Here is a 241,184-nt window from a genome sequence, read left to right on the forward strand (position 1 = left end):
TTTAGAGAGGTCAACTAGTCAATGAAAAGCTAGCGTATAGTTGTGTTTTTTGACGGCAGTTTGGTGACAGTGATGAGGAAACCATCTGACATTCAGACATTCTGTCTGTTGACTCATTGTTTTTTTTTCCTTTTAGCAATTTTGACTTGGTGTTTTTTCTTTCCTCTTTCCCCAGTGCCCTCACACCACACCCTCCCTGCCACTCCACCCAGTAATGTTTTCCTAAATCTTCTTTCTTGCTTTCTGTTTCTTCTGAAAGTTGTGGACATGGAAAACAGACGCTTCCTTCTTTCTTTGCAGCAGGGTTCCATATATTTGAAAGATACCATCATGACCCTTACTTTATCTTCTTTTGGCTGAGCTCCAGTTCATTCTGTTTTTTCTTTTTTCCTCCCAGATGTCATGTTTTTCTAATTCTGTGATGTTCCTGTTGCTTTTGCTTGGATTCTCTCCAGTTGATCTTTTCTGAAATTTGCTGAAGACTTGGATACAGCCGCATGCTGGAAGCTTTATCAGCCATGAGTAGAACAGAACTGTGGCTTCACAATCCTCACATACGTTTCTCTATATGTTCCTGTGTGGTATTTGCCTCTTTCTGACAAAGAATTTTCCAGTTTCTAAAACTTACTTTGAATCCAGACTTCCAGCAAGCTGGCAGCTTTAGGTTAGCAGCTTTCTCAAGTTTCTCCTTTGTTATCTAGATCATTAGTATTAGAATAGTGTGGGACCAGGGCAGATCTCTGCAGAGGCTATTCAATGTGTCAGGCTATTTTGCGAGTCCTTCTATTTTTTTGACTGTGAGCAAATGGTAAGTCAGTGCAGTTATCCAGTTACTTTCAAATCTGCCATAAGGTGAGTGTTTGCGTTGATAACTGTATGACAGAGTTTTCTTAACTCTTCGTAAGAATGTGGTTTGACTCTTTCGACATGGTTTTGCTAATGTCAAGATTCAGTGTCTACTGCTTCTATGTTTGTAAAACATATTATTCTACCATAGTAAGAAGCTGAGTTGATTTGACCTGGCTTATCTAGGAACAATCAATTTTTGTTGGGTTCGATCTCTTATTTTCTTCTTGGTGCTAGCAGATGGGTTTAACGGCAATCCATGTGCAAATAAGCAACAACTATCATTCTTCAGGTACTTCTTTCCACTCCTTTTCCCTCCCACTTCTTTAGAATATCACTGTTTGCCATTCTTCAGCCTCTGTTACCTTGTCAGTCCTCTATGAACTCTCAAAAATAACTGCTGACGCTTTGAAGCTTGTAAGAAAAACCCAAACTGTTCAACATGTTCATGACCAAATTCATGAAAACCAGCTAATTTGAGAGAAAGTTGATTCATCTAAATAGTGTCCGATCTGTGCTTTCCTTTTTTTTTTTTTCCCCCCGTCTCTGTCCTATCTTTACTAGTATTAGGTTTTGGGGTTTTTGTTTTGACCTTGTTACCTGTAGCTTTTTTGAGAAAATGATGAGTGGACTGACCTTTTCCTTAATGATTAATTTATTGCTGTGGAATTGCAGAATGAGGTTTTGATATTCTTGATGTCTCTTGCTTCACTTTCACTTATTTTGGTATTGCAATAATTGTCTTCAGGCTATTGCTCTTTTAGTGGCGCATGGATGAATGGACTTTGCTTGACTTCTTTAGCTAGCAAGGGAGAGGAGCTAACTGTCACGTATGGGCAACAGCAAAACTTAAACATCTTGGGTCTGAGGATTAATTGGAAGCCAATTAAAAACTGGAGGTGTGAGAGAATAAACAGTCAGTGGCAGAAAGCTCCCTTCAAATACCAGGCAAGTTCGTTCATCCAGAATCAACCCATTGAAATGGTTAATGGGCAAATGCCAAAAGGTTGAATCTTTACCTCAGCTGGTTTTGTCAGATTGGAGTTTGAGAACATTTAGTTGGTACCCCTGATCAGCTTAGCCATAATTCAGAAGCCATGTAGGGTTTTATATATGGTGCTTCAGCTGCTGTCTGAGACTAGAATAGTTTAAAATAGAAACTATTGAAATACACCGATGAACCCAAAATGGCTGGATAACCATATGATAAACTAGAGGCTTGGTCCTATGTTACCGCCAGATCTAGAAGCGTGTTGGATAAGGGGATGTTTACAGAGTGGAAACAGTGAACTATGCTAATACTGTTCAAAAATAAGAACCCTTCTGAAAAGGAACGTACAGTTTCAAGAACAGATGGTCTAGTGGTAATAGAGACTAACAAATTTTGTTGGCTGGCAGCCTTCTTTCAGGTTAGGATCTTGTCTTGAAAGCTCTTTCATAGACTTGACTTTCCTTCTGCAAAGTACTTGATAAAAGGGCAGAGTAAATTAATCTCGGGAAGTTGTTCTAACAAAAACAGCTTACGATGAAAGCGCAAGGTAAGTGGCAGTAAGCTCGTGGAGGCAGGTAGTCTTTGTTGGAGCAGCCTGTGGCTATTTCAGATTTTGTTCTGCTCTCTGTGCTCCAGAATTAGCATGCTGCAGGACGGTTGTCACCCCTTTGATGGAAGGTGGGAAGACTGACTTGGAAACATGCGCAAGTCTTGCTTTGATCGTCTCTCATTTTTTCTGCAGAAGCAGCATATTGTATGTTAGACAGAGCTTACATAATCCTCCTTGTGTGTGTGTAAACATATTTAACACAGGCCTTTTGTTTCTTGACTAGTTTAAATTTATCCATAGTGTACATGCAGTGTGGAAGGGAATGGAAGAGGGATGAGTTACAGGATGCATTTTGGATTTCTCCTCCCCTCCAGTACCCCAGAACTTGTATTGGCTCATAACAAGCATAACAGAGGTGAAATAATCCCATTCTTTTCTTCTATCCATGCCTTAGCATGCTGAGAGCAAACTGACTGTCTCCGTTCTTTAACTTATCAGTGGCATCGCAACCCTCGCTCTTTCCTTGCTGGGTTGATTCTCCTTTAGCACAGTAGCTAGTAGAGAGGCTTTCAATGCAGATTAGTGTATAAGCCTGTGCCATTTTTGGCTGGCTGTTAGTGTTTAAAGACTTTAAAGTCCCCCACTAAAGACAACACAGAAGAACAAAAGCTGGCCTGGATATGTGGCGTGTGTGTTCTTGTTTAATATCGGAATTCCTGGTATGGCCAGGGATGCATGCCAGCTTTGGCAGTACAGGGCACAGTTCAGATACTTAAGTGCTATACTAAAAATAACGGGACTATTTTAGACTGGGACCCAATTAGGGAGAGAAAAACTTGTTGCTCTGCAATCAGTAATCTGAAGTAGCAGGCAGGCTGCAATGTGCAAGTAAGCTCGGCTGTTTTGCTTGCGGAGTTGCCAGTTTGATGCTGCTTCCTCACTGTGTTCTTTCGATGCTTTTCCAGAGGTTAAAAAAATAAAAAAAATCATCCTCTTAAGGCTGACTTGGTGTGCTTTAGTTCAGATTTTGATATTGCAGTCTTTAATAGCATTACAGCTCCTAATCCTCCAGCAGCGGCTTGGGAAATTCCTAGAAGGCAGGGAGCGGGAGGCGAGAGTTGCGGCGCGGTGCCCTCCCCGTCGCCGTGAGCGAGCTTCGCCCTGCCCTGCAGAAGGGCAGCGAGCGTGAACCTGGGCAGCCGAGGGGCTGGTTTGAAGATGGTTGCTTTTCCCCTGGTTTGCCTAGTGGGGACAGAGGAGAAGGGAGTACGGTTCCTGAAATCTGCTGCTGCTTGCTTTCCTATGTCAGGAAGCACAGTGAAAAGCGCCTGAAACAAAGCATTACTTTACACTTAAGTCGTTTCTCTCTGATGGTTTTATTTTTGGTGATGCTGCTTGCTCCCACCTTCTATTAGATCTCTCAGATTTCAGTGAAGCGAGTTAGAGGAATCTGAATTTCTCTGCGTGTGGGGCAGTGTGAAAGGAGCAAGCACGCTCCAGCATCCGAATCCTCTGGTCTTGGAGGGCTTTCAAGTGATCGGTTGCGTTTGGTCCCAATTCTCTGCTGCTCAGCAGGACAGGGTTGTGTATGTAGCCTTATGCAAATGCTGCGTTGGATAGACTTGTGCTGATGCTCAAGATGAAAGCTAAATGCACCTAAAGCTTCTATTTTTGTAGACGTCTTTCTAGCATGCTATTTTAAGAACATGAAAAAGCCAGAATCTTTTTGGTGTTGTGACTCTCATACTATTTTGAAAGTAGCTTTTCGTTTTACTCAAAAGAAAAAGCTGCTAAAAGAGGAGTTCAAGGCCTTGTTCAGCTGTGGTCTCTTAACAGCTTTCAGTACGGTGTTGAACTTAGGTTGTGATTTCAGGAGGACTTTATCAGATTTGTGCAGGAAGCTTCATGTTCTTTAAAATCTTAGATTCCGATTTGCTCTTGCCCTGGCCTAAAATGCAAAGAAAGAGACTTCCTAGATACCCATAATGAAAATGGCACCTTTCATGTTCAGTGCTGAAACATGTCATATCCTGAATATAGTACATTCCCATGGAAATCGTGGTAGAGGCACCCTGGCAAAGCAGCTCATGTTTTGTGTTGTAGAGAGCCAGCATTTAGCCATTTGTATGTCAACTTGCAAGCTACATGGATTCTACCTTCTGCATACTGCAGCAGCCTGTGGGACTTGCTGTTAAAAGTAAATGTTGCTAGGCATCCTCCATGTAACTCTAGTTTTTAGGTCTGTGACAAAATGTTAAAGGTGCAAATCTGTTAAATTGATGCAGTATTTTCTGGAGGAGCCGATGTGGTGGTGCTGAGGTTGTCTTTCTGGACCTCTCTGTGATGTGGCTGTTCCTCCAGCTCTCCTTCACCATCCCAGCTAGGTTAATGTGTAGTGCCTGCAACTCGCAGCCAGGAATATTAATTAAAAAAAAAAATATGATGTTAATTTGAATTGCGAACTTAGTTCATGTGAAAGGGCTGCGTTAATGAGCCTAGCTGGGGGGCAAGTAGCCCTCTGTCCTGCTGTCTCTGGTGGGGGACGTGACCTGGACCAGAGGGACCCATGGATGGCAGCAGGGAATAACGATGTCTTGAATGCAGAGCTCATGGCTCAGAACCCCAGCTTCTGCCGGTGCCTGTGCCTGGGGCCTGCTGGGTGACCTCAATCTTTTCCGGCTGTCTCCGTTTCTCTGGTTGAAAATGGAGTTGGTACAGGGCTCCGTCACGGAAAAGGGGCAACAATCCGTGTAAGAGTGAGCATAGTATGGCTGTTCATCTTGATAAGCATAGCTGTAGTGGATCAGACCACAGGTTAACCAAGAACAGTTTTGTGTGTCCCTGGGCCATTGGTAGCAGTTGCCTAGGTAGAAAGCCTGCAAGGAGTTTTCCTCTGCTTTTAGGCCCTTCTGATTCATGCTGAGCTGTGCTGCAGCTCTCTGGAGAGTGTACCTCCGTTATTATGGTCACTATCCCTTGACGACCCTTAACACATTGATAGGTCCAATCACCCCATGGGAATTATTTTAATGTTTCCTCTCCACTTAAGATCTCTTGCCTACCCCTTTCTTTTGAGAGGGAATGGTCATTCTCTGTGCACTTCATGCGTGTCCTCCAGAAGTGACTAGATGTCTGTCCTCTTCTCCCTCATCTGTCTCTCTTCCCCACACTGAATGATCCAGGTATGTTAGTTTCTGCTTTAGGAATTCCTTTTATCTGTACTCTTTTTAACTCTATTTTACCTTCTTAGTGTCATAACAGCCCACAGTTTTCAAGAAGTGGGTGTGCCCTGGGTTTAATGACTTGTCATGATTCTGCTTTGCTTGGGGGAGTTCCTTAATTCTAATACTGTATTTCCTTGTGAGGTATTGTCTGCCTTTTTTTCCCTAAAATGATACTTTCAAGTAAGACTTCAGACTCCTGATGCTTACTTCAGCTGTACACACAGGCAGAATTGTTTTTCTTCTTGCACATTGGCTTGAGTTTGTGGAAATTAAATCAGCGTTGCCCTTTTGGTTGCCCATCTGCTTGTGATCATGAGATTGTGCTTTACATGAAGCTCCAGCTCCGATAACTGAACACGTCATACTGGCAGCAAACTTTGTGTCACCTCCCTGTTTGTCAGGTTTCAGAGAGCTTATGGATACATTGGAAAGAATGGCCACTACAGTCATTCTTGAGACTCCTTGTATGGAAAAAACACTCTGTGTTTTCCTACCTTTAATTTTTACCCTTCAGCTGGGTGTTAAGGGGGGCACCACTCCTGCAAACTACAGCAGCTCAAGTCCTTTTAAGAGGCCCTAGTTAGGGATAATGCCCAAATGTGTCTTTGTCCATACAGTATCATAAACCTCGGTAGGTTTGAGTTACAACTTCTGTGAAAACTCTACTGACTCTTCCTCATGCCATCTTACTTATTATCCATGTCTATGTTATCTAGTTTTAAACTAGTTCTTTCAGCAAAGGAGTCACTTCCTGATTTTTCAGTTCCCTGAATTTACCTTGCACTTGCTTCTGAAAACTGCTCTGACTTAGCCATCTTTCATGCTATGTCCAAATCAGTTCAGGTGTGACAGGGTATATATGGCAATTAACAGCTTGGCAGTTTGATGTTTTCCTTCAGAAATCTTGGCTGAATTCTCTCCATTCTAGCAACTTATTGCAGTCTTTTTATGCTGCTCTTTAAATGTCATCTATCACAGGTGTGTGTGTTTGTGTGTGTGTATATATATGTATATAAAAATAATAATATGGTGCCTGGTGACCTTGTGGAGTTTGACATTGATTTTTATTTTTTAAATAAACAAACACAACATCTCTTAAGGAACTAAAACAAAAATGGTCCTTATGCTTTCTTCCTGTCAAGAAACCTTGAAGGTCTTTGCAGCTAAGGTGAGTTTTGGGGTAAGAGGGAGGAAAGACTTGATTTATTGTATTTGGCATTAGAACTGATAGGAGATGCCATTCCAGTCTGGTCTTTGCGTTCAGCCTTATGTCCAAGTTCACTTTGGGCATTTGTTCAAAGGTAACCGTAACCATGAAACTGATCTTCACTATCCAGACTTCTGGGGCTTTTGCCTTAGGTTATAGGGAGTGCCTGTTGCAGCATCAGTACATCCTGTGTTTCATTTCTGAACTTCAGTGTCCCTCCTCTGCGTTGCCTGTTCTCAAGTTACAGGGACACTAAGTTAACATCTTCCAGTACACTTGGCAGAACAAAGTCAGAGGAATGTACTTTTTGGTTAGAAAACTTAGTCTCCAAGTTCTGCAGCAAAAAGATGAACAGAAAATTTCCATGCCTGAGCAAGAAGTCTCAGGCAAGCCTCCCACTAGCACAGGAAAAGACCTGGGAAGCTCTCATATCTTTTGCGATGTTCCTAGCACATCATGAAATGCTGCTTTCTTGTCCAGTCTGAGAACTTGTTTATGAAACCTAATATTGCCCTGTGAAACTGAACGCTTTGCTTCTTAATACTACAGCCTGAGCAATGCTCAATGAGGTGGACAGGGTGCTTTGTGTATCAGCTGTTTCAGGCATCGTGAAGTCTAAAAACGGTGCTTCCTTAGCTGGCACTTGGAAGCTTCACCCACTCCTGGGGAGGGGAAAGAAATCTGTGTTGCGGCGCAATCCTGTAGCAAATGTATCCTCCAAAAAAATCAATACAACAGCTGAGTCATTCGTTCGTTCTTTTTCTTCCATGCTGCTGGCTAATCCCAATACCCTTGTATTTCACACAGGAGGGAGAAGGCAGGAAATACTGTCTTTTTATTACTTGTACCCTGCAGGACAACTGTCTTCACAAAATACAGGTGGCGTCTCTGTCTCCACTTCACGGGAAAGATTAACAATAATTAAGGTCAACAATTAAGGTTGTGAAAACCTTCAAATAAGTGCAACATCTGCTCTTATACTAGAGTAAATAAAATAACGCTGGATCTCTGATTGCCAACATATACTTGCTCATATCTGTTTTGTAATTGCGGGCTTGTGAAATTCATGCTGTTAACCAGTCCCTTGCTGACCAATGTGAATGACCAGCAGTCAGTGCAAGTAGTGGTTTGGCCAAGAGCTACATGCTGAAACTGAGGTTGCAGAATGAGAAGTGGGGATCCTGTATAAAATTTGGGGCGCTGTGAACCTCGCCATGGCAGTGGTGGTCAGACGGCTCCCAAGGCGGACATGGGATGTAGTCAGCCGTTCACCTCGGGTATGGCAGTTGACCCCCTGGACTTCTCAGTGCGCTTCAATGTCAAATAAATCCAGTTTTCCTAAACTGCCATTGACTAACTGGTTTTACTCTTGCTTTGAGACCGAATAGGGTTGTTGGGGGGTCATTTACTGTGTCTTAACTGACTGTTGTTTTTTCCATAATCTCCTTAAATTTGATGGTAAGAGCACACCTGAGTGTGTTCTGAGATGGACATTCCTAGAAGTAGGCATTGAGGCAGCACTGGAAATAACTGACTTACAATGCACATGGGCCTTTTGCTGATATATCAGGAAAAATTTACAAATTGCAGAGAACGTCCTGAACTTCACTTCAGGAGCATTCATTCAGATAAAGCCATTTTGGTATTAAGGAATATTCTCCTATGAATGGAATAGAATATTTTGAGTTGGAAGGGACCTACAGTGATCATCTAGTCCAACTGCCTGATCACTCAGGGCTGCCCAAAGGTTAAAGCATATTATTAAGGGCATTGTCCAAATGCCTCTTAAATGCTGACAGGCTTGGGATATCAACCATCTCTCTAGGAAGCCTGTTCCAGTGTTTGACCACCTCTCAGTAAAGGAAATGTTTCCCAATACCTAGTCTGAACTGCCCCTGTTGCAGCTTTGGACCATTCCCACACATCCTGTCACTGGATACCAGGGAGAAGGTTTCCAGTAAGTAGGAATCACATATTTACATAATTTTGTCTGACTCTACAGGGTGATTTCTTAACTTTGCTGATCATTTGCTCTGGAGACGTGTTGTACCAGAAAATGAAAACTTCAGTGCTGCTCAAGTGCTGGGAGCTGGAGCCTAGTCCTTCTTGGCACACGTGGCCTCTACAGAGGGGATGGTTTGTGTTCTGACTTGGTGCAAAAGTGGAGTGATTCTGCTCTTTCTAAGGCTTTTTTTTTTTTGCGTTTAAAAACGTATCTCATGAGGCATTAAACCTTAAAAGGCTTAACCTGCTAGACGGAGACCTGTTTCGAAAGACTGTTAGGGATCTATCATCAAAGTCTGGTAGAAAACTGCCATGTCTTTCGATCCTTCAGAGTGTGGGAGAAATTCAGGTGTGTTGTTCCTTAGTTTGCTCAATATTTCTACTTCCCCATCTGTTGGTAGTTGTTTTCTGCTACCCTGTATTTCTTTACTCTAGCTGCAAGATCTTTTCTGGCCAGTGCTGCTACTTGCAGTTGTAGGAAAAATTATATCCATATTATTCCTGCTGCTTGCTTTGCTGTTCTGAGTAGTCCCACTGAGACTGACCAGAGTGCCGTATTGGGCAATGTGCTGTTGCACTTCAGCAGGAACAGAGTATGAGGGGGTGCCTGTAGTTTAGGAGACAACGCATGGAAGGTTGGCAACTGGGAGCTTCTCTGGGAACCACTGCTATCTTCCCCCACCATGGAGAAGAGCACTTCTTCCCTGTGAAGTAGCCTTCTCAAACCTGGCTCTTCAGAGGCATCCAGCTTCAATAAACTTCTGCTTCTGTCTTGTGTTTTGGAGGGAAGCTTTTTGGTTTTGTATGATGAAAAGGTTCTGATTTAGTTAAATGAGACTGTCCTCATGAAAATTCTGTTGCTTGTTTTAGGCTATTGACTTACATAAGTTACCGGACTAGAAGAGATGAGTAGGCAAAAATGTTGCAGAAAACAAATAGTGTAATTTACCGAAGACCGGCAATGCCATGAAGAGAAGACAGCATCAGACATCGGTGGAAAGTTCTGTGATACTGCTGCCCGTTTGAAGGAGGGGGGGAATATTACAAGCTCTGAGATCTATAAGCATCAGAGCCTTAGGTGAAGGAAATATCTGCCCTCTTTCAATGACAGAAAGTAGCATGAAAGCCTGTGGTAAATACTTGTCTAAAGCAGGCAGTTGCGTGAAGCTATCTCTTCATGCAGAACTGAGTTTTAATAAAGTAGTACTGCTAATCAGCAGGGCTGAAATGAAAATCCAGACTTTTCTGATGTATCTGTCAAATTGATTGTATTAATGATGAGTGAGTGCTTTTATAGATCAAAATAAAAGGAACCAAAAAAGTATTTTTGAATTATTATTTCATCAATTAAGAGTAGCAATTGGAAATTTCAAATTTCTGATACTCGGAGAGGCTTTTGCAAGAGAGCTTATCTGCTGCTTTTTTGATAAATCTTTTGTTTTATTACACTGCAGTGTATTTTGGGAGGGGGGAGAACTTTTTCGAAGAGCAAAGGAAATTCAGGAAAGAACTGAGCTGGATTTTTTTTTATTATTTTTTTGTGAGGTAGAGCATTCACAACATTGAATTCTGCCATCTTGGCTGAAGGGATTATCTTTTGCATTCCGTACTGCTGCTAAAGAAGCTCTTCATCTACTTACTGAGTTCACACATGTGTATGTAAGTTCACGTGTGTAATATGTATATGTACACACAGAGTGAAATTAAACCCTAAAAGTTGCTGGGAGAAGCTGCTGCTTTGTCAGGATCGGCTTCTGCAATACAGGGACTAAGAGTCTGGGGATACCGTGGGACTGGTCCTGCATGATTGTCAGCCTTGTCCAGAGTTGCTGAGAATTTGAAGTTACAGTATTGTATGTGCACTGGGGGGGATTCCTCTAGTTGGTTTTGAGTGTCCAGATCGTGGATGTCTACAGTTGAGCCAGTTTTCTCAATTCCCTTTTAATCAATGGACAGAACCAGGTGCTCCATTGATCTGCTTCACTGAATCGTGTAGGTTGGAAGGGGCCTCCTGAGATCATCTAGTCCAAACTCCAGCTTTCTCTGACCTCTTCTGGATAGCTGCCTTGGAATGAGGTGAACTGCATGTAAGGAGTGCCTCTTGCTCCTCACTGACCAATGTGACAGTGCAGGGACATACATTTCCCCCGTACACATGCCACCACGTAGAGTATGTAACTTTCTTCCTACCCTGTGATAGAATTGCGGTCAGCTTCGGGCATAGCCTGGATGCCGATTTATTTCAGTGGGTAATGTACTGCAGGCCTCTAAAACGATGTTGTGTATGGGGACACTTACGTGCTGTCTTCTCCCTCCTTTCTACTGCTGCCAGTACCAGCTGGACAACCTTGGGGGTGGGAGGATGCAGCTGGGACCTGTGTGTGGGTTCCAGGCTTGGAGTGAAGGTGTTTTGTGGGTTAAAATACATTGGTATGTAGGAAAGGCACTTTGGCTACATCTGGAGCCTACACTCTTTGAGAACCAATGTTCCCCTTCAGCTGCTCTGTAGTCTGAAGGTTAACTAGGGATGTTTCTCATCTGACGTGTATCTAGTTAACCTTCAGTGCTGGTAATGTTCACTGTTTCATGCCTCTGTTAAACAGTTTTATAAGGCCTGAAACAACAGATTTCCTTCATGGCACCCTGAAAGAACAGGGAAGTAACTCTTAATGTAGGTGGCTTGGCAAAATATTCTAGTCGAGTCAAGTATTTGGCCTGCTACCCAGCCTTCGATATGTAATCTTTAGGTGCTGCTAAAATACCATTCTAATTAAGTTGACACAGTCTGTGAAGCCTGGGTGGTATTACTTCAGTTTTCTTTCCTGGGCTTTCCAACACGGCGTTTTAAAAGGGTTGATGGAAGCTGTGGCACTTGCAACCTCACCAGAGATTTCATTAAGCTGGGATCTCTGTCACCTTGTGACCTTCAGGATCAAAGGAAGGAATATTCTCTTTCTTCCCCTCTGCAGGTGCAAGTTAATAGCAATAAATAAATGTACACTAATGCACATGGAACATGTGATCAGTTGGCCAGACTTCAGCTTTTCGTTGAACGTTAACACATTAACCCTCTACAAAATATTAACCTATTCTGTAAGTTTATTTTCTGTTTTGTTTACACTTAGTTGGAAAAGCTATGCCCTGTTTGTCCCAGGGTGGTATATTTGCGAGTAGGTCAACATACTTGCTTTTGAGACGTCAGCTTCTCAAGGGCTGAAAAGCATAAGGGGGTAAGAAAGGCTTTTGCATTTCCTATCTCCGTTTTATTTATTTTTTTTTTAAGGAATTTCCAGCTTGTATTCAGGAATAGAGCACCAGAAACATTTTAGTTGTGTCCTGAAAGTCAGTCAGGTGCTGCTGCAGTACTTGTTGCCTGCTGCTAACTGTAAGCCACCCATGGATTTGGAGCTTGTGTGTTGCGTGATAGCAGCAAATGCATCTGCGACTACAAAATGGTCTCTTTGCTCTAAGAAGAGATTGTTGTGATTTGTTAGTAAGGCACTGTTAAAATACACGTGAGGTATCTATGACATCAGTATCCTGAAACTGCAGGTAGGTTTTTTGCAGTTGAGTATACTCTGGCACTGCTGGTGCCTCATTGCATAGGAATGAATGAGTGCAGTCTCCAAACTGTGTACTCAAGCTGGATTGGAACAATTTCTATGTTCTAGTCAATCAAGGGTGCGTGCATTGCTTTAGTTTTCTTCAGATTATCCTTTGCACTTCTTGCACTTCTTTACTATATCCCTCCTGAATAAGATGAGATTTTCTGTTCGTCTTGAGAGCAACACAGTATTTGCTGGAATTGCCTCCTTGCGCTCTTTGCAACTAGAAGCAGAGTTGGCCTTCGTCTGCTTCCTTGGGGTTGATGTGGTCCAGGGCTCGCTTACATGGTTGAGTTACTCATGGCTTTAATGAGTTGTTACTGCTTACCAGCTATACTATGGTAACTCCTACCCTGCTGTGCATGAGAGGTAAAACGGGTTAGTTTGTTTATTTTTACTACTTACTTACTCCTTTGCTGCGTTTCAGCTGATTTGTGGTGTCTTTATCTTAATTGTTTGAGCAGTTGAATTCTTTAGAATAAACTGTATTTGGGAATATGTCACTGAAAAATTCTTTGGAGGGTGAATTAACATACTGTTGACATTGGGGAATGCGTCTCTGCTCACAGCATGTAATTTTTTCAGAGGCTAAGCAGAAAGCCTTTCTTTTGAGTGTTCTAACCTTGCGGACAAGAGGTATATTGAGAACAACCTGTGCACTTAAGTGTACCTCTTAAGGTATCTCATCTTGGTAAGTAGCATGCTGTTTGAATTGAAATGTCTTAACTTGCCCTCCAGCTTCAACCGTTTATATGGTATTAGACAATGTAAATAAACTAGTGCTTATTCACTAACATAAACTACAGATAACTGTAAAAGCCTCTGTCAATTGATTTGCTTTAAAAACATGAACCTTGCTGTCTAAATAAAAGCTTTTGATAATCCTAGTTAATAACTCCTCAGAAAAAATCTTGTACTAAGAGAACAGCAAGTGACATATGTACGCTTACTGTGTTAACTATCGGTATTAAGCCCTGTAAATCATCAAAGTGAAAAACCTGTTTAATGTCCTTGCTCCACAATGATGTGTTTTTAAATCCAGGGAAAGTATTTTGACCCACCTGAAAACTTTGGAAGTCAGGAGAGACGTAGGGGGGAATGTGGGTGATATTGATAGATATTTGCCTACAGATTTCTGTGCATGAGCAAGGGTTTTAGTTTTGAGGTCAGTCTTATGGTCACCGCTCAGTAGCCAGTACTGTGTTACAAAAACTAGCAGGTTTGGTGAGAAGCTTTACTAAGCCCCCTGCATAAATCTTACTGAGAAGGAAACTTCCTCCTAAAAATCATCCAAGCAAAGAAAAATAGGCTGTGAATAACTGTAATGATTGATGAATGGATCATTTGGATGAAACAGACTTAAAATGCTTGAAAAAGTGATCAGTGGGTCATGTGATAGAAGATTACCTTTTGTTCTTTGTTTTCTTTTATATATCTTTGTCTTTTGCATCAGTCAGAAGGGGAGGAAAGGCTTCTGCATGCTCTGGAAGATTCTCCTCCAAAATGAAGGAGTGTTGCAGAGGAAGGAGGGAACAGAAGCCAGGAACAGGGTATAGGTTCAGCAGGTTGCTACTCTACGATTTGAGAGTCCCTCTGTCACACCTGCCTATATAAGTTTCAACTGTTTGCTTTCCTAACTTTCGTTGTTAGGAGGCTATTAAGGGTACAGCTGTGGGGAGCATCCTACTGTCTTGTCACCTTAGTAAAGGGAAGTTGAGCGAGTCGGGTAAATCTTCCCAATGTAATGCTTAGGGGTAGGCACGTAGATTAAGCTGCGGTTTCAACCAGAATATGTAATGATCTGACTTTCCTCAACAGAAATGCATTGTACAGAGGCTGATGAACTTGCTCTATTTGTGCAGGAGTTAGGTAGAAAAATGACTTGTGTGTAGTTTAGTTGCTGGGTTGGGGGTCTAGAGCCACTGGCTTTCAAATCCCACCCCTGTGCATGGGAAGGACCATTCACACCAGCGGCAGGTTGAAAGCATAGAGGCTTATAGTGTGTTGGATGCAAAAAGCAATGCTTTGGTAAGTATGCAATAATAGCAGACTTGAGTCGGTATCACAAGGGGAAAGTAAATGCCTTCTAGAAAATGCAACTTTATATTTTGTTTGGAGACTTACCCAAATGTTTATCTTCTGTGAGATGCCTGGAAAGCAGTAATTCTCATGAACATGCAGTAGGAAAGGTTTGCCAGCTTCTAATGGCAGTAAACAAAGAAAATGAAAGTTCACAGGTTTCCTCGGCCAGTGGTGATCCTGTTTCCCTTCCCCCCTTGTTCATGCTCTCCTGCCATTCACATTGTGCCAGCTGAGCTGCTTGTCAGATCTAAGTTTATTGCACTTGCTTCCTTAGCAGAAAACTAACCCAGCAAAACAAACGAGTTAATTAACACAACAGAAAATTGCTTTTCTTTTTTTTGCAAGCTGAACTCATTAAGGACTACGCATGGCACAAAAGGGGGAGAAGGAGGGAGTGCCATGAAGTTGCTGGGAGAAAGTGAAGGAAGAAAGCAGAGCAAGGGCTGATTAAGAGAGTGGGATGTCTGTCCTGTTCTTGGCAGTAACAAGCTATTAAATCATCTTAACTGTTGTATAACTTCACTCTAAGTCTTCAGGTTGGATAATAAAAGCCTAAAATAATGGAAGGAAATAATTATTTAGACTGCTTCCCAAAATTAGAAAATTTTAGGCTATGAAAAATGTGACTAGATGGTGGGGGGGGAGAAGAAAATGACAGCACAAAGGATAGAAGCAGTATTTTTCGGTCCTCTGGAAGCGAAGAATGTAGTGAGGAAGTGTATATACAAAATTAGAGACCATTAGTCATGGCATTTTCAGCTGAGGTTGTCCTTAGGCTGCCTCACTATGCGTTTCTTGTCCCAGTCGGGCATCTATGGACCTGCCCTACTTCTGCATATGGCTTGCTGATGGGATTGTGTACTGCATGCTCCATAGTTCTTTATTTCAGTTTCTGTCTAATTAACATTTTGTTTAGAGTTGGGTACAGTCTGTTTAGTTGTCAAAGTTCCTGCTTCAAAGCTTTGGATTTAGCTATTAGAGGCAGAAGAGGATTTCTGAGTGATCAAGGGAGATAGCGAAATTGCAGAGTTTCATAAATATTTTCAAACTTCATTATAGGTTTGTTTTTTAAACTGGAATACTTCCTTCGGGGACAAGGGGAAAAATCCTTACTTAAATGGGCAAGGTGCAAAGTAACTCTTTTTCTCCGAGGACGACTACTCCTTGCTGTCAGTGAAGCTGCCCTGTGAGGAGGTGAACATGAATTCACAGGCTGTGAGTCTTGTGGAGCCTTTTCAGAATTTCAGGCAGGTTTTCAGGAAACCAAAAAATGCTGAACTGCATGTATTTTATTTAATTTTATTTGGCAAGACTTGAAGTGGGATGGCATCAGCTCTTCTGTGCTGCTTCTGAAGTATGTATCTGTTTTGGCTTTCAAAAGCCTGAATTGCTGTTGCCAAGATTCTTCACTTTCTGGCAAAATTACAATGGCAAATGGCTTCCTTTACAAGGTGTAATATTTAGACTAACAGCTTTGCAATTAAGAATGGCAAAGAGAATTATATTCCCTTTTTTTATAAGACCAGATTTTTCAGTGTGGAATCGTGGGAGTGTTTGGACGTAGCTGAAGTGCTTTTGATTGATGATTTATATTTTGAACAGTGCTTTTCTTTTTAGTGCGCAACACTCACTTGAAATTTTAACTAGAACAATGCTTTGTTTTCAAAGGTATGTTCAAAGTATTACTCTAGTTAGGCAGTTGCTCTATATCATAGACTTGCAAATGCCTTTTGGGTACGTATGTGTAACAAAATGTGTGTGCAAATGCCAACTTGTGCAAGGGAAGGGGAAAGAAATTGGGAAATCTGCAAGTATTCTTAAGTATTATCTGATACTAATCTCGGGCCATAAGGATGTCAACGATAATGTGTCTGAATCCTTTGTGGTTGGAGTGTTTGGGGAGATGTTTTGGAGCATCAGGCAAAATAACTTGTTTGAAGGGAAGTATGGGGTTTTCAGTGTGAGAAAACTGGAGACTTTGGGTGTGGGGAAGGACGTTCAGAGCTGAGGAGAGAAGCAAGCATGTGTTCGGAGTAAGCAAAATGGAGAAGCAGAAAATAAAAGGGTGAATCCAGTCCTCTGTTCCTTGCACAGGAAGCTGCCAGTAGTAGTCAGAGTCTTCTGGTTGTATTTGTTTGCCAGCCAGCACTAATGAACCTTTGAGTCCTGCTGACCAAATGATCACCTTGGGGGTGGAGGGCATCCTCAATCTTGTAAACTAACACAATCTCTACCTGAAACCACCACCAAATGAGGAAAATTGCTTTAGAAATCCTTAAATGTACTGATTGCTAAAGCTATGATGGAATCTGGTGGTAAATGCCTGTGTAGCCAAGGGTACTTTAGGATCTAGTCTCCTTGGTCCAGCCAGCTACGGGATCTGGCAGCACTTTCCAGCCCATGTGGTCAGGCTTTCTTCTTGTGAGAAATTGTGTAGATCTTGACCTTGGATGGAAAAGCGCATCTGGATCCCATGTTTTAAATGCAGCTGGGGACACTGTTAGATGCAGGTCTTTCAAATACAGAAGATTCACTGGCGTGCCTCATGTTGCTCATACCCAAATCTTATTTCCATTGTAACTATGGCAATAGGAGTAGACTAGTAAGAAAGTGCAGGTGTGTGTGTCCTCATGCCCTGCGTTGGTGTAGAGGATTGCTAGATGCATCCATTTAACTACCTTATCTTGAAGCCATCTGAAGAGATCTCACAGACTGATCTTTGTGTGGACCAACAAGGGAGAATATTGTATGAACTCAGTTGCTTTAAGACTTTGTTCTAATTTCTTGTAAAAATCTAGGTTTGGTTTGCTAAGCCTCATGCTATAGTGTAGGGAGAAATGAAGTGGTGACACTGAATGTATGAGAGAGTAAAAGATATGTAAAAGAGAGGGAAAGATTTTTAACCTGTATGTTAAAACTAGGACCTTGGAGAAAGGTCTTCAGGTAGGTCGAAATTTAAGGCTATATTGTAGCTTTTTTCCCCTCCCTCTTCCATAGTAGTTCACTTACAGAAAGCAGAACATTACAGAAGAAAAATAATTAAATACCCAGGACTTGAAAGGGAATAGCTTTCAACAAATTTTTTAAGTTACCTTTCATAAAAGAGCATAATTCCAGTTTTCAAGAGCTCTGGAGCTTGTCTTGCAACTCTGCCAGGTTAAAATATTTTTTTTCTCTTCCTCCTGTTCTAACTAATCTGCAAGTGATTGCGTTTTAAAAATTATTTTTCTCTTGAATTAAGGGCTTTGACAGATGGCACATGTAGAACCTGGAAAACTTCCTGAATTGGCAGAGTGACCATACCCATGCCATCTTCCTACCGCAGTATCTGTAGGTGTGTAGGCTGTCTGTGCTTCCGGAGTGCTGGGTGAGATACCGTTTCCTCTGCTGGGAATATGCAGAGAACAAGTGATAAATCAAAAAGGATACCTGGTGACAGGCTTAATTTGCCGTCAATAGATAACTTAATCTACTGGTTAGGTGGGTAATTTGATCGTGACTAGAAACAACTCATTCAGACCAGCGGTAATCTCCAGGATGCATACCCGCAATGTTTTCCATGCAGGATAAGTATCAATCTTTGTTTAGATGGTGTGACTTGGTTTAACACTTTTGAGGGACCAAGACATCAAAGCTATGCTGCACAATAGACTATTCTTTAGGCCAGAGACTATCATACCAGAACTGAATCTTAAGACCTTTGAAACTTGGTCTGTCATGACTGTCCTTCTTTCAGGGAGTCTGCGCAAGGAAGACCTCTTAAACTAACAGAAGTGCATAAAGTCACCAGGTTTTGAATGTGCACAGGCTGTCTGGCTCAATGCTGCACAACAGTTGTTCTTGCCACTGAATGCCCTGAGTTTTGTAACAGTGATTGACTACATAGCTTGTTTTCTATTTACAATCCTTTGGAGTTTCCCTCCCCCATCTAAGGCGTTTTAGGAAAAGGGCAGTAACTTGGCACTTAAATACCTCTTTGCTATTTGTGCTGTTTAACTTGCATGGAAAAAACATGTAAGTCTGTATGCAGTTACGGTCTCTGAAGAGAATTGACATGCTAAAAATCGTGTTTAAAGACAATAGGAAAGAAAAAATTGATTTATTCTTCTTTTTAAATCCTAATTTTTATCTGCTGAACAAATGAGTTAGTATAGAGTTCTGTCCCTGTAAAATTTATTACTCGGCGATGTGATACAACAGGGCCTTAGAACTTAAAGGTGAGCAAAGGCTTTTTGTATTCCTAGGGTAGGACTACTTTGATAAACTGCTTTTAGACAGACAAAAGAGATGCGATCTTAAATCAGTGTTAATGTGTGACTGACTAGGAATGATATCATCTAGAGAGTATTGCTTTCCTCTGTTTCTGCGGTGTTAACAAATGAATACTCAAGAATGTAGCAGTGAAGCAAATAGGTCTTGATAAATTATGCAGTCTTGACTCCAACTATTGTTTGAGGTAATTGATGATCTTCCATTGGCGTAATGGGGCTGTGGCATAAACTGCAGCACGCCCTAGAGTAGACAAATTGGTCTGGTGTTGTTTAGGAACATATTTAATCTATCTTGCTATAAGGGAATCGGTGCCTTTTGCTGAAACATTGAGAGAAAGACCAGTATTTTGATATTCAGTCCTAAATGACCTATAGTTAAATTTACAGCAGTCAGGCCTTTTCCTGTTCTCTAAATACTGCAGTGATAATAAACATAAAACTGTTGCAATGCAAGGCTGAATTCTTCTCCCTTATCCCTTTACCTAAACTTTCTTTAATTTGTGGGTTTACAGTTCTCTTTGTTCTTGATGCATTGTAACAACTTCAAAACATCTACTCCAGTTGCTTGCCTAATTTCATTTTAGATATACTTACAGAAAACTGTAGTCCTCAAAGCAAAAAGCTGCTTTTTTTTTTTTTTTTGCATACATCAGCCAAGATAAAAGGGATTTCCATAAATCTGTGCTTAATTCTCCCAGAACAAACAGGGTGAATAAGGCAAATCTTGCCCTGAAAATTAAATCTTCCTATCTGTGGGAGTTAGATGGCTGTAGACCACTCTTTATATGTTTAAAGACTAGCAACAGTACAAGCTGGCTATCCTGCCTATAGAGTTAGATGTTTGAGGTGGTCTTTTTTCCCTGTTTCCATACCCCCACACCCCCCCCCCATGTGATTCCTGTAAGATTTTGATTTTAAACTTAAGTAAACGCTATGGAAAAAAGTATCTAGAATAAACAACTTGATTTATGCATACTGTGTTAAACAGATTTTCAAACTTGCTGTTGCCAAAAACAGTTTCCTCCCAAGGTAATTGGCTATATGAATGGACCCCAGATAGTTACTAGCTCAGGAAAACTGCAGGCGGCCAGTAAACCCTTCCTGGAAAGAAGCTCCCAGGAGTTTGCCTGCCTTTCTGATAGAGGAGGAGGCTACTGTACCTCAGCCGAACTTAACCTGGAACTGGATAAAATAAGGCTTCCTTGATGAGTGCATGGTTTACGTGGACCATAGGCTATAACTCCTTTGGGAGCAGTTTTTCCAAGATGTCTTTTACCCTTGTCCATGACTTAACTGTCCCATAAATCTTGCTGGGAGCTTTGGTTTGGTGACAGTTCATGCCTACTACAGAGCAGTGGGTAGCCTGATTAAAACATGGACTTTTGTTTTGAATACATAACTGGTAATTAACAGTGAACAAAGCAGGAACTTGCTTATGGTAGGAGTAAAAGTTCTGGCTCTGCTTTGCAGTCTGCTCTCTCTCCCCTGCTCACCATGTTTTCATCTGCTCGGAGGTGGCATCACTTGTCTTATACTGCAGGGATGTCTCCAGCTGAATGCCACTGGTTGGGAGAAGTGCTGGGACCAGCAAATATGCTTTGGTTTTGTATCCTTTGTTATGAAGCAGCAGTTAAAAATCACTTTCTTGACATTGGCTTAATATACTGCCTTCTCTTTTGCCATTTTTAGTTCTTTAGCCATATGCACGTCTAAATAATGTTTGCGGTAGATATCTTTTCAAGCTCAATCTGATCACGGAAGTGATGCTTAAAAGGAACACTACTTACCTTGCAAAGTTGCTGCTAATAATCAGCAACTCAGAAGAGGAAATGCAAGACTTGAAAGCAGATTTGCCTGGGACACCCTATTTGATAATGTTGCATGAGAGAAAAGACAGGTTAGAAAGGGTAAAGGGAAGTAGTAGGTGTGTAACTAGGTCCTGAAGGCTAATGTTGCATAATGATCTCGATCTTACGGGTCTTTTCCAACCTAAATGATTCTACGGTAAGTGGCTGTCATCTCAACTAACTCCCAGATTTCAGTGTTTTCTTTCCACAGTTGAAAACATAGCCTCAGCTGGTGACTGAGAGCCAGTCTTCAAATGGTTAGAGTCTAGGTGTGGGGAGAGGCTTTCTTTTTTGCCTGGACTGTGGAAATAAAGGAGGAGCCATCCAGCCTGAGAATAGCTGTGTTGGGATTTTAAATGAAATACCAGGTTGAATGTGTTTTCTAGGCTACAGACAGCAAATGTGCAGATTTGCTACTCCAAGTTGATGCAAATCCTCGTCACCTCATCTTCCTCTTCTCGGTCTTCCCCCTCCAACTGTTTTCAATAATAAGTTGATGAAATGTCTTCAGTATGGTTTCTGACAGTTTGTTTGTACTCTGCAGGTCCTGTGAAGCAGTAGATGTAATTTGAAGAAAATTTGAAGGAACAAATGGCTTTAGCTGGCTGCCCAGACTCCTTTTTACATCTTCCTTATCGGATAGTAAGTTATGAAACTGCATGTTCTTGTCAGCTTGTAGCATCACATTGCTGTGTGCCAGTGATTGATTGATTGTGCATTCAAACTTTTCATCAAACTGCTAATAGCTGTCTGGCAATTCTCTGGGTTTTGCTAATGTTTGGGAACAGAGCCTCTGTTACCATCCTGAATTCAAGACCTGCTGCTGAAAAAATTGGGTTACTAATACACACTGATTCAGATTTGATACCTGTCTTCAAAATAGCCAGTTCATATTTGGGAGAAGGCACTTGTTTCCAAACTAAATGGCAAGCTATGATACCAGGGAAATGTCTTGCACCAAAAAGTATCAATGTTTGCTGAAAGCTGTATTTGTAGGAACGAAGGCAGAGATTTTTACACTTAGTTAGATCCTATGTTTGTCGAGTCATTATGCTGTATCTAAGCAGCCAATATGGCATATTACAAAGAATATCTTAACAAAACCACCTCAGCTCAATTCAAAGGTGCTAGGCAAAAATGCACTTAAAGTTCTCATGTGTGTTGTTTGTTTTTTTTTCCCCACGCAGTTGTGGTTGGCATAATGCATGCTTGTATTTTTTTTATGGAACTGCAGATTTGTTATTTTGGGCATGACCTGGTTTTTGCCCTTTTTCTCTCTTGTTTTTGTAGTGTGCTTACCACCCTAAGGATTCAGTTATGATTTTAGGCCTTGCAGATACACAAATGATTAAACAGAATATCATATGACATTGAAAGCTTTTTCTCTTTCTCCCAAGAGAAACATTACTAGTGGTGATTACTACAGTCATGCTACTCATTTGAAAGAAAAGCAAAAAATGAAACAAACAACAATCTCCAACAATGCTCTATAGGATTTATACATCTGTTTTGTAATATGCCAACTTACACTTTTTTCCCCCCCAACAGGAAACTTCAAACTAGTTAAAAGACTAATGTTTAGTATATGCTGAGTTGTCAGTTGAATATACCTGAATGCTTTTCCTGGTAACAGGAAAAACATAACAGTTCCTTTATAACTGCTTTTGCAGCTATAAAAATAAAATGGACTTTGAGAAATCGGGTGTCCTGAAAATCTGTTAGTATACTTGGATCTATGATTTCAAAAAAATATTTGAATAGATGTGCCTGGACTTCATAATTTTGATGCACTGTGAAATTATGCTTCCAATTCATTTAGAGCATCGTCTGAGTCATGATGTGAAGCTGAGGGAGAGGAGAGCTATGTAAGAGAAACTTGACATTGTAAGCAGTCATTTTTGAGCTGCTGCAAATTCTTTACTGGACATCAATCTTTCTCATGAAAATAGTGTCTTTAGTGGTTCATACACAGTAAGAATGTGAATTTTCCTTGGTACTTCCCCGTGCTTTTACAAACCCTGTAGGTAATCTGCTTTAGTCTGGGGCAGTCAACAGACTAGAGTGTCAAAGCAACATGGGTGACTTAAGATGGTGGGAAAGTGACTCCCTGTTAATTAATTATTTTGGGTCATAGCTTACTGTGTGTTAACTATCCTAACTGCTTGTAACCAGTTTGAAAACTAGCTTTGGAAGCCCATTCACAACTGCTGTGCCTTCTGTCAGAAGAGAAGTTTGCATTAAAAAAACCCTGAACATCTGTTTTTCCACCCCTGCTAAATCTGACTTAGAAACTTTCATCAACTTGTCTTTCAAATTTGACTACAGTGCCAGTATTGTGTTGGTAAAGGGCTGAAAGAAGGTTAAGCTAAATATGCTCTAGATTAGAGTGTGAAGAAGTATTCTATTTTTTTCCACTACATTTTCTGACTTAATATGAATGGAAGGCTATAGAGAACATTCCTCCAGAGTCCCCAAGGTTGGGACCTTAATGCTGTAACTTCAGTGGTTAGAATAAATTGATGCATTGGAATTTGGGATTATGTTCACAGCAGACAGCAAGAGAAATGAGAACCTGGATAAGTGAATATGCACTACAGAATATGCTTTAGGATGCCGTGTTGCCAACCCCCCTCTATCCTTCCTTTTTCTGCTTTTGGGGAGACGGGTAAGGTATGGATCTCTGACTTTGTTACTGAGCTCTCTGTTTGCAATGTTTGCTGCTTTCAGAAGCTTTTGGGTCTTGTTTTAAACTTTCTCAGGAGTTAGCACATAAACCAGTCACACTGAGTGTATTGTCCTAGAAACAATTTCTAGCTTTGTGGAAAAAATCAATATTACCTTTTAGTGGCTTTCAGGAGCCCTTTCCAAATTCTCAAACTCTTCAATAAAAATTCAGCAGTGAGAATTGGCAGTGTTTGTCTTCTGTTCCTGGAAATTCAGAACATAGTCCCAGAATTTCTCAGAAAAAATGGGATGATTTACTGTGTTTCCGTTCTTTTGCAATCTGTAGTCACAACAGTATTTATGTGCAGTGACTTGAACTCTTGGGGAAGATTTAGTTCTTTAACCCTTTGATGCATAAATTGTACAAGTCTCAATGACATAAATTAACAAAAGGATTTTATTTTTTTTCTTAGTTTCTGGAGATAAAATTCTGGGCACGCAGGAACGTTCTGTTCATCTTCTATTTTCTGCCTTCCGTTTATTTTCTCACCACCAAGATGCGGGCATGACTTTATTAATAATTAATGGAGTTTGTTTTCAGAGAGCTGAATTCTTATTGGAGAAAGGACTTGTTCACATCATACTCATCATCTAACTCGGCATAAAGAAACACTACAAGCACTTGGTCACCAAATAGGGAGAAAATGGAAATTGCTTTCTCCTACATGTACAGAGCTGTGGATTTCATGATTGCCAATAGTCCTCTTGACCAGATAAGAGAGCAGAATATTGCACATCATACTTGAAGCTTTGTACACTTCAAGAGCAGGGAAGTAAATAACCTGAGAGAATTAATCAGTTAGAGGCTAGCTACTGCAATGAAAGCCTCCTTTAATGGTGTCAGATTTGTGGATGTACTACCATTACTAAAACGGTCACATTTCTTTGCCTTCAGCTGGAGGAACAGCTAGGCAACGGTTCTCCAGGTTTTAGTATGGCAGCTTTGATCCTTGTTTTCCATAAAATGATACAGTAAGTTAGAAGACAGCTTTGGAGGTCATCTGATCCAAGTCCATAGCATATTGAGGTTATACTTGTTTTCCTAGGGTCTTGGTGAGCGTGGGTTTTTGGGAGACTTGCTTTTTACATTTTTCAGGAGTTGTTTGCTTTGATTGGGTGATTAGAGAGGGTTTCTGTTTTAGCAGGAAAAAAAATGCTTATATCTCTGATTCAGAGTTATCTTGGTGGGTGCTATAATCCTCATCCCTATGAAATCCAGATGCCTTTTGTGTGACTTAGTTTATCTCTGCTACTTTGGAATTGATCAGTCTGATACAGGTATACATGCTGCTGTCCATGTTTGCATGAATAAAATGTCTTTTGTCCTAAAAAACACATCATGAAAAAATCAGTTGCAGAATTTGTGTCCAAGTAGACTGAAAACCTGTGTTGGAAGGGCTGTCAAGACCTATGTTTTGGCCCTCATTGTCTGCCTGACACTGTTTAAAAATCTTCATTCACTTAGCTATTGACAGTTGTTTATTAAGAGTATGGAGCTTGCTCTTATGATTTGTGGTGGGTTGACCTTGGCTGGATGCCAGGTGCCCACCAAGCCGCTCTGTCACTCTCCCTCCTTAACTGGACAGGGGAGAGAAAAGGCTCATGGGTCAAGATAAGGACAGGGAGATCACTCACCAATTACTGTCACGGGCAAAACAGACTTGACTCGGGGAAATTAGTTTAGTTTATTACCAATTAAAATTAAAATCAGAGTAGGGTAATGAGAAATAAAACCAAATCTTAAAAACATGTTCCCCAACCCTCCTTTCTTCCCAGGCTCAACTTCGCTCCCAAATTCTCTACCTTTTCTCCTCCGAGCAGTGCAGGAGGATGGGGAATGGGGGTTGCAGTCAGTTCATGACACGTTGTTTCTGCTGCCCCTTCCTCCTCAGGGGGAGGACTCCTCACGCTCTTCCCCTGCTCCTGTGTGGGATCCCTCCCACAGGAGACAGTTCTCCTTGAACTTCTCCAAAGTGGGTCCTTCCCACAGGCTGCGGTTCCCCACGAACTGCTCCAGCATGGTTCCTTTCCACGGGGTGCAGTCCTTCAGGAACAGACTGCTCCAGTGTGGGTCCCCCGTGGGGTCACAAGTCCTGCCAGCAAACCTGCTCCAGTGTGGGCTCCTCTCTCCACGGGTCCACAGGTCCTGCCAGGAGCCTGCTCCATCACAGGCTTCCAGTGGAGTTACAGCCTCCTTCGGGCATCCGGTATGGGGTCCTCCATGGGCTGCAGGTGGGTATCTGCTCCACCGTGGACCTCCATGGACTGCAGGGCACAGCCTGCCTCACCACGGTCTTCCCCACGGGCTGCAGTTGAATCTCTGCTCTGGTGCCTGGAGCACCTCCTCCCCCCCCCACCTGACCTTGGTGTCTGCAGAGTTGTTTCTCACACACTCTCACTCCTCTCTCTGCTGCTGTTGTTCCACTGCAGTTGTTTTCCCCCTTCTTAAATACGCTATCCCAGAGGCGCTACCCCTGCTGCCGATTGGCTGGGCTTTGGCCAGCAGCGTGTCCATCTTGGAGCCAGTTGGCATTGGCTCTGTTGGACATAAGGGAAGCTTCTAGCAGCTTCTCACAGAAGCCACCCCTGCAGTCCCCCTGCTACCAAAACCTTGCCACACAAACCCAATAGGTGACTTTCAAGATTCAAAATAAATGGTGGGTTAATTTATTCTCATTAGGCTTAAATGTACAAGGATGCTGCTTGTGTAGAATTTGACCCGGAGTTTGGTTTTTTCATGCTAACAGGGCGATATGGAAGGACCAGAGTGCACACGCAGGCTTTCAAAGTCCTTGGGCACAGCTCAGTGAAAAAACACCAGAGGCATTATTGCATCGTGTCATTCTTCTACATATTGTATGAAGAAATGAAGCTGAAATGTTGCTACTGCCAATGCAGAAAGTCATCAGATTTGTGAAATATGGTGTCAGTCAACAGATACTTTTGTTGACGATGCTCTTGTTTTAACAGTTTACATGTATGTGGTTTAGAGGGGTGACGGACTGCAGCAGACATAAAGTACAAAGCAGTGAGAACATTAGTGAATGTTTTTACGAGGCATGTTGCCTCCAATATGAAGTTATGAATTCTGTCTCCCTGAGTGCAGACTGCAAATTGATGCTGCTTGGTAGTTTTTGTTGAAGAGCAACTGGAGCTGGGTTTCTAGCCTCTGTCTGTTTTTCTTGCGAAGAAATCTGTTTTTAAAAATTGTCCAAAAGCAGTTGTTTTCACTAACTTTGAAATAAAAGTGTGGTGCTTACCTCTTAAAGAGGACATTGGAAGTGCACTTGCCCCCGCTATCGCATGTCATCAGAATACTGCATATGAAGCAAAATAATGTCCAAGAAACTTTTATCTCGCACTAAGCCTTTATACAATTGATTAGTTTCCCTTCTTACAAGAAATACCCAACAATTACTTTTTTTGCTGTATCTGTTTACCTTTCTATAATTCCAATTGAAAGTCTGTACTTAACTGTTTGCGCTTCTACTTTTGTATTCTAATTGGCACAGAAGTTGATAGGCAAAACATGAAGTCTTTTTTGAAGGTGACTGTGAGCAAGAAATTTCAAGTGGCTGAGTACACATTTTTCAATTACATAAAAATTTTCAACCCACCAAAAAAAAAGACTCAAAGCACTCTAATGCTCAATCATACCATTTACTACTTATGTTACTACTAACAGTGGTGAGGAAACAATGTAGATGTTGCAAATCAAGTGAGGAAATTACAAGTACAGAAGCTTAATTTTGCATCTTCCTGCTTCACGATCATGCTCGAATAGTAGACTGAACCTATCTTTTATATACAAGCAGTCTCCTAAGTTTGTCCGTTGATTTAGCTCTAGTTTTCATACATGTTTAAATCTACAGTTTACTACTTTTTTTTACTTAAGAGAAGGCTGGGGGGGGGATCTTATGAATGTATATAAGTACCTGAGAGGAGGAAGCAAAGAGGACAGAGCCAGGCTCTTTTCAGTGGTGCCCAGTGGCAGGACCAGAGGCAATGGGCACAAACGGGAGGGTCCCTCTGAACAGAGGGCAACACTTTCTTAACTGTGAGGTGACCGAGTGCTGGCATAGGTTGCCCAGAGAGATGGTGGAATCTCCATCCTTGGAGATACTCCAAAGCCATCTGGACATGGACCCAGGCAACCGGCTGTAGGTGGCCCTGCTTGAGCAACGGGGGTGGACCAGATGACCTCCAGAGGTCTCCTGCAACCTCAGTCATCAGTGATCCTGTGAAAATCAAAAGCAGTGGATCTCTTTAGGTTCTGACTTGTGTGCAACTTTTAAGATGCCATTTCCAGATTGTAAAGACACCCACATTGATAAAAGCAGGCCATTTTCTGATGTTCTCTTACAAAACTTCATGAGACCATTCTGAAGTAATGGTAACAATCAGTTTAGCAGACTGTAACACCAAACTACATCCTGTATATTTTTTTTCTTATGAATGGGATCTTTTCCAAATGAGTAAATATTTAACAAGCTGTTTACTGACTGGTTATTTTGGAGAACTACCAGTATGAGTTTTTTCATGTTAGTAACAGCTCTCACTTAATGGAGGAGAGAAGTTGATGTACCAGTCCTAAGACAGCTTTATACTTCAAACATCTGTTTAAATATAAAAGAATAGAAACCTGAAATATAAGAGAATGGAAGTATTTTTTTTTCAAATTGGCTTTGTTATAGACAACCGGAATTATGTTAGTTTGGGGTATGTGTTTTTAATGAACCTTCTTCCTACAGATGTTCTGTGCTCTACATAGGAGTAAATAATAACCACTGGAGAAGATCATTTTGTTTTTTAAGAGGAAGATAAGACTGCTGTGCATCTGGAGCTATCACTTTTCAAGAAAGTGCTGTGGCTCAGATAATTCTTACTATTGCTGTCCATGCCAGTTGGCTCAGACAGGCCTTTCCTATCCTTGGAAAAGACCGGGTCTTGTACTTAAGTATTTCCAAGAAATATATCTAGATACAGACCTTGCTAAAAGTTATGCCCAGTAGATTTTCTTGCCTTACACAGTCTAAAGGTAGACTGTTTGATCAAAGGAAGGACAGTATTTCATAAGCAATTATGATTTCTTCTCTTTTTTAAGTTAAAAAAGGGGGGGGGGGGGGGAACCCAAACAACCACCCCACAACCAAAATTCTATGATTCTGCATGTAGTTGTTTTAAGTGTCGTCTACTCTGAGGGGAGGATTTTTCTGTTTCTAAAAAGAAACTGCGGGTACAGTTTCCAAACTTTATTGTTAATCTGATGTCTCGCAGCAGGGATCATTTTGTTTCTACACTTGCAGACCGTCTAGTCGTAATGCTGCAGCTGAGTTCTGAACTGAAGCTGCTGATTCAAACAAGAACGGATAGCCTAAACTCACCATGGCTTTGGTGGTGGATGTGCCGCTTCCTTTGTCAAGCTAGGGATGAATATATCAAGTCCACCTAGCCCTAGCTATGACTGAAAAGGATCTTCACCTGCTGCTTTTGCATACTCTAAGAATTTTTCTTTCAGTTTCTAATATAATGCAGTCTGAAATACTCTTCTAGAAGTTCTCCCCAGGTTCCCACAAAACTCTGCCACTTTTCAGGTGTATCTTTCATTCCTAGCATCACAGGTACATTCCCTTTGTGGAGATGCGGGATGGAGAGTGCAGCATAGAACAAGGACTTTGTTCTTGAAGGACTGGCTTTGCTTTTTCAGGATGCAATTTTACCAAATTGATCAGCTTTCAGGAGTTCTTCATGTAGAAAGGGCCAGATTATTGGTATTAATGGCCTTTTATGCTAGATAGTATTGATATTTTAATCTGAGGCATTATGATACGGTGTTTTTCTTTCTGGTTTTGAAAGAACAACAAGCAATCAAAGGTAGAACACAAATGCCCAGCAAAGCTCTCAGGCTTTACTGCTATTTTAAGATAGCTTTGGCTTGTGTACTGGTAAGACCAGTGTGCATATTTGAAATTCTAACCTCTACAATGAAAAGACAAGCCCTCTGAAACAGCCAGTGGTTTTGGAGCATGCTTGTCCTTTGCAAGCTGAATGTTAAACAATGACTTAAGACTCTACTACACACTGGCTGTAGCTCTTGATGTCTTACACACTGGCTCCATTTTTTGACATAATTTTGGCAAGTGAGGGAACCTGGCAATCCTTCATGCTAGAGGCCTTAGCTCTAATAAAGAGCTTTAGTTATTAGCACAAGTAAATAGTTGTCCATTTGTGCTTCATTAATGCATATTAGTCATACAGTAAATACTGTCATGCTGGCAAGTTCCCCAGAATACTGAATACTTCTGCGCAGTTCAGGAGAGGGTTGCTGACAAAGTGGTGTTGGCACCTTTCTTGAAGAAGTTCTTGAAGCTATTAGTGTAGGAGAGTGACAGACCATTATTTCAGCTCACGTGGGGTTTTGTAGAACTGATACTTCGGTGGAGGCAAAGAAGTATTTTTGATGAATTTTATGCTGTTGCAGTAGGTCCTTCTCAAGTTTGCAGTTAACATTTCTACAGTCTTCAGCTATAGCTGAGGCAGATTGCTTTGGGGAGTACAAATGAGGTGCGTACTTTTCTAATGAAAGTAATTAGATATTCTAAAATCCTGTAAGATTGTCCAGTATTGTAAAATGTTAACTATATATTTGAAGAACCTAGCATGTGCAACAGTATGAGGAAATCAAAAGGCAGAACAATAATCCATGATCTGTATAAGTGTTTTGGTTTCTTGAGAGATAGGACCCCTAATATAAATGGTATAAAATTGTGAGCTGAAATGTCAGGTATGACTTGTTCTTTGGAACAGCCAGCATAGATTTACCAATTGCTTTTTTGTGCCTGGCAATGACTTCCAGGAGGACTTGCTCCATAGTCTTGCCAGAAACTGGGCAAGGCTGACCAGCTTCTGGTTCCTCGTATCCTCATCGTTGCCCATTTTGAAGATGAATGTAACTTTTGCCTCTGCAGTCATCAGGATCGTCCTTTGATCAGTGACTTATTTTTTGAAGGTAAGAGCGAGTAGCCTTGCAGTGGTGTTGGCCAGCTTCCTTACCACCTTCTAACGCATCCCATCTGCTCCCAGGGACTTGGTCTAGTTAGCTTGTGTGATCCATAACCTTCCTTTGCTGTGAGTAATGGTTCGGTCCTCCAGATGCTGACATTATGCTCAAAGAACTGGGAGATGTGAGGATGAACTTTACTTTGCCTCAGTTTTTCCTAGTAATCATTGATCTTTTGTGTCCTTAGCTGCTGGGTCCTGTGCACACCTGAGCACTAACTAGACTAATACTAGCCATCCTTTTGCCCTTGCTTACCTGTAGAAGCATTCCTTGCTTTTTCTTGGCATCCTTTGCTTGCTCGAGCTCTTCTGCTTGGGCAGTATCTCCATACTCTTTCTGTGTAACCTCTTCGTGCAGCCGCCTTTGCATTTCAGCATTTGGGCTGAGGCAGGAGTTGCCTGTCCATTCACCCAGGCTTTCTGCCATTGCCGTGGGACTTTCTGCATGCCAAAATGGACCATTCTTGAGCTTTGAGGAGGCTGTCCTGGGAGATCAGCTAATTGTCCTGGGCCCCTTGGTCTTTCAGAGCAGTCTTCCATGGGAACCTGGCAAGCAGATTCTTGACCAAGCCAAAAATCTGCTTTCCCAGGGTCCAGGACTGTAATTCTGCTAATAGTCTGCTCCCTTTGCTTACTCTTGTTACCTTCATCGCAGCATGGCATCAGGCTGCCATCAACCTCTACCTCCCCAACTGGTTCTTCTTGGTCCATGAGTTGGCTTTGCTAGCTTGTCGGTCAAGCAGAGTGCTTACCCGGTTGCTTCACTCATCACTTGTGATATGAAGTTAACTTCAACCCACTCCAGAAATTTTTGTAGTGTCCAGCTGGCTGCAGCTGGAACCGCACTGTTTGCTTGTGAGTGGGTCAGAAATGTAATTTAGCTGATTTTTCTCCAGTTTCTCCCTATCCTATGCACCTGGCTGCAAAAATGGATTTGTTTGGCCTAGACAAGACAGGTACTCTGAGCTTCCATCTTCTCCGAGATGATGGGTGCCTCTTTTGGAAACAAGCATTAAGGTGGAAAATGAGGGACTTGCCAGTGTGACAGAAGCAAGGGAGAACCTAGGGGTGCTAGCCAATAGCCCAGGTGTCTCCTGGCCCACCTCTTGCCTTTGTGGCTTCCCAGCCAAGCTGTTGGTACTCAGTCTCCTGTCATGGCACCCTCCTGCCTTCCCTGGTGTTTACTCTCTCTCCCAAGGTTCACATCTAAGCAGGCTGTCTCCCATGCTGCCTTTTCTGAGGACCTACTGCCAGCCATACCTCCCCAGCACCATCCTTGGGGCAACGTGGGGAAGCTCCCCCTCACTAAGTAGCTTGTGAGCTTCCACCCTCGGGTCTGACTGGTACTGCTGTCCTTTGGTCACGAGTGCCCCTGGCTCCAAGACATTTGGTGGGGATGGACATGAGGCACTAGAAGTCCTGGCCAGATACTCTCCTTTCCTCTCCACTGGGGGCCCATTGCAGAAGAGATGCCACCCCCCCATGCCTGGAGTGTGAAGAGGCAGTGCAGGTCAGGAAGGAAGGGCTGACACAAAGCTTGAAATGCACGAACTGTTTTATTGAGTAAAGAGACTGTGCCTAGCCTGGCAAGGCCAACATCTCCCTTTCCTGCCTGTGGGGTTTCTATCTCCTCCACCCCTCTGGCAGGGACCTGAGCTGCCCAGGATTTCCTTGAGTGGTTGTGTACAGGCTGATGGAGAGTAGTGCCCGGGGAAGCTTGGGAGAAGACATTTTGGCCCTTCTGGGAGGAGGTCACTGCCTCTTTCTGGAGGACATCTTGGCAATGCTGTTGTCAGGAGGCAGTGACTGTACCTGTGGCTAGTCCATTTTCATGGGCTCTTTCCTAATCAGCCTCTCTGGGTCCTGGGTCTCCTGCCACCTGGTTAAGTGAAGCCCTTCAGTCTTGCATAGTCCTTCTGTGTGCTCCTATCCTTGTTCCCCTGCATATCCTTCTTCTTCCAGAGCCCCTTTCTTGGGCTCATCCTTCCTTGACTAGCAGGGAAGCAGGAACCCCTTGGCAAGCCAGGAGCGGTTGCCACGGTCACAACTGCCATGGCCACTTGTCATGACCTGTTGGAAAGATTTCTGCAGAAGGTAACTAGCATTGTATATTACATACACGTTCTTCAGTGTCTCATGTTATTTGTACTTGTTAGATCACGTCAGTTAGTCTCTTGAATGTAGCAGATACCCATTTATTAAAGCAACTTAGAGCAGGTTTACCTGCCCACACATGCACACTCAATTTATATGAATTTTTTTTCCTTTTTAAATTCATGACAAACTCAGAATTTTTCAAACCAAATATTAACATCAACATTCGAGGTGGTCACCTTAAGCCTTTCGTAGCTGCAGGCACTTGTAGAGCCTGTTCTCTAAGGTGAATGCGAATTAAGACTTCAGAGTCCCCATTTCTCTGTTTCTGACCATACAGAAGTATAAGGCAGTGTGTTCTCAGTTTGATGGGAAGACTGCCTTCCTACATGCGTGCTGATGAAATTTCTGCATGGAATAAATTTCTTTTTCTTTTTCCTGACACAAGCAAATGGTTAACCAAGTGTGCTAAAGATGTTCTGAAAAAGGCATCTCTTGCAATCTTGTTTTTTCTGGAGTCCTGTATGTCCTCAAAATTATGACAAACTGCTGGCTGTTGAACATGAATTGGCTGGATGGTTTAGTCGCAAACCATAACTGCTATGCTGGATGAGAGCAGATTGGAAAAATAGTTTTCTGACAGCATATCTTTTAGAGCATGACTTGCCCTGAAGATTAAAATAAACCCAAACCCACAAGACCAGAAACTTCTCATCGACTGTCTCACTAACATCATCTGGAACAGGGATATTGACACAATAACATGTGAAACTAGGATGCAAGATTATACACATGCTGTCAGTATTGTAGTGGTGTGCTAATGAACTCCCAAGTCATTTGCCACAGTTCATTTTCTTGGTTTAGCTAGATGTAATGGTCTTCAGTTCAACTGTATCCAGAAGGTGACTTGTTCCTCTCACCCGCTGCTTGCTTCTGAAGCCTAGTTCAAAGCTTTTTCTCTTTTCTTCCTCATCCTATGATTCCTTTTTTTTCATCTCCGATTTGACTTTAATCTCAGCAGGAATCTTTTCCACTACCTTTATTCCATAGATCTGCATTTTTGGCTTAGAAAGAATAGCTCAAAACTAGAGGAAGCAGTACAATAAATACTGATTGTGCTGTAAAATTTACCACCCTGAACCCTGGAGTTAATCACCATCTCAGCTGAAGCATGGTAGGCTGCTCATGTGCAAGCTGCTAGCCCCTTAACTGCAAAGTAAACAAGTCACTTTTTTTTTTCCCCCCTCATCTTCAGCAGTGGTTTCAGGAAAGAGAAGGAAAGGTGTTTTAAAGCCACTTTAATACTGATTGAACAGCAGCTCATCTGATTGCATCCTGTCTTCCTCAGAGTGAACAGTAGAAATCCATCTGCAGAAACATTCTCGTGGTTAGTAGCTGTAGCATTTCAGCATTGCTAAAGCCAGCACGATCAAATGTTGTGTACGTGGCGGTCTTATAACTGTGGGATTTCTTGAACTTTTCCTCTGGCTGACCAGCTTTGCAATCTCTGCTGAAATCTCTCCACGTTCGGAGACCCTGTACCTGAGCAGGTCTTGTTTGGGGTGGTTTGCTTTTTTTGTTTCATGTGCTACCTTGGCAATTTTTGGCACATCAGACCTTCCTCCAGTAGCATACTGGTAGTTATGAAAACTCTTTGATCTGTTGAGGCCTTAACATAGCCCAGTATTTAGAGGATTTGTGCAGAATTAAAGCAGATGCTGCCGCTAACCACGTTGTAGCGTTGCAGTCTATGTTCTGATGTGCTGTGGGTAACTTTGTTGGATGTGTCCAGTAGGCGTTAGCAAAAAGTGGGGGGAAGCTGTACAAAACAAACAGTCGCTTGACACGCTTATGTTGTGAACAACTAGTTATAAAACAAAATACAACCAAAACCTTCCAAGCATGAAGAGGTGATTGACACACTTGCTTTTAGCAAGCAGGTTTTTTTCAGAGTGCCAGTTTCTGCAAAAACTAAAGATTTACACTTTGTATTGGGTTTTCCAAGGACAGCTTGCAACTTTACATGTAATCTGTTACTATTTAAATGCAAATAGCAGAGCTTTTGCAAATTTTCTTCCTTTAAAGAATATCAAGTCAATAAAGATTTTCTGATAAAGCCATCTTCTTGATGCAGGATAACTGGTAGAGCTACCTGCAATTAGCTCACTTTCCTCAAGGAGGGCAAAACATGGCAGTCACTCCATTGGGATAGGTGTATATATAAACATATATTTATTAATACTGGAACAAGTGTAGCAATTAAGCACGTTTCATATTGTACCTAGATCTTTGGAAATCGGACAGAGATAGGTAAAGTATCCAGAGCACTGAGAGAAGTTCTCAGGCTAAAAAGTACCTTTGAGCTGCTTGAGTTTTACTGTAGTCAAACCTAGTTACTTCTTTTTTGTATTCTGATAAGGACCCTGAAGATGTAGAAAATACTGCAAGTTTCTTTGTTTCTTTCATTTTGAGAAATGGGGATAAGAGACTAGCACACTGAAATATCCAGGAAGACCCCTGTTAGTCTTAGCTTAATTCTTGTTTTGTTTTCTTTCTAGCTGTTGTGAATTGACAATTTGTACTGCAGCATAGTTTGTATTAGAAATATTGTCCAACTGTTGCTAATGCTTGGGGGCAGTCACTTTATTAAGTCTAATAGAGCATCACTGTTGAGGATTTTAATTTTTTTTTATTTTTTTAGGAAAACTGTTTTGAACATCGGTGTGAAAGGTACGGTGATGTGACTTAAAACTGTGAAGGTCAAATGAGATTCGGACATGATTAAGGAAAGAAATGCAGAAATACAGGCATCTTGGTTTATTGGTAGTAGTTGGGGTTTTTCTTCTGAGGGCTTCCAAAGTAACCTATTACTGTCATGTAAGCAGTACAAAATAACTGTGGGGGTTTTTTTTAAGTATCCATACATTGTAGACTATTTCTTACACTGCATCATTTTCTTTGCATAAATCACGTTACTGATTTGTTCTCAGAGAGTGGAACCTTGCTGTTTGGTTAGGGGAGAACACAACGGTCTGTTCCAATACAAGGTCTGATGGTGGGTTGTTAATCATGAAAAGTCATGATGGTTGTGCTTTAGAGATGTGTCTGATTTCTGTGGGGTTTTTTAATAGGTTATGGAGCTGTCAACTGAGGTGTATAAATCTTTACCCTATTTCTGAGATTCTTAAATATCTTCTTTTTGGTAAGGCTTGCTGTTCTGGAGATGTATAAAGAGTTAGTTCTGTATCTAACTGAAAGCAAGTCACCTGAACTACAAATGTCCTTGTCTGATGTGGGCAATTAGTTCTGGGGCAGATTACACCATGTAACAGGTAAACAGTTCTTTATCTAAGCAGAAAGGTGTGTGGTCAATAGAATTAGGATCGTAGGTTTGATCAGATGGGACAGCCGTTTCTAGACCTAGTTAATTACTTATCTAGTGCCAAGGATCATTCTTCAGGGAAGGAGGGGAGCAGCAGTTGAGCTAATTGGCTAGAAAGTAGAGAGATAAGGTCTGTATCGCTGATAGTTGAAGCAAGTAAGGATAGCAAAGTAATCTTGTATGAAGTTGTTCAACATGGCGCTCGAAATTGATCAGATTTTCAGTTTGAAGACCTGAAGAACAATGTCATCAGCAATCTGAGAGTTACTTTGCTTGCTGGCGTCCAGTGAATTTTAATGGTCTGTGTGAACACAGCAGCTCTTGCCCCACGGGAGGTTTATAATTTTATCAGCTCTGTCGAGGGCCATAGAGAATTATCTTCACCTATCGGCCCGTTCAAACCCTCAGTTTGAATCTGAACCATCAAGAAGACAAAAGGGGACAGCACTGTTGCCTTTAAGAAAGCAGACCCACGTTCAGATGGGATAAATTCCTTTGCTCTGTGTTTCATGCTACTTTCATTCCTTTACTAGAGTTTCATCAGTCTTTAGTTTTCCGGGCTGCCTAGCTATAAGGGTGCATACAGGACTAGAGGAAATGGCCTCAAGTTGCACCAGGCGAGGTTCAGGCTGGATATTAGGAAAAATTTCTTTACTGAGAGAGTGGTGAAGCATTGGAACAGGCTGCCCAGGGAAGTGGTGGAGTCACCCTCACTGGAGGTGTTCAAGGAGCGTGTGGATGTGGCATTGTGGGACATGGTTTAATGGGCATGGTGGTGTTGGGTTGATGGTTGGACTTGATGATCTTACAGGTCCTTTCCAACCTTAGTGATTCTGTGATTCTGCAATACACTTAAATGTAATTTAGTTTATCTGGCTGTGGTTGCCGCTTCCCAAAGCGTAGAGATTTGAATATCTATTCTTAAAAAGAATGCATTTGTATGGAAATAGTAGTTCCTGCAACCTATGTAGCATCTTCCCTTCTCTCCTCCCTTTACTGGCCTGAGACATGCAAATGTGCTGCTGCAGTGCCGGATCCCAGAGTCCCTCAGGTCATTCTTTCAAGCACTGAGCTTCCAAGGTTAATGCAGGGCATCATTAGCCTGCGCTGGGACAGACTGTCCAAGGCGGTTCACAGAATGTCTCCCGTCCACTTGGTGCAAGGGTGCTGTCAAAACCTGACTCCCAAAGCCAGCGTTCTTGGAAGCAGCTGGCCAGCAGCGCTGCTATAACTAGAACTCTAGTAGATTGCTATAACCGGAGCTCTAGTAGATTTGATGCCAAGTAGAACAGACGAGCTACCTTGTATTTCACAGGTCTGAGCATGGGGAGGGCAGTGGGTTGAAAAGGATCAAATATCCTCTACCTTCTTTCTGTGTGTTACAACTTCCCCCGAAAGAACATGTGATGTGTGGTTTGTAGTTTTTTTTAGTGCAAGCTAAAAGAAAATAATTCTGAAGACACTTTTTCAGAATGGACAGGTGTGTTAGCAGGTGTGTGACATGCTGAAATTTTCTATAGCACCTGGGTACTAATATTGCCATTATATATTCCTTTTCATCTTTCTGATAAGGAAGGAATATAGTCTGACCATGCACTTCAGAAACTTGGACAAAACATAGAAAGTGACCCTGATAAGGATTCCTGAATAGGCTAAAGGTTGTACGAGCAACAACACATCATTATGGGTTGCGTTACTCCCTTAGATTGCGTGAGCACCAACTATAGTAGTTAACATGTACGGATCGCTAAGGTCATTAGAGCCTTTTAACTCAATTTAAGCAGTGTAGTCTAGTAAGTATCAGTTCTTTGATAAGAGAATGATGAAAAACCTCACTGAAAAGCCTCTTTAAGAAGAGTGTGACGTAGTACTTCAGCTTACTTTATACTTAGGGTAACAAAACTCCATTTTTCTGTTTAATTCGTATTGGTAAATACAAGTGTCTCTTACAGAAAAGAGATTTTTCAGGGACTTTATTGGTGGAGTCCGTATTCACCAAACCCAAAGAGCTTGGAACATGCAGTAAATTAGGGTTTTGATAGCTTCATCAGTGGCAGTCCCTTGCCTGTGAGACTGACTTGCTTTGGAGGTAAGGCTAACTTACAGTTAAGTACAAGCTAAAGATACATTATCAAGATTTATGGGCACCAGCAGAAGAAAAAGAATTTCCATAGAAGCATGTAATTTTCTGCTGTGAAGAATTTCCTAATATAAACTTCATTTATTCAGTGCTGTTTCGTTAGAAATGAAAAGGAACCTAGTTCATGTTTTAGAAAAGGAACCAAAAAGACACTTTATCAGAAAGTAACTGCTTCATTTTTGTAAGTGCTTTCTAGCTCTTCTTCTCTAAGAAGTGATTGCTTTCACTGAGAACCTTGTGCATGTGTTTCTTTTCTGTATTTCAAGACTTTATTTGAGCTGTAAAGTATGTAAACTGTCTCTAACAGCCACGGTGGTTTTAGTCTCATTAAAAATAGAACAAATCTTTTAGGATTTCTAAGCCTGTCAGTTGGATTCTGCCCTTGCGAGATGATTAAAAGACAGCAACCATGATGCACTGAATTTTCTTCTGCCATATTAAATGGCAGTCTGGGCCAAAAAGTGCACACTGTGGAATATACTATCTATTTTCTTTGTGTAGAGTACTGGGAGACAGCTAAAGTCTTGCAGAAGTGGTTGGTTTCTACTAAGAGAGGACTGCATCTAGTGAGAGAAATTTAATTTGACATAGTTCTTGCCAAATTCTGGGTTCAGCAGTGTTGAAACCCCTGCTAATGCCAGTTTTGCAAAGACCAGCCTAGAGAAGCTGAATCTGTAATGCTAGAGTGTATGCGTGCTGTAAAAGTGCATTGCTGAAGCTGTCAGCTAACACGGTGTGCTCACTCCTGCACTACTGGAGGAAAGCCTTTTATGAATAAACTGCTGCTACTAGCTGCTGTTGGAGGTTGCTAATCACCGTTCAGCTCTTGCCACATTAGATTTATTTATTTGTTTAGTTAGTTCCGGGGGGGGCAGAAGAGCCACTTTTTTTTGGAAAAAAGAAGCTGCCTAGTAGGTAACAGTAGTTTTTGGTGTGAAACAATACTGCCCTGATAGCAGTTGCCATGCAGGTAATGACAAATCATGTAACTGGTAATACTCCTTTTAAAATAAATCAGAAACACCTTCAGAAAAATAACTTTCTGGCTCAGCTGTAGCAGTATATTGTATAACTATATCAGTCCTTGTATTTAAGAAAGCTTTTTTCCTTGGTGTAGGAGAAGAAACATTTCACTGACTTGGGGCATGCACGCTATGGGGTTTCGGTGTTGACAACAGGGTCCAAACCCCCAATTTTTTTCTGAATTGAAGGACTTTCTGGTCAGTGGGTTATTGAAACCCAGACGGGGGTCGGGAGAGAAGTTCCTCCAAGGTCAGACTGGCAAGCCTTTCTGCCTTCCCCTGTATCATGGGATGTAATATAATTCCTGTGATTCATTTAACAAATTCCCTGCCACTGCAGAGACATAGACCACGGACGCAGGTCTGTCTTGTCTTGTCTCATTTTCCTTCTTTCTTTGCTGCAAATTCCTGGTATGTTGTGTTTCTCGTAGCTATGGTATATGTCGCATGGTGGGCTGGTAAGTCTGCTGAGGGTTGTATGAATGTGTGCATAGCAATAGGTCTCTGCGCCCTGCCAGGTTATCGCATGTTTTCAGTGATTTGCGGCACTGAGGATCGGAGGTGCTGCGGTGTGTCGGGAGGAATGTGCTGCTGCCTTTGCTACTCCCGTAATACCAAGCCGGGCTTGTTTGTTCCTGGTCTTTAGGGTTATCGTTCTCAGTCTTGACAGCCGGTACTGTAAAATCAGAAGGATTCCTGCAGTTAGTGGCTTTGCTACTTCAGGAGAGAGAGCCCGACTTTTGACAAAGCTAAGTGGCTTTATTTTAAGCCCTTGTTTGTACAAGCTCTCTTAGCAATGGGAATGGTAAAATTCTAGGTTCACGGTTACTCTGTTGACTTACTGAGCCTTTCACTTGGCTCTTACCTAGTCAAATGACTATAGTTAAGAGGCAGGAAACCTAGTTACAGGTCTTTAATTATGTAATATGTGGATTGTCTGAGAATGCACTTTAAAGTTTTTTGCCTAGTGTGCAAAGCCTGTTTTTTCTTTATTTCTATGACATGCTAAGCGCTCAAGATGTGATTGGAACTCCGGCGGAAGACAGGAAAAAATATGAACTGTGTTTGAGTAAACCTGAAACAATTTGCAACACAGTGACTTTGGACAAACCCAAGAGCCTTGTTCTTCCCTTACAACTGTACTTGGGACAAACTTCCTCAAGCTCTGGGGTGTCAGCAGGCTGAAAATACGTTGTACCAAACAGCTATCTGTAGGGGACTGCGTTTAGCTACTAAGAAGCCCAGTGACTTAAATATTTTAAGAAAGGAGCGTCATACGCATTACTAATGGATCTAGACTGTGAAGTTTGGATTAGAGCTTGAACATTGGTCTGGATCTGTCAGGTGGATTTCTTTCTGTAATAGCCTACGTGTTTGCCTTCACAGGGCTAAAAGTAAAATTGAGTGACAGAACAGAAACTCTGTGGATGGCTGCAGATACCAGTAAGCTATAGGAAAGTTTGCTTAGATGAATAGCTGGCTACTCGGCACTTAGCATAATTGAGTCTATTTTCTTCCTTGTGCATTTGATGCTTTAAGTAAACCAAAGCTGAAAAATCATGGCATAAAGAAGAAGCATAGCTTAGAAAACAACGCAGAAAGTTACTTCACATACATGCAAATAGTCTTTTGCTTGGCAAGTGAAGAGTCATATGAAGCAGTCCTCAGAAGAAATGCTGCCTAATCTGTTTATTGCCTAAGGAAACTCCATCGTCATGTTAAGAATGGCAGTACTGGGTCAGGTGAAGAAATATTCGTCTACCTCTCTATCCTTTGTCTAAGAGTAACAAGTTGCAGATACAAGGAAAGAGTGTAATTTCTCAAAGTGTCCCCTTCCTGCTTCTGGAGCCGTTGTCCCCTCTTTCACAGCCCTTGGTGGACGCCTCTTCAGTGAATTTTAGTAATTGCTTTTTTTGACAACCACTTATACTTGAACACTTCACAATAGTTTCCTCGGTCTGTGCTAGCAGAAGGTACTTCATTTTGCTTTACACAAGTTGCCTGAACATAGTAAAGCTAAGGTGGCTCAAGTAATGACCTGGCTAATTTTCTCTTTACGCTCGGCTAGTTTCAAGACATCTACCTCGGTGGGATCAAGTAGCACTGCCAGGTAGGCAGCGAGCTCCTGGCGTGGCAGGAGTGCCTCTGTGCGAACTGAGGCGTATCTGCCTTGATAGCCTCCTAAACCGCAGTGGGACCCGTCAGCACGTCTGACTTGACTTTCTGTTGCTCTGGACGGTGTACAAACATCAGAAGTATGTCATGATCTTAATTTGTCGCTGTGGGACTGCTGGCATGAGTACGCGTGACTCTTGCTCAATTGAACCTTTTGTTCAGAGGCATGGCTGTGTGGGTTTGCAGACAGCTACAGTAAATCCAAAACCAGGGACTGTCGTCTTGGTGGTCTGGACGTCCTCGGTCTGGCCATGCTCCCAGGAGCTTCCAAGAAGCTGTGCTGCCACTTGTAGCCTCCCTTCATCTCATAAGCTCCCAGTGGTTGCTGAAGTTAGAAAAAGTTGAAGCCTTCAGTAAAAGGGGATTTCCAGACCTCTAGTGAAACCTACTTTGTCTCTGCTAATGTCGGCTCCCTTTCTTCCCAGAGAAAGAAGGAGAAGGGAAGTATAGATGATACTTTATTATTTCTACTTTCGGATCTGCTTCCTCCCTTCTCTAAGCCCTGTTTACCTGTAAGATTATCCTAAATGTCTGACTGGATAACCTTTGCTGAAGGAACCAGGATGAGAGAAGCAGCAATAGAGTAGTAGTGACACGCTGGTCCGTCTAATAATGCTGTCTCGTACTGATAAGTACTCTTCTGAGCTAAACTGCAGGTGGGAACAGTAGCACTTGGAGTTGAAGAAGTGATTAAAGAGCACATGTGCACGCAGCAGAGCTGCTATAGTATATGGCTGTCTGATTCTCTGATTAAAACACCAGATTTAATGTTTTCTTTGATAACTGAAATGCTTATCATGCTAGCACAAACAGCAGCAAACATTGTATGTCATAGTTGAAGGTGTGCAACTTGAAAGGCTTGGTTATAGATTGAAAAATAAATCCAGATTGTCCTGGTTACTGATACGTAGAGATAACGCTGTCTACGAGTGGACTTTGGCTCTTAATGCAATGCAAGCATGTTGCATTTTGCATCGTGCACTGTAGGTTTGCAAAAGGACACCGAAATCTAACCTGTAATGGCGGTGTGTTTGGCTATATGAAATGCTAATGCTTTAAAGGACTCTGTAAAAAATAAATGCTGCTTCAGATCCTTCTAGCACTCTTACTAGTCACTCGATTAAATCATCCTTGGTCGCAGACGCTGACTGACTGAGAAAATAGTACATGGAAACAAGTCAGCAAGGGCTAATGCTCAGCTAGCTTCTAAAAATACTACAATAGCTGGATGGTACAGTAAGTTAAGTAACATGCTTTAATTTCATATTGAGAGCACTTATTGGAAGAGGAGGGAGAGCTGGGGATTAAAACGTGGAGCAAACACATGACTTGCCAGGAGCCCGGTTTCAGTGGCAGCGGGGGGGATGGTGATGGACCAAAGCAGGTGCCCACCTTGCTGAGGGCCTGGGCCGTGGCCCCGAGCTGGAACCCGACAACGAGCCTGCTGGCACGCAGCAGTTATATAACTACTTTTTTTTCCCGCTTTCTTCTTTTAACTTTGTTCCAGCATCTGTCTGATCTCGGCTGCAGCTGGCCAAGTGCCACTGTTTGTCTGTGCACAACGGACACAAACAGATTCTGGAGGGTCATGTGAAACTACCCTGAGCTCTTTAAATCACACCGCCCTTACCTTTTCTCCCCTGCTGCCCACATTGCTTTAACAGGTGTGGCTTTGTTTATGCACGTCGCTTTACTTTAGCACCTGGGTTGTGCTGGCCCGCAGTGCCCGGAGGAAACCTTTGGTTCCACGCTTTGCTCAAGCTGCAGGAGAAGTCTGCAGACCTTCTGGGCAGGGATTTGCACCTAACGAAGCAGGCAGGGGCATCAGCTTTGTAGGGGCAGCACCAGCAATCATTAGTCATTGAAAGCTCTGCTTCTGAAAACTTTCATATATCTTATCATGACTTTGGCTAAAGCTTTGTGAATGAGGCCTGTGGCTCTCAGCATCTTCTGGTACAGCTTTAAGGTGATTCCAGAGAGGATGAATCCTATTCCTGTAAATTATTGGCAATGGCTAGTTTAAAAAAAACTGTTTTATTGAAGAGTTACGGGCTTGCAGCCAGCTGTAAGCCTGAAATAGGTCTTAGTTAAGTGTTTGTGTGTTACTGCTGTGGGAAACCCAAAGGTAAAAAGATGCATCTTGGCCACATCTCATCCTCTGCTACTTCATAGTACTGCACGAATCTTGCCTTCTACTAGGGACTTCTATGTCTTAGGACAACAGAAAACACATTTAGGTGTGTAACAAATAGCTTATAACTGCTTTTCCTGTTCCACCTTTTGTTTCTCTTGGGATGCCCTGTTGCTCTGAAGTCTGAGTGGTCCCAGTTGTATCTGTCATAGACAGATGGATGCAATATGTATTTACTTGTAAAAACCTTCCTTAGTCATACCACTGTTGGCAGTTCTTGTCTTACAAACACCTGTGGGGTCCTGAATTGATACCTGATGGTGAAGGCACTCAAGAGCGGTGCTTGAGTACTTGAATCAACGCTCAAGTATTTGCTGTTTGAGACAGTCTCTCTGAAGAAGAGATAGTATAATTTATTTCATATCCTGTATAACTATATACAGTTCTTATCCCCAAACACTACATCTGTTATGGCTTTGAGCATTAGCTTATATTCTGTAAACTGGAAATGTTGGGCTGAGAGCTCACGGTTGCACATAGTTGAATTGCCGCTCACTGTGTGCATGTTATTGCTCTGCCATAGTTACAGCGTCATTTGCTGTGAAGGTGGTTCCTATGTTTTGACATAAATACCATGTCATGCCATTGTGTATTTATCCCACACTTCGGGCACAGCAGGAACATGCATGCAGACACGTGTATCACTGCAGCACTTATGGTTAGTGATGTATCAATGCAGTCAACTTCACGCACTTGCTTCTGTTTTTCCATACCCACCCTTAACTGGTATATGCAAAGGTATGCCAACTTTGTAAAACTGTGTACCTGCTCTAAATTTCCTTTTTGTACTTCTAAAACGCAATGCAACTTATCTTGCTTTTCTTATTTTTTGTTTATATTTCAATTTTCCTGCTTTCTCCTAGTCGTTGTCTTTGGCAAGATCTGTGAGAAACTATGGTATTTTAGACTTAGCCAAATTCAGTCTGTGTTAAAACTTCTTGAAACCTGATCTTGTGAGAGTTCTAGTATGAAAAAAAAAAAACACAAACCCACAACAGGTTGGCATCCAGAGCCATGGATGTTTATCTAAACTGAACTTCTGATTCCTCTTGAGGTTTAGTAGTTCACTACTGAATCTGTTTCAGTCCAGTTAATTAGTTACAAACCCCTAAGCCACAGAGTCGGAATTAAAGAAAACAAAGCCCCAAGCCTCCACGTAATCTGATGCAAGAAGAAACTTTTGTTAAACTAGGAAGTGCATTCACATCACTGTTTCCCAGTTTGAAATGCAAACTGATACATGGATGAGCCAACGGCATAGTCATTGATTCTGGATTGATGCTGCATGTGTTAATGTGACAGTCTAGTGTCCCCCTATAATCTTCCCCGCCCCTTCTTCTCTGACATTGGTTTCTCCTTTCAGAGGTATGGCAGGGATTTTTTTTTTTCTTGTATCAGTGGTTTGGCTCTGCGCAATGTAGCTTACAGGGACTACAGAATGCCTGGTTTTGATAAGATTTTCTGCTCTTCTGTTTTTAGGACAATGTAGATCAGACTTCGGCTCATGGTCGGCGGGATCTGGTGGAACCAGGTTTCCAAGAAGCATCTAACCGCATCTCCCTGAATCACCAAGGTAAGAAACAATGGGTGGGAATCCAGTCTCCTCAGGGGAATGCAGAGATGGGTTTGCCTCTATGTTGCTATTTCTTCTTCTCATTTTAAAAAAAAAAAAAAAGGAAAAAAAAAAGTACTGGATGATTGGAGGAGGAGAGCTAAAGAAATTGGGTTTTTGGCACAACTGTCCTTTGAGCTATGGATGAAGATGACAAGAAACTTGTGCATCTCAAGCTTTGTAGCCCAAACTGGGATTGCTAGCCTGGGTGGTAGGGATATTCTCCTGTTTTTAGGAGGGGGGAGGAGGAAACTACTGAAATTGAATTCAACATTTGTAGGGTTAAGGAGTTAAAAAATCTTTGACTGCCATAAGAAGGGTTCAAGGCTCTGACTCAACTTTTGCAGTAGGAGAAAAGAAGAGAAAAGTATGTTTACTTGCTTTGCATGACAGAAATTGGCTCATTCAGGGAAAGAAAGTCCTGAACTAGATGTTGTAATACTGGTGCAATAGCTTCTGTAATTCAACAGGACCATACATAAAAAGTTAAATAAATCTTTAAAGTCTTTTCTTTGCCTATTTCTGTCTGTTCAGCTACCTAAAAAAACCCAGTTACTATTATAGCAGGGACTTTTTAGCTCAGCTTTATTTTTTTGGCTTTGAAATAATTAATAATAGAGAGTGCCATCTTCACCAGTGAACCCCATTACCCTCAGGGTTCCTGATGGCTTAATTTGGAACCAAGTCCTTGAAGGTCATCTTCAAATGTTGTTTCTTCAGTGCAACAGCTAATAGTGCTGCAGTCGCACAAGGCTATTGAAAGAAAAAAGATCGCAAACATATTACTTAAAATATTTGCCAAATATGACATGCTTAACTTTTCCTTTAAAAATCCAGCTTCTTTTGTTTGCCAAGGGCAGCAAGACTGGAATTTCATGACTTGTAGATCCTCAAGACTATTTAAGTTTCACAAACAAGTCCCAGAATGTAATGAGGATTCTATTTTAATTTACTCCCCTCCCTGTGCCCCAAGTCTTCCAGTTTTTTAAAGCTTTACTTTCAGTTGAAAATAGAAGATAAGAGGTTACCATGTTATCCAGTCTAAAATTTTTAGTAGCACAGTCAGGGTGTTGTGGCATGCTTGCACAGAGTTTATAAATTCCGTTTTTCATTCGTCTTAGAATGGTACTGTTACATTAATTTCACCTACCTTGGGATGCGCAAATCCTGGAGAAGATCTATATAGGTGACTTCTGAGGCTATTTGTAAATATCCCCCTTTAATCAAGGGATGTTTTGGGGAACACATCCTGTGTGGTCTAAGCTCATGTGTTAAAAGTATGTGTGGCTGCTGCTTATGAAGTCTGAACATTTATTGAAGAGATAGGTAATACTGCATTTCGATGGCAAAATGCCAGCTTTGCAGCCTGACATTTTCCTGCTTCCTTTTCAGATCCTTCCTTTTCCTCTATCAATATTGTAGTACTGCAGAAGGATCCATACAGTGTCACCTGATGTGTGGCTCTGCCTCAGCCACTTTGAGACAAATGTCTGTATGCGAACTGAGAGCAAAACAGCTCTCTTTATAGAGAATTCTTTGCATAGGGGGTACTGGCAGTTTAATGCCTGTTTCTAAAGCAAGACCCAGTTAATGTTTTTCCCCCATACTTTCTGAAGTAAAGATCACTTTTGCACCCACAAATTGTTGGGATTTTTTTTCTACGACTGCTGACTGACAGCAATCAAATCTAGTATTTCTGAAATCTTCCTGATTTTGTTGCTGAAGTAGGTATTTAGCACACTATTAATTTTGCCTACCCTCATGACCACAAAACGCTCTTATGTACGTGGCGTGGATTAAGAGCTGAAACCTGAATGCCCAGTGGTGGCCTCTAATGCTGCGCTGGGCTGTAGCACCTTCATCTTTTTGCAGCGTTGGAGGGAACAATGTGTCTTGCAAGCATGATACCTGCTGCTTCAGTATTTTTTTTGGAAGTGGCTGTAAGCATGATGTTATGTCATGTCTTGTGTGTTTGTTCTGTCCAAGTGTGACCATCTATGCTCTTTCATAGCATAAGAAATACACATTCTTGTCCAATAACTTGAAAGTACAAGTATTTTTAAGAGCTGCCACATATTCCAGTAACTGATTAATGAACAGTACATAGAAAAATAAAACATGAAGAGCTTCAGAGATTGTTGTGACATGGTCTGAACTAGCTCTGATGCAGTCATATTAGTCACACAATAAATAGGAAGACTAGATTATTAACACAGGAAGACGAGATTATTCAGATAAAGTGGGGTTTTAAGTTCTGTGGCAGCTGTTTGCTTTGGTTTTTTTACCCTTACGCTAAACTGTGTTATCCATTACTTTCTATTAAAGCTTTGCTGGCATTGACTTCAATGAAAAACTTAAGAGTAAACCTGTATCCAGAAGTAACTTGCACAAGGACCACTGCTTGCATTTATTAAATTAATCTGATGGTATGTCTTAACTATGCTGATGATAAAGATATTTGCAACAGACTATGGCAAATTTTGCGTCCAGTTATGTACAACATTACTTGCTGACTTCAGCTTATACCAACTAGAAGATCTAAAGCTTTTATTCCTATGTTTTGCATGACTTTTAAGGAAAACTGATAGGCTTGCAACAAAGCTGGTTTAATATATACTTAATGCGAACAGAAATCATGGAAAGATTAGAATTGGCTAAAATATTTCATGTGATAGGTACTCCCTGCCTTTTTCCCTTTAGTATGCTGTGCCTTAAGCGCTGCAGCTGAACTCTGAGCAACCATACTTACTACGTTATTTTATGTATACACTTCCAATTCAAACCTGACCATGTTGCCCAGTGAGCGCAGCAGATTTGCCAGTTTCTGTTGAACATTAACTTACAGCCCTTTGCCTTTCACCAGGAGAGCTTTGGTACAAGCACTTGCAATTCTGAACCAGACCCTGCTTTCCACAGCCTATAAAAATGGTGATTAGCTTCTTCCCAGGCATCTGAATCCCTTCAACACAAGCTGGAAAAAGAGCATTCAAGTGGAGGCTGAGATATCCCTGCCAACTGTCCCTGCGTGAATAAGCTCTTTCTTGTGAAGGGTATTTCAAGTACATGTTTCCTGCTCAATCACTCTTTTTACACAAGCAGATGCTTTATAACTGTTCAGCTTTTTATTTTAAAATAATATCTTGTAAAGATTGGAGAGCAGAGAATACTTTCTGTAAAGTGAGGAGTCTTTAAAATAAGCAGGTTTCATATGAAACAGATGTAAAAAGTCGAGTGCAGATGGGATAGTATTTTTTCCTAGAAATAGTTCAATAATTGCTTATGTGTAGGTATGCTGATAAACTGGCTTACTTTAACAATAAGTATTTTTATATCTAAGCCATTATTTAATATTCGCTTTTCAATGATTCTGCTAGTTGGGTGAATTTCGTAAAGGTACTAAATGCAGAGAGCAGGAACTAAGATTTCTTACCTCTGTTCCCCAAAAGCTACTTCATAAATTAAATGCAGTAGGAAAGAGTGAGCTTCATGCAGCTGAACAGTACTCATACCCACTGAGGTACAGGAACAGATACGCTTCAACTACCTATTGAAAGTTCTATAGAAAGTTAACAACAGCAAGCCAGGATTTGGCATTTAATAAACAGAAGTCAAGTATTTCTTGAGCAGTCCTTCCAGAAGCTGTAATAAAGCCTTTAGGCTTGGAGAAGAACAATATGTCTAAACTATGTGGCATTTCCTGAAGAGTTAAGGAAGGAGGTTAAGAAGCAATCAAAACAATTATTTACCATCTTTAAAAACACCAAGAGAAAGAGGAAGTGAGAGCATGCTTAGGATGGGACAGATACTGTTATTTTTCTAATTTTTTTCCCTTCAGGAGTGGAGTGTGGAGATGAAGGAAACTGTAGCCTCCTCAGCCATGCCTCACTTTGCAAAACACTTAGCACTCACAAATACTTAATATTTTGCAATGACAGGTTCTCTGCAGGGTGTAGCCTTCAGCGTTTGTACCCCCTCCAGTAGCAAGGGGCAGAGTTGGGGACCATAGTGGTGATATTAGTGAAAACACTTGCATTCCCATGGAGATGCCTTTTTGAGGCCTTTCGTAGAGGTGATGGGCTCCAGGATCCGTTCTCCCTGCCCCATCCCAAAGGATGCTACTGATGATCCTCTTTACCCAAGCACCCTGGCAGTGCAGCCTCCTTTCCTCTTGGTTGAGCGCACTGCTCTGTGGTGCCCCCAAAGTGAACCTTGAATGTGTCTCAGTAGCAAGACAAGTCTGTCCTATGGATTTCCCTGCACTGCCTAGGAGCAGCCTTGCCATATGAAGTATGATAGCAAAATAGACCGTGCTACAGGAAAACGTAAGCCCAACTGAATTTGTTTACTCTTGGACTTCAGAGGGGTTTAAACTGCCAACCATACCACCACTGTTTCTCATCTTGCTCTGTATTTCTGGGTTTTTCTTTGTTGGAGGCGTGTTTTGGAGCTCATTTTTCTGTTTGTTTTTCTAGCAAGCAGCAAATAGTGCCAACTCCAGTCCTGGCCATTAAGTTTATGGGCAGTACCTTTTATTGGTACTTGACGTGTACTTTTTGAGATTGTGTAGCTACTTCTTATTCAGAATTTTGAAGCCAGGCATAAATAAGATGCATTCTGTCACCTTGGCTTTTCGTGGAAGTATTAGACATGCAATTCTGGCACTTTCTGTATGTGTGTACTTGTGGGGTGATTGTCGCTGTCTGTACAAATATGTTTTGCCATGGGTCTGTGATGAAAGGTTTATCTTCCTTTTATTAATGCATTCGCACATGGCCTTCTCTTGAGGCACTCTCGGCTCTTGTTGGACTTGATGCTTTTTGTCACAGCAGTTCACGGACAGAGCTGAACTGAATACTGCAGTACCTTTGTCTCCATAGCCAGGTGGCTTTGGCAGCAGAAAGAAAACGGTCGTATGAGTTGTTCTAGCCAACAGTTGTCCTTTGCCAACAGCCAGCTCATCCTTTGGTCTTTCTTGGTTGGTCATGGTAGGAAATCTTGCCTATAGTGAGACGATGAAGATGCTGTGGTTGTGGACCAGTTGGCATTACGTTTCCTGACTCTATGTACAGACAATTTGTTCCCACCAAAACTGGAGGGATCCAGAGCAGCTGCCAGCTTGCATTGCACTGAAGCCTGCTCTTGAGGTAGATGCTCTCCTGTACCTCGCTGGCTAGTAACTAATACGTTAACTTTTATAGAGATGGTAAATGTCAGCGGTGGTGGAAACTACCCTTCTAGCGCACTGCCTAGGTCCAAAAAATACAAGCCCTTGTAAATACAGACAGGCTTTTGAATGAGAATGGGCTTAGATGAAGTATTACGATGCCTAAGATTTAACCCAGAGAAATAGTCTTCTGTAGCACTCTTTTTCTCCACCACTGCTATTATTACTTGCTTTTAATATCTTTTCTTTTGCATCTGCCTCGAGATAGGCATGTGAGGTTGAGGCAATTTTGTTATTCGTTCTGTAGGTAAGGAGGAGTGTGTCTAGTAACGGCTGGTGCTACTTCTGATATCCTTCAGTTGTGGGATCCCACTGGGATGAGTCAGTTATTTGGTGTATCAGAACTAACCCATATTTTTGCAGAATCCAGCTGGTACTGAATTGAAAATGTAGAGTGAAAAACGGATAGTCTTGTTTGTATTGCAGAGACAATACCAAAAGTTGCCAGACATTCATGAATTCTCCTGTGTTGTATAAATGTTGTTGTCATTGTCTGAGGTTAGGAAAAAAAAAAACACATTAGGGCAAAAAATACTTACACTAACTACCCTTATGTAGAGAGCTGAGCATTGGCTTCGTGCCCAACTCGTTACGGTACCTTGGTCTTGTTTTGGAGAAGGCTTCCATTGTCGTTGGTGACGAATCTTGTTAGCACAGCTACTAGGAGGGCAACCGTAATAGCTGTATAGAAGTTTAACTTCCCTCATTATATTGGTTCCCAAACCCTTGGCCTGACAGAACTCTGGAGAAAGGGGGAAAAAAAATAATGAAAAGAGAAGATAAAGTAGGTTGGTGTTTAGAACAGATAATTTCAGAGATTTGCAGCAAGCTACAAGAAGACAAAATAGACCAAATGATTGAGTTTAGCAGCAAGACTGTATATAATAAGGCTGCTAATGAAGATTGAATGAAATCAGTGAAATGAGAAGAAACAGACCAAAAATGGTTTAAAATGCTGCATGTTTATAGACATATATTTGCATGTGACTGATGGATTTTTCTTTTACTTTTATTGTATTTTTTTAATTTTGCTTTTTATTTTATTTTCTTTTTCATATATCAACTTTTTAGTATCATCTTTGCAAATCTTCAGGTTTGGACATCTTTAAAATTAAATGTGTTCCTCTGAAGCTACCTGAGATGAATAAAAAAAGCTTGAATATCTCATAGTTGACAAGCATGGGATTTTAAGCCTGTTCGTGACCTCTTAGGATTCAGTGTGTCCTTCACGTAAATTTCTCTGACAAGGTAGGATTCAGTGCAGGGAAGAGCCTTCTGTCTTGGTTGTATAGGGTGTAACATGGTTTGCCTTGGGGCCTTTATTCATTGGAAGTTTTACAAGTGGAGATGTAGAAAAAAATTGAGATTTCTAAAGTAAGCCTAAAGCAAGAAGTATTACAATATTAAAAATTAATTTCCCTATTTACATGACTGTCAAAGTAAATTTTAAGCCTGTTTTCTTCTGTGGCCTATGGGAAAATGGTAAAGTTATTACCAGGTTTGTAATGAACTTCTTGCCGTGTTGGAGGGGAGATGGTTGTTGGGGCAGAGCTGTTGCATTGGGAGAGCAGGTGGAGCTGGGCTGGGGAGTTGGGTTCCTTGCTCCAGGTAGTCCATGACGCACCATACCTGTCCCTCGGGGGCTGAAGCTGTATGGGTGTATGACGGCTGAGAAAGTGGGGCGTTTTATCACACTGAAGATAGAGGGATTGTGTTCCTCCACATTCTCTTTCAACATTTGTGTCTCCAGTTATCATGGGGGGGGGGGGGGGGGGGGGGGTGCGGGGAGTAGATTCACAAGGTGTGAATTTAGGGTGATGAGAAGGTTGTTTCTTGTTATTGTTAAATTCTTGTCTAAGGCTTTGGGAGGGGGAGGTCTAAATTGGGCACCTGGGTAGGGTGATTCTGTTGCTTCTTTCCAGATCCTTCTCAGTACAAGAGGGCATTTACCTCCCTCACTGCTTGTGTGCTACCTACTGGAGAACAAGTTAGCTTAGTACTAGTGTAAGCCTAAAGCGATGATTCTTTAAGAAACTCACCACAAATCAAATAGGGAGAGGGAGACACTGTGAAATAAATTGTGAAATAAAATGTCCTTTTTAATTCACTTTTGTCCTTAATATTAAGGGATGTGCATTTCCTGCTACTACTGAAGCAGAGCTAAGAATAACTGTTGGAGCAGTTGTCATTTTGCATCCTTTGGCTAGGTAATGCAAGGGGTAGCGTAGGGATGCCCTCTCTTCTTGCCTGGGGGTGCGCACTCTTGGGCATCTTGTGGAAAACTTTCTGTGCTGCAGCTATTGCAGAAGAACCGGGGGAGTGAAAGGGCACGCTTTGGGGGCGGTCGGGGAGGGGCGGCGGTGCCGTGAGGTAGGTGCATAAACCTATTAGTCTGTTACAAGAGTCTGCTCTGTTAGCAGGAGGCAAACGTTCACATCATGTATTTGTTTACTGTTGGCATGCTTCCCCGAGGTGTATCAGCTCAGCGGTGTGATGTCATCGGCGGCACAAATACTTTCTGTGCTGGTGCGGCTACTCCAGTTGTGTCCGGGTGGCTGGCCCCGTGCCGAGCGCCTTGCTGCCAGCAGCCTGATGCAATGGCCTCGCCGCTGACTGCTCGGGAGGAACAGCACCTTGCATGGGCTGAGAGAGGCCTCCCGGCGGAAAGCCACCTGGGAGTCCTTCATGGAGATGACTTTGTCTGGGCTTTTCATTTCTGGGGCTTCAGTTCCTGAGTCCAACGCTTCTGTTGGAAATGGTGCGCTTGGGGAAACTCAGATACCAGAGGGGAACCAGTGTCTCGGTATCTACTCGTGATGAGCAGAGCTCGTTTCTTGCTCTCTTACGTCTTTTGTGAGTAAACAAATCCAAAATACTACAGGTAGTGCTCTCTCTCCTCTGTAAATTAATGATTCTGTGCTTCTGTAAATGTATTTACTTAGCAACTTGCATCACCTCCATCCTTTCTGTAAGCAGATCACTAAAGCAGCCAAGTGCAATAGATTCCAGTTTGGTGGTTTTTTTAATTGCTTTATATACCTAGGTATGGGGAGACTTGTGGTCCTGGGTTGTCCTCTGCCTCCTGGGTGGCTTATTTCTTCCATTTGAGTTAATGATCCATAATTGAGCTTAGTGATCTGAAATGCCCTGCTCTAATTTAATCAATACAAGTTGACTGGAAGATCTTGGGATGAGCTCATATGTTTTCTGGCATAACTTTATTGCCTTTATGCTTTCTTTTGTAATCTGACTAAATTTGTACTGTCAGGATGTTAGGAGAGCGGAAGGATGGAAATTAATACTATGAGCAAGGGCTCTTTTGATAGCTTCTGGATGACACTTTTAACCTGGCTGAGTTGAATTCTTGCCTGTGCCGCTCCACCACCTTCCTCCATGTCCTTGGGTTCTGCATATTCTTCCCTGTTAGAGGGCGTGTTTTAAGTGTATTTAGCGTTATGTAAGCAGCTTTTGAACCTTTCAGTGAAGGTGCCATAGCCAAATGTGAAAACATGGTGGTGGACACTTAGTCTCAATACTAATGAGCTTTCCAGCTAGGAAAGTTGTTTTATTACATAGTCTAGTTTTTAGTCATGCCATAACAATGGCAGTTGTTCAGTAAAAACAGTGTCTTTGCAGCATCAGAATATTAACTTCAAATTCTGACACCTTAACCAAAATGAGATCCTAAATTTCAAAGGCAGTTCGACCTGTAAAGGCGAAGGGTATATGTAGAGGTGGAAACAATCCATACTCACTGCAGCTATACTGCCTGTTATGAAACACTGCTTAAAAGAATATTTTTGAAAGTGTAAGTATCTCTAATTTTTGAGATAAAAGTACAATGTCACTATGCAAGGTCAGCTTTAATGGAGAGAGAACTGCCTTTCAGTATCTGATTACATGGAAAGCTCTAGGGCGCTAATCTGGTTTCATGACTGTTGTGTTCAAGTCTGAAATAAAGCTATCTGCTTATTCAGACATTTAAGAGTGTCACCTATAAATAGATCAGAAATTGATTTCCATTTATCTGCAATGCATGTGATGTTTGACATTACTGTGACTGATGAGGGGGGCTATTTTCTTTTTCAAATTTGTCTACTTCGGTAAAATCTGTAGCGAGAGCACAGCCTTACTGTATGTCTCTCTGCTTTCTGAAGGCGATGGGGGAAAACAGACCCTTTCCTATGAAACTTACTTCCAAGAGTGTGTGGCAGCAGTTGTGTGGCAAAGTGGAGGCAGTTGTAATGCCAGAAACTGCTCCCTGAATTCTTGAGATTGGCTGGACTTGAGCTTCGCAAGAAACCTTTTAAACAGCCTTAGTTCATTTAGCAATTTTGGGACTACAGATATATATGTCTCGCAGCACCCTGCCCCCCCCCCCCCCCCCCCCCCCCAATGAAATCCTTTTAACTCCTTCAGGTAAAGCCCTGAGTTACTCCCACCCCCAGTTTAAAGCACACTGAACTGATTTGTGTCCTGTCTCTGATTAGCCATGCACCTTTGATCTCTCTTGTGATGGCAGATAATTTCTAACAGCTGACACAATGCAGCCCTGTTCTCTGCAAACAATTCTGAGACGTGTGTTCAATTTTTAGGTTTTTGTTTTCCCCTGACCTTCACGGTTATATTTTTGGTCTCTATCAAAGTAGTGAGAGGGCGGAGAACAGGCAGTACGGCTCTTGGTTTCCTTCCATTGTTTGTCCTAACGATAAAAGTGTCCTAACCTTTGGTTTCTGTCTCTTCTTTCCAGTGCCTCAGGTGGAGCAAAATATAAGTTACTTTACCTTTTTATGAGCTCTATCCTCTAAGCAGAGCTTTAGTCATCCTAGGAATGAATACAGAAATTCACTTTGCTCCTCTTTTTTTTTTTTTTTTTAAATACTGAAATAAAAAAATAACCAAGCAGTGTCTAAATCTGTAACATTTCCAGGGGTAAGAAACAGAACAAGGGCGAGGTAAGACTCATTTGCAAGAGTGAAATGGGGCATATACAGCAGTTCTCCCGGCAAAGGCTTCTGTTGCTTTAGGATTCCTTACGATTCAACAACTTGGTGCCCTCCCTTTTCAGTTGTTAGCTGGTCTTAATTAGAGGAAGAATTATAAATGCTAAACAAAAGTTGACTTTGTGCTTAAAAATCAAATGGATTTTGAAAGTTGGCTGGTGCTATTACAGCAAATTTAGGTTAAGCAGTCTGGACAAGTAGAGAATTAGTTTTAAGGTTTTAGTATCCTTTTCTGCATATTAGAACAATTTTTGGGAGCTTACGTACTGGAAAACCGGGATTGTCAGTGAAAGATGTAACACATCTTACAGCTGAGAGGAAGATGCCCAATTCAATTTATAGCTTCAACATCATCTGTCTTAGAAATGCCTTTTCTAATCCGTTTATAAAATAGATTGGTTCTGCCAGATGACTGGGAAGTTGAGGACTGTGGATTTTAAGATTTTTCCAGCATGGGAACATATTTTCTTTAGCTGAGAGAAACAAGTTGCATTGGAATGTGCTCATGGTCTGTATCAGCAAGTGTAGCTTAACTTAGTTATGTCAAGAAGAATATATACTGTGGTATATCCAAAAAAATGGATGTCACAAAAAATACCTAGCTAATAAACTTTTATGGTATTGGGTGAATGTGAAAATAGGCTTTCTTAGTGGCAAGGTTGTGTTTACTTAAATATCAACGTGGTTTTCTATGTTTAAAAAATCGTTAAGGGTTCATGACTGAAGTCAGACTTAACATAGCAAGAATAGTGTAAAATGGTACAGGGTTTGACGACAGCAACATGCTGGTTCTTTCTGTAAGCCCTGCATCTCTGCAGAGTATACTGCCTGTACCCACAGCCAGTCCTCACTGAAAGAAGGCAGTTTGAAGGCAATGAGTGACCTCGGACCAGCTGCCTACTTTTGTTGATAGCAAGGGGGGACAGTTGTCTTTGTGGGGGACAGTTGTGTTGAGTAACAAACCTCTGAAGTCTGCGCTGCAGCGTTGCGCAGAGACTCTTACACTTGTGTGCGAAGGAGCAATTGCAAACTATAGCAGTTAATGATGGCAGCAGCAGACCTGACTCCCACATGTTGTTAGTTAGCCATCTATACCTCAGGCAGCTATAAGCTGCTTAGAATAATTGGACTCACCCAAGATTTTGATGAAATGGGACTGCAAAAATCATTGCAGGACCATCGCTGCTAAGTGCACATTTCTTCACGTGTGTGCGCGCGGAAGCAGCGATGGGCTCTCCACACCCGCGATCCCCCCAGCAGGAGTTGGGAAATACTTGCTGGGGTTGGCCACTGTGCTTGTGCGGAGCGGGGCAAAGAGTTAGAAGCACTCTTTTAACAAATTAGCTGTTACATGAGTTGAAACAAATCACTGTAGTTGTCTACCTACATTTTCCCCATCAGCAAAATGAGGATACTGCTATTGCAAAACTTCTGTTAAGTATGTGGTTGAGATCTGCTTTGTAATGTGCACGTTGTTGTTGAAGATGAAGTCCTGTTTTGTTCGTGGCATTAAGTTGGGAGCTGGTTCTGGAAAGATGAAATCAAGACTGAAATGTTTCTGCCTTAATTTTTCCTGAGTCACGTATGCCCTTCTCTGGAAACCCTCCTGACCTCAAAGGCTATTTCAAAGATCAATGACTTTGTGTTGAGGCTCTGGTATTATACGCAGTGTCATGTAAAAGCCTGTGGGGAAATACAGAGCCCGTCTCTTCTTGTCCTAGATGGTGCATATCCAGTAGTGGATGGGGCTTCGCTCATTAATAAGGAAGGAGACCACCTGTCTCATTCCCAGTGCAGTACCTTGGTTTTGTGATGACAAGTAAAGGTGTTCTGAGAAAAAACTAAGATATGAACATATGTGAGATTGTATCCTGATACATAGGGTAAACCATAGACTGTTACTTTGACATGGTGGGTAGCCTTTCTGTAGATTGACTTCTTTGTATGCAGTATATGACTCGGAAGTGTTGAAGGATAATGCAGCTTCCAAGTGCTATAAATGTGCTTTGATTGAAGGTGCATAATTCTTGACTCATTGCCGGGTGGGAGGGCAGTGAATTAAGCTGAGGGGTAGTTGAAGCTTTCTCTGTGTGTGTATGGCAGGGTGAAATCAAAGTTGGGAACACTGACCAGCCTTTGCAAGTTGACCTTGGAACATTTACTAAAAAGAAAAAAAAAATTGGCATTAAATGTGGGATACCAAGATAAGGGAAAACCACTTGAGGCATAAAGCATGGTGAAAAGCCTTGGCGTTTCTTTAAGATGTTTTTAGTGTGTAGCTGAAGTGAAACTATCGAAAGAGATGTAATTCATTTTCATTACCGTAGGAGCCGAGATGTCTACTAATACAGTATTTATGTTTGTGTTAATATCTTTCCACCATTGTGTATCTCTATAAACCTTCTGTTTAAAAAAACGACCAAACAAAGCAAAACAAAAAAGCCTCTCAACCCTCCCTCTATATGGCAATAGTGCCGGGCTGTTTGGGCCAGGATACGTGTCTCCCGCTGTGTTAGGCTGGTGTAATACAAACCAGAGAGATCTCTTTCTGAAGAGCAAGTTTAGAAATGAATCTGGCAGATTGTTGGCTCCAAGGCAAGCTGAGACTATTGGGGAGAAATTTGTTGAAGGCACAGCTCGAGTGAATGCCTCCTTTCTTACAGTGAGGGTGTTTAAGTGAGAGGACTTGGTGATCGCAGCGCTGATGACTTCGCCCTGAAAAAAGATGTCCTTTCACCGAGGCTGTTCTCAGACCATTTACATTCCCCAGGGCCTGGTGTCTCCCAGGGGTTTGGTGGTACAGCTGTGCTGGCACATGTCCTAATGTACTTGTAATAGCAAAAAAAAACACTTTCTCTGAAGGAAGTTTATTCTGGTTTGACAAGTGAAATGAAATGCAGCAGTAAAAGCATTCTTAGACATTTATACTGGGCTAGAAATACAGATATTTTAACAGGAAAAATAGTTGAAATGTGGAGTCATTTCTGCTGAACTGGTTGTGAGCAACCTTTCCTCGTATTTCAGGCAAATGTGCAGACTTATACAGAGCGAGTGCAATGAATTCAAGAGGTTAGCGTTGACTGTTGTGTGTGTCTCACCTTCAGCCTGAAATGAGACCTTTTGATATTTGTACCATACAAACACAGAGGAATGCTCAGCCCCCTGTCAACAAATGACACAGAAGGGATAGAGAAGAAATGCTTTTGTACTATTATCTACTTGGTGATTTCAAGTCTGTGAGGTGGGAGGGAGATTTTTAGCGCCATCGGTTAAATAGCTTTTAAATAGGCTTGGAAGAAACTTAAGGGTTAATCTACCCCCAAAACTTTTATGGGTATAGTAATATCAGTATAGGTTTGTGATCCCCTTACAGTGTTTTGTACTTGTAATAGGTCCTTGTATCTAGATTCGGTAGTACTGGAGAAACGGTGCTGTTCAGCATACCTCATTTTATTCACTAACCTGATACGACCAATGTGAGTACTTTTTTGCGTGTTAATGAATACCTGCGTGAAAAACATTGGTCAAAATACTTGACATGTCTCATGCAAGCATCTAGATCACTTCAAGATGCATTTTAATGAGAGCATGTGGGAAGAAAGAGTCTTCTAGTGCATCCTCAGTTCTGGAGGGGCAACAGAAGGACTAGCTAATGAGGACAAAATTGAGGGGTGTTGTTGACAGAGTGGACGCTATAGAGGTTAATAAGTTAGAGAAGAGCAGTAAGTGGCTCTCAGTGAAGTGGTACCCACTGTGGTGAAAAAGGAATCATAGAATCATTTAGGTTGGAAAAGACCTGTAAGATCATCAAGTCCAACCATCAATCCAACACCACCATGCCCACTAAACCATGTCCCACAATGCCATGTCCACATGTTCCTTGAACACGTCAAGGAAGATGGTAAGAATCTGAAATCTATTTGAATCAAGAACAAAAAGTGTTGCTCTTCACCTGATGCAAGACTCCTCTCTAAAATTAGTTGACTGGAAGTTGAAAGAAGGCCCATGTTGGACATCCACTCTGGAGGACTGTTGGGGATGGAGAAAACTTTGAAGCTGGTTCTAGTGCTTTACATGGTGCAGAAGCTCTTAGTGTAGGTCTTCCCTGTTCTCAAACCATATGTTGGGGTTTCATTCATTTTATGATTAGAGTTAAGAATGTATAGTTGCATAAACACATCAGAAAACAGAAACAACCTTCATTTTATTTTTTTACTGCTAAAACTTTTAAATATTTTTAGATAACTGTACAGTCTGATGTTACAGTGCGACTGCTGTGGCTTGTGCTTTAAGTTGTATATTTGTCAAGTAAGGAAACAAACTCTGTGCTTGTTTGTTTCTTTTTCTAGTCAGGTGGTCCTCATGTTCATGTAGGAAAAGATTGGGGGACACCAATGAAAATATGTCGTCATTCCGAAGAAAATTATTTTGAATTTTGTAAGGAGGAGTAAAATAGCAAAAGATACTATTGCAATGTTGCATTATTTATGGTGCTTGTAGCTTTGGAAAAAATCTTCTTGCAGTGTTAAGACTGCCCCAAAATGAACTGGAATGGTACAGTTCTGTAACTCGGATTTCTTACATCGTCTGTAAAGCAGATGTACTAAGCTGGGGCTTGTATTAAGCTCACATAATAAGAGGGGGGAGCAAAATCTGCAGAAAAACAACTCTGTTGTAATTTGATGTCAGTTCTGCGCTAAAATTTTTCACCACAGTGCAGCATTGTAACAATAAACCTCAGTCATCACTGTCTGAATTTACCTGGCTGTGATAAGCAGTACAGTACTTATTTCTGCCTTTATGTGAACACTGTGCTGTAAGTGGTTCATGACAGCACCTCAGTATGGCAAGCTGCGTCATGTGAGGATAGTTTAGAAATGCATAATTTCAAAGTAGCTGACATTCTTGCATTGGGGATGAAGAAGGTTGCGGCACTTTTCTTAAAGCCAAGAAGCTTCAAGGGGAAGATCAATAGGAATTTGTTAATTTATTTAACTCTCTTTGTGCCTATTAAAAAGGACAAGATTCTGTCAAGCTAGTTGTATTTTCAGCTAAAAAAAACCCCCCAGATTTAAGTGGGGCAAAACAGCTAAATATAAGAAAATCAAATATAGCATGAGAGGTAGCTAAATTTGGAGTTCTTAACAGCAGGCAGATGCTTAAGTAATTAAAGTATATAAGGTGCTACTGACCAAAGCAATTAGTATGTAATTTCATTAATGGTATTAGGATTGCAGTAACAATATTTAAGTCTTTCTGTCCAAATCAAGATTGCGGGCAATTTGTGACATGTACAACATGAGGTTAGAAGCACTGCAATGTTATGGTATGTTACAGCACCACTGTCTGAGTGGATTTGTAACTGCGCAAGAATGCATCTTAAACTGGCTGTGTATCTTGTTAACACTCCTAATTGGTATACATTGCTTGCAAGTTTACATATACATGCACTTGTAAATTTTTATAAGCTTGTACATTTGTAACTTTATATACAAAACAAGGCTTCATGGGGGCTGCTAGTTTTTTATCTTTGCAATTCTGTTATGAGCTTGCTGCTATTCAACAGCAAAAGAGAATTACTCTTTTTGTATATGTTTTTGCAGTTTGTTCTTAAGTGGTTGAAAAATCCTGGAGAGGTCAGGCACAGTAAAATATTTCAAGTCCCTCTGAAATCTAAAGAGTTACAGATGACGGGTTTCTAAACTACGAGGTCTGCAACTCAAAGACTAGTGGATGATGTCCCCAGCGACCACAGTTAGGTAGCTTCTATCCTCAAGAATAACCATAAATATTCTTCAGAAGATGACAGCGAATTTTAGAGACTAGATAGAAAAAATAGGCATCAGAGAGTGAATCTGGAATATACTAAAGTCCGAATACAGGTCACCTCCAAGGCTAAGGTAGCATTGCTGAAGAATCATTCAGTCAGGTAACTGAAGCAGTGAAAGCTTGCTGCTGGGACACCAGTGGGTATTACTACCACAGTGGCTAGCCTGGAGTCGCTGACATTGTTAAAAAGCCATCGAGAGATGTCCTTCAAAGCGTTAAGGCTTCACAGCGACACTTTTGGCCTCCCTTAAGCTCTGTCTTGTTCACGCATTGCCTCTTTCTAGGTCTAAGGCTTTCTAGGTCTGTAAATAGGTGGGCATGCTTTTGGTGGAGGAACCAGTCTTCTCTGCTTTTCTGGGCTGTGTTTCAGATGTGAAACGGAGCGAGGTGAGCAGGTTGTCTAAGCTCTTGCAAACACTGAACCTGCTCCCGCAGGTTTTTGGGGCGTCTTTCCTAAGAGGAGTGGTGGGTGGGATCTCGGGAGGGCGGGATGTCTGGGCACTGCAAGCTCCTTTGAGTGTACCAAGGACATCGTTGTCACGTGGGGTGAAGGAAATGGAGATTGCCTCGTAAGAAGTGATGGTCTGTTAACAGAGTACCCTTGGGGGAAAATGTCTTGTGCCCTGCTTCCAGCATTGTTCTGTGGGCATGCGAGGCAGCCAGCCTGGGTGGGGGCTTCAGAGTCTCTACCCACAGCCCGGTGAAAACCGACCAGATAGAGAAGAGCAGCAGGCTGGCTTCCCAAAATTATGGGGCACCCTGAGTACCCGAACCGGGAATGCACGCAGCTTGTAAAATGGAGCATGTGGGTCCTGTAAGGAAAACAGGCGTAACTGGCCAGTTGGTTTTGACTCACGTAAAGCCATGATGAATCTTGCGCATAGCACACCTGTGGCTTTTGCTTTCGGGTGAACCCGGCCTGTCTTATTTGAACTGGTAGTTTGCCTGTGGGATGTTAAATGGAAAAGAACCATGTTTTGAGTAGCTGATTTAAGAAAGGAAACTCGATTTAGTGAGTCTACAAGAAACTTAACTACATTTCTATTTTTCGTAGGCCTAGATAAATTTAGGCTTATGTCATTGGTCTTTATTGAAGATTTGAATGGTAAATGGTAAATTCAGATTACTTTTTGTATTGTTGCTGGTCTCGGGTGATTGACTGCAGTGGTTTGTCTTCCCTCCCCCCCCCCCCCCCCCCCCCCCAGGGTTTTTGTTTTTGTGTTCTTATTTGGTAGTTGGTTTGTTGGTTTTGTGGGTTTTTGGGGTGTTTTTTTTTTTTTTTGAAAAAAGCGGTTGGCTAACAGGAGCTCTTGGAGTCAGCATAGTCACAGCAGAGGGAAAGCGTCGTGGAGTTCTTATAAATGACTGGTTTCCGCATCGGTGGTGTGGGGTATGGATGCCTTCAGCAGTGGCTCTATGCTGCCATTCGGGATGTGACTGCGGCAATATGGTCTGCCATCTGGGGATCCGTGTGGCAGGACTGTGGTGTTCCCTTCTCACGCAGTGGAGTTTCGTCCTTCGTTACAGCAGTAATTCCTCACAAATTATCCACTCTTTGCTGGCAGGGCCAGGGGAGAGCTCCTTGCTCCGTGCCCAAAAGGACTACTTGATTTTGTGCTGCAATGTCTAAGCTTCCGTGAAAGGAGAGCCTGAACTAGGCAGCCGACTCAAGGACGAAGTATCTGTGTGCAGATGAAATTAAACACATGCCCCGAAACGTTGTTCCCTAGTAGGCCAAAGAAACGTAGGGAAAGCTTATATCGATATGCTGCCAAGGCAATAATGAGGACATTTGATGGCAGCCACCTTCATCTACGAAGGGAAGCTACGTTAGGCAAGCTTGCCCATTGTTATTTGTCAGGTGCCGGGTGTGAAAGTCCCAAGTCAGGGGCTCTTAGGGGGCTCTTCTGATGCAGTGTTGCAATTCCAAACAACTCTTCCTCAGTTTAGTCTCTTGTAGATAATTTACTGAAATGACAATTGGAGCTAATACTAAACTATTAAAGCAACTGGTACAAGAAGCCAAAATTACCCTGGTGTTAAAGCATTTTACTTTTTCATATGATTTTGGTTGTGTTAACTAAACTCTGACTAGAAGTACCTTAAATATGAAATATTCCTGTTGTCTGCTTTGTAGGTACATGGGTCACAGCTAGGTAACTATTATGTACTGAAAATGCAATCTTTAATTAACTCGGAGGAATCGCTGATTCATTAATTGCCATGTGCAACTTTGGGAACTTGTATTACATCCTCTTAAATATGCTTCCTAAGCCAGCAATAAACCTGTTCAAAGCAAATGTAAAAAAGCATGATTTAAAGTTAGTAGGATTAAAGGTTAGCCTGGATATCAAGTGATGATGTGCACGCCTAATTTAATAATAATAATAATGTTTCAGCATCAGCTCTGAAGGACCCGTCGCTTCCTGAAGAGAAACGCTAACGGACTTTCTAGGTTAATCCAACCACTTTTCATTTGAAAGCTTTATTTAAGTTGTTGCGGAGTGGCTTGGAAACGAAGCCCCCGATGCAAGAAGCCTGGGGTTTGCTGGCAGCCAGGCGAGGACTTCGCCGAGCAGGCGGGCGATGCTCTCACTGAGCAGCCGCCGGTGCCGGAGCAGACAGGGCGTTACAGGCTTTGGCTGGACCTGCAGAACAGCACGTTAGGAGGTTACCCACGACGTTTCCCGGAGCAGGGATAAAGCTTGGGCTTGCTTGGCAGGACGGGAGGTACTAAACCGTGCAGTGGTACTTATATCGATTTGTAAGGATTGTTCAACTGGGATTAATCGGCTGGGTATTATGATGTTTAATCAGGGAGGGAGAACACAGATTCCCTAAAGGAGAGCAATACATCCTTTGACTGTGTGTTTAACTTTGCCTTTAATAGCTTTAGACTTGTAAGACACGTGGTAGCTCTTCTCATCTGTCTGAATTTTTAACTCTTTTTGAACTCTGACTTGTCTGTTAGTGTTGTTTATTTGTGTATATTTGATTTGCTCTCTCATTATTATTTTTTCTCTGACATGGGCAATAAGAAAAAGGTATCTGAGTAAAAGTTTAGAGAAGCATTATGAGTAGAAATGTGTATATAGGAAATGGTAGAATAAGTTTTGAAAAATAGTAATTTTAATTCATGTAAGCGTAAGGAAAACATACAGTATTTTAAAGCTTTTTATTCAGTTTCCTCAATGTAAAAATATGTCAACTTAATAAATATGCAACTAAACCTGACCTTTGCTGTGTCATATTGCAGCTCTCACTGATACAGGATATCCTCTTAAAGCCATTCACCCGTAAATATGACTGTCTAATATAAGATGTAGTCTACCAAGCATTTACCATGTGGCCAACGAACAGTATTTCAATTCGTCTATGCATTGCCATCCAACATTGTGCTTCCTGAGTTCTGACTTGGAGGTATCTTAATGGCTCTGTAGGTTAGCGTGGTTTTCCCCATTATCTGGAAAGCTTAAGTGGATTTTCTGTTTGGTTTTGTGTGGGCTGCACAGACTAGGAGCCATTCTGCTGCTGAGGTGTTACCCTGAACACTCAAACATCCTTTTGAAGGATGAGTGACAGTCTTTCTGTAGTCTTTGTTTTGGGATGTATTGCCAGAGCTTTCCTTCCCGGTTTTGCTATACAGGTGATGCAACAAGACTGAGGCATCCACTTAACCTTATCTGGAAGATAAGACTTGAATAGAGAGTCCCTGGGTCGGTTGGTCTGTCTGTGTCTCATGCATTCATTCATGCTCACTCTCTTTTTTTTTTCTGGAGTAAAGAAAGGGCCACAATAAGGCTATAGGTGCACGGCTATTACTTGCACGATTATGACTTAAGCTTAAGGTTTCCGTCTGTTCATGTCTCCTTTTGGGTTAGGAAAAATCAGTCTGGCCTGCTCACCCTGTGGTCTGTTGAGTCCTTCACCAATGCAACCTCTCCATCCTTTGAGGATTAGCCTCCTCTGACCCCAGGTTTTTGGCCTTGGAAAGAATACCGCATTCTGCCCACTGCGGTGCTGCTTCTGTCCTCAACTGATGTTGTCTTCTGTTCACTGTGTAACTGAGGCTGTTTGGTTTCTTTTTTCTTTTTTTTCCCCTTTTTTTATAGTCGCACCCAAACAAATGCTTTCCTTTTAAGGTCTTTCTTAGTCTTGTTCTTAAACTAATGAACCAGAAGTAGGTGACATGAGAAGATGGTACAGGGAAACCACTGAACCTAATGTTCATAGAAGAAAGCTGTTGCTGTTACCAGTTTGTTGAAAACTAATCTTCTGACTGGATCTTGTAATCATCCCAGGAATGACAATTTCCCAGAGGTCTACTTAGCCTCAGATTCTGCTTTAAGTGAACTGTTTACTCACTATTTACTATACAGCATTGGTTCTGCAAACAGTGGCCTGCAAAGGGGGATTTGAAAGGCTGGCAGCTGGAGGTAGTTGCTGTTATCAGGAGCTGTGTCATCAGCGATGGCTGGACAAGGGTGTGTGGTGTCCTCACCCAACAGGAGCCAGTCAGTCCCACTGTCTGTGCAGTCGCACGGAATCAGCTGGTGTCTTGTTTGACTTTGGGTTCAAACTTTGACCTGATGCTTCTTTTAGGAATGTATGCTTTTTTCCCTACCTTTTTTTTTTTTTTTTTAAAGCTGCAAATTTCCTACTAGAAAATGGGTATTGGGAAGATTGAATCCCAACTCTGTGTTCTCTAAATGGGATGTGGGGATCTGGAAAGGGGACTGGCCATAACTTAGATATCTTACCTTATCACTTATAATTGTACTAAAGCTGGTATGTATATGCATAATCAGCATTCTAGACATTTTAGATGTTTTCCTTAAGATTCAAACCCCTCTCTCATAGCAATGCCATTAGTGCTTCAACACCTGTGCCTTACGAGTCGAGCGAGGGCTCAGTGGTGGTGATATCTACGGCCAGCAATCATCTGTCAAGGCAACCGATGTCCATCCACTCCATAAAAGGGCCAACGTGACTCTTTACACGTCTTGTGTTAGAAATCTGAATATGCATTTTGGGAGGTATTTCTGAATGTTGTCTGTGAATAACTGCGGCCTCATCAAAGGGAAAACCAGTTAAAAATCTTCATCAGAGATGTGTTTTACTGTAGTTTGTCTCTCGAACTAAACAAACCAAACCCTCCTTATCTATCCCCACCCCACCAAATACCTAGCTTTCATCGTCTTTATGAAGTCCAGTTGTTAGGTGTGTGAACCGGGCAAGAGCTGAATTTCTCATTTTTTAGCCCTCCATTTTTTTTTTCCATCAGAATTCCCGAAACTTGTTTTATGTGGTAAAGGCTAGTCCGAGGGTACAACTACATTCCTTCCTGCTGTAGGGTACCTGTAGGCAGTTGCTCCTGTTACTCGTTAATGCTTTGATTTTTTTTTTTTTGACCAATACCTTTCATATGTAGCTTATTCCTATAGCTGTTACCTAGCAACATTAATTTTGTTCAATTTAGTTTGTGTCTTCTATTTCAAGAAATGTATAAGGTGCATTTTAAGAACATTACAGGTTCATGGTTGGACTCTGGTAGTAAAGAGGTGTTTATAAAGTGAATTCTCTCCAGCACCTGTAATTAATATACAGACATTTGGTGTTAGCCTTCCCAGCCTTGTTGGCAGAAATGGGAATCAATGCATGCGGAATTTAAAAATTACGTAGAGAATACTGGAGCAGTTACAAGTTCCCTGTTGACTTCTCTGTGTGACATTTCAGTGTGTTCCAAAGAGCATAGATGCCTGTCCCAATTTCATGCTCTTTTACTGACCAGCATCTCTGCTTCTTGCCCTTCTTTCCACGGCATGGTCCATTTAGCATTTTGGAAGCTGCTCGTGCACCGGTGTGACATTTTGTAGGCCAGCAACCATAGTTACAGTACAAAGAGGAGGATTACACTTAAGCTGATGAATGTTAGAAGGTAATGTAAAGGACTCTTCAGCAGAGTCTCATAAGGGGACTCATGGGGTGCATGAAGTTCTGGAGTTTTGGGGTTCAGGCTCGTCATTTTGAATTTGGACTATGACCACTCTGGACTTGGTGATGTCTCTAGGACACTAAGTTGGGTTTGTGTCTTCTGCCTTCACTTTAAAGTAACAAAAAACCTCCAACCTTCTAATATTCAACAAAGGCAATCTTCTGATACTTTTATAATTGGGTCCAGCAGCAGACCTGGAGAACAGTGTGAACACGTAGGGTTTGCAAATGTTTTTCACCTTTTCTTTTTGTGTCTTGTACAAAATTACTGTCTGTATGTAGTTTTTAATAATGTAGGAGGAGAGAGATTGCATAGAATTGGAGCTTGTATTGGGAGCTGGAGGGTGTCATTCAGCTGCAGCGTTGCTGTAGAGGTCACCGTGGGGTTTTTAAAGGACATTGTAAGAAATCTGCTTGGTATCATCCACCTTCTGTTGCGTGCATCTCTTGGAGTTATAGTAGCTGCCAAGTCCTAAATGCATGCAACCGTAGGGGAGCTGTAGGAGAACTCTTTCAGTGTACAAGAAAAGCAAGTTCAAATAGGCAACTGGTGCCTGTGGCATTAGTGGAAGTTGAAACAGGTTATGGAAGGAGGTGAGACATTTTTGTAAACGTAGCATATGTAGTTACAAGTTCAGAGGGAGAAGGGAACGGGAATATGAGTGTTATGTAGAGTGGACTTTTTTGTGCGTTGTTACAACTGTGTGTTGTCAGTAATGGTATATTTTCGAAAAGTTTTAGTGGTTGGCATTTCTGAAAAATCCTATCAAAACAGCATTTGGATGTGGCACTAGAGGGACGTGCTGTAGTGCATGTAGTGTAAAAAGGATCCTCTTAAAAAGGGGTTATCTTGTAAAAGGAGTTTGTATGCACATCTCACTCTGGCAATCCTTACCTGAGTGGCTATTTCTGATCATAAAACATGAGATTTCCATGGTATCAAAAACCTCACAAAACATACTTGTATCACCAATGCGAATCAGAATAACTTATATGCGGTTTTAGGAGATCAGAAACGGGATGTTGAGGTGGGTACCATAATATTTTAAATGTGGGGTTTTTTCCCTTTTAAATTTTGGTTAAGTCCTTCTGTTCATTTAAATGCAAGTGTATTTTTCCTGTATTACCTATAGTCTACATAGTGTTTCACAGGATCATCAGTGCGGGATGCTAGGGTATGTGCAATTCCACGTTCCTTTTCTTTCACTGTTTCCATCTGTCTCCCTGAGGGCTAATTAATGTGTGCAGGAGGGCCTGCTAACTACTTCAATATCATCCTCTACTGAGCTAAACCTGAGTGAAATCTTACATGAGTTATATCTTAGCTTCTTTGCTTCGTCTTGAACATGCTGCGCTGAAACTCATTTTGGGGAACTGATCGCTGGAGTTAGGCTGTCAAATAGGAATAGGTGATCAGTCAACAGCTGCCTTACTGTAATATCAAACACTTGTTTATATACATGCTGTTAGGCTTCATATAGTATCAGACTTACTTCCATGGTGACAGAAAAGTGGTACAGCACTTTTATAAATCTTCTGCTGAGTTCCTAGTAGCGCTCGCATCAGCCTTCTCTGTGAACTGGTATGAGGGATAATGCTGGAGAATTAAATTCTGAAACAGTCAAGCAAGAAGGAAATTATTTATTTATGTATGTATGTGTACAGTTTTTAAAAGCCTCTTAAGTGAGTTGTGATTTAAGTTCTGTCATGTTTTTCACAATATTCCCTATGAACTGCAGGCCATACGTAAAAGGGAAGGTGTTTGCTGGGCTGTCATTTAGAGACATGAAATGCAACCTGGTAGTCCAAAGCCCAGGATCCTTCCATGTTCAGCTTTATTTCAGTAAACAGAATTTCTGCAGCGCAGTGATTCCCTTGATAGCCGTGGAAATACTTGCTTTCTTCGGGAGGCTGGCGCAGATGAAGCTGCGCAGGGCTCATTTCAGCTTCAGAATAAGCGGCATCCTGCTTAGTCCTGTTGGCTGAGCTTGGCACATCAAGGCCAACAACAACCAAAATAAGTAAATAAATTAGGATCTAGGGGATAGAGAAGGGCTAGAAGCAGAAGGATAACTGGGACATGGTTAAGCACAGATTCACGTTTGCTCAGGCCTAATTTAGGGGTTATCATCTCTCTTGTGGTATGCTTTTGAACGTTTTTGAACGTTTAAATGGTATTCAAAGTGCTTTCGTTCTTATGGAACATGATAGCTTAGCTCACTAGCTCAGTAATGTTTTATAACAAAGTTTTCTTCTTTCCTTGAATTGAACTCTCAATTTTTTTCTTGTAATTGAAATCATGATTTACTTTACCAAAAATATTACTTGCAACATACAGTGATGCTGGTTTGTGAACAAAGCCAAAGTTTAACGAATTGTGGGCAAAGAAGCAAAATGAAGTTTAAACAGCTGTCAGTGTGTGCACTTTGGTTCTAGTTTGGGAAAGAATATTGCTTGCAGACATACCAAGTATTTCCTTATACCATAAGAAATCTACAAAACTGCCAGTACCCCATCCACCACCAGAAGTATGTCCGAGCTAGGTTTTGCCAGTGTTTTCCTTTAAATATGGCTTTCAAAAGCAGAAGGCTGCTTGCATGTTTGTGCATGGAAATGAAGCTAGCCTCTATGCAGTTCAACTGAGAGAGGGAAAAAACAGACCTCAAATGTCCACGTTCATACTCCTTGATCCTTATGGTAGAATTGAATGCACGTTAAGGAAAATAGCCTTTAGTATCCTCAGAAGCATATGTCTGCAAGATAGCTGGAGAGCTGGAGGCTTCTCAGCTACCTGCAACTCTGCCTGCTATAACCTACAAAGGTGATTCTTCCAGGTCAGTCACAAAATTCGTGTGTGCATGCCTAGAGGACCAGCATGATGCCATAGTGGTTCAAAGCCCAATGATTTGCAAATCTTGCTGTTAACTAGCAAGCTTCCTCAAAATCAGTTTGTCGGCTTTTTTTTTCCTCCATGTAGGATGGTCTTGATAGAGACTGGATCTCGCTGATTGGTGGAGGAAGATACTTTGAAGGATTTCACTGTATATGAAATTTCATTTTGAATAGAATGAAATAACCTGCAAATGGTTAAAGTGGCTTAGAGATCCCATGGATGATTTATTTGTTTTTTATTTAGTTAAGCTCTGTAGAGAGCCATCACATGTGACATACTGGATTACTTGGCAGGCTGAGACATCTGCTGGCACTTCCTAGGTAGGCTACAGCAGTGAGGTTTCCTATTGCAACAGGCTGAAATCTCTCCAAAACATAATGGTATTTAGTAGTAAATGCTATTGTATAGAGATGAAACTGTATGAAATTCAAGATTGCAGGCTTTGTCTTCAAAAAGCTTAAGGATCTGCGCTCCTGCAAAAGTTTTATAGCAAGACTGAGGGCTATTATTAGCAGTGCTGCACCCGCAGAGAAAAGGAGCTGACAGAGGAGTGAAACCAGATTCTGGACTTCAGTGCAACATATTATTAGGAAAACTCTATATGCACCTTGTCAGTGCCTGTCCTGTTGGAAATTGAATTTAGGTGTGTAATTGATATGCTTAAAAGCCTGCTAATGGTAATTCAATGCTTTAAACTGTGTACTTGGTTTGCTTAGCATTTTGCATGAAGTGCCTCATTTTATGCATATTAGACTTAGTATTACACCTTTGTGCCTATTTGATTATTCAGGAATAGCTTGAGCTGACTCTTAATCATTCCACCCTCATCTGAAAACTTAATGATCTTGCACGCTAATAGCTTTGTCTAAGTTGTTAGTAAATTAGCACCCTTGGGGACCAAGCCATACGGACTTCCACAGAATGTACGCCTTGACTTTCTTCCCTTTCTGCTTCTCACCCTGCTAAACAATTGCTGTTAGTTGCTGTAATTTACTCCCTGACTCTGTGGCCAGGGTCTGTCTTTTATGTCTCCTTCATCCAACCCCTAAGCTTTTACTTGACAGCCATCTGACACCCTACAGCTCAGTCTTCTGGTACTTTAGATGAATGATAAAATTCAAAAGCCTTGTAATTCAGCCTCTGCCTCTTTATACTCCTACTCCTGTGGTTCCCTTGTGATTGCTCAAGAAGTGTTTTCAATATGTCCTCTCCAAACAGGATAAGAATCTGGAAGATGGAATGAAATTCAAATTGCAAGTCTGTCTCAAGATCCCTAAAAATAGCAGGAAAATTATTGTAGACTTTGTCCAAGCAAAGCAAAATCTAGATTACCAAAAATGCATGAACTATCTGACAGATAGACAAGATGGTGTAGCCTAGTGAAGGTGAGTCTTAGTAGTAGGGTAGTAGCAGGGTGGCAGCTGTTAAGTACAGAGACCGAGGGAAATAACCATAAAGAAATGAAAGGAAGAAACATGTTTGTGGGTTGATAGGGTTTTTTTTGTTTGTTTTTAACATATGTTCCAACCTAGAAATTCTGTGTGTACGTTTTCAGTGAAGGCTAAGTGGCTTTTACTTTAGTAAAGGGCCTGCCAACTTTCTGTGAGGAAGGTAGTATTTCAAGTCATTAAATAGAGCTCAGACATAGGTACATGATCAGCACCTATTTAATTCTGAGCAGATCTTTGGTTCATCCAACACCGAGAACTGGGGTCGTCAGCATCCAAAACAATTGCTGGGTAAATGCCATGTTCAGATCCCGTTATGGTTATTGAGGCATGTTGTTGTTGGACAGAAATTGAGTGGTGCTATTTCAGGTTATATCTCAAGAAAGGTGATATTGGTACAAAATCATTTATGGTATCTTGTTTATCACAAAATTCAACAAAGTCAAGCGTAGGGTGCTGCACCTGGGGCGGAATAACCCCATGCATCAGTACAGGTGAGGGGCTGACCTGCTGGAGAGCAGCTCTGTGGAAAGGGACCTGGGGGTCCTGGTGGACAACAGGATGACCATGAGCCACCAATGTGCCCTTGGGGCCAAGAAGGCCAGTGGCATCCTGGGGTGCATCAAGAAGAGTGTGGCTAGCAGGTCGAGGGAGGTTATCCTCCCCCTCTACTCTGCCCTGCTGAGGCCGCATCTGGAGTACTGTGTCCAGTTCCGGGCTCCCCGGTTCAAGAAGGACAGGGAACTACTGGAGAAGGTACAGCAAAGGGCTACAAAGATGATTAGGGGACTGGAACATCTTTCTTGTGAGGAAAGGCTGAGGGACTTGGGTCTTTTTAGGCTGGAGAAGAGAAGACTGAGGGGGTATCGTATCAATGCTTGTAAATGCTTAAGGGATGGGTGCCAGGAGGATGGGGCCAGCCTTCTTTCTGTGGTGCCCAGTGACAGGACAAGAGGAAACGGGCACAAACATGGTCATAGGAAGTTCCATCTAAACATGAGGAGGAACTTCTTTCCTTTGAGGGTGGCAGAGCACTGGAACAAGCTGCCCAGAGAGGTTGTGGAGTCTCCTTCTCTGGAGTTATTCAAGACTCTCCTGGACGCATTCCTGTGCAACCTGCTCTAGGTGAACCTGCTGTGGCAGGGGGTTTGGACTAGATGATCTCCAGAGGACCATCCCAACCCCTATCATTCTGTGATCTCAAAGAAAGTACTGTAATTGGTTGCAAACTGAATAGCTGCTCCTGGTGGTTCATTTATCTAGAAGACATGGCAAAAGAACGGGTATCAGAAAATATTTGGGGTGAAAAGCATATTTTAGTTGCATAGTGCTGTATAAATGTTCTCTAGCTCCATTGCTTGGCTCTGTTTTCCATCTGTGTCATGAAGAGTTTTGCGAGATACAAGGTTTGCAGGCAGCAATGGTATATTTTTACCAGGCCAATTGATACAGCTGGAAAGTAAGGGCACATTTTCGGATGCACAAAGTTGCGTTTGGTCTGAAGTAGCTGTTCAGGCAGTGGCTGTGCAGTAACCAGAAGCAGATACCGATGTGTGTGTTCGTCAGCCTGGTGAACTCCTGATAGGGAGTGACGTAACTTGTGGCTAAGGGGTAATTACAATACTCTGAAATAGGAGTTCAGAGAGTGGTTAGTGCAGAGGGCTTGCAGAGTTTTGTTGTCTTGCAGAGTAATTATGATCGTTAAGGAGGCACGAATGAGCACAAGTTACTTATTTACTGTGAGGTAAGCTGGCGTATATAGAAAGGTTCATGCACTTTTTAGGGACTGATGTTCCTCCAACCACCCACACCACATCCCTGGTTGATTTACTTTGAGCTCTTTAAGGCAGGGGTCTCTCTATCACATTGCAAAAGCAAGGATACAGATATTTTTTGTAAAGTCCTTGGAGTGACAGTTGAAAGCTTGCGTTGCCCTTCAAAATACCGTATCACAAAAATACGCAGAAATACAGATGGGATTTTTAACAAACTCTAATGATCGCTTTCCGACGTGTACAGCAGAGGATTGTGTCTTCCACCTATTGATTTCTGCAACACTGTCTCGGTTTTTTTCTTCTAAATTATTGGATCTTGTAAAGTGTTTATTACACTGTTCTTGCCAATCTGAACTTGATACATTGACAAGCTGAACTGAGGTATTTGTAAGATACACTTTTGAAATGTATGTCAGTTTATCAGTAAGTGAAGTAGTGTTTCACATTAGCATTGGCCTTATTAAAAATCCCACCAAATTTTATTTTTATATATATATAGTAAATACTGTAGTAGAAATATTTAATTCTCTGTCAGTAGCTTTTCACCAAGGAAGACAAAATAAATGTCCATCGCTGGCTGTTACTAGCTGTGTTTTTCTGCTCTGGAATAAATAAATGTTTTCTGCAATAAAAATTTGCACTGTAAAAATATAACTATAAAATTATGTGATAACTTTACTGAAACTTAGTCTTCGGTCTTTCCAGACTTCTTTTATCTGGGACTTCCAGATGCGTTATGCTGCCTTTATTTTGTCTTTCAGATGACGATGTGGACCTGGAAGCTTTGGTAAATGACATGAATTCCTCGTTTGAAAGTTTATACTCTACATGCAGTATGCAGTCGGAAACCACTCCGCTCCTTCAAAACGGTCAGCTCAACCGCAGTCAGTTGCCATCCTCAGGATCTGGCGTGCTGCAGCCCATGTCTCCAAGGCAGAAGGTGCAGCGGTCTCAGCCAGTGCGCATTATGGCAGTCAGGTAGGAACAAGGGATTTGCCTGCTTTTTGTTAAAGTTGTCTTGAACTAGCTTCAAAAGAATTACATTTTAAAATAGGAGATCAACTTCGGTAGGAGCCTAGTAGTGTTAGACTGGACTTTTGCATAGGAAAAAAGATGTACTAGGTAGGTGAAGGACGTAAATTTTCCATGTATTTTGTAAAATGCAACAATGTCACATTTTTGCCCTTTTTTATCAATGTTTCCTGTACCTGTAGTAACAGACGTGTAGAAGCGTCTTATTGGTACCAGTTTGCAGAAATGATGTCCCTATTTGGATGTATTTCCAGACTGTTAAAAACTGTTCTCTCAGGTGTGGTGCCTACTGACAGCTTCTCAGTTTTATAAAACGGGAAGAGATCATGTAGGTAGATGAGGGTGCATCCAGCTAGTTTTGATATATCAAAAAATATTTCCTTTTGTGGACATCTCCTGAACAGTCCAAGACAAACAAACAAAAAGGAGCACATCATAGTTACTTAACTGTTCTTCCTATAGCACTTGCAGCTCTTTCAGTTGAGTGCATTCTGTGAGTCATTACAAAAAAAGAGTGTTTAAGTTGTCTCCCTGTTGTCAGGATGGGGGCTTGAATTCAAGCTTCAAGTGGAATACTCTTGATGGTTGATGGGAGCGTGTATAGGTGATGCTGAGGTTCTTAAAATCTTTTTAGGCAGCAGGAGGAAAGGAGCTCCTGTCAGCATGAGTAGGTAAATTGCCTGAAACAGAGAGATTTGGAATTTTCCTTTCCTATTGTTAACAATGTCTTCTCCAAAAGAAATGAGAAGTGATAATAATAAAAGAAAAATCCCAGATGTGGAAAGGGTTGCTCCTAATTCTTTACACTGATATATTTCCTATAGGAATGGTATTCTTAAGACAGGCAGATTTTCTATATGAGTGAGTAGTATGCAGTCTGCAATACAACCAAGTCAGCTACTGATGCAATCATTTTTACAAGTATTTCATATTTAACCTTGAATAGGGCTGTACTAGAAAATGCACTCTCTAGAGTACTATAACTGTCGATGTTTTGTAAATATCTCAATCAAAACACTTCATTTAAACTATTTTTGGCATTTCAAAACTTAGCAACTCTTTTTGAGAACACTCTGCCTTTCTGAACTCTGTACTTCCATACACACAAGAACATTGTGTTTTTATCATTAAAGAAAATAATGGTGAAACTTCTATTCAGGGTTATCTAGACCCCTTTCCCATAGATGGGGATAGCTGCATCTTTTTTGCAGCCAGAACAGAATGGCTGACTGTGGTAATACGCTTTAAGAGCACAGTTTTATGTGTGTATCAGTCATGAAGTAAATGATGCACTGCGGTAGTATAGGCAGAGCAGAGCGCAACATAGTGAACTCTCGTTTTAAGAAAACCACACCTTTCTAATTGTGTCAAGTCTGTAGTTCCACTTCTCATAATGGAGGTCAGTCAAAAACATACAATACAGAGCACTATTACACAGCTGCCAATACTGGGCTGAAGAAATCTTACACCATCCTTTACCCTACGCTGTAGTGAAGTACACACATGGGTAGCACAAGAAAAAAAAATCAAGCAGGTCAAGTAGTCGTTTGCATGGCTCATAGTTATGGTTGGAACCTGCTATTTATAGCAAAACCCCAAATCTGTAAGGCTCATTCGTGGAACACCAAGGCAGCTAAATTGCAGGATAGAGTTACCTGCGGAGCAGATTTTCCAGTAGTTATTTTATCAGCCCCTGAGTTCTGGTACAGGCAGAGACAGCGAGCATGCCTAGAGTGGGACACGCTGCCAGAGGCAAACCCGGCAGCTGTCTTCCAGGCAGCTCTGTTAAGAAGGCATGGGAAAAAACGAGAGCAAGTTTGAGTTTTTAATGATTTGCATTTCAAATCCAGGAGTTAGTCGATTGTCTCTGGAAACTTCCAGGATTGCCACTAGATGGTGCCTTCTGCAAAGGCGTTGCAGACCAGCCTGCTGCCGAGTCACATAGTACATCTTCAGTGGTGGTGCCCTAGCAGTAGGGAAACCTAACGCAATCTGTGTGGTCATGAATAGGTCTTACATCTTTTCAAGCTTTTCTGTGGCAACTGGTAGGCTTTAGTTTTCCTTTTGTTGGTGTGGGCAGTACAGGTGTATTATAAACTGGAACTTGAAACTCTGTTGGTCCTACGTAGGCTCATAAGGCGTATCTCAGGAGGTGCAAACTTGTCTGAACAGCAACCGTACAACTAGCGTAAGGTGGGAGGGCGTAATTGCAGTTTATTGCTCTAGCTGAGTCTTTGCATTTCCATTTCTCCGGGAAATAACGAGTTGCTTGGAGATGGGATCTGGTATTATAATGAGGCGACAATATTGGTTTCAGTCTCAGCTTGGAGACTTTACAGGGGTACACCTTCATTTGCAGATCCACGTGGAATTTGGCTCCAAGTGACTGCAGTTGTATTCTCCTCTTTCATGTTGGTTTGGAAGAGCTTAACTGACTTTCTAGCACACAGACCTTAAGCTTGTAAGCTAGTGCTTACAACAGCAAGTACAGACGGGTATTTCTGTTTATTTTATGTGCCCAGTTACCTCAGTTACTCACCCAAGTAATCAAGTTACAAGCAACAAAACAAGCATAGGTGCCTAACTGGTCATTTTTCACATGCGGTTACCTACTTTGTGCTTGCAGTTACGGTAACTATATAGCAATTGCTTAGAAAAAGAGTGGTTTTGATTCCGTTTCTTTAGTATCATTACTGTAAATGGTGAGGCAGGAGATCTAGGTCTAGTGATGCCAGTTTGCTCCTTTTAATGCTTAGTGCTTTTGTGTTTATAGGCGTCTGCAAGAAGAAGAACAGCAATTCAGAACATCGTCTTTGCCAGCCATCCCAAATCCCTTCCCAGAACTTTGTAGCCCCGCAAGCTCTCCAGTGCTGGCCCCCGGATCTTTACCTCAGAGTCAACCTGCTAGTAAGCATGTGAGTATGGAACGAAGCTTTGGGTCATCCGTTTGCATTCAAACCAGCAGTGGACTATTTCATTTTGAAGGCAGAAAGAAAGTTTCAAGATAAGTAGAAACACTTGTAGGCTTTGTCTGTGAGTAGGGCAGCACTGGCCCAGAGAGTGTCTTCAAACAGGCTTCAGACCTTTTTAAAACGGTTTGTAAGAATGAAGTGTAAAAATGAAGCAAGTCTTTTTCAGATACGTGCATGTTGCAAATGAAGCAGTAATGCCTAAGATCTTTCGGATTTTGTTATCCAAGGTAATGACTTACTAATTCAGAAGTCAAGTTAATTAGCTTAGAGTTGGAGGAGGATCTGTGCTTGTTACACTGCATATTCTAGGTGCCACAAAGACACCAAACAGCTGCCTGTTTTCTTTAAGGACATGGTGCCGCTTTATTGTGCTGTTTTTCATGAAGCTGCACAGAAAAACAAATTAACATTCTAGGAGCATGTAACTAGGCACAGCTCCTTGTAATGGGACTTCACGGGGAGAACTGTCCCATGGAAAGCTGGTTGAGTAGCTCTCTGGGTTCTTGGCAGTGAAGATAGCACAGACCAAGCTCTTGCATTGTCCAGAGCGATAACCGCAGTGACACTGCAAACAGTTTTTCTTCTCTGTCCCACTCCGCTCTCTGAGCAACGATCATCTTGTTCTGTATCAGTCCTTGAGCATGTTTAAAGACTAAAGCTGGGTTCAAAAACCTTTACTTTGTAAACTGTGATGACTTGCATGGGGATGAAAAGATGGGTTGCTCTTACTGACTATTGGCTTAGAACAGTTGTGTGCTTGAGTACCCAAAACCGTGATGATGCTCTGTATCACTGCTCTATTAGTTTGTAAGTAACTCCTGCGTCGGCTCTGACTGATGAAAGTGTTTGGGTGGACAGTTCAGCTACAAGCAGTAGACCCTAATGTACACCCTCGCATCTTCTGTATTGCTTTACATTGCCATAAAGAGTTGGCTGCTTTCTTGAAAGACACAGTGCTTCTTCATTGGTTTTACTGTATTTCTTCTACGTACAAGACAGACAGATAACCAAATAATGCCCTAGGAAAAGATTGAGTCATCCGGTTGGGAATTTAGGAGGACCTCATCAGGGGCACGGGCTAAGCAGAGAGGCTCTTTTGCCACGGCAGTGCTAATCTGATTCTGGGGAGACAAAAGAAAGAACAGTTCTGCCTCCTGGCACTTGCCAACTGGACAGCAGCATAGCTGCCTTTCTGAGACAAACTGAAGTTGCCGATGAACCTGCATTTACCTTTCCAAATACTCCCCAGTTTCAGGGATTCTTTGCCTTTTAGCTTTGTTTTACTAAAATTAACCAAGCCACCCTAAAGACCGCTCTGTAAAGCCTTAAGAACCCTAAATGATCTGTGCATCAGTTTTTGATGGAATTTAGAAGCTAGTGGTTTAACAGCACGTAAACATAAAAGTAAACAATCTTTTAAGGTATGTAAGAAGATGGCTGCAAAGCCAGAATAAAAGTAGATTTTTTTTCTCCTATATTTTACTTTATAATTTTTTAAAATAATTAATCTACCTAATTTTAAAATGGCAAATTTTGACAAGCCTTTTGAAAGCCTAAGATGAAATAAATAGTTATATTGCGTAGATATGCTTGCTGCTGAAGTTTTTCATCAAAGACAATCCGTTATAGTGGTAAAACCTTTTAGGGTACAAGATGAGGAGGTAAAGCATGTTGGACAATAGTGGCTTCCTCTGTAGATGCAGGTATACTGTTCATTTCAGTTTATTGACTGATTGGAGGCAGGTGAGAAAGACTGGATGACGGTGAGGGAAGGATAGGAAAGTGTTCTTTTCCTCTCGAATGAATTATTTTCCTCTCTTTAATGAAGAAATAGAGGAACAGAACTGAAAAAAACCCTCTAGTTTTAAAGTGTTGATGGACAAAAGTAAGAAAAAAGAGTAGGTTCAATTTCTTCATGAAGGAAGAAAACTTTATTTTTAATACCTCAATTTTAAACGTGGAGTGTCATTGCATAACAAAATAATCTGTATGGTCATCCTCTTTGTAGGATGTCAGTTGTGTTTAATCCAGTTCTAGTTCCCTTCAATGGAGTCTGCTAAACATCATGAGTAAAAAATGAGTAACTTAAGAGATGTTATACATCTTTCCAACTTCATCCCATTAAAAAAATGTAAGGTTTGGGAATTTGAGTAAATTGTTTTAGGACATTCTCTTGCTTAGATAAATGTCCATAGATGATACAATATAAACTATTGGTTAACAAAATAAGTGATGAGCTTAGTTAGAGAACTGCAACAGCACGTTTTAATGGCTGGCAGTTAGTGAAAATGAGCTGTGTTATAAGAAAAATGTAAATACAATGTTAAATACAAACCAGGGTTAAACATAATGATGCTTAATTTCAGGTTCTCTGCTTGCAGATTATAAACAAGGATTAAAACTGGAGATTGGAAAGATCCATTCTGATTACATGGGATATATGAGGTGTTAGTGAAAAGTAATACTCCTTGTGCCTCTCAAGCATTTGTGGGTAAATAGGCAAATATCAGTTCCAGCCGGCAGTGCTGCAGCTCTGATCACACAGGGCATCACAGCACACGGATGACGTGGAGGAAATGTTGCCTTTGGTCAGCTTGTATCTAGGGGACTTGAGAGGGACCCAGGTTAATGTAGTCTTGGGGGATTTCAGAAAGGAGTGGATATTTTGTTTGCTGACTGTGTGAAATGGGGGGGGGGGGGGGGGGGGGTCACTGAGAAGCAGGGGTGTCTGATACGACTTCATAAGAAATGAAGTGTCATTAGTATTGTTCCTCATGGAACAACTCAGTCTTATTTTTTAATAATTTTAAAATACAACTCTGCAATGATAAAACCTAGTAGTGGTTATGCAAGAGGAATTTAAAGATCCAGTTATGTTAAACGCAGAAGAGTCTCATGTCACATTGCCAAGCCTTGGGCATAAAAAAATGCTAGCTCTGTTCAAGTTTTACTAAATTAAAACTTTTTCCCCGTATATCATTCCCTATAGGAAGAGGATGCATGTGTGAATGAAAGAGTGACTAAAGGAGCTTTCAGGTCATAAAGCTTGAATTATATCTGCAGCTGAAAAAATGGATGCTGTCTTTTCTCATATGCAAAATTTCATTCACGTAGCTGGAGCTTGAGACATACATCTCTTGTTAAGATGCTTCTGATCCTTTTCCTTATTTTTTTCATGCAGTTGCCACCACTTTTTTTAACAAGCGGTTTGCAACATTGCTTATGCAGTGCTCTGCATTTGTCTCATGCTCTTTCTTGGCTCAGCAAAGAAAAGTAAAAGCAGTAAAGCAATGAAAAATAACTGTAATAAACCTTTCCTTTTTGTGGTAGATTTTTTTTTCTCGTGATGGTGAAGCATTTTCTCTATCTTACTCAAAAAAGTGCACATATGAGGAATAATTTTTTTAAAAATATATTTTCTGAGATCTGTTGGGTAATGGTACTGATTTCACCACAGCAGGAAGCAGTATGCCACCTCTAGCTCTGCTGCCAATCAGGCACTGAATACTGCTTTTAAAGCTGATGGCTGCAGGAGCGTGCCACAGCTGCTCCCCAGAAGAGAGAGAACAGTGAGAAATAACGGGTCTTCTGTACTAGCACAAAACTAAAAACATGTGTAGGCAAATGGGATAGTCATTTGATGGGAGCATCAATATCTCAATCTGGGAGGTAGAACTGGAATGTTAGGCTTATTGAAATCATTGTAGGTTTGGGGGTATTATTTGACTCTGGATAATCTTCTCTGATTTAGGAAAAAAAGCCTAAATTAAAAGATTTTTGTGGGTAGTTTGTTTTTTTTTTTAAAGCACATAGGCAGGTTGAGTAACTGACTCATAATTTAGTAGTAAAAGACTTAGAAAAGAAATAACTGTGAACCTTTAGGTTATGTTTCAGAGGCTATCCTGCACTGAGCAACCTCCACAGTGGCGGGGTCTGGGCTAATACGGTTGTGTAACCAAACACATCTGGCAGTAGAGGTTAAGAAATTACTTGTAATTAAACAGATATATGCTCCTTGGGAGTTCAGTGCTATGATCCTTTATTACAGTTCTGCAGGTGGAAACAGCCCACTTCGAGCTAAGTTTTAGGGTGAGAAATGTTAGATGTGACCTGTTGATAGTGAACGGCATGTGGTTCTGTAAAAACTGGTACCACTGAAGTTTTAGTAACGTAGTCAACCAGCTGGTGACTACGAAAAGTACCAGCTAGCTGTGTTACTGAGTCAGTAGCTACTTCAGCTACTGGTGTGGTGAGCAAGACACCACAGATGTGTTGTGTTTGGAGAAAAAATGACCCTTCAAGCGGTAGCTGCCAAAAAGCTCTGAAGTTCTTGAGTCGAGAGTAGCGTTGTTCATGAGCTTGGGCAGGAGGAGGCTGACAGGAGAGGAGCTACCTGGTCAGTGCATGTCCAAGCGTTTCCTTCTTCATCATGTGCCTCTCTGTCCTCTTAAGTACCACCCATCTGCCTCTCACCACAGAGCCCGACCATAAGCCAGGAGAAACTTCAGTAGATCTCTGTGATCATGTAAGTGCTCCCACTTTCCATGCTGGGAAGGGTAGGTAAAGGCAGGAGCAGGAAGGACATTTTCTGGGTGACGCCTTGGGGCATTGCAAGACCATTTGATATTTTTTCCCCTCTCCCTTTTCCCCACATCTTTGTTCGTAGAATGCATGCACACCTACAAACACAAGATCACCCCGTGTGTGAGGGGGGCAGTGATTGCGGGCTGGGAGAAGGGACAGCTGAAAGTTTTTTAAAACATCATTTATTTAACAGGATAAATATGTTTGTCTAAGAAAAATGGAAACCAGAAAATTACACCAAACCAAGACCAAACATTTGTCCAAAAAGATTGCTAAAAACATCAGACAGCTAGGTTACCACTAATTGAAGTCCATCTTTGTGTTGCTGGTATAAACTAAGAACTGGTTGGTAACTGAGGTTATAATTTCTGGTTGTGTACAAATATTTTGGAAAAAGCATGCAATAATTACATGTAGGTCACTGCAATGCCAAAGGATATTAGGCTAAAGTATCTTGTGTGAGTCAATGAAGCTTTCAACTGTAAAAATAGGGCAAATTTCTCACATCCCCCCTCTATACAGCCCAGGCAAACTTCCAAATAGCGGTTTGATGTACTAAAATTATTTACTCTTTTCTAGCAAATTAAGTTCACAAATGGGTATGAATTAATGCCATTCTTTTTTCCAGATTTAGTTACCCTTCAAGGGAACTCCTGTAAACAGACTTCTTAGTTTTAATTGTTTTAATTACATGTTATGGTGCACACTTTTTTATTTTTCTTCCTGTAAAACTTTTATATTGGCTCTTTTGAAGATAAGGATGTTGATTTCCGAAACAGAAGCTATATAAAAAAATATGAATTTTTGTATAATAAAAACTTTATGTACTAAGTTAGATTTTGCATGTGTGACAGCATATTTTGTACTTACTCCTGCAGTTGAATAACCTTTAGCAACAAACATTTTGAAAATAAATACTGACATCAGGTTGAGTCAACAGGACTTCACTCTCTCTAAACAGGCGGAAATCCTGTAGCTGGGTTAATCTGGACAATTCCTTAGGTCCAGGTCCAGGCACTCCCTTTGGCCCAACTTTAAAATATGGGTTTTCATGGGTGTGTGCCATGATATATCATGTTGTTTCTCTCAAATCTTTCTTTGAAGCAAGGCTCTTAAGCTAAATAAATAAATCATATATAGATTGCTCTGTGGCGTGTTTAACTCAGATGCCTTTTTTTTAAGAAAGTTGCGATTGTGTTTGGGAAAAACTGGGAAAGATCAGGCCTCCGCTGCGGGGCTGTGATCTAACTGTATGAAAACAGGCCTTGCACTTCCCTGGTTGCCCCCTCTCGTTTGGAGAAACAACACTTTCCCGAACTGAGTGAGCTAAATTTGATGGACAGTGTAGGAAAGACGTTGCACTACTTGTCATCTTGTCCCCTCTGTCACGCGAACACGTTGTCCCCTTACTCCTGAAGAAATGGAGGTGGGGGGAGGTGAGCTCACGCGGTTTGGAAAGTCTCATTTGCTCGTTATTGAAGAAGAGAGAGTAACGAATAACTGAAGACTAACGAGTCTGCTGGAGTAAGCTAAAGACAGGCAGTCCTCAGCGCTGTTGGTGCTGGGCGGTCGGTGGGTCTGCAGGCTCTTCAGCCAGAGGCCCCACGTGTGGTCTGCCAGGGACCGGGATCATCGCGGTGTCAAAGCTGCTGTTTCTCCTTCCTCACGCCTGTTACAGCAAGAAGCTTGGTGGTAGAAAGAAACGAGTCTCTTTGTTCTCGCTTTTGGAAAGCGCCAGAACAGTAGTTACAGTCCCAATGTGAATTACTGGAAATATTAAGGGCATCTCACGCTCAAACCCGAAAGTATGTTATTTGTTGGGATTTTTTGTTTTTAATGACACAAACCTGGCCCCGCTCCCAGGAGCATTTTGGCTCCCTACCCGTAAGCGATGCTCCGGCAGCAGGAGCGTGCTGGGAGGAGGACTGCGTGGTCAGGACCAGCGGCAGTGTGCCGGGGGACGCGTTGCCTGGCCAAGGGTGGTCTGGCACGCTCCGTGGGACGGGGCCGGCCCGACCCAAACCTGCCCTGCCGCACGTGTGCTGGTAGCCCCACCGGGTGTTCAGCTACGCAGTAACGCTTGCAGTTGTTTTAAAAAGCTGTTTTACAGTAGTAACGCCATTGCAATTAACCTTTAGGACTGCCTTGTATATATACTGAGCAGTCTGTAGTATATGTTGCAGTAGCTGTGCTTTAGCGTATTCACACTAGATTTTTGTGTGCGCATCTTAGTTACACGTGCCCTGGCACATTTTTGTTGCGCAACATTACTCTTTCTGTATTTTATTAATGGCGCAGGGAGAATATAACTGAGCTGTTCTATGCTTTGATCAGGAATTGACAGAATTGAGAAGCTATCAGGCTGAGAGTGCGGGGGAAAATGGGAAAACGTAATGAGAGAAATTCTAATTCTCTCTGTGCCTAGTGAGGCAGGCAGGAGTGGGTTTGGGTGTAAACATCAGTGCAGTTGGGAATTAAAAAAAACCCCAGAACTCTGTTGAGTGATTGTAATTATACCATAAGTGAATGGCTGAGGTGAATCAGAGATTTCATAATTTTATACTGATAGCCTCTAAGGAGTCGCTCAACATAGTGGGAATAGCTACGCTGAGTCTCAGCTCTCCTTGCCATCTGTGCTGTCTGGACTCGAGGTGTGAGTTCAGGTCAACTTTAGACATTTTGGATAAAACCTTTTTGGACCTTTGCTACCCACAGGACAGATGCAAGAAAGCACCAACTCATAGGTTAGAGCCTCTGCTGTGTATCCTACTTGGCCTCGCAACACCATGTTGTTGCCAGCAATCGGTGGGTGAATTGACCATGAGGTCCTTTCTGAGGTGAGCCGAGGCAGCCCTTACAGAGCTGCGCTGGCACCTGCGGCTGAGCTGCGGGTGATCCCCCGGTGGATGCTGTGGACGTATGTAGCGCAGGACTGGGAAGACGCCCAATTTTTTGCTTACTTGCTGGCATCTACTTCTAGGGACGGCAGGCAACGCCAGTGTTTAGTTTGTTCATTTCCAACCCATCAGCACAGTGGTTGCTTAAGTATCAGGAGTAATGCTGTTCATTCACAGCTGGAAAAAGGCTTCTTTGGGCTTTCTGTAATTGCCTGGATAGTGAACTGTGCCCACGTTAAAGTGGAAATCTGTTTGAAACGTCTGTTTTCACTTCAGGCGACGTTTGTGTGAGGATGCACAGGGGAAGAATGAACTTGCAAGTTCGTTGGTGTGGTAATGGGATGTTTATGCATTGCTCCAGAGCTTGCAGATATGGTTTTGTTCCATTTCCCCTCTGTTTAGGATGTTAGTTAGAATTCAGTAACATTTTTGCATTAGAAGAATACCACTGAGTTAATTAAGTCATTGTGAGATGAGTTTCAATTCTCTGTACTCTTGATTTATAGTCTCCTTATTGCTATCAAATTCTTATTGTATTCTTTCTTCTAATAGTGCAGAATTACTGTACTAAAAAGTGATTTTGTATAATTAATGTAAGTAACTTCAATCTTTTGCTTCAGCCTGGCTGTAATCTGAACATCATTTACAAAACTTACTTAAAAGGGAGTTTAATCTGGACTTGTTAAAAGGCAAGCCATCACTGATTCATAAAAGCTACATGTCATGGTCCTCCATTGGCATGAGGATTGCTTGTTCTCTCCAGTGGTAGACCCTGCTGCTGTCACGTCAGGGTTACTGGAGCTGGTTTCTCCTGCGGCAATTCAGGAAGCAACAGAGTTGGCAATACCTTAATTATGGCATGAAACGTAAGTGTTTGGTTTTTCTTCTGTTGCTGAGGGGGCACTGAATAGCACTCGGAAGCAAAATAGATTGACTGTCAGCTCGGAGTTTGGATATGAGGTCCCATGTTGAGCATGGGATGTTTCTGGGGAACGTGAATAAAGCAACTTTGTCTCAGCGGACTTTTTACCAGTGAAGTTTCATTAACAGCAAAGCAAAAACTGTTCTGCAGGTTTTTATGGGGGAAAGGGGTGAAAGTGGGAGAGACCTTTAAAAGCTGCTTTTGTTTCTTACCAAACAGGTGCCACTTTAAAGCACCCAGATCTTTCCAGCCACCCCTTTTATCTGCCTAGATCTCTTGTCTGGCCAGAGTGAGGAACTGCTCTGCTTTTTGGGGATATTTAGATATGGGCTATACCCACTCTCAGTGGAGACTGCTTTACCCCGCACACATCTAGTGTCAACGGTGTGCACCGCCCATCCGGAGATCGGGGAACATCATCCCCACCCCTGCCTCGCACCTGCCGAATGGCCCACGCCGTTGCAGGAGGCATCAGGCTGGCTGAAGCGCGCCCAGCAGCTGCAGAGGGCCCGGGCATGAGGAAATGTGAGCGTGAGCTTCGAGTGCTGGGAGCAACGTCTGTGCCCTGCAGCCACGGGGAAGGTCGGCTGCCTCACCGTATGGTGACCTTGCACGTGTTCTTCCTCTCGCCTTCTAGGTTGACCTTTAAAAATCACATTTCCCCACTATCCTTGCCAGAATAGGTCTTGAGAGTAGGTAATGAGGAACAAGCCATCCCTAAGGAAAAAATATTGCTTAAAAAACCCCAAATAATCAACAAATGAGGTGCAAAACATTACAGAAAAGAATATTCCAAATTAAATAACAGCATGCCGATGGTAAAACACCAGGATTTAATTTTACAGACAATTTTCCCTCAGGCTTCTGCAAGCCACTATTGAGCTTGTCCTTGCCTGCAAACTGTTAAGAGCAGCTAATTACTCTGAAGTAACCTGCTTGTCATAGTGTTGCTGGTCACACTTATTTTCCCTATTGCTTACTAAAATTCACTGAAAGTGAGCCAACCACAGTATTTCCAGACCTTATAAATAGCTTTACAGATGTTTGCAGCAATTCCCGTTCCCCAAGGACTCGGGTATGTAGAACAAACTGTAAGACTGAGTCTGTGCTAAACAATGGGTAGCAGGTACACAGTTTTAGCTTTGAAAAATACCTGCCGTGCTTCAGATTAAGAATGTTCTCTACTGAGTTATCTCAAAGTCCAGAATAGTGTTGGTTTTAAGAGTGTGTGTGTATACATACATATATGAATATATATATGAGACGATTAAAAGATTGCTTGCGATACTGTCACACACCTTGTAATTGATTTATGGAGCAGCTTGAAAAGTAGTAGACATTAAATATATTAAAATCATTCTCCTCTTCATTAGGCAAAGAATTGGAAGCTAATGCTACAGGAATAGCAACCTCTACTCTTACAAATAAAACCTTGTACTTGATGATCTCGAAGTATTTTTCTGTGTTATATGCTGGTTTGTTCTAATGATATTTTTCATGGCTAACCTTTGAACTTTTTTCTTTAACAAACTATCTAGCTTGGCAAAGCTTTGTAAAACTTGTCCAAGTGAGGCTGAGCCTTGCCTCTTGTGTTACAACCTTGTCAAATGAGCATCCTCTGACAGGCAGACTCAAATGATGTCCTGCTGAAAAATGTCCTTGCTATGCTTGAAGCTAATGTCATTCCACTTGGAGCATTTACAAGGTCCTAAATATATTTGAGAACCTACTATTAATTTCCTCTTTTGTCTACTTCATGAGGGGCGCCAAGACTAGGGTTTACTCCTGAATGCGGATCCAGTCGATGTTTTAAAGGCTATTTGGTGAAAGTTTTGTTTACGCTTTTTGTTATCTTCAAGCACACTTACCCATTGTGACTTGCATCCTAGTCTGTTATGGGTTTTGGTGGTTTTTTTGAGGTGGGTTTGTTTTTTATTCTGACTGCACAGATGAAAAAGGTAATCCAGATACCAAATCTTTCATCGTCTGCAGAGAGAGGCTGTCATTCCAAGGGGAGCGGAGTGCTCATCAGCTGGGGGAGCAGGAGAGCACCACATTCAGCTCCAGGGTAGAGAACGTCTATTTCTAACCATTTGTACAGTGTGACACATTTCCTAATATTTTCTAGGAGATTAATGAGAAGGGAAAAATCAGGAGGCAGCCAGCTATATTTGTGTAAATGTACCTTCAGTGTAATTTCCCTTTGCTGTCAGTGAACATTTAGTTCTGCATTACACCACATGCAAGTTACAAATGAGCATTTGCTTACAGGCTAATTAAGCATAGCTTAGAGCAGTACTTAATTGCAGCACTTCAAGCAATACAGAGGAACTTGAAGCCAATCTGGCTAACAAGAAATTAACTTAGTACTCTGCCCAAGGTTGTGCTAGCTGCTGTGTCGGTAAGGTTTCATTACCGCTTGCCCTCTCTTATGTGCCTGGAATAGCACTTGGGCAATCTCCAGAAGTCACTTTTTGTCTAGGAGAAACCTTTAGGATTTAAACTACAGCAGGAAATTCTGCAAGAAGTGAGACGGGGAGGGCATGATGGAGTCTTTCAGTGGGTAGGGAAATTGCTTGTGCAGCAGATGCTGGCTTTGAGTGTCTCTAGCAGTTCATCCATCGAACAGATGTCCAAACGGGTCTAAGTTGAAAGACTCTGCTATGTTGATGTATACCCATTAAAATGAAAGAGCTGAATGAACTTTATAGAAAGCTTTCTATATGTTACTTTTATCCCTTAAATAAATAAATAATCTAGTAGTTCTGAAGATGATGAAATAAATTCTACAGCACTGTAAACATGCTCACATCAGTTTCTCCTCTGTGCCTCTTACTCAAGCCTTCTCTAACATGCAGCTGTAAAAACTGTGGTGGTTAACTGATTCTTGTCTAGTAAAATGGCTGAGGATTATGTGCGTGCAAATAGCTTGTTTTTCCCCTAAGCCAGAGCCTTACAAGTGCTAATTGCCCTACATTCAAATAGCAGCTATTAAGGAAGGGGAGACCTAATAAACCTCCAGCAAAAATAATACAATAAAATGTTTATAGTGCCAGATGTATGCACAGTGACTGCATTCCTTTATGAGTTTGCAGCAACCTCTGCTCTCTACATAATTGATTTCATCTCTGCTACAGTTACGTCTTTTCTGAACATACATCTGCAAAGTATCTGGAGATGCAACTTAAAGGCAATATCTGAGTATTAGTACTGATGGAGTGGAGAGGAATTAGTTGCTTTTTTTGGACTACTTCATTACTCTCTTTTAAAATCTGTAAATGTAGGGAAGTAGAAACTAAATTTTTTTCTCTTAAATTGTGTGACAATGTTTAAATGGAATTTCAAACCAGTAAGGGCTCACTAAATTCAAGAAATACATTAGAAACATTTGAAGAGAAAGTACGTGAATTCTGAGTTGGTGGTAGCTCACATTGCTTGGCTTAGACCTGTGAGTCAATGCATAACTCTGACCCTGATATGAAAGGACTTGTTCCATTATTTGTGTATAAAACCACTTCTGTTGGTGCAAAACTTTCACAAGGCCATTTTTGCTGCAGTGATTTAGCGGATCTTTTGAAATGTTGAAGAGTATTTCTTTTTTATGCTGAGTGATTGTCCTTTTTCACTACAACCATAATAAAGTATTTTGGGAAGGACATATTTGATTTTGCATAACATGATTGCAAGTTAGGTTTGTATGCTGCAGCTAAACTACCATTATCTGGAATTAAGTACCTGTATTGATTGCACATTGAACTATAAAATGTGTGCATTAATGCAAGAAAAACTCGGAGGTCTTTACCTACAACAGACAAGCAGTAGGAATGGCCATGCTTTTCGTATTATTTGCTATGCAGTGGCATTTTTTGTGCTGCTGGAAGGTGGCATGTAGACTAATGAACATACCCAACATAGTTGGTTTCCCAACTATAAGCAACCCTTTCTCGAATCTCAGCTTGCAAGAAGTGGAGATGAAAATCTTTAACTTTGGAGGAGGATGCTGGGATTTCTTGCTGAAGATAATCTTCACCTTTTTGTGTCTGACTTGGTATCGTTAATGTTTGTATCAGTGGTTGGCTCAAACTCAATGTACAACTGACACATAAGCTCTGATATGGAGTTGGGTTTAATCAGCCTTAGGTTATCAGAGCCCTGCTGTCAGATTCATTTGAGGTAGACATGATAGTCCCAATCTTTTACTGTCCTTCTGCTCAAAGACCTCTTCAGGTAGTTGCTTGCTTCATGTTAAAAACAACTTAATAACAGCAAGTTCTATTTTGGGAAGGTGCTGCATTTCACATTTTGCTTGATTAGTCTCACGTCTGCCCAAGGGACCTTTGCGTGTGCTCCACTCCTCCCCACCCAAAGTTATGTTACTCTGTGCAGGGACAACAATTTCTTTATAGAATTGTATCTGTTTGCTTTTTAAGTTTATTCCGTAGTAAGACTGAAACAAAACTTTCTAACAAATACCACTACTGAGCAAATCTTAGGTAATACTTTTTTTGCATATAATGATAAAAAGACCAGGGAATGTAATATTAGGCAATCACTTATAGTAGTTTTTCACGGTGTCAGGAAATATGATCACCTTTCAACAGCCTCTGGGTGGCAAGTCTTTCTGTGAACTATAGTTATATAAAAATTAAATGTCTCATTTGGGTTGCCTGTCTGGGTATCTCCGGTCAGTGGTGAGTTAGAGTACCTTTTGCATGCATCCATGCCACTTTAGGGTAGCAAAACTACAGAAGATTATAAATTGCACTGCAGCGCCTCTTTCCTTTTACATGAGCTACAGTGGGAACGTGAATCATTAGTGATGACTAGATGTGCTCAGATTGAGGTGGCTAGTAAGAGCTGAAATGACTACCACCTCTGTGTAGTTTGGGTGGAATACAAAAAACCTTAAACTAGGCAGTGATGTGTGACGGAGAATATCCTTTCCTTCCCCTGAGTTACCAAACTCTTTTATTGGGACCAAATCTGGCCTCGTTTCTAAGTGGGAAATTTTTGTTGACCATTTGCCTGAATGACCAGCCTCCTCATCAGTTACTGCCCCTGGCAGAAACAGCAGAGTTTGTTTATCTGGAGAGATGCTGGCAGCTGCAGGGCTGATTTTTTCCATCATCTGTTAAGTGCCTGTGAAAAACGATCAGTTCCTAACCACATTCTTGTTGTGCAAATTAAAGTCAGTGCTCTTCCACATGTCTCCTTAGTGTTTTAACTTCATTATGCAGTGTTCAGACATCTGAGGTAGACATTTTCGATAGATGTACATATATAAGATTTGGGGAGGGAATTCAGACTTTCATGGACAGATACTTTTAGCCATTGGTACTTGGTACACGACAGTGATGCCAATTCTTGTGGGGTTTGGGTTTTTTTTTTTTTTTTTCCTTAGGAACAAATGGGAATCTGTGAGAAGCGGGGCAGGGGGTGGTGGGAATCTGTTCTTCAAGAGCCAGTAAGCCCACAGGGGACAGCAATAGCAGGAGTTTCTAAAGTAGAGGGTTGTGGAATTGGACCACCATTTCGGAAAGTGACCTCTAATTTGCCTGCTGATTTTGTGCTAGGGAAAGCTACCCTCAGCTCTTGTTTTGAGTAGAAAACCAAATGCAACAAATGATGAACCTTTTCAGTTATTCGTTAAACACAGTTTTCATGGTATAGCTTGAGTAAGTTCACGCACTAGCTATTTTGTTACGTTTTAAAAAGTGAAATTCATAGAGTGTATAGGTTGGCAAAGCCTCAGTTGATGTGAGCCAAGCAAACTTGGGTTGTTTTCTGTACAGCTGAGTGCACTGAAAGAAGAACCTGCAGAACTCTGGCAACAAACCCCCAAAACCACTTTTTTTTTTTACAAGTTACACTTCGGGGCTGATCAGTGTCTGTTATGTTGAAGGGTGTATGAGCAACAGTTGAACTGAAAATAGTTTCAGTACAGAGTATTTTTTGTTAATACCCTGCAGCTAGCCAAGATTTTTACTTTTGCCATGTGTAATCTTGTGCAACAAGATGGGGGAGCTGTGGAAGAAGTAAATGTTGTGACACTTTTCTACATTGTACAAAAGGCAAGATAGATTTTTCTCCAGTAAGAAACCTTATGGTGGTTATGCTAAACCACCGTCTGAAGACACAACCTTCTGAAGCTGGAAAAGGCAATAAAGTTGTTCCCATGTATAGAATTGTTTCTATGTGAATGAATAAAGGGTGATAAAGAATGACATTTGCTGAAGTCAGCAGATTTGTGTTGGACACAGTGTTAGAAATGCAGTAATAATTATTAATAGCTAACAATAATTATTAAATATTGCCAATTATAATTATTAGTGCAATATGTTTTTAATGGACATTTTTCACTTGAAAATAAATTAGTTTTGATGTGTACAACTATGTATGTAACCTAAGAAATTCTATATGGTGGTTGAATGGAAGAAGTAGGTGTTGTAATTTGAAATCTATAGAATGAAATTTGAATGTATGTTACTAGTTTACATAAATGGAAAACTGCAATAAGCATATAGTCTAAAGGAAGCAGATCTTAGTATTCAGATTCATACCAAAACCAAGCCAGTGCTTAGGAGGGAAAAAAAGAAAAAACACTGTTTACATTCATATATATTTATTTATAGAGTAAAGTTTTGTCTAGAAGGGACTATTAAATTATTATGTTGCCCAGGATCCTAAACTGAGATGTTTACATGTCTTCTGTTATATGTTGATCTAAGTTGTACTTTTGCCCTTTAAGCCTAGTCTTCTTAAAGTTGTTCTTACATAGCTGGGTCTGTTTGCCAAGTGCACAACATTTTTAAAAATGTTTTATTTTGGATGGGAATGGAATTAACTCACTCATGGAAATAGAAACTTCAGAATAAGAAAGATGTCCAAAGGTTGATCTACCTTCTGTCAGTCAATCTGGAAAAAAAATGAGCTTGTGAAAAGGCAAAATAAACCTGACATCAATGCCTTTACATTCTCTTTCAGTTTCTCTGTGGTTCAGTTTAAGAAAGTTTCAATGACCTAGATTTTTTGTAGCCTAATTCTTAAAGAAGATCCATGATGTAAATACAGAGCCATGAAAATCCTTTAAAAGAATTGTCATTCCTGCCAGCATGGAGATAAAGTTACTAGTGTTTTTGCATGGTGAATTTCTTTTAACTTATTGCCAATAATTTAGGAAGAGGGGGAAGGGGAAGAAGGGACCACCCTTGAAGGTAATGACAGTTATGTGTTATCTATAATATATAAAAATACAGAGTCAACTCCCTTGTCATTGCCTTTCTGAGTCTTGGATATGGTTGATTTCTCCATGATCAGCTGCAGTAGTAAGGCCACTGTTAAAAGATTTCCCATTTAATACCATACAGAATTGGTTTCTAGGGTGTGTCTGTTGTCTTAAAGAAAAGATTTGCCCAGTATTTGGTCTTTTCCTCTAGGGATCTTTTTCATATTCATTTGCCTACGCTAAACAAAGAAACTAGGCATGTGAGCTATTTGAATATAAATGTCTTTCTAATACAGCTAATTATTTTAAGTGTTTAATGGGAGTCTCATGAAAATTGTTGCATAAACTTTTCAATTAGAGAGAAGGCTCGTTGATTGCATTTGTGCAAGATGTTTAATTGGGTGGACAACATAGAATAAATACATTTAGAAATTACATCAGATTACCTACTTTTAGGAGGATGCCTATAGGGGGGAGAAAGCTTTGCTTCCAATCAACTTCAAAGATAAGATAGCTTAATTGGAAGCTGACTGTGCCTTGACAGCTTCAGAGCAGCAGTGGCTTCCATGTAAAATAATCTGAAGCAGATGCTGAATGAAAAAGTAGCATTTTCTTTCAGGCAAGCTTTGGCATCAAATCTCTAGCATTATGTTATCTAGTTCTATATCAGGAAGCTTTTTTTTTGTTGTGACATTGGTTTCAGCACACTACCTCGTACTTAGACTTACACAGTTAAGTTCATCAGCCTTTGACAAACGGACTTTAAGTGTTTCTGAAACACTTAACTTAAAGGAACTTTGAACCCCTGTAGCATGGCTTGGGACAGTAGCGATGAAAGATCCTGGGAACAGATCCATTTAGGGTTCCTAAACTATGCTCAAACTTCACTAGATTTTTTTTTTATGCTTTTAGTTAATATCGTGGTACTTATGTAACTCTGCACTCTTTGTATAGGAGATTACAGGCTAGAGAAATGGGCTGCCAAAAACCTCATGAAGTTCAACAGGGGCAAGTGCGAAGTCCTGTACCTGGGGAGGGACAACTCCAGGCACCAGTACATGCTGGGGGCCACCCAGCTTGGCAGAAAAAGCCCTGGGGGTCCTGGTGGACACCAAGTTGAACCTGAAGCAGCAGTATACCCTTGCCACAAAGAAGGCTGATGATATCCTGGGCTGCAATAGGTAAAGCATTGCCAGCAGGCTGAGGGAGGTGAACCTTCCCCTTTATTCAGCACTGGTGAAACCATGCCTGGAGTACTGGGTCCGGTTCTGGGCTCTCCCATACAAGAGAGACATGGACATACGGGAGAGCATCCAACAAAGGGCCACAGAGATGACTAAAGGACTGGAGCATCTCTCCTGTGAGGAAAGGCTGAGAGAGCTGGGACTGTTTAGCCTACAGAAGAGAAAGCTTGGGGGCATCTTATGAATGTAAATAAGTACCTGAGAGGAGGGAGCAAAGAGGACAGAGCCAGGCTCTTTTCACTGGTGCCCAGTGGCAGGACCAGAGGCAATGGGCACAAACTGAAACACAGGAGGGTCCCCCTGAATATCAAGCAACACTCTCTTAACTGTGAGGCTGACCGAGCACTTGCACAGATTGCCCAGAGAGGTTGTGAAATCTCCATCCTTGGAGATACTCCAAAGGCATCTGGATGTCGTCTTGGGCAACGGGCTCTAGGTGACCCTGCTTGAGCAACGGGGTTGGACCAGATGACCTCCAGAGGTCCCTTCCACCCTCAAGCCTTCTGTGATCCTGTGATTGTTCTTAAACTTTTGTGATGAAAAAAAAAAAAAGGTTAAAGGCATGATGATTTTGAAATATATAATCTCTGTTACGTCTTTAATATTAAAGTTTGGAATTATGAGGATAAAGCTCACTGTTAATTCATTTATAACAACTGAGTTTCTAAGAAGAGTAATCTTTCTACTTGCCTAGTGTTTGCCAGCATTATCAACATAATCCACGTGAACATCTTGTAAGAATTCTGTTAAAATTTACTTTAGGGGGGGATTTCTGTGTTGAATGCTTGAATTTTATTTGACCATCAACAGTACTGAAATTAAGGAATGGCAATCAAGGTATACCTAAATATCTGTTCTACTTCATACATCAGCAAAAATAGAGAGGAGCCAGCTGTCTGATTTATAAATGCTGAGAACCTGGACCAGGGCACTTAGAAGATGATCTGTTCTCATGGGATCCTTAGCCTTGGAGGCACTAAAAATGAAATCACTCAAATGCTTCTTCAGCTAATCATAAGGGATAGCACAGCTTTAGAATGAAAGATTACCACTTGGCAAAAAAGATGATGGAAAACATTTAAGGGCTGTGAAAAGAGGTTTATATGATTCGGCGAAGCTTTGCATTGAAATCTGTTTGATAAGTGGCAGTGGAATACTGATGATGATGTACCCACAAAGGTGAAATCCTGGTCTAGAAGTATGATGTGAATCACTGGGTGGGGAGGGTATATTGATGTCAAAGTAAGAGGAGCTGCTTTCGAACAGGTAGCTGTATTGGGCAGCAGTACAAAGCAGCTCTCATGTCTCCGTGGTGTGACCTGCAATGGGAGATGCAGAGAGCTGACACGTTAGTCTTCAGTGGTGGGCTAAGGAGAGGAGTTGCAGGAGAGGAAGGATGGAGCGGTGTGTGATACTTCAAATTAGGCTGCTGAAAACAGTGTGGAGAATGTGAGAGAGGAGAGGCTGTTACTGTTTAGACAGCTACGTGGCCACAGGTCCTTTAAAGGAACTTGTGTGCACGTCTGCTGAACATCTTATTCATTGTCGTATTAGCAAAGTAACCTTAACTTAGAATGAAGGCTGCAGACTTCCAGCCGAATAATACCATCTATAATGAGCTAACTACTTCACTTTTGAGCCACTGCTGCTCCAGGAATTAGTGTGTGGAGACTTCGGTATACCTAGACGATATGGGAGAGCTTCTGGAGGACATTGTTGTGAGTAAGAGTGTATAGAGGACCATTTAGTTGCCTTTGTTTACTCAGTAAAAACTAGTTGAATCCTTTCAGTTTCTAATAGGCTGTGTTCAGATACTAAGCTCTCTGTTTCTATAATGTCATGTATTGCTTGTTCGGAATCTTTTTCATTAGTGACATTTTATTTAGTCCAAATTAAATATGCCAGATGTAGCTGATTTGGTGGCTAACAATAATGAGTGAGGGGAGGGAGGGAGAGCTAACATATAGCCGTCTGTTCTCAGGGAAGTTGTGGGTTTTTTTTTTTTATTTCTAGTTTCACAAGAGAAGTTGGAGTGGTAACCATGGCAGCAGGGAATTTGTCTCAGTAAGCTAAGCAAAGGGTTGGGTTGTGTGGGGTTTTTTGTGTTTGTTTTTTTGTTTGGGGTGCCCCTACTAGGAGGAAGGGGTATGCAAAATGGTCTGGAGCAAGCCCTGGAGAGGGAACTCACAGTAGATAAGTCAGAGGCGCTTGCCGTGGAGTTAAAATTTGTGCGTTGGTCCTGCCATAGCATGCATGGATGGATGGGTGCAGCAGTGAAGCAGAGCAGTGAGAGATGTGAAAGATTTCTTGGTAACTTGGATCTCTGTGCTAGGTGTTTTGGGGCAGGGTGGGTAGACACTGTATGCTAATAAATCTCTTGTATGGTTGTGTTTGGGTTTTCTCCAATATCTTTCTCACTTTTTTCCACTGAAAATGAGTAATTCTTAGCAGGTTGGAAGGGAGTGAGATTTGCATGGGGCTAGCTGCATTCAAGAGGGAATATCTAGTTTAGTCATGGTGACATAACCCCAGATTTTGCATCAGCCCTGGAAACTTTTGATATATCGTTCTTGAATTTGGGAAAAACCATTGTTTTCCTCCGATACCTAAATTTACCAAAAATTAAACAGCAGAGCAGTTTTATGGAGCGGTTTCCCATTAAAGCAGTTGCTGAAAATGAGAATTATACATGCCTTGGGGAGAGGATAACGTGAGCCCTCTTTTCCCACTGACATAACTTTTCCTGGGCTAAGATCTGCAGGGGGTTAATTCTGGCCACACAATCGATGCTTACACAGTTGCACAGAAATACTCTCCCAATGCGAGCAGCTCTGTTACAAGCATTTATTGTGTGCGTGTGACAAACTGACCCATAAAACATCCCAAATGTTGCAGGCAGCAACAATTAGCTGATACTCGCTGCTTGAAATTGCTGGCTTCCAGAGCCAGTAGCTTGGGAGATGGGAAGTTAAGCAATATTGCTGAATACTGTACAGCGAGGAGACAGCTGACGGCCGGGCATTAGGGATGCTTTGCCATGCTGCTGTAGTTAAGCCTGTCACCCGCTCGTTATAAAGCACCCCTCTTTTATTGTCAGGGAGATAAGAACTCAGCCCTATTGGGAAAACCTATGGTGGGTTGCAACTGATGATACCAGAGTGCGGGAAATTTATATTTCCAAGGTGTGCTTGAGCTTTTGGGATTTTCAGCACATGGAGGCTGTTAGGCTGTGAGTTTCACAGTGTGTTTTATACTTCAGGCTTCCATCATTCCTTGAGTGCCTGGAGGTTATAGCCAGTCTTCGTTAGGAGTCTTTCTCCATGTTTTGCCTTTTGTTCTGTTAGCTTCCATTACCTTTTTCACTGCCCTAAGTTGCTCGCATCTTCATATTTTCACACTTTGGTTGGTTGTAGCCCTGTATTGTGTCTCCATGTGATACACCATACTTGATTCTTCTCTGATCAAGCTACGCATATTAAGTTCATAGAGTTTTTCTTAAAAAGTTTCATTTTTTGTTTTCATTTCGAGCTTCCCCCTCGCTCCTGACAGCTTTGGTGTAACTGCCTGGTCTGGGATGTCAGTGTTAGTTCATCGGGATGTGGAGGGGAATAAAGGGACTCTTGTAAAGACAGATAATTGGGGTTTTTTGGGGTTTTTTTGGGTTTTTTTTTTTATCTAGTGCTCCTCTGTATGTGTCGTGAAAACTCTTTTTATCCTGCTGTTGTCAATTCTGGCAAGACTTGTCAGATCTAGGAGCTGGGGCTTCAGCTAAGAACTTGTTTTCATTAATTTTTGTAATTTGTTTTAGCCTTCAGAGCTGCAGAGAAAACCTTAGGAACTCTGCACTCGCAAGCACCAGGGAACAAACTCACAAGTCCTTAAATCCTTGGCTTTTTCACCCCTTGTGATTACTTTTTTTAGGAGGAGAGGGGAAGAAACAGGAGTGGGAACAGGGTCTATCTTCATCTTCCTCTGTATTGCATTCTAAGTTTGTAATTTCTGTCCAGCTCTGCATCTTACGCTTGCTTAGATTCCTTTGCTACCAGACTAGGTAAATTGGATTGCAGTTGTTCAAGACAAATTTCATAACTATCGGTTCTTAAAATAATGTGTTTGTTTTGTCATGTCTGGACATTCCAAATATAGTTTATTTGGCATCGTCCCTGATTGTTGGGTGGTTGTTGTTTTATTTTATTTCTGTTATTATATCAACCACAGTCAAAATCCCAAGGTCCTATTGTATCAGATAAGAGACAGTCACTGCCCCAGAGGTTTTCCCATGCATTAAAAATGCACGTATTTTCAAATACTAATCCTCAGTTTCCAAAGACATCTTCGAAAGTGGTCTCTGATCCCTTTCCTCGTAATATGTGGCTGGACTGCTGCATGCAAATGGAGGGCTGGAGCTGAGTCTAGCTATATATACGACACTTTATGGTGTTCTGTTTTCTGCTCCGCAACCTCCCTGCTCCTTTCCCCTCAGAAAAGCGTGCAAGGGAAGGGGAATTTTGTGGACTACCCATGTAGAAGTTGTACTTGGACAATAGTAAATCAAAGTGAGAAGCCAACTGTACGTTGCCGGACCCTATGCTGAAACGGCTTTCTGGCTCATAGGGTGGCCTGGGCACTCAGATGGCAAGTGCCTCAGATGGCAAGTGCCTCAGCTGCAGGTGTCACAGTGTCCTGTTGGGAAAGAAGGAGCCATCCAAGTCTTTGGGACCTGCAGCATTTTTCTAAATCCTAGGAGAAGCTGCTCCCTGGAGCCTTGTTGCACTGTCTGCCAAGCTTCAAATTAATGTGGTTCTTGTGGTCGAAAGCCTGTGCAGCAAGGAAGATGTGGTAATAATTCCTTTTCTACAGAGCAATTTATAACGGCAAAACAATTTAAAATACTTAGTAAATAGCTTGGTTACTTAAGAATTTTAATCAAGAAATTATTATGTTTTTTTCTTTGTATTACCCTTTCTAGGGTTGTTAGTGACTTAAATTGTGTATGCAGGAACTTTTCTACTAACCCTTTCTCTTGGAGCAAATTCAGACAAGAAATAATGCATTCTGTAAGCACAGCAGAGAAAGATTGCAAACTATCTAGGGATAAATTGCATAATAAAATATATGAAAGATAAAGGTTAATGCCAGCAACATCACTTAATGTCTTTCATTACATAATCAAAGGAGTGTAGCAGTGCCTGTAACTATCTTTTTTTCTGTACATAAAGGATCTTGAAACTAGAAAGGACTTTGCATGAAAAGCAATTGCTGTTGGGAGGAGCTGTGTGGAAAGAAGGGAGCTCATTTACAGACTTATAATCAAAACTAATGGGAAATGCAGGGTGGGGGAGGATGCAGGCAAAGAAGAAAATGTAAGCTGTCAGTGCTGTGACCACGGGAAGAGTCTGGAACCCCAGATTTGGGACTGGGTGAGCTGGCTGTTGCTGAGCTACCTTCCCACTGGTGTGGACTGGTACTCTGTCAAAGCCTGTCCAAACTGCTTCCCAAGCGTCCTGTCTTCCGGCACCCTGCAAATACCCAGAAACTTCAGCAAAATTCATAAAGTCTTATTGTTACTCTTAGAAGGATTGAAAATTAGTCTTTGTCCTTTCTTTTACCTAAAAATGAGAAGCAAATGAGGAATCAAGTGGGAAGATGTGAAAATGTCAAAGGGGTCAAATGATTTATCTGAACATGTGAGCATTAAACCAAAGCGGGAAAGAGTGAAACAGCTTTTGGGGGTACTGTCACAAAATCGGTGTGTGGTCTGTATGTAGGTATGTATCACTTAAAACTGCATTCTGCCATTTATTTGTACAATGTGGAGATTATAAGGTAGCAACTTACAGTTTCCAAACCTTCAGTCTCTAAGTATGTGAGCACACGTTGGAATAAATCTTTTGTTCGTGCAGGCAGTGGTTATGTCTTGAAAACGTGCTCTGTACAGTCTTTTCTTAAAAGTATGTTGCACAGTTCACACCTTTGTATGTAAACAGCTGAGATTTTTGAAGAAGCTTCGATGCAGTTGCTATACAAGCCTAAGCCTATACAGAGGGCATTAGCACTTTAAGTTTTGAGAAGATAGAAACAGATGGGTATAGATTTCATCCGATGTCTCCGTAACAAATAGCCATTTTCACACGTAGTTTTGAATGAGAAGAGGAAAAGCTTTGGCCTGTTTTTACAATATTCGGGTTTTAAACTTCAGTAGTACCCCAAATGTACTTGTTGTATATGTTCCTTTAAATCTGCCTTGCATAGACGCAACATCACACACTTTGCTTATTTTTTTAAGCTCAAATGTCAACAATTGCAGTGTGTAATTATGCCAATAGTGCAGAGACATGTTTGCTTGATTAGTCACCACAGCCTGAATTCAGCCAATATAGCTTACGGCATCCAGCTGAAGTCCAGAGTCAGGAGCCTAGATTCCCTCTGTAGCTAGCAGAGAGACACAAATGCCTTTGTCATGTGCTTTAGATCTTAAGTTACCCCATCTCTCTCCCTTAGCTTCAGAAGGAATTTAACTCTCTAAAATTACCTGGGGTGAACGTGGGCCTGGGCGTTCGTACATGACGGGTTCGGAAGCGCTAACCCTCCAAATATAGAGGCTGACTTGAACCTGCCACTAATCCTGCCCTGCCCTTCTCTGCCCACGCCACTGTGATTCCCAAAACCTGTCTCACTGGTATGACCCTCACAGAGTTCATGACTTTAGTATTGGTGTTTGATGACCACTGAACATACGATGATACTGTGATTCCCCTTCAAGTCAAGTTATCCCTTTGACTCTCGGAAATGGGTTTAAAATTCAATAGCCCAGCAAAGAGGGACAGAATAAGGGTTTTGTAACATGGCCAAATTAAGTCCTTTTTTTTTTTTTTTTAAGATTGCTGTTCTGAATATGAAAAGTCAAAGACTAAGATCATGATCTTACAACAGTTGTTCTCCTTTGTTGTTCATAGGCTTTTAAATGTGTACCTAAATATAGTATATGCCAGACGAGAGATTTAATGTTGCTATGAGAACCCTAACCTCAGCATTTCCTAGGGTTTTCTGTTTATATGTAGGAAAAAAAAGCAATGATCAAATAACTCACTATTGTTTTTCTTTTATAAGGAAGTACTATCTGATGCCTTGTGTGTAAGTGATCCTATCTGCAACATATTGCTGTTACTGCTGCTGTTTGTCTGAAGGGCTTTTTCCCTGCACAGGATGTGCAACAGAGGAGGCAAAAAGAGCCATAGAGTTGACCTATATATTTATTTCATTGCAGCACTTGAAATTCCCGTGTCTTATAAAGCTGCCTTAATGCTGCTGGGCAAGCAAGGGTGGACTGGCTGGCACTCCAGTATGTAGACGTGGTTGGCCGAGTTGCTTGCCTGTCAGGTGTGCACAGCACATGCTTAGAGGCTTTTCTTTGTCAAAGGTGTGCAACTTTAGGAAACAAAACCTTCCTTTATTGTTACCTCTTCAACTAGGCAAATAGCAGTTCAAGAGTAACCTGCATGCAGAGCTTGAGTCTTCAGCAGCTTTGAGTTGACTGATCCTAATTGAAAGCTTCCCCATTCCTCTAGACTTTGACTCTGCTCTTGTGAGCCCATGAGCTTTGAGTATAGAATGCTTTTGGATAAACGATCTCATCAAAACAGGGTTCCAGTGAAAACAGCAAGTACCTGACTGGTACGTAGGTGCCTTCTGCAATAAATCGCTCCTTCTGCTTGCACAAGGTACATGCATTTCAGTGCAATTTTCTTTCTGTTTACCTCACTGATGGTACAGTTCTCATGTCTGAACAATCTTGATGAGTGAAATCGGGGAGAGAAAGTCAAAACTTGCTGGACTGATTTTCAGTTTGTGCAGGTCTTGGTAATGACTCTTCAGTGTCTTTTAATGGCTTTCTGTGATGTCTCTGATCTTTGTCCCTTATAAAGGGAAACTCTTGAAGAACTATTGTACTGAAACCTTTTATCTATTAGATTTCTGTCAGAGGGCCTTCTGATAGCTGATACTCTCTCCTTATACTTAGTTTGGAGTCATAATCCAGGATAAAAAAGGTTGGTTTGCACTGATATAAATTACACCGTGATAAATTTCAGATTGTAGAATGCAAATTTGGTTCCGTTTGATGCTGAAGATTTTCAGCATAATGTCATTTAAAAGCATGAATTTTTATGATAATTGTATATTCATAGGTTTTCTTTTGCAGAAAAAGGGAAAAAATAGCACAAATAGAAAAGTGGAGAAGTAGTAATGTGGCCGTGACACAACTGGGGTTTTTTTTGTCCTTATTCCTAATAATGTTTGTGTTACTTGATGCATACAAAATACTGCAGTGAGGTTGAAGAACTGAGGCTGGAAGATGAAACAGCCATGAGAGTACTCAAGATACGCGACCCATTATATGAAACCACTGAAGTGATGAATATTAATGTCCTTTTAAATTTTTAATTTTTAAGTCTTTCTGTCTTTCAAAAAAAGAAAAAAAAAGCAGCTTGGGGGAAGAATTCTTCCCAGAACAATGGTGCAGTCTGTTATCTGCTCCTTTGCACTGTAAAGCACTGAATGTTCAGCCAATATAGTGCTCTGGTTGGCTTAGCATTCTTAACCTTAATTTTGAATAGAAGGTGCCTTGTGCTGGTGACGTAATTAGGGCCTTTTGTAAATCACTGTTGCAGGCAGTCTGCTGTTGCATTTCACTGCATTTCTCGGAGGGATGCAGGGCAAAAGTGTCAGACTAACTTTTTGAACCTCTCTTTAGGCTCTTTTCATTATTGGAGTATTTTATGCAGAATGAATTCTGCTTCATTTTCCTTTGTAGATAATAAGCCCCAAATCAATTTTGCAAGTGAAACAGTGTTTCTGCTGGAAGAAGTTTGTATAGGGAGCCCTTAACATCTTAAAGTAGGAGATGCTTCCTTGAAAAAAAGAAAAAAAAAAAGATAGGAAATGTGAGAGGGTTGGATTTGACCAACTGACTTTAAATTAAGTCCCCTGTGTGATACAGAAATATTGTTATCTGCCTCTTTTGTCACGGAAACTGTCAGAAAGTTTGGGCTGAAGCTTTGTCGTCGAGCTGGTTTCGTATTTGTGGTTATATGGCATGCTCTGCAGCATTGTGTGGGGCATAAAATCCCCTCACCTTTTGCGTAAGCCTCTTAGGGACTGCTACGCTCTTGCCCCCGCAGAGGCACGGCGTTTTGTCTCACTTCTGTCTTTCTCCCATCGTCTATGGCAGGGTTCAGCTCAGGCCGTTACATCCCCTCCTGATGCAGTCTTTTATATCCGTGATGTCAGTGGTGATACGCGGCCTTGCGCTGTCCTTGATAGCAAACACAGCACTATTAATAGTCAGTGAAGTTAACTAGCGTGCTTCTGCATTCACGCCGTCCACCCACTGAACCCTCGTCTCTGGGCTTTAAAGGCATCGTTAAAAACCCCTACTGCTGACCGTCCCTATGAATGAACGTACCCGCGTTTGTAACATCGCTCCGATAGTAGCTGTGGTGTGGGAATAGTGGGGTGCTGCCTGCAGGGCCTGACTTGCGGGAGGAAAGACGTGGCCTGACAGCAGAGTCGCACACCATAGAACAGCCCAACGTTGTGCACCCTGTCCCTGCTTTGAGATGCTGTTGTACTTCTGGATAGCTGGCATCAGCTCAAACTCTGGGCAAGGAGGGTGGGACACATACTCGTGACCCCTTTGCCTTCATACTGAGCGGCCACAGCATGAATGAGCATAAAAGACAGCTGCAGCCTTCTTCCAGTGGCCATACCCAATCTTTCTGTGCCTGGGAGCAGGGAAGAGTGTGGTGGTTGTTTTACGTCTCTCTCTTTTCCACCTGCAAGGACTCGAGAGGCACCCTCAGCAGAGCTGCTTTCCCTCTCCTCTGGGACTTGGCAGCCACCAGGATCAGGTGCAGGCTGTCCTATATCGCTGCCTCCTTCCCAGCAGAGAAGGCAAAGAGGGGGTTTTGTGCTTCAGGTGTTGCCAAAGTGGCGATTCCTCTGGCGTATGCCTGGTACAGGCTCCCCTGCGAAGGCTGAGGCAGAGAGCGCAGGGCTGTGCTTCTCAGTGACTGCTGAGTGAATGAATGATGTCACCAGGTTGGTTTCTGAGGCAGGAAATCCATCCGGAATAGTTTAGTTTCAATAGAGAAAGTGGAGTCATGCGCACCGGGTAAGCCGAAAGGAATTCTTTCACCACCACCTTTTCAGTCGTGTCACTCCTTTCCAATCTATTGCGAGAAAAAGTAGTTTAAAAAAAAATTAAGTGGGTATTAGTCCCTCCCCATTCCCCACTAAAAACAAGTAAACCAGCAACTTTCTGTCTTGTTAAGTATTGGCTTTTCAGTGTGCTCGCACGTCCAGAGAGGGAAGGGGCGAGCTGCGCTCCCGTGTTGCAAACCGGTGTCCTTTCCGTGGGGTGCCCGTCTCGGGCGTTCCCTCGCGTCCCCCGGTGCCGCCGGCGCGCTGCCTTCTGGCGGAGCGGGCTGGTGCCGCCGCTGGTGCCTCGGCACCCGCCTCGCTCTGTGCGCGCGTGCAGTGCGCTGCTTTACTGTGACATGGGCGCTAATTACAGAAAACGGACTTGCCCGCAGGGCAAAAACGGGGACGCGCCCCGCGCCCCGAAGAAATTTCTGTGCGTGTGAGAGGATGCCTCTGTCTTGGTTGAGTGTTGGCAGGAGGGGCAGTGCAGCTGTAACATTGTACAGCACGCGTACCTGCCCCCGAGCTACAGCCACCGGGATTCCCCCCTCCTCTCCTCCCGAGCCCGCTCCTGACAGAGCTGGCTCATCCCTGCTGTCAGATGAAGCCGTTTCCTGAACGCGCGGCTTTGAGTCACTTGGGCTGGATGAGGCTTTAACTCCTCCCTCACTGGGCTTGAATTTGTACGTAGCCGGGGGAGCGGGGGGAGGGAGGGAGGAGGCGGCTGGCGGGCGCTGCGCGTGCGGCGCTGCCGCCGCCCCCTCGCCCCCGGCCCGCAGCGCCCGCCGGGGGCCGGAGCGGAGCCGGCTCCGGGGCTCGGCTCGGCTCGGCTCGGCTCAGCCCGGCGGGGAGCGGCGGGAGGAGAAGTTCAAGTGCCGAAGTTGCAGGCAGATGACATCAGCCGCTGCCAGGCCGGGCTGCGGGCAGGCTCGGCGCCGGCGCTCGGGCAGCACGCGTGCCTGCGCCGGCGGGGTTTCGGCTCCCCCCGCCTTTGAACTTCGGGGCTGCCGGAGGGGTCTCAAACGCCCGTGGGTGGTCGTAAAAAGAAATTTCCTTTGTAATTCCTTTTTTTTTGGGGGGTGGGGGGGGCGGGAATAATTTGGAAGTCTGATAGTGTGTGGGAAATGATTACATCAGTCGGAGGGAGGGCTAGGATTGGTCTACACGGTGTGGTTTGATTCACTACCGCAAAGATTGCGTGTAACCCTTTGAGTGGAGCTCTGGCAGAGTTGTTTCCCTCCCCAGAAACAGTCCCCATAGCAGGGGCTACGTGACAGGTACGGTACCGCCGTCCGCTGACACCGCCGGCACCCCGGGCGCCCAGCCGTAGGCTACAAAGGGTCGGCGGAGGCAGAGAACAAACTCTCTCGCAAGAGGCAATCTCTATTTAAAATGCCATCTTGTTCTTCCGACTGCTGCCTTTTACGTGCGGTTGAGGTAAGATTTTCCGTATCAGATTACCCTCCAGGTTTTTGTTAGATTCGCCTTCTTTCGCTAGGATGCGGAGCGTTTTAAACGCGGAGTCGATTTAAATCTCGGACCTGCACGTTTGCCCGGAGAAATAATTTTGCGGCAAGTGTCTCTCGCTCGAGCAGAACAATGCAAAGAGGAAAGCATCTGTATAATTCAGGAGGTGGGGAGAAGGTTCCTGACTTGTTCTCTCATCTCCATTAATATTTAGGACGTGCAGCGTATGCACACTGGGTTTGGAACTACTTTCAAGCTAGGATCAAAAGAGAAGTCGGGGCAGGGAGAGAAATGTGTGGACTGTGCTAGCTAATTGATCTGCCGGCGAACTGCAAGTGGGACTTCCCCAAGCGAAACAATCAAAAGTTAGTGGGGAACAGGAGAGCCATTTTTAATCTTCGGGGTCTTGGCCTGCTCCTCTGTGAATGTTCGGAGGCCTCCGACGGGATCGCAAAGAATATTGTGCGTGTTTGACTGGATGTAATTTCTCTCGCCCACTGTTGCCGAAGTACTCTCCTGATACTGTTTCACGTTTGCTTACCTTACACAGCTTTATACAGAACCCGCTGTCTCACTTTTTCTGTGTATGGGGCCATATGAACCCTGCTGAATCTTTGTTTAGTGCAGGGAGGTGTTGGGGAGGGGGGAGGGGAAATAGGGCAAGGGGACATGAAGAGAAAGTGTTATAAAGTGAATCATCCATGTCATTTGTCCTGGCTGCCAAGGTGCTTGGAACCCTCACACCAAGAGGATGCTTTTCTACGGTAGCTGTGTGGTTTGCCTATGTTCGGAGCTGTTGATCTGTAAGTGTACCCTTTATGTTGCAGGATGTAAAAGTCTTTAGTGAAGATGGAACAAGCAAAGTGGTCGAGATTCTAGCAGACATGACAGCCAGGGACCTCTGTCAGCTGCTCGTTTACAAAAGTCATTGTGTGGATGATAACAGCTGGACTCTAGTGGAGCATCACCCTCACCTAGGATTAGGTAGGGAACGGTCAAAGGGGTGGCATGGTTACCTGGGAACATAAAATATGTGTAATTCGTATTAATGTGCTTCCAGCCGGAATGTTTTCTTTCCATTGCTTTTATTTGTACAATTAGCTGAAGTCATATACGTGCTTTTTGTGTGTTACAATTTGATGTGTTAAGCCTTTAAGCCATTTTAAGTCCTTCTCTATTTCCCATCCTCTGCTTTTTTATTATGAAAAAGAAAAATAACTGTCTAAATCTTCGCGCTAGCGCTCTGTTGCTGCCTTGCTGTCTCTGAAGCTATTGCAAATAAACAGCTGAGGCAAATTGAGCTTGATCCTTAGAGTACTGGTCCTGTGAAACAGCTCAGCTCATCACCAGCTGGGAGACCTGGGTGAACAGACTCAGCTTTGCATACCTACAGTAATGCTTATGAAAGCTAGACGTGCTGAGGTGGGGGAGGGGGTTGGCTAAACTTGACTTCAGGCAGGGAAAAAATGGTGGCACCACCGGCAAATCCATGGGCAATTTCTGGACCAGCAGTGGCATCTGCTCTCCAGGCAGCAGCTTCTCCACCTGACTGAAATTAAGGTGTCATGGTTACAGTTTCAAGAAGGCAGCAAGAGGAAGAACTGTGGGGAATTAAATAATGCCGTGAATTGGTTTAATTACAGTACCTGGAAGAATTACATGTTATTCAGTCTTGCTTTTCCTGTTATTTTGTGGCACTGATTAGTTGCAGGCTTCTGCTGTGCAGCTTGCAACTGCATATCGCCCAGATATGCTATCTGTAATTCTCCGTAGCATACAATAACGCTTTAGAAAGTGTAGCATTTGGAGTATTAGTCGATATACTTCACGGGGAATTTTTTCTAGAAAATAGAGGAAGACATATCATAAGCTGCGATCACCGGCACTGGAATTGTGAATGCTGTCTGTAGCTAATAGAGGTTTTTTATGTCTAAAAATGTGATTCAGAACCCTTCCAAATAAAAAAAGGAAACAATTTGCTGGAGATGTAATGCCCTAAACCAATACTGTTAAATGCAGATAAATTCACTCCTCTACAGAATAGCACTACAAAAAAAAAAAAAAAAATCATAGGATATCCTGATTATTTAATGGTTTTATGGGGTATGTCTTGAAATATGTGAAAAAATTAACACGAAACACTCATTTGTATATGTCTGTGATACACTTTCAGTTCTGAGGACATAGGATGAGGTGAAGAATTAAGGTATAAATTACAGAATCTTTATCTCCGTAGCTTAATATGCCACATGCGCGCTTCTAACAACCTTTACAGATTTTCAGTTTTATCAATGCACATTAGACTACCAGGCTCTCTTTTTCTATATTCTCTTTCCCATCATTGCTGATTACCAAGGTATTGTGTAAACAGAAGCCTTCTCCTTTGTAACCAACATCCTTCTCCTGCCAGATTCATTCAATGATGCCACAATTCAGTGTTTGTGACATCACAATAGCTTCCATGGTGACTAATTGTGCTGTCAAACTCTGGTGTGTGACATCTCTGAATGAATCGGGCAGGAGGCTGATTAGGAAATCAAAAGCTTCTGTTTACACACAAATAACTTGGTAATTAACAATGATGGGAAAAGAGCAAGATACTTATCGGGCTGCATTTATATACATGGGGACCTGCCTGCCTTGGACCTCCGTTTCACACTGAAGCACAAAGCGGGGCCCCGGCTGCCCCAGAGAAACTGGGGTGTGCAGGTTGGGGCTTCAGCAGCCACCAAACTTTGTTCCGCAGGGACCGCTCCGGGACTGTCCTCTGTAGGCCACGCAGTAGCTCTGCGTGAAAAGTAATGCAGCCTTTGAGGGTGCAAAGCGAACAAACAAAGAAAGAAGCATTTAAAGCGTCAAAAAAGATGTAATGATACAGATTTCACGTATTTGAAAGGATGTGGACAGAAAAGGGAATAAAGGAGCTCATTTACCGGGAGACAACAACATCCAATTTCTCATATTTGGGGACCAAAGTATACACTGACATATTCAAGTAAACCTTAAATACCAACTTTCACGCGTCCACCCAGTTCTGGTTGCAATTTGAATTTTTTGTTACACGGATGCTTATTTCTAGTTTCTCAGTAGCTTAAACGCTTCCCTGACTTTCAGAGACTGTCAGCTCAAGGTAGTCATCTGCCTGCACCTTAGGTGAAGTTACTATCGGGTGTCTGATGTTCCATATTCTTCCCTCTAGAAATAAGATTGCTTACATCTGATGTAGGATGAAACAATGGCAAATAGATACTTAGCAGTGTGGAAAGAAATATGGTTCAAGAGCAGTGAGAATTATGTGTTTCCAGACGATGTTATTTCTTACTTGAGACATGCTTGCTGACTTAATGCTCTAGGTGGTAATCTTGAAGTCCACCAAAAGAGGAGAGTTCCTTTATTAAGTTCACATATCTTGCTTTTCCTCCTGGTCTTGCCTAATACTACTTTCCAAAAGAGCTCAGTTTGCAGAACCAGTTCATGTTTTTACTATTGGGCAGACTGAGGACAAGAGCAAATTTTTTAAGTCAGCTGCATATTTATCACTATGGTGATCTTCTAGGTCCCAGTTTTTAAGGAACCTCCACCTGACTGCTTACTTTACACACATAGTCAAGTGTATTCTAAATAACATGCGTGCCTGCAAATAACTTCAAACAATTATTGGACTACACAAAGTATTTGTGTTCTCACTGGAGGCAATGGTGTGACAATTTATCATCAGACTTGCTTACATTTAACATGTGGAAATGGTTCCTGTTGCACTGTACTACTAGTATCTAAAACGCTTTGTGGTCAAGATTTAAGCAGTCTGTGAAACTTGAATTGGTCCCATTATTTTGTTTGCAACCAGAAATACACCTAACCCTGTTCATAACATGTGGTATTCTCCCTATCTGCTACTCCATGCTTAACTATCATCAATTTAGGACGGGGACTGAGATATCTGTATTGGACATCAACAGAAATAGTAATAATAATGGCGACAGGCTGTCATGATAGCATGTGTCTGGACACTGGAAGAATCCCTACGTACAAACCTAATTTTTCCAGCTCCAGAACTGACTGTCCATCTTACTTAATGTAGTTGAAGCAGGAAAGAAAAGTAGTAGGGCTCTGAAATATATGTAGGGTTAGAAGAAAGAATTGCATAGTTTCCTACATAGATTTTCTTGTTTAGATATGCATTGAATTTGATTTGCCTTAATCTGAACAAATTAAAAGTGGAACACTTAGACACAGTGCTTGCTAAAATGTGAAAACAGGGCGGACTATTTCGCACTTTGGTCCACCTGTCAGTTGTAGTGAGTCTCTAATTGGGATTTCTGGGCCATGCCTGCAAGTTGTTCATGATGGAATCCAGCTCCTTTTTCCATCTTGTATCAGTTCTACAGTTCTGTATAAGCTCAGATAGTAATACAGGGCAATTTCTGAGGGAAAAAAAAGTCTGTCCTATTCTTCTAGGAAGTGTATAGAGGAGGCTGAGTTGAGCCTATCAGATGAACAAAAAGGAGACATTTCTGGTCACTTCAGTGACCAACCACTTGAAGACAGACTGACCTATTGAACTTAATAGAATGGGATCTGTGCTTCTAGTTTTGTAGCAAGAAGCTCAAAGCAGGGCTGAGGTTGAGTTGCTAGTGTGTCAAGTGGCAGTTCGTCCCATTTGTGCTAACCAAGTGCAAATTACCAAAGACTTCTTAAGTGTACAACTTCTATGAAGTAGTAGCAAACTCACGAGGACTAACTTCCTTTTTACATGCATGTGCTATGAAATGCTGCACCTTTTCTTCAAGACAGCTTTCACCATCAGAATGAAAACATAAACTTTAAATCAGTGGGAGTATCGCCACAGAATCTGAAGGGTCTTGATTTGGTAAAGAAATACATCTAGGTCAGTTGCCTAAAGCATCTAAGAAACAGTTACTGGGTATATTTACACAAACTAATTATCAAAATACAAAACAAATCGGCAGATGTTCATCTACAGTGCATTTCCTCGGGAGAGACTGAACAGGACGTGGTTTGTCCCTGCCCTTAGGTGAGCAATCTTCAGTGCGTTAGGAAAGCAAAGACCGCAACTTTGTGTGATGACAGAAGCAGGCAGTAGCAGGACATGTGGTCTTTCAGGGTTCATACTGTGATGAAGATTCATATCAACAGAATTAAATGCTTTTTGGAGGAAGCATAATTTGGAAAACAGAAAGGCCCTCCACCCTCGTAGGCCCACCGTCCTCATCCTAGTGTGGAGATTTGACTTCACCGATTGCCTAAAACCATGACAGTAGCAATAAATCAGCGGCAATACCTGAAACTTCACCTGTGAAGCCCCTAGATAATGTGGAGGTTTAGGTGATGAATGCTCAGGTGATGCAAAATGTCCTTAATTAACTGATACCAGCAGCAGTATTGCAGCATACATTAGTTGAAGAACTACCCCTTAACAGTGGTGTCACGACTAATGCACTAAGAAGCAGCTTTTTATGCGAGAGCAGCCCCGTATGGAAAATCTTCAGTGTTAGCCCCTTGAAACACAATCTATAGCAAGGCTGGACATTGCAAATGCACGGTGAATGCTGAAGTCATCAATGAGCTGCTGTTGACTGACAGTCTAAATGCAGGTGAAAAAGACAATGGGATCATTCAGAGATAGGTTAAATTTTCAGTCAAAGAACTTACATTAATCTGCTAAGTTGAATAATTCAAGTGACATTCAAGACCTTGCTGCTTTTTGAGATACCAGTGACTGCTTGCTTTCTAGCCTGAAAACACCCCAAGAGAACTTGGGTGGCAGCCTGGCATTTCTAACTGCGGGAATGCGAGGATGCAGGAACACAAAGTTGGGAAGAGAGTCTCCAAACTTCTTTGGCTAGCAAGTCACACACATTTTGGGTAGAGCTTTTTGAAAGTTATTTTTTGTTTGACCTCGTTTTTATTTCCTATTATATAATGCATTAAAGTACTGACTATTAAGATGAAAAATACCTAAATATTTTCTCGGAAACTTTTGAAGATTTGCCAAGATAATGAGTTCATTAAGTAGTGCACACTTAGCCTAGATGCCTTCTTTTGAGTTACGGCTTTCAGTGAATGGGATTTGTTCAACTATCTGTTCATGCTTTGATGTGCCATTCTTTTGACCAGAGAAGTTGTGGTTATGGGGAGTTACCTTGTAACCAAATCTAGGGCAGAAAATTGCCCTGTCATGTGTACAAAACATTTGTCTCTGTCAGTATTCCTGTAAAGTAGATCCTGTGACCTCTTTCATAATAAACCCCATTGTCTAAGCATCTACAATAAAGGCCTGAAGTTCACCTTGAAATGAACTGGGTTTATAGAGTGTGATCAAATAGGACACTGTATTTCTGTGATAGTTCAAGACCTAACGGTGGCCTTTCCACAGCTTTTTTCCCCTTAAATCTGTCCACCTTGCCAGTTCCACAGCATATAGTCAGCACCAAAGAAGAGGTTCCTGTGTATTATTTAAGCTACTGCACACAAAAAACGTTATGTTCTTTCCTTTCTCAAAAGTCTATGCTTATGAAGCCCTGATGTAGGAAATCTTTGAAGAACACTGCCATGTCATGTTAAACTTTGTAATACTTACAGCCTAGTTCCTTTAAATGCCTCATGGCAGTATGGTTTGTAAGCTACAATATGTTTTGTTAGCTTCTAAAAAGGTAACAGAATTACACTGGGTTGTTTTACTCCTGTTTTTTTGGAAGTTGGTCTCGCTGCTTCTGCTGGTTGGCTGTGTGTTAACATCGTGTTCTTTTTCCACAGAGAGGTGCTTGGAAGATCATGAGCTCATAGTTCAAGTTGAGTCCACAATGGGAAGTGAAAGTAAATTTTTGTTCAGGAAGAATTACGCAAAATATGAATTTTTCAAAAATCCCATGGTGAGTCTCATTACTTAGTTGTTTACACCACAGAGAGAGGGATGCATTGCAGTAACATTGCTGGGTGCTGTTATGTCTTAAACATCTATTAAAAAAACCCCAAAAAACCAACAAACAGAATTCTTTCCAAAGAAAATTTAACCAATGTTTAAATTCCTTGTACTCTCCTCCTAGCCTAAAAACCGCAAGTGTTTCCAAGTTACCAAATATACTTGTTTCAAAATGGCTATTGTTATGTCCGAGAGTGACCAAGACAGGGAAATCTAGTGCAGTTTATTCATTATCTTCAAAACTACTCAATTTGAAGCAAATTGATCGTATAGTGTGCGGTATCCAAACTTTTTAAGTTCTGACAGCAATAATTAAAAAAAACCCCTCTGGGTAACCCCTAAAGCACTTACGACGTACAAGGAATTTCCAGTTTATCGTTGTTGAACTGTATCTCACCTATGGCTGTGCTTCACTAGTGTGCTCTGCCTTCTTTATTGCTCATAGTAACTCGCCCTCTCTATGTCCTCATCTATACCCATGCTTGAAAAGTATTGTATGTCATAGCAGTACTTATTCCTGGATTTGTAAGATCCTTCGAATGTTGTAATTTTAAACTGTTTGCAGTGTAACTGCTTATTTGGGGATGATTTTTCACATTTTCACTAAACAATTAAGTTGGAATGGGCTATTGACAGGAACCGATGTCAGCTGTTGTGACCCATCAAGATAGCTGAAGAAGTATAATCCAGAGGTGGTTTATATGAGAACAGATTTTGGGTCAGTCAGGCATTTGTGGTGCCAGAAGAAGAAAGATACATGAGGTCCCATGAAAACTCATTGCTGAAGTTACTGCAAATGATAAATTCATTCCTTTCCTTATAGACACTAATGCACAGTTGCTGCATCCTCACACGTGCACTTGCACATACATTTGTCAACTGCTAGTGCTTGTTTCAGAGGCTGTGCCTTGACTTACTCTGTGAAACGCTTCTGTACATGGACTGTTTGTAATTTTTCACTTCTGTTGATCTCCCTATCTGATAACCGATGAACATCTGAGTGTGGTACAGAAATTTTGCTATCATGGGAGCTAGCACATTGGTTTCATGTGGTATACTTTAATTAATAACAGAGCATGGGAGTAAAACCCAGAATGCTGGGCATTCAGTCCCAGGCTCCTGCAATCAGAGAATAAATCGTTCTTTTGGTGTAAGAATGCGAAGGCTCCCTATCCGTTGCATTAGCTGTTGCCATATGGCACTGTTTCTACTCAAGAAAGGCTGGTAAACGTTAGCTTTCGTAATTCATTGTGCAATCTACCTGGCAGAAGGGTGATTCCTCTTCAGCCCTTCTTTTTATGCCCTAAAGACAAAATTTATATTTCCTGAAGAGTGACGAATATTGTAAACTGGAAACGTTTTCATTGTGATTCATCTTGTTATAATCAGTCATTGTTTTATTTCAGGCATTTCTGCATGTCTTCATGCTTCAAAGAATGTTTAAAAACTTCAAGAATGACTTAATGTAATTGCTGTGTATAGTAAATTCAGTGTACCGAATTATATCGGCATTTTAAAACATGACAAATAAACAGGGCACTGGAGGAATAAATCTGAAGTCATCGATTTGGCAGTCAGAAAACTGTCTGACCTTTGTCATGCAAAGATTCAGTATGAATGAGATACTGTACTGGATGCCTGAAATCAAAAAGCTCTGTAGAAGCACCTGTTTGTGCGTTAAACAATATTTGCTTCTGTGTTTGCGGGATGGGGGAAAGGAGGTAGATGTCTACTTTGAGATTGTTCAAGTCTAGCACGTGAAGCAGGGCATGCGACACAGAGCCTAATTATTGCACATGTCCTCATTCAGTTTTTATTATTTCATTTCATAGAATGTATGCTGTCCTGTCCTTACAGGAAAAAACACTGGGCTCTGTTGTGCTACCCTGAAATACAAACATATAGGGGTAGATTTTGCAAAGGGCTTTTTTCTTGACAGATTGAAGGGTTTCAAGCCCTGAGCATAACCTGGCTGTTGAACAACCAAATGAAAGCATCAACAGTCACACATGAGCTCTTTCTCATAATTAAGGTCTGCAAATAGCACTTTGTTTGGAGCCTTCTGAGGGACTGAGCAGGTTTTAGGGTAAAGCAGATACAGCACTGAAGAACTGTATTTTGGATAGAAAGAGAGTGCTATCAAAGGTAAAGGAGTACGTACTGGAGATCCTGCAGCATCCCCGCCTGAGACTTCTTTTAATGCATTTGCATCCAGCTTACTCCCGTGAGGGTAGAGAAAACTTGTTACTCCTCCTGCTCTGCATCTTCCACATGGCAAGTGGAGTTACAGAGAGTTTGTTCACTGAACAGCCTTTTTGGACGGAGAGGGAAGCCTGGAAATTTGGTGGCAGAATATGCAATAAGCAGGGAGTCACTGCGTACCCAACCTGCAGGACCATTCATCCTCTCCTTTCCTAGAAAGTACAGGCTGTTAGAGATCCCTGAAAGTCCTCAGTAGAAGAGGAAGCAGTGGGAAAATGCACTTATATAATGCTGTATATCAGATATTTTAAAAATCCATATTCTGTCTGTATGGGCCTTTGGTGAGCAGAAGGAAGAACTGCACTCAAAAGCCCTAGTAATATTTTCTGTGTCAGAGGATCTCCGAATTGATTTAAGTGTGATAATTTCAAAAATTAAATGACTGGAAGAAAATTCCACTTGTTCTATGCAAAAGGGTTCAAATATAATGTGACTTCCAATTGTCTTCTCTTTTTGTGTCCAGAATTTCTTTCCAGAGCAGATGGTTGCCTGGTGCCAGCAAACAAATGGCAGTATCCCACAGTCCCAACTTTTGCAGGTACTGTAAGTTATCTGCATGCACAAAGAAAGTTTTGGAGCTGGAGGGGAGAGATTGAGAGGAAGGAAGGGAGAATTCAAAGATCTGGAAGTAGCTGGTCGGAGAAAGATCAATGTAGTGAGTTCGCATATGGTACTAATGTTGAAAATATCTGACAAAGATCTTACCCAGTGGCGCTGAGGTGTAAGTTATAAACACAAAGTATTCATAGCTATGTTCATACATACTTGTTCCATTAATATTCAACTTAATCTGTGTGTACCTGGTTTGGCCACCTAGCATTGTTCCTAAAACAGTCTCAGCAGATATGTTTCTAGAAAAACAAACATACCTTATAAAAGGCAAAACAGAAATACTCTTCTATACTCCACATCATAGTACAGGAGAAAGTGTGAAAATGCATATGTACATTAGAAGATGGGCTTGAGATGTGAGAGGTTTTGCTTTTGTTTTTTATGTCCCGTGTTTGTGCCTGGTGAGAATTAACGCTAAGGACCAACTTCCCCCTGGTTCAGCCAACTAGCTGCTCTTTTATATAGAAAAATAATTCCCTAAGAAGTAAGTGCAGGTAGTTACAGAAAATTGTATGTAATTTGTGAAGTAATCCCATTTAAAGCTCCCCAAGTTAAATTACAGGTGTGTGTACCTTATGCATATGTGATGGTGGAGTTGTGTAATCTGCGTGGCAGTGGCACGTGCACTGAGTTTATACTGAAGTTTTGATGTCACTGTACAGTTTCTTCCTTGCTCATGAAGGAACTGTGGTGGTGGCACAGTTGGTTAGCCTCCAAGGATGGTGCTGAAGGGTGGGCTACCTCTCTGACCAGTAACTCGTTCACTTAAACCTCTCAGTTTAACCACTCTGATCTAAAATCTGTAGTCTAAATCTTTTTCACTTTAGTTGTTTCCTCAAATGGGGGACATTCAACTCATGAGGCCAAATTAAAACACAGTTTATTAAAAGAGTATTAAGAATATAAGACCATGGTGACAAGAAGACAGTACCACAAATAACAGGCAAATTATAAAGCAGAGGACACAAACATATGAAGAAAGTATACATACAATTAACTGATTTTAGCTTGATTTCTGTCATTTTGCATGTTTGCAAAAATTCATAGAATCATAGAATGGTTTGGGTTGGAAGGGACCTTAAAGAACATCTAGTTCCAGCCCCCCTGCCATGGGCAAGGACACCTTCCACTAGACCAGGTTGCTCAAAGCCCTGTCCAACCTGGCCTTGAACACTCCCAGGGTTGGGGCATCCACAACTTCTCTGGGCAACCTGTTGCAGTGCCTCACCACCCTCATAGTGAAGAATTTTTTCCTTATAGCTAATCTAAATCTACCCTTTTTCAGCTTAAAGCCATTGCCCCTTGTCCTGTCACTACATGCCCTTGTAAGAAGTCCCTCTCCAGCTTTCTTGGAGGTCCCCTTCAGGTACTGGAAGGCTGCTATAAGGTCTCCCTGGAGCCTTCTCTTCTCCAGGCTGAACAACCCCAACTCTCTCAGCCTGTCTTCATAGGAGAGGTGCTCCAGCCCTCTGATCATCTTCGTGGCCCTCCTCTGGACTCACTCCAACAGGTCCGCGTCCTGCTTAAGTTTGGGACCCCAGAGCTGAATGCAGTACTCCAGGTGGGGTCTCACAAGAGCGGAGTAGAGGGGCAGAATCACCTCCCTCAGCCTGCTGGTCATGCTTCTTTTGATGCAGCCCAGGATACAATTGGCTTTCTAGGCTGCTAGCACACATATGCAGTGACTCACTGCAGCAAGTTTCCACTTACTTTAGAACCAGTGCACTCATTTTGTCCTGTAACCACTTCAAAATCCATTAAATACTGGCTCCATGTTCACTGAGAAGAATTTAAAATGTTAGCATTTCATCTGGGAAATGAAACACAAATCAAAACCAATTTCTGGAATTAAAAATGAAAGTCACGTGCAGTGAGGTTGCAATTGGAACCAGAACTGGAGTGAACAGGCATTGCCACAGACTGATAGGAACAGAGGTGTTTCCACCTTAGACCCTTTTTCCTGCAGAGTAAGTGGAGAATCGAGTTTGCTTCTTAACACAAGCAGTAGGACTCCCTAAAAGAGCAAGATGTTCTTGAAGATGGAAAAGTTTTGAACCTAGAGTAGCTCAAACAGTAGGGAAAGGAAAACCTTACAACCTTGTGAGATACAAGAGTTTGCTTCTGGGAAGGCTCAGTTGGGTACAGTCCTGGAGAAGCGTAAGTCACGGGGGTTAACAGCGCAAGAGGGTGGGGGAAAGAAGATGGGTACATTCTCTTTGGTTCATTGTTTAACCATAAAAAACAATCTTCCTTAAAGCATTTATATTAAATACCCCTTTCTTTTAAAAAAAACCACACAATCATTTTTCATAATTTCAGTGACAGTTGTAACTTGTTGAAGGTAAACTTCCTGCAGTGTAGTAGTCATTAAGCGTGTTGCATCTGAGGCCACCTCAAACATAGAGCAAGTACGCTGTTTTTTTAATTACATACGAAATAGGGAAGAATATTAAACATCATCTCACAATATCATATACTTCATTAAGAGCTAGTATTTTTAGTCTCAACAGTGGGATCTGTTTTCTCTAGTGTCAGCCTGGCTCAGATATGCAAAAAAGCTTGCATCTTAGTTTACTTTTGGTTTATCTAGCTGGACAGAGAGAATATATTCTCCTTTTGGTCCTTCCCTTTCAGAGTTGAGAAGCGGATTCATAGTACAAATAGCAGGAAAATTGGCTGTTCTGATGGGGAGGAGGACTGGAAAAAAAAAGTTTTAATGCAACTAAGAATTGTGACACAGGGCACCAATTTTGGGGTTTGTTTCCTGTGGGCATTGTCCACCAAATAACACCTAAACACAATTTTCAAGAACTGCAGAGGCATCTGGGCCAATCAGGTTTATGCATTTTTCTTCCTACTATTGAATTTATTAGCAGTTTGGTATTTAGCTTTTTGAGCAAGCCTTCTGTCATTTAAAAATCTGGCCTATTGTAATAAGGGAGCAATCCATCAGTTCGCTAACCATAATTAATACTTCCTTCCTTTGATGTATCACAAATCAAATGATTCAATATGTGGTCCCTCTAATTATGTCAAGAACTTAAATACTTCTGGATCTCGAAGTCGAGTACAATTGCTGACATTTATTTAACTGCTCTGTGTTTCATTTTGAGTTAAATATTCTGTCATACCTCTTGTCTTGGGACAGGTACATGTGCTATATAAGACTTTAATGTGGGAAATCCTGAAATAGGCTGTTCCCATTCTAAAACTTTGGGATAAAGTTGCAGATTTTGGCCAATGTTTCCAAGTTAGACTAGTTGGCAGAATTGTTGTGATAAGGTATTATTTTCTCTTAAGAATTAATAAGCTTACTTTGTGTCCCTTCAGGGCGAGTGCAAGAGGAATGGGGATACAGAGAAATGGTTAGCCTTTTGGAGATTTAAGTATTGACCCAGAAAACAGAAAAACGTCAGTGGTGGGAGGAGTTAGCCAGGTAGATGTAACAAGAGGAGCAGGAATATCCATTTTGATCGTAAATCAGTTTAAACATCTAGGTCAGTTTAAGCATGAGGTGAAACTGCGCCCCAAGTCAGCAAAGTGATTTGCCATTTTCTTGTCTGTTCTGCAAATACAGTGACAATTTTATGATCCATCTGTAGTACACAATCCTCATTTACATTTTCCTCTCCAACAGAACTTTTTAAACTCCAGTAGCTGCCCTGAAATTCAAGGTTTCTTGCATGTGAAAGAGCTGGGTAGGAAATCATGGAAGAAATTGTATGTGTGTTTGAGGAGATCAGGACTTTATTGTTCTACAAAAGGAACTTCAAAGGTAAGATTAAAAAAGAAGTTGCACAGTACTAGCATGTGAAAGCATTTTCTGCTTTTACAGTGGGTATTTTTTGCTGGTTTTTAAATATCTGCACACAGTGTTCCCTTTTTTTACCGCATAGAAAAGGATAAGCAAGCCATGATCAAATGACAATCAAGCCCTAGGCTCTCAATGCATGAAAATAGCTATATAGCATTGTTATATAATAAAACCAAACTAGCCGGACAACATGATTGTGGCTACTGAAGTCGTGCTAACAAGGTTAGCAAGAGAAATCATGCTCTCCAAGCACATGGTTCATGAATTTAGTTTAAATGATACCTTAAACAATTAGTTTACATTATCTAATTTTCAGATTTCTCAGGAGCAATGTAATAGGCTATGCCATTTTTTATGTGATGTGTTTGAATAAGTATTTTGTCACCTTCTTGTATAAAGCACCTTCTGCTAGTAGGCTGATATTTAAAAGATGACAAGCCGTGTCCACTTCAAGCTGCCTGAGAGAGGAGCACAGTGTTCGTACACTGCCCTCTGTTGGAGGCTGGTCTTGAGAGACTGCAAAGCTTGCAGTAAGATCTTCCAAAATCTTACACTTACCTATGACAAAACACGTTATTCCCCAGGAGCCAAGACATTTGCAATTGTTGGCTGACCTAGAAGACAGCAATATCTTCTCATTGATAGCAGGCAAGAAGTTGTACAACGCACCTGCAGAGTATGGATTTTGTATAAAGGTAATTTTTCTCATTAAGTTCTTCCAAAGTTCAAGATGGTGTTGGTAGCGCAGAGTCTCCCCAACCCCCAGCTAAATGGGATTTGTATGTAAAACTCTGCAAGCATTTCTGTCATGAGGACTTGATCTTTAATGTCTTTCATTTGGCAGGCATGTCCTGTGTATCTTGCCATCATTTTTTGTGACGCTTTTAACACTTTATCTGGTGCTCCTTTGGCTTGGGAAATTTCTGTACAAGATCAGCTCAGTGCTGAAGCATGGTGTGCCTGTGAGGTGGCCTTGGTTCACCTCACAGATGAAAATGATTTTCCAAGTACTGTAATTGAATAGGAAAGTTTCTCTGGACAGCAAGTACCAAAACTATATAGCAACAAATGATCAAGCTCCGATCGGGTGTAATTGTACCAGTATTGTGGGCCAGAGGGTTGCATTTATTTAAAGACGATTGTCTTTGAAAATGGAAATAAGAATGAAACAGTTGCCTCTGAGGATTTTTAAAACTGTTGTGCTGATGGATAGGTTTAGAAAGTATTTCAAAGCTCCATGTAATTTTCTGAGAAGAAAATAAGGCTAGGAGCTGGTTTTATTGACAGCAGTGAAGTAGTCTCCTTCCTAGCAGCCATTCCAGAGCTAGACAACATGGGTTTGCTCAGAGAGTAGAGACCAGCTGCGGGATAGATCCTGAACTGATGCAGTCAGACTTTCAGTAACCTTCAGTTACAGACACTTTGGTTCTTCATCTCGAACTAGGGGCTCATAAAACTTCTCACAATTCTAAAAAAAACCCGAACACCTGCATGCCTTGGTTCTGGTTCTAGCATGGCCTGAGTACCTTGTTGCTATAAACTGCCAGAACTGCAGGGTATTTCAAAGCAGGCACTGACATTTATCTTACTGGACCCAGCTGAGAAAGTGATTTCTTTCAAAGCATACTCACCTTCTCTTCTCCTGAGCTTTAATTCAGGGTCGTGTGAGCTTTTTCTGGCCAGTTCTTAGACTAATAGTCTACCTGCCTTTACTCTGCAGTAAACTTACAGTGTTGTTGGTTTTCTGCTGAATGTAGCTGACTTCCCTCTAATACTTTATAGCCCAACAGAGTGAGAAATGAAACTAAGGAGCTGAGGTTGTTGTGTGCTGAAGATGAACAAAGCAGGACATGCTGGATGACTGCCTTTCGACTCCTCAAGGTACCTAATCTCTTCTATGTGAATAGAGCTACACCTATAGTTAAGTTGCATTGGTTATTTTGTTCATGAGAAAATACCTATATGTTCTTAAACATCATCTGCCTCCAAAATGATACAGCTAAGAGCAAAACGCCAGGTAGACCTGTCCCTCCTAAGCTTTTAAGCACAGGACTGAGGTCAATTCCTTCCATATATGAATCAAGTATAATTTTAGTTCTGGAGCCAAATTTATGATATGTGAATGAATCAAAAAACCTGCTTAACAAGGTATTTGCAAGTTATCATAAAGCTAAAGAAAATGTTTTGGTAATGGTAAGTGGTTATCTTAACTAGAACAGAGCACTGTCTAGAGCCTTTGCAATTTTTTCAGTTTTCTGAAAGTTCTATAAGCAACCCTATCTCTGGGTGAAAGTTATTCATATCTGAGAGCAAACAATGAGATTTCTTGATAATACGGTAGGAGGCTTCACAGTGTTTTTGAAACAAAATCAGCATGGAAGGAACTGAGGAAGAAGTTGACTATTTTGTGCTCTTTGAAGCACAGAACATGATAAATGTTTGCTACAATTACCTGTTCCTCTCCCCGTGCAGGCTGTCTGTCATGCAAAACCCTGTAAGCGTAGGGAAAGGAAATCAGATTCCTAGGCCTGCGGGTATGAAAACACAATGCCTGTTCTCCATCTTTGTTAAGTGGTCACCGTCCAAACCAGAGCACATCTCTTTGAATGCTCTCCAAATATGATCTCATTTGTTAATTGTAAGAGATTCTGTGTGGCAGTACTGAAATACCTATTTTAAGTTGCTACAAAAGCAGGTGGCACTAGCCATAGTATGGGCCAGGATGCAAGAAGCAATCCCTGTTACAAGATGCATATTTGATTTCTGTGGAGCTGATAACCTCTGTTGGCTGTCATAATCCACTCTGCAGTTATTTGACTTGACTTGACTCGTGTTTAATACACGCTAACAATTATGTTAAGAGTTTTAGTCCCCAGGCAATTCCAAGTGCTTCTTCTCAGCTGTCCTTTACTCTCCCTATTTACACAGAATTTTGCATTGTGAGGAAAGGGCTCAAATTGAGGATCAGATAATTGTAGTGAATTGTGTCTTGAAGATACCACTTGTTCTGAAGAAATTGGTTACACTGGTTGAGGCACTAAGATTCCTGAATGGCAAGGAAAAAACTTCACAGTGTACAGAATTAGGTAGTCTTACCAAGTACATAGACATGCATCTTGCTGTGATGGTTCAGAGGTATCTTTTTCTGCAGTGTGACCTGTGGCAGCAATGGTACTGTATGGCAGTAATTTCTGTATACTGGCATATAACATTCACCCTTAGGCAGTTAACACCAGTGGGGGAAAAAAAAGGGTTTGTTTTTAAGGAACACTGAAAGATGATTAAAGGTGTGTAGTCAGGGAAAGTTAAGGCTGTGCCCCAAGGCTGTGGCCATCACCCTCCTTTTTATTTACCTACTGATTTAGCTTTCCATAGTCATATATTACCCTGTTTACAAAATTATATATACCATTTCAATTAGAACATTCAGTAAGCAATGTTGCTATACTCGGGCACTGTGCCTCTAGGGAAGGCACTGAGTAGGTGTTTTCCTACCACCCTAGCTACTAGTGTTGCTAAAATTTGTCATGTTCAACAAGCAACATGACTGGAATTCAATCACCTTATTTTTATAAGGATGAGAAAAGTACCAAAAGTGTTACTTCCTGCTGAAATTTATTAAAAGAGCTAGTGAATTAGAAAGGTTCGTATATCATTATGAAAACATAGTTCATCTTTATATTATCTTGTACAGAACTTCTTACACAGAATTTTTTTTCAAGTTCACATTACTAGAGGGTAAAAAGAGGGGGAGTTAATATGTGTGTTCTGACCTCATGTGAAAGCTTGTATTCTGCAAGGAAAACATGGTGATAGCTGAGAGTGGCAGAAATTACCTGTGTATTTCGCTCGGGCTTGTAAAAGTGCTGTCTTTTAAATAAAACTTGTTGTGCATGTTTACTGCTCGATTGCCACCTGCCAATCCCTATTACTTAATGCAAATTGCTTTGGGACAGCTTCTGATCATGAAAATAATAAACGGGTGGCACTTTGCTCCAGTGTAAGTGGTGTTACGAAATCACTGCAGTTTTTTTCCTAGTGTATATCTTTGAATAATAATGTCCTTGCATTTCTGTTGGCAGTATGGAATGCTACTGTACCAGAATTACAGAATTCCCCAGCAGAGAAAAGCCATGCTTCCACACTTTTCCACTCCAGTAGTAAGTAATGAACTTCACCTCATTAATGTATGATGTTGGAAAAGATACATTTGCTTTCGCATTTTAGAAGTGAAAAATTTTACGCTAAGGAATGTAAATTCAGCATGTGTAGCAAATCAATATAAAGTTCACGTTTCACTTGAGTACAGTTTATGTGGTTGGCTCTCCATTATCTTAGGCTTACATGATCCACATGATTGAAAAAATCTTGGATACGTCAGGCACTTTGAGACGTACAGTACAGAGACATCTGGCTGTCTCTGCAGAAGCCAGCTTAGGTCTGGCAAAACTAAGACGTAAATCTCTTAAAACATGTTGGGCCAAGAGCTGACTGTTAGCTATCTAAAAGTGAAGATCCTATACTTGGATCCCAACTGGCCCTGAAAATGACTGGAGTATAGTAATAGGGCAAGTGGGCAACTTGAGCAATACAGATTTTATTCTCAGCCTTTGAATCCTCTCCCTCCCCTACGGCCTAAAAAGAAAAGCCATCCATTTTTGTGTCTGCGAATCTTTTGGAAGGGGAAAAAAAATGAGATGTATTTTCTGTGCTGTTGAAGGATAACTTTGGACAGTCTTCTGAAACCAAAACATTTTGAAGTGAAACTCTCAGGTTGGTTTTTTCTTTCCCTGTTTTTTGAAACAAGTGAAAATTCCTTTTCAGAGAAGTGTATCTGAAAACTCACTAGTAGCAATGGATTTTTCGGGGCAAATAGGAAGAGTTATTGAAAATCCTGCTGAAGCACAGAGTGCTGCCTTGGAAGAAGGACATGCTTGGAGGGTAGCTATCTTCTCTTCTTTTCTATTTTTGTAATGAGTAAGTGTTTGTTGAGAGCCAAAACACAGAGTGTGCTATGATGTTAGTGCAGTGCTGGTCACAGTATAGCTTAGCTCCGACCTGAAGCAATCACACTGCAAGCATGCAGATCTGAAAGTCAATATCCATCTTTAGCAAAACTGTCACATTCACAACAACCTTCTACCACTGCTTCTCTGTCCCCCTAGTGTCCAGAGGAAAGTTGAGGGGGAAAGCAGACCCACCAGAACTTTACTGCCAGTTTGCAAAACCAGTCTCTGAGGAGGAATATGTCAAATTAAATGCTTCCCCACATGGAAGAGGCTGGGGCTCTGACTAATGGCTTGCTCCCAGTAAGTTTAATTGCAGAATATACAAGAGGCAGGACCTCTTGCAATGAAAACTGATGTAACTTGTTTATAGTGTCTTGTGGACAGACAGCTGCAGTACAAGTTTTCCCACATGCTCGTCTCTTAGGTAATAGGAGTCATTACTGAAGCACTAGCTGGTGCTTTATGTACGGGAGGGAAATACTACTTGATTTACTGAGTGCCTGGTGTTTTGCCTGAGCAGAAACATATCAGACTTTTCTTTTTTCTGTCTTTTTTTTCTTTATTTTTCTTTTTTTTCCTTTTTTTTTTTTTAGATACTGAGCTTTCATCATTAGCATCTGGCTTGTGCTCTAAGCCAACTGAAATGAGCTGCTGCTTGTAGATTAGCCCCCTTCAAAGTTGCGTTTCGTTTTCTCATTCTTGCATTAAACTTGCCCAGCCCCCAGTTTCCTGTAAATTAAATCTGTGTTGCATGTGCACTAATTCTCTTCTGTTGAGGCTTTAGTGTGGATTTAACGGTAATTCATTTTCTCTGTAGAAACGTAGCACAAGAATGAACATCTTGGGTAGCCAAAGTCCACTCCATCCTTCCACACTGAGTACAGGTAAATTCTGCTGTTTTGTAAGCATAGTATAAGAGGCCTCTGCGGGTAAATAAAAGGTATATTTCATATAGAGACAGAGATAGAATGCAGTTGTGTAGTGTTAATGCCTCGATGTCAAATACTATTTTTATCAGTAGCTTCTGTGTCATTAACATGCTTACTTCTACAGACATAGTAGAAGGAACTTGTTTTCTTTTGAAGGTGTGCTCCAGCTTTTCTTCAGTTTTAATCTTTTGAAATTCAGATTTTATGAAAATTGAGACTCCATAAATGTTTCCATTTGAAACAATCCAGAAGTGAATTCTTCATTTTAGACAAGGAAAGTCAGAGTGATCTGTTAATCTTTAAAGAGTAAAAATGAGAATCTTCAAAACAGCATTCATTCCATAACTGAATAATGTAAAATACGGATGCCTGTAATGTGAGTTCTGAACTTCTCTTTGAGATTGTACGTTTATTAAAATAATAGGAAATTGCATATTAATACCCTGGACTTCTCAGAGGAAACACAGCTGTTCTCTGTTTCTATTACGTGTTTCTATTCTGTTGAACACAATTTAAAAATACTATTTGAAAAACAATAAAACAATAAACATAAAAATATTTGGGGGCAACTTCACCCTTGAAATCACAAGGCAAAGTGCTTTTCATTATTCGAAAGTTAAAGGGACTTGGTTATAACTTGTTAGCTCATACATTGTATTCTAAGAATTGTTTAGTCCCAGCATTTTCAAGAAACTATGAAAAGGCATTACTGTAAGAGGTATCTCTTGTTAACCTAATCATACATCTGCAAATCAGCAAATGCATGGAGGTAACGCCTGTCTACTTGGTATATTAAGTAGATGCAACAGCTGGTGCCTTTTCTTCATATTGATTCATTTTTTATATTGATTGATGAAATATATTTTATATTCTGTAACAAAACTATACCCACTTTTAAAATGTTTAAATAATTAGTGTGTGGAAAAAACTGTTGCACATGTTACTACTTTTAACCATCCTGTCTTTCCCTCTTTTCCCTCTTGCCTCCAGTTATTCATAGGACACAGCACTGGTTTCACGGCAGAATCTCTAGAGAAGAGTCTCACAGGATTATTAAGCAACAAGGGCTTGTAGATGGGTAGGTATTCCTGTTGCTTAGTATTCATGATCTGATGGTAAGCGTTATAGACAAGAGCACAACTTCTGCTGTAAGGATTTACAGGTTTGCGAGTACCTCTGAATAACCTGTATCTTGCATAGTCCCATTATTACCTGCCTGGATTTCAAAAAGACAAAGTACATGTTTGTAGGAGCGGGTTCTAACTCTTAATTTAAAAAAAAGAAAATATTAAGAATACACTTAAACTTTTTTCTTTTTTCCAACAGAGTCAATCAAGTTTTAGAGACTGTTAGAATTTGAAGATAATTAATTCCCGTAATCTGCATTGAGGACGTGTTTTTCAGGCAAAGCTGTACCTAGCCATTTGCCCACAAATTTATGAACAGCCTTTTGTGCTCTTTTGCATGAATCAGAGCAGTTAATGATGGTATCTCACTATTTATTTCTGTTCTAGGGCAAAGAAATTAAAGTACCTGTTCCAGCGCTCTCTAAAATGTCTGTAGTTGAGATTTAAGTATCTTCTGAGCATCTCTGTTTCCCTTATTTATATGTAGTTATGGTTATTGTAGGGAAGTTGCTTAAACTGCATTCAGCAGCTGGAAGAGCATGGTTGCCTTCAGTTCACTAAGCTCACTGCTGTCAGGGTTAAAGTAGAAACTTCCATGTTGGCTTCTCAGGAGACAGTCAAGGTCAAACCTTTCTTCGGCATTTTCTGATTCGGGAGCATCACTACTCTTTGTGAAGAATGAAATACATTAGAGAAATAGAAATTGCTAGTGCATGCACATATTCATCAAGCAGTGGTTTTTTTATTGTTTGGGGTTTTTTGCTGGGCTAAGGCTATTGGGAGTCATATGAGAAAAGGTTTTAGCTTAGCAGGTCAAACAGCGAAGAGAGGCAGAGAAAGCAAAGGAAGACTGCTGACTTGTTGGGTTTCTGGTTCTCTCACACTACAGATCTTCTTTGCAATCTTGGACTTATTTTGACTTGTTGCCTTAGGAATCTAGTGGCCCATCCTTCTTGGGGTTTTCATAAATGTGTTAATGCCTTTGGGGCAGTGTGAAATTGGTGCACAGCCAGCTTACTTACTGTGGAAGGTGAAGATTGGTTAGTTTGGCTGTAGTGAGGTCAGTCCGTAGTGGCAGAAGAACCATGTTACCTATGTGCTCTGAGATCCAAGGATCATGGTTTTCAGGATAGAAGAGTCTTGCCTGTGTTTTCCTGCTCTGTGTGTTCTTGAACAGAAGGAGGTAGAAAGTTAACAGTCTTCCGATGGCTTGTATATATGCAGTGTATATATGCAATGTAGATATGCAGCTGATACTGCTACCATTTGACTGTTTCTGGAAGCTGTTGTTGAGGATGCATCTATATTTATAGTCATTGTTTGTGTGGACAGCTTGTTGCTTGCCAGAGGTTGAGTAAACACTTGCAGGATCAGCTGTGCTGAACTTTGCTTTGTGCCACCAGCTTATGATACCATGCATAATCTGAAATGGCTAGATGAAAGGTAATTTAGATATACCTGCATGAAATGCAGTGATGACAGAGCAGGTAAGATCTTTCTCCCTGAGATGAATCCTAATGTGTAAAGTCTTTGGTCCCTTTTCCACACATCTGGTCTTGCTAGGACTAAAAAGGAATGTTCAGATACCATGCATGGTTTCTAGTGGTAGCAAGGCATGCCTGTCTCTGGGTATTGGACTGACCCAGGTTATGATGGTGAGTTTTTGTGGTATTGACATTCCTTAGTCGCTTGTGCGGAGCTGGAGTAAGTTCTTTTGGGTTCATAAGACTACAAGCAGTTCTTGCAACTCAGCCTTGGAAAAGTGTGTTCCTGGCTTAGTGGTTAGCAATTAAGAGGGCTTGAGGCCTGCCCCAGTACTGTGCTTGGCCATTTCACAAATCCATTAGTGAATAGCACTGTGGGCCTTATGCCAAAGGTATATTCTTGTTTCCTGTGGCATGGAGAGGTTTTCCTTCCTTAATTCATAAATGTCAAGGGGAGGAAACATTTTTTTTTACTAGATTTTTTTCTCCTCTTCTAAGTATGTGTTTAACCATTTGAGTTAGGACTTCAATTTTGTGAGTCAACTTAAAAGTGACAGTTCCATATTGTGTGATATTGCTAGGTATACTCCTAAAGTACATTCTTTTCCAATGATGCTGAGGGAAAAATACAGTGACTGTTTTAGAGGAAAAATCAGTGTGTGTTTTCCCCACCTTGATAATGTGGATGCTACTTAACTGATAAGTCGTTTTAAGAAAGTATTGAGCTGTTTCTGTGCAATTGCAGCCATTTAACTTAAATGTAATTTTGCTAACACTGGATTTCTGTAAACTGATGCAAGATACTGGAGAGTGGGAACAGGTTCTCATGTATTACTTTCCCATCTACAGAAATCCAGATTTGCTTTGGAGTTCAATGACATTAACATTTTCTTCATGAGAGTATATATCAGTAATGGAAAGCTCAGTTAGAGAGACCTTTAAAAAAAACCTCATACATACATTCATAGGGGAGGAACTACTGTCATGTGTCTTTCACTTCTTGTTTCTTCATCTGTTAGTGTTGCATAGCCGTGGTATAAAAACTGAAGGCAAATTGACAGTTATGGAATCACCTGTTAATGCAACTAAAGAAGAGTTAGACAATAGCAAAAAATTACTTAGTAGTACTGAGTATTTACAAAGTAATGGATTGTGGTATTCAGTGTGTACTTAAAAATGTTCTCTCCTAGACTATTTCTTCTCCGGGACAGCCAAAGCAATCCAAAGGCATTTGTACTCACACTGTGCCATCATCAAAAAATAAAGCATTTTCAAATCTTGCCGGTAAGTAGATTATTTTTGATACTGATCACGAAAAAAGAAATTTTAAAACATAAAGCTTTCCCAACATCTGCAGAGGCCTCTTATTAATTACTGATGTAATTAACAGGGATGTTTCCATTAGCAAGTATATTAGCAAGTATTCTTTAGAACTGTCAAATGTCTGATTAAAATTCTTTGTTAACATTGCCTGGAAAACCAGCGTAAGTCACTTAGGTATAGAAGTAATGCACAGAACTTGTTCTCTGTGACTGACAGCAACAACAGCGGCAGTTGTCTCCCTATCACTTAGGCAAACATAGAATAACTTAGGGAAACATGTAAAAATTTTGTTCTGGAGGTTATCCCATAACGCTGAGCTTAAAATAACATTACACTGAGATGTCAAGAACCTATTTGATTTTTAGCTTGATCAAAAAGAGCATCAGAAGTTTAAGATCACGTAGACCTCTTCATTGGTCCAATTGGTCTTCTCCTGCTTTGCCTGCCAATTTTACAAACAGCTAACAAATATTTTTGGGGTGTAATGAAGACCAGTGCTGTCTCTCCAACTTTCAGTTACTCTGCCCACGAGCTTTCACTTTCATAAACAAAACATTTCAAGTTGGGTTAACGTACGTTCTTTTCTAGTGCTGCGCATGGTTTCATGAAGATCTCTGGGCACTAGGTTGTTTGGGCAGTGCCCATCACTTATCTTACGTCACATGCTTGTACTCTTTGTTTTGCCACGCTTGCATCTCTTCATGTGCAGTCTAACTTGAAAAGGACGTTTTCTTTCCCCAGTGTGAAGATGATGGACAGATATTTTTCAGCCTGGATGATGGGAACACCAAATTCAGTGATCTAATCCAGCTTGTTGAATTCTATCAACTAAACAAAGGAGTCTTGCCCTGCAAACTCAAACACCACTGCATCCGAGTGGCCTTATGACCTCAAATCTGACTCTCACTGAAGACTGGATTTGCTAGAAGAGTAATTGTAAGAGAGCGTTGACACTGGGGAATTGGCAGATTTGTAAGTTGGTAAAAATAAATAAAAATATTATGCACCTTGGGACTCTGAAAGGGATGGATTCGACAGGTGCCAACAGACCAAGATTGCTGGTTTGTCTAACACCTAAGAGTGATTGCTGCTGAGTGTCCCAGCATCCCAAAAATGGGGGGAGGGTATGTAAAACCATGAGTAAATTTGAAACAAAACTGGAAACTATCTTGGCTGGGCCACTTAACAGGAACAATTGTGAAGAGAAATCTTTGAAAAGAACTCTTGCCCTGGAATAATCTTGACAATTAAGACTAGTGTGTTTACTTTTTGTATTGATCACTTTTTTTGCACTCCTACTTTGTTTCGGATATTGTATGCAGCCTATATTAGGAGCTGATGTGGCTTTTAAAATTCATGCAGGAGTTGGGTATTAATCTGCACCCTAAAATGTATGGAATGCTTCAGCCTAAAAGGATCTAGAAGAAAATCAAGAAGTGTGTGTGTGTGTGCGCGCACGTGTGTCTCAAAACTTCTCTGGAGACCTGAGGTTCGATGATCTGCAGATGTCTTTGAAGAAGAAATGAGGATACAATTCTAAAAGAACATACCACCATATACATACTCTTAAAACTGTTGACTTGTAGCATTATGGCTGTAGTATGTTGATGGCATATTAGTGGCATCCAGTCATGCAAAGACTGTATTAGATTCTATGCACAAATTTTTATTATTGGAGTGGTGGTTTGTTTTTTACAGCCTTTTGACTGTTTTCCTGAGGAAACTTACTGTTACTAAATAGAATAGGACTGAATGACTACGCTTGTATTTGAAACCACCATATTTTGTGAGAAGATTCTTCTGCGGGTAGTCTTAGTATGACAAAATAAATAAAAAATCAAAAACAAAAAGAAAAAACAAAACTGTTTTTAGCTTTATAGCTCCTGAATTTTCAGACTGTTTCAAAGAGCTCTTTCCATATAGAAAAGCTACAGTGACACAAAGCTCTCCTGGGGAATAGGGCATAAAAAGAACTGTACCCCTTCTGCTTTCTGTAGGGCCATGAAATTTTACACGCTGAGAAAGAACATATTGGGAATGGAAGCACATTTGATTGTGAACTAGCTGCTGGCAGTATCATCCATTGAGGTAACTGGTGATCTCTGTGTCATACACAGTAAAGCGTGCCAGTACCTATGGCGGACAAGCATGTATCCTGCTCTGGTGCTGGTTTGTCATCAGAACTACTTTATTGATAATGTTTATATCAATTATTTAATATTTACACAATAACTCTTTCTGATGATAAATCAGTGTTAAAAGTTGGATGAGTCCCACCTTGATCCTTCAATTGCAAATATCATTCTTCCAGCAATGCAGTTAGTGCAGGAATTAATTTCCCAGTACTTCATACAGTTAGCCGTGGTGAGAAGTATTCCACCCTGGGAACTTGCGGAGCGTAGTGCAGAACGGAGCATTCTTAAGATGGTAAATGATTTACACAGGCTAGTTCATCCTTACTAATATATGCCACTGGGTTTGAAATCCTAGCCATCTGAAAAGGGTAAAGAAGGAAAACCAATCCTACAACTTTAGGTCTTCATGTAGTGTTGAGAATAGCTTAAGACAAACCATAACCTGCCTGAGTCGTCCATATCAGCTTATAACTATGTCAATGGTATAGAAACACTGTATTTTAGTTTACAGAACACATTTAGTATTTTTTTTCCATTTAATGTCTAGATATTAAAAATGAAGAAACTTGATTTTGTTTTTAGTAGAAGCCTTTTTTGTTGGTTTTTTTTTTTTAATTGTACATAGTGAAATTGAGTGTTCCTGCTTTCTAGACAATGTATTTTAAAACCTTGAAATTAAGCTAACTTAAGTCTTCACTTTGCATGCTTCTATTTGGCCCCTATTAGGAGAAAAAAAGATACTTGTATTGACTACATTACCAGTTTAATAAGACCATTTATGCTGTAGTTTTAAGTTTTTCTGTTTACATAGCTTAGTGACAACCATGCATTTTTCCCAGTAGGCAGATAGTATTTGCAGTGTTTCATATTTATAAAAAAAACCTTGCATCTTATTTAAATTGAGAATAAAAGTTTGACTATGAATCATGATTTTTGTATGTAGACGGTTGACTTAGTATTTTGTACTTTTCCCAGTAAAAGTGAGCTGTTTTGAGAAAGTGACCACCTTCTAAGTGGCAACAATCTTACTTAAGCAGATCACTGCTTTGTCGTCTTTCTGCTGGAAAACAGTCAATACCACCTTAGTTTTCCAACAGATTCAGCTGGCTGCCAGCTCAGAATACCAAGGACTGAAGGACATTTGACTCTTATTTTTGTATTTAAATGACATGAATGTAAAGGGGATGCTCAGGGTTGTTTTGGAGCCTGTTGAATTTTTATCTTTTTGCCTGTGATTTTATTTTCTAAATAAATAACTTCATGTAGCAATCTTGAATATGTTGAGAAGGAAAATGCCAAACCATTTTGGTAATGAGGTGACTAGTTAAGTTATGTTACGATAGGTGTTAAAAGTACAAAAAACTTTTTATTTGTTAATTAATCTTGAAGAAACACGTGCCTCAGTTTAGATGTTTTGTCTTATCTTTTCTGCACTAAATACCTGACAGTTTGACCAATCAATGCACCTTTCCAGTGGCAAGACTTGCTTATCGTAAATTATATTGTCACAATGCAAGATTTAGTGACTGTAAAATGGAATAAAGTTTAAAGTTTCAGGGAATGCAAAAGGTATTAACTTAAGAGACAAAACCTTTATTCAATATGCTTTGCTTCATACTGTAAATAGCTTTTTGGCTTGTGAACCTAATTGTAATCTTTCAGGTATTTTTGTACAAATAAGGGACTGATATTCTGTTTCTTGTAATTAGAAATAAACGTTAATACAACGTATTCATTTTATATTGGAATGAATGTCTTCTTTTGGATATATCTGTACACCATGTATCTCTTGCGTGAATTCTGGGTTATCTGGGGTGGGCTATATTAACCAGCCTTTAAGAAGAGTTAAAAGGAAAATAGAATCCCCAAGATACCTTTATTCTGTCTGTTCTGTCTTATGGTTCCTGTTAGGACAGACTGTCCTTTATTATTCAGAAAAGAACTTGTTCACCCCTTTCATTTGAGGAAAATTATTGGGGATATTCTATGATATTTACAGTGGTCGTTTGGGAAGGTTGCTAGAATCAAATCAGGAAATATACCATGAGCATCTTTTGGGTCATAAACCAAAGCTGTAACTCACTGAAAATGTACACTCTGCATAAAGCACTTTATTGGCCTAATAGCTGTTCGATCAGAAAACTTTTCAATAGTACTTTCAGAAAGCAATTATTTACCCCTGTAATCCTTGTATTCAAGTGGTCCATCAGCATTTGGGTGGAAAAGCACATCTGCACAAACTATGTTTTTGCTTAAAAAAGCCATTTTTTTCGGGGGGGAGATTGGTGGTTCTTCTGGTAGATAGAATAATAGAAGGTTGGAAATGTTTCACTTTTTTGTTGGACACAATCCTTTCCTGTTTCTGTCTTGCTAATCCATAGAAACCACCAAATGCATTCCACTTCAAGCCTTAGTCACGCTCTGGCTTCCACATGCTACGTCTTCATGTGAGTTTGTATTGCACTGGGGCATGAGTTACATGTTGGCATTATGAAATTCATTCACACCTAAAGGCACATTCTGCACATAAAGGCAGAGTACTTATTTTGGGTTTTGATATTCCCAAAGATTTTTCTATCTGGAGACGTATGTTAGAATTAAAGTGCTTAGAGTTCACTATCCTGCATGCAGCAACTTACTCTTTCACTGAGCTGAACAAAGGGGACTGCTTGCTTACAAAAAGTTTGAAGATGCCTGTTTCTTGCTTAGCTAAAGGAAGCTGTGCTAACATTGAAACTGGCCCCTTCTGTAATCATTAAAAGTCAAGGACTGTAATTCTACACAGACCTGTAAAAAACAAGCAAAAAATCAACCCCAAAACCCCACCTTACTTTATGGTATATATTACATTTGGAACATACAGGAAGATGGTGTGAAAAAAAAGCAGCACGGTAAAAAGGTGTTGGTAAGCCTGCCCAATGGCAGGGCAGTATTGTCTGCATGTTTGTCCAAACTGCCCACAACTGTGGCAAGTGCAAAATCATACCTGTGAAACCTGGCCCTAGACGTTAACAGCAGGTACCTGTGCAATCGGAACATCACCAGTGCAAAATTAGTCTGGGTCAGAAATGGGTATATGGTACTTGAATTAATTGCCTGATAGAGGGTTTGTGCTGCTTTTACATTAGTTGCAGGACAACAGACATAATTGGATGTCAGATCCCACATGAAGCCTTCTAGCATGAAGCTCACCTGGCAAAACAGCTTAAATTCATTTGAACCTATGAGTAAATTTCTATCAAACTAGTGTTACAACATTGGCTGCTGCACTTTTATCCTGATACACAGAACCCTAAAGTTAGTTTTATTTTAACACTAAATTGCTGCTTCAGCCTGTACCCGCAAAACCAGATGAGCAAAACATCACCAGATGAGCCATTTCCCTTCAAGTAAGTCGAACTTTAGATGACTTTGGGTTTATGTTACTGCTAATTTAGTGATACTTTGTTTGTTAATGTCCAGCTTGTATATTGCTTTGTGTCTCAGGCATTGTTTGTCTAACATCTTGGAAACTTCAGGTACAGTATCAGCAGATGGAGAAGAGATACTTCCTTTGAAATACCCACATTGCCTTAATTCGGGTTGCTTCTGCATCCTAAATTTTATGTCTTCCTTCCTTAACTTGGAGCACAATTCAATTAGTATTTGAAAACCTAATATAACCACAACTGTGTCCAAGAGCTGTGATTTTCGTTACATATTGCAATTAGTCACATCTGAGACTTCAAAATAAATTAGTTTGTGTAACACTCACATTGCAAACTCTTAGCCCGAAGACATTCTGCTCTAATTGCTCATCATTTTGCACAGATACTAGCAGATGTTTTAGCAAGAAAGATCTGTTCATTACAAGACAGTGAGCTGTGATTAACAGGGTCTTACGACACTTGTTGATTACCCACGTTTGTATGCTTTGCTATAATCAGGTGTTTTCCATCTGTTGGCTGCAAGATTCTGGTGCCACAATTGGGGAACAGGAAGGTAAAATTATAAACACAGCTGCCAGCTCTGAGTCAAAGTACAGCCTGGGTTTATGGGCTCTGAAGCTCAGCTCAGCTGCAGTCAGAGGTATAACTCCTTAAGAAAAGGGAGCTCAGAAGAGCTAGACTGGGAGGGAAATGGAATGGAGAAAAGAAATGGAGTGGAGAAACGGAGTGGCAGTATTGTCCAACTGGTGGTTTGGGTGTGACTAGAACACAGTAAAGACAGTGCTGTGATGCCTGAGTGCTGCTCACCAGTCCTTTAGAGTCAGTTTCCCCTCCTCTTCCCTCAGACTCGTGAAGACACTTCTATGCAAAGACTTCCATTTTATTTGCCGGTTGAAACACATTCTCCAGTGGTGTGAGAACTGGCATTTTGGGTTATCAAGCAGAGAAATAGCTATGGAATTGGTGTTGTCTACAACCTGCCCATTCTCCAAAATAGTCTGTCCAACTGCCATCAAGAGAAAAGGAAGGTAAAAGTATGGTTCTGCCAACAATGATGAGAATGGCTAAAGCAAATGGCTAAGCTCAGTACTGAAAATGTAGAATTTCATTGTCCCACAAAGAATGCTAGATGCATCCTATTTTGAAATACTTAGACCTTTGAAATTTACTTAGACCTTTTCAGTATTTGATTTCCTCCATAATACTTCTCTTTGCTGCTGAATTTCTGCCGGATATTAACGTGCTCTTCGTGACTGTGACCAACTCTTAGTTTTCAGGTTAGTGTAGTACTCTCAGAATCAGGTCCAAAGACAAAAACAAATACAGAAACGAGGCAAGCTGTGAAGATTAGATCTTCTTGAAAAAGTACCCCACAACACAGCTAGTCACAGAAGAAAACAAATTGATAATTACAGAATTAGTGGGTAGAAGAATTAATCTAGTTTTTCACTAAAGACTACATGGTCTGTGAAAACAGCTGGCTAAACAAGGATGCAAATCACTGAAGGCTTACAAAGTTTGCCTCAAGTTATTTACAATCAATTGCCAGAACAAGCAATTGATCTCCTCTAGAAAACAGGGCGCTTCAGAGAAGAGAATGTGCCTGAGAAAGCATCGCATCCTCTTGCTTGTATGCACACCTTCACAAACAAAATCCTAGAAGCTGCTGTCCTTGAGAGGATAAGGGAGGAGGAACTCCTAGGACAGGAGTAGGAAGGGGGGATTAGGGATGCAGTAGAAATGGAAGAGATACAAGGAAGAGCAAACAGGATGGTCAGAGGAACAATCAAATATAGTAAGATGCTTCAGCCAACTAGAAAGCAGAGACTGAGAGCAGTATAATAGACTTACAGAAAAACATAGGCAGCTGAGCAAAATACAACACATTTAATTATGACCTCTTTCAATACAAAAGCCGCAGAGCATCACCTGAAGTGTGCCAGGGCCCAGTTCAGAAAAAACAGATACTTCTTCATAGACTGCTCGTGTAAGCTCTAGTGTTCTCCACCACAAAATGTAGCACGTGGCAGAAGTTCACGTGGGTTCACAAAGGGTTTAAACATCGTGGCAGAGAAAACTCAGCTGATGGACATTAACTACAAAAATACCATCTTTCACTCTGGAATTCCATGGGCCACATGTCACCAGGCAAGAGTGCCAGGAGCAGTCTTTAGGGGAAGAATCGTCACTCAACAGCCCATATTTGTACTCTTTCTTTCCCACGTTTCCACGACTAAGTATTAGACAAGGGCTAGAGAGATTTTTGACCTGATCCAGTACATGTGTCCACATGAGGGCCAGCTCACACAGAAACTGGAGGTAGCACTAACAGCTGAGGAAGGACCCAGAAAGCTTGCGCTACAATCAACTGCAGGCTCCCTTCGACTGAATTAAGGCTGCCCTTAGAGAAACAGCCATGTAAGCATTGAATTTGCTCTCCACCACCCCAGAAGGCAATGCCTCCGGGGCCTGCGACAGCTGTCCCCCCTCCAGCCTGCCACCAGCAGGGTTTGCCGGGGGTGCCGGAGCTGCCTGGTTCAGCTGCTACAGCTGAGCAGAGCCCATCGGGTCCCTGAAGCTGTGCAAGGGTAGTGTCTGGCTTCATTTGGCCCCGAAATAGAGTGATAAATGACAGGGACTGAGCCAAACTTATGCCTAATCCTCTCAAATGAGCACTAGACGGAGAATAGATACTGCTCACTTGCAGGTATCCTAAAAGTTGAGCATAAATGGGTATCTCCGGGCTTTTTTTTTCCAGTGGCGCACAGGGCTGTGTTGTGAAGGCTTCTACTGGGTAAAAACATGGCTTTTCCTCCCCGTGTGGGAGCTGAGGAACAGAAAGGGGCATGCAGCTGCTGAAGCCTGGCGATTTTTCTCGCCGAAAGCTGCGGTGCAGCAGGAGGGAGAGGGCTGTGCAGCGGCGGGCGGGCCAGGCCCGAGGGCGACCAGGGCAGCCTGCGAGGCTCTCCGTGGCCACCCACCGCTGGCCAGGCAGGGAGAGAAGGGGAAGAGCACATGCTGGCCCTCACGCAGGGCGCAGGCTCCCCAGAGACGCTCCGGGATGGTTACAGCCTGCTCCCGAACGGCCCGCCCGCAGCACACATCAAAGGGTGGCCGGGCGCAGGGGCCCGGCAGGCGGTCTCCCGCCCCAGCGAGCGGCTCACCCAGGCCCAGGGCCCCGGGCAGCCGCTGCCCTCGGAGGGGCTCTGAACCCTTCCAGCGGAGGGACAGCCCCCGACGAACAGGAGCTCGTGATGATGAAATCCCAGTTTGCCAATTCCCAGACTCTGTTTCTGACCGGTTTAAATCCTGGAGAGAGTCAGGACAAAAAAATCAGTCTTCCAAGAGGAAACAGAAGTAAATAAATAGGTAGATAGAGAAATAGGTATGTCCGACACGCCAGTGCAGGCCCGCTGAAATACAGCCTGCACTTCGCCGCACTCCGCAGCCGCAGGAAGCTGGGTGCTGCGTGCCGGAGAGCCGCAGGCAGGGAGGGTCCCCCGTCCGCTGTCCCGTCCCCCCAACCCTCCTCCTCCACCGCCTCCGGCGGCCAGGCCGGGCCAGGCCGGGCCGGCAGAGGGCGGCCACGGCTGGGTCGCACGGTGGGGTTGGAGTCGGTGGAGTTCGAGGAGTCGGTGGGGTCTCACGGTCCTGCGCTAAACGTGCGAGGCTTTTCCTTCTCTTTCTTTGGCTTGCTTTGGTTTATGGCGGCGACCGACAGGACAGCACCCTGGGCCTTGTCTCCTGCGAAACTGCAGTAAAAGGGCTCTAAGTGAAGGGGGGGCGCTCGCCAGCCCCCTGCGGGGCACTTGCTGCAAATGGCGGCGCCGGCTAACGGCTGGCAGCCCCCTCCGGGGCAAGGCCGACCCCGGGGTGCCCGTCCCCTCCCCCGCCAAGGCGAGCACGCCTCCGCTTTGTCAGCGTGAAGGTTTCGCCTCTGGGCAGTGCCGGGGTGGCGGGGGCAGGCGGGCCGGACGCGGGAGCCGCCGCCAGCCAGGCCCCGGGGTGCGGCGAGGGCCTCCGCTGCCCCCCGGGGTCTGGTGTGTCCTTAATTGTTCCACTTCCTTTCCAGTGTCAACTGCCAGACATCGCAGTTGTGTAGAGACTTTCATCAGCGTAATTCCCTGGCTTCAAATCGGCAGAGGCAGGATCTGCTGGGGCTGTTGGCGCTCTCTATTCCACATCTCGCTGGCACTGGGTGTATTTTCACTTCAGGCTCTGCGAGTAAGTGGGAAGTCCCATGTCCCTCCCATCCTAATGCCTGTGAACTGCCGCTGAATGAATTAACAAGTTTTCTTTTTCTCCCTTGTTGAGAAAGAATGACAGATAAAGCTAATGAGCATAGCACTACACCTGACTGACAAAGCTAAGGAACATAGTGCTGCACCTGGTTAATGATTAACGAAAAAGTGCACGACAACCACAGTAGCAATGAAGACCAGTTACTGGAAAAGCCCTAGAAATTTCTTGAGATTAAAATTCCTTCTGGTGACCTCTTCCTCACAGGACGGGAGAGTCTAAGGGAACTACAGAAAATACCTGTTTCCAAAGTTCTTGGAAAAGGAGTGAAATCTGCAAACAGGTAAGGAGAAACTCACTAATGTCTGAAAGTGAAGTTACCTCTGTACTTTCACCAAATAATCCGTTCTGACAAATCTGCATAATTTGTTAAGTATTAAGCTAGTGAGCCTTTAGAAATGCAGCATAATATGCTAAATGTAATTCTATTTTAAGCATATGCTGAAATAGTCAGGAGTTCATGAAATATTTTAAAATCACAACTTTGAAATTCACAACATTTTTAAGAGAATCTCTTCTTAACTACCTCAAAAAATTGACTTGAGGGCACTGCTGGTAAAGTGAAGCAGTCTGGAGGGATGGCAGTACCTCTGAATGATGGCATACTGGGCAATCTAGGAGCTGAATCCCAGCTGACAAAGGAATTTGATTAACCTTTTTAAAATTTGGTCAGGAAAAAAGTTCTTATTTGTTTGAAAATTCAGTTCTCCTGTTCCTGTAGTTTGGTTTCACTATAAATGTGTCACATTGGGCTTGCCCTCTTGTAGAGGTCCTGTTTATGGCACAGGAACTGGAGCGATTCCCGTACATTGACATTACAATTTTATGCGTGGCTAAATGTAGCAGAGCAAAAATTATTTCAACACTAGTAGGGTTCAGAGAGCAAGAAGATGATGAAATTGGAACTACTGTTCATAGAGATATAGTTGGAAAAGGAAAGGGGAATAAAATGACAATTTTTACCATTTACCATTTATGTCAATACTAAATAAAAGGACAAAGAAAGAATAGATACCCTAATGGAAGTGTGATGAAACCCAAGTTTCCAATATAACTGTGATGCGTGCTGAAAGGTTTCTTCAGGAGAGGGACACTTGGGGGAAGAGCATTCTCGAAGTCTGACATTCAAAGTGTGCATCCCCCACCAGTAACGCAGACTAAAACCAAAGTGAGGAAACTGGAATGTCTGTTGCAAGAATAGGGGATTTACTGAGACCGAGGGGGTGGCCTGTGGATTTTTGATTATGCAGCTATGGCCTTTCTGCACACATAATGGGGTAACACTGTGGCTTCACTGGTAAAACAGAGACTGTCATCTCTCCTATCTGTCCCATACTGTGGAGTTAGTAGAGTGAAATAGCAAGACTATTGCTATTTCAAGACTATTGCAAGACCCCCCTACCTGGGGTAGGTGGAAGTTTAATCTGTTTATTTGTTCAGAAGATAATATAAAAGCTCTGTTAATGAAGAGATTGCTGAAACCTCATGGGTTTTCAGAACGGTGGGGATTAAGTAAGGAGATGGAACAGGACAGTGTTCAAAGGTGGCTGCAAGCTGGCACATTAATCTTGTGAAAGCGCAGAAAACTTGAAATGTATTTTGCCTTCCCCCTTTGCCAGTCGGCTGGCTTCTGTTGAATTTGTGTTTCATGGGAAGTGTGCAGAGCCAAGACAAATAGGTGAGGGGATTGGTAATCGTGTTTGAGATGGTGAGTTGTTACACTGTAGTGGAAAGAAGATCGCTAAAGGTTGTTTAAAGTTGTCGGAGAGTTTCTTTGGATGGTCAATTAATACACCTCCCTGGGAAATTTCCCCATTGCTTCAGTCTTTCCCATGTTCTCCCCTTAGTATATGTTTCTTACGCTGTTCCTTCCGTTATACATCAAAAAGTGGTCACTTCATTCTTGAAGCACCAAAAATGATGTTGTTTTTTTCAATCATGGATAATCTATTGCATAATCAGCAAAAATGTATGGCCAACAGTATTTTGTAATACCATCATTTGTAAGTGAAAAAAATTAGTCCGAACTATACAACAAACTCAACTTACTTCCAGTATATCCTAATTACAATCCTGTTACTCAGCTCAGCTAAGTCTGTTGCCTCTGCATGTACACAGGCCTCCAGTGTTGCTCGTATGAGTGTCTCCCCATCTAACCAATGATCATACAGGTTACTTGTTTCATCTCTTTGCAAAGATCTCTCTTCTGTACAAAACGTTTGGAATGCAACAACTGTTTTGTTGTACATTTTTCACCTTCTTTCTTGACCCTGTGCAGACTGTATCTCCATCCATTCACAAACCAATAAATAAACAGGAGAACTTACAGTAAATAGTCATTACTTGAAAGGTAAATTGGGATTTTAGTGTTAGTTTCTTTGTCAGAGAGCTGGCAAGAGCATTGTAGACTTAAAAGGTTGCTCTTACAGTTTACTACTAAATGATACTATACCATTTTTTCCCTCTTGCTCTTGAAAGGAACGTTTGTTTTTAAAATCAGGGAGAGTTTGCTAAGCTTTGTGAAGGTGTAATATATTTTAGTTTTACCCTTCCTGGTTGTAAGTTTTCAGAGGAACTGGATGGTTTATAGGGAGTCAAATGTACTTTAATGTTGTTATTCTTGTATTATGTCAGATGTATTACTTTATTCCTCATTTTATTCTTTGCAGATCCAAAGGCAGACAATCAGAGAGATTCTGTCTCTAAGTAGATGATGACTGAGGTGAGGATTAATGGCAGCACATGGTATTTTTTCCTGTTGATTCTCCATCAGTGAAATGTCGTGCTGTAAGTCTGGGTGTAGGAACATCTTGACCTGAAGGCAAAGATGTGACTCTAGTCCTGTGTAACCTATCAAACAGTCTCTATGGAGGATGTATCTCCTAGTCTGTTACCCATCTTTAGCCTATTTTTACATGACTGTATATGAAGCAGAGAGATTAGGAAGGTTTTGAAGTGGTTTGAACAAAGATAAGGTGGAAAGGTTTCAGTCACTGAAGGGAGTATGAGGAGAGAGGAAATGCGACTCTTCTGATCTTAACACTGGAGACAATGGAAGCCACAGTAGCAGTTAACTGCATTCCAGTAGAAGCTGGAATACGTATAACCCTAAGTGAGGGTTATTATTAGCGTTTCAGAGTTTCAAGCCAGTCTTGCCAAACTTGGGTTTGTGACATTCCTTACGCTTCAGAAAATTCTTTTTCTTACATACCAAGTACCATCTACTGTCTGATTGCTAGGGTAACGTCAAGCACTGGTGTTAGCAATACTGTCATGTAATTTGGAGTTCAAGGGATACAGTAGCATCTTAAAATGCACAAAAGGATGCTACAAAAAGGAAAGGAATAATCTCTGCTTGGTGGAAAGGATGTAAAGTGACAGGCTACAATTGATAGAAAAGAGATCCTAGGAAAAAAACCTCACTGGAGTGTATTGTTTAGGAAGGCTATAAATTCGGTGTCAGAGTAATGCTACTGTTAAGTTTCTTATAACACCTCCCTATGTTTTGCCCTCATTTGCACTCAGTTGTGCTGTTGACAAACTTTCATTTAAATGAAAAAAACTCACAGTTTTTAGATTTTCTTTTCTCTGACACATGACAGTGCAGGTACAGTTATGTGAAATAACAGGAAGCGAGCATCATTACTGTGACTACCTAGTCGTGTAAAAAAGTGAGATGGGAAATTACAGAAATACTACATATGGTACTTTCTGCTTTTAAAACCAATCTGAGCTCAGAGAATAAGAAACAATCCAGTTACTAGTAGAACCATGTATATGAATTTCAAGGTGAATATACATTTCCAGATACATTGGACAGGCTGAAGGCTGCTGAAATGCCAGCATGCTGGGGAGATGTCTGGCAGACAACTTTTCATCTCAGACACTACAGTAAAGGAACTGGTCTTTCAGTGGGGCTCATATTGTCCCTTTTTGTGCTGTTTCTTTAAAGGGAGGGAGAGAGAATGAATGCAAAGGATTTAGGAGGAGGTGACATTTCTTCAATGGCATCCTGTGGGTGCATTATCTTTCAGAGACCTTTTTCTTTGTACCTCACTCTGATTAGCACATTTCTTTGTGCAGTTTTAAAATGCTTGGACAGTTTTCCCTGAAGAAATACATGTGCCTTCCAGCAGTTTTAAATTGCTCTTGATATGTTTGATATCCTTATACATCTGCAAACCCATCAGAATCTTGCTGAGTTCTTGACTGCAGTGCTTCCTGTGGTAATTATATTTTCTGCAGTTTTAACCACACATCATGTGAAAAAGTGTTTCCTTCTGTCTGTTTTTAATCTGCTGTCTTTTAATTTCACTGAGTAGTCCCTCCTGGGCTTTTGAAATTTGAAAAACAGAAATAAGTTCTTTATCTTCTCCCTTTACTCTTTCTTTCCCTTATCCTTTCCTTGGCTTCCCTCATGTTGTTCTGTTTTCAAAGCTGACCAGGCCCACTCATTTGAATCTTCCCTAGAGGAGGCGTAAGTGGCTTTGAAGATGAATCTTCTCTTAAACTCCAGGAGGGCAGAGAAGTCTTTTTGAAAGTTAAAATCTGAGAGAATATTGAATATTCCAGAACTGTTCCAACAATTGATCAAAAGTCACTTAGAATATTTTTCGTATAATTCACCAACTTGTTCTTATTGCATCCAAACTTCTTGCTATTCTTGATCATACTACTTTTAAACAGAGGTTTTCATTCAACAGTGCCACCAGGGTTGCTTAGCCTCAGTCCATTAGTTTGGCCCTTAAGATTTTTGGAGGCTTAATTCCACCCTCCCTCTGTATGCTATGTTACTTCAGAATTAATGTTACTGAGCTTCCTGAGACTCTGGACTGAGTATTCAACATGTGACATTCCTAGCTCCCCTCCCCAGTTCCTGTGGCTGCATCTTTAATAGAAAAAAAAAAAGGGGAGAATGGGATGGTGGGATGATGTCCTTTCACTGCAAGCTTTCATGTGCTTACTAACAAATACGAAAGCCCCCAGGTAATGCGGCTTTCATGTATTTTAGACAGCTGACATAGAGGATGTCTACCAGACCTCCTCGGCAGGTACTTTGATTGAGATGGGACATACAAAGAATGGACCAGGAGGAATACTCACTGTAGTGATGGCTAGTGACTGGTCTGAGATGGGAGATGATGAGTAAGCTTGTGCTGTAATAAAAGATAGACTAACATCTAAGAGAACTTGTGGGAGAGAAAGAGGAATATTGTGTGTATCTTTTGGCCCTGGCTATTGACACCTGCTCAAGATGGTCCATAAGATGATCATATTTTCTGCCCAAGCATAAAAGACCAGTTAATTTTATAGAATTTGCATAGGAAGTGGAAACGCCCAGGGAACAAAGGAATGGATCTTTGGAAAGAAAGAAACGATGACTAGAGAATATGTTTTTGAAACATCTGTCATGAAAGCTAGAAACTAGGAAGGTGTTAACAATGTCTTTATATTAAATATTAAAAGGTTAATAATTAAAAGCATCCTATTGATGATCTAAAGCTGAGAGGAAAAACTCCTCACATCAGTAACGTTCCAAAATAACGTGTAAATAAAATCTGATGTTACTGTGTAGATGCAGAGGAAAGGCTTAGTTTTAGAGAAATAGCTTGGACATCTGTGTATGACTATACTTCATGCTATTTAGTATTAAGGACCAGTGATGAACTGGGGTATACAGTCAAACTTCATAATAAATGTAGATACAGAGTTATCATTGCCCAGAAATATAAATCCTGAAATCAAATAATTTTTTTGGCATTCATTCATTCATTCACCTTAATTAACCAATTCAACTGATTAATTCAAACTAACCAATTAAGTAACAGAAAACATTTTGAAAGCTTTGTAGACAATAACAGAATAAGCATAGCTTTAAGGAATGTGCGTACTCAAACAGAAAATGTTTCACACCCCAACTAGAGTGCAAGTACAGGCATCCCTGGGCAGTCACCAGCTAGCAGCAGGACCCTGCCACAGTCCCATGTGGTTTCCCCGCTGGCCATGTGGCCTAAGCCAGCAGAAAAACCAGCCAGCTCTAACTGGATGCACACATTACATGTGCTCCCATGTTTTTCCTTTCTTTCTGTTTTTCAGCATTTTGATCATTTTTCTTCTTGCATAATCTTCTGTTTCTCCAGAATTCTTTTTCCTCTAAGGAAATGTATATTTAATGTTGGCATCTGTCCCTAGAATCCTTCTTTTTATCATGTCCTAGCATTTATTTAATTATTTAGTGATACCTTCCTTGTCATGTTTGTTGAGGATAATGACATACTACTGTACAGCCTTTACTCAGGTGGGTATGCAAACACATACTTATTTATGTTAAGCTCCTGTTACAAGATCTTTCCAGGATCTCAGAAGGCCTTTATTTGCTGGTTGCTAACATGACAGGTGTCTCACGCTGTCTCTCCTGTTTTCTGTTGCCTTGCACATGCCAGAAATTTTTCTTGGCACTGCTGACTGGGACGACGATTCATCCCTTCATGTGCCTGCCTTGCCAGCTTTTAAATGGGCCGATATTGTGCCATTATCTTTAGATACCTGGAGGCCAGGTTACATAGGTGTTGATTCCTGAGTAAGTAAGTATTGCAGGACCACAGTTCTGGGGCCTGACACACCTGCCGGGTAGGTGCCTTATTGTGCCAGGCTACTGAAAATAATGTTTATTGTGATGCAAAGTTCAAATTCAAAACATAAAACACAGAGCCTTACAAATGTGTTTTGTGCTAATGAAAGAGAAGACACAAAAAAAATAGAATACATTATTATGATTATATGCAAGGGTAAGGGTTCTCTGTAGCTGCATCAGCAGCTTATCTAGTTACAAGGCCGATCTCAAAAATATCTGCCCATGGCACACAACACTGGTGTGAATCCATGCCCTGGGTTGTTCTTATGCCTACCTCCAGCTCCTCCTTTTCAAGGTTATTGATGCATATTTCTATTGTACATCCTAATGAGTATGCTCCTGGCTTTGTGTGTTTTCCTTTCTAGCATTATCCAAGAATCTGAAATACAAACATATTTTTACTCATTTAATCTTCCTTTTTTAAAAAAAAACTTTTTTACCATTACATAATTTGTTACCATGTTGAATGCTGTTCTGTTCAGCCCAGTAATTACTTAATTGCCTACTAGTCCTTAAGTGTCTTTAAGATTGAGTGGTGAACGACTCATTTGCTACTACTGTGGCTTCCTCACGTTTCCTTCCAAGGTTAAAAAAAGAAAAAAGAAAAAATCTCAGTCTTTGTTGATACAACTTTATCTTTATTTTGGAGGTTCCTCTGGGCAAAATTTTTCTAATTTTTCAAAAGCAGATTTCTTATCTTTTTAATATATATTTCTTAAAAATACATTGCACCCTTTTTGAGCAACATTTTTTGGCGTAATACTTCTTTATGAGTAGTCATTTTAAGGACACATAAATTTGGGTGTAATTTCATAGCCAGTAGAAGGAGTTAAGTATTAAAAGTGGTGTAAGAAAGCCAGTGTTATTAATCTCACAAAATAAAAAACTTTATTGCAGATCAGTAAGTACTCTCTGTTACCACCTTCTTTCTCACCTGTTCTTATTTATCCTGCTATTGAAAATGTCTGTTAAAAAACACATTTTGGTTACCTTTTTATTTAGAAAATCATCCCTAACTCTGATGTTTCATTGTGTTTGAAACTTAAAATGATCTTGAAGTTCTGCAGCTTCTGTGGTGGACCTCTTGGCTTGTTTGTGGTGTTTTACTCGGAAAGGCATATTCACACACCTTTGATTTATCATGCTTGTTCCTAGCAGAAAACGTAGCCTCCACAGCCTCCTTCTTAAAAAGAACTTGTGATGGAGGCCACCCGCCGCACGTCACTTTTAGGTATTTATTATTAGTGTGCATATGTTTGATACATAAAACGCAAAAATTTGTGTGAAGAAGGATGGTCGCTATTCTGAAGCTTTGACCGTTACTACATCGCATTATTACAACATTATTACATTACAAAGGGTATCACAATATAGCTGACCTTGCCACCAGGCATTGATTTGTCATCTTTTTTCAGTTTCTACTGCTCAGCACTACTCCATGTTAGAAGTTAATCCAGTACTTGTTTTCAGAAGAGGATTGGTCTTTTGAAAAAATATAGTTCCTACAGATGACTGGTAGTTTCTTTAACAATAGACAAGTTGTGAAGATGCTTTGAAATTACTAAGATGATGCATCAAAATTTGTTGTACCCAAAGCAGCGTAAAACGTCCTTTTGCTCAAGAAAACTATCTGTAAAAGGAAACCAGAAAGAAAACAGAACAAATGTAGACCTAGAAGCACCATTCATTTATTTGAAAAGCAGAAGGAAGATTATCTGTTCAACCAAATGGCTCATTCAACAGGTATTTAACAGGACAAACAGAAAGAGAAATATGAAATGGCTAGTGCTAGATGATGGAGTGTAGCTAAGCTGTGAGTACAGGAAGTTGTGTCCTCTGCTGTAATTTGTATGTTATTCTCTGCTTCACAACACAGTGCCTCTACACTCCCAGTTCAATCCCAGTCCCAATATTCAGCACATTTTTGCTGGAAAAAGAATAATTAAATTCAGATGCTTGATGAGGATGTGAATACAGCTTCATTGTAAGAAAACCCACAGCTCCACCTGTCTCTATTCCAAATTCAATAGGCAGAGCCATAGTGAATGTTTTGAGTCTTAAAGCATGTTCTGGATCCCTTATTCTCCAGTCTTCTTCCGCATGCTAGTTGAGGATGCTTCTGGTCACCTTGCCATCACAGTTTTACAGCTTGTCTTCCTGGGTAGCAGCCAGCAGACCTTGTGGTGGGTTAACCCTGGCTGGATGCCAGGTGCCCACCAAAGCTGCTCTATCACTCCCCTTCCTCGGCTGGACAGGGGAGAGAAAATATAATGAAAGGCTCATGGGTCAAGATAAGGACAGGGAGATCACTCACCAATTACCGTCACGGGCAAAACAGACTCGACTTGGGGAAATTAGTTTAGTTTTATTACCAATCAAAATCAGAGTAGAGTAATGAGAAATAAAACCAAATCTTAAAAACACCTTTCCCCCCACCCTCCCTTCTTCCTGGGCTCAACTTCCCTCCCAATTTTCTCTACCTCCTCCCCCTGAGCGGTGCAGGGGGACGGGGAATGGGGGTTGCAGTCAGTTCATGACACGTTTCTGCCGCTCCTTCCTCCTCAGGGGGAGGACTCCTCAGACTCTTCCCCTGCACCAGTGTGGGGTCCCTCCAGTGGGAGACAGTTCTCCATTAAATTCTCCAACGTGGGTCCTTCCCATGGGCTACAGTTCTTCATGAGCTGCTCCAACATGGTTCCTTTCCACGGGGTGCAGTCCTTCAGGAACAGACTGCTCCAGCGTGGGTCCCCCGCAGGGTCCCAAGTCCTGCCAGCAAACCTGCTCCAGTGTGGGCTCCTCTCTCCACGGGTCCACAGGTCCTTCCAGGAGCCTGCTCCATCACAGGCTTCCAGTGGAGTTACAGCCTCCTTCGGGCATCCACCTGCTGTGGCGTGGGCTCCTCCACAGGCTGCAGATGGATATCTGCTCCACTGTGGACCTCCATGGGCTGCAGTGGGACAGCCTGCCTCACCGTGGTCTTCCCCACGGGCTGCAGGGGAATCTCTGCTCCAGCGCCTGGAGCACCTCCTGTCCCTCCTTCTTCACTGACCTTGGTGTCTGCAGAGTTGTTTCTCTCACACATTATCACTCCTCTCTTCTCCGGCTGCTGTTGTGCAGTTGTTTTTCCCCCCTTCTTAAATATGTTATCCCAGAGGCACTACCACCGTCGCTGATTGTCTTGGCTTTGGCCAGCGATGGGTCCGTCTTGGAGCCAGCTGGCATTGGCTCTATAGGACGCAGGGGAAGCTTCTAGCAGCTTCTCACAGAAGCCACCCCTGTAGCCCCCCCACTACCAAAACCTTGCTATGCAAACACAATACAAGAGCTATAAGCTGCAGAGCTGAAGAGAAGTGTATTGTCTTGAGGATCCAGAAATAGTGTTGGGTTTATCGTGACAGATTGCTATCCTAGGACTGGTAGAAACGAACTGTTTTTTGTAAGTATCCATTGAATATATAACACTATTCACTGGGGACTATAACACTATTTATTGGGGACAAGTGGCTGGAAAGCTGCCTGGTGGAAAAGGACCTGGGCGTGTTGATTGACAGCTGGCTGAATATGAGCCAGCAGTGTGCCCAGGTGGCCAATGGCGTCCTGGCCTGTATCAGAAACAGTGTGGCCAGCAAGACTAGGGAAGTGATTGGTTGTCCCCCTGTACTCGGCACTGGTGAGGCCGCACCTCAAATACTGTGTTCAGTTTTGGGCCCCTCACTACAAGAAGGACATTGAGGTGCTGGAGTGTGTCCAGAGAAGGGCGACGAAGCTGGTGAGGGGTCTGGAGCACAAGTCTTATGAGGAGCGGCTGAGGGAACTGGGGTTGTTCAGTCTGGAGAAGAGGAGGCTGAGGGGAGACCTCATCGCTCTCTACAATTACCTGAAAGGGGGTTGTAGAGAGGTGGGTGTTGGTCTCTTCTCCCAAGTGACTAGTGACAGGACAAGAGGAAATGGCCTCAAGTTGTGCCAGGGGAGGTTTAGGCTGGATATTAGGAAAAATTTCTTCGCTGAAGGTGTTGTCAGGCATTGGAAGAGGCTGCCCCCGGAGGTGGGCATCACCTGGAGGTATTTAAAAGGCATCACCTCACCATCCCTGGAGGTATTTAAAAGACGTGTAGATGAGGCACTTAGGGACATGGTTTAGTGGTGGACTTGATGATCTTAAAGGTCTTTTCAAACCTAAACAATTCCATGATTCTATGACTATTTCTCATGTTTTTTCAGTGAATAGGAAGTGTCTCCCTTTGTAAAGAGGTCGTGTACTTCATCCCTTGTTTAACATTGCATTGAGTTATTTCCTTTACCTTAGCAATGTTGCAGGCTTGGAATATGCTTGACATGCATTGTACTTGCACTAGAAGAATCTTGAGTTAAGCTTTATCTTTTTATATTAATTACTTCAGTTATTTTTCTTGAAGATGCAGTTATATAACATGTAGACTACTGATCTGGGTTGTATGAGTTTATGATTGTGTAAGAAACAGTAAATAAATCACAATTTTGATGAAAGGTTAGTGTGGTTTTACATGCTGAACACACATATTAAGAAACAAAATTAGCAACCAATGTAAAATATTAACTGTTTGTAAATCATTCACAAGTCAGCAACTGTAGATGCAGAGCAGTTTTCTTAATTTTTGCTTCAGTGGGCAATAGGCATAGGTTTAGATTGGTGTCTTGTTGAAAGAGGGAAACTGACAAAATTGTCACCTAGAATTCAGCAGAAGCTATTGGCAGGTAAAGTATTGTGCTCCATTATATGTTGCAATGTATGTAACATGAAATGTGGTAGTGATTCTCCCTCCCTCAGCATAGTTTCCCTCCATTCTGTGTTCTCTGAGCACTGAAGAAGAGTGAAAAATTACATTTCTTAACCACTCATGCTGACAAAAGTTTGCCTAGTGGTAGATGTGGAAGAGATGTCTCTTAAGACTGCACAAATCAAAATCACTTCTAAATAAAAGAGGTATTTTTTTACAGAGTTAGCAGGAAGAAAAAAACAGAAATCTCAAAACTCCCAGAAGTTTCCTAGACTGTCTTTCAAAGAACTATGCAGAATGTCAGACTGCTGTAAAGGCAGGTTGCTTCTAGACTTTCAGCATCTGACCTCAGCACACAGAGGTTCAAAATCTGTGCCTCGGACCAGAGACAAACTCTGCAAGAGTGGGGGGGGAGGTGCTGCCACTTTAAACCTTGCCTAGATTTAGGCCATTTGGATTCCAAATGGAGTTGGAGCCAAATGTGGTAAAGCAGAAAAATAAGCTGGAAGAGACTAACCCTTCCTAGCAAAATATTTAATGGAAGCTGCCCCTGAGGAGTTACCCAGAATTGCACAGCATATGGCAAAGACTTGCATTTGTACTTGAAAACAAGAACTTGAACTAAGGTCTCTGAGCACAAAGGTAACGAATGCATCAGACTATCCTTCTTGTTTAACTGCCTGTCTCCTCCAGTCACATGTAAATCCTGTCTAAATGAGAGCCTGTCTCTCCTGATGTGGAAGCTGTGATTATCTGAGGTGTGGAAGTGAACAGCATCATAAGGAGAACAGATGGCAGGCAGTTCTGAGTGGGGATACGGCTGGCTGCGCTGTGAGGAAGCTACCTGCAGCAGCTTAAGCTGTTATCTTTCCTGGCTGGCTGTTTTGCCTCCTAGGTGGAGATGATTGCCCTTCTTAAGGAGTTGGCAGGATGGATCGTGTGAACACTTGGTGGCTCTGTCACCCAGTGCTACAGGGACAGACAGATTCTTTTAGGGATCCATGGTAGAATGAGGACTGGCCACAGGGTTGTAGTTATCATTAAGCTTTATTATTACATAAAATATTTAATTATCAGCATAGCTTATTGCTAGCTACAATTTCTAGCATTTAGTGTAGCTTATTGTTGCACAAAATTTTTTATCAATTATCATACTTTCAGTTAAGCAAAATTTCTGGTAATCAGTATAGCTTTCTTACTATCCAGAGTCTTTAGTTACCTAGACTTTTAGTCACCTGGACCCTCTGCAGATCAGGTCAAATTCTTAATAATCAGTGCATGATAGAATAATCATAATCTGGACTCAGACTTTACCCAAAAAAACATGAGTCACTCACTCATTCTTTGGAGGAAGAAAATAATGGTGGATGCGTCCCAGACCACTGGGGGATCATGGGTTTTGCTGTCCAGCAGCAGCAGGACTTGCAGCTGCTTGATTTTATAGGCAATATCTCATGTGCTGTTACACTTCCCTGTTCCATAATGGGTGTCACCACATCCTGGCAGCAATGCTTGGTGGGCAAATAGTCTTGTCACAATGCTGACAGGGGATCTGGCTGTTCTGTAATGGGGGTCATCACATCTTGGTGACAACCGCAGTGTTGAAAAGAAGAAGAGAGGTGGAGGCGATACGTGACCAGCACACTTACATACTATGGTCGTTTGTCTTAGGAAGTGGTGTTGGTTATGCTAACCATACTACCAGGAGTCAGGAGCAGGGCATACCGGTCACATGGCTCCAGTGGAAAGCTTCTCATCTTAGTGTAAATGCATCTTCCTAAGCAAAAACCATACACTGCACTCAAGCAGTTGAGGCGTGTACATATATCGCTGCCACATCTGAGACAGAGACAATAACCCACAGCAGAAGGTAGTGAACATTACCTTACTCATCCCTTCAGCTGTGAATGTGTACTCCTGACCAGTGAGACCTGTGGATGTGGAAGATTCAGTTCCCACTCAGTTCTCCAGAGCCCTGGGTCTGTGATATGCATAAAGTAATGCCTCTTTCTTGGAGAAGGTCCATGTACTTGGTAACTTTTATGTTATATTAAGCATAAATTCTCCAGAAAATTGGCATCTTTTCTAGAAAGGTCCTCATGTTAGCACAGGACTGAAGGGGAGTCAAAGATACCTTTGCAACAAAGCTGTCGAGAAGGAAGGGCAAGAAACACCAGTATGATCCCTTGCCATAGCACTTGCTGTAATCTCAGGCAATTGAGCACCAACATGCTCTTTGTGAGGAGACTCCAACCTTGTTCTCATCCCATAAAGAGTGACTTGAGGCTCATATTGGTGACAAATGCTCGTCCAGGCTTATTGCAAGCAGTGCATGGTAGTGTGTGGTCCTCATGACAATGAGTTAATTGCAGCCAGTGACAAAATGTCTTCTGGACCAAGCGTTATGTGGTCTTTGATATCTTTGTAAACAATGATCAAAAAAAATCACATAAGAACAAGCACTGCATTATGTTCCCTCCATATCTCAAGCCAGCTTGTTCCTCACGCCTCACCTGGGTCTGCCTTTTCACCCACACAATGGACTATTCCATTCATAAACTAACTGCTATAATTTGCTTTTCTGACATGAGATCGTAATATCACATTTAAGCCCTGATAGCATTTCATCTCTGGGCCACAGCTTCTGTGAGGCTCACAGTGGTCAATGCTTGAGAAGATTCTTTCTGTGAGCAATATATGGCTGGATGAGTGCCCCAGCACTGCCTACACCCCTAGGTGAGCACATCTTTTCAGCTTACAGCAGAAGCTATTCCTATCTCTGTATTGGAAGAGCCTGCCTACTGTGATTGCAACCTGCTCTCACTGTCTCTGTGACTCTTCACAGCCTGTCAGTTTTTCTATTGACACTTTTTCAGTTCATCACAACCTCTCTCTTTTCTGTAGGCTTGCTTCCATTACAGTAAAGTGCTTAGGCTGCCTCCAACCAGCAAGTGGTACGTTAACTCCTCCAAAGCTGTGTGTTTGAGTCTGTGTCCATGTTCACTTTGTTAGCAGTTCCTTTTTATCCTTCTTTTGTTTACCTTCACATATTCACATAGACAGCAATACGGAACTGAACAGGGGAAAAAGTCACACATAAAATATTCATGAAAGATAAGATAGATACTTTCCCAGTTTGTCAGCTCTGTCTGAGATTCATCTCCTAGCTAATCTGTCGCAAAGTCTACTTATGTTCTGCAGGAGACTTAGTTTTTATCCTCGTACAATGCAAGTAATCCATCTATTTGTGTCTGAAGGCTTTATTTAATTCTTACTCTCTTCCAAAGGAAATGCACCCTCTGTTTTATCCAGAAAATTTAGTTGTACATTTCTGCTATAATATTCTCTTCTGTCTTGTCTCATCTTTCTGGCTCATGCAGATTTGGACCTTGTTTATGGAACATAGAAGGACTTTTCATTCTAGTACATCTGAGTGATTCTTAGAGTTTTTTTCTTTCCTTTTCCATTTTGTAGATGATAATTTTCTTTTCCATTACTGGTATTATTACATCATGGAATAATATATTGGGGGGAAAAAAAAAGAGACAGACAAAGACAGGATTCTACCACTGTTTTTCTTCTGAAGAAGCAACAGTGAGGGAAGCAGGAAAAAAGGTCTGCAGCCTCCAAATAGCATCCTCAAACTACAGTTAAGGAGTAAACCAAATACTAAGCAACAAACCAGCCGTTCTTCTTATGCTTAGGCAACAGTGACTGTTCCTTTGACACCAAATGTTGAAAACGGGCACAAGCATTGTGCTAGTACGATTCCTAATTAATTGTTTCACGTTATTTTCTCAATACCTAAGATACTGATGATATCTGAGTCAATTTAAAGCCCTTTGCATTATTGCTCAAAACAGGTTTGTTCAAATAATGTTAGGCTCAGTGATCTACAGCATGAACACATCCCTACCAAATTTGGTAACTATAGCCACAGTGGGAGGCTAGCATGAGATGAGTGTCATGCTATTCAGATGAGGGAAAGATAAAGTTGGGAGTAAAGCCATCTAATCATAACTAGACTGAAGGCTCGGGAAAACTGCCTTTTAATTCTAATCTGCATTTTATAACAATGGAAGGGGTGAAAACTATTGGAAAGTGGGTACAAACTGTTTAACTCAGAATCACAGAATCACAGAATCACTAAGGTTGGAAAAGACCTGTAAGATCATCAAGTCCAACCTACAAAAAAAACCCAAAAACAAACAAACAAACAAAAACAAAACAAACAAAAAAAACCCCACACACCACACAACAACAACAAACCACAACACACCAAAAACCAACCCACCCAACACCACACAGCACCATGCCCATCAAGCTACATCCCACAATGCCACATCCACACGCTCCTTGAATACCTCCAGGGAGGGTGACTCTACCACCTCCCTGGGCAGCCTATTCCAATGTTTCACTACTCTCTCAGTAAAGAACTTTTTCCTAATATCCAGCCTGAACCTCCCCTGGCGCAACTTAAGGCCATTTCCTCTAGTCCTGTCACTAGTCACTTGGGAGAAGAGACCAACACCCACCTCTCTGCAACCCCCTTTCAGGTAGTTGTAGAGAGCGATAAGGTCTCCCCTCAGCCTCCTCTTCTCCACACTGAACAACCTCAGCTCCCTCAGCCGCTCCTCATAAGACTTGTTCTCCAGACCCCTCACCAGCTTCGTCGCCCTTCTCTGGACACGCTCCAGCACCTCAATGTCCTTCTTGTAGGGAGGGGCCCAAAACTGAACACAGTATTCGAGGTGCGGCCTCACGAGAGCCGAGTACAGAGGCATGATCCCCTCCCTACTCCTGCTGGCCACACCATTTCTGATACAAGCCAGGATGCCGTTGGCCTTCTTGGCCACCTGGGCACACTGCTGGCTCATATTCAGCCGGCTGTCGACCAACACCCCCAGGTCCTTTTCTGCGGGGGAGCTTTCCAGCCACTCCCTCTGCTTTGATCCGTATCTGTGCACAGGGACTGGCAATGGGACTGCAAAGTGACTGATAACACATTGTCTACATCATTCTTGGGTGATGTGCTAGAGCCTCCTGTTCAAACACGTTATCTCTCCCACCTTGTTTGCAAACCGAAGAGTTCTGCAATGGTAATAAATTGGTACCATTGCTACACGGGCACAGCATCATTATGTGTCATCATCAGGGTGACTACCTCCATGTGCAAAAACACGTTGACGCCTGTCTCGTGTTAGCTGTGAATAATACGGTCTCTTGGTTGCTTACCAACAAGTCCTGGCCTTTAAACCTTTTAGGATCATCTGTTATTTCTCACACACTGGTATCTTGAATTTTGAAACAGTTTGGCAGTTAAGGGGACATCTCTATTCATTGTGTTTCAGCAGTAAGAGAAGTTTTTCTCCATGAAAGAGCCAGCACACTGAAAGGTCTGGAACAAATTTGCAGGGCCACAGCAGGTCTGACTTAGCCAGCGCCTGTTACAGAAAACTTAATGATCTTGCTTTTGTCCACCACAGAAAGATTCTGTTAAGCAAAGATTTGTGTATTGCCAACAGCTGATGAGGAGGTTTATGAAAAGTAGTACAAGCCACAAGAATTATTAGAATTATAGAGACATGGGATATGCTTTTTAGAAGGGCATTTAATGGAATTTAATTAATTTTTTCCATCTTGCCCATTGTACCTCTCACTCTTTATTTCCTTTTTCTTTCTGAGAAATAAAATAAATATGATTTTAATAGAAAATGCAATTGTTGCCTGGTCACAGCAACTTCTATGGTAAGTTACAGGTACAGCAGAAAGGTAAAAACACATCAGATGACTTTGAGGTGGTATTTCAACACTCTGATTGATTAAACCAGCATTTTAATAATCTGATCTTAATTTTAATTTCAATTTTTAATTTTCTTTGAAAGCTGTTTACCTTTTGCAAGCCATTTGGATGAAACATTGACGTTAGATTTGAGTTATGTTTATGTTTACTACAGACATCTTCAATTTCTACATCTCTTACACCCTTAGAACATATTTTGAATTTTCAGCCTTTTCAGCTGAATTCAGCTGAAAGGAAAAACAGGAAAAATCTCCAAAACACTTCTGTTCTTGTGGTGGTCGCAATTTGTCCACTGAGGTGTTGATTTGCAATGGAAAACAACTGAGAACCAGCTGCAACTGACCCTGGGATTTCTTGATGCTTTCAAGATTATAGCCTGATCATTACAGCAGACACATCCCAAGAACTGAAAATGCAAGTCAGATCACAGAGTAACGTCTAGCACAACAAGCACAATGAAACCCACAAGCCTATCTGTGGATTTTAGGTCCTGTTTTTATTTTGAATAGCCTCTTTCAGAACTATAGCTGAGTTATAATTGCCCTTATATCATTGTAACAGCAAACACAGCCATGAGAGTTTTAAAATCTGACAGCTGGAACTTTTTCCTCCTTCACAAAAAGATTGGCTTTAATACTGCAGTGCACTAGAGGCTGGTCTGGGAGCAGTGGCTGTCCCAGATCTCCTGCCACACTATCTGGCTATAAGCTGTTCAGGACTATGAAATGCTGATAGTGTTTTTTAAAACAAACTTGAACTAAATAAAAATGACAGGCGGTTACCTGGATTCATCTAGGAAAGAGAACTCCCCGTAAACCTTTTCTTTTAGAATAGGGAAACAGATCTTGAGCATTTACTATTGCTTTTAAATATACGTCTGATGAAAGAGAAAAAGTGGAAAAAGTTAAATATAGCATATCCAGGGGTGTCAATCCCGCATGTATACCTGTTCAGAGCTTGCAGTCACTTGAGTGGTATTTCAACCATACCTGTGTTTCTTTCATGAAAATAATGTTCCACGGAGGTGGTTCAAAGCACTTGCTTTTACAGCAACAGCCGCAGCAGAAATGTCCCGGAGTGTGTAACACAGACCGGGAGCATGTGATCAGACACTCACTGTTAGACTCGTTAATGGAGTTCATGGAAGGAAACACACACCACTTCACAGTTAACGTAGGCAATGGCCGTTTCTCAGTCAGATCAGTCTGCCTTTCGGGTAGCTTTTTTTGCTAAGTATATTTTGGAGGAGATGTGGGAGGAGGGGGAGATGCTGCTGCTGCATGTTGAATGCAAAGCGCTTGGCTGCGATAGGCTGAGGGGACGTGGATACTCTGCCTATATATGCTGGCAACTGCATCCTGTGCGCTTTATAGCTGTCACAGAGGAGCAAAGAAAGACAGTGAGAAAGACAGAGGAAAAGGAAAAACCTTACCAACACGCTGTAAGTAACAGTCTTTGTTCTTAAAGCTTTGTAGTTATTGAATTCAAGTAGGTATATTTGAATTAATGCAACAATTGGTTACTTAACTGTGGGAGCTTGGCTAATAAACAGCCAGCCTGTGTTATTTAGGGATAAAATAACCTTTTTAACCTAAGTTTGCACAAGGTAGTGTGCATCTCTCATTTTGTGTTTGCTTATTTTTACATATGATATACGTCAGCTATAACTGTTTACGTACATTTCTGCAAAATCCCATGTATCCAAAAGTTTATATCTTGTCTTTCCAAGTGCAACAGTTCTGAACAACCAAGCAGACCTCGAGGAATTCTCTGCCAAATATTTTGAATAATAAAATTTTAATGATAAATTCAATGCATGACTTTTTAGGGTGAGGTTTTCCTCAGAAATAACCCTTTCCCATCACTGTAATAAGACCTCAGAAGGGAAAATTACTAAGTTGCAGACCCTGTGCCAGTGACAGCAATGAATAAAACCAGCAAATTCTAACTGGAAAATGAAATTTTTAAGTGAAATGTAGGGCCTGTAACATATATACCTAATTCTTGGCTTGTGCAAAGGTAGAAGTACGGAGTAGATGTAGTTCCTTTTTACTCATGCTGAAATAAAATTCATCCTACAGCCCGTATTCAGGCAATACTCCTATTGCCAGTAGTAGAAGTTTAGCTTAACAGTAGCAACAGCTGCAAAAACCTTCAGCTTGTTGGGTTCAATAGCAGAAAGTCCTCATGGTTTCAGTGGTGTCACTGTAGCACCACAAGCCTTTAAATTACATTATATTCTGCAACAATCAGTTGGAAGAATAGAAAGTGCACTTGTCTCATTTATTGGAAAGATACACAGTTATTACTTTTTTTGAGCCAGTGCAGCTATCAGTTTAAGGTGCTATTAAGCGTCTGTGCAGCCTTCCTTTCTGTATTTAATAATAGGAGCTGCTAAAAGATTTTATTATGTTAGAAGTTTTTTATTTTACTTTGATGAACTGGTAAACAGGCACTCATTAAATTATAATACGTCAAATATATCTCTTTCCTCATTTGTTCTCTTTTTCCTCTTTTTTCCCCTTTTTCCTCTTTTTTTTTCTCTTCTTCATAACAAATTTCCTGGTTGTATTTAGATATTTTTTATATTTATATTTAGTTAATGCAAAAAACCAGATTCTAAAATTATGGACAATACTTTCTAACAGAAGTAATGAATAAGCTGGATGTTATCTACATAAAATCATACCTATAAATGTATGTAATACTTAATTGTGCATAAACTGCTCATTTGTATGGTTCAGTTTTAAATAAAGTAGAAAATGGTTTGCAGACTAACATTATACTGAATATACAATCTAAAGCCTAACAACAGTTTTTGGTAACTTCACTAAAATAAAATGTTGCCATGTTCTAATTTCAATGCACTGAGGTAGAAGGAGTAGTTCAAACAAAGCAGCAAAGGATATATCAGCTTTAGATTGTGTAGCGTACTTGTCCTGTGACAAATTCCAGCAAAATTGACAAGCAAAGAGTTTATATATGAATAAAAACCAAAAGATACATTGATAAAATTTAAAGTTTAACGTGATTGTTCTTATTTTCACCTAAAGTTAAGAGCAAAACTCAGTCTTCTCCAGTAAAGTAGGACTTGATCTGAAGAAGTATCCATTGATTCTTGCTGGCAACAAAAGTACTCAGACATAATACATGTTTGCTAAAATTGTGTTTTATCCATCAAAGTGAGGCTGTTGATGAATTTGAATACAGGCTGTGCTTACAAAACGGTAGAGGTTGATAATTAGGCAGGGTGCCTCCTGAGAAGCTGTGCTCTCCTCACTTAGGGTTCAGCTGGCAGGTGTTGAATATGCTGAAATTCATCCTGGGACGTGTGGGATCCCTGAGAGCATGGAGCCTTTATCGCTCTTTATGGGCCTTCAAGAAAATAGACCACTGTTAAATACTTTAGAGAGAGGCTCAGTTTCTCCGAAATTTCCATTTAGTTTCGGAAACTTGGTCTGCATTATTTTGCAGTTGGAGTCCCTTCAACTTAAGTGGATATTTCGAGTACACACAGATTGTAACACTCAGTCCTTCAGAAAATATAGATGCTCTCAAACAGTGTTTTCATTTTAGACCCTAAGGGCTGAGTTGTCTGAGGTATTTTGCTTCTTAGAAAATCACATTCTATATTTTTAAAACATACCAGCATAGACAGAAGGTGTCTCTCTATGTATTGTGTTGTTGCATTGTACACGTGTTGTATATGCATGTGAGAGGTAGAAGACAGAAATATTCTGTACCGGTAGAGAGGTGAAGTAATTTGCATTTTTATAGTACTAACTGGTAAGCGTTACAACTGTCAGATATTCAGTCTACTGGATGTGGTTTTCCATCATAAGTAATACTTTCACGCAGGTGAAGTGAAATCTATAGTGAACAGTTGAGGAAGAGAATAAAAATAGGGATGAGAGTGTAAATGGGTCTTGTCACTCACAGAAGAACAGATATAAAATAGGAGGTGAAAAGGAAAATTCAAATGACCACTGTGTTCCTGCAAGGAATATGCCTTCACAGTTCTGGTGAGATATGTGTATTACAGTAGGTAAGGAATTTTCAGGCAAGGACTTTTAGGAAAGAAGATGCATGGATACATAAAAATAGATAGATGTTTAGATAGATTTTAATTTCTCAGTATTGTCTTTGGGGGTAAGAAGAATGAAATACTTTGCTTAAGATTGAAGCAGATTGAGGTATTTCACTGGATCAAACTGAATTGAAAGTTCATTAGAGGTTAACTAGATACTAGTTTATATCAATTTATAACACTGCAGCAACTATGGCAGATTTGGGATGGATGGTTCATCCTCCCATTCTTTATGCTTAAGTTTCCTGGTTCAGTTACCTCTCCCATGCAAAACAGTGGGTTTCCCCTGTAATTTAATTCTTTATCTTGAATTTTGAGAATGCTATTGCAACAGTGATTTATGGCAGAAGTAGTGCAGCCAAAACAATGTTAGGATGAACCAGTGGACGCCTAGTTCTTGGGAACTACTATAGTTAGCAAATAACAAGATCTCAGTGATTATCTAAAATGTGTATTCTGTCAAACAGTTGACAAATTTCAGTTCCACGGTCATAGGCTGAAACCACAGAATGTGTACCTGAAGTTTAGCTATAAATTTTATTTGCTTATCCTGATATCCAAAAAGAACTTTGTCAAAACTGCTAATAATAAAAAGGACAATAAATTATATCAGCATACTATATAGGAACAAGATGATGCAACTATTACTTGGAATAGAAAGAAATTTCAGATACAAAAAAATCTAGGTAGTAGAAAAATGGTCACAAGCTATAAAACATAGTATATATGTTGTGGTAATATGATAAAGTAAATTTACTTTTGTCTGTGTGTTTGTGAGCTGTTTTGAGCTTACACATGGTGCTATTTAATTTATGCCATTTGATTTACATTTTGGAAAAAGACCAAGTGATCCACAGAAGCCAGGAATGATACCATATATTTGAATGATACAAAGTAAAGCTAGAGACTAGCATAGTGGTGCTCTTACCTGTTCTGACATTGTACTGACAGTTCATTGGACCTGCAGACACTGAATGAGATGTTCAGCTGAACTGATCCATGTGTAAAAGTCCATAGGAATAACTGTAACTCAGTGGTGAGCAACAGTGGTGCTAGAAACACCAAATCCTCAAGTTCTGAGTCAGTTCAGTCTCAGTCAACTCCCACTAATTTGGTGGTCATGGGTTAAATTCTTATTTTCACAGCTTTCATCTCTGAAGCCAGAGAAAAAAAATAACAGATTACCACGTGCAAGTTCTTTAGAGCATGCTATAGCAATGAACTAATGAATGAAGTGGCATAAAAGAAATAATGATGGCATAAGTTAAGAGTTAAGTTTTGAAAAAGAAGTGAAACAGTGCAATATTTAGATTTCTTCTGGCAAAAATATCTAAACGAAAGAACTGAGACTTGGGGTTTAATTAGATTGCTGCCACAGAGATACATATTGATTGCTGTAGTTCATGCTGACTCATTTAGAAAGTTTATTAAAATTTTGAACTCTGATCAAAGATGTGTTAAATGAAAATGCACATAAGATTTGGGGGGTATTGAAGAAATGGAAGTAAAGGAGTAGACACAAAACCGCTTGCTTAAATACAGTCTTTCAAAGGGGAGATGACACACAAAGCTGCCCATCAGAATCCTCTGAGAACCGTAATGACTACTGGTAATGCTTTTATGGCAACTTAGTAGCAAGATCTGAGAAAGGTCCTAATTCCCCTTTCAGAAAGGCATAGAGAGAGCCAAATAAACACTTATATGGTGGTTAAAGGGAGTAATGTAACTCTAAGAAAATAGCAACAAGAACAGCTACTCTCTGGGGGGCTAGAAGTCCCTACTGTGCAGATCCTTGGTTTCCTGAGTGGTTCATGACCTACAGCAGCACCCTGCCTTCTTAAATAGCAGCAGCAGCTGCTCAGCACAAATCCCAGATCCTCTGTGATTATTATAGCTTGTTATTATAGATCATAGTAGAAACACACAGCATGCTATTTCTTTAGACCTCTCTTTATAAGGCAGGAGGGAGTTGATTATGTGCCACACAACAGTGCCACATCCTTGTGTCAACCAGCAGCAGTAGGGATTAAATCTGTGATTTCTGAATTTTCATCGATGTGCCTCTACTGCTCTTCCGTGCTAAAGATACAGCCTATCTGTATTAACCTAATCTACATCATGACCTAGGCATCAAAGATTTACCAGTGTGATTTACTTCTATACAATGTCCACTGGAGTGGGCACTGTATGGGCATTGGCCTAATATGCAGAAATAAAAGAGCATATGGTCTTTTCAAAAAAGCCATGAGTCATCCTGTAAATCATCTGAATAACAGGTTTAAAACTAGTAATATTTTCTTTCAAAAGTTACTTTTTTTTTTTTTTTTAGGGTTTTTCTGATAATAAATCCTAAACTCTTGATACCCATGGAAGCTGCAGAGTTCCGCAAGAGAGGGAAGGAGATGGTGGACTATATTGCAGATTACCTGGAGAAGATAGATAAAAGACAGGTCTTCCCAGATGTGGAACCAGGATATCTAAGGCCTCTCATTCCGGACTGTGCACCCCAGGATCCTGAGAGCTTTGAGGATGTCTTTAAAGACATTGAGAAGATCATTATGCCAGGGGTAAGAAAAATGGATCTGTAGTGTAATGTTCAATACGGCATTTAGGTTTTCAAAGACTTTAAGGAAAGTGTGGATTGAAGGCTGTGCTGCTAGACCTTACGGACATAAGTACCCACACTGATTAGCTTTTAGAAGGTAGGAGTCTGATTTACATCTGTAGTTAAATATGATCTAACACTTTACACGATTAATGTTTTCTTTCTTGCTAGAAATAATCAAATCATTCTCCCACTTCATGCGAGGCTTACTTTTGGAAATAATCCCCTTTCCTCCCTTGAATTGGTTAAGACAAAGCTTCATAACTTTCAGTTTCATGTGATATTTTTGCTACTTGCGAAGCACAGTAAATATTTTATAAAATGGTATTTTTATTAGTCTGCTGTGCCTAAAGTGTTCCTTCAAGCTGATCTCTAAATGTTAAAATTCTCTTAGGAGACTTCTTTTTATTACAGTAGTGACTAGAAAGGATTCTCCCCAATACTTGTTCTGTTGACTTACTCTCCTAAATGTCAACTTCTTCTAGTACCTTTTAAGGCAGATGGCCACTACCTAAATATTAGTCCTTGGATAGATCAGTGTTGGAATGCAAAACAAAGTGTCTGACATTTGTCCAGTTCTGAATCTTTCTTGTTTTTCCACTCATGGTATATATTTTTTATTTTAAATATATGCTTGTCTCCTAAGGCCTATCAGCAGCTTGAAGAGGACTGGATTATTAGTAAATGTTAATGAGGAATCTCTCCTTTGGATCTCTGCAATAACCGCTTTGGGTTGCTTCTCTGGATGTAGCTAGGTGATATGATTCCTACAAATTCCTTTTCATTGACCAATGTAAATATTTGATATTCAATATGATCTTATCTTGTTTTCCTTGCAGCCAACCCTGCTGTACTTTCACAAACAAAAGCTCCACTGAAGTCAATGGAAATCTCTCCACTCTTCTCAAAGATTTGTGGATGAATTCTTCAATCCAACAAAATTAAATCAATGCAGATTAGATAAGAGAACTATGTCCAACACATGCAAATACTTTCATTGCTGCTCATAGATATGACTGCCTTTCCTTTTTCATTGGAGGAAAATACTAACCAACTCATTTTGTCTGTGAAGTAGAACAGAAAACACTTTGCTTTGAACACTTGAGAACATTCAATAAAATAATATCAAATTGAAAAATAAGAGATAAATCATTTGAGAATAGGAAGTGAAACATTCAATTCTAATTAAGTCATCAACATGTCTTGTTCCCTCTTAACTAAATTGATTTTTTCGTGATATTTACATGCCCTGCAAATAAATTTACTTTTACGAAGTGATATATTCTGAAGAAGAAATGTTCTGTCCAAGACTTTCCTCTGGTGTGAAATGCTAGTGTTTGTGACACAAAAAGGACAAGTACATAAATCCCAGTTCTTATAGTGATTCTGATTCTGCCTGTGTTGTTTATACTACATACTGAAGACCTCAAGGATCTTCTAGTCCAACCTTTCATGGCAAAAGCATAGTCTAGACAAGATGGCCCAGCACCCTGTCCAGACGAAGCTTAAAAGTGTCCTATGTTGGGGAATCCACCGCTTCCCTGGGGAGATTATTCCAATGTCTGATTGTTCTCACTGTGAAAAATTTTCCTCTTGTGTCCAGTGGGAATCTCCCCAGGAGTTACTTGTACCCATTACCCCTCGTCTTTTCCATGTGACTCCTTGTAAAAAGGGGGTCTCTATCTTCTTTGTAGCCACCCTTTAAATACTGGAACATGGTGATAACGTCTCCCCTAAGCCTTCTTTTCTCAAGGCTGAACAAACCCAGTTCTCTCAGCCTTTCTTCATATGGCAGGCTTCCCAGTCCTTTGATCATCTTTGTGGCCCTTCTCTGGACCCTGTCCAGCCTGTCCACATCTTTTTTGTGTAGCGGGGACCAAAACTGAATGCAGTATTCCAGGTGTGGCTTGAGAAGCACTGAGCAGAGTGGAATAGTGACTTCATTATCTTTGCTGGTGATGCCCTTGTTGATGCAATCCAGCATCCTGTTGGCTTTCTTTGCTGCAGCAGCACACTGTTTGCTCATATTGAGCCTGATGTCCACCAGGACCCCCAGGTCCCTTTCCACAGTGCTGTTCCCCAGCCAGGTAGATTCCAGCCTGTGCTGAACTCCTGGATTATGTTTTCCCAGGTGCAAGACCTTACATTTGTCTTTGTTGAACTTCATAAGGTTCTTGTTAGCCCACTCTTCCAGCCTATCCAGGTCTTCCTGCAGGGTGGCTCTCCCTTCCGAAGTGTCCACTTCCCCACTCAGTTTGGCATCATCAACAAATTTCATCAGGATACACTTGATCCCGTCATCCAGATCACTTACGGAGATACTAAACCGCATGTTCATCTATGAAGACCTCCTGCCACTCATGCTCGACTTCCTGCATGTGGGGTGGACCATTTTTAACTTGGAGGAGGTTATCCTTGAAAATCAATCAGCTCCACTGGAGCACTCTTCTCTCCATGTCTGCCTCCCATGGGATTCTTCCAAGCAGGTCCTGTAACAGACCAAAGTCTGCTCTCGTGAAGCCTGGGGTTATGATCCTGCTTTGTGCCTTTCTTCCTGCTCTCATGATCCTGAACTCCACCATCTCATGGTCACTGCAGTCAAGGCTGCCCCTTTCACATCCCTTACCAGTTCTTTCTTGTTTGTAAGTATCTGGTCCCACAGCGTGTCTCTCCTCATCAGTTCCTCCATCACCTGTGTTAGGAAATTATCATCAATGCACTCCAGAAACCTCCTGGACTGGTTGTACCCTGCTGTGTTGTCTGTCCAGAGATATCAGATATCTCAACAGCAGGAAACCAAGGTGGAAGGGATCTGTGTATAAAAACATCAGTGGGAGTCACCTTTCTCTTTCAAACTTGCTTTGTTCTCTTGAAATATCTCTCCTCCTTTTTTAGAGCCAAAAATGATCAAGTTTAGTTGTAACTGCAAATAGCAGTACTGACGATGCTAATTTTTCTCACATTGGATCCATTAATCTATGAACTTTCAGCTGAAGTACCTATCCTTAGTGTATCGTAAAGGAAGACTCTTGCTTAGACTAAGCAAGCCATAGAAAGACAGACAGCCTTAGAAGAAATCTGGGAAATAAAATGTCTCTGAAAAGCATTAGAGTGGTAATTACTTAATCCAAGACACTTGTGTATCACTGTTTATCAGCAGAGGCCTGAAAAAACAAGCATCAATTATGTCCCACTCTTTGCAATATTTGACTAAGTGTGTCTGTTCCAACATGGTGAAATAAATGAATTTTACAGCTGCTTCAAGCCAAGAGGGAAGGGGGGTCAGGAGGAGGAACCGCAGCTGCACTTGCCCTAGGGCTTTTGGCCTTTTCCCTTTGTGTGAGTGGTGCAACTGGAATCTGCTGTGTTTCATCAAACAAATGGCTCCCAGCAAGTAGGCAGTTTAACTTGATTAACCCAAGATGAATGTCACAAGTCTTAGAGATCACAGAGGATTAGAGCTGGGGAGATGAACAGTGGCAGCCCTGGCTCATTATGGACGTCAGTGAAAGTCTGTGCATGTGGGTCCTATCAGGGACCAATGTATATTGGGTATTTTTTTATCTGTTTATTCTTTTCCTGTGAAGAATCAAGTCCCATCCCATTTTTTTCTGATTTGTGAAGGAAGGTGTTTGCCACAAGTGCTCTAAAACTTTGTTACAGCAAAGAAAGAGATCCTGACCAGATATGAGATAGAGCTAAAAATGTTCTCAGTGGCTTGTCTTTGGATACCTGATTTGAGCTGGTTTGGACCTAGTGACCAGTAAAAGTGAAATCTTGAACATACCAGGTACAGGGCTAGTTTAGACAGTGGAAAATTGTAGTGGATAGGAGCTGTTTTCATATGAAAGAGATAAAGGCATCCGAAATACTATACATGGTATACTACAGCAGAGAAAGTGATATCTGATTCATTGTGTGTGCAAGAGTTAAGACAGTTTCCACTTAGCATGGAGCGTGTCCCTTAAAGAAGAGCTGGTTGTTGGCATGAAGAAGTTTAGAAGAGGAAATAAAAGGGATATTTGCAGCATGCAGAACAGTGCGGTACAGTGATCCCCGAGTTAGCTCCAGAACCAGAAACCTTATCACAGGCTGGGAGAGAGAGGAGTGTGAAATGTAAAATTAATCAGCGGTGGGAATGCAGAACAAAACAGTAAGGAAACACTGAGTCAGGCAAAAAAGAATGTATGTTCTTACCATCCTCCAGTTGTAATAGAAGAACTCCAGTATTAAAAGAAAGGAAAACAAAACAGCGTAAGAAAAGGCTAGGCTTCAATAACTCAGCAGCCTCTGGATTTCCAGCCTTGGAAAGTTGTTAAGCACATTCTGCTGAATTCTTGCTTATAGTCCATCTAATCCTCTAGAAACACTTTTTTCTAAAATTTGCCTTTTATCTTGAATGTGAGAGCTGGTTTTGCCAAATATATTGTATCACATTATTTCCACTGAACATTGCAGCATGGCAGTACATTTCCTGTTCTCAAATTTTATTAGATTGGAGTTGTGGAGCACTATCAAGTATCTCACAGATCCTAAAATTGCTTAGATGTTGCATAAGATAACTCTAAATATTGCTGCTGCAAGACAACTGACTACAATTTGTGCAGTTATTGTGTTGTTCTCTCATATTAGTACATATAAAGTGGAATTGTACATAAATCACAACATGTTATAGGGAGATGATAGTTTAATCTTCTACAGAAGGTATTGGATACTGGAATGGATTGTTTCGTTTCGTGGTGAAGAGCTGTTTGGCCAGATTCAGTGCCTGAATTTTAGCAAATAACTCCGGAGTGTGGGCAAGAGAGTTCTGTGGACCTCTGCTGCAGTGAAGACACTCTTGCTAAGTCAGTCACATGACAGAGATGAAAGAACAAAATGCTGGAGAGTTCCTGAAAGCAGAGGCTCAAGAACAGTGCCCTGCATAGAAACTCATGCTGCCACTGCCCATGCAATTCTTGTCTTCTAGGCAGAAAAAAGGAGAACTCTGATTTTGGAACTGTTGGGAGGTGGAGGCAAGAACTAATTTATTTCTAATTTGAGTAAAAGGTAGATAAAAAATTGAGAAAAAACAAGGTAAGCTTTTCTAAAAAATGGGATCCTCTGTCAAAAACTCTTGACTGGTCCCAACCTGTAATCTTTTCTGATTTTGTGACAATTTGTTTCTGCTTCCTGCACTAGTTAAAAATGACTATTTTTCCCTTAATACAGGTGACTCATTGGCACAGTCCGTACTTTTTTGCCTACTTCCCTGCAGCCTCTTCCTTCCCAGCTCTTCTTGCAGATATGTTGTGTGGTGGAATAGGATGTGTGGGCTTCTCTTGGGTAAGTTTACTGGGGTATGTACTGCTATGTGGTAATGGTGCTTCACCTTGCCAAGACTTTAAGCATTTCAGTAACATTCTTCAATAAAATTACTGATTAATAGCAGTGAAGTCACAGGATTATTTTTATAGGTGAATTACCTTGACTAATTAAGTCTTTTCACATAGACACCCTGAATGACTCCAGGAATAAAAGGCTATTTCCTCTTAGAAGTTTTGCCCTTAAAAAATCACCAGCATTTAGAGTTAGTGGTAGCAGTGCAGACTTACTGGTAATTCATTAAGTAGTATGACTGTTGCCTATCACCCAATGTTGTTACTTCTCTTATCATCTGGATCAATGGAAAATTGTGTTAAAAAACCCCACATTCATATGAGATGGGCTCTTGTCAAAAGCGGTTGGTACTTGATGTTGAAAAAAAAATATGTAAGATGCAAATCCTAGCTTTGACATTTGATAGTCACGGTTCTATGTGAGGCTCAGTTTGACATTTTTTTAGTAAGTATTAGAAACAACATGCACAAGATGCTCTTCAGGTCCCTAATTTAGCTGGTGAAGTTAGTCATCTAGTCTCTTCCTCTATAGTCAAAAGACAGAGAGAGAGAGAAAGAGTTATTCTTGCTCTGGTAGATACTATTTCTCTTCATGATCTAGTGAGGTTATTCCCTCTGTCCTATTTTTCAACACAGGCCGCAAGTCCAGCTTGCACAGAGCTGGAGACTGTCATGCTGGATTGGCTAGGGAAGATGATTAATTTGCCTGAAGAGTTTTTAGCTGGGAAGGATGGCCAAGGTGGAGGAGTCATTCAGGTAAGAGGGGACATGAGAAGGAATATGGGATGCATTTCTGGACTTTATGATTTTGTAAAACCTTCATACCAAAAGACTAATAAAGGAAAGATACATTTTTCTCTGCCAATGGGTTCCTTTCAGGTTTTCAGAAAGATTGGTGCTCTGTGAGAATGTCCATAGGTGGGTAGGATCATTCATGTAAGTAATGATGCTAGAAGTGGGGGCTTCTTTCTTTGATCTCAGCTGCAAATGCCTACAACATATTCCAATTAATTCTTCCCAACATCTTCCCAGGCCAGTATGACTTTAACCCAACTGCTATGATTCTCCTAGGCGGAGCTGCACCTACACCAGTGTATTTCCAGAATAACTCTTTACTCATCTGCTTGCTCTGTTAGGATCTTTTTCATTACAATTACCAGGGAGGGGGTTATGCTCAAGAAATCAAGCTTTCATCATGTGTCTCAACAGTATTTATTTTGTACCAGTAAAAGCAAGCAATTATGCCTGATGATTATCAGCAGGAAATATTGCCCTTCCAGGCTGACAATGCTGGATTGCCCGTAATTTTCATCAGAAACCAGTCAGTTTCAAGAATCGAAAGTGGGCTCTGTGTTCCTGCTTACGATGAATTCATTTGTGCTGCGGATCTTCTTGTCTTGCTCTTGAAACAATAATGATACAAATAAGAGAGTGTGAGGCAAAGACAACATGAGCGTGTGAAAGTGCCAGTCATTCTCTTGGTAAATACCAAGTAATTATTGTGGTATTGGGTAAAACTGAGCCTGTGAAAATTGGCTCTTAATTACATTTGAAAGTCTATGTCAATATGAAGCACTTTGTTGTTGAGTGCAGGATGACACTTGAAAATGGCAAAAGATGAAAGAAAATTTCAGTTCAGAGCTCTGGTGGACACGAACATCAGCTTGTGCTGATATTTCTTCCGCCTCTTGAGCCTGCTTGCCATGGCAACCTTTGTTTGCTTGCGGTAAAAGGAAAGGTATCATCATCCTTCACTTAATGCAGAATACAGCATTCAAGAGGAGAAAAAACAGCTTTTAAAAATAAGTGAGAAAGCAACTTTCTTCCTGAAGCTTGTATCCTACTGTTCATTCTAGATAAACTGCTGAAAAGTGTATCTACTTTGAATTTTAAAGAGTTTTCTTGCTCTGCAAAGAAAAAGTATTTTAAGAGTGAAGCAAAATGAGACTCAGCCTATCTTTGGCCTGGCAAGGAACACTGCTGATTTATCTTTCTTGTCAGTTAGCCAAGTAGTTCAAGAACCAAGGGTTTTTTTCCTCAAAAATATTTAGCGCAAGACTTTGATGCCAAGTGAATAGAAGAGCCTTATAAACCAGGTTCTGCAAACACTGTAAGCTTCAGTATAAAAAAGGTGATTTACGGAAACTGAGGCAAGGTGAAGAAGCCTATGTCTATCATGAGACATCCAAAAGCATTTCCAAGTTACTGGGTTTGGGTGCCTTTAGGCTATGTCCCAGCTGGATGAACAGCCAGGATGCCAGGACATTTTGTGGCACTCCTCAGAATGCTGAGGCTATTCTTGAGCCTAAGAGTCATTTGCCCACCCAGCCAGGCAGTCTCCAGAATAGTGGGGGCTTAAGTTTCCAGATCTCAAATTAATGCCTTAACCCTTGGAATTTCCTACAGCCATTTTCTTTTATATATTTGTGTGCATTTCTTTAATATGCATATTTCTTACATGTCCTGGAAAGACACTAACAGTTTTACAAGGCCTTATCATTACAAAAAAAAAAAAAAAAGAAGAAAAAAAAATTTTCTCCACATAAATTTGAAAGATTTTCATGTATCCCCTTACATACATATTTTAATAAAAGTAATAATTAATATTATTTCCCATGTATTAAATGCAAGTGCGCTAGAGCTAACTTTACTGTGAAGAACCCAGGTTTAGAAAGGTTGTTTCCAGTGACTTGCCTGATATGAGATGGAATTAGGTCTTGCACACAGGCTTTATGTTGCCCAACTTCATTATGACCCAAGTCGTCATGTTCTAGCTCACAGGACTGTTAGAAAGCACAGATTTTTTTTTTTCCACTGTTACTTAGGTAATGTTGTGCTGAGCATGGCAGAAATAGTTCTGCTAACAGAGACATGATGACAGAAGTTTCTCATCAGGAAACTTACTCTGTGTGAGATTCATCTCACATTTTGTCGGATAAAGTTGAACATACAAGAAGGTACCTTTAGAGGAACCATTTATCTCAGTCCAGAATATTTGCCTAAAATAGATGGAATTATTGCTTTCTGGATACGCTTACCGCTCTCCACTGAACACTAAGGGACCCTAAACAATTATTTTATCTCAAATATTTAACTTTTTAGACAGATGAAGTAAGATGAATCAGATCTTGAAAGTTCTGTATGTGTAAGATGAAGATAATTGTGTGCAGACGCTTTTGCATCATGAGTTTTGAGAACTGCAGACAGGCATGATTTCTCAGTGTTCAGATGTTCTGATGAGTATTCTGAGTATCTGGTTACAGACCATATGCAAGATAAGATTAAATGGGGAGATTGCCAAATTACGTTTTCTGTAATTAATGGACAGAATTTCCTTCACCCCTTGCCTCCACATGGAAGTTCTACCTTACTTGACCCAAGAAGGCTATTTGTTTTCCTATACCATTCTGTATCTGTAATATTTCCTTCAGTTGCCATAATGCTGTATGCAGCAGCAGCAGCTATAAGAAATGCACAAAACTGTCTCCAGCTTGTCTTTGTGCTTTGATGCAGACCCTGGGGTCTACATTCCTCAAATCCCACACCACTGGACAGGCAGATAAAATATATTTGTCAAGGCAATACATTTAGTAAATGTTCAGGGACTGTCCTTCCTGCTTACTCCATTCATGAGGCTGCTGAATTTCAGCTGGATTGAGAGTTCACTCACTGGTGAGATGTTGACCTGTGTAAAAGGCAGTTTTATCTCATATAAATAGCTCAGCTAACTTCAGTATTAGGAGAAAGTCTGACTTAAATGGGATCATTCTCATGTATGAAATCTGTAGGATAAGGCCCACCTCCAGGGAAGAAATAAGACTTCCCAAATATTTAAACATTGGTTGTAATTAGTAAGTATACAGAGGTCTTCAACAGAGGGAGAATAGAATTTTGGTACAGGATAAGAAAATATCACTCCAAAATTAGCTTGTTGACACTGGTGGTATTTCTGAGACATACTTATTAATATAAGCAACTGTGTTCATTGCAGTGTTACATGCTTGGCAGAGGAAGATTCACATGACAATTGCTCAACTTTGAAAGTACCTAAAAACTCTGTCTTGCATATGGACACCCAAACCCATTGAAATTTATGAACATGTGTTTACAAACTGTTACTTATAGTTCAAAAGAGCAGTTTCGAGTATGTTTCATCTGCCTGTTCTAGAGGCAAACCATGAAAAGAATTTGTGGGAACTTGCATTCTCTTATGAAATTTACAGATCAATTGATACAAAAAATTCCTCTCTTTGTTGTCATAGAGTATCCAAGACACAATTTAAACTCATGTTTTGTGAGTCAAAGGGCAATTTAGAAATAGTGTGTGACTGTTCCTTTCATCTGTGTGTTTTTGATGAAGAAAACATACATAACATACTTTGAAATACAGTTAGCTGTATTGAATCATAGCTTTTTTACTTTTTCAGTGTGCTTTCTCTTTTAGCCACAATAATTGACTTGCCCAGGGTAACTCTAAATATTAAATAAGCATTATGATTATGCATGTTGCTTGATAGAAATGAGAGTTGACAGTCAGATTGTGACGGAAGTTAAATATGCGGAAATCCAGAGTAACTGAAATCAACAGTTACTCTGCCGTTGTTACTGGTTAACAAATGATTGGTGTCTGGTTCGAGAACCTTTTCACACACATTTAAGTCTGTGAGTCCAGCTTTCTAGCATTGATTGCAAGGCTGGTGCCTAAACTGAACAAGCATAGAGATTAAAGAGAGAAGAAGGAGGAGACCAAGATCAAATAGTGATTCCTCCCTTGCTGTCACACATATTCTTAAAAAGCATGAGATCGTGCAGTTTCTGATACACAGTTTCTGTTAACCACTTCGCAGATCCATGCAGAAGAAAATGTTGCTTGTCTTCTTGTGGAATGTCTTCGTTTTGAACCTTCCTTTGATTTGTCCCACAGGGAAGTGCAAGCGAGGCCACCCTGATTTCACTGCTTGCTGCAAGAACAAAAACTATCAGACGGATGCAGTCAGAAAAGCCTGAGCTAACAGAAGCAGACATCATGGGCAGGCTGGTGGCCTATGCTTCTGACCAGGTGAGTACCTCTCAAAAACATGGAAACATAGGATCTCTACTTAACAATTGCAGCCATCTCAATAGGCAGGTGAATTAAGTATAAACTCCTTGCGTTGGTGACTGTTTGGTTTTGCTTGTTTAAATCTTATTGTACATGATAAGTGGGCTGGAATCTCAGGTGTACTACCATGATGATACAAAGAATAAATATCCGGAGGTCAGTGTTACATAAGTATTGCTTCTTTACAAAAAGAGCTTATTTGAAGTAAATAAAGGTATTTGAGTAAGGTATTAATTTCAGTTGTGTTGAGTAAGTTTAGACCATCTTTTGTTACATCTAGGCTTGTGTGTCCATGTGTGCATACATTATTTTCCTCCTACAAACACATGTACGAAGAAACACACATACATCCTCTCCCTGTATGCATGCGTGGGTGCAGATGCGTGCACACAGACAAACCTAGTGCATGAATATAAAGCAAATCGGTCGTAGTACTTGAAGAAGTCCAGAACATTACTTTTTTTAAAGAAAAAACCTCCCAAAATCTCCATATATCAATACAGCTAGGAAATCTTCTAAGAAAACAGAATACATAATCTGTGATTTCTGACTGTGAGTGGTATTTAGCAGACTGAGTTAGGCTAAATTCTCAGCAGGCCAGGACCATGAGAGGCTTTTACTGTTAATGAAAGCAAATTTTAGTCTTGTGAGTTCTGCTGCTCTTACCTTTCTGACACACTAATCCTACTGAAGGGCCAAGCAATATTGCTCTTCTCAATAGCTGTGATATTTTCTTATCTAAATGTCAATGAGATAGAAGAAACTTCCTTAGTATTTGATATTTAGTTTAAAGTAATATCTGATTATGCAGAATAAAATGGCCAGGTTTCAGGCTTACCTTGATTTACAACTAAGTGTGTGTTAAAAAGCACTGGAGAACAAGTTAAAAGGACACTTGCTCTTTGCTGGTGGGAAGAGGGACTGCACTTGTAGGTTGAAAAGAGTCAGGACAAGAAAATATGAGGAAAGATAACTTTTCAAAAGGCACAAAGGTTATTTGTCCTTTTTTTGTCTGGGACCCTAAGGTCTGTGTTGCTCAGACTGCCAGTCTTAGAGTTCAAATTCTGACCCAGTGATGCACAAAGCCTTTTACTTGTTTTTGTCCCATATAAGTGGCTGATCTGAAATGAGGACTGACAGGCCTTTCTGCCTACTGAAGGTCAGAGGATCTTATGTTTACAAAAGGATTTGCCTTAAGTTATTGCTGACCTTTCAAAGCAGATTGTTGCAGAGCTCACTGGTCCTTCTGCATTAAGAACAGACCTGTGTGATTCATAGGCAATAAACTACAAAAGAAAGTAAGCCTAAGCCATTCTGTGGGAGAGAAAACAATGCACTGACAGACCATAACACTGCAAGAACGCATTAGGAGGGAGGTACAAAGTTGGCCGGTACGGAGACCCAGATCAGAAAGCTGAACTCAGATCTCATGTATTTTGGGAGCTCATTTTAGCTTCTCAGCATTTTGGGGAAATCTTCATCCCATTGAAATCCTTTTGCTTTGTGTTAATGAGTACAGAGCAGGACTGGCAACAAAGCTTTCCCCAATAACTACTTGGGGGTTTGGAGACAACAGAAGAGGATCCTGTGTATTTTAGTGCCTGGGCTATCCTGCCTGAGGCTCCTCTTGCAGGGGACCCTGAATGTGAGACCTTGGAGCTGAGAGGATCGTTCGGCTACCCCTGACAGTAGACACCTGACTGTTTGGGACCAGGACAGAAATCAGGGTAGTTTTTTAAAATTCTCAATTTTTTTCAGGCTATTTCCTTCATCAACCTTTTTTTGCCATGTTTATTTGGCTACCTTAAGCAGCTGCCCACTCATTTCACTTATTTCTGTTTGGTTCCTTGCTCTCCTCAAGGATGGTGGGAGATTCCCGAGTACTTTCCTGAAGACTAGGAATTCCATGGAGCAGCATGTCACTAAAGATTTGTTACAATGCAAAAGCATCTTGGCAGTTTTAACCTTAAGATTGTGAATGGCTGTAGTTATCAGAGCCTTACTACAATTTTGGAGACTTGAGGAAGGAATTCTGAGGTTCTGACTAGCTAGCAACCTCAGTTTATTATTATAGTTTGCTTATTTAGAATTCTTGTATAAATCAGTTGTAAAATACCTCTTTCCATTGTACACTTGAATGAAGTATGATATTGCTATGGTACACACATTGTTTTTCACTTCAAAAGCAGTTAGTTATATTTTAAGTCTAGACTTCTAGATTTTCTCAAGCTGGTGCCTAATAAGTTTGCCAAAGTACATTAACAAGAAGCACTGCTGAGATAGATACAAGTTAACAGTAAATCTGCCTTTAAAACGCATCATTCCAGCGATATGTGAAGTTGAAAGGCAGAAACATTATATTCATCTGGTCTTGTTCAACCTATGTTTTGGCTTAATCTTTTCTGTGATTATATGCTAAATTGGAACAGAATTAGTAAGTGCTCTTGTAGGCACTAGGAAGAACCAACAAGGGTAGGATGGAGATTATGAGTGAGAATAGTCATGATATGAAAAGGTGAGGAATTTTTCTCTTTCAAATTAATGACAATTAATGAAATTTTAGAAGGTGGAAGGTAAAATAGCTTTTTTTGGTTTTATTCACGCTCTAAAGGAGAGTATTTTGTGGCTAAACATACCTTTTACTGTTAATAGAGTTATTACAGTATTGTACTTCACAATTTTATAAGAATTTTTTATTGATATCTGTTTTTATTTACTGAGATGTACTTTTATGTTCTAAAAAATATTATTTAATGGGAATTCAAATAAAATGGGTTATAAATAAAATAAAATATTTGGAATGATCCTTAATTGCCTACAAAAATGAATGAATGATTGAACCACAATTTATTCAGTAGGTAATTAAAAAAAAATGGTAATGTAAGAAAATATCTCAGTCTATATCATACCATCATGTACATTTTTTTAGGGTTCAGCAAAGCTGTACGCCATAAAAATATGCTAGTAAGCAACTGAATCATTATCAGGCAAGCTGATTATCTGCATGTCTTTTGGTTGATTTGGAGCCAAATCCTGACGCTCTTAATCAATTCTACCTAATTGTGAACATGTTAATTAAAGCTCTCACTAAGGTTAATTGAACTCTTGTCTGAATGACGCCATGGCAATAGTTTCAAGAATACTTCAGGGTTTCTATTAGTGTATTTGTGTGTGTGTGTATGTGTATATATATGTATGTATGTGTGTCCATCCATCTGCCTATCTGTGAAAGAGGGAGAGGTACGTGTCTGTTATATACCAGCAACAGTCCCAGGATCTCAAGTATTGCTTTACTTGAAAGAAATTATATTTTGTTTTCAAATTCAAATGAACTTCTTACCTAACAATAAAAGGTATCTGTCTTAAAACCTGCCCATTTCCTTGTAGGCTCATTCATCAGTGGAAAGGGCTGCATTAATTGGTGGTGTGAAGATTAAAAATGTTTCTTCAGATAATACATTTAGTGTTCGTGGTTCAGCCTTAAAGAAAGTTTTGGATGAAGACAAAGCTTCTGGTCTTATCCCATTCTTCGTGAGTACTGGATTTTAATTACTCAATGGATTTATTGCTTCTGATAAGCTATTATTGACATGAGTAGATGATCTCATCCCTAACAGAGGGATTGATAGGCAACCTAGCTAGAATACTAGGACAGGTTCCATGAGTGTTCTTCACACACCTTTCTGTGCAATATAAGCAATTCATTTGAGCAGCTGGTTGCACTTCCCAGCAAAAATAATGTTTTAAAAGGACTTAAAGTTATATTAGACAGTTGAATAAATCCAGGTGAATTTTGTAGTTGCATGTAATCCTGCAATGTTATAATCTAACCCTTGAATTCTGAACTGCCTCTTTTACAAAGATATACTTCTGTTTTTCAGGTTCTAACTTACTTACACATAAAACAAGTTTAAAGGCAATAAATTAAATTATGGTATCTCAAACGTAAATGTTTTCAAGAAAAAATAGTTTCTCCTTCTCACTACTTCAGCGAAGAAATCAACCTCCATAACATACCCCAAATATCAGCAAGATCAGACATTGTCAGACAGGTATTTGTGAGTATGTGACTTATCTCTAACAGGTGAGCTACAGGGAATCTGGCTGTGGAAGTTTTAAGGTGTCATCATTTCTTCTTATCTGTCCACTTTCCTTTCCAGAGACTCCTGCTTCCACAGCAGTCCAGCAAAAGCAAATGTTTTTATCTCAGTAGCTGAAGCCCATAATCCTCAATTTTTGATACAGAACAGTGTTAGATTGGATACGATTCTAAAGTTTGGTTCTACTATAAGTACCTGATGGAAAACAATATTTGCTTATTCATCAGATCTACTCCTCCTGTCAGTTCAGAACACCATCTTATTATTTCAAGATAAAGCAATATTTTTCCATTTGTTTTTTCATGGAGTAAGTAACCTCTGTTATGTTTCTGTACATCATCAGCAAAATTTTTTGCTCATTGCCAAGCATTATACCTCTAAAAAACTTGATATAGACCATGATCTGTATAGATCTATAAAGGGGTATAATATGCTACCAATAATATGTTCTTACCGGCCTCCACTGAAGAAAAATTGGAGGGAAAAGAAAAAACTATTTTAGAAACCGAAAACTTTGGAAATGGGATTTTTTAAGAGAGTCCAAAGTATGTGGCCATTTTTTCAGAAAAGTCATGTCTGATGACAATTTTTTCTTTTCTTTCATGTGGTAACATTTTGAAAAGGGCTAATGTGACTTAAACTTCTATTAACTGTTTTCAGAAGAATTAGCAGATTAAGTCATGGATAAGGACAAATAGGACAAAGAAGCTTAAATTTCAATAAGCTGTTTTGAAAATGTAATCTTTTTTACTCTTCTTGTTATTAAACTTCAGTGTCTGTTTTTATGTAGTATGAGGATGACTAGGGTGAAAAGTGTTTTTCATATGTGCAGAATGCTGCTAATTTCTAGCCTGCCTGGAACTAGTGAGTCCTTGGGATGACCAAGCACATCCCACCAATTGTTTTCCAATATAGTAAGACTATGACTGAGAAACAAAGCATCTATAAGGCTGCCTAAATGAACTTCTTCGTTCTGTGGGCTGCGCCTATTGAAGGAGATGTGCTATGAGGCATGTTTTATTTCTCTGTTGTATGGTACCAGCTCATAATATCTTATATAAGATTCTACTTGTTTATCTTATTGTTAATTTTAAACAAAGTGCAGCACTATATCACATCTCCATGCACTAATTACAAATTTAATGTGTTTTTTCCTCATCTTTTGTTCATTAACAAAAAAATACAACTTGCCCCTCATAAATATTCGTGCCTTATTATTTTTTCTATGTGTAGCAAGAAGAAATAAAAAATTCTAGTTTATGCATTCAGTGACACCTTTACAAAGGGTGATTTAACTGTTGTTTTTCTTCCTCTGTTTGCTTAGCTGTGCAAAATAAGCTTTCAAAGACAGTAGAGGCTCAGTCTGAGTTAATATGGCCTGTGCCAGGTCTTCCATTTATTTGTATACATAAAACATGTCAGCTTAGATTAAACTAGATCTCATTATCCCTATGGTTAGCCTCTTAACTCAAAAGGTGTGTTAATTCTCTGTCATGTGGAGCAGCAGTCCATGCACGGTATTAGTGCTCCCTTTTCTGGCTTGCAGATTTCAAAAGCCTTTCCATTTCTTTTGTTCTTGAGTAATTTGGTGCTATTTTGTTTTGTTCTGGTGACAAAGATATGCACATTGCCAAGGAAACACCTTATGCCACTTTATTCCTTGTCTCCCTGTATTCACTGATCCTTCACTAAGGGGAGTGATTCAACATCAAAGTAAAAAGTTAAACAGAAGAAATTCTGCCTGAAGAGACTTGCGACAGCAGAGAGATCATTCCTAATGAAGAGATCTTGGTTGCATCCAAGCTGATGCAGTCTCCCTCATCAGCAAATTTTGTAGGGGATTAAAAAGAAAATACAAGCAAATTACAATGCCTTATAGGCATGATTCTCCTCTTACATTTAATGAATAAATGAGGAATCATTATATTGAACTTGATAAAAGTGCTTTGCTTGTAGAGGTGAGTGGTGAATCAGGGGCGCGTTTGCTTGATGTGAAACAGGTTCTTCACTGGTAGTTATAGGTTTGCTTTTCACATACATAGGATTTGGCAGTCAGCCTTTCTTTGGGAGGGGCATTGTCTTTAAAACGAGTCTTTGAATTCCTATCCACTATCAATATCTTTTAGCACTAGTAATGTGTATATCATTTTGTTCAGTGAAGGCTATTGCCAGTTAGTGTTCCCAGACCTCTACTTCTGTTTCCTTTTTTTATTTCTAAGTTCAGACTTGTGTTAATTTGTCTCTTTCAAAATACTTTTGCAGAAATTGAAACAGAGATATTTTCATATAGTAAAGCAAGCAGACTGTGCAAACAAAGCACTTAACCATGTCAGCTGTTGAGGTACTAAAGTTGCCACGATTTACCGAGGAGCAATTTCCAAGTGTGGCTGATATGCAGCCCTTCGTCTGGCCACCAGTTACAGGGGAGCTTTAAAGCACATGCTGAAGCCATGTCCACTTCATTAATTGTAAACACTAACCAGTGGTCAAGCACATGCGTAAATGCCTTTCTCAGCTGGGCCCTATGCTCCCAGCTTGAGGCAGGCCTCTACATTGGATGATTGTTGACTGGGATGCTCAAATGTGGAGACCACTAAGTTAAGCACAGCTAAATTCAGATGTAGGGTCCACTGCATTCAAGCCTAGTCCACTTGAATGTGTGTAAGTGGCCTGTGAGCTTTATACTGTCTTTCATAAATCAACACTGATACATTGCAGCTGGCATACATATAGTACAATATACTTCAACAACCTCATCCAGTATAAAGCTGCTATAACGTGACTGCCTTGCTGCTGAACAAAGGCCCAGCATGAAATCTCTCTGATTCTAGCTGAAATGACTCTTCTGAATGATGATCTGCAGAATATTAAGCGGGCTGTTTGTATCCAGACTCACTCGGGAAACAAAAAATCAGAATTAGACTGACAGAGGAGCCATCTTTTCAGTAAAAGTTAACACTTAGATCCTGACCACAGATTCCCATTTGGAAGAAGCATTCTCGAGACATGTACAGATGTCTAGAGCAATGGATGTTTCTTAGCCCACAGTTTGTGAATGATTGCTGTTTCGTAAAATTCTGAATGGTGGTTTAGTAGACTGTTGCAGTTTTCTTCAAGCCACAGACATTCTCATGAGTGCAAGCTGGCAAACAACTGAATAGGAGAAAATAAAAATAATAAGAGAACATTGAAAATTCTGCCTCACTTTAGTTACTTGCAAATGAAAAGCTTTGTGGTGAAACTGAAAAATGTGTGTTCACATCTTTTTCAAAAGCTGGAGGAGGTCTTCCAGTCGAGAAGATTGAGAGTCATTGCTCTCAGGCATCATAAAGATTCATGCATGTTCCCTGACATAGCTCCTGATTTCAGGAAAGTAATAAATGAGATGACTGATGCAAGCATTTTAGCTGCTTTGTATTTGCAACCCGGGCTGAGTCAAATTTGAAGTGCACAACCTGAAAAGAATAAGGCCTGCAGGCTATACTGAGCCATCAGTCCCATTTCTGTGATGCAGCCTGTCCCCCGCCCTTTGCACAAATGTGATTTTTGCCGGTGTTATACAGGTTACAAATTGAGTTAGATTCATTGTGTAGTACTGAGGCAGGGTAATGAGAGTCCTGACAAGAGCAGATGCTGTCACTTTAAGTGGTTTCTGAGAATTAAAACAAGTAGCTTTGAGGCTTAGATACCTGCAGAGAGAACAACAAAATTATTTTAGAAACTGAGGTGTACTTTACAGAATAAGTCATTATTTAAACAATTAAGCATATGTTTGAATTTATATAATCTCTCACTGAAGCACCATACTCCTTATCCTGATTAGAAGAATACTTCAACTGCAGTACAACACTAATAACAACGTGTAACTTCCTGTTGTGAAATCTCCATCATTATTTTAATTGCTGAACTAGCCAAGATAATTTCACTCGAATCTTGTCAGAAAGTCCACACCATATTATCATAAAATACATGTATAAAAGCAGAGCTAAGTCTATAGTGCAGTCTTTATTTGGGTATTTTCCAATCCAATGGGTTAACCCCTATTCTTTATGTATATAGAAAAATTAGAATTTTCATTGTGGTATCCTCCATTTCCAGTGACACAATTTGTAGATCTGTAGTTCAGCCAAAGATGAAATGCAGGTTTCTCCTGATTGTGGGAACATCTTAGGTAGACAATAAAGCAATAAATGTATTTTCACTCCATACATGCATGCCCGCTTAGTAAAAAAAGGGAGGAAATGTATTCCTTTTTAAAAGAATATCCTGCAATCTTTTTAAAAGCAACCTCCCTCAAAGGATGATTAAACTTCCAGAGAAGTCATAAACGTACCTCAAGGCACTGTAATTATTCTGTTCCTCTCATGTGTCTCAGGAATATGGGAAGGCACAGGATAGATAAAGATTAGATTATTTTGAGGGAAAACTGTGTTAGCAAAATTTTATTAACTATATATTCAACATTCTTCTCATTTTCAGAACTGTATTTGTTTCAAACTCAGGTTGTTAGTAGCTTGATATGGAAAAAATACTGAATTGTCCCTTTCTTATTTTAATAATAACTTTTCCCATAGCCAATACTTTTTATTGGTGCAATGAAACATGATTATAGTTATTAAAATTGCTGTAATTGTGAAGTTGGGGGAACACCTGCGCTGTCCGTGATAAAACGTTTTCAGGGTTTTATATGACTACATTTAATCAGGGCTGCCTTATACAAAGGCAGGATATGACTTCCTCTAAGAGTGTACATAAATTTGTATGAATTGAGTACGATCTGAGTACTTTCCATTAAACAGAAAAATTCAGCTCCCTACAACAATTTAAAATATCTCTGAGGTATATGGTATAATATAGATGCAGAAAGTGTACTTAAAAGAGAGGTTTTACCTCTCTAGCAATAGATTATTGAATTAGTTCAATATTTTTGGGATGTATAATTTTAAATTTCTGGCTTTTTGAATACATATCCACCTGCCCTTTTTACTGGATGTTTATGTTAGTGTGGGATTGCCTAGAAATTTTGAAAAATCGTGTTTAGTAAGTAGTAAAACAACCATCTGTCACTTTGCATGAATTCTCTAAAAACCTGGAACTTGCAAATGAAAATCCCATCGCATTTATTCAACTCTTTGTCTCATAATCAGATTATTTTTTCCAAGATGTCAGGCCCTTCTAGTGCGCTGTTGCCACTTTATTTCACAGGATGAAAAGAAGAAAGAAGGTTGATGGGAAATGTGAAAAGCAAAAATAAATAAACATCTTAAAACTTCATGAGAAGTTATTGGGAGGACTAGTAAGGGAACCCCCGGAGAGAAAACCAACTCTTAGTCCTGAGATGTGTACAGGACCTGCTTTACGATGTCACTGTAAATGATTTGTAACAGTCTCCAATATCTAATAGCTGGTAGAAGTGAAAAAGTCAAGGGAATCTCTAGCTTGAAAGTGAGTGACAACTTGTGAATGAGAATGAGTGTTCAAGGGAACAAATTAAAGTGTAAAATATTGGTAGCTATCAAGTAGTGTGATTAAATAGAGAAGAAATACTCAGTGCAAATGTGTATCACCTTTTAAAAAAGAAGGAAAAAAGACCTTCCTGAAAAAGCTGTTATCATTTAACTTTTCAGTAACATGAACTCCTAGAATTAACGAGCTCTCAGTGAAATGCAGGAGAGACAGTGTGTGAATGTCTGAGCTAGAAGAATAGAAAAGAACATACGCTTGGCAAGTGAAATGTGGTATTAGGCTAAAACAGATTATAGGATTTTGGCAAACAATTTGCTACTGGCATAATAAGATGAAATTGTTTTTCTCAGAAGTAGAAAGCTCATTGTGCTAGAGAGAGAGACTAAAAGCTGAAAGCAGATAAGGCCACATCAGGTAACCTAAACATGAGCAAAATCCTTTGCTACAGAAGTGCTTACTCACATCACGATGACTGTAACAGAACAGGCCAAAAGTCCACCCTGTCCCACACACTCAAGTCACCAGCTGCACCTCTCAGCTGGGCACCGGCAACATGTCCCTATCCTACAGCAGCGCCACAGCTAAGGCAGTGATGACAACAACACATACTGCTCTTCAATGAGGAAATTCTCTAGTATGGCAGGAAGACCTACTGCACTGGATAAACTAAGCAAACGCTTAAGAAATAGAAGATAGTACTTGGCACGTTGGATGAGCCAGAGAAGTCCAATACAGAGAAGGAACCACTGGAAACATTTCCTGATGGTATCACTCCTGCTACAGGGCGAGAGCAGTGAACCCAAAGGCCCTGCGTACCTACTCATTGTGGAGTTGTGAAACAAAAATGCACTGTATGGAGTTTTAATGTATAATTGTATCTATGTTTTGGTATGACAGGATGTTTGTTTCTTGAAAGGTCTAGTGGATGGATAAGTATCATCTAGGTGTTCCTCTGTCTTCTTATAGGTCTTGTCATGAATTCACTAAGGGACATGCACACACACACACCAGAAAAATGTAGCTAGTTGCAGATATATAGGGAAAAACAGTGAAAGCAAAAGACAGTGCATTGACAGTATACTTGGCAGAAAAAGTAACCAGAACAACAAAAATTAAAACGGTAAATTCTGGATTTGACATATTTATAGTCAGCTCCTGGCTGTACAATAGTTTGTGTACAAGTACAAGGCAAAAACCAGACCCAGCTTTTATTAGTACTTACAAAAATGAGACAAGGTGTTTTAAAACATAAATGTAGCAATGAAAAATAAAATAATGTCAGTTTATATGCGCTTGGTAGTGGGGTTTTGGGGTTATAATTCAACCTGCATATTGCCAGTAAATTACGATAGCTCACTTTCACCTGGTTATAGCATTTATGTTGCCTCTGCTTTTGGCCCACTGGTCATGCAGCAGGATACATTAAATGAGACATTAACAGAATGAAGGAAGAATGGTTCCAGTATTTTAGGATGAATTTGGGAGAACAAGTTTCTCTGGGCAAAAATCTTGCAAACCTAATAGTGAACATATGCTACTAGTGAACAGGTCCCAGGCTGCAGATCTACTGAGTACAAATCAGTTACGAGTCTTTGTTACAGAGCTGTGGCTCTTTAATTCAGGCGGTAATATTTTATGATCCATTCTGTCAATAGGAATTCCAGCACCTTTAAGTTGCTCAAGTTCAGAGCTTGCTTATTTATAAACTGCAAATCATTTTGATGATAATTGAGTATGTGAGGTTAGTACTGGGCCACATGATAAGCATGTGGAACACATAGGAAATGTATAAAATATAGCGTTAATACAATAGTGTGACAATATTACATTACTTATAAGTCAATTTTATATTATCATTTGATTTTATGCATCTGTCTCAATGGACACTTATGGGAGCTTTGAAAAAAAAATTAGATTCTCAAAAGTTCCACTGAAGGATAAGTATTGGGTAAAATCAATTTATTTTGCCCTATAGCATCTATTCTCTCTGTTTATTGTTGCCTTTGCAGACAGTTTTTTTCATTTGATAATTTTCTTTGCTGTAACATTTAAATTTTTTTGCCTTTGTTTTCTTGGCTTTGCAGTTCTGTGCAACACTTGGAACCACACCTTGCTGCTCCTTTGACAAACTGTTAGAACTGGGTCCTATTTGTAAGTTTTTGCTGCTGCTTTCTAAAATTGCAGATACCAGTTTAAGCCATGCTGAGTCATTTCCAGGGCATTGTGCAGCGCCAGTGTCCAAATTCAATAAGGCTACTTATAAACGAGACCTTCAGTTACAGTTTTCTTTCTAATATTAGGTCAAGCAGCATGCTTGCATTCTCAAACCATTAAAGAGTACAGATGACATTGCCTGAAGGGTTTGTGGGGGTGTGGGGGGAATATTTTGGAACACTGTCAGTTAAAAATTACTGTAAGTGCTTCAGTTTGTAACGTTTTTCTTCAAGCCCTTCTACCTGCAAGCGCATCTAGAGCAATGGTGAAGATCAGGGAAAAGCTGAACTCTAGTTCTTCTCTGCACCAAGTGTTTTGTTTCTGTCTGGTTCTAACCACTGTAAAAAGCAGGGAAATGTGCACCAAAAATCCACATGTTTTCTCCTTAATCCTTCCTCTCCCTTCCCCGATTTCCTTCCTCTTGCAAGAAAACAGGACAAGTGCCTGAGTCATGGCCTGTGTTATGGCCGGTTGTGTCAAGCTTTGATCCGCAGCAAGGCTTGGTCAAAAGCACACGCTTGCTGGCTGATGAAAATGTAACAGAGGCGCACCATATCTGTTCAAGTGTACACTTCGAACAGGAAATTTATAGCTATAAGCAATTGGAAGCAGCCTTATAGAAACACGGCTAGATTTGATGTTCTGTTAATTTATTCAGGTGGGGCCTAAAACATTTGGGGTTTGTGCGGTGGTGACTTGCTCTGTGAGGTTTCCTGCCCTTCAGCACAAGCCCCAGAGATTCAGTTTCTCCCAGTCCTCCTTTCTGAAAAGGTTTCTAGTAGTCTGCTTAGCAGCTAGAGACTATTTTGCTGTTCAGGTTATTCCTATAGACCTGACCTAATAAAATAGTGACACCAATACTTTTAGGTATAGCAACTAATAATGTGTGTTTCACCAGTTGTTCTCAATGATTTCCTGCTTGTGCAGCAGAGACCAGTAGAAGGATTGTGCACTACTCAAATCATAAGTCTCATGCTAGCTTTTCTGCGTGCAGGTGACTTTTCTTCTTAATATATATGAGCAGTAGTCCTATGAAATAAAGGCAGTGTCTCAAACCAAGTATATTTAAAAATAAATAATCAGTTGAACTTTGAACATGTTTTCAAATAAACCTAAAAGCCGTGGATGTTATGAATAATATTTTATTAGCTTTTTCCAGACATTTATGCAAAAAGAAAATGTAGTTCACAAGAATGCAAATTCCAGCATGAACTTGGTGCCCAACTGCAGATCTGAATGGATATACTTCTGTATGTGGAAATATCCATCAGAATTATTTGGTGACCAGTGTAAAGATGTTATGTGGGCTTCAGTCATCAACTCATAGACTAGAATTGTTACCGTGTGCATTAATATAGGTGATCTATAGCAGAGTGTGAACACTAAATTATGAAGAATACATGAGAGGCTCATACGCTAAAATATTTCTGCAGAAACCATTCAGTGACTAATCAAAACTAGCACTTTCTTAACATTTCAATGCTTGCTCTTGCGTAAGTGTCTCAGTCCTTGAAATAAACAGTTTGCTGCACATACTTCAAAAGCATGTGCATGCACATATATCAATATGTAAAAAATACTGTTTAGAAACGTGTGTTCATGATTCATGAGTGGGGAGCGCAGCTAAAACTCTAGCTTCTCTTGCTAAAGTGGATAGTTTTATTACCGTACAAAAGATAACTACATCTCTAGATATATCTTTTTAAAGTGTATTTTATAATGGTTATTAAATCAAAATAATTTCATATCTTATGTTGCTTAACATTAATAAGATAAACATAGACATGTAAGGACTCCATTCCAGTAGAAGTGGGGAGGAAGAAGAATATGTTATGTATACATCTTTATGTATTAATGGAAACCCAGATGGTAGAAACATTTAATCTCTTAATTTAATTTTAAGTTGGGAAAATAATAACATCAAAGAAAATCTCTCAGGCACTTGGTTTCATGCAAATTAATAGGGCTTTTTAATCTGCTGTTTAATTTATTTCCCCTTCAATTAATTTTTTTTTTAGGTAATAAGGAAAATATCTGGATGCATATTGATGCAGCTTATGCTGGGAGTGCATTCATCTGCCCTGAATTCAGGCATCTTTTAAATGGAGTGGAGGTGAATGAAGTGTTTCTTCTCTAGCAGCCTGCTAAAGCCTTGCTCTTCCATAGAATCTGTGTGTTTCTTGTGCATCCAACATTAATGGCTCCTCTAGAATCTCTGAGTATGCTGCACTTCAGTTTGCACTACAAATCCCTGTATATTCTATTACATTACTTATGTTTATATAATTTTTACTGGGTTATTCTGGCAGTATGCAAGTTACCACAGTATGTAAAAGTTTGTCATTCAGAATAGCAAATAGTAGTGAATCAACAAAGTGTCTTACAAAATCTTACAAAACCTTTTTCCCGAATATCCAAAAAGGCACGTTTATAACACCCTAATTCTACATTACATGAAAAAGAAAAAAAAAGAGGAAAGAAGTTCAACAAATTAATGAGCTCATTATGTCTGATTTTTTGCTCACATCCTGAAAATCATATAGGATACAGCCAGCAAAACAAACAGGGTTTAATAACCAAGAGAGCTAAATGAAATATTCCTTTTTCCCCCCCTCACTGAGCTACTTGGCATTCAGTTGCTTAGATAAGAATACTTCAATTTCCTGCTGCTCCCCTCAGACAGACAGATAAGTCCTTGTCTTCCACGTCAGTGGAGAAAATATTACTGTTTGGTAAAGCCAGAAGTTTAAACACAGCACTGATAGATAGTGACTAATGAAGAAGAAGAGAGAAACCCCCCTGACAAATAAAGCATTTCTTTCTGTCTCTTTTTTATCAGCAAATGAAGCTTGTTGTAATTTCCTGTGGGGAATATTTTTTTAAATTATTGCTGTTGGTTCCTGAAGGAAATGAAACAGCATACTTGTCTGGGCCAGCATTTGTCATAAGAGTAAATATTTAACAACCATGAATAGGTTTCTTACCTTATGTAGTACAGGGAAATAGCTAGATAGATTTATAGACAGACAGACAGACAGACAATCTCCTCTTATGAGAGCAATTGTTAATTGTTTACAAGTGACAGGGAAGGTTATGAGAAGCAAATGAGAACAGAAAAGTGCTATATGGAATAGTCAGACCCTGGTGCTGCCAGGCCCCCATCTCTCTTTTTTAAGGCTGATGGCTTCTGCTTTTGTTAATACACAAAACATGGATGAAGCCTTTCCCACACAATGCCCATCTTACCTACCTGGCTTTCTTCTGATGCCATGCCTAAACATATATCAAGTAAAACAGGCCTGTTACATGATTCATATAAACGTGTATTGTGAATACTTACTCTGTGTTGGTTTTTCTTTTGACTTAGATGAAAAAATGACTTCTTCTAAAAGAAAATACCCTGGCAGTAAAAAAAAAAAAAGTAATTTTGTGTGTGTATGTTTAATATTCTTGGATATAGAAAGCTTAGTGAATTGTTTTTGGAAACTGGGACATGAACCATAGTGGATATTCCTGAGTATGCAGGGTTTTTTTTAAGTTTATACTGAGATATATACTTTTCCATAACATATGTATCTAAAAAGTATAATTGTTAGAAAATGTTCAAAATGTTGATAATACCAATAGCCTAGCTGCACACCTAACTTGAATTCCATCCCCAAAATAAGAGAAGATTTAACTATAATAGTTATTAAGTAAGGTAACATCAGCATGAACATTATCTATAAAGCCCCAGTTCAGGAATTAATTCATAGTTATGGTGTACTCAGACAATTTGACAAAGTTGTATCATTAGAACATGGATCCTTTTCTCTTTCATAATTCTGTTTTTTATTTATCCATTCTCAGTTTGCAGATTCATTTAACTTTAATCCTCACAAATGGCTGCTAGTGAATTTTGACTGCTCGGCTATGTGGTAAGCATTACAGTAAAAGAAAACATTGCAAGAGACTAAAATCACATGTTAAATTAGTCTACCTTTCTAGCAGTAGACATTTATTTACATTTCTCTGTTGAAATGAGGAGTTCTGGATAGCTTTAACTCTTGTAAATTATTTACAAAATTCACTCTTTCATGTAATCCAAGTTTCAAAAAAGTAAAATTTAGAAATAGGCCTGAGCTCTGCATTATGTTCCAGAGAGAGAGAAATTCTGAAAAGCCTGCAGAGTCATACTTACTCCATTTTGGGACTGTTTAAAACATAAATGAAAAAACTTCATTTAAGGATGTTAATGCAAGGAACAGCATGCTAAACAGAGCTTTTTCTTCTTTTCCATAAAATTTCTTTTTGTTTGGGCCTTGATTCTTTCAAAAGCCTTTCTAAAAATGCTTGGAATTTGGCTGATGAAAAGCAATTGTTTTCAAAAAGGACTATTTGTGCAATTTTGTTCTGATTTTCAATTTCCCAAGATGACAGCAGAGATGACATTTTGATATAAAACGATGCCAAAGTAGAAACTAGTAGTCATACTTTGAAACAAAGCAAAGTATCATAGCAGTAATAATAGCAATAATAATAACATCCCATAGTAGATGATCCTATTGTGTCCCAAACTGGAATCTCCAGAACCTAGTGTCTACCAGCATCATGACTAATGATACTTATTAGCAAAACAGCTATTCAGTAAATGCAAACTATTTATCAAAATAAACAAAAACATTCATTCCAGTTATAATAGAACAAAATTTGCAAAAATGAAAAAAGAAGGAAAAACTGAATGTTAAGAAGAAGACTCTAAAACATCATCCAGAAGAAGGTCGCCTTATTTAAAAGAAGAATAAATGTGAGACAGTGATCACTCATTTGCCTTTGGTTAACCTTGAGCTCTTTTAAAATCCTCAGAAGAGTTGACTTTTACACAAATAAGTATATTATTCAAATACTACATTACATTTTTGAATTTAAGAGTTTTCCCAAGATAGGCACTTCAAATATTCCAAGTCATAATGAAATTTTTCTTTTCCTTAGAGTAAGTGGCTTACATTTTGATCCTGATTCATCAGTATTGGCAGTGATTAACCCAAGACTCCAGTTTATAAGTACCTCATAACTAGCTGTCTCTCTCTGGAAATAGGGAGAAGATGAAACTCCTCTGCTAGTTTCTCCCTTCTTTTTCTCATCACTCCAAGACATTGTTATCAAAGTAGCCACTCAGAAATGAGCAAATACACCATCATTCTCTTTAATGTTTGTAGGACAATTAAGGGCCAGAGTCTAGTCCCTACCAGTTTCAGTTCTCATTAATTCTGCTTTTCCCTATAACCCTGTGGAACTATGTTAAAAGTATTTTACCTGGCTTTCCAGGAAAACAAGGTATATACAGTCATGCCATCTGGAAAGACTTAGGAAATTATTTTTCTCCGTTTTGTTTCTTGCCTTTTTTTAGATAAGCCATTGCATAAAATGCTTGTTTTCATAGGTAGGAAGATTCCATTACAAGGAATCTCAAGAGACTTTGCAACATTATTTCTTACTCAAAGCAAAAGCTTCACAACTGTAGCCATTCAGCCTTCATTTCAGCAAGGCATTTATGTATAGGTGTTACTCACTTAAGAAAGGATGACGTATACGTTTAAAATTAAACTCTTTGACTTGAAGCCAAATCCATCGTCCAACTACTTCTAAGGCCCATGTCCAAAATTCACCTCTCTTATCAACTGTAACACTGCCTGAAAAGGTGAAATGTAATAACAAAGGATGAAGGAACCTGGTGAGAAAAAGTAACTGTGAAGGACATATAATCCTCTTAGGATCCATGGGAAGTATTAACCATGATATTGTAATAATACAGAAAGAGTTCAGTAAACAGTGAACACCATTTTAGAATCAAATTAAGCTGAGACCTGTTGATGGACAGGCTTCTAAATCACCCAAGCTCCTCAGCACTTTCTCCAATAAACACTCTCATTTCTTTTCCCTGCAAGTTTATTAAGATAATCTAGCCATTAGATCTGTAATGTAATTATTTAACTACTCACTGCAATATATAGCACTGCTGTCATTTGGGATTTGGGATAAACCTTTTGTAAAATATTCTCAGACTTCTCAATGTACAGAAAAGAGCAGTCAGTTTCCTATAAAAAGAAATTTAATATAGCCACTTTGAGAGGGGTATATTTTCCATATTCAAATGTTGGTGTCCTTTAGAAACTCTGCCTTGAAACTACCAGTCAGTTTCGCCTGACTTGTTTAATAGGTGCTCTGGAATATTATAAAATAGGACGAAGTGTCTTCTTTCAGAGAGAGTGAAAATAATGATCTTGCAAAGTCTTGGTATTTTTGCTTTTCTATTACTCTTTTCACGGTTTAAGTGTTAGCTTTTGGTTGGGAAGGTTGTTTTGGTATTTGAAAGGAAGGTGCTTACAGGAAATGGTTATCTGTAAATGGAAGTGAAATTTTCCTGCTGGTTTATACTATGAAGTTACCTTTTTCGTTATTATATCTATCAGTTAAAATGGACAGAATAGAGTGAGGCTATTAAAAGCTGCAGATGTGCAATCCAAGTAAGTAACTTTTCACAAATTTTCATTGCTTTATTCACCAGCAGTTTTATTGTGCATTTTGTATTATGAGTACTTAATACGTGAATATGTGCCACTCAAGGTGTATCTTAGTAGGTCTGTTAGCATAACATCAGGCCTTAACAAAATTCTGGTTTATCAATGACATTTTGGAAATATATATTCAGGATCCTTCAGTCAACCAAGGGTATTTGCAAAGAAAGTTAAGAACATCACTTCTATCCGCTACCAGACCACACAAACACTTACCGCAAAGAAGTTTAAATACCTAGGGTGAAATCTAGACATGGTGTATAAAGGTGCAACTCAACTGGTTCCTATACATTGATGTCCAGGCTTTGGATTTATTTTAGTAATCCTTTTAGATAGTTTTTCATGGTTGCGAGATTAAGACCTGTGAAGTCCCCAAATGGAACAGACACCATCTTTTAAAAAAGCAGTAACATCACCAAGGAAGTGCAAGATGATGGCATTTTTATAGCTTCTAAGCGACCAGATGTTCCTGCAGAATAGTTACGTGTTCCATTGTTTAGCACGGCATATTACAGGAGAAGGAATGAAGCTCTCACAAGACAACTAATGATACTGCTTGTAACTTGGGTTAGTTGCATATGGAATAAGCTACTGAAACACAAATATGTGGAAGTAATCAAATATATCAAATAAACTACAGTAGAACAACGTAGGGTTTGTTCACAATATCTACCCTAATTAAACCTGCTTTCAGATAATAGTTTCTTCCTTCTGTCCACAGGATATTTTCAACACACAAATGGATTATTAATTGTTTTTATTGAGAGTATTCTGAATGTCTTTTACTGTTTTTCATGTGCATAAGCTTACTTATCTTCAGCCATGTACTTTCCATACCTGAAGGCAAGTACTTTGTTAACGTTGGTACTCTCCTGACCATTGAAGTGAGAGGAGGGCTTTTTGTTTGTTTGAGTAAGATGTTTTATGAGCATAGTCTAGATGTGGATGAGACTAGGAGTATGTACTGGCCTATGCATTTACATTAAAACATTAAAAGGCCTAATATAATTATGTAGCAGTCTCTCCCTTTTTGATTTCTGTTTTCTTCTGCCTCTATAAACCCCATCATTTGTAGAGGTGAGTCAATCTTACACATGGAGTGAAGCATAAACCAGCAAAATCTTGTTATTACCTACTGGCAAAATGTTGCTTATTCTTTCTAAAAGGGACACACTGGATTTTGAAACTCAGTCCAGTTACACCACCCGCTAGCTGGCAGTAGTAAGGTATGCTTGTCAGTTTTACATTATGCTGTAGTATATCTGTCAGTGATTGTATATTGGATCCAGCTAAGGGCAGGGTGGTACAAGAGGGAAGCCTGAGTCTGGACCAGGTGGCTCGTCCTTACCAGTGGCTGCTGCTGCCACCACCGCAGCATGGGCAGACCGTGGCCAGGATCCACAGAGCTTCAGCGCAGCTATGCACGGTGTCTAGGAAGCCACAGCTCTTTCCACACAGCTTTGTAGTGCAGTAATTTCAAGGCAACTTCTGTTGACTGCAAACATTAACATTGCTTTAGCTAGTCTCACATTCTGGTGTGAGTGTCTATCACCATAAAAAGATCCTCTGTGTCTGTTTCTTGTCTGTTTTTAAATATGCAGTCGTGCAGTCATGCTGCCCGTTCCTGCTGAGACTTACACTTAACTACTTGTAAGTACAGTACTGATATGGCTGTGAAAAAGCACTGAAAATGGCACAGGCTGTGCTCAGGAAATATGCCAGTTTAAACACATTCAATTTGCCTTCACTTCTTGTGGAAATTTAACCCCTTAAATTTTAATTCTTAAATGTCTCAATTTGATTTCTTTCTTTTTTATACAGGGTGAAAAAAAGATCAGATTTAACAGGTGCCTTTAAATTAGAACCTCTTTACCTGCAGCATCACCATCAGGAGTCTGGTAATTTTATAATTAAATGAAATTATTATTATTTTGTTTGCACACTGATATTTAATGGAAAGAAGGATTTAAGATGAAAACTCTTAAAACTACCTAAGTTGTTTAGGAGCCTATTTCCATTTTAAAAGTGCCCCAGGGAGTTAAGCTTATTAAAATGCACACACATGTCTAGTGAGATTTTAGTTAGTATAAAAAGCAATTGATGGAAAGCCATTTCATAAAGCATTATAGTAATACTTTTGTATTGGGATTTCCCCAGCTCCAGATTTACCACTGACTCTTTGTAGGAGTGTTGAGAAAATTCCTAATGATCTTTCGGTAGTCAGATAAACATATTATTGGATGCTGTGTATCGAGCCCCTTAACCTGCCTTCCCTGGCATATCTTTCTCCAGGATGATTTCAAGATCTGATTTGTTTTTAGGGTTTCTAAAGTCTGTGACCTTTTTCTTTAGCTGTGCATGCAAGCTCTGATTCAAATTTTCAAATACCCATGTCAGAAGCAAACATTCCCTGAAACCACAAAGCAGAGGTGAGCTGTGTTTGATATCTGTCCTCTGTTTTGAATGATAGCTATGTGGGACATTATCCTATTGCTCTCACATTCTTACATTGATTGTAGAGAAGGAGGTAAGTGCAGGCTATCTACCTATCTTGTACCAAACGCTCATGAAAGCTCTTCACAAAATGATCACAAAGAACTTACAAATCTTGGGCCCTGTACAAAGCTCCTTAATGGCTCCTTGCACGTACCTAGCAACTGCAGAGTGGCATTTGCCATCCTGAAGCCTGTTTTTACACATTCAGTTAATAACTGATTAATCGTGAAGAAGGTCACAGCAGTGCAGTGTCAACATGTGGTGCAAGTTCCCTCATAACTTTCTCAAGAGGGTGAATCACATGTGGATGTTCTTACCATTTACTCTGTCTCATATCTTTCCTGGAATTGCTGGTGCTGATCTGTGCTCAAAAGTGTATCCTGAGTACTTTTCTCTCTGTTATGGCTATGAACTCATTGACATTTACATTAATACCACCCAGAATTCCACCATTCACTAAAAAACCTTAGGAAAAATGGATTCCTGTGCCTTAATCCTGAACTGGCAGAAGTTTTGCATTTGATTCCTTTTCTACATTTCCAAGCAATGCAAAAATAGAACAGGGCAATAAACAGGAAAATGCAGTAACTCTGGAGCTGAGGTTCACTCTCCAAAGGCTAGACTCGTTAAGAAAAAATATATACTGTTTTTTTGCCTTTTTAAATGAAAAATACAAGTTCTAGCAAATATGCTTACATCACTAGATTTTACTTAACATACGTGAAAAATAATTATCTTGAGGAGAAATAATACAACCTTAACTAAAGTGAAAATATGTCCTTGCGACAACTGACAGTGCTGATACAAGTACCTTAGGTTTTCCCCAGGTTAAATAACACCAGAAGAAAATCAAACTTTTCTTAAAACTAGGTACTTTCAGTGAGGCCACCTAGATGACCTGAAAACTTTATCTCCCCAGATGGATAATAAGTTTTTCAGCCTTCGTCTTGCCTTCAGAAGCTGTGATAGTATGTTATGTGATCTGGACGTAATGATTCCAAATAGATCAGCTGATTACTAGCAGTCTAGTGATGCTAAATTTTTCTATGCTCTATTCCTATTTGATATCAGTTTTCCAAAGAGCTGGACAACACTTTTCAAATGCAAATGCTTCTAGTTCAACAGTTAAATCCAATGCACTCTTATGCCTTCAGTAAAAATAGTCAAATTTGCAAAGGTGCTAGGCTGTTACAGTCCCTATTGATCCCTGGTATGATTTATGGGTTGTCAGCACTCCTGGAAATAGGACTTATCTAATGGAGGGTCTTACTTTCTGAGTATGTCTCAGGTCTGAGAATTCCTATCATGGTTTACAAGGCAAATGAAGTAGCATTTTTGAATTTGCTCATCTCTCACACAAGAATTTAAATGAGCGGAAAAATATATCTGTCTGTGAGCAATTACTCTTAATAACCATATGGCAATTATGTGTGCCCCCAAGGGGAAAGTCTTTATTTTGTCATTAATTATAATTTTATGTGATTTACATCATCACACCAGGAAGATTATACTAGCTTGCCTGGCAACCCAGGATATAGGTCAAATCCTAATGGCAGTGTTAGAAGAATGCAGCTTTATACTCTATTGTGAATGCCATGTATGCTCCCACAATGCAATTCCTCCTGGTTAAATACAGATGTAAGACTAAGGCTTGTAATCAAGGACTAATCATTGATTGCATTCTGCTTCACAGCTTGTGAAAGGCGTTGTTGTGGATCATTAGATATAGCCCCTTACAGGAGCGTAGGATTATTTATCTATCACCAGTTGCTTTACTCTGTTTGCTACCAGTCTTGCAGCTATCAAATAAAAAAGGCTGCTATAATGCAGAATATGCATGTTATCAATTTACCTCATTACCAAGCTGAGACAACCATGTTCGTTTCCTGAAGTCCAGGAACAGGTTAATGATTGTTAGTTGTTGTGTGGGGTTTTTTTCATCTGGAAAATATCCTAGTAACAGGATAAAGAACCAAATGGCTATATGTTGCAGGGAGGAAGGACCATGTTTTTTCTTATGTTTTGGCTGAGTAGATAACAGAACATTGGCAAGAGAGCTTGTAACACAGGAAATACAGTCTTTTTACCCCCAGAAAATACAAAGGCTGAGATTACATAAATGACGTAAACTGGTCAAATTCAGAAGCTACAGCTCTGTATAGTACCTTGCGGTTCATAATTCCAGGAGCACTTAGACAGCACTTTCCTTGGAATTTAAGTACATACTTTCCTATGAAGCTTATGCTCCACTGCAGAATAATAAAGCAGAATAAGAAAGCTAAGCAGGTGCTTCCACATTTTCCTAAAAAAGTGCTTTAGATTTTTGGTCAGTTTTATTTCTGTCACTGGCTTACTGCAAGTAATCCAGCTTTATGTTACAGTTTCCTTTACTGTGAAATCAGTGTAATTACCTGATTCAAAGAAAATGTAGATGCATCTTGACTCTGTGTGCTCATATAAAAGATGCTTAATAACGCCCTCTACTTGCCTCCTTGGACTACGTTGTGGCTTGGTCAATCTATGTGTGTAAGGGGCTTTCACTGCATCGAATGAAAAGCCATAAAACCCCACAGAATACTATTCTCCAAACAGGAAGAGAAAATTCTGAATCAAATTTTGAAGTCACTTATTAGACATGCTGAAGAATTAGCAACAAATATATGAATGAGTAGTTGGAAGCAGAGAATGAGTGATGAGGTGAGTTTGGGGATTCTGCAAACTGTTTCCAACAAAACTAATAATTGCCATTTTATCTACTACTTCTTTTCCTTACAAGAGGAAAAGAAACACAGTGTTTAGTCCATCATCTCCACAGGATCTGTAGTATAACAGAAAGCAAAATTGTGTTTCTTCTCCTGAAAACTGTTTAATTTGTTAGCGGTATATGCTGATGGGCTAAGGAATGAAGCTTCATTTAGCATGCTGCCAAGTATCCTACTAGGTATTTAGTGGTCCTATTGACACTGATGATGCTGAAGTTTGTAGCAAACATAAAGGATAGTTAAGATACAGTTTTTTCAATAATATTAGAATGATTGTAGGTTTTGGCTGTCGTGATGAAGCAATATGAACATTTTTTCTTTAACTTCCAGGCCTTGTAACAGATTATCGGGTAAGTACAGCATCAATGTAATTATTAATACTATTACTTGTATACACTGATATTTCCAGGACTTTTATTTTCTATTGCTATCATAAACCTCAAAACCTTATGTTTCTTTCCAGGAAGGATGCAGCTTGCTAAATTTTTAACATTCCTCAAGCTGAAACTTTAAACTCTATTTTTTTGAAAAAAAATGTTTAAAAGCAGAAATCATCTTGCATGTGTAAGATCTCAAGGTTTAGGCAGTAGAAAGAAATATCCTAAAGATTTTTTTTTGTTAACATAGTGAACAATACATTTTTTAAATGCACTTGTGTTTTAACCTTTAACCAGTAGAAACATTGTTGTTTTGAAATGGAAAATGGGCCTGTCATTGTACATGCTAGCCCCACAACTGTAAGCAACCCAGTGTACACGAGCTTCTAAGATACTTATTTTTCCAAAGCCTTCAAGAAGAATTCAGGATGCACCAAGAAAATTTGATTTGCCTTGTGACCTTTCCATTCTCACACCAATCTCCTTTTCCAATTTTCATTTGAAAATTTTGAGTATTAAACAGTCACACCAGGGCATTAACCAGAAACAGACATTTCTATTATCATTTGACGCACCTCTAGCAACTGTCTGTAGGATGTGGCAATGCAGTACGCTTCAAAATCATTGCAGAACATACAATTTCTGCAGTATCACTGCAATGGTCACTTCTAATGTGGGTGCCCTCCCTTCTCCCTGGCTTGCAGCACTGGCAAATCCCCCTGGGGAGGAGGTTCCGCTCCCTGAAGCTCTGGTTTGTGCTGAGGATGTACGGGGTCACAGGACTGCAGGAGCACATCCGCAAGGTGACTGGAATTTGCCTTCTTGGGTAACCTGTGGTGGGATGGCAAGGGAAAATGAGCTTGCTACCTATCTACTCTCCATGACTTCTGTACACAATAGAAAGCACAGACAACAGGTTTTGGATAGCTGGGTTCAATAGGGGTACTGCTTGTTTGCCCCACGTAGTATCGCAATTTCATATCACGGCAGGATCGAAACTTTCATCTGTTTTGTGTTAATCTTTAGAGAAGACAAATCTAGGAATTTGGAATTTCTACAATGTGCGACCATAGTTCCCTCTGAAATTAAGCCAGAGCACTTTAATGGCTTTACTGGGGGAAAACATGTTTATTCATGACTTCTTTATTTTATTAATGTGCATGCATTGATAGTGTGTTTAGATTATGATTAAGGTCGTTGAGCTGCATTTATGATACAGTAACTTATTAGGCATGTCTACCTCTGTTGTTTCTTCGTTTCCTGTTTAAAATCCACCTTTTGTTTAAAAAAAGGATGTGTACAATTTACAGTTTGTTAACATTGTTATGAATAAGTACTAAGTTTATTCTTGATGTAAAAAGAAGAGGGTTTTTTATCACTAAAAACTACACCTAGCACCAGTCTAAATTATATATATACACTTCCTCTGTAGCAGTAAAGTAAAATTCAAGCATACCTTTCATCTTTATGAAGTTTAGAGAAACTTCTAGTGAGGGGAGATCCATGACTTGGCTCTAAATATTTACAAAAATATCCATTAGCTAAGAGTCTGGTCTAGTATACCAAACTCTCTCCAGACACACATTCCTTTCTGTTGTGGTACTAAACAGATTAATTCCTAAGAAAGGCTCTTTCCACTGTTGTAAAATTGCTGCATGAGTAAGTCTCTTCCAATTTGAAAAGGTTCTGAGATGGACCCTCTTTGCTTCTCATTTTTATCACACTATAATTTTCAACTGACTATACAGATACCTGAATTGGATTTTTATCCTTTGTGAGGCTTTCAGAAAGAAATTTTGACCACAGTGGCAATCCTGATGTTCTGTCATCCTTGTGCCAATCTGATACATACCCTTCTGATGAAAAATTGATACAAGGTTTGTTATCACTATACTAGACTACCTTTACAGTTTCTAGTGGGTTTCTCTCTCAGGTTAGATTTCTGGCGACTGCAATTATTTTAATATGATGCCAAGATTTTAAGTAGGACTAAATGTCTCACTGGGAAAATAGAGGATTGGAAACCCCATATTAATTACATGGCCTTTTATGAGGTTGATTTCCACAGTTCAGTATTTGCATTCAACAAGTACCCTCTTTCCCTGTCTCCCAGACATTTCCTTGACTGTTCAGCCAAAAAGCACTTGTCTTCCTGTAATCATAGCTGAAGACCATTTTTTCATACTTTCTGTGATAACACAGTTCAGGAAGGCTAAGCAAATCAACCTTTTCTTAAAGATACTGACTTCAAAGTAAAACTCTATTATGTTCCCTTATTTGTAAAGGTAATTCAGACAGCTAGATTTCCAAGGGCTTGTTGAATTGAGTGTGTATGTTTAATATTTCATTAAGGACTACAGTGTTCCCTGGTGTACAGGGAAAAATAAGTTATGACCTTATGTTTGCAACTTTGAAAGGGCAAGAGGGGTAATTAAGTGCAGAACTTGGGTCACTGTATACATCTGTCAAACTTGAACCATTAAGATAGTTTCTCCTCACCCACACCCCCCAGATGAGTGATGATTAAATTCAGTGGGTTCCCAAGCAGCTTTAAAAAAAAGTCAATTCTATCTCCAGCAGTTCTCTGTTGAACTTACATTTCAAGAAATAATTGCATTTCATTTGCTCCCTCCTCTAGCAGTATTTAAGATATATCTTGCGAGTTTGCAGACATGTTGGTAAAGTTATATCAGTAGTTACAAAATAATATTTTTAAATGTGTTTCATCTCTTGCCCATTTTCCTCTCTTCTCAGGAATTATCCTTGGTTCCAGATTTATTGTGATGACTTTTCTTTTGGTGGTGTAGTAATGAAGTATGTAGACCAGCCTGACACTGGTTTATATTTTCAAACCTATAGACAAGTTTCCAAACAGAAAGTAATTTGGAACTTAACTTCACTTGTTAACTTCATTTTAACATTGCTTGTCCCAGTGCTTGGCCTTGAAAAGTTGCTTTCTTTTAAACATGTTGTAGCCTCTTGCAAATAACAGCTTTTATATTCTCATTGCTGGCAAAGGCAGTCCTTGAAGAGAATATCTGGTGCTGTATCTTGTGTATTTGGGACTTATAGCTGTGTTTTAAGTGAAGCCCTGTAGTTGCCAGAATTATTTCTGAAGCTGCATTTATTACAGTGGGTCACAGAGTGGACATTGGTAGAATGAGAAGAGACCTAGGAGCAGTGGCAGCAGCAGGTATTGCAGCCTTTAAGTTGAGAGCAGAGTGGCTGGAGCTAGGGAAGCGGGAAGAAGTTCTCTCTCGCGCGTGTTATTAAGGAGTTGCCCTAGGGAAAGGGCCAGGCACACAAAGTCAGGCAGAAGAGCAGAGGTTTGAAACAGCTCCTTGGGCTGGAACCCGGGGAAGGGGATGCCTACGTTTGCGATGCAGCATGCAGTCGTACACCACGTAGTTTTCATATGTCAACATAGCTGTGTGTAGGGCATGTCATTCCTGTTCATGCTATACAATAGCAGCTAAGGCATGCCTGTTCAGATGCAGGGCTGGGCCTTATTGAGAGTTTTGGGAGCCAGGGTTTCAATTCCTTTCTGAGTTTATACAAATCCCAGTATAGATGCTGTGATCACCTAGAAAAAAAAAAAGACACTTCAGCTCCTAAGTCAGCAAACTGTAGGAAGATTTATCCAGTGTTTATAGTCTTCCAGTTAGGCTTCTTTTGCGCAGCCAGGTGTTACTTAAAAACTGATTTTAGATTTTCAACAGTGATGAGCTTCTGACATAATATAGAGGGAAAAAACACTGCATATCCTTAAGAAGCCAGTTTATTTGCTGTGTGATTAGCAAGGTTCTATATGGAAGGCCGAAGGCAATCTGCAACTATCTCTTCACAAACTTTTCTTTTTTTTTTTGATGTAAACTGCCACAAAAAGCTATTTGTCTCTCTTTCTTTTTTCTTTTTTTTTATTCTGTTTTTTCTCTTTTATTAGTATGTTTTAAGAAAAATATGTTTGTTATGTTTGCAGCCTTAAGGTCTGCATCAAAATGACTAGATAACCACTGCAACCTGGCATTTGCTTGTACTGAGGAAGGCAGTTAGGAACTAAAATATTCCAGGGAGATGAGAATGTGTGACTTGGATTTAGATACAGTAACTTCTTTTGTTTTCCAAACCTTCCAGTTATGCACTCCGTTCCCACACAACATGTAACATTAACCTATTGCAAAGTATAGGTTTTAAAGCAGTGGTGAAGGGGAGGACAGTCACCTCTGAAGGATGTGGGGAGAGAAAAATACAAATTTTGGAGGTATGTCCCAAAGCCGCAGAGGAGATGTACAAAGAGAGCAAAACCAACAACAATAACAGTCTTCTGGACTGATTCCAAACACTTAGAGTCAGTATAAATGTGAAACCCAAATGGCCCATTTGTAAATGCCCCATTTGCAAACTGCTTGACCATATATTACTCCTTTGTCGGTTTAAGTCCTCTCAAAGAGCTCAGAAGTAATTTGAGAAATTTAGCAGTTCATGTTTTTGTATGTGATCCCCACGAATATTCTGACTCAGATGAATCCTCCATAGAACCAGAAGAAATCGGTGTACTGCATCCTTCTTTTTTTGCCAAGGATAATGAATTCCATTAAAAATGAACGGCAGAGACCAAGAAACTGGAACTGTACAGAACAGAAATGCCAGAAACAGCATTTCAACTTGGGAGTGGCACAGTCCAAGCGGCTGTTGAGAAGACTTTTTTGACAGCATCTTCCTTCAGGGTGTAGTGGGATGCGAGCTAAGGCAGGCAGAGAGGTGAAATCTATAGGAGGAAAAGTATGAAGTGATCAAGGCTAGGAAGGTGTGCTTATTTGCATTTACACATTAATGTACTCTGATGCTTCAGAGAAGCTCCCTTCAATTAAAACCTATTTTAGTTCTTGAAGGCTTTGCCCAAAAATCAAAATTCAGTTTAAACATCGCAGTGCGGGAGCCTTTATATTTATACTTATATTTATTTATACTTATATTCACACATATATATACACAAATACAGATTTTTTAAAATAGGGACCACATCTTAATGCCTTATAAGTTTACTGCTCCCATTAGTGATTATGTAAGACATTTCCCTTAATCCTGAATAACCAAATGAATTAGATGCCTTTCTTTTTTCCCTTCTCACTGCAGAAGAGCAATGGTTATTTACCTGAGGTAGACAGTGATACACAAAAATTCCTTACAAGCTTCTTTTCTTCAGTCTGCTAAATTTCACTGTGAAGAGAAGGACTGGTATTCTGTTCCTACATACCAAGACTTTTCAGGCCACTAACTCAGTCCCTGTGTTTCCACTTTGCGAAACCCTGTGATAAAGGGATCGTCCAAATAATATTGCTAGAAACAGTATGTGAGTTGGTTTGTGTACATCCACTTTTTTGTTAAATTATATAGCGGCGTTACATAAAATAAGTTTTAAAGGTTAAATAATATTTGAATGTCAACTTTATGTTAACGGTGCTAGGGACAGAGCATGATACAAATGTCAAAATGAAAAGCATTTGGAGGGTTAAAATATCCATAGGTCAGTCTTGGTATATACACATTCAGGAGAAAACTGAGAACAGCCTGTCAGTTTTTACCTCTCCTTCTTTCCTATCCCTAGTTTCAGTGCCTGTGGTTCTCCAAACAGGACTTTATTTTCACAGTTTACCTGCTGGTCTTGACAAGTTGAAGCACTAAAGCCACACGTGTCCTCCTGTGAGTTATTGCCATGTCCACATCCAGGGTGTGGGTACAGCACTTGAACTTCCAGGCTTAATAATCTTTAACTTTATTGGGTTTAATTATGTTTGGTCGCAACAATCTTTGTTAAAGCACTTCAGGGTAATAGCTTGTGGTTCAAAGGTGCAGGGCCTTGGGTAGTTGTGTTAGGCAGAACTATTACAGCTGAGACGTCAGTTAAAGCTCCACTTTCCGTTCCAGTTCCACACAATGGAAAACACTTGGTGCCCTCCAGTGGCTTTACAAATTACCGCTACTCGTTAAGACTCGCTATGGCTAAGACATGAATACGAAGTACTTCCAGAATTTTGATTTGTGTTTTACTGAATGTTCTCTATTTTTCCTTGCTTTTATTTCTTTCAAATTCCTGAAAAAGTTCTTTAGTGCAAAAAGTGGACATAAATACCTGCTATAAAATGTACAGCATGGGTCCGGAGTTTTCTTGTACAAACTACTCGTAGTAAGCCAAATCTTAATTTTTTGTTTTATTCAGTTCTTATCCAGGTAAATTTTGATTAAATTCAGTTGGTGATTACATTCAGCTGAACAGTTGTGAAATTCTCATCTCATTGAACATGAGGTTTTTTATGGCTTTGATTTGCACGACCTAGTATATGCAGTGTGAAATTTTGTGGAGCTGTTAAAAGACATCAGATTGGTTAAGGCTATAGAACATGAGGATAGGAGGACACAGTAAAAGATCATTACAACACGTGTGCATTTTTCACATATATTTTCCATGCACTTATGCATACATGTATCTGCATACATGATAGTTGTACCTGTATGTATACATATAGTTCTGGTCAATTTTCATAGCTGTAAACTCATGCTATTTATATTAGCAGAACATTCAAATGCCTTGGAAAGGATTGGACATCTTATTGGTCTCATTCCTTCCAGTCTAATTTTAGAGGGAGATGATAAATGGATGTAAGAAACAGCAGAGAGGAAGTGGTAACAACAGAAAGATTGGCTGGTTACATAGGGTACCAGTATGCCCAATATGAAGGTTCTGAATCAATGTTTTGATTCAATATAAACAATGTTTTTCTATTTTAAGAAATAAACAAACATCAGAAAGCTATGATTAAGATTGCAAAATGTGTTTTCTTTTTTTCTTTTCTGTAATTTCTGTTTTGCCTTGTTCTTGCCCTTTTGGAAAAAGTTCCTGTGAGATGAAACATTCCACATCTAACCCTGGCCCAAAGTGGAATGTTTGAGTTTTGTTTGATATCTGTCCTGGAACTTGTACAAAGGCAAAGTGCAAAGGAAGGAAAAGACATAGATTTAATTGTTTATTTTTATAGAATTATTTGCAATCATAAATACATAAACGTTAAGGAACTTTTAAACATCATCTTAGATGTTGCTGGTAATTTTTGGTGTAGATGGCTACTGCATGATGACAAACAGTAATTCTAATAGCCAGTTGCTGCTGCCTTTTTTTTTTTTTTTTAGTGTAGTGAGCACTAAACTGATGATAGCCAGTGCGAGGGGGACTGGGTAAGGTACTGCAGGTACCTGATGAGGATATGGGTTCTTCTTTTCCTAGTGCTTTAATAATTGCTCTGGCTTGGTGTCCAATGTCACTTTTCCCCCCCAGTAACTTCTAAACAGCTTGGCTGAGATTTGCTATCCGTTTTCTTGATTATACTGCCATCACCTTTCTTTTCAACTGAACCTGAGCACCCAGGTCAGAAGACTGAGCAAGTTCTCCCCTTGTTCACAGTTATTCTTATATTAAGTGAACTATTCTAAAAAGTGTACCTTTCCAGCTTGTTTTGCACTGGAATTGTGATCATTTTCTCTCTATATATCTGTCCATCCCCCCCTTTCCCCACAATAACTTTTGGATTCTTTGGCCATTCCCAGGTAGAAAACCTAAAGAAGAATTATTACAATTATTTACTATTCATACGGTATCATGACAGTTATAAAACTGTGCTGAAATGTCTAATTAAGTAATAGACTAGTACTGCCTAAGATAGACTGAGCTACTAATTATAGTAACGGCTCAATATGATCTCTGGAAGTCATAAATGGGATGTAAGTTAACATAAACAGATGGTGATATGTGAATATTACCACGTATCAGAAGAGGGAACAGAGAACAGAATTTAGGGATGGAAACAATTTAGCATATCTTTTCTCTTGATGAATCAAATTTATACAATGTAGATATTGTCTTTCTCTTCTCAGCATGTCTGGCTGTCACATCAATTTGAACATTTAGTCCTTCAGGATGAAAGATTTGAGATCTGCGCTGAGGTTGTCTTGGGACTCGTCTGTTTTCGGCTGAAGGTAAGGCAGCTAAGACCTCATATTTCTTCTGTCACGTTTTATAGCAATACAATAACCTGCAATTCCATATAGTCTTTGTAGTTAATATACTTAATTATTTTTTAGGGAAAGCAAAGGGAGTTCATGTAGATCAAAGCTGATTAAAGAAAGAAGCTTAAGACAATTTTGTTAAAAATTGATCAAAAGCTTAAGAGAAATTCAAGCGTATTAGGGTATGGAAATATATAGTTAAGGCAAACAAATGGTCTACCCAGTCATACAAAATTACTATTATATTCTATGCTTGATGGGCTCTGATGAAGATGTTTGTTTTAATATATTTCCCTAGACATTTGTATATGATGTTTGAGTGTATGTGCATGTATTAGATGTTTCTTGTCAAGTTAATTTTATATGTGTGTATATTTAATATACAATTGTGTGTATTTATATATAATTACCATAATGGATGAAGATTAGAGTAGTAAACACTTTTTTGTTTTCTTTAAAGAATACATTTTAATTTATAAAATCCTACAGTCAGACTGGGCAAATTGGAGCAAGATGTGAGTAAGAACAGGTTAGGAAGCCAGCTTCCCAACTACCCTCGGCCCTAGTCTGTTGGTTTTTTTTTTGCTGAACATGACCCTTTTGCCCCTCTTGGCCTTTCATTCCCCAAAGTATCTTTAAGTGCCAAGCTCATTAACGTAGAGTCCTTGCCCAACAGAAGCTAGAAAACTCACCCTGCACTCAGAGCATAAGAGCTGCAGTAGTTGGGAGGGTTCACTTGTTTAATCAGACATTAAATGGGGATCAATATCTTGTTTTAGGTAACGAACTCATTGAGTAGAGGAGCTTGCAACTAAAGTCTCTGTAAGGGCTGGATTGTGACACTGAATATGAACACCTAGCAATAATAATAACAGCACTGGTGTTTTATAGTTCACATGATACCTAAATGAAATTTCAGCTTTTCTCAAAGCTCACAAGCATACCTTGGCCCCTTCTGGGTAGAGTGGTATTACTACTTTTCACAGATTATTATCTCAGTCATTCAGTTGCCGCAGTTACTTGAGTTTCATGCAATTGGCTGAAGGAGTTAATGAATCTTTAACAATAAAGTAATGGTGAATTCATCTGGAATAGGAAAATGGTTTTGTGTGAATTTATGTTGTTTAAAATAAATGAAAAAAAGATCTGTTGCTAGGGGATCAGACACATTACAGAATGTGGAGTATTTCCAGTAAGCGGAAACATGAATATAATTTCTTTCCTAACAAGAACTTTTAAAAGACTTTGAGGAATAGGTTCTGTGGCTTTTATTGCTCAATAACAAGATGTTGGTTGTAGTCTGCTCTCTCACATGGAACAAGCAAACACTAGTTTTGCAGATCCAGAGACAGCTGTTAGTCAGTGCTCTACATTTACTTTAAAGGAACAGTCCTGGTGAAATAGAGCATAGCAACACAGGAATTGTCACTTTTGATCAGACCAGTGGTTCACGTACATCTGTTCTCCTGTCCCTGATGATGCAGATGAAGAAATCAGATCTACAGGGAAAGACAATTTTAAAATAGGATGTAAATATTGGACACCTAGCTAAGAAACTTTTGGACAAGTTGTAGAATAAAGGCGTGACTCTCCTGAAAACCAATGTTGAAACAGCAGGGTTTTCATTGCTTGCCTTCCCTGTCCAAAAAAAGAAAACAAAACTAAAATGCTTTTAAATGAAGAGCATTTTATAGTTATCTTTGCAACTTTATTTGCTTTATAAATCACTCTTTCAAAAATCTTCCTGAGATTTCAGTAATCCGTATTAAAATGCATCTTAGAAGTAGGATACTTGTAACTTTTATGTAGTTACAGTAGGACTATGGGACAGGGGACTTAAACTTTAATGCTGCACAGATATGTAAGTATGAAATACTTTTCCTTTCTTTGCTCTTGAGAAATCCTTTTTATTTTTTTTGCTTAGCTGTAACTTTTAATTTTTTGCCTTTCACACTGTTGAGCAGATGGACTAATAATTTATGACTTTCATATTATAACTATTTCATCAATGTATCATGCCAAAGGGTTAATTTTTGGTTTCCTTGTCATGTCTGCAGATGAATACAACTCAAGCTAGTCATTTCTCCAAGGGGGTGAGAATACTGTCTTATTGAAGCTGACAGACTCAATCACAGCTGGCTGCTGGCTTCTCAAAGCTCTGGGAGAGGATTAGGCTCTACTAACTTCAATTTGACATGACACCTGAGTGTCACAGCAGCCCTACGTGCAGCTGTGAGAGTAGAACAGAAGATAGATAGATAAATCTTTCTCCTCCCTCCCATCACCCCTGCCAAGGGCATTAACTTAACATCATATAACCGTTTGTATTGCCTAAAAGTTAGTGCTATGCATTTCATATTAAAGGCAAGGATCATAATTTTAATGATGGATTACCTTTGATAAGAAAGCAGTATATCATTGTCACCAGTGACTGACCCATAACAGGTGGGGACTTGCAAGGCACCAAAGCTGGTCCTTTCTTAGTTAGGAGCAGTCAAGTTTCATAAATATGTCCTACAAGACTAAGGCTAAGCCATGAATTTCAGGCTGTCATCCAAATTCTCTAACAACTTGCACTAAGTCAGAATAAGGTTTTGACTTGGGTTCAGCTCCAACTCTAGTATGATCCAAAACCATGAGAATAACACATTTATCCTCAGTGCCACTGGGAAACTGTCTCTCCCTTATGCTTCATTTTCATATGGAAAAGGCTAAGCAGGCAAGTCACAACTGTGCAGGTTTGAGAGAACATGTTTTCCGATATGGATGTTTTCAAGAAGACCTATGCTGCTGCAGTAACAAAACCCCTGCTGAACAGACAGATTTGTCCATTTGTGACTCTTTTACCACAGTCAGTGTTCAGTAAGAGGACGCTGCGGTAAAAGCGCAGATGGTCCTAGCATCTCTTGCAATTCTGTGTTACCAGCAGTGTAATAGAAAGAGTAAAGGCTGTACAATAGCCAAGATAGTTCCCCAAAGAATAAGATTATAGCACTCAAGATCAGTGTGGTATATCCTAAGCTATTATGGCAAACTGCCCAGCAAAGCTGAAGCCATCTCTCGGTCTGCTGATACAAAAGTTAGACAGATGGGCTCTTTTAATTTGGGTAACAAAGACTGTCAAAGATATGCATCTAGCACTTCATCCTGTGTTGCTAAATTAGGCAAAAATTACAAGATTTTGGGGATCCCTTTTTTCACTGTTTTCATTTAAAGGAATTTACTACTGTTTTTGAAAACCTGGTGACATCTTCCATTTTATTCTCAAATGCTGATGGAAATGAACTAGGAAAACCATTGATTTAACATTAGCTGAACCTGAAAAAGAAGCAGTACTCCTCTGTGCAATCCTATTTCTTTTGAGAGTTGATATTAAGAGCGTACAGCTGCTTTAAGGGAAATCCTCACATTCACTATTTGAGCACAAGGAGAATGAAGTACACTAGAAGGAGATAAAATTCAATACTGCATGCATGTAGAGTCCCTCTGACCTTCTGCAAGATATTTAACATTTATATCTTTGTTTCCTGGAATGTAGAAGACTGTTTACTTCCAGTGGGAGGGTCAGTTTACTACATTTCTAAAATTGCCCAAAAATCCCACTCCATATAGGATTCTGTGGCAGACACTTCCTATAGAACTTGAGGCAAATACTTTTTTAGGGCTTGTACTGATAGTATGAAATTTATTTATGCCAGGGATACATTACCTTAACTATTTCTCAACTAAGGATAAGATATCCATCTTCATATTCAAAAGACTCACAGTACCCATGCTGAAGTGAAAACTGGAAGGTTTGTTTTACAAATGTTCATTGCAAAACTTCCTCCCATATTTGTTTGATTAGATCTAAGAAAAGTGTAATGAAATTGATGCAATAATAAATGCTTTTATATGAAGCTAGAGAGCTCACAACCTTAGGTCACAAAAAAGCAGTCAGCTATCACAAATGCCCCAGTGTGAACACTGCTTCTAAACCCCAGTTAATCCATAAATCTCTTTGTGGCTGAAAAATTATCTCTTGTGCCATCATCTTTTTGTAATCCTTTGATGGCAAAGCACTGAGAGATGAGAAAGTGGCTGCATGTTTACTGGTGGTACTTGGGCTTGCCTGCTTGGTGGGATTTACATATTCCAAACTTGCTCTGAAATTCATCACCGTATCTGTTGAATTACAATGATTTCAGGGCTCAAATGAACTAAATAAGGCACTTCTTAAAAGCATAAATGAGGCCAAGAAGATTCATCTGGTCCCATGCCACCTGCGAGAGAAGTTTGTGCTCCGTTTTGCTATTTGTTCCCGCACAGTGGAATCCACCCACATTAAGTTTGCCTGGCAGCACATCTCACAGCTGGCAACCGATCTTCTGAAAACATGGGAGCAAAACCACCACCAGAAGTAACAGCAGTGAAGTAGCAATGGGGAGGAGGTAATTAACTGTTTTCTTTGTGTTGCCAAGTTTTATTTTAGGGGCAGGTGGGAAAGTCAAATTATGAAGGAAAAGAATACAAAACCTGTTGTTATATAGCCCAGCTGCAGTAGCAAAATTCTTGCCAGCAAGTTGTGTTGTAACCTTAGTCATTCCTTCTCTGTACTGTAGTTTCATCTTGCCTGTTTCCAGGATGCATATAGCCATGGGGGCTCGAGCCATCATTTCTTACCACTTTGTAATCAAGAGCATTTAATGAACCAGGCAATGGAAATGGAATGGTTAGTGCTCCCTCCGTTGTCCCCATTAATCTCTAGCACACCCACTGCTTTCTTCACAGATGAAACTGTGAGCTGTTATAACCAATTAATTTAGCATTACTATGACTTCAGAAAGAATCTCAGTTGGGGGAAGTTCAGTAACCTGGTTACAACACTGTTCAGGTCCTATCTAAACAGGCATGCACAAATGTTGTCATCATTTGGAGCACTATCATGTCATGACACACTTGCTGCAGTAATTTTGTAAATGAAGTTAGGACTTCAGGACTTCCTTCATTACATAGCCAGATCAGTGGGGAGTGAGCACTAAATGAATGCTAACCATCCTTATGGCAGGTTCTCTACTTTCTTCTAAAGGGTTTGCTTTTAAAACAGCCATTTTGTCAAATCTCAGCAAATAGGTTATGCTGGCTATTGGTTTTCACTTTGATCATTCATAATGAGGCCTCTTAAAAGCTCCTTCTTAAGAGTTTTGTCAAAAGCCATGTCCTACCTGGTATACTATATTTTTAAGCAAGTTATTATAAGCAGTTATTACTTGAAAATAATCTGTAAGCTATGTTCTGTGAAATAGAGTTGTGATTTCTTTTTATGGCTACCATTCTGCTTACTTCATTGTGTAATAGATCTTTGACAAAATGTGCTAAGAAATGTGATGGCAAAAATGTTACACGTCATTTCTCAAATTAGCTAACAAACAAGATAACAAGTTACAATAAAAGCAGAAATTAAGAGAACTAACCTGCAAAATATGCTGTGGTGCCCCCATCAGTGTTTTTCTTCCATTAACAGTGATGCATGGAATATGAAAATATTGGAAAACAATTAACCTTCAGAGAAAGTCAAATAATGTGTACTTGACACAAACCATTGGTATGTCATCCTGTTGAAGGCAGGTAAAGAGCTGAAATGAAAGTCAGAAACGATATCTGACTTTAGTAAGTACTTCTGCCATTTTGAAAACATAACTTCCAGACAGTTATTTCTATGTAAATAAGAACAAAAGAAATAGCTACTCCAAAAAAAATAATCTGTAGGATTCATTTCTACCTTTGCATTTGTTTTACTCTTTCCCTTTTACTGCTCATATTAACTTCTAAAGCGTCTTGAACAACTTGCACAATTATTCAGCTTTCTTCCTCCGTCCCTTGTAAGCATACTTCCTACATTTGGGAAGTTGCAAGTAGTCCGTGAAACATGCACCGGGACAGTTAATTTGGCACACAGCCTGCTCCTACCCACTGTCTTTCCAGAAGGGATTAAAGAAGCTGACTATGGACCAGGTGAATTTTTCTGATGATTCTTAATTACCTCACTTCTGTGGTGTAAATTGGGGAAGGATTAGTATTAATGTGGGTGCAAGTGGTACATAAGAGATGTGCATGAATCCTGACACTTTGGAAAAACTGACCAAGCTCTGCATTTTCAGCAGGTCAAGCTATGCGACTGGGGAGGCCATGGCATACCACCCTTCTGTAAGGCTAGCCAGAGACTATGTTATCCACCCAGATGGAAAAGCTGATTACTATTTCTTTAAGAAATTGATTTCACAGGTAACAGACGAAGCAAGGGGTGACAAATCAATCTGGCAAAACTAAGTAATATTCAAGCAGGTGACTGAGCCATTCCGCAAGACAGTACGCTCAGCTACAGCATCAGAAATTTTGATAGCATCGTTCTCTTTAGCAGAATGAGTATGAAATTAAACTTTTCTGTAGTAGCTTTTCTGTAGTAGCACAATGCAATAGATTGGTAGACTGAAGAGAGCAGAAAATGCTGGCAGTTGTTCCCTTGCTCTATTAGTTTTTTTAAAACATTATTCAGTTCTTATGACTTGGGAAACAACGTTCATCCATAGCAAATATGGTCCACACTGATACAATTTTACAATTTTTACATTATGAAAACACTGGAGTCTAGGAGCCAGAGAAGAATTACAGTTTCTCTCTGAGACAGACCAGTATTTTGTATGTGAAATATTAACCAGGTCTGTCCAGGAAAAAAAAAAGAGATAAGATTCTGATCAAAGCTATCATAGAGTAAATGCAGGGCAATTCCACTGAAATGAAATGGAGCTGCTTTGGGCTTATGTGACTATAATTGAAATTAAAATCTAACTAATAAGTATCAGAAAAGACATGCATAAGGTAAGGCAACGCTAGACTGAACATAAGAGGATTTTGGTGGAAATCCTCTCCATGGGAACCAGAGCAGAGGTGGATGATGCACACCTGTGTAAGCCTCAAACTGCTGTAGAACAGGGATGCAGGCAGGACGCACATCCAAACCCAGAAGAGGTGAAATGTTCCCAACAGCCGAGAATTAGACATAGGTCCCTCTAGACATTTGTGGGAAAATGTTGCCAAAACTGACATTCAGTTAAACATTTTTCAGCATATGAGTATCAGTTTTAGAAGAGACTGTTGTCCAGATACCAAAACTCCTTTTGGCAAAGAATTTAGGATATGGGTTAATTTAAAATATCATAAATGTTACTTCATTTTTGTTTTTAAAGATGTGATGTAAGTAAATCTTCTAATAAAAACAGCAATGACAAGACCCATGGAATTTTATTTCCCCATGGCCAGCCCAATATGGAAATCGGAAATTCACAGTTCTAGTTTTTCTGAAATTCTGGGATGATTTGAATATGTAATTGGTGAAGGCCTTCTCAGTATTCAGTCTCTCATACCCTCTTTTCCCCATGTGATAATTCCTTCATAGAATATTAATGTTAGATCATCTGAAAATGAAATCTGGGCTATGTAATCAACTCAAGAACAAAAGTGTTGAAAAGAACATTTTTGAAAGAAAAATGTAACAGCTGTTTCTGTTCTGTAGCTTTGCAACGTATCTGTGAGAAATACTGTATTTATGAATAGTTAATATGTGAACCTGGATTTATTGTGCCTTGTGTGCAAAAGCTAATACAGTCTGTGCTGATTAATACTGTTTGATGTTGAAAACAATTACAAAATCTCAGAATTGTACTTTAGTAGAATACTGACATCTCAAGCAAGACAGTGCAGCTGCTAGAGGAGGGAAAAAAGTAACTTTTCAGTAGCCATACATCTTTTTTTTTAAACTAGTAGAGTGCTAGTACAATACTTTACATTCTTAATAATAATGACAGATTATATTTTATTACGGATGGTGAAATATTGAAAAGGTATGTATTTATAAAAGCATTGCTAATATATTATACTCTGAAATGCATTATCATTATTAAATTTCTAATTTTCTTTTTCCTTTACATATAAGATTGTGCTCATGGTTGTTGTTTTGTTGTTGTTGTTGTCTCCTGTAAGGATACCATATGTGATGAGTAGTACTCACACTGCAATTGCCTTACAACAGCAGTCTAAACCTTGAGACATGTGTAAACTTGAATTGCTCAAACGCAGGAGCAAATGAGAAATAAAACTGAGAATCCTGAAGACCAGGGTGGTGGAGGCAGATTAAATAATATCTGCATAGCATATGTAGAGTCTGTATGACCTAAATGGAAAAATAATCAGATGTTTAGTGCTTTTTTATTATAATTTGTGAGCTGTCGAGTTCTTTCAAATCTGTATCCAAAGCCTATTGAACGGACATGTAGGTTTTAGTTGGCAGCATTAATAAATGGAAACAAAACTGTAACTATTGTCTGTCTTTGCTATTAACGAAGCTTTTCCCAGTTTATTCATGCCAGATGCAATGTAAGGGGTCCAACTTCCCCACTCAGGTCACGTCTGTGCCCTGCTTTTCACCATCGGTGACTTTTTCTCAATGTGTTCTTCAAACAAATTACTTTGCAAATGAGAGTTCCTGCGGGAAGTTTCCTCCTCAGCAATACGAGTCTGAAAAATGCCTGGCCATAACTGGGGTCCATGCCGACCCTTTGGTAAAGTTCTGCACGGTCCTGCAGCTGTATCTGCCACCGGAGCCAGCTGCCCAGCTTCGGCTTTGGTTTGCAATCAGGTGGGACAAGGCAGCGGCCTGTTTCATCAGCCCTGCCTTGCTGCAGGCTGTGTTCCCAAGGGGAGCTTTCAGCTGCAGGCTCCTTCACTCCCCGCCCCTGTGCAGCCCAAGGGAAATCAGGCAGGCATGCCTTGGGGGAAATTTGATGGCAGCAGTGTTAGAAACTATAAATGTTAGCCCAATTTGGTTTTAGATGATAGCTTGAATAGTAGCGTAGACGGTTTAATATGCTGTTTGCACGAATGGTATAACAAGCTTGACGTGTAACAAAAACCTGACAGTAACTGTAAGAAATGTTTCTCATGGGAAATTAAATGTTCACCCACACAGAAGTGACTGTGTTAATACCAGAGGTGTAACTGCAGCACAGTGTGCTAATTTGCATCTAGGTTGGTGCGCTAATTTGAATGTGGGTTGGTGTGATCCAGCTAGGGACTCCATGACCAGATTCAGTTCATCAGGCAAACCCACCTGGGCCACCGTCTGTTTGCCCTGTAAGGAATGACGCTGTTTATCTCATCCCTCTGCCAGAGTCCAGCTACTGCTGCTGCTGAGGCCTTTAGCAGAGCTGTTCTCCCAAAAAAGCCTGTTCAGCAGCGGTTGTTTCCGAGGGCGTTAGACAGCATTAGCTTCTGATCCTGCCGTGGTGGCTGTGGTAGCCTTGCACCCGGTGCCGCGGTGGGAGAGATGAAAGAGGAGCCGTGGAGGACAGGCGCAGAGGGCGCGGGCACCCGTCGCCACCGCCAGAACCTCCGCCAAGGCTGGCAGCTGCACAGCGCGACTCTGGCACTGGTGTTGGTGTCCGTTCAACAGCACAAGCAAATTAGCCGTAAATGACCCGCGCAGCCTGCGTTTAACCTGACCTGCTGCACCCCCTCGGCTACGGCCCTCCCCGGGCAAGCCGGGCCTTGCGTTTGGGCATGTCTCCCACGGAGCTCGCCCTGCGCTGAGGGCGGTGGCTGAGGAGAGCCCAGGACTGCGCTTGCCCAGTCTCCTCCAAACTGAGCGGAGGGCACCCAGAGGCCCCTCCAACCGAGAGAAAGGAAGAGCGGGGTACGTTGATGGGAGGTGGCCACCCTGCCATTTTGGGCAGCCATCGAGTTCGACACAGAAGGAGCCGCAGTGCTTCTGCTCCGGCACAACGTGCGTAAATGTGAGGGCACGCCTTCTCTGCCTCCCAGGAACAGCTCTTCCCCAGGTTTCCATTTTCTGCTACTGCTGAAAATGGCCTGGATAGGCGACAAACATCATAAAATCTTTTGACTTCTCTGGCCTCTTCCTTCTCGACTGCCGCAGCTTTCAGCTGAAGAACCAAACCCTCCTCCTGGAAGTTTTTCCCAAGGGCGTGCAGGCACGTCAGGCTTCAAGAACCCTTCTGGGCAAGCAACGGTAACCGAAAAATCGGCACACTTATCGTTGGCACGCGACGCGAGGGCCCGCGGCCGCCATTGCGGCGGACCGGGACCGGGACCGGAGCCCGCCAGACGCTGCTCGCCCCTCACGCGCCACCCCGCGCGCTGCGGCCGGGGCGGGGCGGGGCCGACCCGCCTCCCAAGGCACGGATCCCGCGTCCATTGGAGGGCGTGTGCCTCAGGAACAGCCAATAAGAAGCAGGAATGCCCGGGTGCGGGCCTCGCCCGCTCGCCCTCTCGCTCTCCAGCTCTCCCTCCCTCCCGGAGCGCCGGTAAACCCGAGCAGATGACGTCGGCGCAGCGAACCTCCCACCGCTTCCCCTCGGCCCTCCCTTCCGATTTCTGATTGGCTGCACCTCCCAGAGCCCTGTTATCCAATGGGGGGGCGGGGGCGGGGCTTGGGACAGGGCGGGCGCGGGATCTGCTGGGGCGGCTGGCGGCGACCGTGGCCGGTGGGTGTGCGCGCGCGTCGTGGGGGGACGGGAGAAGCAAGGGGCGGCGGGGGGAGTTGCACGGCTGCTGTGGCCGTGTTGCGGGACCCCCTCTGCCCCGCCCGCCCCGGGTGGGTGTCTCGCTCTCCTCGCGCCCCCCCCGTCCCCCCCCTTCCCCTGCAGCCGCCGAGCGGTGCGCGCCGGGCCCCGGCCGTTGGAGGCGGTTGGCGACCGTTGGGCCCCCCTCCCCTCAGGCGTGAGGGTCCTCGGTGCGCTCCCGCGGTTGAGCCCGCCCGGGCGGCCCGCCCGGCCCAGCGGATTCCGGCGGGGCGGGAGGTGGGCGTCCCTTCGCCCTGGTGTGGAGGGACGAAGGCCGCTGGGGAGCCCTTCTCGGCTCCAGTCTCGGCTCCCCCTCCCCCGTTGCGGTGAGGGGGGTTGACGTGCTTCAAGCTGTGCCAGTGAGGGCTCCTGAGCTGAAGGGCGCTGCCCTGGCGTCTTGCTGGCTGGATGGTATCGGCCTGTGCGTGCTCCGCAGGAGCGGAGAGGGCTAAGCCTTGCCTGGGCAGCTGGCCTGCTTCCCTTCTGGTTTTCTGGCCTGTGGGCAAGCAGGCTTTCCCCGTGTTTTCAATGGGTCTATACGTTCATGTATGAATGTAATGACATCTAGCAGGCGTGTCAGGTAGTTAGTTACCCCTCTGTTTGCTGAGGCTGAACACTTGCATGCCAGAAATGCGTTATTATCAGTGCTTTGAAACACCCCCAACGTTAGACACTTATATGAAAGTGTGGCGCTCACAACATCTAGGAACAGTTTGGGTTGTTGGAGAAGGACTGACTGTCCGCATACGCATTTGGCTAGCTCTTGGGGGAAAAATAGTAAGACTATGAGGACAACTAAAGGAATTAGAATAGGGAGAGAATGTGATATTAGAAGATAATTAAGAAGAAAAATCAAATTGAAGTTTTAAACTAGCTACCTCTGTTCACTTATTATGACTTTCCCTCAAAGCTGTGAAGATGATTACTAAATCTTTAGGAAGTGGTGTGAACTTGAGATTTTATATTCTGAATGATGTAAATCTATGGAAATATTTCATGGGAGCAAATGCCTGATACTACACTTTTTCTGAACTTAGCTTTTATGTTTCATAAGATCTTTTTGATTCAACAGTTACAAAAAAGTTATGTGCACAGTCACAGTTATTTAGTATGTTGTTTAGTAGTTGTTTAGAGAAAAAAAATAAAAGTCTGCAGTCTTCCATCTCCTGTTCACCTGTCGCTTAGCTGCAGATGGATTATGGTGGGAATTTGCACTTCATTCGGTAGGCAGAAGTTAGACTTCTCACGGTACAAAAGTTAACAGTAATTTTCAGAGGAAATCTTATTTTTGTGTTCTTTTTTTTAATTGGCTTCCCATGTAAAAGCACTGAATTTGCAGGTAAAAGATGTTTCGTCTTTTCTCTACAAAATTGGGCTGAAGTCTAAAAAAATCCAAAACAAAATAATTTATCTCCTTACTGTTTGTGTGTAACTCCTCCTGCCGTAATCATATTGTGCTCTCTGTTGTCTTATACTAATGCAAGACTTTTTGAAAGTAAATAGAGAGGACCCCCCCCATACCCCGTATTCCTTCAGCTCTCTCCCCAGTCTTCTATGTACATTACACCTGTACCTTAATCTGCACTCATACATAGTCTGTAGCTGATTCTGAAGAAGATTGCAAGTTGACCCGTACTCTGTTGGAAGGGGTGCAGAATATATGGACCTCCACTTTAATGGTTTTTGTTTTAAGTATTCTCTGCCTGGAACCTCCCGGTACATATTGAAGTTAAAAAAAGAGAAATTAGAATTTGATGCATTTTGGTCATATAATATATTAGATATACGTCCCTTATGGGCAGATGAGAAGATCGGAATTACTGTGTGTTAGGAGCTTTCTGCAAACCCTGTTGAGGCAGTGGTAGGTTTCTCTTAATCTTGCTTGCGCCCGTGTCTCTTCTGAGATCGTGAATTCTTGACATGACCAGAAATATCTCTGCACATGATACATTGCAGAGAAAGACTTCTTTGAAAATACATCGTAAACATGAGCATATCTTTTCAAGTCTAGCAAAATGTTCCTTCCTAGCCAAATATAATCTTTCTTATTTCTTTAAGTAAAAAATTGCTGAAAGAATTTAAATCCCACTTTCTAAAACTGAGAAACAAGCATTGCTTTAAACACACAAGAGCTTTGTTTCGCTAAAATGTAAAATGGGGACATCTTAGTGTGTTCTAAATGGAATAAATAGTTTTGAACATTTGCTGTGGATCTGTAAGTATTTTCTTAATCTGAAAGTTTACTACATTCAGGCTTATGCATTCCACTTTTACCTCCCCTCAGAGACTTTGCATATAGTTTTATTTATTAGCTTCATTGTTTCATTTTTATTACTGTCACTGTAATAAATTTCATCCTTCTGACAGTGATCTATAATCTGTCCTCCTCTGCACTGTGCCATATTCTGTCAAATGAGAGTGAAAGCACTGGTGATTTCATTTAACAAGGCCAATTTTTGTTTGGCCATCTGTTACCATTCTTTGCAGTCTATTTACCTCCCCAGGAGACCTCTGGTTAGAAGCAAACTCTTTTTTTTTTTTTTTTCCCTTCTTTTCTTTCTTTGAACAAAGAAGAAAAGAGAACCTCAGTCTAAATGGCTTTACACCACAAAGCTGGATGCTTTTTGAAAATGGTAAAGTGTCCAGACTGGCTAAGTAGCTTACAAGATCTGCTGCACTATTTTGCTCGGTTAAAATAATGTATGTTTTCATGTATATGTATTTAGGAAAGGGGGAAAGCAGCCAAAGCAAATAGCTATGAAATGCATTTTATAACAGCAGGTATTTTATGTATGTTTCAGTGTCAGTGATGGAAACCCCCACCCGCAGCACCGTGCACCTGAGCGACTGGCAGAAAAGTTACTTTGCTATTACCTCTGGCACCTGCACACCTGGACAGAAGGCAGATGAATACCGTGCCAAAATCCTGCGTATTCAGTATGCATGGGCAAACTCCGAGATCTCTCAGGTCTGTGCTGCCAACCTGTTTAAAAAATATGCAGAGAAATACTCTGCAATTATTGACTCTGACAACATAGAGACTGGCTTGAATAACTATGCTGAAAACATTTTGACTTTGGCAAAGTGTCAGCAAAATGACAGTGACAAGTGGCAATCTGCCTTGACAACAGATAATGTATTTGAATTAAAGTGTGTGCAAGAGAGGATGCGGGCTGGCAAAAATTTCCAAAGCTCTCAAATGGCACCAACAGATGCCTGTGTACTAGCTGATAAAGGGGTCAGTGCCTCTGCCACTCCAGATCTTCCTAAACTCAGTATCTTCAGCACTGCCGGAGAGACTGAGCTCTGTGCTGGCTCAGCAAAATGTGCAAGTCAGGGACCAGATCTCCTTGAGCATCCCTCATCTTCAAAGTCTCTTCAAAGCAGTGTGCCTCCTATGACCAAAACTTCGGATACACTTCCTGCCTCTTCAGCCTCCTTAAACGAACAGGTTCATATAGGCTTCCAGGCAACTCCACTATTTAGAAGTAAAGAAGCGACAAGTAGTAGTTCTCTGAAAATGTCGGGTAACTGTCGTGATGGTCAAAATTTGTCTCTTTCCAATCAGTCAGCTGTACCTGCACGGTCTGCAAGTTCTGGAAAGAGAAAAGCATTTTATGGCCTCGCTGATGAAGGCAGCATGGTGATTCCTAGCCTTGCTCCATGCCAAGCTTCCATTAGTACAGAAACCAGTAGTTTTTCAGGGAATAGAAACAGAAATGAAGAGAGCAGTGTTCCTGGTTTTAGAACTGCAAAAGAACAGCTGTGGGTGGATCAGCAAAAGAAATCTCAAAACCTACCCCAGCGTGCACCGGTCTCGTCATATGGAGGTGTAAAAAAATCACTGGGTGCAGGCAGATCTCGGGGTCCGTTTGGCAAGTTCGTTCCTCCAGTTCCAAAACAAGATGGAAATGAAAACGGAGGAGCACAGTGTAAGCCTCATGCAAGAGGACAAACAGATCCAACACTGCCTGTAGATGAACGACTGAAGAACATAGAACCAAAAATGGTTGAACTCATTATGCACGAGATCATGGACCATGGGCCTCCTGTCAACTGGGATGACATCGCTGGAGTTGAATTTGCTAAAGCTACCATAAAAGAAATAGTAGTCTGGCCTATGCTGAGGCCAGACATCTTCACTGGGTTACGTGGTCCTCCTAAAGGAATTCTTCTCTTTGGCCCCCCTGGGACTGGCAAGACTCTTATAGGCAAGTGCATCGCATGCCAGTCTGGAGCAACTTTTTTTAGCATCAGTGCCTCTTCTCTGACTTCCAAATGGGTAGGCGAGGGGGAAAAGATGGTCCGTGCGCTGTTCACTGTGGCACGATGTCAACAGCCAGCAGTGATTTTCATTGATGAAATTGATTCTCTGTTGTCTCAGCGTGGAGATGGGGAGCACGAATCGTCGAGAAGAATAAAAACTGAATTTCTGGTCCAGTTAGATGGGGCAACAACCTCCTCTGAAGATCGTATTCTAGTGGTTGGAGCAACGAATCGACCCCAAGAAATCGATGAAGCTGCCCGGAGGAGACTAGTGAAGAGACTCTACATTCCTCTTCCAGAAGCCTCAGCAAGGAAGCAGATTGTTACCCGCCTAATGTCAAAGGAGCACTGCTCTCTAAATGAAGAGGAAATAGAACTCATAGTTAAGAAATCGAATGGATTTTCTGGGGCAGACATGACACAGCTCTGTCGAGAAGCTTCTCTGGGCCCTATCCGCAGTCTTCAGTCCATGGACATTGCAACTATCATGCCAGACCAAGTACGGCCTATTGCTTTTCTGGACTTTGAGAGTGCTTTTAGAACCGTGCGGCCCAGTGTCTCCTCAAAGGACCTAGAGCTGTATGAAACCTGGAACCAGACATTTGGCTGCGGTAGATAATTGCATCCTAACTGTTTCACTGAAACATTTCTTAAGCATTGTCACGTATTAAACCCATGATAACGTAGGGTTTCTGCACTTCTTTTTGTTTCTGTCTTTGAAATAAATCTTCTTACGTTATGCAGGCAGATGTCTAGGCCCTGGCCTGAGGTTTAGCCACCTGAAAAGACTGTGAGAAACTGCTGGTCACGATATGAGAAATTGCTGAACACAAGTAACAGAGTGAGAAGCTGACAAAAATCACAGATGGCTGCTGTGAAAGATGGATGAATTTCACAGATGTTTAAGGGGAAGGTGGTCAAGCCTCACATAAAATTGAAGGGAGTATTGGGGGGAATCTTGCAAGGTCTACTGTGCTGTATCAGTAACGCCGTGCTAGACTGAGGGGACCCAGGTAATGTTATCAGAAATACCATTTTGGATAGGGATGTAGCAAAACTAGGACTGATGGGGAAAAGTAGTTAGGGGCGCATTGTTTGGGAAGAGACAGGAGCAGAGGAAGGAAAGAGTCAAGGTGGATGTGGGAAGATTAGAAGGGTGGATAAAAGGGGATGGTCTTATGTAAGCAGTGCTCTTGTCTGACAGCCCTGCGCCACATCACTGCAGTCTATCCCAGCTTCTTATTAAATCCTTTTTCTGATGATTTTCTGCTTGACCTTGCTTTCTGTGCTGCATCTGCGCGTGTGGATGTGTGTTATCAGTAGGTCTGGGCACCTGCAACTGGAGAAGAGGCCATGATTGATAGGGGCTGTAGGATCTGAGGGCCAGTCATGGGCTAGCCAGTGTGTTTAGGGCCAGGTGCTGTAGGGATCCCTCTGGGCATGCAAACTTCACTAATAAAACTCACTAGCAAACTTCAAGCTGGACTAGCTGGCAAGTAGGAGGAAACCAGCACCTGGAAAGAGCCAAGATAGGAGCCAGTGGCAGGGTAAGGGGGCTCAGCTTCTGGGCATGGATTTCAGATGAGCTTAAATCCCATGGCAATGTTTGAAGGCTGCGTGAGTGTGTTGTCTTTGTGAAGCTGGAGAGTGAGGGGGCCAGTGTGTCTCGCTGGTGAGCTTCAGTCCTGTTCGGCTGGAGATGAGGGACAGGATGGGGCTGTGTTGTTGGATTTATGTGAGTGTATTTGCTGTTATGTGCATACTGGTAAAAGCACTGCTTGCTCTGCATTTGTGTCTGTGTGTGTGTATCTGCTATTTTGGATTAGGGGCTCAGCCTCACTCCTGGCTGGACCCACAAGCTAAAACAGCGGCAGCTGCATCCATCAAACTAAGATGGGAGAAGCCTCAGTCTGAGAGTACACCCACTTGGGCTGTAGTGGCCGGGAAGGAGAAATCCTGTGTCCCAGCATCAACTGGGTTCCTCTACTCCTTAAAAAATCTTCATGTAACTGGTAAAATTCCTACCTAGCTTGTACTTGGTGTTCTTACCTAAGGTCTGATCGCCCACTGGCTGAGCAGAGCTGCCCCTGAATGGAAAATAAATTAGAAGTTTTCCTTTGGATTCTTTTGTTAGTGTGGCAGAGCTGGCTGCAGTGGTGTCCATGCTTTATTTTCAGTTTCTCTAAAGCACTTTTTATCCCATTGGGGAAAATGCAGAGCTTAAAAGCTAGCTGTATTTAGATTTTTTCTAAAAATGGATAAACGTCATTTAGGTAGGATTTTTTTAAAGCCATTTGAGAACTACAGGGGCTATGAGACTATAGTGAACCTTGAGTTCAGAGTAATTTGGAAGACTTCGCATCTCTTAGAGCTCATCCTGATTTAAACATAAAAAAGTCAGTTCTATTCTTAGCTTATGTTTTTAGTAAAGTATGGTATGTATTAGGAATTGCTTTTCAGAGATGTAAAAATTCAGGTATGTGAATTTATCTTAATTTTTGAAACAGTGAAAGTAGAATAATTAGATTATGTTGTAAGAATAAATGAGTGATGTCCCAACTGATTGACTTTTGTGCCACTTGTGTAAGGATCATGAGATTAAATCTGCTCTCACAAGTTTAGTGTTGGAGAGCTATAAAGATGTCGTAGGTAAGATTTTTGCTCTCTCCAAACATCTCTCCAACCCTAATGAAAACATGTTCTTTAAAATTTTTTTCTCAGCTAAGTGAATGAAAACCTCAGAGAATTTTAATTGTTTAGTAAAACCTAAGGGTTGCTCAAGGGTAATAAAACCATTATGTATGAATAAATAATTGCCTTATTTATGCTGGGAATTATGCTGGTATGCTATGTGAGCATACTGTACTCATCTATGTATCTGAATATTCACATTTTAATGGAAATGGCTCTACTGACAGGACCAGTGAGAATGCACACGGTGGTAGAGAATGAAATGCCTCCTAAAATGACAAGGACTGGGAGAGAAATGCTGTGCCGCTATGTTTGTCTTCTGCAAAGCGGAACTTGCGAATGCGATAAATGGTAAAACCACAGCGCCAGGCAGGAGTATTCCTCCTACTTCTTACGTTATTCATTACTTACCACTCTCTTGAATTACGTGAGCATGCTTTTGTTTTACAAAACACGTAGAAATAGTGAAAGGGAACATTAGGTAAAGTTTATTCTTCCTCTTTTTCAGTAATGATGCAGGTAATATTACCATCTCTTCAGCCATCTAGCAATATTCAGGCTTTGCTGCAGGACTCACAAGTCAGCAGGACTTCCGATACTAGCCCAATACATATTTCATAACCCACTATAACAGTGCCACCAAACAAGAGATTAGATGGCCGGTAACATAATTTCACAAAATACAGAAAATTGCACAGAAGTAGGGCATGATTGCAATTTAAGGGAAATCGTGCAGATAAATCCACTTTAATGGATCTGTTTAGTGTATGCGGAAACCTATGTACTTCATTATTTACTCTTTTTGGCTGGCTGAACTTCATCAGAAGAAATGCAGGACTCTGGTTTTGTGGTTCAGTAACATTTGGTGCACAATCTCTTAGTTTCTCTTAAATAAAGGTAAATAATTGCAGTTCTGGAAAGGTGAGGTCTTACTAATAATCAAGGCAATTCAGACTCTTCATTTTCTCAGCGCATCTTGTATTTGAGTTAGCCAAATTGTCTCAGAGCAGTATGAAGTCCCCAGATGAATTTTCATTTATAGAAAACTGTGCCAACACAAGTAGGTAAAAAGCTGATGAAGCAGCAATGATCATCATCTGCTAATGGCAAGTGGATGAAAACCAGACTGGCCTCTAAGAGCATCGGTAAGATTGTCCTGTTGAAATAAGGCAATTTCTGTTTTTCTAATAGACATTATGGAACTATACCCAAGGCGACATGTCACTGGAAAAAAACCACCAACCAACCAACCAAAAAAACCCCCACTTTTCCTATTAAAATTACAGTTTTGATGGCAGTGAGGGATTGGTCTTGGTGAGCACTTAGATTTACTAAGACTTAAAAGATGCTTTGAACTGTAGATATACAAACAATGCTTCACTTGTCTTCAAACTCATGATTGTGTATTCCTTTGAAATGTAAATGAAAGCTGGGCTTGGGAGAGTTTTGAAAGAAGGCTCATGAGTAGTTTTCTTACCTAAAGAGGTACTCTGGCAGGTTAACCTTGGCGAACAGCCAGGTGCCCACCCAGCCCCTCACTCACTCCCCCTTCTCAGTGAGTTGGGGAAGAGAAAAGAGGATGAGAGAGCTTGTGAGTTGAGATAAAGACAGGGAGATCACTCACCAGTTACCACTGTGGGCCAAACTGACTCGGCTTAGGGAAAATGAACTTATTGCCAATTACAATAGATTTGGGTAGTGAGAAACGAAAAAAGACAAACATTGGAACACCACCTTTCCTCCCTGCTGTCCCAGACTTGACTTCGCTCCCAGCTCTCCTACCCGGCCGCCATGGGGCTCGGGGTGGCGGGGGGGGGAGATTGCCGTCAGTACATAGCAGTTTCTCGCTGCAGCTCCTTCCCCCTCATGTTTTTCCTCTGCTCTGGTGTGGGCACTCTGTAGACCACAGTTTCTTCAGGAACATCCATCTGCTACGGCATGGGCTGTCTCGTGGGCTGCCGTGTGGATATCTGCTTCACCATGGGTCCATTGGAACCAGCTGTGTCTGGCACGGGGCAGCCCTTGGCCTCTTCCCATGGAGGCCACCCCTGCAGCTCCCCCCCCACTACCAAAACCTTCATGCCTACACCCAACATAGATGCCTTCAGCAGAACAATTCACATAATTGCAGTGCTTGGTGAAGATACTGCCATAAAATTCTTAGCCTTTTAAATACTTTATTACCATTCTTCATCTTCCCTGCAGAAAGGCAGTCATGTATGGTGCTGTAGCTATAATCAGTTGCAGTGCTAATAGATCTCTAGTACTTGGTTTTGTCCCATTAGGTCAGAAACTTCATATAATCTTGGCTCATACATGTGAAGCCAAAATTGCACTATCACAAAGTTGTGGGTGTGGAAAGGACTCCCAAGAAATCATCAAATTCTCACTTCGTGTAGGGTGAATTAATTTTTGTGATTCCTGGTGCATGCTTTGCCTAGTTTGTTCTTTAAAACATTCAGTACTTGTAAAAACCTTGGTCTCTTTTTGGGCTTAAACCACTTTTACTATTGAATGTTCATACCTGTACCAGTGATGATAGATCACACTCAGGACTTCCTTTATACAGTATGTACTGCTATGCAAACACAATTTGGTAAATACTTAATGTTAACCATTAGTAAAATGGCTTTCTTGTCCGGTTTCTTCTTTAGCAGGATTGAAGACGGGCAAAATTCTTCCCCAATGCCTCATTTCCATTGCTATAATGCAAATGTTTTGTGCCTTACCCTGTCCTTATTGCTCACAGACATGGGGAGTTGTTTAACCATCCCCTTTGTAGCAGGTACTTAAAACAGTTGAGATCTGTTGTCATTTGGCATTACAATACTACCTAGGCTAAATAAATGTCGCTCTTCCACTCTTTTTAATAATGACCTGTTGGTTAGACTTCTGATCACTTCTGTGGGTTCACGTCTCTCCTGCATTGTGGTACCCCGAACAGGACAGTGCTTGTTGGTGATAAGGGATGAAACTGGAGCAGAGTAGAAGGACTGAACATGGGTGCCAGGGTAGAAGATAGGTGAACTTTTCATTGGGGCATGACGCTTGTTTTTTTCTTTTCAGTTTGTAGGCCATTTTCAGCAAAGTGGTGCTGAAGTTGCTCTTTTCCCATCTTTCCCAGCTTGGTTTCAACAGCAAAGTTATGCAGTGCAGCCTTCCTTTTCCATCACTTAAGTCGCTAATGAAAACACTGACACTGCTGCAGGAAAGACCCATGTGAAATCTTCTTTGATATGCCCTTGCCATTTGTCTATAACTGCACTTTGAATATGGTTTTACAATTAACTGTGCACTCGTGTTACAATAATTTAATAATTTCTATCTTCAGAAAATAACATGCAAGAGTTGTAAAAGATTCACAAAAGGTAAGATATGTCCTGTATTCATATTCCCATATTGCCAAGGAACATTACCTGTTCTAGAGGAAGATTAAGTTGTTATCTTGTGGCGGAGGAAGATGCAGCAGCAAGTGAAAGGCAGTATTGTTCTCTTCCAGAAGTTGAAGGTCGAGGGAAATGAATGACAGCTGCAGGATGCTGAAAAGATACTGAATCTGCTTTTTGGCTGGCAGAGAGATGATGCAGTGCTTCATCACTGTAGGTTACTGGGGAAAAGGGCAACAACTGCCATTTCTCCACCCTGGGCATGACTGGAGTCGTTAGCTGGGCAGGGAGGAGGGAACCAGGAAAGGGGAACCTTCAGCTGTGCAAGCGCAAGCAGGGGCAAGGCCGCTGCCGTTGTGGATTTGGTTGTAGCATCACAAGCGTGTAGTCCGTCCTGACTTGGAAGTGTGCAGCTTAGATGGTCTCTCAGATTCCTTAACAACACCCTAAGCCTAAGAGTGTCCCTCTATTAGAATTATTTGTAGACTTCATGGGTAGGGTGGCATCTTGTGTTCTGTCGTACTTCTGAACATACCGCACTTTCTTTTGGCTACCGATGTATGCAGCATAATCAAACATCCAAGCTAGAAACACAGCTGGGCTGTTCGGAGGCTTTTCGCCAAAGCCATGTGAGAAAAGCTTTCAGGAGCTGAGGCTTTCCTTAAATTGTGCCTATAGAAAATTCCAGTTTTAGATTAATTTGCCTGCTTTTGGAACTGGAATACTGCAATCTGAAATTCTCACTGGGCTTTGTAAAGTGGAAAAACCTGGGCACATGAAACTAAATGACCGGTCTGCTAATGCATTGCTTTGAAAGACTATCTGGAATAATTGTGTATTTACAGTCAGAAAAAAAAAAAAAATACTGGCTTTTTTTTAAGAAGAAAATTACAAAATTCCGGGCAGTGGCTTGTGAAAATTCCTACCCAATTCTTACAGGTTTTGAGTTCTGTACTGTGGGTTAAAATGTAATGAGAGATGAAATTGCCTAGGCTTCTGCTTTTAAATTTAGAGTAGCTTCTATGATTTTTTTTTACTCTATTTACTGATATTAGTAAAACTGTCTTCTGCTAACTTTTTACCTACAGCCAGAGGAAAGGATGTCTGTCAGTTGGGACGGTCCTTCCACCTAAACCTGTTACACAGAATCATTTTAATTAATTGGCGTCACCAGTTAGAAATATTACTCAGTGGTCATTAAGACATACAGGTCTGTTTTCTCCTTTTCCAAATAAATTTATTTTGTGCCAGTTGCAACTAGTGACTGCTTATTCTTGCAGATCTGATGTAATCAATTAAATTTCTTACAAGAGTTTTCATGAAACAGTTTGTGCTCATATACTTAATTCAATATTCTGAAGAAGGAGAAATTTGGCCTTCATTATTATTTCATCTATAGATCTTTTTTTCCAAATATGAAAAGAAAAGAAATAAGAAGAGGTGTGAGATATTGACATAGGGAGCTTGAATGCTCTTGATGCCTTGTATTTCTTGCATAGCAATTATATGCGCTGCAGAGTGGATATAGTGAAGAATATAGCCACGTAAGTAGAATTATAGAGACTCTTGATTTTTCTTAAATTATGGAGAATTTTTTTCCAGAGGGGGCATGAACTCTGGAAGCTGGTTTCTGCAAGCTATTCTGGTGCCAGCTACCCCTAGAAAAAAGGGAGAAAATTCAAAAAGAATCAACAGAGAAAATTAAAATGTGTTATGGGGAAACTGATTACATATAAAGGTGCAAATAAACATATATACTTTGAAGTTATTTTGGCAATGATGATAAAATTTTCAGTATCTGTTAATGGCTTCATGTTATATAAAAGCATACCTTTAGCAGTGATGGCATAAAATTAGGAAAAAGAAAAACTCCACTTTCAAGAAGGTCACAGAAACTCTGGGCTGGTATAGCTACAACTGGTGAGAAGGAAGTGGTAGAAAATACACTTGTAGTGACAAAGGAGAAGGTAACAGGTAATTTGTTCCTGGGTTCTGTGATTAGTCTGGTATTTTCTGAACATCCCTTGTGATTTTTTTCAATGATTTTAACAATAAATTTAAAAGGTTCCAACCTGCTTAATGTGGTGCCTTACTGTCATATGACAGTGAGTCTTATAGTTGACTGAAAAAAATTAAATGTGATAATTAAAACATTGTGATATCGGAAGGCGTTCCAAACCCAGAAGTTTTGCACCAAAGAAATGCAAGAGAACTCAAGATCAGATTTTCAGAAACTTTTTCTGTCGTCTGCTAAAAAGATATACTAACGCTCTCTCTGTAAATGTCTCAGAAGGGACAAACTGGAGTGTGCTGGGGACTGCTCCAGTGTAGTTTCATTCATGAAAACTATTTCTCATATGCTTTTAAAAATAGTTATGGTAGTCCAACTCCCCCAATAGTTACGATAGTACAACCCCCTCCTCTGGTGACCCCAGAGCAGGGGTAATTTATACCAGAGAAGGTTACCTTTTATCTGTATAACATAATCCCCATTAAAACTTACATCTTTTAGGAGTCTTACTGCCCTTACAGCAGTGGAAAAGGAGTACCGCCTTACTTATATCGCTACAGAGGGATATAGCCATTGTCTGTAGGTGAGTCCTACTATCCTGGACACATCTGCCTGCAGATGTAGCAATGGTATTGCTGCTCCTCATCATCCACAGGCTGGGGATGTCTTTCCCACAGGGCTGTCACCAGGAAAAATTGTGTGATGGGATACGTGAGCCAGATGAGCTCAAATGCTTTTGCTAGACATGTCTTTAGGACAGATTTAGCAAGACTAAAAGATGCCTTGCTCAGTCTATCCGATATAAGGTTTAGAAATTTATGGAGAAAAAACTATCCACAACAAATCCACTCCGTTTCTAGTAACAGCAGCCTTTTCAAGGGAAAGTAACACTTCTGTAGTGTTGACTTGATCTTTTTTATTGCCTGCCACCAGATGGGGATCTTTTCCCAAAGAAGTCCACCCAATTTCTTAAGGAAAGCCCGAGAGCAGTCAAATTTGTGTTTCCTTGTTTTGTCACTTAAAATCATCCAGTATTAATGTCTTGTTACTGGCATTTTGTTAAGGATTATTGTTGATTCTTTGGGTGGACTTTGATTTTTAAGAAGATTTTTTTGGAGGGAGCTGTGAAAACCAGCCTGACATCTCTAGAACTCCCTATTTAACAAAGATAGGATTTTTAAAGATTATTTTACCTGTGCCTCAGGCTGTAATATTACACTGGGGTTGGGAAAAGAGGTGGAAATCCCGATACAGTGCATTTGTGTTGAAACTGATACTCGATCTTAGGAATTTTAATAGCGGAGTAAATGAGCAGATATGAGCAGTCTCCCAAGCTGAAGATCCTGAAAATGCATTGAAATGTAGGTACATAACAGGTAGGTAACAGGAGCTGAGTCCAATTAATTCAAGTCTCAATTCATTTGAGTTTTGTTTGATTGCAAATGGCATTTGTTGCTCTCTTTGTGTTGCCTTGCAAGTAAAAATCATTAGTGCTATTGTAATAGGGTCGAGCATCTGGCACCACTCTTACCCCAGCGGTGCAGGGACCTTCTCCTGACCCACCCGACAGAAGTCCCAGAAGACAGAACTCCTACGTGCTGGGTAATCCGTTAACTTTCTGGATGATCCCTCTGCTGATGTTCGACTGAGTTGTCTGGGCAGTGTAAGGCACGCCTGTCTGTGGTAGGTATTGTAGATAGTTTTCGTGACTGAAGAAACCACTTGACTGATTTCTCCAGAGAAAGAATTCTTCAGAGCTGCTGAAGACCTCACCCTGTTGAGCACATTTCAAGTGAAAATCGCTGATGCCATCCACGATCATTGATCAAGTATATTAAAAAACCATATGTATTTAGATATAGGTGGCTAATACTACTCTATATTAAAAAACCGTATGTATTTAGATATAGGTGGCTAATACTGCTCTATATTAAAAAACCATATGTATTTAGATATAGGTGGCTAATACTGCTCTATCTTCCCGAGTCCTACGGTTTCTCACTTCCCTGCGTTGTGGGTCAGATGCTTTGCAGCCAATTTACATCAATTCCTGGCACTGTTTTTAAAGGAAGCAAGGGGGAACAGCGCGAAGTCTCACTTTCCGCCAACAACAGGAAGCATACGCTCTTTGAGTCAGGCAGCTTATTTCAGCCATGCCTTTTGTTGAACCAACAAATTACTGGGCTACGGATTTGGTCTTCAACACGGTAGTGCCGCTCGGCATATCCCTGGAAAGGCAACGGCACAGAGCAGCAGCATGGACAGTTGGGGGGGAAATCCGTATGCCGCTGCAATTCCCTTTTTCGAAGGGAACATTCACTTTAAAGACCAATCGTCTGAGGGAAGAGAGAGGAAATGGCGGTAACATCTCTCTCTTGTTCTGTCCTATGGGTCTGAACACGCTGCTACCAAAATCTTGCTAGGGGTGACCGCCGGAGGAGTCTCCTGTTGGTGTCTGGGATGATGCCATGTAACATAGCTGTTCTGCCTACTGAATGGTGCGAGGTGTACTCTTGGATCCTGTACTTAATTTTTGTGTCTAAAGCAGGCTAAGGTACTCTGTGGGGTCCGGGAATTTGTTATGTAGTTTTTTAAGACTTCCGTAAGTCAATCGAAAATCCCTGTTTTATTTTTTCCTGATATATAGTTAAACTATTCACTATAGTGAAGCTAATATGAGGCGACCTTAAAAAAATATAAATCCCTTCTCTGAAATATGCATCTTTGCAGGAGCTGTTTCCAGGCCCACTTTTTGTATGCTGATTGTACGTGACATTTGTACCATTCCTTTTTTTTTTTCTTATCAGTGCAATAAAATTTTTTAGAAAGCTAACTGCAAAAGCCATTGTTTTTTATATCTACTTCATTCCTCCCAGTGTTTTCCTGATGCAGAGGCTAGGTTAGTCTAAAGAAGCCAAGAATGAGCAAAGTGCAATTTTATGAAGAAATTATCTTTCGTGTTTTACTGCCCCCCAAATATTTTTTATATTATGTAAATTTACTTTCCCCTTTCCACTGCCACCAAAGTTCTGTGTGCTTGTTTCTTCTAGGTATTTCCTTTCTAACGACAGGCTAGCAAACTTGCCAAAGTGTGCTGTGGAGCGGAATACATCCCTCGTGAGGAAACGGGGTGTCTCGAGGTGCCTGGTTAAGACTGGAAGCAGATGAACGCTCCCGAGGCGGTGTCTGATGGCTAAGGACCGGGGCTGGGGCCCTGGCTGCTTTCCTCCTCCATAGTCCCGTGCCCTCGCTGCAGCTCGGGCACTCACGCTCGAGGAGCTGATGGGCTTCGCAAGGGCACGTCCCAGGTGAAGATGCCGGGTGTGCATACGCTGGGGAAGGGCTCTGACTGACGCGTTGTCAGGAGGCAGTCGCGATGGGAGAGCTTAGAAGGCAAGTCCCTGCTAGCCTACCTATGACAAAGCACTTATTCCGCTTCTCTGGAGAAAAAGCTCCGAGGATGACCTCAGAACACACTGAGAAAGACGGGCTGTGTGACTTCCCGTGTTGGCGTGGCGTGAAACAGCGAAGCGGCTTGGCCCTCCGTCTCTGCACACCTTTTGGAGAGGCGCTGCCGAGAGCTGCTGAGTGGCACCATCCTCCCTCTTCTCACCGCCCCGGTGCCCTTACCTTGCTTAACACTCGTGCAACCTAGGGTTTGAGAAAAAGCAAGGTATTGCTATAATATTCATAACGTAAGATTATGGAAGTGGCCAGAGGCTTAGTAGCAAAAATACACAGCACAGTAAGACGTGGAAAGGATGGGGTTTTGAGTCAAATATTTCTCTAATTGCAAAGGAAATTAGGCAAGCAGTTTGTTTAGGAGAAGCAGAACCAAAAGGAAAGCTCTTCGCTTTCCCCATCTGCACATACTGTTTCTCCAGAGAAGCTGTGGTGATCCTGCAAAATTTGACAAGGAGGGTGTGACAAGTCCTTCCCTATTTTCTGGAAATCCCACCCTCTTTCCACAGCTTATCTGAAGTTTCTATTTTGCACGTTGGTATTTGTGCAAAGTTTCCAGAGAGCCTTCTGTTTTCTGTTGTAAATGAGCCTGCCAACTTACGCCATCATAGGTTTCTTTTTCTTTGGAGCATAATATTTTCACGTGGCTATTTCCCTGTTGGTTTTTTGTTTGGGTTTTTTTATTTTTCCTGAGACAGTTGGGAGGGTAAATAGAGTGATTTTTACATCGTGTTTTTAAGGCTTAGAAAAGCATCCAAATTTGTTAAATCAGTTGGTTACCATAAAACCGTTACTTGAGCAGTCCATAGCAAAACTGAGAGAGGGCCCACAGTGCCGTACATCAGACGGCCCTTCTCCCAATATTGTTTTCCTTTTTATCTGAGCGTCATTTAGAGACATTTACAAGGCAAAAGCTGTCTAACTTCAACAACTGATCACGGAAAGGATTATGTGTCTTTGTACGTTTGGTCAAAATATTCTGTCAATTTAGGTAACGTAGGGTGTTTTCAGTAACGAAGTGGAAGGAAAACTGGCAACTGTTGGTTAAAAATATATAAATTATTGAATATTTTGAATTAGACACACATCTAGTGTATACACATAGAGTACACCCACACACACTTTGATGTAATCTAAAGCCTGAATTCTTAGACCCGTGGCCTTTCTACAGCTCTTAGGAGTTAGTGCACAGGTCTGCAAATATGGATCCCTGAGCTCACTAGCCACTGAAGAGGAAGCCTAAAGAATCAGCAAGTGTTAGAAGACCTGGCTACCAATCCTGATTTTCTCAAAAACTCATTGTGTGATCTTGAGTAAGGAATTTAGGCTTTTTTTGTGCTACAATTTCCCTTTCAGGGAAGGGGGAAGGATGTAATAGTTTCACAGCAGTGCTGCTGTTTACCAGCTTTTCAGAAATTGTATCTTGGATTTTGGAAACTATAGAATAAATTAAAAGGTAATAGTATGAAATTATATTCCTTTTTGGTTCAGAGTAATTTCCACTTATTGTAATCTTACCCCTCCCCCCCAAAGTCAACAGAGCTACACACCTCCTGTGTTTGAAACAAAAATGGATATTGTCCAGAACTGTGTGTCTCCGGAGGCTGGGTCATTAAGAAAAGAGAAAATTTTTTAACATTCAAGACAACATGAAAGGAATTGTTAAGAAGGATTTACACTATGTGATTCTCTGCTTTGTCAGCTATTGAAGAAAAAAGGAAGTACGAATCTACAGTGAGAACACCTGCATTGGCTGTTTGGATTTGGCGGGGGGGGGAAGTTGCTAAAATGCAAACAAAAAATAGTCTTGGTTCACAAATCGATTTTAGATTTAAGGATAATCAAGAGAAGGGGCCAAGTCTTCCATAGTATGAAAGGCGTGCAACTATTAAGAACAGTAGAACGTTTTTTTCCCCTGAAATGCACTGGTTTTGGCTTTTCTTAATTCTTTGGTAATAACCCGTATGGGTAGAGAGTAATTTCTTCACTGCTGAACTCCATGTGTTAATTTTTCCACCCAATCTTCTACCACCCTTCATTTCCCTTCTGGTCTTCCTATCACTTCTGGTACATTTGCCCCTACCTTCAATGACCAAATTATGATTCAGCTATCAAGAACTATTTAACAAAATTCAGGCAGATGCCTATAGTCTCCTTTGCCTGGTTTGGGCTTTGGAATTTTATTGAAAATGCTTAATTTTAGACTACTTAGTCTATTAATATGTACATTTCATTGTCTTCCTAAAACCACTCTTAACTTTTCTTCTTGTGTATTTCTACTCTTTCTGCTGATCAGGATTCAGTCTTTGTTTAAAGGTCAGTGAAATGCAATGTAGTTGTGACTTGGGGGAGAAGCAGCGTGCTGAACGTGCATGAACTGCAGGGTCTGTTAGTACTGTGTGTTCTTCAGCAGCTTGATTATCTTCACTTACTCGGGTTTACTCTGGTTACTGCAGTAGAAATTCTCCTGTCAGGTACTACCCTAATATCAGCGTTAGACCTTATAAAACTGGTTTGTGTCTCAGCCAGCTTACATTTACAAAGGCATAGTGAGACAGATGTTTCCAAAGCAGAAGTAATCATTCTAATTTGTACCAATATTTAATGAGTCCAAAAAACCCCCTACATACATGTGTGTGTTAAGTGCATTTCCCATGTGCATTTGCTAGACTATGCAAATAAAATACTATATATATTATTAGTCTAGAACTAAGTGACTGGATGCAATGCAAAAATGAAGAGTTTGTAAATGTTTCAGAGTAGGACTTCTGAGGTGGGGAGGTAAATCGCATATGTGCTGTGCTAAACAAAAAAAGTAAAATTCATATAACAATGCTTCTGTTAGTGCCCGCAAATACTTGTTTTCAGCAAGTATTTGAATAAGCCTATATTCTCTCCCACGGCTACACGCATCCCGAAGACAGTAAAGGTAGTTTTTTGTACACTACAACTATCAGTAAAACAAAACCGGCATGTTTGAATCCAGGTTTCAACCTCCCTTCATGTTAAGAGCTCTTTGGATCTCTGTTTTAATTTACATGATGTGTTAAGGCTGCAGTATATTTAGTCCTGGTCAATGCAACAGGAACACTGTAACGTAAAAGCTGTAGTCAGATAGACATTACTATGCCCTCTGAAACAAAATAAGGAGGAAGAGAAAAAAAGAAAACCCTCCTTTACTTCTAATACATCATATCTACGTTTTAAACCCCCTCAATATTCATGTTATTTCCCCAGTTTTTTTGGTGAGGTGTTTCTGTGCGGCGCTGGCAGGTGCTAAGGCTCGGACAGGCTTGTGAGGCTTTGCAGTCGGAGGCCCCCACCCCTGCTCCCCCGGGGCAGCGGGGAGAGTTGCTGGGCTCGTCCGGTGCTCTCGGCCCTGCTCTTGGTAGTAAGGGGCTTGCAAAGGGCGTTAGCCCAGGCTTGTAGCGTACCCGTATCCAGGCTCTGTGAATTTCGGTGCATGCAAATAGAGGATATTAGCTCAGGCTCGGTTTTGCTGGTTGTTCATAGGATGACATGAAGTTTACGGACTTTAAATTGAAAATCAGACCCCGTTGAAATTAGTCACTAAAATGTCAACTGACTGAACAGAGAACAGGGTTTTGGCCCCGAAAGCTTCAGTAGAGACCTGACAAGTCGTCCCTGCCTGCATCATGGGTTTCCCTGCAAGATAGCTGAGAGCAACCTCAGGCAAAGAGTAGGTTCAAAATTAAAATTTAATCTGGTTGAACATTGAGTGGGAAACAAGAAGTGAAAACTGTCAACTGTGCCCAGATCCATCCAGATCACTTCTAGGGACAGTTTTGATACCAAATTATCCTTGTTATGCAAATTTCCTCACCAACCGGCTGGTTCCCAGTTATGCATGGGGAGAAGCGGTGGCCACATCTGCTTCCCGTTTTGCCGTTTCAGAGACGAGCCATCTGTTTGGCCTCATCCCGAACAGCCTGCTCGGTGCTGATTAACTTCCTCACCCCGCCAGCCCCAGGCTCACTGTCTGCTGCAAGGTGTAGATTTTTTTTTCTTTTTTCTTCTCTAACTGCTTATAAACCAGAACCTTCACTTCTCTCCCAAGGGACAGGAAGGCGTTGGTTTGTGTGATTTGCAGCCGCCACCAGCGGCAGCAACAGCAGCAGCTGCCCTCTATCACTCACGTGGTTCATATGTGTGGTCGGGATAGATAAAACCGGGAATTGTTCTGTGTCCTGGGACGGGCTTTAAAGCAGTGAGACCTTGCCTTCGATGAAAAAAAATAAAATAAAATGTTGTCATGCTGAACGCAGCAAAAGTCTTGCTGCAGTTAACAGGGATCTGTTCATTTAGCAAGAGCAGGGTTTCAGCCACGCTCGCTGCATCCTTTTTTTGTTTAAGTGTGATGAACTCTTGCTGTCTGAAACCTGCCTTTGGCTTTCTCACTCCCATCTATCCCATTTTCAGTGAAACTCTGCAAAGTTTTGGCCCTCCTGCTTTCTGAATACTCATCTTCTGGCAACTACAGCAGGATTTCCGAAACGCTGCATGTCTGCAGCTGCCAGTGACTTTAATGAGAATTGCGTGTTCAGCAGCCCTGAAAATTCAAAGTCTGAGCAGCCAAAAAGAAGATGCATTGAAAATTAAAATTGAGAAACTGGGATAATGGACCTCCTGTTAAGGTTAAGACTTCTGTTGCCTTCCACAGGCCAGGTCGGAGGAATTTTTGTCTTTCATGATGCATTTGGACAAGAATTTGTTCTCATGCACCATTTTCCTTCCAGCCAAGAAGTTGACTGTGTTCCATGATGGTGGACGCCACCTGCCTGGCCCATAGCAGGGAAGGATGCCCTGGAGCTCTGACCCACAAGACAGGCAGGAACAGTTTTTTTCAGAAATTACACATTTTGGTTTTCCAGCTTTGGTTTTTCAGCTTTCAAATTGTCGCTGCTGCTGCTGAAATATCAAGCTTTCAGTGAAAGCTTCTCCTTTATTTTTGACCATCTCACAAGCTGACAAAACCAGTGCAATATCCTCAGTGTACTGGCAAAGTCAGGACCATTTCTAACGCCTTTTCCCCAAATAAGATGTTGAGTGTTGTTCCCTCCGCCCCCAAAAAGAATAGGAAACTGTTACATTATCAGATCTGTGTGCTCCAGGTCTGGCTCTGAGCTTTCATTTTGATCTCTACTAAAAGAATCTTGTGTGTTTTAGTCTGTTTCTTGATTTCAAAGACCGACTAGAAAATGTTGGTTGCTGAGCACATCTTAATACTGTTTTGGTGTTTGTATGTTTATATATGGATTGGGAAGCCTGTCTGGGGACTTGAGGCTGAAAATACTCACCCCTGGTAGTCGTATGTTTGTGTCTGTATAACAGTTTGTATCTTGGCACCTACAAAAGTTTCTGATGTAATTTAATCAAGCTGTTGGAGTAGGAAAAAAAAATAAAAAAGGTTGATTTTAATAAAGTCTTTGAAACATAATAAATAGATACCCAGAATAGATTTTTAGGTACACAAACTTGCATTTAAATCTGCAGATGTCTCTACTTTAGTTCAAGGATTTAATAACATTGAGAATATTACATTTGGTCTATTTTTGTGATATTATTATTATTATTATTATTATTATTATTATTACTATTAAACAGACCATATTTACTTTCCTGAAACAGAAATTTGTAGTTCGTGTCATTTACTGAGAACTAGCTATGATGTTGAACAAAAGAATTAAGACGTTAAAAGGTTCCTTCTTATAGAAAAGTAGTCATAGTTTATGATGAAACCATATCACAGTAACTTAAGGAAAATTTAGATTTTGGGAACCTGTAAAAGAATTGATTGCAATACCATTAGAGTTTGGAGTTTTTAAAAACCTCATTTTGTTCATAATAATACAGTTTTACAAATGGAAATATTTCTAAAACTTTATAAATGGTGCTTTCTCTAAGCAAAACAGTGATTCTTGTTTGCATTAAATACACGATGTGAAATTTATTGTGCTGGAATCTGAAGGAAACGGGGACACCCGCAGAGAAATCACCTTTGTTATGGCAAATAGTAGAAATAATTTCTCAGTCTTTTATTTTGAATTACCATGACTCTATATGCAGAAGTAATTGTGTTCTGTAATGACTTCGGCTGGCTGATGGGAGGGAAGGGTAAGAGGAGAGGGCTGGAAAGGAAGCAACCTCCTTTAAGTCAGCTGCTTGCAGGAGCTGTGTGAGTTTTGTGGCCAAGGACACCCTGGATAGGAGGTAGACGACTTAGGACTTGACCTACAGCTGGAGCTGGCTTAGCAAGGCTGCTTCACGTAGCTGGTGAGCGCAGGGTGACCAACACAGCGTGACTTTTTTTGGCCACAGAAGATGGGTTGCGAGGACAGCAAGGACGAACTCACCATGATGCGGGCTATAGGTGCAGCATAGGTGCAGAGGCTGAGGCCATGCACGATGCTCAGCGCTCCCCTGCTGCCCACGGAGCTGTCTACCTGCATCTCACCGTACGTTGCCCACACGCACACACAGTCACCAGCCTACACACCCCCCGGGTCTCCAGCTGTACCGACCGACTTCTTCACCCACTAGGAGAGTGTCAGAAATATTCCGGGGTTTTGGGTTTCGTTTTTTTTTACCGTGTTCTCTTGTCTTAAAAGATACATGTCACTTCGCAGACATAATTTAATAACACTTCCAATTTTAATGTAATTTGCTTGTTTTTTTTAAATACAATGTTCTCAAAGAAAAATGAAGTTACAATATAAAATCACAGCAAAAAAAAGGTGTCTAAATACAACTTTTCTATTAGAAAAGGCAGTGTCCGGGGAAGGGCTGGGAAGCGGTTATTTTTTACTTTTTTGAAACAGATAGATATAAACTTAAATCCATTCACCATATTTACTCATTTTAGGGTTCAGCTAAACCATATCAGGGTATTGCACCATAGCAAAAAAAGAGAAAAAGGGAGATTACACTAAACTAGTTTTCTGAGGGCACAGTTTGTTTTGATGTACACACACACACACATCTTATTTTCATGCCGTCCTTGCATATGTTCATAAATTAAAATTATTGAAACACTTTTTTCCAAACAAATTGAAGATGATTTTGTGCAAAAAAGAAAAAAACACTGAAAAAAGCAAACCTAAAAAAGCCCCTTTGTGAACAGAGAATGCTGTTTGCTCCTGCCTTTGATATAGTCTGATATACACTATGTCTTAATATACTTCCTTATACTGCTGTACTGTTTAATATACAACATCAACATATTCTGTTATAGTATAAATAAGAAAACTCCAGACCCAGGAAACAAACCCACTGTGATTGACAGTGCATCATTCATGTCATATGAACCATTTCAGGTATATATACACATACATATGTATATAAAATATTAATGATACACAAAACCACAGACAGGGCATGTGCATGTTGACAAGAAAAACAACGCAGAAACTCATACACGTGCATGTGTGCACAGAGATGTTGCAAAGGCAGTGAACCTACCCAGTAATCAGAAATCACATTTAAAAGCTAAGTTCAAGGCAGTCTTAAACTCCACTGGAGCTATGCTTGTTTACACGGTTAATGAACGTGGCTTTATTTGTGTTGGATTTTAGTAAAAGCAAAGAAACAAAACCACCTGAGTAAGCTTCTGTCCCCTTCCCCTTTATAGCTTGGGGTGTCTTAAAATGAAGGGTTAAAAAAAAATTATGGCATGGGGTATATAGTGGCCTAAATCTAAGAACAGTAGGAAAGAGGTGTAAGAGCAATAAAAGCAGAATGTTTCTGTACACCCAACATCTGACTTCACACAGGCCATTGCAGCAGGGCTGGGAAACTACTTTGTCCCTTCTTGGTTGGTATCAATCAAAAGTGGAGAGAGCTAAGAACAGCTGAATGTATTCCTACCAGCTGTCAAAAAAATGAACTAATTTCCACTTTATTTAAAAAAAAAAAAAAAAAAGGAAATTCATCACTGTAAGCTCCGCCCCTTGAGGGTCCTCTTCAGGTCATTCCTATACCAAATATTTGGTAATACCTTGTTGCCACATACAGTCTGTCTTGAAGCTGAATGTGTAGCAGGCATTGATGACAAAACTGTAGTTGGAGCATGAAAGTGGCCGACAATTTCTTGTGCCCACCCCCTGCATAGTGTCTCGGGCTGGAAGGTAACAAGCAATAACATCTCTTAAAGCAACCGAGTTATAATGCAGGAGTAGAAGGGATCACCTTTGGGCCTGTAGTTTATACTACTCACTTTTTTTTGGGGGTCATTGGCCATCCTGTATGTACCAGCCTACCTAACATGTAATTTATTTTCACTGTTGTGGGTATATGCATCAGTCTATGGACGTTCATACACAGCATTCACATCCGGTGACAAAGCTACTAAATAAGCATGCATGCATGCACTTTCAATGTAAAAACGCCTCTGTGCCCACGTGTCGTATGAAGTAAGTGTCTTACAGTTGGCATGAAAAGCTAAGATGTAAGATTGTAAAAGCATATATTTGTAATTTGTTATTTCATCAGTATCTTTCCTCTAACTTCAGTGCTGTTGCTCCTGACTTACACCTGCAAAAGTGAAAGCAGAAGAAGGAACTCTGCGTGCCTGTAATAGTACGTATATATAGGAAATGCATATCAAATATAGCTACAAATATCAGGCCAAATTGGCCTAGGTACAAGCGTTCATGGTTCCATCGAATCTCTTTTATTATAAAGACATGTGCTTGCATGCACTTGTGAATGGAGAACGTGTAACTGCATGACAAGACTGCTAGTCTTGTTGGTTATATGATTATGTTTATTGCAGAATATACATTTATTATGCAGAGTGGAAGTATTTATACATTAAGTTAATAAGATGGGGTTTTTTTACGAATGTTGCCCAGGAAGTACTGCAGCGCCGATGACGGATTTTTTATGCAGCTGCAAAAATTTTTTTTGCCCAGTCTTGAAGTATGAGGGTGTTCAGGGAGAGGAATGAACTATTTGGAAGAGGAAGTGAAGTAGAAGCCTTTAAAAAATATTTTTTTATATCAGCTGTGTTTGGGGTTAAAATCTATTCATCATAGAAGTTTTTACTCTAACTGAATTTACAGTATGTGCAGCAGAACCCACCATGAAGCAAACTCTTGGTGAACTTTACTGCACTCTGCAAAGTGCTGCAGTCTCTGGTCTCCATTCAGCAAAATACCATTTTTTTACCCTTAAGATTAGTTTCACTGAAGTAAAAGTAACTTAAAGCACATGGTGAAATGATTTGTTGAATAGGA

At 40.8% G+C, this 241,184-nt stretch overlaps 3 protein-coding genes across 3 annotated transcripts; all 3 read left to right on the forward strand.

The window, feature by feature from the left end:
• The first annotated feature begins 21,205 nt into the window (after positions 1 to 21,205).
• On the forward strand, positions 21,206 to 133,107 carry GRB10 (growth factor receptor bound protein 10). Its single transcript, XM_059836332.1, has 16 exons — positions 21,206 to 21,269; positions 44,894 to 44,987; positions 73,954 to 74,170; positions 76,998 to 77,139; positions 106,563 to 106,719; positions 112,513 to 112,628; positions 115,404 to 115,478; positions 119,190 to 119,327; positions 119,951 to 120,061; positions 121,149 to 121,247; positions 123,449 to 123,526; positions 124,191 to 124,307; positions 125,193 to 125,259; positions 126,295 to 126,382; positions 129,106 to 129,199; positions 129,980 to 133,107. Exons 1-16 carry the CDS (start codon positions 21,219 to 21,221, stop codon positions 130,124 to 130,126), a joined length of 1,791 nt encoding a protein of 596 aa, XP_059692315.1. The 5' UTR covers positions 21,206 to 21,218; the 3' UTR covers positions 130,127 to 133,107.
• A 29,640-nt stretch (positions 133,108 to 162,747) lies between these two features.
• DDC (dopa decarboxylase) lies at positions 162,748 to 209,901 on the forward strand. The gene is made up of 13 exons (XM_009819569.2): positions 162,748 to 162,948; positions 168,198 to 168,311; positions 169,001 to 169,120; positions 173,289 to 173,423; positions 176,853 to 176,996; positions 185,116 to 185,182; positions 187,264 to 187,358; positions 189,095 to 189,162; positions 193,624 to 193,700; positions 197,391 to 197,410; positions 198,142 to 198,240; positions 205,367 to 205,468; positions 209,686 to 209,901. Exons 1-13 carry the CDS (start codon positions 162,748 to 162,750, stop codon positions 209,899 to 209,901), a joined length of 1,458 nt encoding a protein of 485 aa, XP_009817871.2.
• Positions 209,902 to 218,923: 9,022 nt separating this feature from the next.
• On the forward strand, positions 218,924 to 221,018 carry FIGNL1 (fidgetin like 1). The gene has a single exon (XM_009809163.2). The coding sequence runs from the start codon at positions 218,924 to 218,926 to the stop codon at positions 220,997 to 220,999; it is 2,076 nt and encodes a 691-aa protein (XP_009807465.2). The 3' UTR covers positions 221,000 to 221,018.
• The last annotated feature ends 20,166 nt before the right edge of the window (positions 221,019 to 241,184 follow it).

Source organism: Gavia stellata, chromosome 3, assembly GCF_030936135.1.
Source record: "Gavia stellata isolate bGavSte3 chromosome 3, bGavSte3.hap2, whole genome shotgun sequence".
Taxonomy (NCBI): domain Eukaryota; kingdom Metazoa; phylum Chordata; class Aves; order Gaviiformes; family Gaviidae; genus Gavia; species Gavia stellata.

Coding starts and splice junctions, on each gene's coding strand:
- GRB10 (XM_059836332.1), top strand. CDS start 21,219: ATGGCTTTAGCTGGCTGCCCAGACTCCTTTTTACATCTTCCTTATCGG. Junction 74,171..76,997: donor GTGCGCATTATGGCAGTCAG/GTAGGAACAAGG, acceptor TTGTGTTTATAG/GCGTCTGCAAGAAGAAGAAC. Junction 112,629..115,403: donor AATTTTTCAAAAATCCCATG/GTGAGTCTCATT, acceptor TTTTGTGTCCAG/AATTTCTTTCCAGAGCAGAT.
- DDC (XM_009819569.2), top strand. CDS start 162,748: ATGGAAGCTGCAGAGTTCCGCAAGAGAGGGAAGGAGATGGTGGACTAT. Junction 187,359..189,094: donor ATCTTTTAAATGGAGTGGAG/GTGAATGAAGTG, acceptor ATCCATTCTCAG/TTTGCAGATTCATTTAACTT. Junction 189,163..193,623: donor TTTGACTGCTCGGCTATGTG/GTAAGCATTACA, acceptor TTTTTTATACAG/GGTGAAAAAAAGATCAGATT.
- FIGNL1 (XM_009809163.2), top strand. CDS start 218,924: ATGGAAACCCCCACCCGCAGCACCGTGCACCTGAGCGACTGGCAGAAA.